Source organism: Chiloscyllium punctatum, chromosome 5 (assembly GCF_047496795.1).
Source record: "Chiloscyllium punctatum isolate Juve2018m chromosome 5, sChiPun1.3, whole genome shotgun sequence".
NCBI lineage: Eukaryota > Metazoa > Chordata > Chondrichthyes > Orectolobiformes > Hemiscylliidae > Chiloscyllium > Chiloscyllium punctatum.
Genome location: NC_092743.1, coordinates 38080265 through 38313510, shown reverse-complemented (window position 1 = coordinate 38313510; position 233246 = coordinate 38080265). Strand labels below are relative to the sequence as shown.

General features: G+C 41.7%; 2 protein-coding genes across 2 annotated transcripts; one reads left to right on the top strand and one right to left on the bottom strand.

Moving 5' to 3' along the window:
* Positions 1–7196: 7196 nt before the first annotated feature.
* On the top strand, positions 7197–150540 carry LOC140476993 (unconventional myosin-Id-like). The gene is made up of 22 exons (XM_072570059.1): positions 7197–7303; positions 12668–12876; positions 26229–26322; positions 27544–27709; positions 31316–31369; positions 40541–40636; positions 43576–43692; positions 47959–48165; positions 50235–50380; positions 57002–57116; positions 60029–60199; positions 62743–62813; positions 68489–68563; positions 81224–81356; positions 86319–86485; positions 89677–89884; positions 100918–101141; positions 104177–104321; positions 105867–105971; positions 109311–109424; positions 112685–112839; positions 149685–150540. Exons 1-22 carry the CDS (start codon positions 7209–7211, stop codon positions 149839–149841), a joined length of 3024 nt encoding a protein of 1007 aa, XP_072426160.1. The 5' UTR covers positions 7197–7208; the 3' UTR covers positions 149842–150540.
* Positions 150541–175580: 25040 nt separating this feature from the next.
* Positions 175581–181505, bottom strand: LOC140476992 (cyclin-dependent kinase 5 activator 1-like). The gene is made up of 2 exons (XM_072570058.1): positions 181120–181505; positions 175581–180542 (listed from the first exon to the last, which is right to left on the bottom strand). Exon 2 carries the CDS (start codon positions 180459–180461, stop codon positions 179562–179564), a length of 900 nt encoding a protein of 299 aa, XP_072426159.1. The 5' UTR covers positions 180462–180542; positions 181120–181505; the 3' UTR covers positions 175581–179561.
* Between the last annotated feature and the right edge of the window lie 51741 nt (positions 181506–233246).

Genomic DNA, 233246 nt, shown 5'->3' with positions numbered 1-233246 from the left:
CCTTTCTGAAGAGAGTTTAAGCCCTGTGCCCAGTGTGTCTCTGGTGGAAGTGAAACACTTTCACCACAATTTCAATGAAAAGTAGCGATGTTCTCCCAGGCTTTTGGCCAGTAATTGTTCTCAATTAACAATGATTTGGTGTGTTGTATTTTCTTTAAGCTCTTTTCAAGTTCCGAGAATTTTCCAGACAGGGCCAATCTATAAGTTTAATGGGCCAGCATGCTTCAGTTCACTTGCTGGTCTGCACAGATCAATGGATTCATTCCGCTAAGGAAATAAAGTGACAAATCTTCACACAGGAAGTTTTCTCTCTCCCCTAGATGTTATTTGGCTTGTAAGTGGTGGCAAATATTCTGCCCAACATCCCTCCTTTTTGTTAGGAATGCACAAGTGATTAGATTCATTGTGTGGCCCTTTTAAAGATGTCTCCAGTCAAACACGCACGGTAAATTAAACGGGGTTGTTTTATGCACAACCTGACAGGACTTTGAGGTTGTTGCTCTACCCCACAGCCGAGCAAAGACATTGGTGTTTGCCTTACCAAGAAAAGATCAAAACTCTCAACAAAGACCCAATTCACAAAAGTTTTTAAATTATGGCACAGGATTAGTAGAATATTTCAGGGAATTTTGACCTCTTTAGTTCTAAAGAGTGAAGCTCAGGTTCAGCAGATTTCTCAGAACCTGGAAAATAATAGAATGAATAGAATGCTGCAGCACAGAGTAAAGTTAGTTGTCCCACCTATCCATCCTGTTGTATTTCCCCTTAAGTTATTCAGACAAATTTCATTTTCTAATCACTTCCTGTATTCTTTGATAGAATTTCTGAATATCCAACTTACAGGCATTTAGATTAGAATACCTACAGCATGGAAACAGGCCCTCTGGCCCAACAAGTCCACACTGACCCTCCATAGAGTAACCCTCTCCCCCCACATTTCCTTATACTTCCTCCTGACTAATGCACCTAACACTATGGATGATTTAGTATGGCCAATTCACCTTTGGCTTGTGGGAGGAAACCCACACAGACAACAGGGAGAATATGTAAACTCCACACAGACAGTCACCCAAGGTGACTGGAGTTGAACCTAGGTCCCTGGTGCTGTGAGGCAGCAGTGCTAACCACTGAGCCACCGTGTCACCACTTTGTACAAACAAACATGATCCTACACAGGAGGGTAATTTTAAAGATCCAATATACAAACGATTTTTGCACTCAACAACACTATGTAAAAGATACTGAAAATATTTGTAGAACAATGGGGAAAGAGCAGGACTAATTGTACAGTTAATTCAATGTGCTGGCACAAACACAATAGATTGAGCGGTCTCTATTGTGCTGCAAGATTCTACACAATTTTTTCACACAGATTCCAAGTGAAGAAATCAATGAATTTCTCTTAGAGACAACTAATCTGCTGTACCAAAGGATTCAACTATGTGCTCAACTGTGAACTTTCTGCAGAGTGCAGATCCTAACAGTCGCTACTGTTTACCCCTCCGTATCTCTCATCACCGGAATACTACTTCAGATTATTGACCAGATGCTCATAAGTAGAATATTCTTTGGAGTAGTTTAGCAACCAATGATTTGCTAAAAATACATATGGCAAGGCACCAAGTGAAATGGCCACATTAACAATGTAGATCTGGAGGAAAGGATTGGCTCATTCAGATATTGCACTCCAGAAGACTGATGGATTATTTAATACTGAAAGACATCAAGGCATGCTTTTTTCAGTTGCAATGACAAATATTTCAATGTCAGCTCTAGTCCATATAAGGTTCACAATGGTAGATGGAAAATAATATTTTTATCTGTACAATACAGGGCTATGAAGATTGTTCATGTCTAATATTACTCGGAGGAATTCAGCATTGAAGATTTGTTGAAAAAATGAATTATTTCAAGTTTTGTTGAATTCTCTAGAGTGGTTTCTTTGAAATAGGTCATTGAAAAGTCACTGTCGACGTTCAAGATTATTGTTAATAAGGCTTCCTCAAAATCATATGGTATGCTATTTTGCTGTAGGTCTCTGCTGGAACTGTTTTGAAAAGTGATTGGCTTGGAGACGTTTTGGTTTTACCTGGTTAATTTGGAGAAAACCCTGATAAGAACAAACTTCCCAGCTGATCACTGTCAACTCTGAAATGATGTATTTGCAGAGACTAAGAATACACCAGTAATTGTAGACTGCACATGCCCATACACATAATAAAATAAAATTAAAAGGAAACAAAACAAATTACTTTGCCTGATACTTTTTTGTTACATTTTGCAATATATATTTTCATTTAATTACATTTATTTGTATGTGTATGCTGGCGTTTTATTTTGTAAATGTGTCATAGAGGTCAGCAGGATACAGCCTTTTTTGGAAAGCAAACCCTCTAATTGTATTCAGGGTGAAACCTATTTGTCATTTTGAAAGAGTGATTGAAAAAATATCTCAAGATTATATTTCCTGACCAAGCTGTGCCTTGGCAAAACTTCAGAGACAACCTTTTAATGGCTTGACCACACCACCCAGAGCTTCAGAGCAACAGACTCTGGAAGAATCAATGCTTTAACCTTTTGCCTTCAAAAATAATCTATTGGTCAAAGCGCGGTTGTTTTCAGAAAGCCAGTCTCTGCGGAGAAATCTTTATTTTTCTGTTTTCCTGAAGTGGGCGAGTGTGTGCGTATGTGTGTGTGTGTGTGTGTGTGTGTTTGTGTGTGTGTGTGTTTGTGTGCGCGCGTGCGCAGTCAGTCAGAGATCTGTGTTCCAGTCAGTCAGGGATCTGTGTTCCAGTCAGTCAGGGGGTCTGTGTTTCAGTCAGTCATGGGTCTGTGTTCCAGTCAGTCGGGGGGTCTGTGTTTCAGCCAGTCATGGGTCTGTGTTCCAGTCAGTCGGGAGGTCTGTGTTTCAGTCAGTCGGGAGGTCTGTGTTGCAGTCAGTCATGGGTCTGTGTTCCAGTCAGTAAGGGATCTGTATCTCAGTCAGTTAGGGGTCTGTGTTCCAGTCAGTCAGGGATCTGTGTTCCAGGAGTCCCCGCTCTTTTCCCTTTGGTGAGAGAGTCCAGAACAACAGCCAGGAGTCTGGTTTAGGGTGAGAGGGGAAATACTTAAAAGGGCCAACTTTTTCACGCAGAGGGTGGTGCATGTATGGAATGAGCTGCCAGAGGAAGTGGTGGAGGCTGGTATGATTACAACATTTCAAAGGCATCTGGATGGATATGCAAATAGAAAAGGTTTAGAGGGCCAAGTGCTGGTAAATGGGACAAGAATAATTTAGGATATCTGGTTGGCATGGATGAGTTGGACCGAAGGGTCTGATTCCATGCTGTACATCTCTTCGTCAGCACAGAAACAGACCCTTCGGTCTAACCAGTCCCCACCGAACATAATTCCAAGCTAAACTAAATCCACCTGCCTGCTCCTGGCCCATATCCCTCCAAATTTTTCCTATTCATGTATCTATCCATATGTCTTTTAAACATTATAATTGTACCCGCATCCAGATCTTCCTCAGGAATTTCCTTCCACACGTCAACTATCCTCTGTGTAAAAGAATTGCCTCTTGAGTCTTTTTGAAAACTTTCTCCTCTCACCTTTAAAATGTGCCCCCTCGTCTTGAAAACACCCATCCTAGGGAAAAGACAACTGCTATTAATTATATCTGTACATCTCATTATTTTACAAACTCCTATCAGGTCGCCTGTCAACCTCCTACGCATCAGTGAAAAAGGTCACAGCTTATCTAGCCTTTCTGTATAACTCAAACCTTCTAAACCCAGAAACATCCTGGTAAATCTCTTCTGAACCCTCTCCCCCATTGATAACACCCTTCTTATAAGTGGACATAGTACTCCAGAAGAGGCCTTATCAATTATCTGTGCAACTTCACATGACTTCCCAGCTCCTATACTCAAAGGACTGAGCAAAAGCCTTTTTCACCACCCTGTCTATATGTGACACAAATTTCAAAGAATTATCTACCTGCACCTCTGTTCTGCAACACCACCAAAGTGAGATTAGATGTGCAAAGAAGTCTGATGAATAATGTGTAAAATTCCATGAGTAGAGCATCAAAGGATGGTCAGGGAATATTCCACACAAACCTATTCTGAGGCAATATTTGTTTGAGGAAAAGAAAATTTCAGCGTCGCATATGATTTGCTCATTAATAATGAGACTTTGGACATGCATAGAGACCTCAGATTTGAGATATTTCAGAGGTTACACCAGAGTCACTTAGCTACCACAAAGGGTCAAGCAAGAGTTTGAAATTCTGGTTGGTGGCCAAGGCTCTCAAAGTCATTAGGTGAGATGATTCCTAATTGCATCAAATATACTATCTATTGACAGGAGTAAAGGGAATGACTGATGGGATCTTCAGTTCTGTCCAAGGCAAGGGAGAGGGGGGATGACTCCCATGCCAATGTAATAAGGAATTACAATAATTCCCCAGCATAAACACCTCTCAGACTTCCAGCTTCTGGTGTTTGTGTGGCTTCATGGTCAAAACCAATAATGCCAGTTTCTTGAGAATGTATTACTTTGGTAAGCTTATCTTGCAGAAGCTGTTTTGTTACTTCTTGCAAATAATATGCAGTATATTTTTAAAGAGACATACTCATAATATAATCACCCTATACCATCTTAAGTGGGGTCACTTGAAGCATGACATGCCAATAAAAGGGAGCTGCAATTTGCAATGAATAAATTTTCTTCAACTTAGCCTGAATACTGAAAAGCCTGTGATTGTAAAATAAATGTATATGCAAGGAGCAGTCTTAAATGTCTGTTTAATCCTTCAGTACAACGTTAAACACAATTAGATCATATGTTACTGGACATAACATAATATTGCTTCATGAGGTAAATCCCCATGCTGTAAGTAGAAGTTGACAACATGATTACAGGTTGTGGTGACAGAGAAGGCAAATGAAATGGTGGAAATAAACAGGAGTACATTATAGTTTCTACAAGAAAGCAATCTTCTATTGCTTTGATCAGTTATTGATGGGGCTGAGAAGATACCTAAGTAGTGATGAGGTATCATCTGGCAATTCTCATTCTACCCAATAGAATTTCAGAGAAAGCATAGAGAGTTCAAATTTTCGACCTCCGTTGAGAAGATTGAGGACACAATTAAAGAGATTGATGAAACTCCACAGTAGTCAAAGATAAGAGACTGATCCAGAGGTCTTTTTTTTTGTTTTGGTGGGGAGGACATGTTGTGTAAGTGTAGTGTAAAGAGTTAATGAAAATATGTCAATGAAATAGTCTGCCTCATCAAGGAAAGTGATGCAAGGTCACATGGCTATCAGGAGAGTTTTCACTCTTGAAGCCTTGTGTCAAGTCTTGCACTAATTAGTTCAATTCCCACACCGATCGAGGTAACAATGAAGGATTCTCCTTCTCAACCTCTCCGCTCACCTGAGGCAAGGTGACCCTCAGGTTAAACCATCACCAGTCATCTGGAAGAGCAGCCCCATGGTCTACTAAGACAATGGCAACTTTACCCTTTGTTCATATTTATCATGCTAAACAATAGGTAAAATAGGTAAAAGAAAGGTAATACTTGCAGAAATCCAAGCTACCTATGATCTTTATCTGCCACACACCCAGACAGAAGTGAACTAGCACATCCAAATCACTAAACTCGCTGCTGTAACTTGTAGAAGGTTGAACTGATGCAGTTAATCTGTTGCTTGTTGTCTTGATCGATGGTGACCTTTGGAGAGAGTTGGCTGCTGAAGTATGGGAGTCTAAAAGAGTCGCACTGGAAAAGCACAGCCGGTCAGGCAGCATCTGAGGAGCAGGAAAGTTGAGCATATTCCTGATGGAGAGTCAACTGTCCTACTCCTCAGATGCTGCCTGACCTGCTGTGCTTTTCCAGCACCGCATTTCTTGACTCTGATCTCCAGCATCTGCAATCTTCATTCTCCCCAGCTGAAGTATGGCAAGTGGTCAGTATATCGCACATTTTCTCCTTCAATGTACCTTGGATATGGAATATTTGGCTGACCAGGTGTAGGTTGCTATACAGGTTTTGGCAAAGTTTAAGTACAAGCTGCAATTTACATATTCAGAACCAAAGAGATCGGGGAGGGTTTGCTAATCTAGCATAGTGTGGGCAATAAAACCACAGATATCCCTCAAACTATAGGTCATGTATGTCTGTGCAGGTCAACTTAATATTGGCACGGTGGTGATTGAGGGTTTGAAAACTCTCATTTAGACAGAATTTGATACTCACACCAGAGGGTAGATTTTCTTTCATGAAGTGAACAGACACTATAACACACATTGGAAACGGGGGCGGCCCAGTGGTTAGCACTGCTGCCTCACAGCGCCAGAGACCCGGGTTCAATTCCCGACTCAGGCAACTGTCTGTGTGGAGTTTGCACATGCTCCCCATGTCTGCGTGGGTTTCCTCCAGGTGCTCCGTTTTCCTCCCACAGTCCAAAAATGTGCAGGTTAGGTGAATTGGCCATGCTAAATTGCCCTTAGTGTTAGGTGAAGGGGTAAAAGTAGGGGAATAGGTCTGGGTGGGTTGCTCTTCAGAGGTCGGTGTGAACTTGCTGGGCCGAAGGGCCTGTTTCCACACTGTAAGTAATCTAATCTAAATCTGATGGGGGCTATCACATTGGAGGGATCTTGTTTCAGAGCTCCCACTCAGGGTCTATGAGGAAGAACAAATCTGTTCACCACCAAGAAGTCAAATAATGGATTCAGAAGAAATATCGTTGCCCAGAGGCAGTGAGAATGTGATTCAGCTGCATGTAATGGTTATGGAAAATGCCTCTTTCTACCATATATATTCCAATTCTGCATAAGACTCTAGAATAGAATTTGCTCAGAGAATCTCAGAGACAAGAATATGCTAGGAAGGTTACAATATTATTGAACGGTAAGGAGATTGAACATCAAACATCCCCAATGGGAACACGTAGACAAAAAACAAAATTTCTTTACACTGACATTTGCAAGTCCCAGTCTTAACTTCCTTCTTCTTTGTAAGCATTCTGTCATGTCCAGCAATGGTTCCTTGAGTTTGGAGGGGAAACAGGCTGCAACCACAGATAGTGACTGTGCAAGAAGCGCCTCAGCTGATTGCTACCTTCCGGATGTCAGTGTTTTAGAAGGAAGAAGCCTGGGTTAAGCATATACCACTTCCGAACCGGCAGAGTCACGCCACACCACGCCTGTCAGGGAGAATGGCTGAGCTGGAGAGCTGGGAGTTTGGCAAAAGCGACTTTGTCTTATTGGATAACCTCACCATAGAAGAGTTCTTAGCGAATTTGAAAGTGAGGTGAGTTTTTAGATGGGAAGTGATTAGAAGCTGAAATGAAGGCAGGAAGTAAAACTGAAAGGGTTTAATGCTCCTTTCACTTGATATTTACGAAGTCAGAGACACAAAAATTAAAATAAAATCCTTGGAAATGTGCAAGGAAATGAAATGAAGTAGGACAGAGTGACCACATTACATGACATTTGATGTAAAGATTGTCGTAGAAGATAACAGAGCATTGTGATAAAGCAGAAGCAAATTTAAAACAAATCCTAGGAAAGTAGTTTCTTGTCAAAGCTGTGGAAGCATCAATCAAGTAAAGCAAAGTATGATGGAGTCTAATATGTAATTGGATACTTGGTTGAAAATTAGCTCTAAAGTGACACAAATTGATTAATTAAATGACATTTTTATGTTAGCTCTGGCTATTAATAGTATATTTGTTTCTGAGTAAGGCAACTTTGTTCACACCCAAATCCAGAAAATAATTTCAGCTTGCAATTGGTCAGCTCATCTGTTGTTATAAATCTTATCGGTGCCTTTGTTGCTTCCAGACTTGACTAATTATAATGTTGTCCTAGTCACCAAAACATGCCCTCTAACCCACTCTTCCAACATCCACCTGACACCTCACCCCCAGCTCACCTTGACCCCTGCAATAAGCATAAGAACTGAGAGCAGGAATAGCCCCTCAACTCTGCTCCACTGTTCAGTACAATCATGGCTGATCTCAGCCTCAACTCTAACTGTTCTCTATAACTCTTTATCCATTATTAATTTAAAATTCATTTTTCTCTTCATTAAATTTACTCAATGTCCTAGCATCTGCCACACTCTGGTAGAGCGAGTACAAACCCATCCTACTCAATCTGTCCCCATAAAATCTGTCTGTTCGTATCTACTATCAGCTGACATAGAACAGGTTCATAATAGTGTGAGTAGTCAGCATTTGCATCCTTCCAAATGATGGCTTGTCATATTTCTCCACACAATGGGAACTGGAGCACTCTGACAAGGATGGTGATGAATGACAATGTGGAATTTTAGCATTGGGCCTTATTCAGGTAAACGCCTCATGACTTCCTGATGAAGGGCTTTTGCCCAAATGTCGATTTTCCTGCTCCTTGGATGTTGCCTGACCTGCCGTGCTTTTCCAGCACCACTCAAATCTAGACCCTGATCGTGAGCATCTGCAGTCCTCACTTTCGCCTGAATGCCTCACCAGTCATGATGCAAAGAAACAGCGGGAGATTGCAAGTGCTGCATTAATATTGAATCCCTCTCCTCTCAACCACAAAAGGCATCACCACATTTAAGAGTGTTGCAGTATATTTAAAGTTAGCGTTGAGAGGGAATTGGTTGCGTGCCCCTAAGCAGCCAATATGACCTTGCATTAGTAGCCTGCTTTGTGGCCTGCAGGCATCCCTTTTAAGGTCATGTCTAATCACTTTTGATTCACAGAGCTGTCTGTGTTAAATCTGCAAGGACCACTGACATGATCAACATTGCTTTTAATCAGCATTTACATCCCACACAGTTAGACACTATGAATTTCATATGCAGGATGATATGATTACAAACGACTTAAAGCTGCACTCTGTAAGTGCATGATGGATCCAATGGCTTATTAAAGAGCCTCCCTTCACTCAAAGGTGAAGCCCACATTATTGGACAGCAAACAGACACTGAGTCCACTCACTCTAGGCATAGTCACAGCCATTTCCCATTCATTGGTCACATTTAGGAATTGAGAGATCAAGGAAGACAACATACAGTTAGGGTTAGGATGAGTGTTAGGCTAAGCCCGTGTCCCAGGCCTAGCTAAATCAGATAACCCCCAACCCCCCAACAACCAACATGCCCCTCTAAACTAGCTTTCTATGGACAGTCAATCTCCACTGAGCCCCCACTTGCTCCCACCTACCACTTGAACTATATCTCCAACCTTTACCCCTGAATTCCATCACTACAGTTTGGTCTTGCCCACCATCGTCATACATACTCTGTCCTCTGACACCTCAGCGGAGGTGACCGTCAATAACCCACGCACTCCTGCAGCATCCGATGTCTAGCTCCCCCCTCACCTTTCATGTTGAATCTCCCCACTTCATCATCCTTGTCCCGCCTGTATCCCAGGTTACTGTGTTTAGTTCTAAGTGTTGAGTCCCCCAACCTAAACATTCATTCCATTGATACCCCACCCACCCCCACTCCCAGGACTGACCATGCTCCATCTCCAGACCAGTTGGGATGGTCAACCCTGACAGATGACTGATGGACCTCTTGCTGTTCTCTGTGCATCTCCTCAATTGACAATCTGCAAATTTCTATTCTGACTGTACAAGATATGCAGGACTGAGTATGGTCCTCTCTCCATACTGCAGTGAAATAGATCCCCTGACACACACTACCTCAACTAGATTCTGACTGTACTCAAGCCCCTGTACTGATCATGGATACTGCCCATGATAGATTCCACCATGACTCTCTGAATAATAGCAGCCCCTCCCCCTGACTTGATTTGACTTGAGACATGACCACTTAGTTGTTGCACATGCTGTGTGTTTGTCCTATAGGCTGTCAGAACATGCTGATAGTGTGAGATTGATGTAGCACTGTACCATTCAGCAACATGTCCAGCCCTTTGACTGATGGCTGCTGAACAGTATGACAAGCTGTTTCTGTACTAAACTGCAAAGCAAAACAAAAGTGCTATGGTCTTTAAACAGCAACTGAGAGGGTAAAGTGAGAAAAAGGGCAGGCAAGATGGGGATATTTTCCAATAAAAATCACCAATGCTCTCCAAAGTGCAGCATCAAAGTTTTGAAGTATTCTGTGAGTGGGTCAGAGATGTACCATGACATTTTCAAGAGGCTGGCATTCGGTAGATGCCAGTGCCTTTGGGCATGGGTTGTGTACAGTTACAGCCGACAGACCATAATCTGTTATCCAAGATGGAAGTCCCGAGGAGCAAGCTGGATTGTCCAGGTACCTGGTCTGACATTCACGTTGAGAACTGTTGGCACCTATTGTCTGTTTGGCTGGTGGAGAGTGCACTTTAGTGAGATGAGATGAAATCAATAATGAGGGTGAATATATTCAATAAACCTCAATAAAAGGCACCTCCTCTCTCATTTGTGAGAATCAAATCTTGATATCTGCAACTTAGTTGAAAAATGCAACTTGTTTCTCTCCATGTGGAGAACTGCTGCTGAACAATTACATTAACTGTAGTGTGGCTTATGGGAAATGTGTCATTAAATGGAAGACACTAAACTACACCTTGGAAGATAGCTCCAAGCAACCTTGTGCATCCATACATCAATTGTGGATGCACCAGGACTGTGGCAAACATCGTCCTTTTGCTAAAAGAGACTGCATTCAGTTTGTCAAGAATTTTGTGGTCAACAGTTTGCATGTGGTCATTGCACTTCCTCCAACACTGCCTCCAGACTGGCAGAGGTATTGACTGGTATTGACTGCAATGACTGTGTGCACCTATTACCTTTGCCAGTATGTCTGGAGAATCTCCATTCTCTGTGTAAAAAGAACAATTTTATCTTTAATTATTCTCTCATGGGATGTGGGCATCTCTGGTAAGGTCAGCATTGTAACCCATACCTAATTGCTCCTTGAACTGAATGGAAAGGACAATTCAGGGTCAACCACCTTGTTGTATGGAGTCAAATGTAGGCCAGATCAGGAAAGGATGGCAGGTTTCCTTCCTGAAAGAAGGGCTTTTGTGGTGCACTAGTAGTGTCCCTACCTGAAGACCTGCGTTCAATTTTTACCTGCTTCATTGGTATGTTATGCCATCTCTGAACAGGTTAATTAGAAAATATCTACCTTTGCAAAAAGACAAACAGATTTTATTTCTTACAACAGTTAATAATATTATCCTAATCAACATGACTGAAACTGTTTTTCAATCCTAGATTTTATTAAATTAATTTAAATTCCGCCAACCAGCATTGCAGAATTTGTGTCACTGGAGAATGAACCTGAGCTATTTGACTACATTACCTCTCTTAATCTTTTAATCTCCTCCACCAAAAATCTCCATGCAGCATCCAATAGGTTGGAGTTCCCTTTCAGTGCAATTGCAGGTCAGATTCTCTTCAATCATAGCTCTGGGCAAATGCACCAGCTGCAGTGCACCTCCCCTTTAAGAGGGAAGTCTTAAGCAGTGGAGGCCAGCCTTAAGTGGTGCAAACCACTCAAAATATTGGTTCCCCGCTGATACATCCAGCCAGTGAATACAATGTGGATAGCACTGCCTGGATGCAGAAATCATTCAAATGAACAAGCAGATTGAAGCCTGCATTACCAACAAAGTGCAGGGTCGTCAATCTGATTCCAATCTCTGAACTCCTCTTATCCCCACGAAACTAAAATATTTCTCTGTTTCTGTACTACCAAACAGCTATAAATTTTCAAGTAATGGCAAGTGTGGATTCTAACAGCTTGCATTTAATATGAAGGAGGGAAAGCTACAGGTTTTCTTTATTATAAGTCATTCTCAGCCTCTGGGCATACTTATGAAAACATTATTTATTGCAATCTCTAGTTTGTCAAGGGGTATTAAGAATATTCACTGAGTGCTGGACTGGAGTGACATATAAATCAGACTGTCTTGGAATGCCAGATCCCTTTAACTGAATGACATTAGAATCATAGAATAGTCAAATATTTCAGTGCAGAAGGAAGCAATTCCAACTATCATGGCTGTAATGGCTCCTGAAATGGCTACCCAGCTATGTCTGTTCGACCACCTGTCTCTGTGGCCATCTGAATTCATCAGTTTCAAATATGTCACAAGCCTTCTTTCGAAACCTCTGTGGAATCCACCTCCCAACTCTCTCAGGCAGCACAATTCAAATCCTAGCAACAAAGAAGCTTCTCTTCATCTTATTCCTAGCTCTCTTGCTGACAAGCTGGAAATTGTGATCCTGAGTTACTGAAATGGGAGTTAAACAACTCTGCAGCAGCTTTCACAATAATTTTCTGGTACCAGCCCACACCCTGCTCAGGTGGGATTTGTGCTTGCGATTTCATTAACTCAGCAAGTAGGCTATTGTATCCATGCAACAGCTTTACCATCCTAGTACAAAAGAGGTAGAGAAAGGAATGGTGCTGTAGTGGTGCTGGTTTTAACACAGAAGAGAATATAGGGAGTTTCTACTTAAAATAGAATATTTGGATTTAGAGGACCAAACATGTTTGTCAGGTCCAGTTTAAGCATGGAGGCGATATTAGGATCCACCTGAAATCATACAAGACAAGGAAATCAAGAATGCCAGGAGATGGAAAACAAAAAGTAACAGGGTCAAAGACAAATTAGTGCTGATTATGTCTGAAACAGATTGTTTTTTTTTTCGATTGTAGGTTTGATAAGAACAGAATCTATACCTACATTGGAGAAGTGGTTGTCTCAGTAAATCCATACCAGCATGTTGATTTATATGGAAGAGACATGATTGAACACTACAAAGGAAGAGAACTGTATGAAAGACCACCACATTTGTATGCCATTGCAGATTCAGCTTACAAAGCCATGAAAAGGAGAGCCAAGGACACATGCATTGTAATATCAGGTACATTAAAATAGCTTAGAATGGGTAATACTGCAACGGAAGGATGCAAAAGAATTTGGGTGTTATTAATGAAATATGCTTTTAAAGAGAGAGAGAGACTAAAATGGTTTTGGAAAAGAATTACTGAGTACATTCTTTAAAAAAATATTATTCACATTGTGTTTGAAAGCAGTTTCAATCATGTAGATAAAAAGTGGGCAACCTCCTTGGCAGTAGAGTCTCAAGGCTGACCAGATGATGTTATTTTAATAAAATGACTCAATCGTCCTTTGACATATTTTACAAATTAGTAAAATTAAATCACTGCTACTGAACTACTGTATTCTATTTTTCTTCATAAAATATCATATTGTAATCAATGTGTTTGGATATGCTATGACACACTTCTGGGGCATGTGGGATTTGAACTAAGACCTCCTGGCTCGAGAGGTAAGGACTCTACTGCGCTACAAGAGCCCTCCAAAAGACTGTTTGATAACTGCTAGCACAACTGGCAGTGACACAATTCAAACCCATACTTTCAAAGCGACTGAAGTCTAGATCCAACACCTTTGACACATTACCCCACAGAGCAGCTGTAAATATTTTCTAATAAACCTGTTCAGTAAGGTTATTATATACATCTGGAGCAGGTAGGAGTTGAACCTGATATTTTGTCAAGAGACCCCTAGACCAAGCTGTAGGGATGCTACCAATACCTCCTATAAATGTTGTAATTTAACCAACCCATACAGTTATGACACATGCACAGAATAGGTGGGGCTTGGACCCAGGTCTCCAAGAGTCCTCAGACAAAGTTGCTCTATTCATCCATAGTGCCCAGCTAATTGACTGAAATGACTAATTGTGGGATGAGAGGAAGGTGAAATGCTTGGGGACAATGGGAATGGGAGTAGGCCATTCAGCCGCTTTGCCTGTTTTACCATTTGGTTAGAAAGTAACTGTTCTGATTTTCAATCTACCTACATCTGTCAATATCCCTTATGTAACCAAAATCTATCAATCCCAGTTTTGAAACTGCCTATTCACTCAGCATCTACTTCTTTTTAGAAGAGAGAATACCTCATATATATCACTCTGTATGTGTGAACAGGTGGTTCCTGGTTTAGATTCCTGAAAGACCTAGAACCAACTTTAAGCCTGTGTGCTTAAGATTCCCTCATGTGTGAGTGAGTTCCTTCAATGCTACGTGATTTAGCATAGATGAGAATAGCAACCTTTCTGGTCTAACTAGAAGAACCTTATAGACTAACCATTTGTAGCACATAATCTCTTTACAGATTGTGTGAACATACTCCATGTTACTCCAGAGACTGTTAGGAGCACTATAATCTCAGGTTCTGCCAGTACCAGCTCCTACTTCATTCTCCGCCATGTCATAGAGGCCCTTTGGCCCATTGTGTCTACACCAGTCATCAAGTATCAATCCAGTCTAATCTCATTTCCAGCACTTGGCCCATCTTGTATGCTATGATATTTTTAGTGTTATCTAGGTAATTCTTAAATGTCTTTGCCACTCTTTTAGGCAGTGCATTCCAGTGACTCAAAGCCTCCTGGTGAACTTTTCTTTCCTTAAGTCCCTCTTAAATCTCCTGCTCCTTACCCTGAAATTCTGTTCCCTGGTTATTGATTAGTCAACTAAAGGCAGAAGTTTCTCCCTATGTCCCTCGGAACTCTGTATACCTCAATCAGATACCCTCTCAGCCTAGCCTGCCGTACAAAAATCAACTCGACCTGGTTAATCTCTTCTCGTAGCTCAATCACTCCAGCCCAAGCAACACCCTGGTGAATCTCCTTTACAATCTGTCCAGTGCAATCACAGTCTTTTTATAAAATGTTGACCAAAACTACACACAGTATTCTATCTGTGGCCTAACTGATGTTATATATAATGTATCTTCATGGATTGTCACTTACTGCACTCAATCAAGACAATTAACACTTGTGTGGACTTTTGTCTCAAGCAGGGATTTGTATGTGATGGGGCAGTACTCATGTTAATTCTTCCACTTAAATGCTGAAATATTCAAGATATTCATTATAGCTCCTGGTATATACATATATTACTGTTACAGGCACTTCAGGGCTGAGATTAACACTAAACTCTTCACTTACAAACAGCAGCACACTTCAATTAATGTGTTATACTTCAAGTGGTCCCAGTTAAGATGGAGTCAGACATCTTTATACCCTTTGGTCTGATGCTATGATACGATGATGATAACCTGAGTATGTCAGTATGTACTGTATACTCGCTATGAGACATAATGAAAAACTATTATTGTTATATATTGTTTTGTATATTTACAGTTACCTCAACACCAATCTTACCCAAGTCTTTGACTTTATAAATTCAGATGATCAAGAAGTTTCACTAATGATCCCCAAGTACATTCTCATCAAACTTGGAAGAAGAGTAATTTTTTTGGGTAGCAGTAGTTGACTTGGACTGTCTTCCTGATGACCTAGAATCTATAGTTCTCTCTTACCCTCAGTTTTGCTATTTAGTTCAACCCATTGAGTAATCTGTGGATGGCTCAACGATAAGTGAGGAGATTCCTGTGGTTCCACAATGCAGCCCTTCAGCAGTATGGAAAATGTATGATTGGTTCAACTTTCTGTTGATTGTCGTACTTTATCTATTTAAACCCCTGATCCACAACTGTTTCCCTGTTGCTAACTCTTGCACATTCCTTGAATGGCAATATTTACTCTAATATGTGACCTGTTAGGTGCAATAGGGTTGTGCTTTATCATGTACCATAATTTACATGTAGCAAAATGTTCAATGTATTAGGTATGATAACATTTCAGAAGTATTTAGATGATAGTTTGAACCAGCAGAGAATACAACGCCACAGGCCAGGTACTGGAACTAAATGGAACTAAAGTAGATAAGTGCTTGATGACCACAGAGATATGATGGGGCAAAGTGCCTGTTGGCATGTGATGATGCTCTGTGGCACTACCACTTGGTTATCATGAAAGACCAATTTCTTGGTGGAACCAATTTTTTAGGTAGGATAGAGATCTGAGTATACAGTTTTTTGCCCATCTGTATCTCTGATGGTGTTAGACTGTGTTGGAAATGGGTCGGCATATAATTCAACAATAGTAAATAGTAGTTGAATCCTTGTATAAGACTGATGCCACATTCAGCTGCCCAACAGATTGTACGTAACACAGTGAACTTATGATATGTCTAATCTATCACTAGGAGAAAGTGAGGACTGCAGATGCTGGAGATTAGTGTCAAAAACTGTGACACTGAGGGAATCGGCTGATGTACTCATTCACAACTTGGGCCTGTTGTCTGAAATGACCACATTAGGGATGCCATGCTCTGCAAAAATCTGGTGTAAGTCTCAGATGATTCGTTCTGTGGTCGTCATATGAACCACAACCCACATTGGGTGGAATAATTGATGACAATGAAATAAGATTTGCTGTCAAAAATAAACAAATCCATCCTCATATTGTCAATGTCTAGTGGGATTTTGGTATATAATAAGATTCTCTTTGTTCCAGCCTGTGGGTGGCACATGTTTGGTGTTTGATAATGAGTTCCACTTTGACCTGGCAAATACGAGGAAACCATATTAATGAGTGAGTGCTGGCCCAGCAAGTGGTGACTTCCAAGTGTTCTTTATACAGTTTCCCCAAGATATCCTCTTAAACCAAAGTGGGGATGAACAGTCACTTGCCATACACCTGTCTGTCAGCAACAATTGGAAAGTGATCCCTATGAGCTGGGCTTGGGATATAGCCAATCCTTGGTGCAGTTTCGACAGATAGTGAAACATTCCCAGCCTGTAATATGTTCTTATAAAGTCTGACTAAGTCAATTGTGATTTACTGGCCATTGTACCATTGCGAAGTGGATGTGTAACTCAAAACTTGGCTGAAGTCAATATTATGACTGGTAAAGCTACTAACTTTATTGTGGAGAGTGCATCTACCACTCTGCAGTTTCTGCTGCATGAAGATTGTTTCATAAATGAATACCATAAGGCAAAATCTAAATCTTTATATTCTTGCAGGCATTCTTGCAAGTTCCTTCTATTCTACTGGAGACTCAGGGTCGATATGCCATTTGAATGACCATTTTTAGACTAAAGACGTTGCCTGCAAATCTCTTACAAACCCATGTAATTGGGAGAGCTTCCTTCTCATCACAACATCTCATGTCCCAGTTAATACTCTTACTGCATATTGGGCTGGTTTAGGACACCCCTTAGGCTGTTTCTGGAACAGTACAGACTCTCTGCCAGTAACTGAAGCATCGGCTTTAATTATCATTGGATATGAAGAATTATGATGCATTAAAACATCGGTAGACATAACATTTCTTCAATCTTGACAAAATGGTTCACTTGTTGAGGATTTTTGAGTTTTCTTGAGAAGTCAACCATTTTACATGTCCTCACATTACTGCAGATTATGTATGCAGGTTTCTTCAAGATCTTCCTTCCTTTTGTTCCTTCACTCTTCCCAAGTCCTCCTGACATTATCACAAGGGTAGGGGATCAATTAGCTCAGTTGGCAGGATGGCTGGTTTATAATAAAGAGTGATATTAACAGCATGGATTCACTTGTCACACTGGCTGAGGTTATCTTGAAGGTTCCACTTCCACAACCTCACCTCTTCCCTGAGGCATGGTGATCCCCCATCCATCTTTAAACTATTCTCTAATGAGAGAGTGGGACTGTGCCAACTTTACCATTTATCATGGTGGGTGGTGCTAACTGCACTTAATCTTAGCAAGAACCCTTTCAGAATCTTTCAAGCACAACAGAAATAGATTCGCTTTGTCTACCCAATTAAATCCCAATTAAAACCTCAATTAGATATTCATTCAACCTTCCAGACTAAAGGGAATAGCAAGTAAACTGTTCTGCCATGATTTAACTCTTAAATCCCCACTGTCATTCGGCTAACTCTGCGTTGCACCTTTTCCATGGTTTGTATTTCCTTCGTGATGTATATTTTCTAGAATGGAAAGCAGTGCTCCAGAGCAGGCTTCCAATTCCAAGCCAACATTCCGTTAATCCTTTTGATTACTTATTTTGCAGTGTACTAGCTTGTTGGGATTAGGTATTGTGGGGTAGATGTTCATCTTCATTGCCTGAGCTGTCATCTGATATGACAGAACATCTTGTCCTTTACAGATCCATTTGATCTTTGCAACATTGATTTAAATAGAATGAAATATAGGTGATTTCCATAAAGGATAGGCAATTTGTCATATCAGATTACTGCCCAGGCAATGAAGATAGAAAATTACCCTTGCATTTTTCTCCCCCAGCTCTCCACTTATCTTCATACATATCGTACATCATCTTTCTCAAGGCCAGTGGGGATGGTGAATTTATACCAGCTTTGTCAATGATGCCTCTTTGCAGAAATTTCATTTTAAAATTCCAAAACAATATTGCAGTTCTTCAAAAAAAAGGTCGCCTTTTCAGCTGTTAATTTTCTGATTGTAACTCATTTCCCTAGATATTCGAACCCTGCAATTGCAATTTCTCTTTTCTATTCTTCTCAGTTTCTAAAACCTCAATATGATGAGCTTGCGTCTCTGGATCTTCTGAATTTTTACAAAGCATCTCTTTATTTTGAGTTTTGTGCAGGTTTCTCACCATGAGGCCTAGCAAGGTTTCTTGTGCGATTGTCCCAAACTCGTTTCATTAATGATCCACCATGCCATTATGTCACTGATGGTGTCCAGATTTACCCACTAGTTACCACTACTACTTGGATATCTGGGATATACTGACATACCTGAAGCTGGCACCATATTTACCAGGATGTTGAATACCTGGTTAAGAGGTGGCACTCTATAGCTGTGTTGCACAGTTGCAGACATTCTCTTTGGGCATAGCAGAGAAATCCAGGATGCTGCTTGTCCCTCTCTCACCCTCCTTCAATATCAATGTCATCCCTTCTGCATCCCAGCATTCTGACTCCAGTTTCCACAATTAAGTTCTCCAGACTTCCTCCTACAGCAGTGACCCTACCTTGACTTTTAGTGGACGAATCCTCTACGATTTCCCATATCCTCCTCCCTACCATGAGTGACTTAGTCAGACAGGTCTGAATGATGAATGACCAGATCCCTTCCTGTGCTACTCCCTGACCATTTTCCCATGTCTCCCTGGACTGGTTGAGCTGAACTCTGGACTGACCATGGCCCAATCCCAGATATCCAAGATACAGACCCCTGACTGCCCCGACATTGACACCTGACTGTGCCTTAACCCTTGGACTGATATCAGAGGCTGTCCTTGACTTATTATTCTGGGACCCCCTCACTGATGTGTATCTCTCTGGATATGACTGAGGACTAATCCCCTGAGACTTTGAGATGTGGCTATTTGCTTGCAGCGCCCATATTGTGTTTGCCATATATGGAGCTACCACATGATGTGAATTTGGCATAGCAACACAGGGGGTGCAGTGTCATATCTCTCCTTTAAGTGTAATTATAATTTAAGTCTAGGTTAGCGTGGTGCTGGAAAAGCACCGCAGGTCAGGCAGCATCCGAGGACCAGGAAAATCAATGTTTTGGGCAAAAGCCCTTCATATTCCTAATGAAGGGCTTTTGCCTGAAATGTCGATTTTCCTGCTCCTCGGATGCTGCCTGACCTGCTGTGCTTTTCCAGCACCACTCTAATCTAGAATCTGGTTTCCAGCATCTGCAGTCCTTGTTTTTATCTGATTATAATTTAATCCCACCCCCCTCCTTCACCTTTGGTGGTATTATTCTCATGTAAACTGATTCATTAGAAACCACAGCCAATTTAGTGGTGATGGATAACAGGTGAAAAGCATCGCCTGCATATCAATGATGGGAATAAGGCCATTCATTCATGTGTAAGAGGACTTCTGGATAAACAAAAAGGAGATGAATCATCCGGGTCAGCCTGTGAGAGTGGTTGTGACAAGGGATGGAATCTGTTGGCTAGGGAGCAAAACCTGTGACAGTGCCCAAAGACCATAAGGCTATAATATGTAGAATTAGATGCAGATGGGCCATTCAGCCCATCCAGTCTGCTCTGCCATTCAATGAGATCATGGCTGATCTGATAACTTTTCTGCCTTTTCCCTCCAACTCTTGATTCCCTAAAACGTCTTAGTATATTGAATATACTCAATGATTCAACTTCTACAGCCCTCTGTGATAAAGAATTCCACGGATTCACTACCATCGGAGAGAAAAAAAACTTCCTTATCTCTATCTTAAATCATCTTACCCTAAGATTATACCCTCTGCTCCGAGACAAGTGAAAACAAATTTTCCACATTCACCCTGTCAAGTTCCCTCAGAACCTTGTATCTTTCAATAAGGCTGCCTCTCATTTTTCTGATATGGAGGAGCCGGTGTTGGATTGGGGTGTACAAAGTTAAAAATCACACAACACCAGGTTATAGTCCAACAGGTTTATTTGGCAGCACTAGCTTTTGGAGTGTTGCTCCTTCGTCAGGTGGTTGTGGAGTATAAGATCGTAAGACACAGAACTTATAGCAAGAGCTTACAGTGTGATGGAACTGAAATTGTACATTGAAAAATAACCTGGATTGTTTGTTAAGTCTCTCATCTTTCAGAATGACCATGTTGGTTTCAGTTCTTTCATATGTAAATAGCAGAACCTTTTTTAAAACGTTACATTCTCAAGTGAACTTTGACAATAGGTGCCATATTGGCCCAGATAATGGATTGAAGGTGTGAGGTGCCCTATGTGAGGTTGTCTGTGCCCGAATATTTAGACTGATTCTATTTCTAAAAAAGGGATTTAAAGGCTCTTACATGGATTCATGCAGTTTTTGAGCAAAATGAAATGCAATTCTGCCAATACAAATGCACTCCCGTAAACTTACATCTGTGTGTGTGCATTATGGGGGGTGGGGTATGAGTGTCTGTGAGAGAGCGTGTGTATGTGTGTGTATGTGAGAGTAGAGGGGTAGAAGTCTGTAAGAGGGTGCGTGTGTGAGTGTGTATGTGTGAGCGTATGTGAGAGAGCTTGTGTATGAGAAGAGGTCTGCATGAGTGCTTGGGTCTGTACGTGTGTGTGTGTGTGTGTGTGTGTGTGTGTATGTGTGTGTCTGTCTGTTTCTGTCTGTCTGTCTGTGTAGTGCAGTGGGGTCACCTGTAGTCCCAGTTGAGGCCATCCCCATAGGTACCGAACTTGGCTATCAGCCTCTGCTTGGCCACTTTGTATTGTTGCCTGTTCCAAAGTCTACCTTGGAGGATGGTCACCTGAAGGTTCAAGGTCAAATGTCCCAGACTGTTGAAATGTTCTCCATCTGGGAGAGAACAATCCTGTCTTGTCTGTTGATTGTTGTGCTCTATCCATTCATCCATTGCCGTAGCCTCTGCTCGGTCTCGCCAATCCTTACCTGCAGCGTATGAGATAGACAACGTTGGCCGAGTTGTATGAGTATCTGCTGCTTACATGGTGGCTGGTGTCCACAGTGTAATGGTGGTATCCATGTTGACACTCTGACATGTCTTACAGCGTCTGTAGTGACAAGGTTGTATGGTGTTGTCCTGAAAACCAGGCAGGTTGCTACAAACAATGATCTGTTTGAGGTTTGGTGGCTGTTTAAATGTGAGAAGTGGAGGTGTGGGGAAGATGCTCATCTTCATTGATGATATGTTGCAGACTGCGAAGAACATGAAAAACATTTTTGCTCCAGGGAAGTACTGGACAACGAAGGGTACCCTGTCGGTTGCAGCTCATGTCTGTCTCCTGAGGACGTCATTACAGTTTCTCGCTGTGGCACTTTGGAACTGGCGGTCGATGGGTTGAGCATCGTACCCCGTTCTTATGAGGCATTCTTGAGTACTTGCAGGTGCCCTTAACGTTCCTCCTCATCTGAACAGATCCTGTGTATGCATAGGGCTTGTCTGTAGGAGCTGGCTGTTTTAACGTGTTTGAGGTGAAAGCTAAAGAAGTGTAGCATCGTGAGGTTTGCGGTAGAGTGTTGTGCTGAGGTGCCCATCCTTGATGGAAATGCACATGTCCAAGAATGTGACAGATACTAACGGTAGTCCATGGTGAGTTTGTAGGTGGAATGAAACTTGTTGATATCACTGTGTAGTTGTTTCAGTGACTCCTCGCCATGGGTCCAGAGGAAGAAAATGTCATCAATATATCTGGTGTATAGTGTCAGTTGGAGGTCCTGCATAGAGAAGAAGTCTTGTTCGAATCTGTGCATGAAACTGTTGGCATCTTGTGGTGCAAATTTGGTCCCCATGGCTGTTCTGAGTGCCTGGATGAAGAATGGGTTGTCAAAGGTGTAAACGTTGTGAACGAGGATAAAATGGATGAGTTGTAGGACGGTGCTCAGAGATTGACAGTTGTTGCTGTTGAGTACAGAGGCTGTTGCTGCGATGCCATCATTGTGGGGGATGCTGGGGTAGAGTGCTGAATCATCCATTGTAATGAGGAATGCTCCTGGTTTGACTGGTCTGTGGGTGCTGAGTTTCTAAGAAATCTGTACTGTCACAACAGAAGCTGGGTCTCCCCTGTACAGTGGTTTCACGATGTCTTCAACATAGCCAGAGAGGTTTGCACAGAGGGTCTCATTGCCTGACATGATGGTCCGTCATCTGGTATTTTTATATGAATTGAATTGAATTGAATTGAATTGAATTTATTGTCACGCGTATCTCGGCACAGTGAAAAGCTTTGTTTGCAAGCAATACAGACAGATCACATAGTTAAGTAGCATAGATAGTAAATAATAGATAAACAGTGGCAAAAACAAAAAACACAGGTACAGGCGAATGTTAAGAGTTTGTGAGTCCATTCAGTATTCTAACAACAGTAGGGTAGAAACTATTACGAAAGTTACTGGTGCATGTGTTCAAGCTTCTGTACCTTCTCTCTGATGGTAGAGGTTGTAGAAAAACATTGCCAGGGTGGCATGGATCTTTGAGAATGCTGGTGGCCTTTCCTTGACAGTGGGCCTGCTAGATGGATTCTATAGATGGGAGGTTGGCCTTTGTGATTGTCCGGGCTGAGTTCACCACTCTCTGTAATCATCTCCAATCTTAAAATGGCATAGCTGCCATACCAGGTATGAATACGGCCAGACAGAACGCTCTTGATGGCGCACCTATAAAAGTTGGAAGGGTATTCACCATCATGTCAAATTTCCTCAGCTGCCTGAGAAAAAAGAGACATTGTTGGGCCTTTGTAACCAGTGTGTCCACATGAAGAGTCCATGAAAGCTTGTTGTGGATAACCACTCCCAGGAGCTTGACACTGTCTACTCGTTCCACCTCTGTGGTATTAATGCGTAGGGGGGGCATGAGTAAGTCAATAATGAGTTCCTTGGTTTTGCCAGCAATGAGAGCTAGATTGTTCTCAGTGCACCATTTTTCCAGGTCTTCCACCTCCCGTCTGTAGTCTGTTTCGTCGCCATTTGAGATTCGACTGACTATGGTGAATTTGTAAATGGCATTCGTCTGGTATTTGGCGATGCAGTCATGGGTATACAGTGAGTACAGTAGGGGGCTGAGTACGCACCCCTGGGGGGCTCCAGTGCTGAGTGTTAGTGAGGATGAAATAATGTTCCCAATCTTCACTGATTGTGGCCTGTGGGTCAGGAAACTGAGGATCCAGTTGCAGACAGTGGGGCTTAGTCCGAGATCACTAAGTTTAGTAATCAGTCTCGAGGGGATTATAGTGTTGAAGGCTGAATTGTAGTCAATGAGTAGGATTCTTGTGTAGCTGTTTTTGGTGTCAAGACGTTCTAGGGAGGAGTGAAGGGCAAGTGATATGGTATCTGACGTGGATCTGTTAGTTTATTTCCTGACAGTTTGAGCATACATGTCAAGCCCAGGGCAGTGGCCCTCCGATGGGGTCCAAGTTGACTCCTTCTTTGGTCGCCCCTTTACAGTTCCCTGTGATGACTATTCCGGTTCCTTGGTGAGATCATTGGGATCACTGCTGGCATCTTGAAAGAATTCCCAGACTCTCATTCATCTGACGAATTCCTCCGTGTCTACTGCAAGACTCATGGGGTCCATTTTTGGTAGTGAGCAGAAATTGACCTCATTTGACCTCGGACTTTTGGGTGACCATCCTCTAAGGCAGGCTCTGTCCAGGCAACAATGCAAAGTAGCCAAGCAGAGGCTGATAGCCAAGTTCGGTACACATGGGGATGGCATCAACTGGGACCTTGGGCTCATGTCATACTACAGGTGATCCCACTGCACTACACACACACACACACACACACACACACACACACACACACACACACACACACACACCTACAGACCTATACATTCACGCAGACCTTCTCTCATGCACAGAAAAGGGCCTTTCAGCCCATTGCATTCAAAGCGTCAAAAACAACTACCTAACTATTCTAATCCCATTTTCCAGTATATTCCCATAGCCTTGTATGCCTTGGCATCACAAATGCACACCCAAAGACTTCTGATATTTTATGAGAGTTTCTGCCTCTATATGTCTTACTGGCAATGAGTTTCAAATTTCCACCTCCATCCAAGGGAAAAGTATTCCCTCTCCTCTAAACCTCTTGCCCCTTTAGTTTAAGTCTATGCTCCAGGTCATTTATTCCCACCACCAAGGGGAAATGTTTATTTCTGTCTGCTCTATCTATGTCCCTCATAATTATATACAGCTCAATCATTCCCACCCCCACCTCAGTCTCCTCTGTGCTAAGTAAAGTAACCAAATCTGTCCAATCTCCCTTCAAAACTAAAACTCTCCGGTCCAGGAGATATCCTGGTAAATCTCTTCTGTACCCTCTCCAGTGCTGTCACATCCTTCCTATAATATGGATACCAGAACTGCACGCAGGATTCTAGCTATCGACTAAATAATGTTTTATAAAGGTCCAACATCACCTCCCTGCTCTCAAACTCTATACCTCAGCTAATAAAGGCAAGTATTTTTAAAAACACTTTATCCACTTGTTCTGCTACCTTAAGGGACAGAGGTATGTGCACATCAAGGTCCCTCTGATCCCTTGGCTAACCCTAACCAAACAGCTCAAATTTATCTGAATTGTCTTCCATTTGCCACTGACTAGCCCATCTGGCCAGTCAGTCTATATCCTATATTCTAAGGCTATCCTCCTCAGTATTTCTCACTCCACCAACTTTGTATCATCTCTGAACTTACTGATCAACCCTCCTACCTTCAAATCTAAATCATTTATATAAACTACAAATAAAAAGGGCCCAACACTGACCCATGTGGGACCTCCAGACACCCCTCAACCATTAGCCACTGCTTCCTGCCACTCAGCAAATTGTGGATCCAATTTTCCAACTTCCCTTGGATCCCATAGGCTCTTAACTTCTCTATCAGTTTCACATTTGGGAACATGCCACTGTTCCTCAACAGTTTTTGTTGCTAAACTCCTTACCCAGTCCACTCCAGCCAGCCCTGCCCTCATTCCTTTGTAAATACCCTTCTTTAAGTTTAGTACAGTTGTTTTTGGCCCAGTTTTTCCCTCTGAAACTCAATGAAGTGGAATTTAACCATGTTAAATTAAACCATGTTATTGTCGCAGTTTCCTGGAGGGTTTTTTGCCCTGCGATCATGGTGGATGTTGGTCTATTACATCACAGATCATTCTAGACACAGTGAAGATGTTGAGAGAGAGATGGTGATGAGGTTGAACTAAGTTTCGTCCATGAGTGATTACATGTATGTGAGTAGGAAATCTACTGTCTTTACCTGTTCTGCACTACTTATAAATCTACGTCCACACCAAAGTTGACTGTTAATTGCTTTTATGTGTCCCAGCAAACTGTTCAGTTTCTTTAAATATCTTTTCAATTTAAATGGGGACGGACAATAGCCTTTTCAGCAATCTGTACATACCAAGTGCGAATTTTAAAAAAGGAAATGTTTTGGCGCAGTTAACACAATTATTTGAAAAGCACTAGCGGATCTTTGATATCTATCTAAGACAGCAAAGTCTCATTCAGTACCACACAGAAACATTGATGGTGACTATCAGCTGAAGTCATGGTGTGGGACGTGAACTCGTAAGCATTGAGACTGTTCCTGGTTAAACTAAGGCTGTTACAAGGCCAGCTTACTTTGATTTGGAAATGTCAGTGTATACAAAGTTAAAAATCACACAACACCAGGTTATAATCCAACAGGTTTATTTGGAAGCACTAGCTTTCAGAGTGCTGCTCCTTCATCAGGTGGTTGTCCAGCTTGCTGGCATTTAGTCTGTAACTTCCTGATATTTTGCCATGATTTTGTTCATTTCTTGCTTCCATCTGTTTAAAAAAACCTATAACAGGTTATGTCGTAGATTACAGAAAAGTATCTCCTGTTCATAATTTCAGGTGAAAGTGGTTCTGGCAAGACAGAGGCGAGCAAATATATAATGCAGTATATTGCAGCCATCACCAACCCCAGCCAGAGGGTGGAAGTTGAGAGGTAAGATCTTGTTCTGTGCAGCTTTCAAGTACTCTGTCAAGTTTCGTGAATCCCATGCCTGGATCACATATAACAGCCTGAAGAGATCTAGCACTTTTAACATAATTTAAAGCTCCGCTCCTGAGAGGCTTTAAGAAGGATTATTGAACAAAATTTGACAATAATCCAAAGAAGGACTGGCAGTCAAAACCTCTATCGAGGAGGTATGTGTTAAAGGTCCAGAGGGAGAAAGACTGGGATCAAGGTCCAGAGCTTAGGGTCAAGACAGATGAAGACACCAATGATAGAGTAAAGGAAATGGGAATACACTAAAGGCCAGAGCTTAAGACTTTATGAACTGTAGGAGAAGGTGGGGGTGGGGGGGAGGGGGGGTGTTGCGGAGTGCAAAGCAAAGAAATGATGGCTGAATGGATGAGGTGTTTATATTATTTTTGGAAATGGGCAGCTATAAAATCTCCAATGGGATACCTGAGAAATGACTTTTGTCCAGTAGTTAAAACCACAAATCATACCATTAAGCAATGGAGATAAGGTTCTCAACACCCTACTGTCTGTAACAACATGGTCTGCTATCACTTTCTCAGGGAAACTTTGGATGGATGATAAATGATGATGTTGTCAATGATATTCACCTTCCTAGGAATTATTTTTTAAAATGTTAAACACTTACTGAATTTCTGGAAAACTTCTGGAATGTTTTGGATCCATGATCTTTGCTTTTCTCTATTTTGATATTTGTCAGTACACCACCATTGATGACCTTGCATTCAATTGATGACTCTGGAATTTGCTCTTTCAACTTTCCCATCACCTCTCCAACTCTTAAAACCTCCTTAATGTTTGTGTTTATGTGTGTTGGCTCTGTGTCAGTTGTTAACTGATTATGCACTTATGAAATAGTGGGATGTTTTAGAATGTTGAAGGCACCCATAAAAGTCATTCTTGATGATGGTAGCAAAGGTAAAATTGATGAGTTTAAAATTGTATGAAGGATAAACATAAGATTGAAGCTTGGGCAGTGAGAATGAATATTAATCCCAAGGATTCCAACACTTAAAACTGATTATGAAATTAACTGAATATGTTCGCCCACCGCAGAGAAAATTCTCGTGCAGAGAAGTGAATTGTTTGGAGCTTTACCTTAGTTCTCATTGTTACTGTTTTCAGTTTGAGTATTTACATGATATATGTTCACCCCTTTGCCACTTCCCCCTCCCTCAGTGTAAAAAACATTTTGCTGAAGTCCAACTGTGTACTGGAGGCTTTTGGGAATGCAAAGACGAATCGGAATGACAATTCCAGCCGCTTTGGGAAGTACATGGATATCAACTTCGACTTTAAGGGGGATCCCACTGGTGGACACATCAATAACTATTTGCTTGAGAAGGTAAAAAAATGTCTTTTGTCTGTCCTTCTAGTGCTCTATACCTGAAGTTGAAAGGTGCAGGAATATACTTACACCTGTTTCATTTTTCTCTCTTTTAAAATCTTTTGGAAGGAAAAACCAGCAAAGATCCTTGAAAATATTTTGGAAATGGTTGTACTGGACCTCCATTTTTAAAGTACACAGATGGGTCAGACTGGTACCTCTCATCATCTCTCTCCCTATATCTCATACATTTTATGAGTCTGCTTTTCACTCACTCTCTGTCTTTATCTATCTGTTGCCGTGTCTTCCTCTCTAACTATGTTAGTATATTTTATTTTATCTCTATGTTTATCATTATCTCTTTCTATTTCTGTCTCTTTTTGAAGCTCTGTTTATTTTCCCCTCTTTTTTTCTTTTTATCAACTGGGGATAAATCTGTGCCTCTCCTGGGCTGTGCTCACTTGCATAGCACTAACACATAGCTTCTATTAAAATAATTCACAAGTCATTCACAAGCCAGAGGGCAGTGGAGGCCCAGTCTCTGGATTCATTTAAGAAAGAATTGGATAGAGCTCTTAAAGATAGTGGAGTCAAGGGTTATGGAGATAAGGCTGGAACAGGATACTGATTGGGAATGATCAGCCATGATCATATTGAATGGCGGTGCAGGCTCGAAGGGCTGAATGGCCTACTCCTGCATCTATTGTCTATTGTCTATAGTCATCGGCATTATTATTGAGCAAAGCATTTATTCCCCTCCCCTGAAAGAAATGCTGGTGGAGAACTACCATCTAAACAACTGAATATTTCCTCAGCCATTACAGGGGCCGGGTAAGAGTCAACTCCATAACTAAAGGTTTAAAGTCACTTATAAACCAGGCTGGGTGAGGAAGGCAGATTTTCTTTTCTAAAGTTTTAATAAACCAGGCGAACTTTTAAAATAAGTGCTTAGTTACATAGCACTGGCTTTTATGGTCCATACATAGGTGGGAACACACTAATACATCTGAAAACAGACTGGCTTGTCCACCCTCCCCCTCTCCCAAGATAGTGTGAGGAGGTGGGGAGATGTCAGTTGGGCTGTCCACCTTTGGGTCTCATTCCTCCGATTTAATGGGAATGGGGAAGACCTATGTGAAAGTGAGGACTGCAGATGCTGGTGATTAAAGTCAAGAGTGTGATGCTGGAAAAGCACAGCAGGCCAGGCAGCATCTGAGGAGCAGGATAATCAATGCTTTGGGCAAAAGCCCTTCATCAGGAATGAGGCCTATGCCTAATGTATAGTCTTGACCCTTTGCTGATTGACCCTGACCAGTGAAAGCAGAAGGTTTGCCAATGTTTTGAATCCCTGGTGCCAACCATAGCTCCGCCTCCACCAGTCATTTTCAATCCCCACGCCATTCTCTTGTTCTGTCCAATGGTTTTCGCCTGCCAACCCCTTCTGTTGTGAACTGCTCTCTGACCCAGGCGAGATCCCAGACTTAGTTGGAGGTCATACCCATCATTGGTTGCATCCTCCTTGGTTTAGCCATAGTGCTAGCAGTCACCATTGCTCCTGGTGGAGCTGCCAATAATTCAGAGTTACAGAAGGCTGTAATTCCAGCTGGGGAGATGCTGAGGTCTTACAAAAGAACACAAAAACTAACAACGAGGAGCAGGGGGAGGTAACTCAGACACTCGACCCTACTCCGCCATATAATACACCATGCCACATATCATCTTGGCCTCAACTCCACTTGCTGCCTGTTCTCCATTACCTTTCAAGTTATTGCAAACTTAAAAATCTGTCTATCCCATCATTAAATTTACTCAGGTCTTGCCTTGTAATATTTACAGTTAAGTTAAAGTGAAGTCTAGAAGATCTTGGCCATTAAGTTATATTTAAGCTTCAGGTGGTGGCATTTGAACTCATGGTTATAAATCAATAGGCTGATATTATATAAGAAATGAAGGAATCATTAGGATGAGATGGGCACTGCAGGGGGTAGTGTGCTTTATCTCCCTTTCCAAAAAGATTTTGATTTAGCTCCCTCCCCCTCTCCCAACCTCTTCCTCACCTTTGATGGTTGCCATGGCCTTTAATTGGCTTTGCACATAAATTATTCTATTGGAAACATAAGTGATTTACTAATGTTGGTTAATAAATTTTAAAAAGGGTCATTTGGTGATGGGAAAATGAAATGCTCAATTGCCTGTAAGAGTTATTTCTGGATGTTATAATAATAAATCAGTAGGATGAAGCAAAAAAAATTGGTCAGCATGATGTCCCCTCCTTTTCTGTCTAGCCTTTTCCTCACCTTTGACACTCTGCATTGCCCTTAATGGGCCCTGCATGTAAATTAATCAACTGGAAATCACGGATGATTTACTGTTGGAAATAATAAATGAAAAAAGTACCACAGCTGATTTGGTGATGGGGAAAAAGAAATGTTCAGAAGTGTTCAGTAAAAGCACTTCTGGATAGAAGAGGTAAAAGATTGATTAAAAAAAAGTAGCTGCTATAGGTCAGGTCTCTTGGTGCAGTGGTAGGATCCATACTTCTTGGCCAGAATGCTTGGGTTCAAGTCCCACCTGCTCCAGAGGTGTATAACAACATGATTGAATGTGTTGATTTTTAAAAACATCTAAGTCAGCAGGCCATGCCTATGAATGGTTAGCTTTGTGCCATTTGGAGCTACTAATTCCTTTGAGCATACCTGACCATCAGCTCTCTCAATTCCTGAGCATAACATCTCAGTTTACTTGTCTTACATCTAGCGTTGGATGAGCAGAAATTTCCTCCATCAAAAATTGGAAAGACCAAGACTTTGTTCCCAAAGTTAACTTCCCAACACAAAAACTCAGAGACATCAACTCCATCTCTTTCTCTGATAATCATTTGAGACTGAACCGGGCTGTTTACAAATCTCAGTCATATTGACAAATTTCATATTTGACCCTGAAAATTTTCTATCCTTATTAGCTTTGCCTTTGTCAGTCCTAGATTTGACTGTTTCAGTTACCCCTCTCACTTTCTGCTTCATGTCAACCTGAAGTCATCCAAAGCTCAGTTGTGTCTCAGCTAACTTGTACTGACTCTCATTCACATATTGCTTCCGTGCTTAACATTGACTCCCAATTAAGCAAGGGATTGATTTTAAAATCTCATCCTTGCCTTAAAATATTTCTATGTCATTGTCCTTCCCTGACTCTGAATTCTCCTCCTTCCCTTCACCCTTCAAGATATCTGTGATGCTCCAATTCTTATCATGAACATTCCCAATGTTAATTACTCCATCTTTGGTGGCCTTGCTTTTAGCTGTCTCAACCTTAAACTCTAGAATTCTGTTCTTACACTTCTCTCCTCTCTTCTATTTTTGACTACAGTGAAGCTCCTTGGAACATTATATTATACTAAAAGCATTCAGTAAATCTAAGCTGTTATTCTGACAAACTATTATCCTTTGTTGTAGTCTGGAGTTCCAGATCAGAAAACCTTTTGGTTATTAGAATCAAAGAAAATGTTATTCTAATAGGTGCCCATTAAGATGGACTTGCACACAATAAGTATTTCTGGGAAATATTTCAACACTAGTACTTATTGTCACTGTTCTTGAATTGTGATTTTTATTGTTGTCCCCACAGTCACGAGTAATTGTTCAACAAAGAGGTGAAAGGAATTTCCATTCCTTTTATCAGGTAACCATTCTTTTATTTTATTTCTTTCTATGTCTTTTATTATCTGTCTCAATTATTTGTTTTTCACAACAAACCAAGGTCGATTGAGTTCTGCTCTATAATAGATTCTAAACACTATTTGAAAGTCCAGCCACTTACATAGAATCTCATACATCTATAAATTCTCACAGCTTGTAGGCAAATGTAGTACACAATAGGTTCCCACAAAAACACAAGCAATAGGAACAGGAGTGAACAATATGCCACAGAGCATTTCCTGCCACTCAATATGATCGTGACTGATCTTGAACATCAACCTGGCTTTCCCACCAACTCCCCATATTCCTCGATTCACTGAGAGATCAAAAGCCTAAATATATTCAATATTCAATGTCAGCGACAATCCACTGACATAGACAATTCTAAAGTTTCTCGATTTGGAGATGCCGGTACATGTAGAACTCTGAGCTCAAAAACTGTACGAATTTATATAAAACTCCGTTATCTCACTTTTTAGATTAGAATCAATCTAAACATCATGGCATAGAGAGAGAACACAGGGGGCTAACACCTTCAACATATTGTCTAGCTATCACCATTGTTAACAGCTAACCTGAGAATGCAACATTTAAAAAAAGATTTTGTGATTTACACATGAAAGAAGTGAAACTATCACTGTATTCTAACAGATGAAAGGCTTAACAAACAATCCATTTTTCAATGTATAATTTCAGTTACATCACACTGTAAATTTTTGCTATAAATTCTGTGTGTTAGGATTAAGCCCTCCACTACCACCTGATGAAGGACCATCGCTCCGAAAGCTAGTGTGCTTCCAATTAAACCTGTTGGACTATAACGTGATGTTGTGTGATTTTTAACTAAAGTTTCTCAACCTTTTGAGCGAAAAAAATTTCTCCTTATGTCCATCATGCATATGGTGCACAGACCTGCCATCTAGTGGAGGTTGTGAAGAAGTGAGTAATGTCACTGGACAAACTGCAGAGGCTCAGGCCAATGCTCTGATGACACATACTCAAATCCCACTATGATCTGGAGATGCCGGTGTTGGGCTGGGGTGTACAAAGTTAAAAATCACACAACACCAGGTTATAGTCCAACAGGTTTAATTGGAAGCACTAGCTTTCGGAGCGCCGCTCCTTCATCAGGTGGTTGTCACAACCACTTGATGAAGGAGCGACACTCCGAAAGCTAGTGTGCTTCCAATTAAACCTGTGGGACTATAACCTGGTGTTGTGTGATTTTTAACTTTGTAAATCCCACTATGGCAGTCTGTTCAATCTCAGTTCAAACACTTTTTAAAAAATGGAATTAAAAGCTGTTCTGTAACCATTGCTAATTATTGTAAATCCGTCTGGTTGACCAGGAAAATCGATTCTCCTGGCCTGATTTGGCCCACCATGACACTGGATTCATAACAATGTGGTTGACCTTTAAGCACCTTCTGAGATGACCTTGCAAGTTACTAAGTTGTATCAAACCACTACAAAGTCAAAAAGGAAAGAAACTGAGTGGAATGCTGGGGAATGACATAGAAACAGGAAACGACATCCGTAGTCCTGTCAAATTTTCGAAATCCTCTTTACCAACTAGAAGTTGCACAAACTGATCAAGCAACAGCCTTACAAGATCCCAGGCTCCATTAACTGGGGATGTCCCACCAACAAAACAGACCCATCAGATGTGGTGATAATACAGCTGGGTGGGAGTTACCATCAGATTTTGTTTTATTTTAGAGCTTAGGATCAGAAAATCTTTTGATGGTTAGAATCAAAGAAAATGTTTTCTAACAGAGGCCCTCAATGTGAAATGAGCCATCAACATTAACTCCGGCTAACATAGAGTTTCATGACATCAAGTCAAACATAGGGTAGGAAAGCTCCTGGTGACTACTATTTATGGCACCCCGTTCCTCAACAGATGACTTAATCCTCCTCCATATCACCACCTGGAGGAAGCACTTAGGGTGGCAAGTACACAGACTGTAATTTGGGTGGGGGATTTCAATGTCCACCTTCAAGAGTGGCTCGGTAGCACAATTACTGACCAAGCTGGTCAAGTCCTAAAGTACATTACTGCAATACTTGGATCTGTACCAACAAGAGAAAACAACCTACTCAATCTCATCTCAACAACCTAACTGTCAAGATGCATTTGTCCATGGCAGTATTGGTTGGAGTGACCACACTGTGGAGACAAAGTGCTAGTTTGCACTGAGGATTCTCTCCTTGTGTTCCACTACATTAAATGGTGCAGACTTTGAACAGACCTAAACACTCAAACATGGTATTATCACTAGACTGTTAATCCAGAGACCCAGGTAATGTTCTGGTGACAGATGGTAGAATTTGAATCAACAAAATAAACTTCCCTAGCTGATCAAGGTCCTACTGCAATTTCTGACAACCTTCCTCACTGTCCAAGATACTGCCTATTTTAGTGTGATCAGCAAAATTACTAAACATGCCTTGTACATTCTCATCCAAATCATTGATATAGATAACAAACAGTAATGGGGCTGGCACCGACTCCTGAGGCACTCCACTAGACACAGGCCTCCAGTCTGACAAGCATCCTTCCACTATTACCCTCTGCTTCCTACCAGCAAACCAATTATGTATCCAATTTGCCAGCTCGCCCTGGATTCCATGAGATCTAACCTTCTTGAGGAACCTACCATGTGGAACCTTATCAAAGGCCTAACTGAAATCCATATAGATGACCTCTACTGCCCTGCCCTTGCTGACTTTCCTGGTCGCTTCATCAAAGAACTCTAACAAATGTGTGAGGCATGATCTCCCATTCGCAAAGCCATGCTGACTACTTCTAATCAAACCCTGTCTTTCCAAATGCACATATATCTTATTCATCAGATACATCTCAAGTAACTTACCCAGCACAGATGTTAAGCTTACTGGTCTATAGTTCCCAGGCTTTTCTTTGCAGCATTTCTTGAATAATAGCACAATATTCATTGCCCTCCAGTCTTCTGCGACCTTACCAGTGGCTAACGATGATGCAAAAATATTAACCAGGGACCCTGCAATTTATTTTCTTACCTTTCGCAGTGTTCTTAGATATATCTGGTCAGGACCAGAAGATTTATCCACCTTCATACATTCTAATACATCCAGAAACTCCTCTACTGTGTTATGGACTGTCCCTAAGACATCACCACGAATTTCTCCAAGTTTCCAAGTCTTCAAGTCTTTCTCCATGATAAACACAGAAGAGAAATATTCATCGAGAACCTTGCCCATCTCCTGTGGTTCTACACATACATGTCCACTTTGGTCCTTAAGGGGCTCTATTTTCTCTCTCTTGTTATTCTTTTTCCTTTGATATGTTTAAAGTACCTCTTTGGATTCACCTTAATCTTCTTAGCTAAGGCTATCTCATGCCACCTTTTTGCCCTCCTGAGTTTCTTCTTCAGTAAACTCCTGTATTCCCTGTATACCTCCAGGGATTCCCTGGATCCCAGCTGCCTGTACCTGAGCCACACCTCCTTTTTTCTGGTCAAAGCCTCAATATCTCTTTTCAGCCAGGGTACCCTATTCCTGCCAACTTTGCTCTTACCCTCACAGGAACATAGAGACCTTGAACTCTAGCTATCTCACTTTTAAAGGCCTCCCACTTGCCGGAGGTCCCTTTACTTGCAAACAAACTACACCAATCAACCTCTGCAAGCTTCTGTCTAATTCCATCAAAATTCACCTTGCCCCAATTTGGAACTCGAAACTGTGGACCAGTTTGGTCCCTCTCCATTTTAGAATTAACAGAACTATGGTCTCTGGTCCCAAAGTGCTCCCCCACTGTCACCTCCATCACCTGTCCTGCCCTATTTCCCAAGAGTCAGTCAAGTCGGTGACCTCTTTCAACATTTTCCTTCCAAGATCCTCAGCATCACAGATGTCAATTTTCATGTCCATGTGATATCAAGAAATGGGTGGAGGAACTGAATACTGCAAAGGTTATAGGCCCTGACAACTTCCAGCAATAGTACTGAAGACCCAACAATGCGGAAAATTTCCCAGCTACGTCCTGTACATAAAAAAACAAGGCAAATCCATTGCAGCCAATTATCACCCCATTAGTCTGCTCTCAACCATTTACAAAGTGATGGAAGCTGTCATCAACAATTCTATCAAGTAGCATTCGCTCAGCAATAACCCACTCACTTATGTTCTGCTGGGATTCCACCAGGGCTGCTCATTCTGACCTCATTACAGCCTTTATCGAAACATGGACAAAAGACCTGAATTCTAGATGTGAGGTGAGATGATAGTGACAATGCCTGATATTAATTCAACAACTGGCAATAGGATCATCAAGGAGCCCTTGCAAAACTGGAGTCAATGGGAATCCTGCAAGAAGTTCTAATGTTTGGAGTACTACCTGGCATAAATGAAAAAGATCACTCTTGTTGGAGTTCATCTCTTGCGCTCTCTAGATGCTGGACAGACTTTGGGAAGGCATGGGGTGAACTACTCATTGTTTATTCCTCTCTCTTATCTGCTGTGAAGTGGTCTTTATATGGCTGTTCCAGTTAAGGTTCCAGCCAATAGTAATGTTGACAATGGGAGACTCGGTGATGGCAATTCCATTGAATAACAAGAGAAAGTAGTTAGATTCTCTTTTGTTGAAGATGGTAATTGCCAAGCACTGGTAAGACATGAATGTCACTTATTAGACCAAATTCCTAAGTGAGTCCTCATTCCAATATGCAGTTATTCCTCATTTCACTCTCTCACAACCTAGATCAGTTTGTGTTTTTTTTAAATAATGCTGAATCAGAGATGTCTGTTGTTCAGGAAATTAGAAGAGATCACAGCACAGAAGATGGTGGCACGGTGGCTCAGCGGTTAGCGTTGATGCCTCACAGCACCAGGTTCAATCCCAGCCTTGGCTGTCTGTATGTGTAGAGTTTGCACATTCTCCCTGTGTCTGCGTGGGTTTCCTCCCATAGTCCAAAGATGTGCAGATTAAGTGAATTAGCCATGCTAAATTGCCCATAGTGTTAGGTGCCTTAGTCAGAGGGAAATGGGTCTGGGTGGGTTACTCTTCGGAGGTTCAGTGTGGACATATTGGGCCAAAGGGCCTGTTTTCAAACTGTAGGGAATCTAATCTAATCACAGTTCTTATTTGAACAGTGATATCAAATCGTTTACATCCAGAGAAATGAATATGTCTCCATTTATGCTCTAATGGGGCCAGAATCCATCATTTTGATTCAAATACATGCATACCACCAACTAAGTCAATCTGATATATGTTTGTGGATGTGTCACGGGTTATAGGCAGAGGTGTGTAGATGTATGTATAGATCTGTTTGTACATTATTGTGTGCTTCTTGTGTTTGCTTTTGGGCTTTGGGCTCTGTACAGGTGGTACTGGCGATGGTTGTGTAAGAGTGTTTCTCAGTGTGTGTTTCGGTGTTTGTATTTCTGTATATGATTGCATACATGTGTTTGCATTTGAGTGTTGGTATATCTGTGTATTTGAGTATTTATGGTTATCAAGATATGGGCATATTTGAGTGGATCTGCATGTGGATGTATGGGTGTGCTTGAACACGCATACAGGTGTACATCATAGATGTATATTTGTTTGGTGTTTTTTTCATAGTTTATTTTGTGGTTACACATTGAATATTGTATGGGGTTGTGTGCTTCTGGCTGGATTAGTATGAGAGTGCAAGCAAATCTGTGAATATGTGTGAACATATTTGTACATGCTTGTGTGATTGATGAGTTGTGAAGTTGTTTTGAATGAAAATCAAATCTCTTCCCCAGGCAGGTCCAATGTGACAGTGAGACACACAGAGAAGAAAGCCAACCATTTAATCTCTGGTCTGTACTAATTTAGCTGACCATAGTTGACAAATGCAATGGAGAGGCAGCAGTAACAATTAGCATCAGGCTCTTTGAACTAAAAAAGAGAGATATTACATCTTGCTGAATTAGAAGAGGTCAGAAGGAGTGGGAGAGTTCAAGATGTCAAAGAAAGATACTAACTGTATTAAGACTATGAAATGAGAGGGAGAGAGAAAGAGGAATTTTCTGAGAGTGTAGTTATAGGTTATAGCTGAAGGTGGAAAAGTCCTTCAGAAGAAAGTAAACATCTCCCTGTTTGTATTCAGGAGTGTGAGAGAAATACTAATTAAGTTAGAAATGTTGAAGGTAGTTTATTGATAAAGGTACACAAGAGGGATGGTTTCACATCCTGTATTCTAGTTATTCATTAAATTGATGGAACAGATTCCAAACAGGATTTCAATAACAATCACTGAAGGATTAGAGTTAACTGCTTCAATTTACAGTTGAACACTTTGACTGTGAAGGTTAAATTCTTCTGTTTCTATTCACTTTGGACTTGTGAAGAGCCATACATTCTGGAATTCTATGGAAGCCGTATGTAGAATCCATAAAATGTTTAAGACGTTTCTGCACAAGGAAGTTAATTTATGTGGAGGAGCAATTTCTGTTACTGTATGTAATTGAGCCTTGGTTCAGTGGTTACAGTCTCACCTCTGACTCAAATTGTTAGTGATCCATAATCCATTTATTCCCCTCCAAAAAAAAATTGTCATTGGATGTAGTTAGTCATGAGGGAGGTTAATGGAGCAATGGGGTTACTCTACTTAAGCACGTATTTCACAGATTTAATCTATAATTTCCTGTGATGTGCTTACAGTTAAAAGAATAAACTGTTGACTCAAAGCGTTGTGGTTTCAGTTCACATATCAAACACACATGACTTATTATACCTTTTACTCACTTGGAAACCTCATCAAGCTAATAATAGATATGGCACTAGGTATGTATTTTTACAATTGAATCTCCATTTGTATACCATGCCAGTGAGGCACAATTGCTCCTTGTCTTCTGAGCCAGAAAGTTCTGAGGTATAGCAGACCCTGGAGATTCACTGCAAATTGAACACAGACTTGAGACTGAGTGTAGAATTGAACTTGAGACTCCAGAGTCATTCTGAACAACAGTATATCAAAGCTACTGGAACACTATCTCAGTGATGGTTCAATTCAAAAGGTCTGATCATTTTTGGGCTTGTATGAGAAACATTGATCACAAAATGGGTTTCCTCCGGTTTCCTCCCATAATCCAAACCTGTGCAGGTTAGATGAATTGGCCACGCTAAATTGCCAGTAGTGATAGGTAAAGGGGTAAATGTAGGGAAGTGGGTGGGTTACGCTTCGGCGGGTCGGTGTGGACTTGTTGGGCCGAAGGGCCTGTTTCCACACTGTAAGTAATCTAATCTAATCTAATAAAAACTGGGTTGCCACAAAAATGTCTAGGTGACATCCTCAGTGCTTGGGAGCCTCCTGTGAAGTGCTTCTGTGATCTTTCCTCCAGCACTTGGAGTGGTTTGAATCTGTCGCTTCCGGTTGTCAGTTCCAGCTGTCCATTGCAGTGGCCGGTATATTGGGTCCAGATCGATGTGCTTATTGATTGAATCTGTGGATAAGTGCCATGCCTCTAGGAATTCCCTGGCTGTTCTCTGTTTGGCTTGTCCTATAATAGTAGTGTTGTCCCAGTCAAATTCATGTTGCTTGTCATCTGCGTGTGTGGCTACTAAGGATAGCTGGACAACCAGGGGATGAAATGTCTGCAACACAAATTCCCAGCTCGGCGAACACAACCACAACAATGAGCACCCGAGCTACAAATCTTCTCACAAACTTTGAGTGCTGCTAATATGATTGACCATGAGACCATAAAATACAGGAATAACATGAGGCCATTTGGCTCAACCGGTCTGCTCCACCATTTGATTATGGCTAATGTATTTCTCAACTTCATTCTCCGGACTTTTCCTCATAACCCTTGATCCGCTTACTCACCAAGAATCTATCTATCTCTTCCTTAAATACATTCAATGACTTGGCCTCCAGAGTCCGCTGCAACAATGAATTCCACAGATTCATCACCCTTTGATTGAAGAAATTCCTCATCTTGCTAAAGGGCTCTTCCTTTACTCTGAGACTGTCCCCAGGTCCTAGTCTCTCCTACCAGTGGATACACCTTCTACATGTTCACTCTATCCAGATCTCTCAATATCCTGTAGTTTCAATAAGATTGTCCCTAGTCTTTCTAAACTCCACTGAGTACAGATCCAGAGTCTTCAACCGCTCCTTATATGACAAGCTCTTCGTCCCTGGAATCATTCTTATATAGCTACTTTAGACCCTCTCCAACTCCAACACATCTTTCCTTAGATACAGGGACCTAAACCACTTATAATATTCCATGCGCGTTCTGAATGGAGCCTTATACAGCCTCAGAAATACATCTCTTCTCCTGTATTCTAGCTTTCCTAACAGTGAACTGAACCTGCACGATAACCTTAAAAGAATCCTGAACCAGGACTCCCAAGATCCTTTGACTTCAGATTTCCAAAGTCATTCCCCATTTAGAATATAACATATTCCTTTATTCATCCTGCCAAAGTGAATGATTTCCCACACGTTCACATACTCTCCTAGCCTGCCCAACTCTTTCTGCAGCCTCTTTGTTTCCTCAACACTACCTGTCTCTCCATCTATCTGTCTGTCATCTGTAAACGTAGCAACAGTGCCTGTAGCTGCTTTGTCCAGACCGTTGATATACAGCATGAATAGTTGTGGTCCCAATGCTGACTCCTGTCGAACTCCATGAGTCACCGACCACCATCCTAAAAGGGGCCACTTTATCCCTAGTGTCGGACTTCTGTCAGTCAGCCCATCCTTTATCCATAGTCAATCCCTTAGCCCTAACACCATGGGCTCTTATTTGACAGCCTCCTATGTGACAGTTTGTCTGATTGATTCTTAATGACCTCTAAAATGGTCTAACAAGCCAACCTTGTTGGGGGCATTGAGGATGGCCAATAATTTATTACTAATTGGCCACATTTCAAGAGTAAAATGTTTTAAAAACTTTGGGTCTGGTTCATAGAGTGAAACCTTTGGTGTGAAGTTCCTAAGTGTGAAGGGGGTTGGAAAATGATTTGTGTGAAATAATATTTGAGAAACACCAATGCATACCTGATTTAAGAGTTTCAAAACTCTATGAAACAAAACACATTCTGTTAAAAAAAGCATGCATGCTCATTAGACTTGAATACTGGATCAGAAAAAATATATAAATTCTCTGCCATTTTGTACATTTTCAGCTGATCCTGGGTGGCTCTGATGATCTGTTGAAGTCCTTGTACCTGCAGAGAGATGCTAAAGAATATGCATTTATTAGAGATGGAGCTACTGTCAATGTAAGTATGCATAGGGTGAAGTCTTTTGGATTGAAATTAATTATCTTGACAAGTACATGACATTAACAAAATAGATCTATTGTCATGTTACAGCTGGCATTAGTTGGATATTTGACTATGAGATTGGCTATTACAACCAAGTCTACCCTGATCAACACATGCAGTGAGGTAGTTTCCCAGGACACAATTTTGCAGGAACAAAATGCTACAGAAACTCAGAAATAAAAAGAAAAAATAATGGTAATACTCAGCAGGTCTGGCAACAGAATGTTAACTCTGTTTTTCTCTCCCCAGATGCTGTTGGACCAGCTGAGTGTTTCCAGCAATTTCTGTCATTGTGTCATTGTTTACTCAGTTTTTCTTATTGATTGAACCCGGGGAGTTGACCTGTCCTGGAGCCTTACCCTGTTCTGGATAGGCTTTTATGTAACAAGCATTTTTCTGACAAAGCCAACACATCACTTTAGGGAAAGAGTGCACACCTCACATCCTTGTGAAAACTATGGGGTGAGAGTGTGGATCAGCAGGAAGTGAAAGTGTCACTACATACAAAGAGGGAATGTGGTACTACAGAGAGAATATCTGCATGTGTTACTATGGAAACAGTGTTAAAAAGCTCTGGTTTAAACGCTCTTATGTTTGGTGGTAGGTTTTCAATTGCGTTGCAAAACCATATGATCATAAAGAATAAGACTGAAGTCACAGTTGAGGTGGTGGTGGAGGTGATAGCATAGTGGTAATGTCACTGGCCTGGTAGTCCACAGCTAATACTCTGGCAACATGAGTTTGATTCCAACTCTGTCAGATGGTGTAATTTAATTCAATAAAATCTGGCATTAAAACACCAGTACAACCCAACCATGTAATCGTTGTTAATTGTTGTAAAATCCCATTAATATCATTAATATCACTTAGGAAAGTTAATCTGCCATCTTTACTCAGTCTGGACTCTAAGTGGATCAGGTCCACAGAAATATGGTTGACTCTTAACAAGCTTCAGAAATCATCTGGAAAGCCAATTACGGTCAATTCAGGATAGGCAACAAATGATGGTCTTGACACATCCCCTGTAGAATAAGAAAAATATCCAGGGGAATCATCCGACCTTGTCATGCTCTGTAAGCATTTTGTAAGTCTCAGTGAGATTACCTTACATTCTTCAAAACTCAGGAGAATGCAGTCCTAGTTTCTTCCATCTCTCCTTAGAAGGGAATTCCACCATCCCAGGAATCTGGCGGGTGGACACCCTTCCAGCCTAGCAGAGAGTAACTCCCTGTTAGTTAAAGATGTATTTACTTTTTCCTTAGGTCCTTGCAGTGATTTAGCCTCCTCAATTCTTCATAATAGATAATTCCAGGAATTCACTCCAGGGGAAGAAATTCCTTCACATCTCAGTTTGCATTCCCTACATTCCGATCCCAATGGAATAAAGGCAGCAAATCCCAACAAAGACAATAGTTCTCTGAGAAATGTGAAATACCTCCTATCTCCTGTCCCTTTAACAAAGTATCCTTGGTAATCAGATATTTAACAGAAGATGGACCATTAAGGATGAATTGCTTGCACAATAGAAACCTGGTTTAAGATAATGTTCTGAAAGGGAACTAATAAATGATCTAATCAAGTTACAATTGCAATATGTGGAGTCTCTCCTCACTTTTATCCTTGCCTACTATTTGTTGACATTCTCAGTTGTCCATATCTTTAAATGGGAAGCATTGAGTCCACCAAATTTAACCTGAAGCTAGCTGTGTCATCAAACTGCAAGCTATAAACTCTTTGGGTTTCACAGACACAAATGTCAAATATGGCCAACTTATCATTTATCATTTACAATCTGTGTTTGATCAGAAGTCATACAACACCTGGTTATAGTTTCTGCAGTGGTAACCATGAAACTCTCATCAATTGTCATTTACCACCCCATCTGATTCATTGATGTCCTATAGGGAAAGAAAGCTGCACTTATTTTGTCTGGGATGCAAGTGTCTCTCGACTTGCAGCAATATTTCTGATTTTTAACTTAGCCTCTAAAACTCCATTCAAGGGCAAATAGGAATGGAAGATGAATACTGGAAATGCCAGTGATGCTCATAGCCACTAAAAGAATTAAGAAGCAGCTACTGCCTTTCACCATGAAGAATTCCAGACCTGTACTACATAAGGTGTTAACGTCAATCTATGATAAGGTCAATTCTCTCGGGCAGCTCTTTCCCTGGGTCAAAGGGGAATAGTTCCTGTTGGGGAAACGTTAACATTATTTGCCTGGAAGCCATTTTCCTAATCCAGCTGAGAAACTATTTTGTGTCCCCAGCCAGACCTTTGCTGGCTGTACATTTCTTGCTATGAGGTAATGAAAAAGGTAAGCCTTATCTTCCTAAGGTGTCAAGATAGTGTTTCCTCCCTTTGCTGAATGATCAGCGCAGGCTGTTGTAAACTGACATAGACTGACCAATTAGTCCCACTTCCTTCACGAGTTATTGCCACTTCACGGTCATTCAGCTAATTAGCGATATCTCTGCTTAGTGTTAGCAATCTGTGTAACTAGAACAGACTGTGATACCATTTATTCTGTCCACTTGTGGAATGCATAATAGTGCTTTAGTTTTGAACTTAATGACTAACCTCTAATTTAGTACCAACTTGTAAGCATGCCAAACTGTGTAATTAACGATCAGCTCCTATCTGTTTTCTCTATATAATTTCTGTATTATCCTGATGTACTTTGGAATAACACCGAACCACAGTTAGGATGGTGAATTCTCCATGCTATATCGTGTAATAAACTAATCAGTTCGCAAGGTCCAAGTCTCAAGAGTTTTCTTCAACAGTTCCTGATCGCTTTTATCTTTCAACCTTCTACATAATCCATTACCATATAGCTTGATGCTGACTCTTGTCAATTTCTTTTCTTCACATGCACTTTGATTGATTTTCAGTCTGTGATCAATGACAAGGAGAATTTCAAGGCTGTAATGAAAGCAATGGAAATCATCGGATTCAGTGATAAAGAAATTGATACCATCTACAAAATCTTGGCCACCATCTTGCATTTGGTAAAGATAAACTTTGATCAATATTTTTTGCATTAGAACATCTGAACAGGAATAGACCATTTTCTGCCATTGAATTAAATTATAGCTGAAGAACACCAATTCCATTTCTAGTCTTTGTTCCACTTTTAATAATCTGTTTAAGTAATCTGGTATATATATTTATTGAGCAAGGCTCAGAGTTAATGCATGTATTAATAGGTTTTTAAAATGATGAAACTTAACAACTCTAATACCATTACTTCATAAAATTCTTTTGATCTTCAGCTTTGAAAGCTGTAATTCATTCAGCATCCAGAGCCTTTTGGATGGCTAGGTTCCAGATTTTCACCACCCTTTGTGTGAAAAGAGTCTTCCTGGTTTCACTCTGAATTATTCTTAAAATCTCTGCTTTTAAAATTGCACTCACTAGTTTTGGTTGACCCAACAAAATGCTGCAACTTCCTTATTAAATGTTTTCATCATTTTAAAGATCTATTCATTTTGAATCTTGCCATTTAAATTTTAAAGATGAATAACAACATCATTAAAAATAAAGCACTTGAACGGATTTCGGGGTATGACCTCTCAGTCACCCGCCTTACTTGGGACAAATGAGATCCTGGTCGTTTCCTTTCAAGCTACAGTGAAAATGTGTGAAAAATGAATAAAATGGGCAACTCTATGGGAGAACAATTTCAATTCACCTGCTTTTGGTGTTACTGGAGACAAGTCTGTGTCTCCAGTACAATTTGCTCTCAAGAGGTACAAAGATAATTCAACCAGTTCACAAGCTGCCCCTATGATAGGACACCTTCTGATTATCTGACCCGACCTCTACCCCATGTTCAATTAGCCTAACCATCTGACTAGCTGTCGAGTGGGAAATCTGTCGAAAACATTTAAAAGGGGGATTACAGAATTCAGTGGAAGCCCTACTTCTTACTGAACTAGCCATATAATCCTGCTACAAGTAAACTCATCGCTTGACTCCCCAAAGTCTGTCCATCAAGCTTTGAGGCACAAGTCAGGGATGTGATGGAATACTTCCCAGTTGCCTGGACGAGTGCAACTCAACGAGTTTGACTCATCCAGAACAATACAGTTTATTTTATTGGCACATCATTCGCCACCTTAAACACTATCTCCATCACCAACACACTGCAATGTGTAACATATACAAGTTTGCACTGCAGCAATTCACCAAGGCTCCTTAGACATCACCTTTCAAACCTGGAAACTCTATGACCTATACAGATAAGGACATAGGATATATTGGAACACTAACACCTGCAAAATTCCCTTCCAGCCACAGTCTATGTTGTCAAAATTTTGTCATTGTCATTGGGTCAAAAATCTAGAACTCTGCTCCGAGCAGTCCAAAAGACATACCTACACCACATGGACAACAGCAGTTCATGAAATCAATTCACCATCATCTTATCAGGAGCAATCAGGGATGAGCAATAAATACTTATCTAACCAGCAACACCCACATCCCATTAAGAAATAAATAAGAAAACACAATTTAATGTTACTATTGGTTTCCAATGATCTGTTTTAGCTGTGCTATTTACTTTATTTAGATAGCCTACCAGTACATATGGATTAATATATAAACGTCAGTATGCATTACATAAAGACAAATTATGTTCCATTACATTTAGTTATTAATGAAGTACATGAGTTCATAAGATATTTGAGCAGAATTAGGCCATTCGGCTCTTTCCATCATGGCTGATAAGCTCCTGAAAGGTTTGAGGCAATGGAGAGATTCATTCCAATGAATGTTGTGTACGTGGAGTTCAAAAATGTTTATAGAAACACTGCACATTTGGCTTGTTAGCAAAACTGATACCCATTGGATTGCAATTGGTACAAACTTAGCTAAGAGACACAGAATAGAGAGTAGTGCTAAATTGTTGTTTTTCAAACTGTAGGGAAGTTTGTGTTAGAGCCAGTGTATTGGTGTTGGGGTCACAACTTATTTTGACATAATAAATGAACCCAGATTTGGGAGTGCAGAAGCATAATTTTGAAGTTTGCTGATGACACAGAGTATAGAAATTAACAGTGATATTCATGGCAGATGTTGGGACCACAGACCAGTCAAATGACCAGATGAAATTTAGCACACTTGTTTGGTAAATAGAATTTTAAAAATCAATTAAACTCAATGGTACAATTTTCTAGAGGGTCTCTGAGGCAAGACGGACAGAAGGATGTATATTTACAAGTATTTGAAGGTGACAGGATGTGTTGAGGAGGATTTTAAAGGTGTATGGAGTCTTGGCATGTTTAATAGTGGAGTAAAGTACAATAGCAAGAGGAAAATGCTAAATCATCATAAATTGCTGGCTAGACTCCAGGGAACTATTACATCTAGATCTGGCAGGAGTGATGTCAAGGTTTTAGAGAGAATGCAGAAAGGAAAAAAAGAGTCATACAAGTAGTCACAAAATTGGAGAAACTGCAGTTCTTCTTTCAGTAGAGAAGGTGAGGAAGAGATTTGATAAAGACATTTAAAAGATTGAAGGGTTTTTGGTGGAAATGAAAAGTACAATCCATTTCTAGCAGCAGTTTGGTAACTACAAGATGGAGATTGAAGGTAACTCACAAAAAAAGACAGGCAGCTTGGGCAAAAGGAATTTAGCGTAATGATTTTTCTTATGAGCTAAGGTGCACAGCCTGAAAATTGGTGAGAACAGATTCAGGAATAATCCTCAAAGCAGAATTGCACAGTACTTGGAAGTGGAAACCCTTGAAGGGCAATGGGAAAGTTATCAGAGTGGTGGAACTAATTACCTCGTCCTTGTAAAGAACTGATACAGGACAAATGGGCTAAAAGGCAGTATTATTCCATGATTGGCCAAATCCCATTTGTTGCAAACATTATCGTATGACAGTTGTAGGCTTGATACTCAGAGATGTAGAAATGCACAGAACAGAAATAGACCCTGCAGTCTAAATTGTCCAAGTTGACCAGATATGCTAAATTAATCCAGTTCCATCTTCCAGCACTTGGCCCTTATTCCTCTAAACCCTTCCTATTCATATACCCATCCAGATACCTTTCAAATGTTATATTTGTACTCGCCTCCACCATCTCCCCTGACAGCTCATTTCATACACGCTCCACCTTTTGCTTGAAAACATTCTCCCTCAGTCCCTTTCAAATCTTTCTCGTCTCACCTTAAACCCATACCCTCTATTTTTGGACTCCCCTACCCTGGGGAAAAGACTTTGTCTATTCCATGCCCTCATGATTTTATGAACTTTTATAAGATCACCCTACAGCCTGTGACTCTCTAGGGAAAAAAGCACCAGCTTATTCAGCCATTCCCTATAGCTCAAACCCTCCAACCCTGGCAACATCCTTATAAATCTTTTCTGAACCCTTGCATGACTTCCTAAATTTCGGATTATGGGAGTACATCAGTAACTGTGCTGGATGAGTAAACATGAGGTTTGGAGTTATAAATTTAAAGAACTGGAAACTAAAACATGATTGAAGATTTGAAATCATCTATGAAATGGTCTGCAAATAAAAAGCTGGCATCAGTCATAATGAATACTGGATTAGTGGTGCTGGAAGAGCACAGCAGTTCAGGCAGCATCCAACGAGCAGCGAAATCGACGTTTCGGGCAAAAGCCCTCCTGATGAAGGGCTTTTGCCCGAAACGTCGATTTCACTGCTCGTTGGATGCTGCCTGAACTGCTGTGCTCTTCCAGCACCACTAATCCAGTATTTGGTTTTCAGCATCTGCAGTCATTGTTTTTACCATCAGTCATAATGAACCTGGAGCTGTAAGATTGTTAATGTGTATCTACCATTTATGATAAAATGACATGTCAATTTGATGATGTTTTACGGGATAAACAACCAAACCTGTAATTTGTTTTGACGTGCATGCATTACTCATCAGCATTGCTTGCATATTTTAAAGTTCCTCAGTGTATGTTGAAGTAAAAATGGCTCCTTGCTAGTTACCTGTGGAGATATGAGTAACACATCCATTATTTCCCCAGTATAATTATGGTATTTGTGAATATGACTAGTGCATTCAGTGATTCCTCAATGTATATCTACTGTTCATATCTAGAATAACCCATGATTTCTTTGTATATTGCTAAAGATCACGCACATGTACATTGTCTGCACACAATGTACATTGGTTAGATGGGCATACCACATTTTTTCTCTTTGCATGCACATTATCGATCGAGAAAGAGAATATATCTTGTCATTACCCAAGCTTTGTTGATTCCTGCTTGTGTTTTCTTTCACAGGGAAACCTAATGTTTATCGCAGAGAGTGACACTGCCTCCATCAGCAATAATGACGTAGTATCACAGATTGCAGACATCACTATGACAGTGCCGGACACCGTCAGGAAGACCCTTCTTCATCGAACTGTGGCTACAGGAGGGGGTGAAGTGATTAAAAAGGGTCACACAGTACAGGAAGCCGCATATGGTAGAGATGCCTTTGCCAAGGTAAAGGAATGCTGGTGAGACTAGGGTTTCTTTCATCTGAATGTTATGGGTGCTCTCACCCCAACTTAACCTCATCCATTGCACAATGTTAGCACTCTCATCTCTGAATCAGTGCATAGTGGTTTCAAGTCTTTCTGTGAGATATTAAACTGAAATGCCTTTTGTTTTTAGTTCTTTATTGATGTGAATATTGATGAGATTTAAACTGGACCATGAGGCTTTGGCAGAATGCAACTCTGCAGCTGCTGATGGGTCACAGTCTCTCTTAAAGCCCAAATTTGAGCTTTTAGAACTATTCTGAATCCATTCCATTTAACATGATGGTGGTACCACACCACACAATGGAGGGCAAACTCAATATAAAGGCCAAACTCTCCAATGAATGTAACACATTGAATGGACCTATTTCAAGTAAAAGCAGCAGAGTTTTTTCTAATCTCTTTCCCAATATTTAACCCCAAACACATTTTTAAAACAGATTATAGGGTACCTGGACATGTAACTGATTGCTCTTTATGAAACCTTGTTATGTACAAATCAATTACCAAATTGATGACCTAATGAATCATTTGGTGTGCAGCATTATGATAATGGGCTGCATTTTCTTCAAATGTAATTATTCAAATCCAAGATGAACAAAATTATCATTTGAGATTTTGGAGCAGATTTGTAGCTCAGGCTGTAAGTTTGCTCACCGAGCTGGTGGGTTTGTTGTTGTGGTTCAGTTCGCCGAGCTGGGAATTTGTGTTGCAGACGTTTCGTCCCCTGTCTAGGTGACATCCTCAGTGCTTGGGAGCGTCCTGTAAAGCGCTTCTGTGATATTTCCTCTGGCATTTATAGTGGTTTTATACCACTATAAATGCCAGAGGAAATATCACAGAAGCGCTTCAAAGGAGGCTCCCAAGCACTGAGGATGTCACCTAGACAGGGGACAAAATGTCTGCAACACAAATTCCCAGTTTGGCGACCAGAACCACAACAACGAGCACCCGAGCTACAAATCTTCTCACAAACTTTGGTAGCTTTGTTCTCAGAAGTTTCATCACCATGCTAGGTAACATCATCAGTGAGCCTGTGGTGAAGCGTTGGTGTTCTGGCCGGCTTGCTATTTAACTATCTTGGTTTGTTGTGGTGGATGATATCATTTTCAGCTCTGTTTCTGAGAGGTTGGTAAATCCTGGGACAGGGACGGGAATTCCTAGAGGCCTGGTATCAAACTGGAATTCCATTAACAAACGCATCGATGTAAACCCCATTTACCAACCTTTCAGAAACAGAACCAGAAATGGTATCACCCACCACATTGAACCAAGACACATAAATAGCAAGTGGGACAGAACACAATGCTTCACTGGAGGCTCATTGATGATGTTACCTAGCATGGTGATGAAACGTCTGAGAACAAATGTCAGTGAGCAAACTTTCAACTAAACATTATTATTTCCTTGATTTTATCAAACCCAATGAGGCCATTCCTACATTCAGGTTAAAACAACTACCCATCTTATCTCAGTTGCCATACTGTTAACAGTGTATGGTGTTGTGAGAATGGCTTGAACTGAATGAAATCTAACAACTTTTAAAGCTTGTTGTTAGCAACATTGCTTATTTGTTTAACAATCTTTAATTGTTTATCCTTACAGTGCAATGTCCTCAGTTTTAAAAGATCATGCTTCTACAATGCTATCAGGGACATTGAGGAGAAAAGATAAGACTTTTTGAGAATGTGGTTGCAGACAGTTCTTCACACATTTCAGCTATAGCTTGATTAGAAAGTAAATTATAAAACGGCATCAATGTGCTTGTAAAGATGTGATTGTGGTTTGCTGTTGAAAATAAATTAGCATGCAGTGAGAATGTTCTCACAAGGTGTGAGAAATTTTGCATGTGAATTCTATATTTTTGGGCCAGTATAGAAGGACTTTTATCCTGAATCTAAATTTCGTCATCCCTGATCTGAGATTGTTTGATTGGAGTGTATGAAAGAGGATTCATTATGCCTTGATGAGGAAGAAGGTTGGAAGAGGTGTTTACTTTTTAAGTAAACAAGTGTTATTCTCACTTCATAGGCTATTTATGACCGCCTATTTTGTTGGATTGTGAATCGTATCAATGATGTCATTGAGGTAAAGGGTTATGATCCACGCATTCACGGAAAGAACACTGTAATCGGAGTGCTGGATATTTATGGATTTGAGATCTTTGAAAACAACAGGTATGGAGCATGGTGACATTATCCATTACTTGCTGAAATGTGCGTTATAACAAAGGTATACAATTTCCAGCAATAAGGCAGAGCCTATTAGCATTGATTTACATTCAGACACTCACTAGAATTGCTAAGCAGAAATTTTCACCTAATGGCCTGATGTATCTCCATGTCACACATATTGGCCACATATCACAATGTTCAATTTAAGTATGGGTGACCATTGGCAACTAGACCAGTAAAAAATTGGGAATTCATGAAAGTGTCAAGCAGTAAGTCAAGGTTTCAGGTCAGGAGAGCAGAGCCCAATAAAAGTCAGAGTTTTGTTCATGAGAAAGGTAAAGATCAGGGTTACTGATCAGACAGAGCAATGTGGAGGGAGTAGACTCACAACTTCACATCTGTGTATTGAGATTAAGCATCATTCTTAAAAAAGAAACATAAGTTTTATTTCAGCATGCTGGGAACTTGATAACAATCAGAAGCCAAATCTTCCTGTGTAAAACAAGATATTTAAAAATCTATAATTTATGAATTGGTTTTCATTCTGTGGCTATTCTCCTTCTATCATACTGAATCATTGAGATTCCATTATACAGTTTCCATGAAAATAATTAGTAATCTGATTCTAAATACCTTAATCCAAATGTGATAAGTCACCAGCAATTCATTCATCTCTAGAATCTTAGTTTGTTATGCCCATAGTCATCTTTTTCAATCCCAAAACTTTAATTGACATTTTTATCATTGCAAATTATTGAAACCTCAGATACTATACTTTTCCTGTCATTTCCAAGTTTAGCAAAGTAAAGGAAGGTTTTAAAATGAATAGATTGCATTCATTTTCACGTCGTAGGAAGATGTTAAGAGTCAATAGTGTAAGTCAAGTGGAAAAACGTGGTGAATTGAACATAAGTAAAAAAGAAACTTGCTGATGTAGAAAATAATCAAACTTAAGATAAACTGATCTTCCATTCTGAGGAATGAAAAGAAATAGGTGATAAAATTGTGACCTACATTCAAAATTTTGAATTGGATAATTATACATTGCTTAAGGAGGGATTGGGCAAGGAAACAGAAAACTGCAGACCCGTCATTCTATCATTACTTGTGGGAAAATTACAGAAACCTATGATTGAGGACTTAACCAGATACCCAGCAAGGAGAAGCTGCCTGGGTTTTTGAGGGTTTAAAAAATGTTACTAGTGAATAAAGGTATTTCTATGGATGTTGCCTATACCAACTTCCAAAAGGGATTTGATAAAGTTCTTCACAAGCAAAAGGCTGTCTGTGATATTGGAGTTAACCATTTGATGTGGATTTATAATTGGTTAGGAGTTAGTGATAGAGAATAAAGAGAAATGTCACATTCTGTAATTGGTCAGTCGTGATAAATGGTCCTCCTAGAAATCTGTACTGGGGTATCAGGTTTTCCTCATAAAATATTAACCACTTAAATGAAGAAATAGAGAGTTGTGCATTCTGGTTTGTAGCTGATAGTTAGGAGCCACAGTAAGTGTTTTGGATAGGATCATGAAGTTATTTTACCATCTTGTTCGAGACCAGTAACTTTACACATTGAATCCTAGTGCCCAACATAAAAGAATTGTATGACACGATACCACCACTGATAATCCAATGCTGAATTTTATATATACTGTATTGCTACAAGATGTCCTCAACAGAAATACAGGCTTCATAGGAAACAATCCACAGCCACTCCCAACTTCCTATTTCATCAGGTTATAATGTCAAATAATCACTTTTTTAAAAAGCACTTCCTTTAGAACGGAGAGGAATAAAGAAAAAAACACAATACAGCACAGGAACAGGCCCATCATCCCTCCAAGCCAGTGCTGACACATTTTCCCCTTCCTTACTAAACTGTCCTCACTTACAGGATCCATTCCCTTCCTGTTCATGTATCCATCCAGCTGCTTCTTGAGAACCTATTGTGTCTGCTTCCACCACCTCCTCTGGCAGTGTGTTCCAGGCATCCAGCATCCTTTGAGTGTAAAGCTTGCTTTTAAACTTTTCTTTTAAACTTTGCCATTCCCCACACTCCCGCACCTTGAACCTGTGCCCCCTACTAATTGACCCCTCCACCCTGGGAAAAGACTCATGCTTTCCACTCTATCCATGCCCATTCACAATCTTATAAACGTCTATCAGGTCGGCCTTCAACCTCCTGCATTCCAATGAAAACAAACCAGTCTATCCAACTTTTCCTCATAGCTAAAATCCCTCATACCAGGCAACATCCTGGTAAACCTGTCTGTACCCTCTCCAAAGCATCCATATCCTCCTGGTACTGTGGTGACTAGAACTTTACACAATATTTCAAGTATGGCCTAACTAAAGTTCCATAAAGCTGCAGCATAACTTGTCTACCCTGATACAGAGGAACCTCAATTATCCGAATGTCATGGATGGGGAGTATTTTGTTTGGATAATCGAATGTTTGGATAATCGAATGCTGGCTAACACAGTTTAGCCAAGCATTGGGATCTTGCGATCTTGCTGGATAATCCAAAATTCGGATAATCGAATGCTGGACAATTGAGGTTTCTCTGTACTCAATGCTCCTTCCAGTGAAGACAAGCATGCCCAAGGCCTTTTTACTACCTTATCTACCTGCGCTACTACCTTCAGTAATCTGTGGACCTGCACACGCAGATTCCTCTGCATATCAATACTCCTAAGGGTTCTGCCATTCACTGTACAATTTCCACCTGTACTTGACCTTACAAACGCATCACTTCATAGTTGTCTGGATTAAACTCCATCCGCCATTTTTCTGCCCATGCCTCCAACTGTTCTATATTCTGCTATATCCTCTGAAAATCTTCCTTACTATCCATAATTCCACCAGTCTTTGAATTGCCCACAAGGTTACTAATTAGAACTGCCACATTTTCCTCCTAAACTGTAGACAGTTTAGTTTTCAGAGAATATCTGATTAGTGATTAACGGCTCCATTTCGAAATGGCAGGCAGTGACCAGTGGGGTACCGCAGGGATCCGTGCTGGGACCGCAGCTTTTTACAATATATGTAAATGATATAGAAGATGGTATCAGCAATAACATTAGCAAATTTGCTGATGACACAAAGCTAGGTGGTAGGGTGAAATGTGATGAGGATGTTAGGGGATTACAGGGTGACCTGGACAAGTTAGGTGAGTGGGCAGATGCATGGCAGATGCAGTTTAATGTGGATAAATGTCTGGTTATCCACTTTGGTGGCAAGAACAGGAAGGCAGATTACTACCTCAATGGTATCAAATTAGGTAAAGGGGCTGTTCAGAGAGATCTGGGTGTTCTTGTCCACCAGTCAATGAAGGCAAGCATGCAGGTACAGCAGGTCGTGAAGAAGGCTAATAGCATGCTGGCCTTCATAACAAGAGGGATTGAGTATAGAAGCAAAGACGTGCTTCTGCAGCTGTACAGGGCCCTGGTGAGACCACACCTGGAGTACTGTGTGCAGTTCTGGTCTCCAAATTTGAGGAAAGACATTCTGGCTATTGAGGGAGTGCAGCGTAGGTTCACGAGGTCAATTCCTGGAATGGCAGGATTGCCTTACACGGAAAGACTGAAGCGACTGGGCTTGTATACCCTTGAGTTTAGAAGACTGAGAGGGGATCTGATTGAAACGTATAGGCTTATGAAAGGACTGGACACTCTGGCAGGAGGGAACATATTTCCGTTGATGGGGGAGTGCCGAACCAGAGGACACAACTTAAAAATACGGGGTAGACCATTTAGGACAGAGATGAGGAGAAACTACTTCACCCAGAGAGTGGTGGCTGTGTGGAATGCTCTGCCCCAGAGGGCAGTGGAGGCCCAGTCTCTGGATTCTTTTAAGAAAGAATTGGATAGAGCTCTTAAAGATAGTGGAGTCAAGGGGTATGGAGATAAGGCTGGAACAGGATACTAATTAGGAATGATCAGCCATGATCATATTGAATGGCGGTGCAGGCTCGAAGGGCAGAATGGCCTACTCCTGCATCTATTGTCTATTGTCTATTGTCTATTGTCTAACTACCAGCAGGAATTCTGACCGACTCTGGTAATCTTTCCTAATGGTCTTGCCTGAGCAAACCTTTCAGAATCTTTAGATAGCTATGAAATGTACCTCTTCAAGTAAAAATGGTCCTTCCTTCCAAATGACCTGAAGTCCCCACTTGCTTCAAGAAGGCCACCATGAAGAAAAATCATGCAGTGTGCAATGACTACCAACCGGTGGCGCTGATCTCCAGAATTATGAAATGCATGAAGTGGTTAGTCATGGCTTACATCAACTCAGTCTATCAAATTGTCTTGATCCTTTGCAATTCACCTACCGGTCCACCCAGACTCCCTCACCCTACACGCATTCCTGGAGCATCTGGATAACAAGGATATCGATGTCAGGATTACAGCTCCACATTCAACACCATAATTCCAAACAAACTCATTTCTAAACTCCCCCTCTATAACTAGATCCTCATCTTCCTGACCCATAGACTATAATCAGTAAGAATAGGTGACAACACTTCCTCCACCACAATCCTCAACACTGGTATCCTGCAATGCTGTGTTCTCAGCCCCCTACTGTACTCCTTACACACTGTGTGGCCAAATTCTACACCAACTTCATTTACAAGTTTGCTGAGACACCACCATTTTACGTTGGATCTCAAACAACAATGAGATTGAATACAGGAAAGACATTGAATGCTTAGCCGCATGGTGTAGAGACAACAATATCTCCATCAATGTCAGCAAAATGAAGGAGCTGGTCATTGACTTCAAGAAGTGGAGTAGAGACCACTCCCCATCTACATCAATGATGCTGAGGTGGAGATGATCGAGACCGTCAAGTTCCTAGGAGCGATGATCACCAGCAATCTATCCTGGTCCAACCACATCGACACATGTTCAAGAAATCACAGCAATGTCTCTACTTCTTCAGGAGGCCAAGGAAATTCGATATGTCCATAGGGACTCTTATCAACTTTTATAGCTACAACACAGAAAGTAACCTATCCGGATGCATGACAGTATAGTATGGCAACTGCTGTTCCCTAGACCGCAAGGAACTACTGAGAGTTGTGAACACACCCCTGTCCATCACACAAACCAGCCTTCCAACCATTGACTCCATCTACACTTCCCACTGCTTCAGGAGAGCAACCAATATGATCAAAGACCCCTCCCACCCCAGTTATACTCTTGTCCACGCTCTTCCATTGGGCAGAAGAGATAAACGTTTGAATACATGTGCGAACAGATTCAAGACAGGTTCATCCCAGCAGTTACCAGACCTCTGAATTGATTTCTCAAGTGTTAGTGTTGATCTCTCTCTATCTCTCTCTCTGCACCTTCTCAGCAGCTGTAGTACTGTATTCTGAATTCTGTTCTGCTACTCTGATGTACTTTGTATAGCACAATCTGCCTGTATAGCATGCAAAACAACACTTTTCACTGCATCTCGGTACATGCGACAACAATAAATCAGAATCATCAAACTCAGGCTGCCTGCCAGCTTATAATCCTATGCTGACTACATTAGCCTTTTGTGTCTCCATGAGACTTCTTTTATTCAGTCCAGAAATAGTTAACCAAGCTTCTCTTGCATTTTTTAAATGTGTAAACATTTAATACTTTATTCCCAATAAGTGTCTCCATGGTAACCAAACCATGCAGCTGGTTGTCTGTCAAAATTTGAAGCAGATCACATGACCCACTTTGTTTTCTTATTTCACTGTGAATTAAAGACAGTCCAAAATATAATCATCTTATAAAGCTTTTCATTGCAGCCGTACAAGTAATCATAAGCCCTGCACTTATATAAAGGGGTTATTAGTTCAAACACTGTAGATAACACAAACCTTGGAATTGTAATGTACTTAAACTCCCCTGATTGCAATGGTTCATGAAAGTGGTTTAATCACCACCTTCTCAAAGGCAATTGGGGATGCGTAGTGCAAGCTGGCTTAGCCAACAATGCCCACTTTTCCAGGAATGAGGTAAAAAAAAGACTATAGGAGCTCATAGACTGGTGAAATGTGTTGGCATGTGACAGATGAAAATTAATACAGAAAAATGTCAGATGATGTATTTTTGGAGAGAAAACTAGCCTTTGAAGTTGCTGGGAGAAGTGGATAAGGCTCTTAAAACACCATGCACCATACTTTTATAAGCAGAGGCCTAAAGTATAAATGCGAGCTGGCGAGCTCAACTAACTGGTCCTTGGTTCACAATAATATCAGCACAGGGTTCGATCCCCATTCTGGCTGAAGTAGCTTTGGGGCCATTCCCTCCACTCTCAGATATATAATACAGTCCTGGTTCAGCAACCCATGAATAATCAAAGACGTTACCTTGAAAACACAGAAGAGTACAAAAACAAGCAAACTATGGTAACTTTTAAATAAAATATTACCTACACCTTGGAAGTCTCCTGACACTATGGCTAATATCTGAGCCTAAAGCTCTGGGTTCAGATCTCACTCTGGTGCTTGAGAACAACAGGAGATGGGGCCATGGGGTAATTTATTATTGCTGTCCTCAGATATCAATCTCCTAGAGGGAAAGATGTTTAAATGCTAAAGGAAATACTAATAGTTTGGTATGATCTTCCCACAGTTTTGAACAGTTCTGCATAAATTACTGCAATGAGAAGCTCCAACAGCTCTTCATTGAACTGATCCTGAGGCAAGAGCAAGCAGAGTACCAGAGAGAGGGCATCGAGTGGCAACATGTAAGTCATCGCACAATCAGGAGCAATTTGTCAATGGGAATCCAGAGCTCAGAAGGTTAACAGTGGACCTAATGGAAGATTATGAAGGGTTATGGCAGTGTTATTTTTCATTGGGATATTTAATTTCTACCCATTCTAAGTTCCACTGTGGAATTTGCCTGCCTTAGTGCTGGCAGAACACTTACCCAACTGTTAGTCTGCACGTAGTCTCCCAAAGGGATTATCAGGCCTAGAATGCTGCAGATTGACATTTCAGTAATGTTGTAGTACCTGTATAGGGAGTCAATTAGCTCAGATGGCTGGTTTGCAATGCAGACCGATACCAAAAGTGTGGGTTCAATTCCCACACTGGTTGAGGTTACTATGAAGGACTCTCCTTCTCAACGTCTCCCCTCACATGAAGCACAGTGATCCTTAGATTAAGCCACCACCAGTCATCTCTTTCTGTAATGAGAAAGCATACCTATGGTCTGGGAAGACTATGTAATTTTTACATTTTAGTACATGTACAGAAAGCTTGAATGTCCCAAATATGAAGAGTATGTAATCATTACAGACACTGAATTTAATGGGGGGAGACAAAAGGCCATAAATTTTCTCCTGCCACTAAGTTGTTAAAAGTAGCTTTTGCTATGTTCCCACTTTAAGAGTAGTTTTAAATGGGGCCAACCTATGATTGTCTCATATCCCAATACTCTCATCAATAATATAGTGTCAACTGCTGGACCTAACAGGAATATGGAGGAGAAGCAGGGAGAGAAAGCCAGATGAAGGCAGTGACCTGGTGCCTCATTGCTCATATTTTCTGCTCCACTGCTGTCCTCAGTTTTGTGCAGGCTTACACATGGAGAACTTCAGCCCTGAATCAGCAGGTTAGCAATGGCAAGTTCACAAACTTAAAGCAATCGCCTGAACAAATGGGCACAGATAGATCTCTCCAGGCATTTGGAATAATGGATTTTCTTCCTAAACCATTGTTGTAGGAGAGTCTGTAAATTCTTTTCAATGTTTCCGAGGGACCAGTTTAGGGAGACTGATATACATCAGGGGTTGTTTTATATCTGATTAGCTACGTGACTGACTCTCATCAGCTCTATGTAAAAATCTCTGAACTAGTGTCTGAGATTTCGCCACTTCTGTTATCTGTTTATTCAATATAAAAGTGCACGCACTTTATCTGCAAAATGTTTGCAACACACGTAGCTGCAGCCAGATAGGCTGTGCATGGATTGGTCTAATTAAATTGTGAGGTACTCCCAACTTTACACAAGGATTTGACTGAAAACAAAACAGCCAAAAATGCAAACAACTTACCCAATCTAAGCACTGGTAAGTTTCATCCACTTGTTGAGCAGGATCTGGTTACCATGGGCACCCCAAGGTCCAGTGCAAAGGTTCAGTTTCCCACTGGCAGTACATTTTCTCTGAAACCCATCAATAAGCTATACTAGCAAGTCAATCATTAATGGCTCTTCTTAAATGCCTATCAAAGACTTTGAATTTAAGAACATAAAACATAGGAGCAGGAGAAATTCATACAATTTCCCAATGCACGCTTTCATTTAGTACAATGATGATCCACCTTCCTCTCAACTCTATTTTCCCACCCCCTTCCCCACATCCCAACAGAGAGCTGGTCTCCAAGAAGACTAAATGTCTGTTGATCGCAGTCTTGAATATATTTGACAATGGAACATTGACAACACTCTGGGGTGGAGAATTCTAGTCATTAAAAACACTTTGTGTGAAAGATATTCTCCTCATCTCAGTTCTCAATGGTGAACACATTATCCTGAGATTATGTGCCCCATGTTCTAGTGTTCCCAACCTGTCAAAATCCTCCAGAATCTTGTCTCCTTCAATGCAATCATCTCTCATTCTTCTAGACATCAGACAGGACGGGTGCAATTTATTAGCCTCCAATTATAATATAATACTCTCAACACACTCAATGTCTTGTCTCAAAAACACATACATTCATCTTTCAACGTGGAGCCGAAATCTGAGACAGTACTCAGAATCTCATCATAGTCCTATACAATTTATTATCACCATTGCTTTCAGCTTGGGACCAAGTCTGATCACGAATAACTCTACTGTGGGTGCACAAAAGAAGGACTATCATAAAAACATATAAGCCCTACAGTGTGGAATCAGGCCATTCGGCCCTCTGAGTCCACACCACCCCTCCGAAGAGCAACTCATCCAGACTCACCCCCTACCCATATCTGTAGCCCTGCATTTCCCATGGCTAACCCACCTAGCCTGCCTGGACAGTTAGCAGGCCAATCCACCCAACCTGCATATCTTTGGACTGTGGGAGGAAACCGGTGTGCCCAGATGAAACCCATGCAGACATGGGTAGAATGTTACAGAATATTATCTGCCTAAAGCCCAGCCAAGCTTCTATTTGGAAACCACATAAGAACAAACTATATAGGCCGGTCCTTGTTGGTGTCTACATAAACTTACAAACATTTAATTCATTTTAATTCATCTTACTAATATCCTTGAGCAGTTTCCCTGGGTCTCCTAAAGGATTAACTATTTCTCCTATTTTAGTATATCAGTATCATCAATATATACTACTCATATCAATTTTGCCAGCACTAATCCTTGTGAATACTATTACCAACGTTGAACTGCACAGAAAATTGCCCTTAATTTCAATCCCTTGTTTCAATCCTTCTATTTTCAAATCCATTTTTCTACCTTCCCCTTGATTCCATACTCCTTAATAATATCCAGTAGTATCCCAAAGACTGTTGTAAAGTTTACATATACAATATTCATCAAGCTTCTCCCATTTATTGTGTTCCAGCCTATTCCATAGTTTGGCAATGCTTAAGTAGCCCAAAGATTAACATCAGGTGACTGAAAGTTTCTTTCCTTTCTGTCTTTTCATTGTCCAGATTGACTATTTCAACAATCAAATCATTGTGGATCTTGTGGAACAGCCACACAAAGGAATTATTGCCATCCTGGATGAAGCCTGTATGAATGTCGGGAAGGTGACAGATGCCATGTTGGTGGACACCATGGACTCCAAGTTGGGCAAACATGCCCACTACACTAGCAGAAAGGTGGGACAAAACCAGAAGCTGGGCACTGCAAAAGGTCAGGAAATTTATAATAGGCAGTGACTAACATAAACTCAAAATAACCAAGGCAAGCAGAGACTTGAGGCAAGTCTGATTATGCCAAACCTTAACCCCATTAAATCTACAGCTGGGATTTCCTGTGGGGACATTAAGTTGTTCTGTTGAGCAGGCTGACAATGGAAAGGAAGTGGAACCCTTGGACTGGCTATTCTTATCATCTGTTGCTTCCACTGTAAAATATCTCTCAGTAACCTGAGAAGGACTCCAAGGACTGAATATGACAAATTGCTATATGCAAATGAACTGCTGTGTTTCCTACATTACCACATTGTTTCGACCTCAAAAAGCACTTCATAAAGTGTTTATTTAGCTGTAAAGCATTTTAGGATTTCCTGAGCTTATAAGTGGTACAATATAAACTAAGTTCTGTTCCTGGTTTCATACCTAAGGGCTGAAATTCATTAGATTGGGTGGGTAGCATATGCTATTGCCTGACCAATAATGATGGAAAGGCAGTCTGTAAGCAAACCAGTAGCAAACTGGAGTTATGTAGCGGTGCAGAACAATGTCTACCAAATTTGTATCAACAAAGATTAATCATTTATTTATCGAGTTGCTGTCCCTTAGCTTTTGACACAAAATATTATTTTTCCCATCACTTTACCAGGTGTGGGAGGATTAACCAGCTTCACTATTGAGTACCATAAATTGGAGGGAAATCATGCCAAGCATCCAAACCGTTCCAAAGGAGAGTACTGCTGTTTGTCAATTCCCATGAAAAAGCAGCCCTGACCCAATGAGACAGTTTCGATAGGTTTTCCTTTATCAATGAGACAAGTGCATTGGTTAGAAAGCTAGCACTATTTGCCATCCCTTATTGCTTTTTTGAATCTGATAGTGGGCATTCATCTTGATCCTCTGCTGTCCATATAGTGGAAATGGTCCTACAGTGTTGTTAGGTAGTGAGTTTCAGGATTTTGAACTGTGCTAAAGAAAAATTGATGATACCTTTCAAAGTCGGATGGTATGTGACTTGGGAGGGTTGAAGAGAAAGACGACTAACTCTAGGAAGACTCACAATTAAACTCAGTCTGCCTTCACCTACAATTCATTGCTGAGCACTCCATCACTAGCCACTGGGATAACAATGAGAAACAGGAGCCACAGTTAATTTATGCATTGTCTAACCTGAGAGTACATAGACCATAGAATGCTACAGTGCAGTATAGGCCCTTCGGCCCTTGATGTTGCGCTGACCTGCGAAACCAATCTGAAACCCCTCTAACCTACACTATTCCATTTTCATCCATATGTTTATCCAATGGACATTTAAATGCCTTTAAAATTGGCAAGTCTACTACTGTTGCAGGCAGGGAGTTCCACGCTCCTACTACTCTCTGAATAAATAATCTACATCTGACATCTGTTCTATATCAATCACTCCTCAAGTGAAAGCTTGCCATCACCATCCAAGAAAAAAGGCTCTCACTGTCCACCCTATCTAACCCTCTAATTATCTTTTATGTCTCAATTAAGTCACCTCTAAACCTTCTTCTGTCTAATAAAAACAGCCTCAGCTTTTCCTCATTAGACCTTCCCTCCATACCAGGCAACATCCAAGTAAACCTCCTCTGAACCCTTTCCAATGCTTCCACATCTTTCCTATAATGCAGTAACCAGAACTGTATGCAATACTCCATGTGCAGTCGCACCAGAGTTTTGTACAGATGCAACATAGCCTCATGTCTCCAAAACTCAATCCCTCTACTAGTAACAGCTAATACACTGTACACCTTCTTAATAACCCTAGCAACCTTTCAGGGATCTATGTACATAGACACTGAGATCTCTTTGCTCATCTACACCACCAAGAATCTTACCATTAGCCCAGTACTCTTCATTCCTGTGGCTCCTTTCAAAGTGAATCACCTCACACTTTTCCGCATTAAATTCCATTTGCCACCTCTCAGTTCAGCTCTGCAGCTCATCTACGTCCCTCTGTAACCTGCAACATCCTTCAGCACTATCCACAACTCCAACAACCTTAGTGTCATTCGCAAATTTACTAACCCATTCCTCTACGCCCTCATCCAGGTCATTTATTAAAATGACAAATAGCAGTGGCCCCAAAACAGATCCTTGCGGTACCCCACCAGTAACTGAAATCCAGGATGAACATTTCCCATCAACCACCACTCTCTGTCTTCTTTCAACTAGCCAACATCTGATCCAAACTGCTAAATCATCCTCAATCCCATGCCTCCATATTTTGTGCAATAGCATATCGTGGGGAACCTTATCAAATGCCTTACTAAAATACATATACACCACATCAACCATACTATGGTTCAACCATTAGCAACCAAGCTATGAACAATCTGGTTAACTTAGTATAAAATAAAACCTGTGACCCCACCCCCCCCACCAAAGAAGGCTCAGTTCATGTTGTGCAGGTGGCTACTTAATGAGGCATCTGACGGTTCCAAACAACTTTTCGTACTTAACACTTTGTTTTGCGTCTGCAGCTGTGTCCGACTGAAAAGAATATGGAGTTCAACAAACACTTCAGGATAAAGCATTACGCTGGACAAGTCACGTACGTCCCCTCCTTTTACCTTTAGAAATGCTTTGATTTGTCTTTTGTGGCAAACTGAAAGGTTTATGCACTATGAGCAAAGTACAACATTCACCTCCCTGTCAACTCCCAGTTTATACTCATAAACTAATAGCGAATCAAAACTTTACAGAAAGAGAGAGAGAGAGAGAGAGAGACAGCTGATCAAACAACTAAAAGCATCTTTAAAACAAATGTAAATAAATCAGATCATTCGTATTTGTATCTATTATTCATAATAACCTGTCGTCTTCCCAAACATAGAAGTGGGGATTTCCAATCACAGGCAGTTTGCAGAAAAATGGCTTGTATATATATTATCCAGCTTGCAATTTCCTTCTGTATATCTGTGTAGAAAGGAAAAGGTTAGTAATGTACAAGTTGACCTTGTAAGATTTTGGGGTTCACATTAATTTTCGTGAGAAACCTAAGTCAATTAAAATTATAGAATGCAGTAAAATAAAGCCAATCTGAAATGTCTGCCAGTCCTAATTAGGTACAAGAGTATTTCCAAGTATGATTATGTAGGGACATAATGTTAGGCAGAATGGAAACAGACCCAGCATTAGAGTGGTGCTGGAAAAGCACAGCAGGTCAGGCAACATCTGAAGAGCAGAGAAATTGACATTTTGGGACAGGAGCCCTTTATCAGGCCCAAAATGTTGATTGGCCCAAATGGGCAGGATGGACAAGTTGGGCCAAAGGGCCTGTTTCCATGCTGCAAACCTGTATGAGTCTTATGGGAAAGTGCAGAGATTAGTGCTAGGACCTCAGCTATTTATAATATATCTTAATGATTTAGATGATTTCACACCAGTTGTTGGAGGGAATCTTAAGGTTCAGGATTTACATGTATTTGGAAAGACAAGGACTTAGTAGAGAGAGTCAACTTGACTTTGTGCTTGGGAAACCATGTCTCACTAACTTGATTGAGTTTTTTGAACAAGTAACAAAGAGGATTGATAAGGGCAGAGCAGTGGACGTGACCTATATGGATTTCAGTAAGGCATTCGACAAGGTTCTTCGTGACAGACTGGTTAGTAAGGTTAGAGGACATGGAATACAAGGAGACCAAGCCATTTTGTTACAGAATTGGCTCAAAGATAGGAGACAGAGGGTGGTGGTGGAGGATTACTCTTCAAACTGGAGGCCTATGCCCCGTGGTGCTTGGTCCACTGCTTTTTGTCATTTATATAAATGATTTGGATGTGAACATAGGAGATATGGTTAGTAAGTTTGCAGGTGACCACAAACTTGGAGGTGTAGTGGACAGCGAAGAACGTTGCCTCAGAGGACAATGGAACTTGGATCAGATGGGCCAATTGGCTAAGGAGTGGCAGATGGAGTTTCATTTAGATAAAGTGAGGTGCAGCATTTTGGAAACACAAATCAGAGCAGGTCATATGGTAATGGTAAGGTCCTGGGGAGTGTTGCTGAACAAAGAGACTTTGGAGTGCAAGTTCATTGTCCCTTGAAAGTGAAATACGCAGGTAGACAGAACAGTGGAGCAGGCACTTGGTATGCTTGCGTTCATTGGTCAATGCATTGAGTATAGGAGTTGAGCGATACAGGACATTGGTTAGGCCACCTTTAGAATTATGCATGCAATTCTGGTCTCCCTACTACAGAAAGTATGTTATGAAATTTGGAAGGATTCAGAAAAGATTTATAAGGATGTTGCCAGGGTTGGAGAGTTGGAGAGTTTGAGCTATAGGGAGAGGTTATTTTCCCTGGAGTATCAGAAGCTGAGTGGTGACCTTAAGGAGGTTTATAAAATCATGAAGGGCATTGGTAGGTGAATAGACAAGGTCTTTTCCCTGGTGCGGAGGATCCAAAACTACAGGACATAGGTTTAAGGTGAGGGTAAAATTTAAAAGGAACCTAATGGGCAACTTTTTCACTCATAGGGTAGTGCATGAATGGAATGTGCTGCCAGAGGAAGTGGTGGAGGCTGGTACAAATACAACATTTAAAGGGCATCTGGATGGGTATATGAATAGGAAGGGTTTAGAGGGATATGGCCAAATGCTGGCAAATGGAACTAGATTTATTTAGGATATCTTGTCGGCATGGACAGGTTGGACCAAAGAGTCTGTTTCCATACTGTACATCTCTATGACTCTACAATGGAACTAATTGTAATATCTCCAAGTTTGCAGATGACACAAATCTGTGGGGGAGGGTGGATAAATATGAGGTTATCCACCTTGGTAGCAAAAACAGGAAAGCAGATATTTATCTGATTGGCAAAAGGGGAAGGTGCAACAAGACCCGGGTACATCGTTGCTAAAAGTAAGTATGCACGTACAGCAGGCAGTGAGGAAGGCAAGTGGAATGCTGGTCTTATACTAAGAGGATGCAAGGGATGTCTTACTGCAATTGTACAGCACCTTGGTGAGACCACACATGGAATATTGTGTTCAGCTTTGGTCTCCTTATCTGGAGAAGGATATTCAGACTGTGGAGGGAATGCAATAAATGTTTAGCAGATCTATTCCTGGGATGGGAAGACTGACATATGGAGAGAAAGTGGATCAGTTTGGATTCGAGTCACTGGAGTTTAGAAGAAAAAGGGGAACCTCATAGAAACCGAAAGATTTTAACTGAACTGGATGGAATAATCATAGAATAGATGTTCTTGATGAACAGGGAGTCCAGACCTAGCGGGTCACATACATGACTATGTTGTACCTCATTAAGGACTAAAATAAAGAGGAATTTCTACATCCAGAGATTGATTTGTCTATGGAATTCTGTGCCATAGAAACTGTTTGAGGCCAAAACATTGAATGTTTTCCAGAAGAAGTTGCATGTAGTTCTTAGAGCTAAAGGGATCATAGGATATGAGGTGAAAGTGGAAGTAGGTTACTGAATAGGATGATCAGCTAAGATCATATTGAATGGCAAGTAGCCACGAAGGGTCAAATGACAACTGCTCTTATTTTCTTTGTTTCTATGCTTCTGCCAGATATGACTCTTCCCCGTGAAGAGATTGCCCTCAATTTCTTATTGATTCCACTTTCACTTTGGCTCTTTGAAGTCTCACTTGGCCAAATGATGGCTTAATGTCAAGGGTAGTCACTCTTCACTCCCACTTGAGATTAGTTCTTTTGAACACATTTGGACCAACAGAGTAATGAAATGAGGAACTAAGTAAGCTGGTGGACCCCAAACTGGGTGTCAATGAGTAGGCTATTATAGAGTAAATGCCAATTAATTGCATTGTAAATGATTGCAAGTGAGCTGATTAATTAATTGGCTGGGTTTAATTCTGGATGGATAATGGTGTTGTAATCGAAATATGTTGGTACAGGGCGTGGATAATACTGAAGCCCCCAAGTTTTCAATTGTATTCTCAGAATGTGGAGAGTGTGGTGCTGGAAAACACAGCAGGTCAGGCAGCATCCAAGGAGCAGGAAAATCGAAATTTCAGGCAAAATAATCTCCAGCATCTGCAGTTCTCACTTTCCCCTTCTCCGAATGTGGTCATGGCTCAGGGGCTTTGCAATATCCACTTCCTTCAGCCATTCCTTGATTTCATATGGAGTGAATCGAATTGGCTAAAGGTTGGCATCTGAGATTTTCAGAACCTCAGGAGGAGACTGAGTTGGATCATTCATCGGGCCCTTCTTGCTGATGATTCTCATAAATACCACAGTCCTGTCTTTTGCAGTGATGTCTAGGCTCCCCTACTCTTGGGGGCGGGGGGAGGATATTTGCGATCCTCCTTTTCCAATGACTTATTTACTCTTCCAGCACCATTGACGACTGAATGTGTCAGGGCTGCAGAGCTATAATTTTATTTGTTGTAACAATGCACGGGCAGCACGGTGGCACAGTGGTTAGCACTGCTGCCTCACAGCGCCTAAGATCCGGGTTCAATTCCCGCCTCAGGCGACTGACTGTGTGGAGTTTGCATGTTCTCCCCGTGTCTGCGTGGGTTTCCTCCGGGTGCTCCGGTTTCCTCCCACAGTCCAAAGATGTGCAGGTCAGGTGAATTGGCCATGCTAAATTGCCCGTAGTGTTAGGTAAGGGGTACATGTAGGGGTATGGGTGGGTTGCGCGTCGGTGTGGACTTGTTGGGCTGAAGGGCCTGTTTCCACACTGTAATGTAATCTAATCTAATCTAAAAATGCTTAGCTCCATCAGTTACTACTTATGTTGCTTGATACGGAAGTAGTCCTATATGGTAAGCACCAAGCTGACCTCATTTGTAGCTGTGCCTTGTGCTGCTGCTGGCCTACTCTCCTGCTTTCTCCATTGAGCCAGGGGTGATCACTCAAATTGGTGATACTGTTAGAGTAGGGGATATGCGGTGCAAGTGTGAGTTTATGTATCAGAAAGTCTGGATTGTGTTGACTGTCACCTTCTCTGAGTGTCTCCTACTCACTGCATCCTACCGTGTTACACAACCTAAGACCTCCAGTAAAATATCGAGAAAATGCTCAAAGTTTGTACCCATAGGTTTATTTGTTTACAGTGGCTCACTACCACATTTTTCCTGGCTGCCTCCTTCTCTCCCTTGCAATCTGTACTTACCCTCTTTTCTCCATTTGTTCTCTTCTCCTCCTCCATACAAGGATAGCATTTGTCATCTCCAGGTCACCCGCACCAATCAACCCCACCACCCCGTGGCCGAACATTTCAACTCCCTCTCCCACTCTGCCGAGGACATGCAGGTCCTGGGCCTCCTCCACCACCACTCCTTCACCCCCCGACGCCTGGAGGAAGAATGCTTCATCTTTCCCCTCGGTACCCTTCAACCCCAGGGCATCAATGTGGACTTCACCAGTTTCCTCATTTCCCCTCCCCCCCACCTTACCCCAGTTCCAAACTTCCAGCTCAGCACCATCCTTCCAATCTATCTGCTCCACCCTCCCCTCCAAACCTATCACCATTACCCCCACTTCCATTCACCTATTGCACTCTCAGCTACCTTGCCCCCAGCCCCACACCCCCCCTCCCATTTATTTGTCCACCCCCAAGGCTCCCAGTCTCATTCCTGATGAAGGGCTCCTGCCCGAAACATCAATTTTCCTGCTCTTCGGGTGCTGCCTGACCTGCTGTTGACTCTACTCTTGACTAATCTCCAGCATCTGCAATTTTCACTTGCGCCTTGTCTAACTCATGGCTTTGTGCAACTTCATGGGCTGTATGATCCTAATGTCATCCCTATCTTTGTATGCTCCCATTCCCTTTCCATCCAGCTCTCACAATTTCTGTCTCCCTTTCCTATAGCTTATTGATAGATACTCTTAAAAGTTGGGAATATATTCAGTACAACTGAATGGCTTGCTAGACCACTTCTGAGGGCTGTTAAGAATTAAAGATAGTATGGGGATCTGGATTCACACATAAGTCACACTGAGTAAGAATGGGAGGCTTCCTTCCTGAAAATACTTTGCTAAAGAAACTTCCCATTTTTGTGTTACAAATTTCTAGCTTGTTTATCTCTCTTATGTGTATATATTTATATTGGACATATGTCTACCAAAATTCACTATCTGGATCACAGTAAAAGAATGGATCTTTGACTAAGATTTTGGGGTTGGGAGTCAGTTTGTATTGTTAGACCTGCATATATTCATTGACTATAATCTAAGAGAAGAGAAGCAATGGACATTCGAACTAAAGCCATGCTTTATGTTTGGGTTCAGGTACTCAGTGGAAGGCTTCATTGATAAGAACAAGGACACACTCTATCAAGACTTCAAACGTCTAATGTACAACAGGTGAGGATGGGGCTCAGAGTTCCAATTACTGCAGTGTCTCTTTTGTACTTATTTTGGATTTAAAATTCACGGTAGTAAAAGGCAACAGTTCATTCCATCCGATACTGTATGGGTAATGTGTCACTTCCTGTAATTGGAAGGTTTTACCACCATCAGGTACTAGATGGCTTGCGTGTGTCTCAATGGCTGCTCTTGAACATGTGCACTACAAAATAGATAAAAGGCAATGATTCACTCTTGCCAAAACTAATCAATTAGACCTCTATTTGCAAAAAGCAAATCTAGTTTGCCTCCAAAACCTTATTCACGGTACTTCAAAGCAATGTGGAGCTTGCAAAATACTTTCGGATTTTTAATTTTTTTTAAAATTTGCATTACAAAAATACTTAATGAAATAAATACTCCATTAATAAGGGAAGCTAGCAGTAATTTCCAGATGCCATAAGCCTGAAAAGGCTTAGAGTGCATTTCAAATTGAAGAAGTTTATAAAAATAATAATGAAAAATCTCAAGGAGAATATGAGAAAACAAGAAAAGAGTTTGAAAACAATGAACAGGATATTCCCTTCCTTGATGTGCAGGCACAAATGATGAAAACATCGGAAAAATACAGCACGAATGAAAAAAATCAAAATTTGAGATTGAGAAAATGTTTTGCAGTTTTACCTTTTCACTTTTAATATTGACTTCAGAATCTCATTATTGAGCAACTTTGACCTTATTTCCATGCTTTTGCATCTTATTAGTCCAACATGCCTTTGTCTATGCCACTTCTAATGATCTTGTCATAGAGTCATAGAGATGTACAGCATGGAAACAGACCCATTGGTTCAACTTGTCCATGCCGACAAGATATCCTAAATAAATCTAGTCCCCTTTGCCAGCATTTGGCCCATGTTTGTCTAAACCCATCTTATTCATATACCCATCCAGATGCTTTTTAAATGTTGTAATTTTACCAGCCTTACTTCCTCTGGCAGTTCAGTCCATACATGCACCACCCTTCCTATGAAAAAGTTGCCCCTTAGGTTCCTTTCCCCTCTCACCTTAAACCTATCCCCTCTAGTTTTGGACTCCCCCATGCCAGGGAAAAGAACTTGCCTCAAAGGCTCCAGGGAAAACAGCTCCAAACTACTCAGCATCTCCCTACAGCTCAAATCCTCCAATCCTGGCAACATCATCTTAAATCTTTTCTAAACCTTTTCAGGTTTAACAACATAATTCTTATAGCAGGAAGACCAGAATTGCAAGCAGTCTTCCAAAAGTAGCCTAACCAATGCCCTGTACAGCCGCAGCATGACCTCACAATTCCCATACTCAATACATTGGCCAATAAAGACAAGCATAAAAAAACCTTCTTCACTATCCTGTCTACCTGTGACTTCACTTTCAAGGAACTATGAACCTGCATTCCAAGGTCTCTTTGTTCAGCAACATTTCCCAGGACCTTACCATTAAGTGTACATGTCCTGCCCTGATTTGCTTTTCCAAAATGCAACACTTCACATTTACCTAAATTAAAGTCCATCTGCCACACCTCGGCCCATTTGCCCCTCAGATGAAGGTCCCATTGTACTCTGAGGTGATCTTCACTGTCCGCAATACCTTCTATTTTGGCGTCGCCTGCAAACTTAATCACCAAATCTCCGATGTTCACATCCAAATCATTTATATAAATGATGAAAAGCAGTTGACCCAGCACCAATCCTTGTGGCACTCCACTGGTTACAGGCCAAAAGCCTGAAAAGCAACCCTCCACGACCACCCTCTGTCTCCGACCTTCGAGCCAATTCTGTATCCAAATGGCTAGTTTGCCCTGCACTCCATGTGATCTAACTTACTAACTAGATTACCATGAGGAACCTTGACTGCCATCCTGAAAAAAGACCCATTTATCCCTACTGTCTGCCTTCTACCAATCAACCAATTAGTCAATCATCTATCCGGGCCAATATGCTGCCCCTAACACCATGTGCTGTTAGCCTATTTAGCAGCCTCCTGCATGCACCTTGTCAAAGGCATCCTGGAAATCCAAACAGATCTCTTCCACTGGCTCTCCTTTGTCTGACTTGTTTGATTGCACAGGAAGGGTGATGGTGAGCCTGGTTGCACGATCAGCAAGGTGGAGCATTAGTGATGCGAAACTTGACAGAGATAGGTAATTCTGAGCCATTGCACAGAGGGCACCATGAATCTCACTTGACAAGAGACAAGCTGAACATAGAAAAATCTGGAGTAAAAACCGAAAAAATACCATATCGGAGACAAATTGAATTCTGAGATTGGTAAGAGTGAAATGAGTAACAGAAATCAAAGCTCCAGCCTCTGTTGGCATAGATACTGCAAGGATGGAAATTATCATATATTTTTATATTATATAAAATCATATTAACTATTATATGTTGAAGAGTGACCAATCTAGTTTTATAAAAGACTCACCAGGGCAATTGGAGAAAACCTTAGGATCACATTAATGAAGAAATGGCAACATATCTAGATGATGGTAACCTGAAATCCATACTGAGGAGATTGCAAATATTATAAGTGGGGAAATGCATTGCATATGTTGTGCATGGACTTTTAAAAGTCTTTGACAAATATGTACATGGCAGACTAATGGACGAGCTTAAGCTTAGAATTAGCAAAGGTAAAGTCACTATAATCCGACAGACCAATTTCTCATATTCAGTTCAACTCTTGTATTGAGTACAGGAGTTGGGAGGTCATGTTGCGGCTGTACAGGACATTGGAATATTGCGTGCAATTCTGGTCTCCTTCCTATCGGAAAGATGTTGTGAAACTTGAAAGGGTTCAGAAAAGATTTACAAGGATGTTGCCAGGGTTGGAGAATTTGAGCTATAGGGAGAGGCTGAACAGGCTGGGGCTGTTTTCCCTGGAGCATCGGAGGCTGAGGAGTGACCTTATAGAGGTTTACAAAATTATGAGAGGCATGGATAGGGTAAATAAGCAAAGTCTTTTCCCTGGGGTCGGGGAGTCCAGAACTAGAGGGCAAAGGTTTAGGGTGAGAGGGGAAAGATATAAAAGAGACCTACGGGGCAACTTTTTCACTCACAGAGGGTGGTACGTGTATGGAATAAGCTGCCAGATGAAGTGGTGGAGACTGGTACAATTGCAACATTTAAGAGGCATTTGGATGGGTATGTGAATAGGAAGGATTTGGAGGGATATGGGCCGGGTGCTGGCAGGTGGACTAGATTGGGTTGGGATATCTGGTCGGCCTGGACGGGTTGGACTGAAGGGTCTGTTTCCATGCTGTACATCTCTATGACTCTCTAACTCTTGTCAGGTGAGATTCATGGAGTCCTCTCTGCAATGGCTCAGAATGACCTTACTCCAACAAGCTTGGCGTCATTAATTCTACACCTCATTAGTAATGCTCTTCATCACCGTTCCAGTGCAATTGCACAGGAGGAGAGGCAGAAGTACTTACCACTACCTTATAGGACCATAAGACCTTGCAGCTTTGTCAAGGGGAGGTCATGCCTGGCAAATGACAGGTTGATAGGAAAGAATTGATGGAAAGTTGAGACTGGATGGGTCGAAGTAGACTGGTTCCAGTAGCTGATATGAAAACTTAGAACAGAGAATAAGTAAATGTTTTCAACCAAAGTCTCATGAGATTTTGGAATTCACTTCCAGAATTAGCTATTGAGGCAGAAACTACTTCAGCTAACAAGAAAGGAGAAAAAGGGAATTGACAGGCTATGAGAATGGTAAATGAGATTAGGGCTATTTTTCTTCCATGTAGGTTAATAGACTATTGTCTGTTGTAATTTGCATTATACCCCTTAGAGACTTAATTTACAAGAGTGAACTGAATAAGAAGAATTCCAGTTTTGCTTGACATTGCCAACCAACCATATCCAAAAGATCATTCTGAATGCTCAATCCCTGATTACAGCTGAAGTCATATAGCCATCACATTTTGTTTAGCATAGTGGTTTGGTTTTGTTCCATTACTCAGCCACCTTGTCATCAATACAGATCTGTCAAAGTGGCACAGTGGTCAACACTGCTGCCTCACAGTGCCAGAGACCTAGGCTCAATACCAGTCTTGGGTGACTGTGTGGGGAGTTTGCATATTCTCCTTGCGTCTGTGTGGGTTTCTGCTGGTGCTTTGGTTTTCTTCCAGAGTCCAAAGATGTGCAAGTTAGCTGGATTAGTTGTGCTAAATTGACCAAAGTATTCAGGTATGTGTAGGTTAGGTGCATTAGCCATGGGAAATGCAGGGCTACTGGGATGGGTCTGGGTGGGATGCTCTACAGAGAGTTGGTGTGGAATCGTCGGGCTGAATGGCCTTTTTCCATGTTGTGGAGATTCTATGGATTTCTCCCTGAAAGATATAGTACTATTAATAATGTTATTCTGATTGATTTTAAGATCTCAAATAACCTAATTTTACAAATTTCATTCAGTTGTAGACATTTTGGTTATGTTGGAGTTGTGGTTGGGATTAATGGTAGTGAGCTTCATTATACACACAACTATATGGTTCCAAGAAACAACTCAAACATGGGCATTAATAAGAGATTTTATCTGAAAGCACTTTTTAAAAAAGTTGTTATACTTAAAATATCCATCAGAGGGCACTGAGACCATAAAATGAATACTGACAAATTCTTTGGGGACAAAGTGAATCGGCTCTGAAAGCGTGGAGCAAGATACATAATTAACTGGTACCTTCAGCTGCCAATGCAAGGAGTATGCAAATATCATGCTGCCTGCACATTATGACCACAGAAGGCATTCAAGACTTATCCCATGCCTCAGTGCAATACTCACGCTCCGTCCTCGTGCCCATTGATATCCTTATTTTTATTGAATATATCTATTTCTTTCTTAAATATATTCACTGACTTGGAATCTACAGTCTTATGTGGTAGAGAATGCCACAGGTTCACCACTCTCTGAATTAAGAAATTTCTCCTTACCTCAGTTCTGCAATAGCCTACTCTGTGTCCTGAGACAGTGACTCCCTGTTCTAGACCCCACAGGTAGGGAGAAACATAATTGCTACATCCAGTCTGTCCAGCCCTGTCAGAATCAGAGAACTTCAATGAGACCCCCTCTCATTCTTCTAAACTCTAATGAACAGAGGTCTAGTCAACCCAATCTCTCCTCCTGCGACAATCTGATCACCCAGGAATCAGTTTGATGAACGTTTGCTACACTCCCTCAATGGTAACTAAATCCTCCCTTAAGCAAGGAGACCAAAACTAAACACAGTATTCTAGGTGTGGTCTCACTAAAGCCCTGTACAGCTGCAATAAGATTTACATACTCTTGTACTCAAATCCTTTTGCAATAAAGAGCATATCATTTATCAACCTTACTGTTTTCAGTGACTGATGTAAATGGACACCCAGATCTCTTTGTACATCACAATTTCCCAAGCTATCATCATTTAAATAATACTCTGCCAATCTGTTTTTCTAACCAAAATGGATAATTTCACACTTACCCACACTATACTGCATCTGTTATGCACTGCCCACTCACTCAACTTGCCAAATTGCCCTGAAACGTCTTTACTTCCTCCTCATTACTCATAATCCCATATACTTTGAGTCATCATTAAACATGGAAATATCACATTTCACCTAAATAATTTATATAAAGGTATTGTGAATAGCTGGAGCTCAAGTGCTGGCAAATACTTAGTGAGATAAAGTCATAGAGATGGACAGCACAGAAACAGACCCTTCAGTGCAATTTGTCCTCACCAACCAGATATCCCAGATTAATTTATTCAATTTGCCAGCATATGACTCATATCCATCCAAACCCTACATATTCATATACCCATCCAGATGCCTTTTAAATGTTGTCGTTGTACCAGTTTCTACCACTTCCTCTGGCAGTTCATTCCATACATGACTATCATCTGCATGAAAACATTGCCCCTCAGGTCCCTTTAAATCTTTCCGCTTTCACCTTAAACATATGTCTTCTAGTGTTGAATTCCCCTAAATTGGAGAAAAGACCTTGACTATTCACCTTATAGATGCCTCTTATGACTTTATAAATCTCTATAAGGTCACCCTTCAGTCTCTGACACTCCAGGGAAAATAACCCCATTTTCAGCATCTTCCTAAATATTACTAAATACCTCTCAATTAAAACATATTCCTGAGAGGAAGAGGAATTGTAAAGAAGGTGAAAAATCATCCATGACTTAACAAAGAACTTAAGGATAACATAAAGGCAAAAGCTAGAGCACATCATAGAAAAATAAAGGGGAAGATTATTATTTAAATGGAAGTAAATTCAAACTGTGTCAATTTAGAGGGATCTAGGCATTTTGTGCACAAATTGCAGAAAGTGAGTGTGCAAGTGCAACATATAATAAGGAAGGCGAATGGAATCCTGACAGTTATTGCAAAAGGACTGGCTTATAGAAGAAAAGAAGTGTTGATACAATTATTTGGTGAGACCACATTTGGTATATTGCATTCAGGTTTGTTCTCCTTACCTGAGGAAGGACACAGTGAAACCAGAGGCAGTTTAGAGAAGGTTCACCAGATTAATTCCAGGGATGAAAGGGCTGTCATACAAGGTGCGATTGAAAAACTCAGGCTTCTGCTCGCTGGAGTTCAGAAGAATGAGGGGGGATTTGACTGAGGGAGAGAAAATGCTAAAGGGGATTGATAAGTTAGACGTTGAACAGATGCTCCCCCTTGTGGGACAAAGAGGTCATAGATATAGAGGGCGAGGATACAGGTTCAAAACTGAGCTGAGGAGAAAGAAACTCCTTCTCTCAGAAGGTTGTGAATCTGTGGAACTCACTGCCCCAGAGTGCAATGAAGGCAAAATCAATCAACAGATTCAAGAAAGAAGTAGATATGTTTCTGATGAAAAGTGGGACAAAGGGCTATGGGGAGCAAGCAGGAGAGTGGAACTGAGACCAGGATAAGATCAGGCATGATCATGTTAAATGGTGGAATGAGCTTAAAGGGTTGAATTGCCTACTCCCACTCATAATTCCTATGTTCCTATGATCCCCTGCAGTACCCGACGGCCAGCCACTCCAAAAAAAATCAATCTATTCATGGAATGGCATCTTGGGGTTGCAAACTTCTGCAAAGCTATCACAACTCAAAGTTTACCATGCTTCTTAAAGTCAGTTTGCACCTGATAAAGGGGAAGGTGCATTTAGCTGTATCAAGCACAGGAAGTGCCAGGAGTCGTGTGTGTGAACAAAAAGAATGGTGTACAAGAACAGAGGCCATGCTCTAATGGTCCAAGAACAAGTACTAGAGCCTCTTTACAGAAGAAGAGAGATTGTCTGTCCATAGGGGAACTAGAGGCCTTCCAGATTGATACTACATAGGCACTGTGAGCAGACAGCTGTAACAGTCAATGCCCAGTGTGGAGGCCCCAGCATGGCAGAATTCCTTTCTCTGGAACATCAATGAACCAGTTGTGCTTTTGCAATAACCACAATAACTTCATCATTTCTGAGATATGTTTTCAATTCAAGATTTATTCAGTGAATTAAAATTCCCCAGCTGCTGGGTTGGGATTTGAACCTGTATCCGCAGAGCTTTAACATTTTCCTGAGCTTCATGATTACTAGTCCACTAACTTCATTAGTGTGTAACCATCTCCTCCACATGGTCTCACGTGAGTGTAAATAGCATTGCCTTACAACTAAGCGCCTGTTGTTTGGACAATTCACCAGCCCATCTTCACTCAGTGACCAACAATGGATCATACTTCATATCCATAGTTTCATCGTACTTAGCATTGCTGAAAGCCTCACACCCACATCTTACAGACACATGATCAGCTAGTCAGCAAATACAGGTGTATCACAACTGGAGGAAGCACCACCTAACTGGCAGTTAATAGGTTGCATGTTCTCACCCCAACAGCGATGGCACTGGCCAACATTAGAGTGATTATGATTGAGACCATACCAGGTGACAAGGCTAAATCCATTGATGATGGTGATATCTGCACAAATGAACTTTTTTTTCTCAAATCCCAATTGCTCCTCATTCCACAATCGGTAGACTTACAAACTGAAGGTGGTGTAAACATGCAGCTCCTGCCTTTCCCTCACCTGCACTCACAACAACCCTTCCCTTGTGCATTTCTCCTTTCAGATTCTTAAGAGCTGCCTGTTCATCAAGCAGTGGTGCAGGAGTAAGAAGGGGCAGAGGAAGAAGAAGTTGATGAAGCAACACCGTCACTCACTCTGACTCTCACAGCCATCAATTCAGATACTGACTGTCTATACTTTAGAGGAAGGCTTAGAGGCTGGATCAGCGTGTGGTGAGATATCAGACAAAACCAGCCTGCTCCCAGAGGGGAAGGAAAGCATGGTGTCAACCTCATAGACTCTGCTGCAGAGGATTCAGATAGGAATTCAGATAGGACGAGGGAGATCCAGTGGATGTAGTGTACCTGGACTTTCAGAAAGCTTTTGATAAAGTCCCACACAAGAGGTTAGTGAGTAAAATTAGGGCGCACGGGATTGGGGGCAAAGTACTAGATTGGATAGAGAATTGGTTGGCTAATAGGAAACAAAGGGTAGTGATTAACAGCTCCATTTCGAAATGGCAGGCAGTGACCAGTGGGGTACCGCAGGGATCCGTGCTGGGACCGCAGCTTTTTACAATATATGTAAATGATATAGAAGATGGTATCAGCAATAACATTAGCAAATTTGCTGATGACACAAAGCTAGGTGGTAGGGTAAAATGTGATGAGGATGTTAGGGGATTACAGGGTGACCTGGACAAGTTAGGTGAGTGGGCAGATGCATGGCAGATGCAGTTTAATGTGGATAAATGTCTGGTTATCCACTTTGGTGGCAAGAACAGGAAGGCAGATTACTACCTCAATGGTATCAAATTAGGTAAAGGGGCTGTTCAGAGAGATCTGGGTGTTCTTGTCCACCAGTCAATGAAGGCAAGCATGCAGGTACAGCAGGTCGTGAAGAAGGCTAATAGCATGCTGGCCTTCATAACAAGAGGGATTGAGTATAGAAGCAAAGAGGTGCTTCTGCAGCTGTACAGGGCCCTGGTGAGACCACACCTGGAGTACTGTGTACAGTTCTGGTCTCCAAATTTGAGGAAAGACATTCTGGCTATTGAGGGAGTGCAGCGTAGGTTCACGAGGTCAATTCCTGGAATGGCAGGATTGCCTTACACGGAAAGACTGAAGCGACTGGGCTTGTATACCCTTGAGTTTAGAAGACTGAGAGGGGATCTGATTGAAACGTATAGGCTTATGAAAGGATTGGACACTCTGGCAGGAGGGAACATATTTCCGTTGATGGGGGAGTGCCGAACCAGAGGACACAACTTAAAAATACGGGGTAGACCATTTAGGACAGAGATGAGGAGAAACTACTTCACCCAGAGAGTGGTGGCTGTGTGGAATGCTCTGCCCCAGAGGGCAGTGGAGGCCCAGTCTCTGGATTCTTTTAAGAAAGAATTGGATAGAGCTCTTAAAGATAGTGGAGTCAAGGGGTACGGAGTTAAGGCTGGAACAGGATACTAATTAGGAATGATCAGCCATGATCATATTGAATGGCGGTGCAGGCTCGAAGGGCAGAATGGCCTACTCCTGCATCTATTGTCTATTGTCTATTGTCTATTGTCTATTGAATTCATATGGGGCATTATAAGAGGAGGCTGATGGGCATACAGAGCAATGTGTGGTACATTGACAGTTCTACCAGCTATCCCATGTACAATGCTGGTGACTATGAAGAATTCCAGTAGAGGTTTCACATTAATGGAGTTGCTGGGCAGTTGCACTGCCATACGCTGAACCCAGTCATGATGCAATGTCTGAGGGCTGCCATATTAGGTTTCATTGCAACTCAAGCAGAATCCACTGTCTTGGTGCTGTGGTGGAAGCTCAGACTAAATTCACGCCACCTTGTTGTACACATGCTGCCATCATGGCTTCAGGTTCCAGTGTTAAAAGAGCTTGCAGGGTCTCAGTGGATGTCCTCCAACACATTGATAAGGTTTCTCCAGTGTCACTCTGGGGGCAGTGACAGTGGAACACAACTTGCTATCCTCTCTCGGAACACTAGCATTCTTTTTCCTACCACTGTTACTGCCCATACTGAGATGGTGCAGTCCAAATCTGATTCTTTAGATCCACAGCTACTCGGGGTCAACCTGCAAGGACATCTTCAGTTGCCCCAAATAAATGTCAGTAGCGTTACACTGACCAGGCTGTAGCCACAAGGATGATAAAGGCACGTGGTAGACAGGAAGGGAATACACACCGGTGATGAGTTGACTTTCTAATGGAATACTGGATGGTTCATTTATAAAGTTATATAAATGGTGTTTGGAATGTTTTGTACTGGCTTGTATTTCAGCACTATGGTCCTTATAGTGATCAATAACGGATGGAAGGCAACATATTTGATGGTGGTGAATGGAAAATTAATCTTGAAATTTTTACTTCTGCAGTCAGATGAATCCAACGTAGACAGTCTGGCTGAAAAGGAAATGTGCTAGTTGTGACCTCCATTCCTCCCCCTTTCTCCTCCATCTCTTGCTCCTTGGCTGATCAGTGTCTACCTGATGGCCCCATGATATTAAGATTGTGCAGGGTTATATAAAGTAATGGGTCAGAAGGAGTTAATACTCATGTTACATTGAGCTCCACTCAATCTAATGGTGCATATGGTTTTTGATTGGAAACAGTTAAGTTCTGTACAAGTAACTAAGGGAGAGATGTACTATGTACAGCAGCCAGAAGTCCTCAGTAATTATGCCTGTTATCTCCTGCTATCATGAAATAAATTATTTTGTTATGTAAGATTTGTGCACCATTTGTTTAGAATTAACATTTCAGGTCCTGTGATCTTTCTTTAGAACAGATAAAACAGTTTTGAGGAAGGGTCACTGGATTTAAAGCGCTAACTCTGCTTTCTCTCCGAAGATGCTGCCTTAACCCGCTGAGTTTTTCTGAAAAATTCTGATTTTGTTTCTGATTTCCAGCATCCACAGTCTTTTGGGTTTTTTTTGTTTGGAAGCTAATTAGTGCTGTTTTATTACTATTGTGCAATAAATGACCTTGTTATGCGAGACATTAGATTCCTCAGTGGTTTATTCTCTACCACAGAAAAGTAGAAAGGCTCTGTGTAGAGAAGGGAGGATTAGTTGCAGCAAACTAACAAAACCAGAATACCACAGGCTGGTGAGAATGCATACATCAGTTGTTGTCTAAAGTTATGAGCTAGGTAATCAGCAGAACCCTTGTTGCCCAGGAGCCACTTTTTGGATTATCATGGTCACCCACTTGTTTACAATACAGTGGACTGGCACAGAATGATGGGTCAAAACACCACACCAATAAAATGGCACTGATGTGAAAGAAAAAAAAAGGGTCACCATGGGCGGCACGGTGGCACAGCAGTTAGCACTGCTGCCTCACAGCACCAGAGACCGGGTTCAATTCCCACCTCAGGCGACTGACTGTGCGGAGTTTGCACATTCTTTCCGTGTCTGTGTGGGTTTGCTCCGGTTTCCTCCCACAGTCCAAAAATGTGCAGCTTATGTGAATTGGCCAAGCTAAATTGCCCGTAGTGTTATGCGAAGGAGTAAATGTAGGGGAATGGGTGGGCAGCGGGTTGGTGTGGGACTTGGTGGGCCAAAGGGCCTGTTTCCACTCTGTAAGTAATCAAATCTAAACTGCTGCCGGGATAATGGAGAATCATGAAGCACTTGGTGTGGGCACACATCAGCTGGACACTGAGAAAGTGGAATAGTACACCTCTAAATTTACATGCAATATCCCAAAGCGATATCCATGCAGTTAGAAGCCCACTCTGTCTTGGCAGCCAGAATGAAATACTTTGAACTCTCTTTACTTACTGAGCCACTTCCCTTACAAAACATGGGCAGGTGAAATGAGAGATGTGAGAAAAGCCTGATGTCAAAATATGTATGCCCATAACATTCTCACACACACTGGCAATGCTACCATCACCCAGCCCCTATATTGGATGCAATCAATGGTAATTTTGGAACACTCCTGTTTAGTGAAGTGTATATGTTACAGACATTGTTCCTTAAGTTGAGGTAGGTAAATAGCTTCCTGAGGAGCTAAGGTTGGACAAGGTGGTCAAGTGGAAAATGACAAATCAGTGTTATTGTGATCAGCTGAACTCACAAACTTCCAGTATACCATTCCAGCACCTGCACCAAAGACCTACCTCCAAAATAGGTATTGGCATGCTCCATTCCCGGCGTGGACACTATTTCCAACTCAAAATACATAATCACACTCCAATCAGTCCAAAATGATCAGATTCAATTCTAGAAGTAAGCTTATTCACAGCATGAGAAATATAAATTTCCTGATACTTGGGGAGACAGGGGTCACCTAAATACATCACAATCAATGCAGTGGAGTTGGAAAGGTGATATCTTCTGTCTGTATCTAATGTGTGTTATACTAATTCTGTGACTTTTTGATGGGTCAACATTAAGGGAACTGTACTTTGGATCTAATCAGTGCTGTTCCTGTCCTAGGAATCTTATTCAATGTTGCAATTAAGCAAAGAGAACAACTCCACATTTCTTGTACTTTACAGCTGGTCTTGATGGGTTAAAATCTATCATAATTAATGATCTGACATATGCATTTTTCTGCTTTTAGTTCTAACCCTGTGTTGAAAGACATGTGGCCAGATGGGAAACTGAGTATTACAGAGGTCACCAAACGACCTCTGACTGCCGCGACCCTCTTCAGGAGTTCCATGATTGCACTCATTGTTAACTTGGAATGTAAGGTAAAGAGAGTTTGTCTGAGTCAAACAGCCAACTGCCCTGTTCATACATTACAATGACAGTACATTGCAAATCCTCTCTGATGTTCATCATTGTTCACCTAGTCTGATCTTCATCATTGCTTCCCTCTTCCCCATGCTGGTTGTGTTGTGTTCTTGTGGCACAGTGGATAGAGACCTGACCTCTGAGCTAGAAGTTCTGGTTTGGAATCTCAGTCCAAGACTTGACACCTAAGGAAGGTGTGTTCATAATGCATACAAACAGGTTGAGTCCTTCCAATACATGCCAATGGCAATTAAGAGTGCAAAAGATTCCTGGCCAGCTATGTGTTGGAAAAAAATCATTGGAGCCTCACTGTATGTTATGGTAGCAACTTGAACTTTGTGAATTAACTGTAATACTCCCCACTTCAATACCGCTATGTTGTGGTTCCAGGTTAGGGCACAGCTTGGCAAGTTGTTGACCCCTGAGGAGTGCTTTGTAAGGGGACAGGTCATTGGCAGTCATTACCACCCACACACAATCCAATCGCATGCATATAAGGGAATCACTATTCATTCACATGTGGGTGTAGTCCATTTACAGTTCACACACTCATATGAGGAGGTGGTGGCATGGTGGATGCGTAACTGGACTAATAATACCCTGGGACATGGGTTCAAATCCCACCATGACATTCAACTGATTAATTAGAAATTTAGAATTGAAAACAAGTCTTTGGAATGGAACCATCAAACTCTCGTCATTTATCTGCCATAAAACTCATCCAGTTCACAAATATCCTTCAGGAAAAGAAATCTTCCATCCTTGTCTGGTCTGGCCTACATGTGATTCCAGTCCACACAATTTGATTGGTTGTTAACTGCCTCACAAACAACTATCCAAGACATTCATTTCAAAGGAAGTTATGGATGAACGATAAATGCTGGTCTTGTCAGTGTCTCATCACATGAAAGATTAAAAACAACAACTCATTCACATGTCTCCTTCAAACACAACTTCATTCACGTGTGTCAAGTACTCAAATCATAGAAATAGAGAAACATAGAAATTTACACCGAAAATCTTCAATCTATTTACAGAGGAACCTCAATTATCCAAAGGACATGGCAGGGAGTGTTTCATTCATTTAATTGAATGCTAGATAATCGATGCCAGTAACATCATTAGTCACACATCAGGACCTTGCAATCTTGTTCAGATAATCTGAAGTTTGGTTAATCGAATGCCGGATCATTGAGGTTCTTCTGTATTATGTTGACATAAATACACAACTCATTCCCACTGAGGCAGAACTTGTTCACACACAACTTACACAGGTACATTATACATTAATTCACAGCCACACATAACCTCAAGTCTTATTCACAGCCTGTACACCAGTACATAACTTATTCAGGCACACATTCAGACAAAGCTCAATCACATACACAAAATTCATTGGTGCGTCTCATTCATACTGAATTCATTCACTAATCTCCCTCACATGATCACATCTGCATGCAGTTCAATCATATTGTCCTGTCACACACCAATCATTCACTTACATACACAACCTGCACATATCACACTAACAACACATTTACATTTCTCATTCATATTCATTCATTTGTCCCATACATATGCCTCATTCAAGCACACACAACTCAGAAGCCAGTCTCACTCCTACACAATTCATTCACTAGTCCCATTTACTCACATCATATTCACACACGCTGTTCTATATTAAAACTCATATTTAATCTTCCGGGCAGGAAGATCTCTGAGAGTCTCGCACTCCTCAGGGATACGATCGCCTACGTGCAGGACATGGGGGTGGACACCTGCCTCATCAGCCTGGACCAGGAGAAAGCCTTTGACAGGATATCGCATACATATATGAGGGATGTCCTCTCCAAAATGGGCTTTGGGGAGGGAATCGGAAATTGGATCAGACTGCTCTACACCAACATTGTCAGTGCAGTCTCAATCAATGGGTGGGAATCAGATAGCTTCCCTGTAAGATCTGGAGTCAGGCAGGGATGCCCCCTCTCACCCGCCTTGTTTGTGTGTTGCATAGAGCCATTTGCCGAATCCATCAGGAAGGATGCGAGCCTGAGGGGGGTGACTATTCCTGGCAGCGGGGGCCTGCAGGTTAAGGCCTCCCTGTACATGGATGACGTCGCTGTTTTCTGCTCGGATCCGCTGTCCGTGCACAGACTCGTGTGCATCTGCGACCAGTTCGAACGGGCCTCGGGGGCCAAGGTAAACCGAGGCAAGAACGAGGCCATGCTCTTCGGGAACTGGGCCGACCAATCCTCTATCCCCTTCACCGTCAGGACTGACCACCTGAAGGTGCTGGGTATTTGGTTCGGGTGGGCTGGGGCGTGCGCCAAGACCTGGGAGGAGCGGATCAGGAAGATGAGACAGAAACTAGGCAGATGGGGGCAACGGTCGCTCTCCATCGCGGGAAAAAACCTGGTCATCAGGTGTGAGGTACTCTCAGTATTGCTATATGTGGCACAGGTCTGGCCTATCCCCAGGACCTGTGCCGCCGCAGTCACCCGGGCCATCTTCCAATTCATTTGGAGATCAAAGATGGACCGGGTCCGAAGAGACTCAATGTACAAAGACCGGTGCAATGGGGGAAAAAACACGCCCAATGCCACCCTCACCCTGATGGCCACCTTTGTGTGTGGCTGCATCAAGCTGTGCGTGGATCCCCGGTACGCAAACACCAAGTGTCACTACGTACTGAGGTTCTACCTGTCCCCGGTGTTGCGAAGGATGGGCCTGGCCTCGCTGCCGCGGAACGCTCCGAGTAGTTGGACCGTTCCGTATCACCTGTCCTTCGTGGAGAAATTTATGAGGAAAAACACCTTTGACCACAAGTCCACCAGGAAGTGGTCAGCACGTAGCGTCCTTGAGACCCTTCGGGAAAAGGAGAGGGCGGATCCTGTCGAGCGGTTCCCTGAGCAGACTGTCAAAGCCATTTGGCAGAATGCCTCATCGCCAGAACTTTCCAACAAGCACCAAGACGTGGCTTGGCTGGTGGTGAGAAGGGCTCTGCCTGTGAGATCCTTTATGCACGCCCGGACTCTCTGCCGCACCGCACGCTGCCCTTGAAGTGGCTGCGGGGGGGACGAGACTGTCACACACCTCCTTCTGGAATGTGCCTATGCAGAGGAAGTCTGGAGAGGAATGCAGTGGTGCTTGTCGAGGTTCGTCCCGAGCAGCGCCGTGACGCGGGACTCCGTGCTCTACGGCCTGTTCCCCGGGACTCACACCGAGACGAACATTAACTGCGCCTGGAGGATCATCAACTCGGTGAAGGACGCTCTCTGGGCGGTCCGAAACCTGTTGATCTTCCAGCTGAAGGAGTTGACCCCGACCGAGTGTTGCAGACTGGCACATTCCAAGGTCCAAGACTACGTGTTGAGGGACGCGCTGAAGCTTGGGGCAGCTGCCGCCAAGGCGCGGTGGGGAAAGACCACTGTGTAAGATCGGCCTGCCGAAAGAAGAACAGGGGGCCCATACAGACGTTTTTTTGGGCTCTGCTGATGCCTCAGCCAAATATATGTATATATACAAGATTGAAAAAATGCACAGGATTGTAAAGGACAAGAATAAAGTCGAATCTGTGTTTGTAAATATGGACATATGTATGGCATGATCCAATGTACAGACCATCAAATCATTTATGAATAAAGTATATTTTTGAAATAAAAAAAATATTTAATCTTATCTTCTTGTTCTAGACTCCACAATCACAAGAAGCAATATGTTTCAATCGACTTTGTTCCAACTTTTCACTTCGACCAAATCACCTTGAAATCTTCTCTGTTCTAACTAAATTGGCCTCTGGAAGACTGATTCAGGCTCTGGCCTGCAGCTTTGATCTCGATGACAGCCTCTCAGTTTTATATGTTCTAACATGTCCAAGGGACTGTTGTCGTTGTTCTCTGCCATCACAATTATTTAGTCTTGTTTCCAAGGGAGTAGAATGCAGGACAGTTATCCCCTTCCCCTGCTGCTGCCAGTTGAGACATAATCCAAGGTCAGGGCTAATCTAAGCACATTTGACTAGCTTGCAGCATTGTTACATGGGAATATCATGCAGAAAGTGAGAGTGCAGAAGGTGTGTGGGAGAAAATTAAATAGGTAGGGTAGGGTACATGATTATGGTGATTGAAACAGTATTGTGAGAGGAAATAAAATTGCCAGGTGCAGTGCAGGCTAAGACCAGATTTATAAGGACTTTAGATATCCTGGCTGATGGATCGAATGGGTTTCTCTTGTTCGGTACTCATTTATGTTTTATTTTCATTGAAGGGCAAAGATCAACAAAATTTATTTTAAAAGATAAGATTTAGTGTGCGTCATTTTACAGCAAGTGAGATGAGGAAACGTTTATTCCTACAAGGAAATCAGGAATACATGAAAACATGGGGCTTCTCAGTCTTTTCAACTTGAACACTCTTAGTGGAACAAAGAAAAGCAACCTTACATTTTGACAGATTCTTTACTTTCCATGTCACTTGGTCGGGACATTGAGTGATATTTTGTTATAGCCAACTAGGAGCCTAAAATAGGAAACGGTTTGACTTTTTGAATTTTATAAAATGAGGGTGAGTGGGAAACACTTTGATCCATCGGAATTGCATACAATGAAGTCCGAAGGATGGCATATGGTCATGTCGACCCTATGCAGAGTGATTAACTGGGAATGCCCTTGACATATTACACTCTAGACAATGTGAGTGAATAGGAAGCAGTTCTATCCATTTCATTCTGTACAGTGAAGTGAATATGCTCGAACTCTTGATCTATCAAGGCTCTGTACTAAGGGGAAGATGTTTGGATCATTCTAATGATGAACTTGAATTATGTGCTGTCCTCTGTTTAATTAGTTCACACATGTAAACAACCACCTTGAAATGTTCATATATTCTAACAGTCTTGTAAACCCTTTTGCTGCATTGCAGGAACCCTACTACGTGCGATGCATTAAGCCAAATGAACAGAAATCTCCCTTAATCTTTGACTATGAACGCTGTAGACACCAGGTGGAATATTTGGGACTGTTGGAAAATGTACGAGTGCGGCGAGCTGGATTCGCTTATCGGCAACCATATGAGCGTTTCCTGCTGAGGTAAATCTAATTCTGCATTTTCCTGATGTTTACAGGCTTAGGAGTGGAAAGCTGAGTATTCATTTAGGAACAGAGGAACAGGAGTAGACCATTCCGCTTCCTCGAGCCTGCCCCACCATTCAGTATGATCATAGCTGATCGAACATTTCACTCCTTTTATCCAACCCATCCCCATAACCCTGAAAGCTATTGGTAGTCAAAAACATATTTAAAGGGAATAAGTCTGGCTATGCAGTTTCTTTTTCCATTTGTGTTTATTCCCCAGTAGACCCAGTAGAGTGGTAAATGTATCTTCAGCCTATGATGCTAGATAATATATCGAGTCCAGTGATCCTTCTTCAGAACTGATGGTAGCTGGGAATAGTTATGTACTTTTATAAGCTTTTATTTGCAGAGATTTACGTTACTCATGCATTGCCTAATCCAGCCACCATAGCAACAGTGAATGCCCTGTTCATGCCCATAACTGATGTATAAAACATCAAAACATAGGAAATAGGAGCATGAGTAGGCCATTCAGCCCTTTGACCCTGCCCCACCATTCAATATGATTGGGGCTGATCATCCAACTTAGTATTCTTTCTCCCACATAGCTTGATCCTTATAGCCTTAAGAACTATATCTAATTCCTTGAAAATATTCAATGCTTTGGTCTCGATCACTTTCTGTGGCAAAGAATTCCACAGGTTTATCAATCTCTGGATGAATAAATTTCTCCTTATCTCAGTAATCAACAGACATCATCACATCTGCCCAATTTCTTTAACGATGTTATCTAATTTCAATCCCATTTAATTAATCACACTCAACATTGCACAGAAACATCTTATGTGTTTTATTATGACATTGACTCTAGACCAGATAGACCAGAGCCTTTAAAACAGTGTGTTATGATCCCAGCTGATGTTACTAGTGTACAAGGCATTGTGCAGACTTAAGTCTTGATAGATCATGTTTTGCTTTTTTTTTGGGTTATAATAAGGTGATCTATCACTGAAACATAAGCATGTAATATTGCAGATGTAGTTTTAACAATCAAAATAGTTGCATAATATACATGAAGATAAACGAGAATAAAACAAACTATTCACATATAACACAAATTTAAAGATTTTGAAACACAAGGTATAAAAATAATCTCAATAATCCCAGAGAGTTTGCCCATCACCCCATGATGTTCAGTGGGATAACCATCATCGAATCACCCACCATTTACATCCTGTAGTTACCATTGACCAGAACTAGACCAGCTATATAAATACAGTGGTTACGAGAGCAGGTCAGAGACTAGGAATCCCACAGCAAGTAACCCACCTCCTGTCTCCCCATATCCCATCCACAACCTACAAGGCACAAATCAGGAGTGTGATCAAATACTCTCAACTTGCTTGGATGAATCTAGCTCCAATAACACTCAAGAAGCTTAAAGCAGCCTACCTTACTGGCACCTTATCCACAACCACTTCCTATCTCCACCATCAACACTCAGTAGCTGCATTATGTAGCATATGGAAGATCCACTGCAGAAGTTCCACAAGGCTCTCTATAAACCATTTTTCAAACTCATTATCACTTCCATCCAGAAGAACAGGGACAGCCAGCATTGCCCACATTCCATGAGTAAATTTTAACAAAGTTATTTTTCTGAAATGGCTGAAAATAAAAAGAATCCTGTGTGATCTCACCATTCCTTTTATGTTGTGCATGCTACATATAGAAAGAAAAATACTACTACAAGCCTGCTATTTTAAAGCTACAACAACAAATAAAAGAGAAGGATCATTTTAAAGCTAGCACCAAAAATAAAAAAATGGGAAAAAGCATTAGATTTTTCTGATGTTTCAAAAGAGCAGAGGAAAACAGTAAAAATGGAAAGCAAATTCATAATAATGGATTGGCATTCTTTGACTTCTGTCAGAATTTTACTTGTTCAAATAAAGACTCAATTCTTACATTATGGTTCAGCAGCCAGCTGACAAACAACCACCAGCAGTCAAATGCAGCCACCTTCCCCAAATGTTGCAATCTGCAGATTATGCATTAGACTTCACAGCCGTTTCAGAACCTATTGAACTGGAGTGAAAGCAATTCACCCTTGATCCTGCGAAGAAGATATTTGTATTCGCCTTCAGTTCTGAAGAATGGTCCTTAACCTGACATGCTAACTCTATTTCTCTCTCCACAGATGCTACCAGTAATGTTCAACTCTTACATCTCATTGTGTTTTTATTACTCTCCCGATTTGTCTTTCTCAGAACCTCACACTTTTCACCTTGAACTCCATCTGCCACATTTTTGTCCACTCACTTAATCTGTTCCTGTTCCTTTGTAACATTGTGATACTGTCCTCTGAAATTACTTTGCTTCCTATGTTTATGTCATCTGCAGACTTTGGTGTGTAACTCTGTACATGCTCCAAATTGTTAGAATTTATATAAGGAAAGTATGGGGCTCCAACACAGACACAGACATATTCATCATGGCCCATCACTAAACAAACAATTTATCTCCATTCTATGCAGCGTCCTAACAAGTTATCAGCCCATATTATGAGGTTAACTCCAATTCCGTGTGCTGTTATTTGTGTGAACCATCTCTCATGTGGAACCTTCTTCAATGTGCTGTTGAAGACGACATAGATAATATCCATTGACATTCCTGTTAACTTACCTAAAGCTGAAAGAGGATCAGGAATGATAGAGCTACATACACCATGTTTTGTTAGTGAATAAAGTTGCATAGTCTATCATTAATCAGATCCACAGAAGGACTGTAAGCTTTCATGACCAGTCACATCACAGCATTATAGAAAAGTATGGACAAAAGGACATCTTTTAGCCCATTTGTCCATGCTTTGTGTGAGAGATTTATCCAACCTTGTCCCACTTTCAAGCTCCATATCCAAATCCTTGTAACTTGTGACATTGCAAACGCATAGCTAAACAATTTTCAAATGTGATGCTGGTTTCAAGTAAGACTTCAAATGCATTCCCACCTCTCAAACTCTGGGTAAATAAACAGTCTCCCCAAATTCTCTCTAACCTTTCTCTAACTTGATTTAAATTAAGTTTGCGCCCCAGTAGTAGAAGTACCCCTGCTATAAATGTGTGTGTGTGTGTGTATACTTGAAGGTATATTAGTTACTTGAACATGCTTTAATATTTCTGTACAACTTTAAACATGTGCGTCAGGTATAAGATGATTTGTGAGTACACTTGGCCCAATCACCTGATGTCAACAGACCTGGAAGCCACCCGTATGATCATAGACCAACATGACTTCCAGCAAGATGTTGCTTATGGAAAGACAAAGCTATTCATTCGTACACCACAAACGCTGTTTGGACTGGAATCAGCACGAGAAGAAACAATTCCTTTCATTGTGCTGTTTCTGCAGAAGGTAAAAATATGAGTTTGGATTCGAGCAATGTATTAACCCATCAGCTATAGACCTTTACAACTTAGGGAGACCATTTGGTCCACCTTATCTATGCCAGATCACCAGAGCAATTTCAAAACTAAAGTTGATTCGCCATCTATCAACAATAATTTTCTGGATAAAGAAACCAAATGAAATGAAGATGCTGGAAATCTGAAACAAGAACAAAAATTGCTGGAAAATCTCCAAATGTCTGACAGCATCTGTGGAGAGAAAGGGCTGATGAAGGGTTTTTGCCCGAAACGTTGATTTTCCTGCTCCTCGGATGTTGCCTGACCTGCTGTGCTTTTCCAGCACCACTTTAATCTAAACTCTGGTTTCCAGCATCTGCAGTCCTCACTTTTGCCTAGTTGATTTTAACCTTACTGCGAATCCTCCTGCAAGGATGCCTACCGTGAAGAAGTTCTCCTCCTCTTTCCACAAGAATCTCAGTGTGTGTCTCTCTCACTGCAACCCCAGGTCATCTCCTCTATCCTGAAGCTCTTCACCAATTGTACTCCTTGCTACCTTCTCCGCAGCACCCCACCCCCCCACCCCCCCACCATTATCTCGGATACTGCTTGACCTGCTGCGCTTTTCCAGCACCACTCTAATCTAAGCTCTGTGGAGAGAAGTCAGACTTAACATTTTGGATCCAGTGACCATTCTGCAAAAAGTTCAGACATGTTAACTCTGATCTCTCTCCATCTATGCTGCCAGGCCTACTGAGATTTTCCAGCAAGTTCTGTTTGTGTTTCATTAACCCTCTGAGCCTGTATCCGTTTTAAACATCCATTCAAGTTTCTATTAAGAGATGCATTGGTCTCTGTCTCTCTCTGGTTCATTTTGACATTTGAGGGGGGTCTAAGGTCAAAAATGGCATTTGGCCAACAAGTTAAAATTTGATAGGCGAGCTGAAAGGTGCCCAGTAATTAGCTCACCAGATTATAACCACAAGTTGGACCAGGATGGCTGCCAGTGAAATAAATTGACATACAGAGAGGGAAGAGTGGATTACTGGAATTAAGGAGGAGGGATATCCTGAGGCAGCATCTGTCCAGCACTGCATGTAGCTGCAAAGTCCACAAAAATAACTCGTCATTCACTTTAATGGCCTCTTCGGTTCCATCATCAGTGAAACTGGTCGGAATGTATAATTCCCCGGCTCCAGCTAGATGCAATCTGAGAAGCTAATCAGGTCCCAAATTATGTCATAGGGCACTAACTCCTGTATTAAACAGGGCTTACCTCTGGAAACAAAGGGCTGTGGGTATCTGCTGGTAAATCCTTTTCAAAATGGAACCAGCTGTCTGGCTGGTGTTAATGGGGCGGTAAGATTGTGATGTCATTTACAACAGCTGTTAGTGCTAGGAGAAGGCAGTTAAATGAATAAGACTGTGATTAGACATGAAATAATCCTAAATGCTTCTGAGTATAGAATTTTTTCTTTTCTATCTTTTAGTGACAGTTATAGATGGATAACGTCTGTGTGACTATTTCTTATGACACTATGTAAGACAACAGAAATGAAAGGGTTAACCAGGGCTGAAGCTCAGCTGGCTCTGATGTCTATCATCAGTGGGTGTAGCATGGGGCAGTGTAAGGAGATTGAGCACAGCCCAGATGAACTCTGGCACAGTTTTCTGATCAGAGAATCCCTGCAGCATGGAAGCAGGCCATTCAATCTAGCAAAACTCCGAAAAGCATCCCACCTAGACCCACCTCCCCCCCTTCCCAATCCTTGTAACCCTACATTCCCCATAGCAAATTCACCTAGCTGCACACCTCTGCAAACGCATGCAGACACAGGGAGAATGTGCAAACTCCACACAGGCAGTTGCTCGTGGATAGAATTGAACCTAGGTTCCTGGCACTGTAAGGTAGCAGTGCTAACACTGAGCCACTGTGCTGCCCTAATGGAGGCATATTTGTCTTCTCTATCTCTTATTAGTATTGGTTAATATGCCTAAGAATTAGTTTAAACTGTATGTAGTTACTGAGATGTAATAAACCACTTATTGTCATATAAGACCTGGGTATTAAACATGGTAACAACACATGAGCTTCTCATCACTGTTATAATGATAATTAGATTGGATTCCCTACAGCATGAAACAGGCCCTTCGACCCAACCAGTCCACACCAACCCTCTGAAGAGTAACCTATCCACCTCCGACAATGGACAATTTAGCATGGCAAATTCACCTGGCCTGCACATCTTTGTGCTTGTAGGAGGAAACCCACACAGACACAGGGAGAATGTGTAAACTCCACATAGATAGTCACCTGAGGCCAGAATTGAACCTGGGGCTGTGAGGTAGCAGTGCTAATCACTGAGCCACCGTGCCACTCCAAACAAAGCAACTGACTTTACATTCACCTTTTCAAAAGCCATAATTGTTTTACAAACATTCAAATACATTCTACTCTAATGTCCCTGTGCCATATCTCAGATGAGATATTACACTGAGGCATCATCTGCCCTCTCCAGTCCTACATTTGCTGCTGGCCTGGCAGCATCATCAATGTAGATTGCCTGAATGTTGTTTCTGGGAGCTTGCTGCGTGCAAATTGAATGCAGAATTTCCTAAATTGTAACAGTGACTCAAATTCAAAACATTTTTAATTTCCGGAGGGTATGAAAGTTGTGACATCAAACTAATTTATTTTTATTTGTTGCCTATAACGATACTATGTGAGTTTAGCAGTCATAATGTGGTTCATTTTGCTTAGACCATAAGAAACAGGAACAGGAATGGGCCATTCGGCCCCTCAGGATCACAACTGCCTGTTGGGAGCCCTGTAATATAATCCCAGCAAGGTAATGCCCTTTGTTTATTTGTGAGCTCTACCCATTTGAAATCTAGGGTGTCTTTCCTCATTACTGCAGTGATGGATTCCTTTGTCAACAACGCAATGCCCCCAACTCTCTTATTTCATTGTGCCTCAAACTTCCATACCCTGGAAAGTTGAGCTGCCAGTCCTGTCCTTCTTTCAACCATGTCTGAATGAATTCAACAATATCATAATCCCTCCATGATGATCAATTCTCTAAGTTCATCTACCTTACCAGTCAAGCATTCCTGCATTAAAATAGACACAATTTAGCTTTCGAGACCTCACATGTGCCTTATCCTGTCCATGTCTTCTTCACATATTAGACTGTTCTAGCATTCCTTTTATACCTGATTGGAGCTTGCAACCTTCTGATCCCTCCCCCGGTTCAGTTCAGTTTGAAACCTCTCCAGCAGAACAAGCAAACCTTACACACGAAGGATATTGGACCCATTCTGTTTCAGGTACAACCTGTCCATCTTATACAGGTCCCAGCCTCCCCAGAAACTACCCCAATGATCCAAAAATGTAAAGTCATTTAAAGCCACTCCCCATTTACACCATCCCTTTAGCTGCACATTGTTCAGACCCACCTTTCTACTCCTATACTCAGTAGCGCATGACACTGGTAGTGATCTTGAGATTACAATCTAAGTAGTCTCCCTCTTTAATCTTAACCTAACTTTCTAATTTCCTGCTGCAGAACCTTACTTCTTGTTTTACCTAAGTCATTGGTATCAACATGTAGAATGATTGTGAGCTATTTACCCTGCCACTTCAGAATGCCCTATAGCCACTCTGAGACATCCCTTAGTCTGGCACCAGAGAGGGAACATATCATTCAAAAGTTGCTGCCACAGAACTGCCTGTCAGTTTCCCTTCCAATTGAGTCCCCTATCACTAAAGATCACCCAGTCTTTTTCTTACCCCGATGCTGTAGCTCCTTTATCAACCGCATCTCCTCCATTTCCCACACCTCTGCCCTCAAACAAACCACCTCCCTCAACCACGACAGGGGCAGAGTCCTCCTGGTCCTCACATTCCACCCCACTAATCTCCATGTCCAACACATCAAGCTCCGCTATTTCTGCTACCTGCGGCCTGACCCCCCTACCAAAATGATATTTCTCTCCCGACTCCCAACCACTTTTCGCAGAGACCGTTCCCTCCCCGACTTCCTCGTTAGGTCCACACTCCCAACAACCCCTTCCTCCACACTTGGAAATTTTCCCTGCGGCTGCAGGAGGTGCAAAACCTGCTCCAACACCTCCCCCCTCACCTCCATCCAAGGCCCCAAAGAATCATTCGAAGTCCAGCAGAGATTCATGTGCATTTCCTCTAACCTGATTTATTGTATTTGTTGCTCCCGATGTGGTCTCCTCTGCTTTGGAGAGACCAAGTGCAAACTCGTGGAGCGGTTCATGAAACATTTATGGTCTGTATGCTACAATCAACCCCACCTTCCAGTCATCATCCATTTCAACTCCTCCTCCCCCAATGAAATGTCCACCTGGGGCCTCCTCCGTTGTCAACACAAGGCCACACGCAAACTGGAGGGAGAACACTTCATCTTTCACCTCGGAAGCTTACAGCCATACAGCCTTTAGAACTCACCAGCTTCCAAATATCCCCATCTCAATCTCATCCCAGGCCCAGCCCTCCCTCTCCACCCCACCCCTGTTAACCTGACCCAACCCTGTCCATCTTCCTTCCCACCTATCTGCTCCACTCTTCCACTGACCAATCACAGCCACCTCCTACTTGCATCCACCTATCACCATCCCAGCCACCTTTCCCCTAGCAACATTCCCCCCACACCATTTCACAGCCCTTTCCCCTCCCCCAGACCTGATAAAAGGTTCTGACCTGAAACATTAACTCCCCTCCTTCTCTGATGCTGCTTGACCTACTGTGCTTTTTCCAGCTCAACTCTTTATCCATTCTTTCCTTGTGCCACAAACCTAACTGTTGCTGCTGGCCCCGAGAGGCCTTTGCCCCAACAGTATCCAACTTGGTCTATCTGTTTGAGAAGGATATGGCCATAGGGGACTCCTGCACTACCGGCCTGCACTTACTAGTTTCCCTGGTGATCATCCAATGTCTTTATGTCTGTGTAGCCCTAACTTGTATTACCAGCTCATAACTATGCTATCCATGATGTCCTCAGACTCATGGATGCTCTGTAGGTCAATCAGGAGGTGCAGCTGAACATGTGGTCACCATGGAGACTGGAAGTATCCCGACTTCCCACATTTTGCAGGAGGAGGATTCCATGGGACCAAGTTCTCCTGCCTGTGTGAACCTTATCAACTACAAACAATAAACTAACAACCAATTACTCAGTCTCACCCTCTATTCACAAAGCAGATTTTTCTCTCTCCCTCTCTTTCTCCCTCTCTCAATTTTTAACTAACGACAAACAACAAAAATGACTTTGAACGCTGTCTTCCTCCCGATACTGCACACTCAGTCTCAATGCTGCTAAAGATAAATGAACATTTAATTAACTTGAATATATTTCCCCTTTAAAATATTGACCCAGTTTTATGCCTGAAAAATACATTGGCTGCAGGTACAGCAGCACCCATCACCATTTCAATACTCTAACATTTACAACACACTCCTTAAAATTGCTCAGATTTGATCACAACCTTTCCAAAGAATCATTTAGTTTTATAGATGCTGCCTCCAACATTGATTAATGGAGAGGGGGAGTCCAGGTCCACAAACCTCTTCTTCATTCTCAGCTCTCTATAGATCACATAAAGATGTCTGGCCTACTTTCAGGACCTTGGCCTCTTACTGCCAAGCTTGATAAATGTCCGGTTCTTTTATAGTGATGCCATTTATCTGGCCCTAGGGGGAGGATCTGAAATTATTAGATTTTTCCGCTTTTAGAAACTGGAGCAAAGAAACAGAGGCAGAATAACCTGAATAGCACACAGAAAGGTAGAGACATGCAAGCACCCAGATACACAGCTACACAAGAACCCAAAAAATACATAGACAGGCAGCTATGCAGATATACAAATAAAAAAACCTCATATTTATATACATTTGCAGAAAATAACACATAAATACAGACCAACAGGCAAAGCTAAAATTACCTAAATGTACATTTATAGATACCGAAATCCTACTTTGTCCTATCTCAGATTTCCTATAGTGTTGTATGTGAGCTTTTTAAGCCTGTCATCATATTGGAAATTAACAATACTTCATGTCCCCTTCTGGAAATTATCTAAAGTTAGTTCTTGAACAGGCATATTCTGAACATTTTAAATCAAGCTCTGTCAAACCAGACTCAACAATGCAACCACTAATGTGAAACTGCGCAGCTTCCTACTTGTATACTTTACAGCTATTAACCTACTTACTTTATCTAACTTTTAGTCGTGTGTCTCACTGTCAAACTTTGTTTTCCAATCTTTCTTCGTCATAGAAACTCTACAGAGTGGAAACAGACCCAACAAGTCCACACCGACCGTCCGAAGAGCATCCCACCCAGACTCATTCCCCGACCCTATTACTCAACATTCCCCCCGAATAATGCACCTAACCTACACTCCCTGAACATTATGTGCAATTTAGCTTGGCCAATTCCCCTAACATGCACATCATTGGACTGTGGGAGGAAACCCACACACACACGGTGAAAGTGCAAACTCCACACTGTCGCCCAAGGCTGGAATTGAACCCAGGTCCCTGGCACTCTAAGACAGCAGTGCTAATCATTGAGCCACATGCCACCCTTTCCATGAAGACCTTGTGAAGTTTTATTACACTGAAGGGTGTTTATCAATGTAATAGCTATTGTTGGAGTGTAGGGCATTCAGAAATCATTGCAGCAGCAAAGGATATGTAGAATAGGCCTAATTAAAGGTATGTTGACTGCTTCATGAACTCCTAGATGTTTACAGCACAGAAAGAAATCATTCAGTCCATTTTGTCCATGCTAGTCAACAATGATCTAATGACACCAGCCCCATTTTCCAGTTCTTGGCCCATGCCACTGGAGGCTATGACAATGCAAGTAAATATCTAAATACTGATTAAAAGCTTTGAGAGTTTCTGGCTCAAATAGCCTTTCAGGCAATGAGTTTCAGACTGCAGATTCACTCTGTACAAAATTATTTTCCCTCAACTCTCAGCTCCCCTCTTAGCCTTCTACTTCTTATCTTAATCCATACCTCTGTTATTGATCCCTCCCTCCACAAAGGGGAAAGTGCCTTCCTATCCACTCTATATCCCTCATCACATAAACCTCTATCAGGTCACCTATCAAATTTGCTGCTCCCAGGGGCCCTTCAACCCACATTGCATCTCACGAAACTTCTTCTGCAACCTCTTTAGTGCGATCATGCCTTTCCTTTAATGTGGTGACCAGAACTGTATGCTGTGCATCACTTATGATGAAACCAGTGTTTTATACAGTTCTAGCATAGTCACCCTGCTCTTGTATTCCCTGCCTCAGCTAATAAAGGCAAGTGTTCAACATGTATTCTCAACTATCTTACCTATCTGCCAATACTAGGGGTGTGGTGGAGATGAAGTTAGATCTGGATGAAGTTAGATGTTCAGTACTTTCCAAGCTCCTACTATTTATAGTGTAATCTCTTGCCTCACACTTTTCTGGGTTGAATTCCATTTACCAAAGTTATATATCAAAAGCTTGCTAAAGTCCATGTAGATAACATCAGATACATTACCTTCATTAAAACTTTTGGTTACCTCCTCATAGAATTTGATTAAATTTGTCAAACTCAATATTTCCTTGATAAGTCAATGCCGATTACCTTTGTTAATTGATGCTTCTCCAAGTGCAGTAATATGCTGTCCCCCAAAATCCTTTATAACAACTTCCCCACCATCGAGATTAGACCCTTTAGCCTGTAATTCCCTAGCCTATCCCTTTCTCTTTTTTAAGAATGAGTCAATGTTAGCAGTCGTCCAGTCCTATGGCACCTCACCTGTGGCCAGAGAGGACTTGAAAATTACAGCCAGGGCTCTTCATATCTCCTCCCTTGTCTCCCTCAACAGCTTCAAAGATATTTCATCTGGGCCTGTGAATTTATTTTATTTACTTTTAACACTGCTAACTCCATAAGTAAGTATTCTCTCTCTGTCTCTCTCTCTCTCTCTAGTATTTCACAGACCTTCACTGTGATGTCTATATTTGCCCCATCCCTTTCTATTTTGATGACCGACTCAAAGTATTCATGGAAGACTATGACCACATCTTCTGTGCCCAAATACAGATTACCTCTATGGACCCTAGTGGGCCCTATGCTTTCCATAAATATTCTCCTTTTTACATACTCTTTAAAAACCTTTTGGGTTTTCATTTATTCTACTTGCTCATGCTTCCTCATGCGCTCTGTTGGGTTTCCTAATTTCTTTCTTAAATCCTCCTTGATCCTTTTATACTTTTCTGGTGTATCTGCCATGATACCCTCAGTGCATGCCATAAAAATTTTATTAAACCAAACCTTTATACTTCTTGGGGTCAGAATTCTTCTATCTTGGTCTCACCCTTTTTCTTTTCAGGAACATATTTGTCCTGTAGTTTTGCTGTTTCTTTGTTGAATGCATCCCATTGCTCTGACACAGTTTTAGCTGTAAGAAGCTGCTCCCAGTCAAATTGTATCTTATCTTGGGAATATTAGCCTTCTCATAGTTTAGAACCTCTATATCCAGTCCATGCTTATCTTTTATCATAGCTATCCTAATTATAAACAAATTCATTCCCTGGACATGGGCATCACTGGCTAAGCCAGCATTTCGTGTCCATGCTGAATTGCTCAGAGGGCAGTTAGGAGTCAGCTATGTTGCTGTAAGTCTGCAGTCGCATGTCAGCCAGGCCAGGTAAGGATAGCAGTTTCTTTCTCCTAAAGGGGAATTGGTGAACCAGAAAGATTTTTCTGACATAGTCATTATTAGATCACAATTCCAGGTTTTTATTGAATTCAAATTCCACCATGGGTCTTGGTAGGATTTGAACCCAGTCCACAGAACATTACCTGGGTCCCTGGATTAACAGTGCAACAATAATGCCTCTAAGTCATCGTCTCTCTCTCTCTACCTAGCTGGGCTCTGCCTACTGTCTCTAAAATGTACCCCTATTGATACACCTTTCACCTGCCTCGGCTGATTTCTGAATATTGGGTTTGGAATTTCCTCCTCCATTTTTGGGCTTTCTGCACGCTTGCTCCCTCCCTACCTTGGACATTAAGACTATCCCAGTTAATACTTTGGGTATTTAAAATCCTCTAACATTACTGCTTATTATTCTTACACTTCTCTGAAATGTAATTACACATCTGATCCTTATCTCCCCCTTACTGTTTGAGGGCCCATTGTGTTTTAATTTTGTTCCCCTTGCACCTCCAGACACCGGAGGGATTACATTTCCTCTGTATGTTTAAATGTAGCTAGATTAACAATCATGATAAAATGGTACAGACCAGAACATAACATAACGGGGTCAACCTACAAGTTAAAAATAGAACACAGAGCAATTGAGTTTCAGCAATCGAGAGGCAATGGTGATGGTTTAAAACCTGGATGCTTCAGATGCAGCTGCTGACAGTAATTTATTAATTTTTGATTAATTATTCATGGAAATGTTCTTAATCAAGTAGTTGAAGCTTGAGCCTGAATTCCACAAAGGATTCATCAAGCAGCCTCAGCAGTCTCCTTTTCTCAATTTTATCCTCCGATCAATAGTGTACAATATGTATACTGAATACAAAATATTGAAAATGCTCGGACTGTCTCTTGGTTCACTTTATTTAGCACAGGGTTAGCCAGGTTAAAATAACCACAGCAAAAATCATTAAAACCATCAGAGCTCCTTCTCACAACACATGTTAGTCATATAGGGTTTTATGTCTACCGATGCCACATAGATCATGATTTTGTTTGATGGTAAGTTAGCAGCCTTTTTTACATCAGTCTATTGATTTTTATTTCTGTTAAACTCAATGGAAACAAGAATAGATTAAACTCAATGTAATATCCTGAACAATATCCTGAATATTCTCAGGGTAGGTACAATGTGAGCTGGACATATAGTTCCATTATGCGCTCTATTACACATGCCCAAGCTAAGAATAGAATTTTCATGAGGCAATGGGTATTTGTTGCTGACTGGAGAGTGGTAAGGGCCCCACATCACTTATTACTTGAAAGGCCCCTTGTGCTGTATACAAGCCACTTGATAGCCGCCAAACAGCCCTTGGACATCCCGGAGAGGAAGAGGTTGGAAGCAGAAGTTCTACTCACTGAGAGGTGCTGGCCAAACAGGCCAGAAGCTCCATTGGATGGCAATGTTGCTGCCAAGGTGGTAGCTGCTGTCAGTACTGCACCGACCCAAAGTTGAAGGGAATCTTTGGATCCCAGGTCAAAGGTGATGACGTTAGGAATCTAGGTACCACAGAGAGAATTTAAGGCTTACGTGTGCTAAGAGAAGGAATCAGCAGCAAGGTGAGATCTTAGATCTCGAAGTCTCAGGATGCCACCATCCTTCCCTTTGTCAGGGCTCTCAATCAGACCCTGGGTGTCAGTTGAAAGAGGGGCCCGTCTGGCACCCAATGTGAGTTTGCTTGAACTTCTTGTTCACAATAAAATATTAACAATAGACACTCAATGATCTCTTTGTTTCCCTCAATAAACCTGGAGGGAATCCTTACTACATTTATCCTAGAAATGGCCAGATGAAGACCTTAAGTGGCCATTAATTGGTTACAGGCCTTCCTGTCATGGAATTAATTGGGGCAATGATGGGAATATAACAGAGTGCTCTTCCACCACTCACCACACCTATTCAAACGCTCCCCTGTCACCAAAGTCTCTAGCCAGGCACAAATTCCCAATCAATGTCCATCTAATGTCTCTCACCTGCAGCCTCAGCAAGAATCCTGTAATAAAACTATATCTTTCCATTTGTCCACTGGTCATTCAGTAGTGCTGTTGAGTGGCATTTTTAATCAGTGATAAAGTGACTGCGGTCTCAATTCTGGGAACTCATACCAATGTGAGACAGAGATGCACTGAACACAGTTGACAGAAACAAGATACTCAAGACCTATTGCTAAGAGGTTGTTTTCAAAGATGAAAGTCGTACAATAAAATGCTAAGAATTCAAGCATTCAGCAGTTTCCTTCTATTTTCCTCCACAGCTCTGGAGGGGAGCCCTAGCGAGGAAACGCTGTCGGGGTATGAGAGCTGTCTATGCAATCATGAGTTATTACAAAACATTCAAGGTCAAGGCGTATCTCATCGAGGTAATGAAACGCTTCCAGAATGTACGGAGCATGAGTGACTATGGAAAGAGTGTGGCATGGCCAACGCCTCCAACAGTCTTAGTCAAATTCGAGGAGAATATGAAGTATCTGTTCCGAAGGTAAGATGCATTTTCTTTAAGGAACTTCAGAAACGTATTTGATTTGATTTGATTTGATTTATTATTGTCATATGTACCTAGGTACAGTGAAAAGTTTTGTTTTGCATGAAGTACAGGCAGGCTATAATAGAACAGAGTGAGGAATACAATTTTACAGCTGCAGAGAAGGTGCACAAAGAGCGAGATCAACATTAAATTTTAAATTTAAAAGATCCATTCAGAAGTCTAATAACACAAGGAAAAAAGTTGCTGGTACTTGTGTTTTAAGCCTTTGTATCTTCTGCCTGATGAAAGAGGTTGGAAGAGATGATAACTGGGGTAGAAGGGGAATGATTATGTTGGCTGCCTTTCTGAGGCAGTGAGAAGTATAGATCAAGTCAACAGATGGAAGTTTGGCTTGCTTGATGGACTGGGCTCTGTTCACAACTCTGTGTAACTACTTATTGTCCTGGGCAAAGCAGTTGCCACACCAAACTCTGATGCATCAAACAACCTCTACAGTATTCTTCAAAGCCTTCCAGGATAGCAGTGGATTGAGTGAGAATCAGATTATCTTTTTATTTTTCTGCATTTCTGATTGTTGACTGAAATTGAAAATTGACCGTTTGAAAAGAAAAACAAATATTGTGAAAGGGATTCCTTCACTTTTTAAAAGCAAGTTTTCAACACTCATTGCAATTTTTGTTTCCACTGCTACAAATGGAGAGAATATTGAAAGAACTCAGCAGCAACTGTGAGAGGGAAAAGCAGTTAAAGTGTTGAATCCATTATGACTCTTCTGTTTACACTGCTGCTTGTTCCAGCAGTACTGGGGAGTTTATTTTGCATGGGCTGGAGTCAGGATATATATACAAAGGGAAATTATGTTGGCAACATGTAGCTGATTGGCACACAGAATGGTGACCTATTACTAATGATAAGGGTCTTCTGCCTGCCAACAGTCATGTGATTGGTTCCTGAGTAGCTGAGCAGCTTGAGGGGTCGAATGATAGGTGGAGATTCTTCAGATCTCCAGAAAGCAAGATCATTTCCTTTTCTCTGCAGTTAACAAAATATTTAAAACCCGAAGAAAGCCAGCTCACCAGTTGTTCTAAGCTGTTGATTTTAACAAAAATGTCAGAGACTTTTATAAGTTGTGAAGCTGTGTCTTTTGCAAGGGAGTGAAAGTACCCAGAGAAGGATGATCAAAAAGCAGCAAGTCCTGACAAGCCAGTAGGATCATGATTTGGAGAAGCCAGTGTTGGACTGGAATAGACAAATTTAAAAATCACACAACACCATGTTATAGTCCAACCTGTTGGACTATAATCTGTTGGACTATAACCTGCGGTTGTGTAATTTTTAACTCAGTGGGATCACATGTCAGGAGCCATTGAACTCCTCTCCCAGGTTTCCATTCCACCCATCACATTATTTTGAAAATATCTTTTTATATATCTGTGTGCAGGATGAGTTATATTTTAACTCGGAGAGGTATCTGTTGATGGTTCCTAATTTTTTACCTGCAGCTGAAATCTATCTATTTGTAATGTATAGTCATTCTTGCTATAGACAGGAATGTGGTCTGTGCTTTCTGTCAAATTTGGTATAGCAATGCAGTACCTCGGGTAATTCTGCAAACTTTGATTAAAACCTTTAACTTTCGTGATAATTCCGGCAGTAGAAATAGAGATTTCTGGTGAGGTGTGACACAGAAAACTTCCCTCTGCACTTTAATGAAATCATAGAGTCATACAGCACGGAAACACACTCTTTGGTCCAACTCGTCCATGATGATCAGGTTTTCTGAACTAGTCCCATTTGTCTGAATTTGATCCATATCTCTCTAAATCTTTCATATCCAGTTATGTGTCCAAATGTGTTTTAAATATTGTAATTGCATTCGCCTTTACCACTTCTTCTGGCAACATTTTCCTCTGACCTTTCTATGAGCTGGAATTGCCTAAGGTCAAATTTTTCCAGAGCTGGACCCATTTAAAAGTGAAGAGTGAGCCCAACTAGGGCATTTCCTGGAAACCCCAGATTTTTACTGGTGTGGCATAAGGTTGGGGATAGTATGTCCACATCCTGAACTCCCGACCTGATTGCCTTCATCTTGAGGATGGGCATCTCCTGCAATTTTCATGGATTGGAGCCAACTTCTTCATACCTCAGAGTTCATGACTTCCCTGTACGGTTACGAACTATCGTCTGTATTTTGTGAGCCTTTGGAAGGTGAGCTCAAAAAAGCCTACCCATGACCGCATTTCCCTTTACGTCAACTCGTCTTCCCATCTGGACACATGGCCCCTTATAGCCCCATGCCAACTCAAATCAATTAATGTCTACCTCTCATCCCCATGACTTCCCATAACCTCAATGTCAACCTATTGCCCTTCAATGCACATGTGCCCAATATATGCCATGTAAAGAACCAATGAAACCCCCAGTTACAATGTGTGGAATTGCTCTGTCAAAAAAAAGGACATATTCACAAGTTATATAAAAAGATGTGCTGTTCTTGAACGCCTCAAACAGATCATTATGGTATCAATAGCTGTAATTTCACAAAGACAGCTTAGCCAAAATGTTACACAAGTGCCAATTTCAGAAGTCTCACTCTGGAAACCAGCACCTGTTCTGACTGGATGTTGACAGGGGATTGCTTTGTAGATTATGTATCCATGTTGCATGGTCAACCGCATATGTAGAAGTACAGCCATCTTAAACCAGAATTTTCATTAGTGAGATATCCAAAAAAACAACCTTGGTACTTCATAATTTTGAAGAGAATGCCTAACCATATTGGAAATGTTTAGAAGCGTAAAGTACCCTGTTAGAAAAGTCCAGTGATATCTTTTGGAGAGTTACATTATTCCTTGGGAGAAACAAAAAGTGCTTGCTAATTCTTTCTGTCTGTTGACATAACCCTGATGACTATAATCAAAGCCTTTGTGCTTCATGACTGATTTTACAAATCATCGTTATCACAGTGGGAAAGTCAGAACTCTTTCTGCAGCTAAAACTGATGCTTATTCTACATTGCTTTCTTGAAGGTGGAGGGCGCGACAAATTGTGAAAAACATCCCACCCTCTGATATGCCACAAATCAAGGCAAAGATTGCTGCCATGGATGCACTGCTAGGACGAAGAAAAGACTGGGGTGTTCAGAGAAACTGGGAGCAGGATTACCTCTCATCTGCAAGTATCATTTACCATCAATTTGTCAGACCATTTTATTTGTAGACAGTAGACCTTGTCTCCATACTATTTCTGTCTTTGGCTAAAATGAACAACTCCAATTTCACACCATCTTTAACATTACAATCACCTTCAAATTAGTCACAAAGAAACAGCAGCAGCAAAACCTTTACATTTATTTAAGGCGGAGTAGGTAGATTTTTGATAGACAAGGCAATCAAGGAAGATGCAGAGAATAAAGTTTAGCCAGGACCATGCCAGCCGTGACTTCATTGAGAGGCGGATCAAAGAGTAAATGGAAAAGCTCCTAAATTTTATGCTCCTGCATTCCAAAGTCATTGTTGAAGAGCTGACTTGACAGATTCTGACACACATTGATTTTGTGAAAAATCACATAGGATCTTTAATGGAATGTTTGAGTGTCTGTCAGGGGCGCAATATTCTTTACAGCTGTAGTCCTGATTTTGCTCACTTCCTTTGTCTATGTACATTTTTATGACCCTTTTGTCTGCACATTATGAATTGGAATTCACTCCCTAACTGTTTCTGTCTATCCCCTTCACTCCCTTCCTCCCAAACCTAACATTTTGACTACATCATTCATCCCCCTCTCTTTCTCTTCTCAACATAACACTCTTTCCTGTTCTGAGATTTGTCAGACGATACTCCAATAAAGTACATTGGGTTTTTTTACAATATTAAAGGTGTTTTAGAAATGCATATTGTTGTTGTTGGTCAACCTTTTCCCTTCCCTCTGTTCCTGTTTCCTTCTTCCTCTCAAGCATGAGATGCATTTATTTCAGTTCAGTAAAGATGATAAGGTATATGGAGCAAAGGTGGGAAATCAGGATGTCATTGAGTGTCAGAACAAGTTTGTAAGTTTGAAAGGGCTACTCCTATTCAGCATGTTGCCTGCTCTCGAATTGGTGACAACCTCCATGTAAGCAACCAGCAGGATGTGCCAGAGATTGCCCAAGTACAAACTTCGCTCATGACAGATCTCTTCTTCCCACTGCTGGCAAATATGGAATCTTTATTCATTGCCTCCCTATTGATCCTCATAACTTCACGAACGCCTCATCTTCTACCTCGGAACACTTCAACCCCAGGGCATCAATGGACTTCACCAGTTTCCCCTCACCCCACCTTACTCCAGTTCCAACCTTCCAGATCAGCACCATTCTCATGACCTGTCCTACCTACCAATCTTCCTTCCCAACTCTCCGCTCCACCCTCCTCTTTGACCTATCACCTTCATCCCACTTCCATTCACCTATTGTGCTCTTGGCTACCTTCTCCCCAACCCCACCCCCCTCCATTTATCTCCGCACCCCGCAGGCTCCCTGCCTTCATTCCTGATGAAGGGCTTTTACCCGAAACATAGATTTTCCTGCTCATCAGATGCTGCCTGACCTGCTGTGCTTTTCCAGCACCACTCTAATCCAGACAACTTGCACATGGCCCAGCCAAGCATTGTCCCAACACACAGATGCTTGCAAATGCTTCTGGAACTGCGTTCTGACACTATATGTTCTGTACCTTTAGGTCAGGTACAATCCAGAGATGATGTCCCAGTTTACCACAACCATGAATGGACTGAAAGGCAAGAAGCAATTCAGCTCTGTGCTCTTCTCTGCACACGTACGAAAGGTAAGGATAGAGAAGGGGTGCACCTTCATTTTAATTAGAACGATTGCCAACAGCAATAATAGTTCATGAACATGCTAAGCATCTTATGACTCAATCCAGCCTGCTAGTTTAAAGAGTTTATCGCTGTTTAAATAATCAAGCAAGTAATGTTCCCACAATACTGTACTGCACAGAAAATAGCCATTCAACCGATTATGCCCAGGGTTGGCTTTTGTAAGAGAGGTTCAGTTAGTCTCACTACTTGGTGTTCCACATAGTCCTGCGAATTTTGCTTTTTCATGAATTTATTCAAGCTCCTATTGAAAGTTACCATAGAATTCCTACAGTGTGGAAACAGGCCATTTGGCCTAACAAGTCCACACTGACCCTCTGACCCATTCCTCTATCCTATTACTCTACATTTACCCCTAACCTACACATCCCTGAACACTGGGGAATTTAGCATGGTCAATTCACCTGACCTGCACATCTTTGGATTGTGGGAGGAAACTGGAGCACCCAGAGGAAACCCACACAGACACAGGAAAAATGTGCAAATTCCACACAGAAATTTCCCATGGCGGGAATTGAACCCAGGTCTCTAATGCTGTAAGGCAGCAGTCTAACCACTGAGCCACCATGCCACCCCTTGAACATTTATCCACCACTATTTCAGACAGCGTGTTCAAAATCGTAAGAACTCTCTGCATTAAAAACATTTCTCATTATCTGTCTAGTAGTTCCTTTGCCATTTGAACAATGCATTTAACCATTATTTGATGATTCTGCTCAGCAAAGGTTCCCATTTGTCACATATGCTCTCTGCCTCCCGATTCTTTTATCAGTATTGAAAATGGAAAAATCATATTTAGAACTTGATGTCTTTCATTCAAAATCCTTCTCCAGACAATATTCAAAAGGCACTGGCCCATATCATCCAGTTTTGGAATAGTTGTAGACTAAACATACCCTGACGGACGCATGCCAGGTCCTTGGAAATCCTGAGGCACTGACTATATGTTAATTACCCAGAAAGTTTAATCTTCAAAGAGTTGGAACACAGAAATGTCTTCAATATTGGTTTAGAGACTGTGAAGGATTCCAACTTAGAATTAGTCAGGAACAGTTTGAGATATTAAAACCTATTCTTATTCCTGTATAACTACAAAATTGATCTCCTCCTGACTTACCATTGATCCCCCACAATTATTCACCCTCACACCCCTGCCCACTTCAGATATATGACCACCAACTACCTAAGGACACCAAATACCCACCTGCCCAACCAACACCTCATGAGCAGCTCACCCCTGCTCCCCTCACTTTCATTGATACCCAGCTGGCCTCTGGCATAGAAGCACTGATACCCAATCTCAATCACTAGACACCTAACTCCTCTCCTGCAGCTGATCACCTAACATCCCCACTGATCCAGACTTCCTGAAACACCTTACAGTATAAAATTGGAAAAGTGATCCTATTGGAGTTCCATCGGTCATCCATATCAAGTGAAGTTCTAGATTAACTTCTGTATTACGACAATTGAAGTTTAAAATCACACAACACCAGGTTATAGTCCATCAGGTTTAATTGGAAGCACACTAGCTTTCGGAGTGCCGCTCCTTCAGGTGACAATCACCTGATGAAGGAGTGTCGTTCCGAAAGCTAGTGTGCTTCCAATTAAACCTGTTGGACTATAACCTGGTGTTGTGTGATTTTTAACTTTGTACACCCCAGTCCAACACCGGCATATCCAAATCATGATGACAATTCAAGTAATTATTCTCAAAGCGATTGCCTCTGAGAACTAAACAACCACATCCGTATTATTAAACATATATCGATATCCTGGTTTTGTTTTCAGTTCACGTCCCACACAGTCGACTACCACCCTGCCAACAGTCCCTCAAGAGCCTGCTTGGGATTTAGAAATATCAACCTTTTAACCTTATCATTTTCTCACCATCGGGCACCTATAGTACATTTTATGAAACTGTACCACATCCATGTGAAGACTGACAAGTAAAAATATCAACTACACCCCATTAATACAATGTACAAAAGTATAAGCATTTCCATAACTCTCCGATAAAAAAGACAGGCCTTCCTCAACAAAACAGTTTGGGTGGTACTTGGATCCCTAAGTATGATTATAGGTATGCTCACTTATTTGAGGGAATCCAATTAGATGTTATTCGCACTGGGCATTCTGCTGTGAGTCCCCCAGTTTTACGTTATAACAGAGATGTCTTTCTCTGGTCCCACTATTCCATGGGTTACAACACAAAATGTACTTGTTTTACCTGGTGCTGAATGTATTTTAGACTGGACCCAGGATCCAGATTCAAAATCAGAGTTTACAAATTTGTGTTAGAATGCTTCTGGCTACTCAGAGGCTGGCAGCACTAGGTCATTAGATTTGGGTGAGTGTCACACCAGCTGCCTAGCTTGCAGGACCTGGGGAGTGTTGGGAGGTGGGGATTGGGAGTTTGGAGTCTGACTGGTAAATGGGGTGGGAGGCAATCTGATTGAGGGAGGTTGTTATCAGACCATTGGAATTCCAGTTTCCATCCTTCTTTTATTTACTGTTTTTTTTTGGTTCCCTCTGTGTTGCCTACCGGTCTGGGTGGAGCTTCTCCAGCATTCTGGGCTTGTTTCGGTATTCCAGGATCTGCAGTATTTTGCCTTCAGAGTGCTAAAGTCTGACTGACCAGTTTGTAGTTATTTGGCTTCTCCCTCAGATCCTTTACAAATATTGGTACAAAGTTGGCAGATCTCTTATCTCCTGATATTTTGCTTGTACCTGATAAGATTTGGTTAATGATCCTCACAGCATCCCTAATTTCCTCACTTCCAGCCCGAGTGATTGGTTCACCTTCAGGAATGTCAAACCTACCACTATCTCTTCTTGTATTATACTGTTGTCATTATCACCGTTCCCTTTTGTATCCAATGTTATACATCCACCTATGTTTATTGATTGTACCCCAAGCTGAGATGGTGTAGTTATTTATTCATCCACTTAAATTAAATAGATCATGTGATGCATTCCAATAAACCAGACCTCAGTGACAAGATTTGACACTTGAGTCTTATTTCTTCCTTCTAGAAATATAAGGAAGTAAAGCTCTAAGGCAGTATATAGGGAATATGAGTTTGTGGGAGTTGCTGGTTAAAATGAACCTAAAGAACATTTTGCTCAATTGAACCTTCACATAATAAAGATGCGCATTTGTATGCATAAGCATGTTTGTGTCTGTATATCTTCATGTGTGTAGCTGTGTATTTATATGTTTCTCTGTGTATTTGTATGTATATCTGGAATATTTATAGATCCCTTAACAGAATTTCTCAACTTAGGTGAATAGGTTTAATAAATGTGAAGATCGAGCTATTCTCATCACTGACCAGTACCTGTACAAACTGGAGCCTGCCAAACGCTACAAGAGCATGAAGGCACTGCCACTTAGTCATGTGAGTATTCAGACTTGCATCAAGCCACAGCTATAAAGAACTATAAGTTCTTCCAATCTCATCATTGAGCTAAATAAAAGTAAATGCAGAGAGAACAGATATGCAGAGACTATTGAGAGGTTGGAAAATGTAGATGTACAAGGAGACTTGACTGTCCTTAATAAATAAGTTACTGAAGGCTATTATGCAGTGTATGACAAGCTATTAGGAAGGTCAATGAAATGTTGACCTTTATTGCAAGAGAAGTTGAGGACAAGAGTATTAAGGTCTTGTTTCAGTTGCATCGGAGCTTGGTTAGACCACATCTGGAGTATTGGATGCAGTTCTGTCCTCTCTATCTCAGGAAACAGATTATTGCTATGTAGGAAGTGCAACAAAGGTTCACCAAACATGTTCCCAGGATGGCAGGACTGTTCTATGAAGAGAGATTGGGAATACTATAGCTATAGTCTCTAAATAATGAGAGGTGATCTCATTTAAATCAATTAAATATTTCAAGGGATTGATAACATTGACACCAGTAAGATGTTTACTCTGGAACCTGCAGCAAATTTTACAAATAAAGGAGATATAATTTAGGACTATGAAGAAAAGGAATTGTTTGAACTCAGAGGAAGGTGAACCTTTTGAGATCTCGACCTCAGAGAGCTATGGAACCTCAGTATTTGAGCATATAAAGTGAAGGTTGATAATTTTTTGATTATTGGTGATATACAGGACTAAGAAGATAGTGTGGGTAAAAGCCACTGAAATGTTCAATCAACCATGATTGTATCAAATGGGGGAGCAGGCTCAGTGGGCTGAACTCCTTGTTCCAGTTCCTATCCTCCAAAAATGGTGCAGAAGTTGGAAATCTGAAATTGTGCAGAAAGTGCTGGAGAGACACAACAGGTGTGACAGAATCTCTCAGGAGAGAGAAACAGAATTTTTAGACTGGTGTGACATCTTCAGAACGTCACTTTTCAACATCCCACTTAACGATGGAATCAAACTATTAGGAACCTGAGAGAAGGCTGGAAAGTCTAAACGCTGTAATTTTCACAAGATTGAATTGAGTGATATCTCAGCCAATGCCTGCCATTATGACCTGAGACAGATTTCAATTCCCGCCTCAGGCGTTTGACTGTGTGGAGTTTGCACATTCTCCCTGTGTCTGTGTGGGTTTCCTCCAGGTGTTCCGGTTTCCTCCCACAGTCCAAAGATGTGCAGGTCAGGTGAATTGGCCATGCTAAATTGCCCATAGTGTTAGGTAAGGGGTAAATGTAGGGGTATGGGTGGGTTGCGCTTCGGCGGGGCGGTATGGACTTGTTGGGCCGAAGGGCCTGTTTCCACACTGTAATTTAATCTAATCTAATCTAATCTAATCTAATTTATAAATAAGCAGCCTGCTGCCTGTTTTGGACAGGAGATTCTATATCTGCTGTCAGATCTTGTGTACAATATTCAGGTATAAATGAGAAAAGCGTACTCCACCCAACTGATCCAAGCTGACTACAGCCTAAACAATGATTCTTAAAAAGACTTTAGATAGTCCAAAAGAAAGGGACTGAATGTTTCTTTGGGAAGATTTTCTTTGGGGTCTGGATTTGCAGCAGTTTCATCCTGGCTCCAGAAACCTATTGCAGATTGTTGCCATTGCCCACATTATTTCCTCCACTACGACTGTAACTGCAATGCAAGAGGGTTTTTCATTTCCCTGGAGGAAAAACTAGTAAAAGCTGTGAACACAGCTTGCAGAGTGAATTTGTCCTGTATACCTTAAAACAGAGCTCCAGTACAAATGGTGAGTTCATTGCTGAGATTTAATGTCTTTTTGTTCAGAAAGGATTTTCCCTTTGGGTTAGATGTAAAATGCTTGATGGTATCCCATGATTGTGAAAGATGCTGTATAAAGGTAAGCCTTTTTTTAAAAAAACAGCTTTTCACAGGATAGATTGTAAGGAGCCATTTTCTCATGTGTGGAATAAGGAGCTATGACCTTAAGGTTAAAGTTCACACAATCAGGATTATGGGAACATTTTATTCCATCAGACTGTGGATATTGAGCCAATAGAAAGTTATAGACTGTTATTATATCTTTATTAGTTCAAAGGAGATGATGGCCTTGTGGTGTTATCACTAGGCCACTGTTGGAATATTGCATGCAATTCTGGTCTCCTTCCTATTGGAAAGATGTTGTGAAACTTGAAAGGGTTCAGAAAAGATTTACAAGGATGTTGCAAGGGTTGGAGGATTTGAGCTCTAGGGAGAGGCTGAACAGGCTGGGGCTGTTTTTCCTGGAGTGTTGTAGGCTGAGGGGTGACCTTATAGAGGTTTACAAAATCATGAGGAGCATGGAGAGGGTAAATAAACAAAGTCTTTTCCCTGGGGTGGGGGAGTCCAGAATTAGAGGGCATAGGTTTAGGGTGAGAGGGGAAAGATATAAAAGAGACCTAAGGGGCAACTTTTTCACACAGCAGGTGGTATGTGTATGGAATGAGCTGCCAGAGGAAGTGGTGGAGGCTGGTACAATTGCAACATTTAAAAGGCATTTGGATGGCTATATGAATAGGAAGGGTTTGGAGGGATATGGGCCGGGTGCTTGCAGGTGGGACTAGATTGGGATGGGATACCTGGTCAGCATGGATGAGTTGTACTGAAGGGTCTGTTTACATGCTATACATCTCTATGACTCTATGACTATTAATTCAGAGATGTCCTGGGGCCTAGGGTTTAATTCCCACCATGGTCAATGGTGGAATTTGAATTTGATGAAAATGTATAATTACAAGTCTAATTAAAATCCACATGGTTCGCAAATATCTTTTCGGGAAGGAGCTGCTGTCCTTACCTGATGTGGCCAATATGTGATTCCAGACCCATAGCAATGTGGTAGACTCTCAACAGCTATCTGGCCTGGGCAGTGACACCCATGTCATGTGAATCAATAAAATAAAAGCTACAAGTTATGATGCATAACAACAGTTGAGGTACAGAACAGCAATGTAGGCTTCCATCTTAATTTTCTATGGCACAGGCCTGGATTGCACAGATGGAGAGTCAGTTGACAATCAAGCAACTAACTGACTCACATGGTGGCATGTGGGTAAAACATAAGACTAAGGAATTGTGCAACCAACACTGGCAGCAATGGCTGAACTGTGAGAATCAAAGTGTCCTAGCTAAATGGATGAAGTTAAATCAAAATTTTTATAGCTTGGACAATCCAAACACAGAGACCACCCTCCTGGTGAATCTAACATTACCATTTGTTCCTTCAGGTGACTGGAATCAGCGTTACCAATGGTAGAGATCAGTTGATCGTCTTTCACACCAAGGCAAATGATGATCTGGTGGTTTGCTTGGACAAGATGCAACGTGGAAATGATAATAGGATTGGAGAAGTTGTTGGTGTCTTGGCGAATCACTTTAACAGGTGAGTGATACATTCAACATCATACTATGAAACAAATGTAAATGTATTCTAACTATGCAGCAATTCATCTTCTCACAAATACATAGAATATCTGTGGCATCCACCTTTGGGGTGGACTGTGTGCTGTTAGCTCAAGTGAAATAATGAATGTTATGCTGTTCTCCATATCGACTATTCTTCTGGATACAAGGATTGATGAAAAACTAATATGGTTTCTTTATTTGAAGATAAAACTATATACAGATATGTCTGACTTGGAGAGTAATTATCATACACTTAACCTCTACCCTGCTGCTTGCAAACTTCCTGTAAGTCATTGGCAGTAATACTGTTATGAGATGGTGGTGAACACTTGTGTTAATTAAACCAAACACCCAGAAGAGCTCACCTTGCCTCGTAATCTGTTAAAATATGAGTGACAGAACTTCCCAAATTACACTATAAAGTAATACACTTTAAAGAAAATAGCATCAATTTATTTTTTCAACTCTAAAAGTGAACATTAAACAACAACTATTCACAACTCTAAGCCCCCGCCCCTTTCTCTTAACTGCTTATTATCTGCCTCCAACTCTATAACAATACACTGTTCCAAAAAACACCTATTAAAATTGTATCAACTTAATTTCAAAACCATATAGCGGCTGTTGTCTTTAGTGTCTGCCATCTTCTGGCTGAAGATCTCTCTGGGTCGTCTTCTTTCTCTTTACTGTGAATATGTTTCATGTGAAAAGGTACCTTTGATAGAGAGTGTTTCCTAATTTCTTGGATCTATGTTGATGGCAGTTGCTCTGTCTTTGATTTTCAAAATGCCTGCCTTTTTTATATCCCCAACATAGGATTCTCATTGGTTCAATGTTGACAAAACAATAGAGTCAAACTTGATTGGGTTCTGGTATCCCAGGGCATAATTTAAACTAATAGGTTAAATTTGAATTGTTGTCAAAACAGCAACCAACTTGAGTATCCATTTCACAGCCAAATGTTACATATTTTCAATTTTCCAGTACACTCTGAGACTACTATTTAGTCATCACAGGTGCTTGTCAGCTTTCAGTTCAGAACAGCATTCACTCTCTCTTAAAGGTAGAGTACACGCTTTCAACTTTGTAACAATACATGTCATGTTAAGATCACGATGACTGACAATGGCACAGTATGCTTCCATGGAAGTATGTGGACCTTATTCCACAGCACTATGCTCTCTAATACTATCAATATAACAGGGAAATTAATTGTCTTTAATTGCATGAATGATAATAATTTGTAGTTTCACACCCTTCCAAGACTGCAACAATAACAGAAGATGAGATAAATGCAGGTGTAGTGGCTTAGTAATATTAAACAGAAAGGAAAGCTATACCAAGGGTGCTAAAAAGCTCCCCAGTTTTGTAATTGCAGTGTTACAATGTAGGTTCAAATGAGAAAGAAAATTGCCCATTTGATTACCAATTCCAGAACACGAAGCTTCTTGAATGATCTATGAGGAGTTTCTTTGATAGACACATCCTAATTTCTCCCATCAGCTATCTAGTGTCTGATCTAGTGTCTCAGCCATCTGTCCTGATAATCCCTAACAATGGGTGCGATCATTTGTGTAAGAGTGCTGTGGAAAAAAAAAACATTTGGCACCTAAAACCACACGTCATTCTGTGTTAATTGACCCAAAATACTCCTCAGCCATCAGTAACACCAATTGGGAAATATAATGACCACAAAGGTGCTGTGTGGCAACACTCGAAGATGAAAAAATTAGTCAGAATGACAACTTTGGCCAAATTTGAAATTTGCCAGTATAGAGATGGCAGAGCTGAGAGATATGATAATCTAGTGATGATACAAGGAAACCAGGGATGTTTTGCATTAGCTCATGATATTTAGGATGAAAAGATGGATTAGAATAACAGATGTCAAGGTGGAACTGCACAAAATGGAATGAAGTTCCAAAGGATGGAGAAGTGCAGCTTTAGATGCAATGCGAGGTCACAGCTCTGGAAGACCAGCAACAAGAGATACAATTCTTTCTAGTGCTGTCACTATTGTATTTTATAACAATACACCCCAAGCTGCAAATGTAAAATGGCTGACTTAAAAGGCAAGATCGTGACATCTTGAACAATGTCCATATTATAGGGCCAGAGATGCTGGATGTCTTAAAACGTATAAAGGTGGATAAATCCCCAGGACCTGATCAGGTGTTCCCTAGAACTCTGCAGGAAGCTAGGGAAGTGATTGCTGGATCCCTTGCTGAGATATTTGTATCATCAATATTTCCAGGTGAGGTGCCAGAAGACTGGCGGTTGACCAATGTGGTGCCACTATTTAAAAAAAGTGGTAAGGAAAAGCCAGGGGACTATAGACCAGTGAGCCTGACATTGGTGGTGGGCAAATTGTTGGAGGCAATCCTGAGGGACAGGATTTACATGTATTTGGAAAGGCAAGGGCTTATTAGGGATAGTCAACATAGCTTTGTGCTTGGGAAATCATGTCTCCCTAACTTGATTGAGTTTTTAAAAGAAGTAACGAAGACGATTGATGAGGGAAGAGCAGTGGACATGATCTATACGAAATTCAGTAAGGCGTTCGACAAGGTTCCTCATGGTCGACTGGTTAGCAAGGTTAAATCACATGGAATACATGAGAATTAGCCAGTTGGCTACATAACTGGCTCGAAAGTAGAAGACAAGGGGTAGTGATGGAGGGTTGCATTTCAGACTAGAGGCCTGTGACCAGTGGTGTGCCACAAGGATCGGTGCTGGGTCCACTGCTTTTTGTTATTTGTGTAAATAATTTGTTTGTGAATGTAGGAGGTATAGTTAGTAAGTTTGTAGATTACACCAAAATTGGAGAGGCAGTAAACACTGAAGAAAGTTACCTCAGAGTATAACGGGATCTTGATTAGATGGGCCAATGGACCGAGGAGTGGCAGATGGAGTGACTTGGATAAATGTGAGGTGCTGCATTTTGGAAAGGCAAATCAGGGCAGGACTTGTATACTTAATGGCAAAGTCCTGGGGAGTGTTCCTGAACAAAGAGACCTTCAGTTGCAGGTTAATAGTTCCTTCAAAATGGAGTTACAGGTAGTTAGGATAGTGAAGAAGGCCTTTGGTATGCTTTCCTTTATTGGTCAGAGCATCAAGTATAGGAGTTGGGAGGTCATATTGTGGTTATACAGGATATTAGTTAGGCCACTTTTGGAGTATTGTGTGCAATTGTGGTCTCCCACCTATTTGAAGGATGTTGTGAAACTTGAAAGGGTTCATAAAAGATTTACAAGGATGTTGCCAGGGTTGGAGTGTTTCAGTTATAGGGAGAGGCTGAACGGGGTGGGGCTATTTTCCCTGGAGCGTCGGAGGGTGAGGGGGACCTATTGAGGTTTATAAAGTCATGAAAGGCGTTGATAGGTTAAATAGACTCTGTGGTAGGGGAGTCCAGACTAGAACTTATAGATTTAGGGTGAGAGGGGAAAAATTTAAAAGTAACCTGAGGGACATTTTCACGCAGAGGGTGGTGAGTGTATGAAATGATCTGCCACAGGAAGTGGTCGAGACTGGTACAATTACAACATATAAAAGGCATCTGGATGGTTATATGAAAAGCAAGGGTTGAGAGGGATATGGGCCAAGTGCTGGCAGGTGGGTCTAGATTAGTTTAGGAAATCTGATTGACATGGAATGGTTGGACCAAAGGGTCTGTTTCCATGTTGTACATCTCTATGACTCTATGATTCTATGACTTCTGTAACTAGGGGGATTGGCAATTGTTAGTTTCAGAAATATCTAAAGAAAAGATACAGAAATACGTTTATCAAAGATATAATTTTATCCCAAAATCCAGACCACATTATCTGTTCCAAAAACATGGCAGAAGGAAGGGTTAGTGGGAATACATGGATTCAGCTGTATAGAAGAAGCTTTAATTTGTATTTGAATCAATGTCTTAAATTACTTGGAAGTGTTTAATTAAATAGCGTAGAGTGTTTTATTCTGAAGCCATGGTATTACTGACCTGGAACTGTTTGATGCTAATACTGAATGGAAATAAAAATGCAGAATGTTCTGTTCCCTAGTATCATTTACCTCCTCAGATAAACAAGATTACCTTTGAGTAAAACCTTATTGACATTGATTATTTAATATGTAGCTACTTGGTCTGTTTGTATGTCTTCTTTAAGACCACAGTTGTCTGCTAGTTGTATTAATCCTATAGGCATTACATGGAGTACAATTAATGACTACATGATTTTGACCATCAGGACCTCTGCTGTAGACTGCTTTCTACTGCCATGGCAACAGATAGATCATTGATGTTTCACATTATTTGATAGTTCTTGTGAAAAAGGTGTTGCTGTACAACATTGTGGGTGTTTTTGTTAAAATTTTTAAAAACTGTTGCTGTCAAATGAAAACCAATTTTCATGTATTGTGTTTCTTTAGATTTTTTTTTGTCATGGTTTGTTGGTCAAACGGGACCTCACTTAATTTTGCAGAGATGCAGACATAAATCTTCTGGTCCGAGTCAATGTTGAGGCATCATTCGAGCTGCTCGTGAAGAATTCTGTGAGCAACTCACTTGCCATTATTCTGTTAGCGCACTGTGAAGCATTGAAAGATCAGCGCAGTCTCCCAAGGGGGGAGTCTTCATAATGGGTTGATAACATTCCCATTTCGGTATCAGCACACGACATGTTCAAGTACCATTTGTGTTGTTGTTGATACTGCCACATTTGGGAGCTGTTGGAAATCAAGGTGGTCCCAGAGTGAGCACATCTGGAGTAAATATCTGCAGTTGGGAAACTTTGGATTCGAGTTGAGGAGCTGGAGTCTGAGCTGCAGATGTGGCCCCATATTAGAGAAAGGAAAAGTTAGCTGGGATGTTAGCTACATTTCTCTAGGAGGTGGCCACTCCCCTCAGATTAGATCATCTGCATTCAGTCTGTGCTCAGGGACAGGAGGGTGTAGCCACAGATGAGGCAGGAATGTGCACCCAGGAACTAGTATTTGAGCTGCTGCAAAAATGCAGAATGTTCTGTTCTATTCGAGCAGTAGATGTGATCTATATGGACTTCAGTAAGGCATTCGACAAGGTTCCCCATGGGAGACTCATTAGCAAGGTTAGATCTCATGGAATACAGGGAGAACTAGCCATTTGGATACAGAACTGGCTCAAAGGTAGAAGACAGAGGGTGGTGGTGGAGGGTTGTTTTTCAGACTGGAGGCCTGTGACGAGTGGAGTGCCACAAGGATCGGTGCTGGGCCCTCTACTTTTTGTCATTTACATAAATGATTTGGATGCGAGCATAAGAGGTACAGTTAGTAAGTTTGCAGATGACACCAAAATTGGAGGTGTAGTGGACAACGAAGAGGGTCACCTCAGATTACAATAGGATCTTGACCAGATGGGCCAATGGGCTGAGAAGTGGCAGATGGAGTTTAATTCAGATAAATGCAAGGTGCTGCATTTTGGGAAAGCAAATCTTAGCAGGGCTTATACACTGAATGGTAAGGTCCTAGGGAGTGTTGCAGAACAAAGAGACCTTGGAGTGCAGGTTCATAGCTCCTTGAAAGTGGAGTTGCAGGTAGATAGGATAGTGAAGAAGGTGTTTGGTATGCTTTCCTTTATTGGTCAGAGTATTGAGTACAGGAGTTGGGAGGTCATGTTGTGGCTGTACAGAACATTGGTTAGGCCACTGTTGGAATATTGCATGCAATTCTGGTCTCCTTCCTATCGGAAAGATGTTGTGAAACTTGAAAGGGTTCAGAAATGATTTACAAGGATGTTGCCAGGGTTGGAGGATCTGAGCTACAGGGAGATGCTGAACAGGTTGGGGCTGTTTTCCCTGGAGCGTCGGAGGCTGAGGGGTGACCTTATAGAGGTTTACAAAATTATGAAGGGCATGGTAAGATAAAGAGACAAAGTCTTTTCCCTGGGGTCGGGGAGTCCAGAACTAGAGGGCATAGGTTTAGGGTGAGAAGGGAAAGGTAATAAAGAGATCTAAGGGGCAACTTTTTCACACAGAGGGTGGTACGTGTCTGGAATGAACTGCCAGAGGAAGTGGTGGAGGCTGGTACAATTGCAACATTTAAGAGGCATTTGGATGGGTATATGAATAGGAAGCGTTTGGAGGAATATGGGCCGGGTGCTGGTAGATGGAACTAGATTGGGTTGGGATATCTGGACGGCATGGACAGGCTTGACCGAAGGGTCTGTTTCCATGCTCTACATCTCTATGACTCTATGATTCTATAACTGCCCAACAGTTATGAGGATTTTAAAAACTGATGAGAGTGGGGACTATAGGGACAATGAGCAAACTGAACAGAGATATAGGGACAATGAGCAAACTGAACAGAGCATCATGGCACAGAGATATTAAAGTGATGGGGGTGGGATAGGAGCACTGTAGTGTTCGGAGACAGTGTAATTAGAAGAATACATTCTATTCTCTACAAGCGAGAGCTAGCATCTCAGAGGTTGCATTAGCTGCCTGGTGCGATAGGACAAGAAAGGAGGTTCTTTTGAAGGAATCTGAACAGGTAGGAGCTAAATTAGAAAGCAAATGCATCAAGTCAGTCAACGATCTAAGCCATGAACAAACTGACATAAAGAAAATCAAGGAGTTGAAGGTGTGGTTCAAAGATTGGTGTGGGAAGAATGGGTTTCAGTTTATGGGACACTGGCGCCAGTACTGAAAGGAGAATAGAATTGGTCTAGTCAGGCAGGCTTTACCTAAATCATGCTGAGTCCAAAATCTGGTGAAGAGAGAGAGATTTAAAATAAATACAGGGGAAAGGTCTGGAGAGGGGATTTGGGGGTCCTTGTACAATAAATCATTAAAAAGCTAGGATACAGGTTCAGCAGGTAGGAGGGAAAGCAAATGAAATATTGACTTTTATTTCAAAGGGAATGGAATATAACAATAGAGAAGTTTTGCTAGACCACAGCTAAAATACTGTGAACAATTTAGGACCCTTTATTGAAGGGAGGATATACTGGTGTTGGAGGTAGTCTAGAGAACTAGCCCGATCTGAGGCACAGAGTGATTTTCTTATAAGGAGAGATTGAGTAAATTGGGCCTGCACTCATCCGCGTTTAATATAATGAGAAGTAATTTTATTGAAACAAATAAGAGTCTTAGGCAGCTTGACAGGGTAGATGATGAGATCTTGTTTCTCCTTATGGAAGACATCAGGATGGGAGGCCAGAGTCTCAGAGTGAAGAGTTGCCCAATTAAGATGGAGAGGAGGAGGATATTTTTCTTTGAGCACTGCGTCTGTGGAATTCTTTATCAAAGTTGGGGCTTTAAGTATACACAAGGCTGAAATTGACATTGTTTTATTCGTTAAGGGAATCAAGGGATATTGGGGTGGGGAAGGAAGCAGGAAAGTGGAGTTCAGAATGATCAGACCATCCATGATCTCATTGAATGGCGGAGCAGGCTTGATCGGCCAAATGCCCTATGTCTGCTTCTAAATCTTGTGATGTCATGGTCAATAAGGAGAGAGGGGCCAACAGGACTCGCGTTGGTTTCTAATGTCCATGTAAAAGAAGGCCACAAAACAATCTGTGTTGCCCTCCCTTCAGCAGAGTACATCAGAACAGTAGACACAGCTTCAAAAGTTAAAATTTCATGCTCAGTGAAATCAAAAAGCATCCACACTCCAAATTAAACTCTCACTTGACAGTCGATTTAATTGCTAAATCAGCAGGTAAAAGGAAAGGCAAATGGAATGATAAATAGGGCAATATTAAGACAGTTCAGTCAATCCTTCCTGTGTAGATGTTCTAGAGCACTGTATCAGATTGTTTATCCCCTCCAGCATGTGTGCTCTCATTATTTAAATCAATTTAGTTCAAGAGCTAATATTGTGGAGTACTAAGAGTTCCGAATGATCTGGGATAAGCTTCTGTTTGAAGTGGCTTTGAGACTGAAGCAGCTCTTGTTTTCTTCAGTCTGTCCTTCATTCACTTCATGTTAAAGACTGAGGCATGAACTCTGAAGTTCCAAATAGTTGTGTTTGAGTCAAATTCCAGAGGCTATCACAGCCTCCATCCATCCTTCCCCAGTTCTGACACATCAATTGTTATGATAATCAGTCAATAATGGCTAATGAGGTACTCACAATTCTCTGCACTACAGAATCCAAGATTTACATTGCTTGGTTTTATTGTGGAGTGAATATGTTGCATTTCAGCCTCAATGCCTGCAAATCTTTTGCTTGCTGTTAAGTCTGAAAACATGCTCAGATCAGTTTTTCCTTACTGGTTTCCCTCAGGGGTATCGCATAATTAATCTTCAATACATGGAAACTTCAGGACAATTGGGAAAGTTGACAACCCTATTTCCTACCTTCCTACAACAGGATCCCCCATCAGGGATCTCACTTTCTTAGAAAAATCTACAGAAATCCTACAGTAGTAGTGGTGAAAGAGAAAGAAAGAACACTGGTTACAGAGAGGTAAACGTAAATGAAAAATTCTAAAGACTTTGTCACTGGTTGTTTTCTGTATCTGATTATGGTTTGTTAGTTTTATTCAATGATTTCAGTCATTATTTTGACTTCAAAGCTAGTAGTGTAGAGTCTCTCACTATTTGATTCTTCCACATTTGACAACCACAAACCTGGATCAGAATATTCTGACTCAATTAGGAACATTGAATTGATCTGATCATCGACCCTGTGTAATCCCATTATTGAACAGCCGGGGGATGTGCAGTGTAAATGGCTTCTCTGCCTCGGAATCGAACTCTGGCAGGTGACAGATGGCTTGATTTGAGGCCTAACCATATAGCTCTCCCTCCCTCCCTCTGTCCCCCACAGCTCCAGGCACAAAAGACTTGACCGGCACCATCTGTTGTAGGCAGCTGTCAGCACGCGTCTGACTGGCTTCTGAGAGGCCAGGGGAGGGGCTGGAGAGGGACTGCCACCTGCTGGTAGCATTGTTGCAACAGAGCAACCTCTGCACTGTGGCACACTGTGGCTGGGAATCTACCTCAGGCTGACTGTGGTGTGGGGGAGGAAGCCCAGAATGGAATTAGGAAAGAACGAACAGGGTTTAGCTTCCACAACAGGGGAGCAACAATTCATGTGTGGTCACATTTTCATTCTGTTGCAGGCTGCACAGTGAAATTGCTTAAACCAGCCAGAGTCATTGGAAAACCTATTTTAAAATAACTCAGCAGTAGAGAGACAACGTTGATTCTCAGACTGTGTGAAATGGAGTTTGATCACAGTAAGCCTGCAGGTTTGAGACAGTAAAATTAGTCTCCAGAGAAAACATTCAATTACAATTTCCACTTCTGATAATTAGTGGAGACCAGAGGAATGTATGTGTCTCTGTAGATGTCGACAGAGGACAGGAATAGACTCGACCTTAATGTGTAGCAAAGAACTGTGGATGCTTGAAATCTAGTACTGAAGAAACTCAGCCGGTCTGGCAGCATCTGCGGAGAGAAAGCAGTTAATGTTTCCAGTTCAGTGATCCTCCTTCATTCGCAACCTTTTTGTTTGTATGACTTAATATTTAAGTGCCACGTATCACCTCCTTCTTTAGTGGGTGAAAAAAGACAATATTCTGTCATTCTGCAAGCAAATGTATTGACTATTTAAAGAATTTTGATTTAAAACCCACCGTTTGTGACCTGTTCTCAAGCACTTCCCAAGAACTTCCCACTACCTCAGGAAAGCAGCCAACACATTCAAAGACCCCTCTCACGTGAGTTATACTCTGATCTAATGGGCAGAAGATACAAACATTTGAAAACACATATCAACAGATTCAAGAACAGTGTCTTCCCTGCTATTGCCAGACTAATGAAAGGATCTCTCAATATTAGAGTTGATCTTTCCCTGCATCTTCTCTGCAGCTGTAACACTGTGTTCTGCATTCTGTTCTACTAACCTGATGTAATTACGTAAGGTATAATTTGTCTGGGTGGCACACAAATCAATATGTTTCCATGTATCTTGGTACATATGACAATAATAAATCAAATCCAAAGCAATTAAACTCTTCTGAGTATAAGGGGATTTTACATCCAATTTGTATACAAGGTCTTACAAACAGTACATGGTGAGATTAATTCAACCCCTACTCCCTCCCCCTATATCCTTTTTATCCACCCGCTTCACTTAAATTTTCTCCAGAAGGCAGAACTTCCTATGATACAACAAGAATGTCTCAGTCTGGAACATGCTTTTGAGATTGAGAGAGAGTGAGATTCAAACCTATGATATTTTGACTGAGGTGAGAAAGCTAGCATAAAATCAAAGCTAAACCAAATCACTGGCTCTTTGTACATTTCACAGTTGCTCTAAATGCACAAACCCATTACAATTAATATAATGGCTGCCAAAGCTACGGATGGAGACTTATATAGTGGTTAGTGAACAGGAAGCTGGAATGTTTCAATGTGTCAATGACTCATTTCCCTTGATATTTGTTTTTAATGATGAACTACTTTCAGTTATAAAAGAAATCCTGCAGCCAAATCACGTCTCACTCAGAAGAATTTGTGTGAGGGGAGGGCCAGACCATGGGACGGAGAGGGAGAGGCTGAGAGGCAAATGGTGCATTCACAGAGAACTACATTCAGCTCAGGACATAGGGTTCAACGGGACAAAAGCTTCTGATAAATGAAGACTGGGCAAGTGTACTTGTGATGTGCTGCACTCAGACTGTCTGAGCAGTGCACATGCACGACAGGTCTCCACATAGAATAACAGAAGGAAGATTAGATTAGATTAGATTCCCTGCAGTGTGGGAACAGGCCCTCCAGCCCGACAAGTCCACACCGACCCTCCAAAGAGCAACCCACCCAGACCCATTCCCCTATGTTCACCCCTGACTAAAGAAGTTCCGTCACTCGTGGTCAAGCTCAGACGAAGTTAAATTACCCACCCACACCCAATTCCAGAACTTCACCTGTCACGTATTCTGCTAGTCCTGAAGAGTCATAGAGTCATAGATGTACAGCACGGAAACAGATCCTTCAATCCAACCCATCTCTGCCAACCAGATATCCCAACCCAATCTAGAGAGAAAGTTTGATTTCACCACCATCTTCCTAATCTGGGGAGGCAGGGAGTAAAATTATCCAAATCCATTCCAGGACCCAAGGTTGCAATGACCCCTCGTGATCACTTCAAACATGGTGTCAACTCAAGTGAAATACAGTCAGAGAGTCATAGAGTTGTACAGCACAGAAACAAACCTTTTTGTCCAACTCATCCATGCTGACCAGATATCCCAACCCAATTTAGTCCCATCTGCCAGCACCCGGTCCATATCCCTCCAAACCCTTCCTATTCATATACCCATCCAAATACCTTTTAAATGATGCAATTGTACCAGCCTCCACCACTTCCTCTGGCAGCTCATTCCATACATGCACTACCCTCTGTGAGCGAAAATGTTGCCCCGTAGGTCCCATTTATATCTTTCACCTCTCACCCTAAACTTATACCCTCTAGTTCAGGACACCCCCACACCAGGGAAAATAATTTGTCTATTTATCCTAACTATGCCTCTCATGATTTTATAAACCTCTATGAGGTCACCCCTCAGCCTCTGACGCTCCAGGGAAAACAGCCCCAGCCTATTCAGCATCTCCCTATAGCTCAAATCCTCCTATCTTGGCAACATCCTTGTAAATCTTTTCTGAACCCTTTCAGGTTTTACAACATCTTTCCGATAGGAAGGAGACCAGAATTACAGGCAATATTCCACAAGTGACCTAATCAATGTCCTGTACAGCTGCAACATGAACTCCCAACTCATATATTCAATACTCTGATTAATAAAAGGAAAACATACTTCACTATCCAATCTCCCTGCAACTCCACTGTTAAGGAGCTATGAATCTGCACTCCAAGGTCTCTTTGTTCAGCAACACTCGCTCAGACCTTACCAGAAAAAGTATAAGTCCTGCTAAGATTTGCTTTTCCAAAATGCAGCACCTTGCATTTATCAAAATTAAACTCCATCTGCCACTTCTCCATAGGCCCATTGTAATCCCGTTGTAATCTGTGGTAACCATCTTTGCTGTCCACTACACCTCCAATTTTGGTGTCAAATGCAAACTTGCTAACTATACCTCCAATGCTCACATCCAAATCATTTATATAAATGATGAAAATTAGAGGACCCAGCACTGGTCCTTGTGGCACTCCACTGGTCACAGGCCTCCAGTCTGAAAATCAACCCCCACCGCCACCCTCTGTCTTCTACCTTTGCGCCAGTTCTCTATCCAAATGGCTAGTTCTCCCTGTATTCCATGAGATCTAACGTTGCTAACCAGTCTTCCATGGGAAGCCTTGTTGAACGCCTTACTGAAGTCCAAATAGATCACGTCCACCACTCTGCCTTATCAATCCTGTTTGTTACTTCTTCAAAAAACTCAATCAAGTTCATGAGACATGATTTCCCACGCACAAAGCCATATTGACTATCCCTAATCAGTTCTTGCTTTTTCAAATATGTCCTTCAGGATTTCCTCCAACAACTTGCCCATCACTGATGTGAGGCTCACCGGTCTATAGTTCCCTGGCTTGTCCTTCCCACCTTTCTTAAATAATGGTGCCACATTAGCCAATCTCCAGTCTTCTAGCACCTCACCTGTGACTATCGATGATACAAATATCTTAGCAAGGGCCCCAGCAATCCCTTCTCTAGCTTCCCAGAGAGTTCTAGAGTACACCTGATCAGGTCCTGGGGATTGATCCACCTTTATGTATTTCAAGATATCTAGCACTTCCTCCTCTGTAATATGGACATTTTCAAGATGTCACCATCCATTTCCCCACATTCTATATCTTCCGTGTCCTTCTCCACAGTAAACATTGATGCAAACTACTTGTTTAGTATCTCTCCCATCTCCTGTGGCTCCACACAAAAGCTGCCTTTCTGATCTTTGAAGGGCCCTATTCTCTCCATAGTTACTCTTTTGTCCTTAATGTATTTGTAAAAACCCTTTGGATTCTCCTTAACCCTATTTGCCAAAGTTATCTCATGTCCCCTTTTTGCCCTCCTGATTTCCCTCTTAAGTATACTCCTACTGCCCTTCACTCGATCTATCCTGTCTATACCTGACATATGCTTCCTTTTTAACCAAACCCTCAATTTCTCTCATCATCCAGCATTCCCTACACCTACCAGTCTTTCCTTTCACCCTGACAGGAATATACTGTCTCTGAACTCTCGTTATCTCATTTCTGAAGGCTTCCCATTTTTCAGCTGTCTCTACACTTGTGAACATCTGCACCCAATCAGCTTTTGAAAGTTCTTGCCTAATACCATCAAAATTAGCCGTCCTCTAATTTAGAACTTCAACTGTTCGATCTGGTCTATCCTTTTTCATCACCATTTTAAAAGTAATAGAATTATGGTTGCTGGTCCCGAAGTGCTCCCCCACTGACACCTCAGTCACCTGCCCTGCCTTATTTCCCCAAGAGTAGGTCAAGTTTTCACTTTCTCTAGTAGGTACATTCACATACTGACTCAGAAAATGTTCTTATACACTCTTAACAAATTCCTCTCCATCTTAACCCTTAACACTATGGCAGTCCCAGTCTATGTTTGAAAAGTTAAAATTCCCTACCATACACACGCTATTATTCTTACAGATAACTGAGATCTCCTTACAAATTTGTTTCTCAATTTCCCTCTGACAATTGGGGGTCTATAATACAATCCCAAGAAGGTGATCATTCCTTTCTTATTTCTCAGTTCCACCCAAATAATTTCCCCAGATGTATAGGGGAATATCCTCTCTCTTAGTACATCTGTAATGCTACCCCTTATCAAAAATGTCATCCCTCACCTCTCTTGCCTCCCTTTCTGTCCTTCCTGTCGCATTTTTATCCTGGAACATTAAGCTGCCAGTCCTGTCCATCCCAGAGCCACGTTTATGTAATTACTATGATGTCCCAGTCCCATGTTCTTAACCATGCCCTGATTCATAGAGTCATAGAGATGTACAGCACAGAAACAAACCCTTCAGTCCAACTTGTCCATGCCAATCTAGTCACACCTGCCAGCACCTGACTCATATCCCTCCAAACCCTTGCTATTCATATACCCATCCAAAGGCCTTTTAAATGTTGCAATTGTACCAGCCTCCACCACTTCCTCTGGCAGCTCATTCCATACGCGTACCACCGACTGCATGAACAAGTTGTCCCTTAGGTCTCTTTTATATCCTTCCCCTCTCACCATAAACCTATGCCCTCTAATTGTGGACTCCCTGACCCCAGGGAAAAGACTTTGTTTATTTATCCTATCCATGCCCTTCATGATTTTGTAAACCTCTTTAAGATCACCCCTCAACCTCTGACGGTCCAAGGAAAACAGTCCTAGCCTATTCAACCTCACCCTATAACTCAAATTCTCCAACACTGGCAACATCCTTGTAAATCTTTTCTGAACCCTTTCAAGTTTCACAACATCCTTCCAATAGGAAGGAGACCAGAATTGTATGCAATATTCCCACAGTGGCCTAACCAATGTCCTGTACAGCTGCAACATGACCTCCCAACTCCTGTATTCAATACTCTGACCAATAAAGGAAAGCATACAAATGTCTTCTTCACTATCCTATCTACCTGCAACTCACTTTTATGGAGCTATGAACCTGCACTCCAAGGTCTCTTTGTTCAGCAACACTCCCTAGGACCTTATCATTAAGTGTGTAAGTCCTGCTAAGATTTGCTTTTCCAAAATGCAGCAGCTCACATTTATCTGAATTAAACTCCATCTGCCACTTCTCAGCCCATTGGCCCATCTGCTCAAGATCCTTTTGTAATCTGCGGTAACCCTGTTCACTGTCCACTACACCTCCAATTTTGGTGTCATCTGCAAACTTACTAACTATACCTCTTATACTCACATTCAAATCATTTATATAAATGATGAAAAGTAGTGGACCGAGCACCGATCCTTGTGGCACTGCACTGGTCACAGGCCTCCAGTCTGCAAAACAACCCTCCACCACCACCCTCTGTCTTCTACCTTTGAGCCAGTTCTGTATCCAAATGGCTAGTTCTCTCTGTATTCCATGAGCTCTAACCTTGCTAACCAGTCTCCCATAGTCTGCCTTCCCTGTTAGGCCTCTTGCATTGAAATAAATTTGGTTTAATTTATCAGTCCTACCTTGTTCTCTGCTTATCCCTGCCTGCCCTGGATGTTTGACTCACTTCTTTTCTCAACTGTACCAGTTTCAGATTGATCTTTCCTCACTATCTCCCTGGGTTCCGCCCCACCTTACTAGTTTAAATCCCCCTGAGCAGCTCTACCACTTCCTCCCTTTCTGTCCTTCCTGTTGCATTTTTATCCTGGAACATTAAGCTGCCAGTCCTGTCCATCCCAGAGCCATCTCTCTGCCAGTATATTAGTCCGCTTCCAATTCAGGTGCAATTCATCCTTCTTGTGCAGGTCACTTCTACCCCAGAAGAGATTCAAATGATCCAAAAATGTGAATCCTTTTCCCATACACCAGCTCCTCAGCCATGCATTCATCTGCTCTATCCTCCTATTCCTACCCTCACTAGCTCTTGGCACTGGGAGTCATCCAGATATTACTACCCTTGAGGACCTCCTTTTAAAATTCCTGCCTAACTTTCTATATTCTCCCTTCAGAATCTCATCCTTTTCCCTTCCTATGTCGTTGGTACCAATGTGTACAATGACATCCTGCTAGTCCCTCTCTTCTTCAAGAACATTCTGCACCCTCTCTGAGACACTCTTGATCCTGGCACCAGGGAAGCAACACGCCATTCTGATTTTTTGTTGGTGGCTGCAGAAACGTCTGTCTGTGTCTCGGACTAGAGAATCCTCTAACACATTTGGAACCCAACATACCCATTATTACATTAGAGCCAGTCTCAATACCAGAAACATGGCTGTTTGTACAACATTCCCCTGAGAGTCCATCACTCCCTACATTTTCCAAATAGCATACTTGGTTTGAAATGGGGATAGCTACAGAAGTCTCCGGTACTACCCACCAATCTCTCCTACCTTTCATGGAGTTAACCCATCTACCTGACTGTTTCTGCGACTTTCCTCCCTTCCTATAGCTGCTATCCATCACACCCCCACCTCTTGTAAATTCCTTATTATATCTAACTGTTGCTCCAACCGCTCCATTCGATCTGACAGGATTCGCACCCAATGACATTTATTTCAGATATAATCCTCAGTAACCCTTAAACTCTCCCAAAATGCCCACATCTGACAGGAAGAGCATATCACTCTACTAATGGTCATTTTGCTCCTTCCAATCTACAGACCCAGAAAAAAGCAACATCTTATTCCTCTACAATACAGTGCTCCAGGCTAACTTAATACTTATGTCTTACATTTTAAAAACTTTTCTTACATTATAAAAATTTTATCAAGAGACAGATCCCAATAAAAAAAATAAACAAGAAAGAACCCACTGTACTCACTACTGTAGATTTACAGCAAGACTATACTTGAAACTATTTACTTATCTGTCTCTGAGCTGTGACATCTCCCAAACAGGTTCCTCCAAGATCAGTTGTGAATTTTGCTGTTTGTTAAATTTTCCTCGACACACTCCAATGTCCAACGATACATGAACTCAAACAACAAGGAAGTAACTGCTCAGATTCATTGCTGGGTCAGTTAGCAGTTTGGGTTTCTTTCTCTCTCTCCCGTACAGACCAGGTGCTGCCTTTGTCTGTCTTTCTCCTTTTTAAAATTGCTGTTGTTTTGACTTTATTTTCTCAAAGCAATTTCAAAACAATTGCAACAACATATAAAACAGTAATTGCTGTTCCTGGAATTCTAGGAAATCACCTCCAACATCTAAAATGCTTCAAAAAAAGGAGCAGCCTGTTACAGCTAGAAATTTTTCCTGTCCTTCATTGTGGAAGCTACACTGAGAGAGCTAATTTCACAACTACAATGTAGTATCTCACTTCTCTGGGACGGGGGACACAGGGTGAACTGTTTGGGACATTGAATCTTTCTGGCCATGGCTGGGGTCATGTCTAGGTTTGCACACCCAGCCTTCCGAGCCAATCTGCTAGGGGCTGACCAATTCACCTGCTTCCTCCTAGTTCACTAGTCAGCGGTGGTGTGGGGGGTGGTGTGTGCTGGTGTAGGGAGAGAGTGGTCTATGCTGGTGTGAGCGAGTGGTTCAATGCTGGTGTAGGGAGAGGGTGGTCTGTGCTGGTGTAGGGAGAGAGTGGTCTGTGATGGTGGAGGGGGTGGTCAGGCTTGGTGTGAGGGAGTGATGAGGGTTGGTGGGAGGCAGTGGTCAGGGCTGGTGTGAGGGAATGATCTGTGCAGGTGTAGGGAGGGGATGGTCTGTACTGGTGTGAGGGAGTGGTCAATGCTCGTGTAGGGAGTGGTCTGTGCTGGTGTAGGGAGGGGGTGGTCTGTACTGCTGTGAGGGAGTGGTCAATGCTAGTATAGGGAGTGTCCTGTGCTGGTTTGAGCGAGTGGTTCAATGCTGGTGTAGGGAGAGGGTGGTCAATGCTGGTGTAGGGAGAGGGTGGTCTGTGCTGATGTACGGAGAGAGTGGTCTGTGCTGGTGGAGGGGGTGGTCAGGCTTGGTGTGAGGGAGTGGTGAGAGCTGGTGGGAGGGTGTGGTCAGGGCTGGCGTGAGGGAGTGGTCTGTGCAAGTGTCGGGAGGGGGTGGTCTGTACTGGTGTGAGCGAGTGGTCTGTGCTGGTGTAGGGAGGGGGTGGTCAATGCTAGTGTAGGGAGTGGCCTGTGCTGGTGATAGCGAGTGGTCTGTGCTGGTGTAGGGAGGGGGTGGTCAATGCTGGTGTAGGGAGTGGTCTATGCTGGTGTGAGGAGTGGTCTGTGCTGGTGTAGGGAGGGGGTGGTATGGGCTGGTGTGAGTGAATGGTCAGTGGTTTGGATGCATTTACAACAGCTCAAGTTTCAGGGCCTTGCTGTGATTAAAAAGTCTCAAAAGAGCTTGGATCAAAATGGCTACAAGTGAAGGCTGAGGAAATCTGCAGCGATCTCTGCAAACTATGGGAGCATTCTTCAGGAGCAGTTCTTGTAATGAAAAGCCTTGGCTGCAGAATGCCATGAGGTTTGCTTATTGTACCATCAAACACTCAGGTTGCAAATTATTTTCATTAAACTCCAACCTCTCATTGTGTAGCCATCTCTCTGAAGAGTTAAATATCTGACACAGTACAGGGACGATGTAACACTGTCAAAAATGCACTGTCCCTTGAAAATTGGTATCAATTGCCCATTTACTGATTGTATTTAGATTCGTGCCGCTGCCCAACAGGGCTGCACAGGAAATGACCCCAGCGAAAGCAGGAAGAGATGAAAATGTGCCTTCAAATTAATAGAACACATTTTTATTTGACAACGTTCATTCCCCTGTCTCCAAACTCAACTCTGAAGGCTGTAAAATTTTCCTGAGCTGTTACTATTGATCCCAAGACCATTTTATGTGTTTGATTTCATCAAATCAGCAGATCTGGAGCAATCATTATGAGGTCCCCATGCTGCTGCCTTTGAGAGATTCTTTGTAATTTAGCATCTGGAATGTAAGACTCTGAATCACAAGGGTTAACTGAGCCTGTTGATAGGAAATATCTATTTTTGTTGCAGTTCCTAGGTCTCCTGAATCAGATATGAATTGTCATGTCAGACTTGCTAGGCAGATATCAAATGTGTGAGACAACATTCCAGACAAGCCTAAAGGTAGAAGCTTACTGTAACAATCAGAAATAAAATCAGAATGAAAGCTTTGCTCCCTCAAAGGGTGCGAGCGGAAATAACTGCAGCAAAGTTCTCAATCTCATTGTTAGGACAAGGAGGGAGGGAACTTGAAATAATTCTTCCCAAAAAGAAAAAGAAGACAGGTTTCTCTCAAAATACAGAAAGACCAGTGCAACTAAAATAATGTTGCAATATTGCTTGAAGGACATTTAGGAGCATTACATGAAAAGATTTACCTTTGAAATTACTGTGATAATTGCTGGAGGGGACTATATGGCAGTCATTCTGTGCCAATGTGACTCCACAGGTAGATACACGGGGGCAGGAAGTTTACCCCAATTTGGAAGCAGTAACAGAGACAAGCTGATGCACAATAAGATGCAGTGTGTGTGTGTGTGTGTGTCAGCTTGTTGGCTTATCATGCACTGCACCTCCTTCCCCATTAATGCACCCCCCACCATTTCCTCCCCCACCCTAAACAAAGCTATTTTCCCAGATCAGGGGTTAAATGGCTTCCTGCCTCCAACTGGCAGTAACTCCTCTTGTCCAGAAAATTTTTAAGAATAATTATGGCCAATTGCAAGAGACTAGATGAGTGGGGAGGAGGGAGTGGGGTGGGTGATGTGGTCGCAGGGGAGAGGGATGGAAGCAAAGTTGGTGAATGGCTGTAAGAGAAAAGGAAGCATCCCAATATCTCTCCATAATAATTGCCTGGCAATTGTGACCATTTTCATAAGTTCAATATTTCTACAGTTGCTAAGAGGGCATGTGAGGATGGAGTCTTTTATCTCAGTGGTAGGCTATAGGTCTGTCTTGCTGGAGGGTCTGCTCTTGACTCTCTGGCTCCTGTCCATTCTGCTCGATTGATTGGTTAACACAGCTCTGATCAATCATTAGCTTACCCAGCTAAAACGCATAACTGGTGACTGCTCCTGACAGTCCTGGGTCAGCACCCCTAAATAACCCTGAAAGGTCACTTCATTAAAATGCAGATGCACTATATATTAGATTACTTACAGTGTGGAAACAGGCCCTTTCGGCCCAACAACTCCACACCGCCCCACTGAAGCACAACCCACCCACCCCCACTCCTTACCTAACACTATGGGCAATTTAGTATGGCCAATTCACCTGACCTGCACATCTTTGGACTGTGGGAGGAAACCAGAGCACCCGGAGGAAACCCACGCAGACACGGGGAGAATGTGCAAACTCCACACAGTCAGTCACCTGAGGCAGGAATTGAACCCAGGTCTCTGGCGCTGTGAGGCAGCAGTGCTAACCACTGTGCCACCGTGCCTCCCTTAAATATATATATAGCTTAGTACATGACTTACCTGAGATTCCACAAGATGGGTTCGATACTCAATATTTTAAAAATGAATCAATTTATACAAGAAACTGGAAATATGAAATAGATAATACAGAAATAACCATGAAACTATTTGTGTAAACTAATCTTATATAAGGAAGAAACAAGATTAGACAAGCCAGAATGTGTTTCTGAATGGCATGTCATGCTTAACAAAACGACTGGAGATATTTAAGTATATTGTATTTGAATATTCAGAGGGGTTTTGATAAGGTTTTTCATAAGAGGTTAGTAGGAAAATTAAAACTACATGGGATAAGCAGTATATTAATATGGATTGAAAATTGGTTGACAGACAGGAAACACAGAATGGGAATAAATGGGTCGCTTTCTGAGTGACAGGCAGTGACTAGTGGGGTTCCACAAAGATCAATGCCTGAGCCCAGCAATTCATGATATATGTAAATGGTCCAGATGAGAGAACTAAGTGCAATATTTCTAAGTTTGCTGACAACACAAAACTAGTTAGAATTGAGTTGTGAGAAGAATGCAAAGAGGTTGCTGTAGCAAGGAGAGGGTTCAGAAAAAATATTACCGGGATGTTGCCAGGAATGAAGGGTTTGAGTTATAAAGCTAGGCTGAATTTTTCACTGGACCATAGGAGTTTGAGGGGTGACCATATAGGGGCTTATAAAATCGTGAGGGGCATAGATAAGGGAATAGCAAGGGTCTTTTCCCTTGGGTGGAGGAGTTCAAAACAAGGGGTATGATTTTAAGGTGAGAGGAGAAAGTTCTAAAAATGGACAACTTTTTTACACAGAGTGGTTTGTGTGTGGAATGAACTGCCAAAGGAAGTGATGGATGCAGGTACAGTTACAACATTTAAAAGACATTTGGATAAGTACATAGATAGGAAAGGTTTGGAGGGATATGAGCTAAATGAAGGCAAATAGGACGAATTTAGTTTGGGAACATGTTCACGTGGATTAGTTGGATGAAAGGGTCTGTTTTCATGTTGTATGACAAGTTGAATGAGTGCGTAAACAAATGGTAGACGCAGTACACTATTGCAAAATGTGAAGTTATACACTTCGATATGAAAATCAGACAGGAAGAGTATTATTTAAATGGTCACATATTGATAAGTATGGATGGGAAGGGAATCTGCTGTCCTTGCACACCAGTCAAAGAAAATAGACAGGTATGTGCAATAGGCAAGTCGGAAAGTAAATGATAATTTGGCCTTCATTAGGAGACAATTATGGTTCAGAAATAGATGACTTACTGCAGTTATACATTACCTTGATGAGATGATAACTGAAGTATTGTGTGCAGTTTTCGACTCTTTTCACAAGAAAGGATATAGTTGCCACAGAGAGTGTGTGGCAGAAGTTCACTAAGCTGATACCGGAGATAGCAGGACTGCCCTATGAAGAGAAATTTGTTTGACCTGGCTTCTATGCACCTATTTTTGAAGGTTGACAGTGGATCTGATTGAAACATAAAAAATTGTAACAGGGCTGGACAGACTCAGGGCAGGGAGGATAATTTCCCTAGTGGGGAATCTAGAGCCAGGGCATACAGCGTTAAGATACACGATAGTGATGAGGAAATACTTCTTCACTGAAAGAGTAGTGAACCTGTGGAATTCGCTACCACAGAAAGCTGGGGAGGCCAAGTCACTTAATAAGATCATGGATAATCATCTATTTCCATGACATTTTTCTACTTTCTCCCCATACCCCTTTGAAAACTGAAAGAAATCACTTTTTTAAATATTAAAAAAAGTAACTTTTTTCGGTTTTCGAGGGGTAAGGGGAGAAAGTAGGAATATCTCATTGAAATAGAGGATTATCCATGATCTTATATTTCATCATTTATATAAATGATTTGATTGTGAGCTAAAGAGGTATAGTTAATAAGTTTGCACATGACACCAAAATTGGAGGTGTGGTGGACAGCGAAGAAGGTTACCTCAGATTACAACGGAATTTTGATCAGATGAGCCAATGGACTGAGAAGTGGCAGATGGAGTTTAATTCAGATAAATGCAAGGTGCTGCATTTTGGGAAAGCAAACCTTAGCAGGACTTATACACTTAATGATAATGTCCTAGGGAGTGTTGCTGAACAAAGAGACCTTGGAGTGCAGGTTCATAGCTCCTTGAAGTTAGAGTCACAGGTAGATAGGATAATGAAGTAGGTGTTTGGTATGCTTTCCTTTATTGATCAGAATATTGAGTACAGGAGTTGGGAGGTCATGTTGCTGCTGTATGGAACATTGGTTAGTCCACGTTTGGAATATTGTGTGCAATTCAGGTCTCTTTCCTATCGGAAGGATGTTATGAAACTTGAAAGGGTTCAGAAAACATTTGCAAGAATGTTGCCAAGGTTGTAGGATTTGAGCTATAGGGAGAGGTTGAACAGGCTGGGGCTGTTTTCCCTGGAGCGTCGGAGCTTAGGGGTGACCATATAGAGGTTTTTAAAATCATGAGGCGCATGGATAGGATAAATAGACAAGGTCTTTTCCCTGGGGTGGAGGAGTCCAGAACTAGAGGGCATAGGTTTTGAGTGATGGGGGAATATATAAGAGAGACCTAAGGGGCAACATTTTCACACGGAGGGTGGTGCATATATGGAATGAGCTGCCAGAGGAAGTGGTGGAGGCTGGTACAAATTGCCACATTTAAAAGGCATCTGGGTGGGTATATGAATAGGAAAGGTTTGGAGGGATATGGGTAAAGTATTAGCAGCTGGGACTAGATTGGGTTGGAATATCTGGTCAGCATGGACAAGTTGGACTGAAGGGTCTGTTTCCATGATGTACATCTCTATGACTCAATGGTGGAGCAGATTCAAAGGTTCAAATTGTGTACTCCTGTTAATTTCTACGTAAATCTCACCCAATCCAGCATATATGTAGCTCCAGACTCTTATCTAAGTGGTAGACTCTTGTCTACCCACTGACAAAGCTAGGCAAGTCTAGGTATGATGCAGAGCTGGGCTGAGGAGTGGCAGATGGAGTTCAACCCTGCCAAGTGTGAGGTTGTCCATTTTGGAAGAACAAATAAGAATGCGGAATACAGGGTTAATGGTAGGGTTCTTGGTCAGGTGGAGGAACAGAGGGATCTTGGGGTCTATGTACATAGATCTTTGAAGGTTGCCACTCAGGTGGATAGAGTTTGTAAGAAGGCCTATGGAGTATTATCGTTCATTAGCAGAGGGATTGAATTCAAGAGTCGTGAAGTGATGTTGCAGCTGTACAGGACTTTGGTTAGGCCACAGTTGGAGTATTGTGTGCAGTTCTGGTCGCCTCACTTTAGGAAAGATGTGGAAGCTTTGGAGAGGGTGCAAAGAAGATTTACCAGGATGTTGCCTGGAATGGAGAGTAGGTCGTACGAGGATAGGTTGAGAGTTCTCGGCCTTTTCTCATTGGAATGGCGAAGGATGAGGGGTGACTTGATAGAGGTTTATAAGATGATCAGAGGAATAGATAGAGTAGACAGTCAGAAACTTTTTCCCCGGGTACAACAGAGTGTTACAAGGGGACATAAATTTAAGGTGAAGGGTGGAAGGTATAGGGGAGATGTCAGGGGTGGGTTCTTTACCCAGAGAGTGGTGGGGGCATGGAATGCGCTGCCCATGGGAGTGGTAGAGTCAGAATCATTGGCGACCTTTAAGCGGCATTTGGATAGGTACATGGATGGGTGCTTAATCTAGGATAGAAGTTCGGCACAACATCGTGGGCCGAAGGGCCTGTTCTGTGCTGTATTGTTCTATGTTCTATGTTCTATGTTCTAAGTCATTCAGTGCATGGAATCGTTATGAAGATTAACAAAAGCAAAATGGGATGGACTACTTGGCTGTGATTCGCTACCTGATGTAACTATTGGCACACTCTCTCCACAGGCAAGGAACAGTTTGAGGAGAAGGCTCACACTTTTCCAAGGCTGTTATGGGTGAGGGTGAAATGTCAGCCTGACCTGTGATGCCTAATTCCCAAAGTATTTTTAGAATTCCCTTGAAGCTCCAGTGCCTCAGAGCTAAATTAGATAATTTCTGCCATTGATAACATTTCAGGAGACTTTATGTGCCTGGATTATGGAACAATTAATTTCACCAGTATAGCCATCATTGATCACTGATTGTAGGCTCCATCAGGCATGCTCCAGACAAGGCTTCAGCCTAGAATATTGTTAACTCTTCATTTTGCCTCAGCTAAATAATATAAATGCTGGTTAGTCAGGAGCAATTAACTATTATTTGTTTAGATGCAAAACCTTGACTTAGACAGCTGGTCTTCTCTGGTTTTTTTGTACGCTTGTTCATTTGTGACACCCTCTGTAGTTAAGGTGCCTTCTGATGTTAGTGTCTCAGAGCATGTCTGAGACCCATGTCCCAACAGAGATCAACACCTTCAGAAAAGTAACCAAGAAGCAGCAAAAACAACTGGAAGAGAAGGAATATAATTTACTATGGTGAAAGTGAGTACTGCAGATGCTGGCGATCAGAGTGAAGATTGGAGTGGTGCTGGAAAAGCACATAGGTCAGGCAGCATCCGAGGAGCAGGAAAGTTGATGTTTCAGGCAAAAGCCCTTCAGGAATGAAAGTCCTTCATCATTCCCGATGAAGGGCCTTTGCCCGAAATGTCCATTTTCCTGCTCCTCAGATGCTGCCTGACCTGATATAATTTTCTACATCCATCAATCCTATCCTAGGCCTGAAGAGAATTTCCCCCCTTCTGGGTCTCTCACAGATGGCTGCAAATTTTTATTTAACATCAGCAGTCTGTTGAGGAAGAGGTTGGCTCCTTTCTCTGCATGTAGGCAACAGTTGCCAGTCAACAGAGGTAAGCTCCTTTAAAAAGCTGGTGTAATGGACTTGGTTCAAGAGAGACATGTAGAGAGAGTTTGAAGAGATGCTTCTTTCTGTCAGAAAAAGCTTGTGTGTAGGAAAGGTAACATCACTGGTTCTAGCCTTCATCTCCTCCAGTTCCTCATTCTGAAGCTCTGGAGACCTCCACTGCCTCTTCCTAAACATTGCAAACACTATAGTCATACTCTCTCTGTCGTATTTCAGTATGCAGGCTGAGTAATGGATTTTTTAAATAAACGAGTACGACAGGCACAAATAGTCCAGTGAGTACTAAAAGCTTGCCTGATTTTCATGATGTTTGGAGCATCATTCCTAAAATCCTCCCAAAGCAATGCAATCTCCTGTCAAAAGTGTGAGACATTTAAACCAAGCTGAGTGAAAATAAATTCTGGGGAAAAAAATTCTCCAAACCTTGCAAGCAGTTCAGAAAAATCACATTGATCACTATGGAGTCAGCAATGGGTTGGATGGTGTGGAGAGGTTTATAAGGTGTGGACATTACTCCAAAGCCAAGTGATGGCTTCAATCACTAGCAATGAATAACAGCCACATTCATGTCACGCCTTTAGAGGTCCCTCTCAAGTAGGAAAGAAAGTAAATAATGGTTGTTCTCACCTCTGTACCCCTCAGCTTCCACTGCTCCCAACATCACCTCCTGTGGTTTGGGATACACACATTCAGGGTGAAAAGGAGGTAGCTTTGGTCATAAAGCTGGAAATTGTAGAAGTGATGTAAAATATCAGAAGAATTACGAAGGTAAACAAGAAGAGACTAGACAAGGTCAGGGAGGGGGAAGAAGTGGCAATATAGGAAGAAATAGGTTCAGTGAGGCAGGAACAGGCTGAAACAATGGATCTGCCAGGGCAGTTCTATTGTAGGGTTTTGAAAGGAGGTAGAAGCAGTCAGAGCGGGGTTGAAAGACTGAGGTGGGAAGCTGTGGAGGTAAAAGCTTCAGATGGGTTGACATCAGTGACAGTCCTGGAAATAACAGCTTATCTTTCAGTAGTTGATTCATAAATAGGGGGAAATAAAAGGAGGATTGGTGCCATGCTGAGCATCAACTCTCTTACAATTCCTTCTATCTCTTTTTGTCAAGTTGGCAGTGGAGTCACAGCGACCCAGCATGGCTGCCTCACCCTGGCTGTGTCTTCAGGGTATTCCATTACTCCCTAATTGGCTTTTCCCCATCCCAGGATCCATTGTTTTCATTATGCTTTTTAAATTATTATTTATGACTTCTCTCATTGATGTAGGTGCCGTGGTGGGGCGACTTATGAAACGTTTCACTGTACTGTACTTTTCATGTAAAAGTACACCTGACAATAAATTTCTATTCTATTCTATTCTCTCCCTGGATCATGACCCTTCCCACCATTGAACACCAAGCTGTTATTTCTAAGGCTGTCTCTGACATCATCTCCTCTGGTTTTAAACAAAGGAGGCCCAATGTTTCAGGCCAGCACAGATCAGTACACAGAATGGGTCAAAGTCATATGTCCAAAGCAATTTTTTTTAAAAACTGGGCTTTTGTTTTACTCCACTCATTTTATCCACTTGGCCAACATTTGTTATTTAGCCAGCACATGCAAAACAAAACAATTTGCTGTTGTGGCATCTCAAAATACAGAAACTGCCACCTGTACAGCAACAGTTTATTTTTTAATTGGTTCTTGGGATGGAAGCAAGAATCTCAATGCTCCTTGTTTCTTTTTTAACCTATTTTCCTAATCAACCTGTTGATGTTGTTACTTGACTTGAACCTGGACCTCCTTGTCCAGAGATGGTGACACTACCACTACACCACAAGAGGAACCCCCCCCAATGCTATTGTTGCCCCAAATACTTAAGGTTTCAATTACCTGGTATAACGTTGCAGTCACACTGTCCAGGCCAGGAACAATGTTAAATTGTAACCTCTGCTGAAGAGCATTTGTGATCAAGTTGTCTTTTTTTAAAGCAATCCAGCAATTTTCATATAATTATCTGCCTTTTATCTGGAAATGAGCAAGTTGTTTTCAATGCTATGAATTGCCGTGGTGGAGTCTGAACTGACATCTTGCTTGATTGCTTACTCAGTAACATATTACTATATCCAGACTGGTGATTAATCAGCTGGGATAACTTGAAAATGTGATCAAGAGCTTTTTTTTAAATCTGCAATTTGTTCATTCCTTTATTGTCAAATTCTGTGTGCCATATTGAAGGCTTCTAGTGGGAACATGATCCTCCTCTTGTCAATAAGCTATTTAATTAAACCAATAATTCATTTAATACCCAGAGAAATGCTGGTGTGGAAGGGAATCTCATGGGGATCCAAAATCCCTTTTTCTTGATGTTGTTTATTTAAATATCCAGGATGCAAAGCAATCCCCTTAATTAAAGATGTCATGTTTTCCTTGGTACTTATCAAGGTGCTTGATCTTAGAAATGGATGCATGGTGGCTCAGTGGTTAGCAAAGCTACCTCACAGCACCAGGGACCCAGGTTTGATTCCCGCCTCAGGCGACTGTCTGTCTGAAGTTTGCACATTCTCCCTGTGTCTGCGTGGGTTTCCTCTGGGTGCTCCGGTTTCTTCCCACAGTCCAAAGATGTGTAGGTCAGGTGATTGGCCATGCTAAATTGCCCATAGTGTTAGGTGCATTAGTCAGAGGGAAATGGGTCTGGGTGGGTTACTCTTCGGAGGGTCAGTGTAGACTTGTTGGGCTGAAGGGTCTGTTTCCACACTGTATGTAAACTATTGAAAGCATGATAAACTGACAATTACTACGCTTAGACAGAATTACAATTAGGTTTTATTGTTATGTGTACTCAAGTACAGAGATACAGGAGTACTGTGAAAAGTTTACAATGTCACCATTCATTGCGCCATCTTAGGTACAAAGGTAGGTAAGTATAAAATCTTGGGCAAAGAATATAAAAATAAAGAAATAAGTCAGAAGTTTAACATTACAGTTCTTATAAAGTAATAAGTAAGAAATAAAAGTAGGTTAGAAATATAACCTAAGTACAGAAAAAGGTAGACAGGCAGGAGGCTGGAAGAACACAGCAAGCCAGGCAGCATCAGGAAGTGGTGAAGGCGGAAGCATGCTCCACGTTATTTACGTCAAATGCTCCCTGGGGCAGGTACAGCACATATTAGATACTAAACAATGTTCACTCTATACTGGGTCACCCAGCGTAGGTAAAATAATGCTGAAGAAGATTCATATTGGACTTGAAATGCAAATTTTGTTTTTCTTTTCAAAGATGTTGCCAGACTTGCTGAGTTTCTCCATCATTTTCTGTTTTTTTTTATTTTCAATAAACCAATACAGCCTATAAACTCTTTAATTTCTCCTGGGTGAGATTCAGCACTGATTAAAGAATCTGCTGGGTGAGCATTCAAGTTAAGATGATATTAGGCTGTGAATATGGCCTGAGACATATTCCATTTGCTTTGTATTGGGAGGATTTCAGCCCAGAGTAGGGAAACAAAATGATGTAGACACAAAGCACCATCCAAATCCTTCTAAGATTTCATACTTTTAAGAGCTATTTATATTAGTTGTATTTTCCTGAATGCTCCCAGCGTAAGAGTCCACGCATTTGGACCGAGTTTTGATAAGTTGAGAAGTCACAAGTCTTATTAACCATTCACAAGATTTTCAGTTAATTTACTTATAATCTAACAGAAAATCAGATCCAGCAAACAGGAAATATATCCCATTGTTGACAATAAGCATTTACAAATCTCTTTTGAGTTCTTAAATGATTAGGTTGACAAGGATACAGCCCATTTAAAAATGAAATGGTAACTTAAATGTCTTTGACTGCATCAGTGTGCCACATATTTGTTAATATGTGAAAACATTATTGTCAATACTTTCTTCCAAAACTTCAACCAGCCTTTCATACAATAATTTACTTTTAAGTTGTAGGTAAGGAAATGTAATATTTCGTACTGCAAATATCCCATAAATAACAATGAGCTTATAGTTTGTGAGGAATAGAGGGTGGTTTGATAGTATTAGTGGAAGCCAAGAGAGCTTTGGATGTTTCAGTCCTGCCTTGAGATCTTTATATTCACCCAAACATGCTGAGGCCTGGCTTAACATCTTATCCAAACAATGGCATGGCTGAAAGGCAGGAGTTTATCACCTTCCCCTCCCTCCTGCTGTATAAATGTCATAGGAAACTTCATGTCATACTCTTGATTCTCTCTACTCCAAACTCCAAAGAGTAAAGAAGCTAAACATATGCAGTCTCACCACTGAGTCAGAAGGCTGTGCATTCATGGCCCATTCCAGAGAATTGAGCACAAAATATAGACCGACTTCAGTGATGGAATGCTACACAGGCAAAGATGCATTTTTTTCACATCAAACGTTTATTCAGAAGGCTCCCTTTGATGAAGAACAGAGAAGCTCTCCTTCGTATCCCAGCCAATGCTTTTCTTCCTGAATAAAAATCATGAAAATAAATTAACTGGTCATTATCTCATTGCTGACATTTGTCAGTTTTAGTCACTAATTATGGGTTCTCTATGTCAGAAGCCACAGGATACCAGGTTAAAATCTAACAGGTTTATTTAATATCACAAACTTTTGGAGCGCTGCTCCTTCATCGGATGAAGACTTTACCTGACAAAGAAGCAATGCTCCGAAAGCTTGTGATTTCAAATAAACCTGCTGGACTAATACCTGGTGTCATGTGACTTCTGACTTTGCCCACCCCAGTCCAACACTGGCAACTCCACATCATGGATTCTATAAGATAGGCATTACCTTGAAAGAAACCCTACAAGCTTCTCTCTCCTCTGGAAGGCCTCAATGCTTCGAAAGTAACTTTCTAAATTTATGGGAATTTTGTGCTTGTGAAAGGTACTATATGAATACAAGTTCTTTCTCATTCTCTTTACCAAATTTAAAAGGAAACACCATAGGCTTTTCCAACATTTAATTTGTTGGGTGTTTAAATAAACTATGGAGAACTGAAGTGTGAAAGCTTCAACCCATTGCCTAAGTTGAGTCAATTAATGTCATTGGACGGAGTGTTTGTGACAAAATGACAGTGTTCTTACTTCTGAGCCAGGAGGTCTGGATTCAAGCCCACTTGTTCCAGAGCTATGTCATAATGTCTCCAGACAGGTGGTTTGGAAAAATACCTAATTAATTTCATTGGATGTAAACCATTGGGCGGCATGATGGCACAGTGGTTAGCACTGCTGCCTCACAGCGCCAGAGACCCGGGTTCATTTTCTGCCTCAGGCGACTGACTGTGTGGAGTTTGCACATCCTCCCCATGTCTGCTTGAGTGTGCTCCAGTTTCCTCCCACAGTCCAAAGATGTGGAGGTCAGGTGAATTGGCCACGCTAAATTGCCCATAGTGTTAGGTGAAGGGGTAAATGTAGGGGTATGGGTGGGTTGCGCTTCAGCGAGTTGGTGTGGACTTGTTGGGCCGAAGGGTCTTGTTACCACACTGTAAGTAATCTAATCTAAACCTTGCAAAACATTTGACCTTATCTCCATCTGTTGCTACCTGATTTTTTTTATATATATAATTCATCCATGAGATGTAGGTGTCACTGGCTGGGCCAGTATTATTGTCCATCTCCAATTCCCAACCACATTGCTGCGTTTCTGAAGTCACATGTAGGTCAGACCAGATAAGAACAGGAGATTTCCTTCCCTAAAGGACATTCATGAATCAGATGAGTTTTATAAAAATGAATAATGGTTATATGATTGCCATTAGGCTAGCATCTGCCATGGTGGGATTCAAACGCCTGCCCCCAGTGTATTAGGCTTCTGGATTACTAGTCCAGGGATATTATCACATGCATCCCCCAAATTGCTCTCTTCTTTCAGTGTATTTCCTAATATCAATGTCAGGGACTGGACTAAATGGGCAGGAGAAGACAATTGCGACCCATAGATCTGTTCTTCCATATGCATTGATCATCGCTAATCTCAATTCCATTTACCACCTTTTTCTGCAAATCTTTTAATAATTTGATAAACATCTATCAACCTCTGTATCAATCAATTAAAATTAAACCAGCAGCAACTGCCTTTTAGGGAGAATGTGACAGATTTCAACAACCTTCTGTGTGAATACTTCCAGCCTTCGATCCTGCACCATCTGCCTCTAATTTTAGGGTATGCTACCTGGTAGTGGATTTTCTCCACCAGAGAAAATCTATTTTCCATACTAATCAAATTATCATATCTCTTTATCATTATAAACATCTCAAGCGGATCGCTTCTTGAGTTGTTTAAACTCAAGAAAATACAAAAGCCAAAAATACTGATTGTAGGGAAATTTTCAGATTTCTACCTCCCTATTCAGTGAGGCATTGCTTCTCAATTATGACCTCTGCTGTTGTCACAATCTCTGTTTTTAGGAATGGGAACTGCCAAGGAGATATCTGTTCTCATGCATTTGTCACTGTGAGACTTTACCTTGTGTCCTGAGCTGATTCTCTTCAACGAGCACTGACATATTATCTAAGCATCCCCTCCCCCATCCAGAGTTCTGAAAGCTCATATCCCCATTGCTCTGTTTGAATTGGGGTGAATGGGAACACAACACAAGCAAGACTCAATGCCTTCAAGAGATGAGAAGAGAACCTTAGATAGCTTGTCTTGTGAGTCAGTACTTGTAACACAGAACTCAGCAATTAGAGTCTAAAACTGTCACAAAGGCACTGATCTCTGCCCAACACCTTTAATGTTGATTTTTGCTCCCAAATAGAGGGAAAGATCCAGTCAGACTGTGAACCTTGGGACACGTTCCGCAATGATGCATTAGCCAAGGCTTCTACAGCAACTAGGCTCCTGATGAATTCAAGAATTGTCTGTGGCAATAGCATGCTATCATGTCTAAGCAGGATTGCACAGAAGCTAACTCTTTTCTTTGAGACGAACAGGAGGAAAAGCAGGGTGCACAGTAGTGGAAGAGTCAGAATGCTACAGCGCTTCTTTTGTGCAACGGCAGCCTTGGATGAACCTAAGGGACAATTTGACCAAGAGGCCCTGTGATTATCTGAATAAACCCATTCTCTGAACACATTATAGAGGGAAACAGTTAAGTCTTTGACTCTCTCTCTCTCTCTCTCTCTCTCTCTCTCTCTCTCTGTTTCCGTTCCTGTTCCTGTTCCTATCAGTTGCTGATTTCTTTTTAAATCCACATTTTATAAGAATATGTGAGTGACGGACAAAATTCAATCTCTACTTCATCCTTTTGATAATCACTTTTTGATAAACACTGATAATCATAAAGTCACACAGCACAGAAACAGACCCTTTGGTCCAACCAGTCTATGCCGAAATCTGATACAAACATGGAATGCATTCCACCAGAATCTATGTGTGTTTGTTTAAGAAACTTGAATCCCCCTCCTGCACCTGGAATCAGGGTCGGTTTTGACTAACCAACAGATGAGCGTGATTGGCTGCCTGTTCTTGCAGTGAAGTAATCCCCAACTTCCCTTCAATCATGCAGGCCGGTTGTATGTCACGAAACAAGACTTTCTAGTGTTGCTTGTCAGATAGAAGCCTCAAGATAGGCCAGAGTTGTCACTCCCATCGTTGTAATGTTACAGGGTGGGTTATCAACATGAAGGATAGGAGTCTCAGGTTACCATTGGCTTGGATTACCATTGTGGGACCCGAAAGGATCTCTGTAGTAAAGTATTTTTGAACACCCACAGTAAGCCTTTTTTAAATCAAGCCAGCTGCATTATCAGAGTTAATGAGGCGCTAAACTTACCTTTATAGTTAGGGATTTGAGGTGCTGCAGTTTAATCTGTTGACTAGACTGCTAATATAAGGATCACATTTAGGACAGTGGCATGGGGTTCAGTCTCCATTCTGTCTGAGGTAGACTTGTGGCAAATAACATTCACTCCACACAGAGGCCATCCCCAACAAGAAAGAATCCAATCATAGTCCTTTGGTTCTCATCAGTGGGTGGCATAGTGGCTCGGTGGTTAGCACTGCTGCTTCACAGCACCAGGGTCCCAGGTTCAATTCCAGCTTAGGTGACTGTCTGTGTGGAGTTTGCACATCTTCCCTGTGTCTGTGTGGGTTTCCTCCACAGTCCAAAGATGTGCAGGCCAGGTGAATTGGCCATGCTAAATTGCCCATAGTGTTAGCTGCATTAGTCAGAGGGAAATGGGTCTGGGTGGGTTACTCTTCAGAGGGTCAGTGTGGACTGGTTGAGCCAAAGGGAATCTAATCAGAATCCGTTTACCAGAAACAGGACTAACCATAAAAATACTCTCGCTAAAAGAGCAAACCATAATCTGGCAACTTCATGGTGAGTAACTCACCTTGTAAAGGCTTGTCTACTGTCTACAAGGTACAATCAGAAGTGTGATGGTATACTACTGACTTTCCTAATTGAGTGTAACTCCAACAATGCTTATGAATCAGGACACTATTCAGGACTAAGCAGCTGCTTGACTGGCAAACCAACTTCACTCACTCCCTCCAGCAGTAGCACACATTGGCATTCATGTCTACCATCTACAACATGCACTGCAGAAGTTCAACAAGGCTCCTTAGGTCGAATCTTTCAAACCCACAACAACCACCATCTAGAAGGACAAGGACAGCAAATACATGGGAATGCCACCACTTGCAAGTTCCCCTCCAAGTCACACACCATCGTGAGTGACAACTGTAGCACTGTTCCTTCACTGTCACTGGGTAAATATCCTGGAAATCCTTCCCTAACTGTGGTGTGCCTACACTAAATAAACTGTAGTAGATCAAAAGGACACCTTCTCCAGGCAAGTAGAGTTGAACATTAAAGATGTACCTCGCCATAAAGATTTGCCTAGCCAGTGATACTCACATCCCGTGAATGAATAAACTTGGGGACTCTTCCGATTGTTTTATTCATGATCAAGAGCAGACTGAGGAGGGGTTAATTGATTGTGAACAGGACATACAAGTTTTTACATTGCTTGGTGGATGGCAGTACTAATGAATGCCAATAACTATATTTTTAAGCCTAATTTTGATATCAATGGACATTCCTGCACAGATCACGCAATAGCATCCTGTGTGTTTAGAGAATTGTTTTTGAAGCAATGCTGCATAAACAGTTTTTAAAAATCTTTTTATGTTTCAATGAGATCATCTCTTGCTCTTCTAATTCCAAGGAATATAGGCCCAGCCTACTAATCCTCTGCTTTCATGCCAAAACCTTCCCTGCTCAATCTTTGTTGCACTCCCTCCAAGGCAAGTATATGCTTCAGGCAAGGAGACTGAAAACCACACGCAGAACTCCAGGTGTGGTGTCACGGGTACACTGTATAATTGTAGCAACATATATTTATTCTTTTTCTCTAATTCCTTAGTAATGAAAGCTAACATACCATTTGCCTCCTAATTTCTTGCCATATCGACCTGTTTCATTTCTGTGTTCATATGCATGGATATTCAGGTCTTTCTGAATACACTCTGTGAATGTACCTCTAATATTCATAACAATTCTGTTTCCATTTACTAAAATGGGCGCTTCACACTTTGCTGAACTGTATTGCATCTGCCTTGTCCTTCACCACACATATGCTTACATCCTTCTGCAATCTCTTTTTGGCTGTCTAGGGCATTTAGCCCATCAAGTCTGCTCCACCATTTGATCATGGCTGATATGTTTCTCAACCCCTTTCTCCTGCCTGCTCCCCGTAACCCTTGATCCCCTTACTAATCAAGAACTTGCTATCTCTGTCTTAAATACACTCAAGGTCTTGGCCTCCACAGCCTTCTGCAGCAATGAGTTCCACAGATTCATGACCCTCTGGCTGAAGAAATTCCTCCTCATTTCAGTTCTAAAGGGTCATCCCTTCATTCCAGGTTGTGCCGTCATGTCCTAGTCTCCTAGTGGAAACATCTTCTTCACGTCCATTCTATTCTGGGTCTCAATATCCTGTTACTTTCAATTAGGTTTCCCCCATCATCCTTTTAAAGCCCACTGAGTACAGATCCAAATTCCTCAATTGCTCCTTATATAACAAGCCCTTCATTCATAGATAGAGACATAGAGATGTACAGCATGGAAACAGACCCTTCGGTCCAACCTGTCCATGTCGAACAGCTATCCCAACCCAATCTAGTCCCACCTGCCAGAACCTGGCCCATATCCCTCCAAACCCTTCCTATTCATATACCCATCCAAATGCCTCTTAAATGTTGCAATTGTACCAGCCTCCATCACATCCTCTGGCATCTCATTCCATACATGAAGCACCCTCTGTGTGAAAAAGTTGCCCCTTAGGTCTCTTTTATATCTTTCCCCTCTCACCCTAAGCCTATGCCCTCTAGTTCTGGACTCCCCAACCCCAGGGAAAAGACTTTGTCTATTTATCCTATCCATGTCCCTCATAACTTTGTAAACCTGTATAAGGTGACCTCTCAGCCTCCGACACTTTAGTGAAAACAGCCCCAGCCTGTTAAACTTCTCCTTATAGCTCACATTCTCCAACCCTGGCAACATCCTTGTAAATCTTTTCTGAACCCTTTCAAGTTTCACAACATCTTTCCGATAGGAAGTAGACCAGAATTGCATGCAATATTCCAACAGTGGCCTAACCAATGTCCTGTACAGCCGCCACATGACCTCCCAACTCCTGTACTCAATACTCTGACCAATAAAGGAAAGCATACCAAACGCCTTCTTCACTATCCTACCTACCTGCGACTCCACTTTCAAGGAACTATGAACCTTCACTCCAAGGTCTCTTTGTTCAGCAACACTCCCTAGGACCTTACCATTAAGTGTGTAAGTCCTGCTAAGATTTGCTTTCCCAAAATACAGCACCTCGCATTTATCTGAATTAAACTCCATCTGCCACTTCTCAGCCCATTGGCCCAACTGGTCCAGATCCTGTTGTAATCTGAGGTGACCCTCTTCGCTGTCCACTACACCTCCAATTTTGGTGTCATCTGCAAACTTACTAACTATACCTCTTATGCTCGCATCTAAATCATTTATGTAAATGACAAAAAGTAGAGCACCAATCCCTGTGGCACTCCACTGGTCACAGACCTCCAGTCTGAAAAACAACCCTCCACCACCACCCTCTATCTTCTACCTTTGAGCCAGTTCTGTATCCAAGTGGCTAGTTCTCCCTGTATTCCATGAGATCTAACCTTGCTAATCAGTCTCCCATGTGGAACCTTGTCGAACACCTTACTGAAGTCCATATAGATCACATCTACTGCTCTGCCCTCATCAGTCCTCTTTGTTATTTCTTCAAAAAACTCAATCAAGTTTGTGAGACATGATTTCCCATGTACAAATCCATATTGACTATCCTAATCAGTCCTTGCCTTTCCAAATACATATATATCCTGTCCCTCAGGATTCCCTCCAACAACTTGCCCACCACTGAGGTCAGGCTCACTGGTCTATAGTTCCCTGGCTTGTCTTTACCACCCTTCCCAAATAGTGGCACCACATTTGCCAACCTCCAGTCTTCTGGTACCTTACCCGCGACCATCGATTATACAAATACCTCAGCAAGAGCCCCAGCAATCACCTCTCCAGCTTCCCACAGAGTTCTCGGGTTCCGGGGAATCCATCCTTTAATTCCTGCGATTATTATTGCAAACCTCCTCTGGACCCCCTTCAGCACACCTTTCCTTAGATTCGGGGCCAGAAACTGCTCACAATATGCCAAATGTGCCAAAAGCTTTATACAGTACCAGCAGTTCATCCATTCTCTTGCATTCTCATTTTCTTACCTTCCTAACTGCCATCTGAATCTACACGTTAACCTTAAGAGAATCCTGAACTAGGATTCCTAAATCCCTTTGTGCCTTAGAACTCACCATTTACTTTGCCATCTAAGGCACTAGAAGCACAAGATTTACCATACATTCAATTCCAAAATTTCTAATCAGAGATTTCTTTCTAACCATTCATTGCTTCCTCTTTCATCCTTCCAGGTATAAGATGCCTCTGCAGGTCAACGTCAGCAACCCAATCAATTGCAACATGCGCGGTAAAAAACGCACAGTGTTGGTGGAGGAGAGAATTGAACAAACGCAGCCCGACTTCAAGAAAAATCATACAGGCTTCACATTGTACTGGCCAGGAATATAGCACTCATGAGACTAAGGATTTCAGTTGTAGCACACTGAGTAATGTCTTTATTGTGATGTTTTTATATAGAATAAAAGATTCAAGTACTTTCCATTCTGGTGAATATTCTGTCCTGGGAAATTAGTTTTCAAACTTTACAAGTGATCACGTGCATGAGTGATAGAATCATACCATAAAATGGTTACAGCACAGCAGGAGACCATTCAGCCCATCCAGTCTGTCCCCTCTGACTGAAAGACTGAACCTTCCCTGCAGCTGTACAATGCTTTTCTCTTCAAGCGCTACTCCAGATCCTAACTACTTACTGTTTTTTAAAAGTATTTTCTTCTCATGTCATTGTTGGCTTGTTTGCCAATTACCTTAAATCTGTACGTCCTGGTTCCTGACCGTTCTACTAAAGGGATATAATTCTCCCTGCATAGTCTGTCCAGACTCCACATATTTATGCAGACATCCATCAAATCTCCCCTCAACCTTCTGTAAGAAATGCAACCCAAGCTTCTCCAGTCTATCCAAGCAATGGAAATTTACCACTTGGAGCTGGTCTCATAAATCTTATCTGCACCACCTCTGAATCCTTAACATATTTCCTGTAGTGTGGCGCTCAGAATTAGACCCAAAATTCCAGTTAAGGCTGAGTCCACATTTGATACAGCTTTACGTAACTTTCTTGCATTCATACACTCTGCTCGTGTTGATGAAGCCATGGATCCAAATTTGTGCATATGAACCCTTCATGTCCGTGCACTCTTTTTGGAATTTTATCCTCTTTTTTTATATTGATTCTTATAATTCTTTTACCAAAATGTATCATTTCACACTCCTCTGCCTTCATCTGCTACCTCCTATGATAAATATAGACATATCGTATTATAAACTTTCAATGGATATTTTATAAAGTTTGGACCTGAGCTTTTAAGATAGCTACCACAAATCATGTGATTTTGTGGCCTTTGGACTACAGACAGTATCAGATCTCCAGCAAATACCTAATTAAATATGGATGTAGTCAATTGTGGATTTCAAAGATTTTATTGCTTAAACTAAAGATAGTAGAGTTTCCCCACTGCCAGTTACAGTGGTGTTTTAATTCCCAGCTAATGTTATAACCGGACAATTCAGCTCCTAGACTGTAATCTGGCTTGATAGATCATGTTTTGTAATGGTTTCAATGAGGTGGCCTCTCACTGAGACAGCAGTAGAGTTTGTTTTAACTGTAAAACTGAAGCTTATTTATTAAAATAAGTGAAGATAAATTACCTAGTTGCAACACAAATTCAAAGAGCTTTAAACACACAGTAAAAGTATAATCCCATGAATCACAAATCACCTCTCTACAAATTTTTAAAAAATGTTTGCACAGTACCCAACAACAGCTGTTGTTCAGTGCTCACCAGAATCCTTTTTTCTAAAACTGATAAGTTTAAGGTAACTATGACTTTAACACCTTGACTGGAACCTAGGATAGCGCCATGAATATACTATCATTAACCAACTTTAACAAATTCAGCTTAAAGTCCTCATCAGTGTTTTAGATTAGATTCCCTACAGTGTGGAAACAGGTCCTTCGGCCTAACCAGTCCACACCAACCCTCTGGAGAGTAACCCACCCAGAACCATTTCCCTCTGACTAATGCACCTAACAGTACAGGCAATTTAGAATCAACTAGGAGAAAGTGAGGACTGCAGATCAGAGCTGAAAAATGTGTTGCTGGAAAAGCACAGCAGGTCAGGCAGCATCCAAGGAGCAGGAGAATTGATGTTTCAGGCATAAGCCCTTCTTCAGAAACCTGAAGCAGGCAGTTTAGAATGACTAATTCACTTGACCTGCACATATTTGGACTGTGGGAAGAAACCCATGCAGACACAGGGAGAATGTGCAAACTCCATACAATCAGCTAAGGCTGGGATTGAACCTGGTGTCCCTGGTGTTGTGAGGCAACAGCACTAACCACTGAGCCACCATGTTTTATCCCAACACTACTGGTTTGGTGCTCTCTTTAACTTCTTACTCTAAAGCAATCTAGTTTTACTATTTACCCTCCTTACCAGGCGTACTGCTCAATACAAATATTTCCATGCAAGGACTTCACAGAACCACTGAAACCAAGTAAATCTGAAAACAAAGTCTGTCTTTCTATGTGAGTTTTACTTACGCCTAAAAAACATCTCTCAGTCCAGAAATTCCTAACAAAAAACTTGAAGTACAATTGTCTAATTTGCTAGGTCATAAAATCCTGAAGTCAACAAAAAAAAATTAATGTTCCAAAGTAGGTCTCACAAGCTAAACTGACTGATGGGTTAACCAATAATTCAAAACTTAAAATAATATTAACAATATGTACAACTCACATAACTTATATCACAAAGTTACATATTGGACTGGAGGGATGATCAAAACCCAATGGTCACCACTGATTTCCAATGGTATCACAACAGCTTCCCACAATCTAGACTGCCTGAGCCCCAGGAATGTTAACCTATCAGTGACGTGATCAAAACTGGGTTCAGGGGCTGCATTCAGCAAATCCTTTGGAACTGTCAGTCATCAGACAGTCTGGGAACGAGACTCTGAAACTAGCTGCAAATCATTAACCAACCGAGGTATTTTCCTTGCTCCAGTTTCAAAATTCCACGAGAACCAACACAACAGATATTTGACTACAATAAACCTCACAACCTACAGTAAATTCTTCTCTTCAAATTTAAATCACCAAACCTATTCATTAAATCACAAGCTTGTCATGTAGAAGCCTAGGAAATGTAAATCAGAGACTGAATTAATTGTAAACTGTAAAATTGAGCTATATTTATGTATTTTGTGTGAGAGACAATAAATCATCTTTTTTTTAAAACTGATGACATATTGCTGCTGAATTATTTAATTGAAATACATTCTCCAAGGGTGAGAAAAGCAACACTTCTTTCTGTCCAAAGCATACTGATTATAAACTGTAAGAGATGCACATACATTCAATCTGTGCTATATATCTTTGCCCATCCCACTAGCTTGTGTATATCCTCTTGATGTCCAGCACCATCCTCGTCAAAGTAGTCCTCCAACCCCATTCACTCCAAATCACCGATGTTCTATTTTGAGAATCATACCAGACTGAAAGCATTTAATGTTGTTTCTCTCTCCACATGTTTCCAGACCAACTGAGTTGCTCTGACATTCTCTGTGTATGGGTTCACATCAGTGCGGGCACTTTCGTTTTTATTCCATAAGCTTCAACTTTCCAGACAAACCTAATTATCTTATGAAATGCCTTTTGAAATCCAATTGACCAAATGATTTATTGTCATCATCAGCCTGTTTTGTTACCCAACCAAAACTCAAACAAATTTATTAAATACAATCTGACTTTAACCAATGTGTGTTGGTTTCCTTAATTGATCTATAATTGTCTCAAGTGACTGTTAAATTTGTCTTGGATACTCAAATTTAAAAACTCTCCTACATTTCATATCTCCCTGGTGGTGGAAATTGAATAAAGATTCGTGCACCTTGTGTCTTTCACTGCGTCTCACACCTGCACACACACACCATGGGTGCTGGGGAAAAAATAAGCACTACCGCAGTTAGGCGGTAGTGTCGGGCAAAAAAAAACTCTCCTACAGAAATTGACCTGTCTGTAGATGTTCTGCTTATAGTCAGACCTCTGTTTTGAATAAGGTTTTGCATTTTCAAGTCATCAGTTCACTGTCATCTTCCTCTTATCCATTTTGGGAATATCCTACAGTCTAGTATTAGAACCATGGAAAGAGAAAATAAATAAGTTGGAAAAGGCCAAGCTTTGTTTTCTTACGATGACTTTTTTAAAAGCTCCATATTGCCAGGAGGACCTGAAGATCTACCTGAGATCCAGAAAACTGTCCCTAAGCTTCCAGGATCCAGGCTTCCTGTGATCACGGTGGCATATCGCTTCCTTAGTCCCAGATTGCCTCCAGTGTTTGTTAACACTGTCTGCCCAAGAGTTAAGCAGCTCCATGAGAGCAAGCTCACAAATGGCCTGGAAGATGGTGAGTCTTCTGACCCAATACAAATGGAATTTAGCACATTTATGTGTTAATGACAACTTCTTTTGATTTTCTCCACCTTTCTTACCAATACCTCCTATGATGATGATCCTGAGTTCCGCATCGTGGACACATGAACAGGAAGCTGCTCGATCTGGGATGGCTCTGGACTGGTACCAACAATTCCAAGAAAATACTTCACAATTTCTGTGACTGTGCAATATCTGCTGAATCAGAGCTGACATGCAATGTAACATAGGAGAAAGTGTGGACTGAAGATGCTGGAGAGTCAGAGTTGAAAGGTGCGGCACTGGAAAAGCACAGCAGGTGAGGCAGCATCTGAGGAGCAGGAGAGTCAACATTTCGGGCACAAACCCCCTTCATCAGGAATGTAGTTGGGGAAGGGAGCTGAGAGATAAATAGGAGGATGGAGTTGGGGTGGGGGTTAAGGTGAGTGGGAAAGCGAGAGGTAGATGAAGGTGGGAGTTGTGATTGGTATGGTTGATCGGATAGATGGGAAGGAAGATGGACAGGTGGGACAAGTCAGGTGGGTGGTGGTGAGTTGGATGGTTGGATCTGCAATGAGGTGGGGGGAGGAGAGCTTTGGAAACTTGTGAAATCGATGTTGATGCCATGTGGATGAAGGGTCCCAAGGCAGAAAATGATGCATTTTTCCCCCAGTTGTTGGGTGGCTTAGATTTGGCGGTGGAGGAGGTCAAGGACTTGCATGCCCTTGGGAGAAAGGGAAGGGGAGTTGAATTGTTCAGCCACAGGGTGGTGGGGTTATTGGGCATGTGTCCCAGAGATGTTCCCTGAAACATTCCGTAAGTTGGCGTCCTGTCTCCCTGGTGTAGAGGTGACCACATCGAGAGCAACAATAGATGAGGTGGGTGGATGTCCAGGAAGGTCTGTGTCGGATGTGAAAACATCTTTTAGGGCCTAGGACAGAGGTGAGGGAGAGATGTGAGTGCTGGTTTTACATCTCGTGCGACAGCAAGGGAAGGTGCCAGGAGTGAACCTAACGAGGGAGCCATGGAGAGAACAGTCTCTGTGGAACACAGATAGGGGTGGGGAGGAAAATAGATCTCTGCTGGTGGGGTCTGATTGGAAGTGGTGGAAATGGCAGAGGACAGTGCACTATATCCAGAGATCAGTTAAGGTGAGGACCAGGGGGTTCTATCCTTGTTGCGGTCGGAGAGGTGAGGTTCAAGGGCGGAGGTGCAGGAAGTGGAGAGGATGCCCTAGAGGGCATTGTTGATCACATGGGAGGGGAAATTGCGATCCTTGAAGAAGGAAGCCGTCTGGGATGTCCTGGAGTGGAATTGCTACTCCTGGAAGCAGATACAGTGGAGGTGGAGGAACTGGGAGTAAGTGATCGCATTTTTAGAGGAGGGGGAATGGGAGGAGGTGTAGTTCGGATAGCTGTGGGAGTCAATTGGTTTGTAATAGAGGTCCGTGTTTAATCAGTCGCCAGAGATGGAGACAAAGAGATTCAGGAAGGGGAGAGAGGTAGATGGTCCAGGTGAACTTAAGGTTGGGGTGGAAGATGTTAGTGAAGTTAATGAACTGTTAAACGTCTTCATTGGAGCATGAGGTGGCACTGATACTGTCATCAATGTAACATAGGAAAAGATGGGGGATGGTGCAGAAGATGGACTGATTCACATATCCTACAAAGAGGCAGGCATAGCTGGGTCCCATGCAGGTGCCCATGGCTATCCCTTTAGTCTGAAGGAAGTGGGATGATTCAAAGGAGATGTTGTTGAGGGTGAGGACCAGTCCAGCCAATTGAATGAGTGTGTCAGTGGAGCGGTACTAGTTGGGTCGGTGGGAGAAGAAGAAACAGAGTGCTTGGAGGCCTTCGCCATGGTAGATGGATGTGTATAGGGACTGGATGTCCATGGTGAAGATGAAGCGTTGGGGGGGCTGGGCAAACGAAAGTCATGGAGGAGGTGGAGGGTGTGGGTGGTGTCCTAAATGAATGTGGGGAGTTCCAGGACCAAGGGGGACAGGACGGTGTCGAGATATGAGGAAGCAGGTTTGGTGGGAGAGGAGTAGGCAGAGACAATCATTCAACCAGAGGAGTCAGTTTTGAAGATTTTAGGTAAGATGGAGAAACGGGTGGTGCGGGGATCTAGGACTATGAGGTTGGAGGCTGTGGATGGGAGATCACCTGAGGTAATGAGGTTGTAGATGGTCTCGGAGATGATGGTTTGGCGATGGGAGGTCAGATCGTGGTTGAGAGCGCGGTAGGAGGTGGTGTCTGTCAGTTGGCGCCTGGCTCTATCAGTATAGAGGTCAGTGTGTCAAACTACCACTGTCTTCCTCTCCCCCATCCACTGGTTTAATGGTAAAGTTGGGGTTGGAGTGATGGGATTGGAGGGCTGCACTTTGCAAGGGTGAGAGGTTGGAGTGGGTGAGGGGGTGAAAAGGTTGTGGCGATCAATGTCACAGCGACATTTGGAGGTGAAGAGGTCGAGGTCAGGTAACTGACCAGGGTGGGGTGTCCAAGAGGATGGAGTATGTTGAAGATGGGAAAAGGGGCCCTCAGAGGGTTGGTGGAAGTCACAATTGAAAAAATAAACACAGAGGCGAAGGTGGCGAAAGAAAAGTTCGATGTCACAATGCGAATAGAATTCATTGACCCGGGAGCATGTTGGGATGGAGATGAGGTGTAATGTAGCATAGACTTGTTCTCACACCATGCGACAACTTCAGTCTTATGATCAGCATGAACAAAACTGAATTCATCTGCCAGTCTGTTTCAGGACAGCACAATTGCTTGATCATGTGTATTAGGCCATACTGCTAGTAAAATATCAGTCTGGAGTATATTGGGCTGTGAGTGTCTATACATGCATTGACTCTGAAATAGTTTATTTCTTACCCCTAACTAAGGCAGAAGAGTCACTGGACATGAAACATTTACTCTGCTTTCTTTCCACAGGTGCTGCCAGACCTTCTGAGTTTCTCCATCAACTTCTGATTAATTGAATGATTGATTGATTTATTGTCACATGTACTGAGGTATAGTAAAAAGCTTTGTTTCCGAACAGATCACAGTAAGCAAGGATGTACGATCAAAAATACTTAGGCAGATGCATACAGGGTTACATTGCCCAGGCCGTGCACTAGGCGAGATCAACATTAGCAAGATCAGCATTATTTGAGGCTAGAGAGTCCATTCATCAGTCTAATAACAGCCAGGAAGAAGCTGTTCCTGAAGCTGCTGGTGCCTGACGGAAGAGGTTGTAGGAGATCATTCACCAGGGTATGAAAAGTCAGTGTTGATGTGGGCACTTTTCCACAGCAGTGAGCCATGTAAATGGAGGCCATGGATGGAAGGTTGGTTTCCATGATGGTCTGGGCTGTGCACACTATCTTGTGTAGTTGCTTACAGTTCTGGGCAGAGCAGTTGCCAAACCAGACCATTGTGCACCCGGATAGTATGCTCTCAATGATGCATGTGTAGAAGTTGGTGAGGGTCCTTATGGACATGCCAAATTCCCTGAGCCATCTGAGGATGAATAGGTGTTGTTATGCCTCCCTGACCATCTCACCTGCATGGGAAGTCCAGGATAGGTTGTCGGTTATCATCACTCCAAGAAACTTAATGTCCTCCACCTTCTCAACCTCTGCTCCATTGATGTAGATGGGGCCACCGTGTTCTCCTCCTTTCTTTCTGAAGTCAATGATGAGTTCTTTAGTTTTGCCAAATTTGAGACAGAGATTGTTGTCATTCCATCACATCACCAAATTCTCTATCCCCCTTCTGTATTTTGACTAGTCGTTGTGAGATATCAGTTTGTCTATGATGGTGTCATCAGCGAACTTGTAGATGGAATTTATCAACACAGTCATGGGTGTACAGAGAGTACTGTAGGGGGCTGAGGATGCATCCTTGGTGGGCTCCAATCTTGAGTATTATTGTGGAGGAGGTGCAGTTACCTATCTTCACTGACTGCAGTCTATGAGTCAGAAAGCTGAAGATCCAGTTGCAGAGGGCAGAGCGAAGACCAATTTCTCGGAGTTTTGAAATCAGTCTGGAGGGGATAATAGTGTTGAAGGTGGAGCTGTAGTCGACAAGATGTGCGCTGATGTAGGAGTCCTTGTTGTCCAGATGGTTCAGGGATGAGTGTAGGGAGAGGAACATGGCGTCCACTGTGGACCTGGTATGTCAGTAGGCAAATTGTGGGGGATCGAGACAGGCTGGGAGGTTAGAGATGATGTGTGCCATGACCTACCTTTCAAAGCACTTCATGAGTATTGAGGTCAGAGCCACTGGGTGGTAGTCATTAATGCACGTTGCATGTGCGTTTTTAGATACGGGGATGATGGTGGTCTTCTTGAAGCAGGTGGGAATTTCAACTTGTAGGAGGGAGAGGTTGAAGATGTCAATGAATACCTCCGCTAGTTGGTCAATCAGGATCTGAGTGTTTGGCTGGGGACACCATCTGGGCCCATTGTTTTCCTTCAGTTGACGCTCAGGAAGATCTTGTTTTTGATTGATCATAGTAGTCACCTATATGCCCACCACAATCTTGCCAATATCATTACACCCAGTCAGATAACATACTGGACAAGGTCACCTTTGCCTTGGACAATGAACAGCACACTGACTGCCAGTGACCAACCAAACTCATCCTTTTAAAAGTGGGCTATCAATTTCTGGGAAGAAGAAATTAGGTGAAAAGTTGAGAGAGTGATGAATGTGTGTTTGAGATGAATGAAAGAAGCAAGCTTGTTAAATTTTGTCTTCACATTACATGCTATTCCTGTTTAATGTTTACCATGCAATTCCCTTCTAAGAAAAATTTTGTTAACAATTAAAACTTTACCTATGAGTATAGATTGAGATAGTCAATTTCTTTGTAACATAGGATGCTTTTATTCTGCTGGAAACAGGGAAGTGGACTTTGTGGATCTGCAATAATTCACAGTTGAATAGACAGGCTAAAATAATATTCTGGCTAAGTTATTAGAATAAAAATACAGGGCTCAATTTTACCAGAAATCAGCTTAATGACTTTCACAGCGGGATTCTCTCTGTGATCCCTAATATATTTTCTCACACAATTCTCTGTAGATCACCTCATCAGTTATGCACCACACGTATATGGCAGCCCGCTTATGTTATGTTCTGCTCAGAAATGGTGGAATCTGCTGCTGGATTCTCACATACCATAGGCAGCATGGCGCGAAAAGCATTGCTGTAATCCTACAACCTTTGCGCTCCAACAAACATACCTGCTACTCCTGTGTGCTTCTAAGATGTTCTTAGTCACCAGCATCATGGGGTCCTCTCCCACCTGGAGCTGAGGAGGTGCCTCGTTTCCAGCAATCATCTGAATACCAGCGACTCTGGGCCATTTCACCTTCAGCCAAATGCAAGAAGTGGCAGTGGTGTGCTCATCATTATGGGTTCCCGGTTCCGTTCTAGTGAACATACCCGCCGAGATCTGAGCATGTAGAAGGTACAACTCCTCAAAATTTAGCTACCTCCTTTTTAAATGATTTAGCATCCACAGCTCTCTGTGGTAGAGAATTTTAGATATTTATTATTGTCTGAGAGAAGAAATTCTGTTGCATCTCAGTTTTAAATGAATGTCCCCTTATTCTGTAACAATGTACCATAGCTTGAGATGTCTCTACTAGTGGGAAATTCTTCTCAATACCTATACTGTCAAACCTCCTCAAAGTTTTCTGAACTGCCTCCAATATCACTTCTTAAATTCAGGGACAAAACCTGTGCATAACATTTCACACGCAGTCTCACCAACACCCACTTCAGTTTTCTCAAGCCTTTCCTATCTCTAATCCCCAACACCGTTGCAATAAAGGCCAAAACTCCATTTGCCTTCTTAATTATTTGCTGCACTTTTTGTACTTTATGCACAAGAACATCCAGATTCCTCTGTACTGCTATTTGTTTTTTTTTGGGAATCTCTCTCTCTCTCTCCATTTAAATTACAGTTTGCCTTTGTTTCTTCCTACCATAGTGCACTGCCTCACGCTTCCCTGCATTAAATGCCAGCCATCAAGCTTTTGCCCGTCACTAGACTTCACCTGACGAAGAAGCAGAGCTCTGAAAGCTTGTAATTCTAAATATTCCCATTGGACTATAACCCGGTGTTGTGTGACTTCTGACCTAATCCTACCTCATTGCACATTACTAGATCCAAAATGTTCTTGGATACATTCTGCCACTTACTGCTCGAAGAAACAGTTTCTGATGCACTCTACACATTTACCTTCCATATTACCCTTGCCCCTCTGATTTGTCCAGTCCATACAAAGTCTGAAATCACCAATGACAATTGTAGTGCCCTTATTACAAGCGTCCATTATTCCTTGATTTATACTTTGTTCTATAATGAGGCAACCCTTTGGGTACCAATAAATGACTCCCACTTGTGACATTTTCCCTTTGCTATTCCTTCTTTCCACTCAATTGATTTCACGTTGCAATCTATTGCATCTATACCACCACCCACCAGTGTACTGATTTCTTCATTTATTAACAATGTTACCTCACCTCCTTTTCATTTTTGCTTTATCTTCGGTGAATGTCTAATCTCTTAAATATTGAGTTGGCAGTCCTGGTCACCCTGCTGCCATGTATCTATAAGTAGTTATCAAGTCAGACTCATTTATTTTCATTTGTACTGTCAACTCATTTACCTTCTTAAAAATGCTTTGTGCATTCAGATCAAGAATCTTAAGTATTTACTTTTTCCATTATTACTTATTCTGGTTGTACTTTCTGCTGCACTCTTTTGCTTATATTTTCTACCCTTTCATGTTTCACTTTAATTATCAATCACCCTTTCACTACACTGAATGGTTGCTCTCTCTCATTTATTTTAATTTTTAAACTTCTCTTCAATCAAATCCAACCACCTTTCCCCCCCCCAACCACCTCCAACTCACTAATTGATTTAAGGTCTGATTTGGGACACCAAATGACTGAGAATAGCACTCATCATATCAACGCTGGTTGTATGTGCCATGCTGTTAAGCTAATAATGGAAAAGTTGGAGAAATATGTCAAAGGATGTTTCAAGGATGTCAGCTACCTATGTCCTGTGAACAGGTCTGCTCCAAGTTCCATCCAAGAATTGGGTGGAACATCATGTTAGTGTAAAGTCTCCCGCCGCTGCTAGGGTTGATATCTTTGGCAGGACTCACATGCATTTAAAATGCTTTGGAAACCTTTGAAAACCAGTACACCAGCTCATGTGCTAGCCTTTTTCTGCATTCAATACTCAGGTACCGCTGATATAACATGGAGATGATACTTGGCGTAGTACTTTTGGTATTAGGACTCCTTTGATCTTGAAAATGGTTTATTGCAATATACCAATCTCTGTATGGTCAGATCTTCTTAGCTATTGTGAGATTATTGCTGGATAATGATCTTTTGCAACTCTTTTAATTGTTCAAATTTGAAGGTTGATGATTGTAATTGTTCACACTGGCTCTGGTCAAGGTGCGTCAGATCAACCTTGAGAATATTTTCAACTTCATAGTTGAGGGTATCAATGTGAAAAATCAAGAGAAATACCTTGGTCTTTACATGATTGAGTAACCTGTTCAGCATATCAAACGTAATCATCCCAGCAATAAAAGCAAAACATAGATATGCTGGACATTTAAACAAAAACCGAAAGCGCTAGAGAAATGCAGTACCTCTCAGGAACAGCGAAAAAAGAAACAATATTAAGATTTCAAGTCTGATATGTTTTCTTCAAGAAGTGAAAGGTATTGGAATTTTTTTTATCTCTGAGAAAGGCAGGAGAGGGGGAGGGGGATGGAGGTACATAATGGATTAGCCTGATGCAAAAGACCAAAGGTTTTTAATCGTGGTAGAAGAGGAAAACAGATGTAAAATGAATGTGAATTCAGGTTTCTGCCTTAAAAATGTTGGGCCAATCCACCTTAAGTAACACATCCTTGACTTAATGTTAGTATAGATTAAAAATTGCTCTTTCCCTGAAAACACAGAAATTACAGCTATTATATCAACTGTCAGGAACTGAATGTTCTCGTCTCCATTTCCTGTATTACACTGCATTGGCTTTGTGTTACAGCTCAAAAGTATGAAGTATTTCTGCCTTTTTAATTAATACAATTTCAGAATTTTTATTAATCTTAAAGTAACTAACATTTGAACAAAAAAGAAATTAATCCTGTTTTCTTGCTGGTTAATGCCTTATCTATAAATCTGTACATCCGTACAAGCGATGTTGCCTAAGGGAGAGACACTCTGTCCAAATTCTTTGTTGTCCAAGAATATTTTCTGGTTTATCTTTAAGCTGTTTTCAAAATAACTATCACCAGAATCAGAATCAGAATCCCTACAGTGTGGAAGCAAGCCCTTCAGCCCAACAAATCCACACCGACCCTCCAAAGAGCAACCCACCCAGACCCATTCCCCTTATATTTACCCCTGACTAATGCACCTAACAGTATGGGCAATTTAGCATGGCCAATTCACCCAACCTGCACATCTTTGGACTGTGGGAGGAAACCGGAGCACCCGGAGTAAACCCATGCAGACACAGGGAGAATGTGCAAACTCCACACAGACAGTCGCTCAAGGTTGGAATCAAAGCTGGGTCCCTGGCACTGTGAGGCAGCAGTGCTAACCACTGAACCACCATACCTGTTTATGTAGAATTCTATTTTGCCAACTACTGACACCATGTTGTGAGTTGGCCTCAGATGGGGTATTTTACCTGATGCAGAGATGCTTATGTTATCTTCTGTAACATAAGAAACTGGGTTTCTATATTGTCATATTGAAGAATCCATCAGACTATTAGTACAACTAATCATTATTATAAATATTGCAATCCTCAGGAACATAACTGCCTGTGCTAATATTAGGTTGTTACTTTACATGTATACTTCCTGTACTGTGTCACGCTTCAAGTTTTTTTTATTCGGGCGTCACTGGCTGGCCAGCATTGATAGTCCTATTTGCCTTTGAGAAGGTGGTGGTGAGCTGCCTTCTTGAATCGCTGCAGCCCACTTGCTGTGGGTCTTTGTTGTGACTTTCTAGCGATTGATACAACTGAATGGCTTGCTAGGCCATGTCAGAGGGCAATTGAGAGTCAACCACATTGCAGTGGCTCTGGAGTCACATGTAGGCCAGACCAGGTATGGATGGCAGATTTCCTTCCCTAAAGGATATTAGTGAACCAGACAGGTTTTTCCAACAATTGACAATGGTTTCGTGGACTCCTAATTGCAGATTTTTAAAATTTAATTCAAATTCCACCATCTGCCATGGCCATGGATTTGAACCCAGGCTCCTAGAACATTATTCTGGGTTTCTGGATTAATAGCTGAGCGATAATACCACTAGGCCATAGCCTTCCCTGTACTGAGTAGTGTACTGTCATGATCTGAGTTGGGATGGAGTATGAAAGCCTTTTACCCTCAGGTCACATGCTATGATGCAGTGATGATATCATGACCATGTCATAAATCCCTACAGTGTGGAAACAGGCCATTTAGCCCATCAAGTCCACAACAATCTTCCAAAGAGGATCCCACCCAGGCCTCACACCCTACCTTAACTCTGTAAACCTGCATTTCCCATGGTTAATCCACTAAACCCAGATATCCAAGGACACTGTGAACCATTTAGCATAGCCAATCCACCTAACCTGCGTGTCTTTGGACTGTGGGAGGAAACTGGAGCACCCAGAGGAAACCCATGTGGACAGAGAGAGAGTGCGCAAACTCCACACAGACAGTTGCCCGAGGGAATTGAACCCAGGTCCCTGCTGCTGTGAGGCAGCAATACTAACCACTGAGCCAATATGCTGTCCATCTCTTATAAACAGTACTGATTTAATGACTATGTGACATAACACAACAGTCACTGGAACATAAGAATCACAGTGGTCATTTTAAGCTCCTGCAAACAGTAATAAGACTAATATTAAGGTGCTCTGCTCTCATATTATTAAATGAGCTGTAAATATTGGCCAAGATATTAAAGAGGACTTGCCTACTTTTCTCTTAATAGTGGCATGGGACTTGTTACACTTAGTTATTTGTGAGGGAAGATGGCAGTTTAACACGACTTTGAAAAGATTGCATTTCTCACAGTCAGTGTCAGTGCTAATTATAAACTGATGTCTCTGAAATGCAACTGGAACCCTCGAAAAGCAAGATAGTATAGATTATAATTTTTTTTAAAAAGGCCAATTTGCCTAATATCTATTGTTAACAACATATTGGAATAAATTATTAAGGAAGTAATAGGAGAATGTTTGGAAAGTCATCTAATCAAGCAGAGTCATCTTAATGAAAGAGAAATCATGTCTGACTAATTTATTAGAGTTATTCAAAGAAGTCTCAACATGAGTGGTTAGAGGGGCACCAATAAATATGTTACATTCAGATTTCCAGAAGGTGTTTAATAATGTACTGCACTAAAGGTTAAGACATAAGGTAAGTGCCCATGTTGTTGGAGGTAGTATATTGGCATGGGTACAGAATTGGCCCATGGACAGGAATTAGCAAGTGGGGATAAGAGGTTCTTTTTCAGGTGGTGACCTGTGACCAATGGGGTTCCACAGGACCACTGCTGGGACAACTGTTTGCAATATATATTAATAACTTGGAGAAAGGAAACAAAGCTCCAGTAGCCAAATGTTCAGAAGATACCAAACTAGGTGGAAAGACAGGTTGCAAGAGGGATGTGAGCAGTTTACAGAGAGATAGGCAGGTTAAGTTGGTGGGCAAAAAGTTGGCAAATGGGATATAGTATGGGAAAATATGAATTGGTTCATTTTGAAAGGGAAAACAAAAGAACAAAATATTATTTAAAATGGAGAGAAACTGCAGAAAGCTGCAACACAAAGGGACTTGGGGATACTTGTACATGAAATGTGGAAAGCTAGCTCAGGGCATGGCAATGTGGTTGACTCTTAAGTGCCCTCTGAGATGGGCAATAAATGCTGGCCTAGCCAGTGATGCCCTCATCCCATGAATGAATTTTAAAAAAGGGTGCACCAGGCAATCAGGACGTCTAGTGGAAGGTTGGCCGTTATTATACCTGGGTTAGAGTATCAGAGAAGGGAAGTCTTACTGCAACTGTACAAAGTCCTGTCAGGTCAACTCATGTTCATTTTTAGTGATAACAGCTTTTCTTTTGAAAGCTTTAAAAATAATTTTCAAAATCTTCACTCTTGGATGTTCAAAATTGCTTCACATTCACTTAATAGATGTTGTAACTGCTGTGTGAAATGACACCTGATGCACTTACTTCACCCCAAATACCTTATAATCTAATATCATTAACAACTGAAATGGAAAAAAACCCACTATTTATACCAGAGGTGAACTGAAGGGACCTACAGATTGTAAGTGCTGGTGAATCTTGGTTGTAAATAATCAGAATCAGGTTGTCACCATTTCCAGAAAGTTTTATTCAGAATCGAGGTAGTCTTGCAGCAAATTGTGTGTGCAGCTTGCTTTCACTGCACAGGATTACTTGTCTGCATAGTGCATGGTCTACTCGTTGATTGAGGGCTATATAAAATTTGAGCTGTGCTGAGCTATGTCACAGCTTGTGTGGAGGAAAGAGAATCAGGATGAGAGAGGAGAGTGAACAGGGAAGAAAAGTAATAGTTCTGGAGAATGAAGAAGGCAGGATCAAAAATGTGGCAGAGAGGAAGAGAGTTGAGGGGGCATGGAGTGAAAGTTGCAATAATGGGGGAGAGCAGAGGGTTGAGGAGGAGGAATGAAGAGGAGAGAAAAAATAAGAGACGAAACAGTAATATAGAGCAAGGCTTAAAAGAGAAAAGATTGAAAAGACAAAGAAGGCAAGGTGCAAAGAAATGAGGAAGAGAGAGGGAGGAGATCAAGGACGGACAGAAACATGGCAAGGAAAGGTGAGAAGAGTCCAACAGAAAAGACACATTCAGGAAAAAGGAGGGGAAGGAGAGAGGGCTGAGGAAGTAAAACAGAGAATGTGGGAAGGAGATTGACGAGAAAGAGGAGAAGAACGGTCAAAGAAATGAAACAAAATGATTTTCTAAAAATTGTCTTCATATAGCACCTTTTGATATACATACAGGAGCACTTTGTAAGCCAATCTCACAGCAAAATTCTCCAAACAGCAGTGATGTGAATGACTAGTCAATTTAGTTCTAGTAGTGTTAACGAATATCAGGCAGATGAGTAAGAAAATGACCTGCTTTTCTTTGATTAGTACTGTGGGATCTTCCCAGCTGTGCAACAGCCAAGGCCATTATTTAATCAGAGAAACATCTTGCAAACCAGTTAAGGAAAGAGAGAGGAATTGGAGGGGCAGCAAGGGGTGAGCCAGAAGAGGGAACAAGGAGAGACATAAAAAGGAGAATAAATGACGGGATGCAAGGGAAAAAATTAGCCATTATACAGAAGCATAGGGAACTATTTGTGGTTTGCAACTCCACGAGAGAAACATCACATAGCATGGGCAGTTTTGCAATCAAAGAATGCACCCAATTGATTCCAATTACTCAAAATATTTATGACTGGTGCTGAAGACTAGACTTATAATTAGCTTATAGCTGCTGCAGGAGTAGAGCAGTCACATATCATTCCAGCACAGTCTCTTTTCCCTTTCTCCTCCCACCACACTGCAGACATCCAACATCAAGTAATTAGCACTTACCAGAGACACTGGGTGTGGGGAAATGTTTTACCTTCAGTTTAATGCATGACTTATTTTCTGTGTTCATATTTGTTTCTCAAAACTCCATTCCTGAGAAACTTTAAGTGATACATTCTGAACTCTGAGGAGGAGTTGTACTCTGATTAAAGATTTTACTGTCCTGTTAACGTATCCACCTTCTCCAACATCGTCCCTTTAATGGAGTCTCCTTTATCCTCCTTGCAAGATGCAGCTACATTAATATACTTGCTAGCCTCTTCACAGAGTACTGTCTCTATAATATTATCACCCTCACACATTTGCAATAAAAGCTAACATACAATTTGCCTTTCTAATCAGGAATTGTGTGATTGGGTGTAATATATCAGCATGAATTGAAAATTTATTAACAGGTCAAAAACCAATGAGCAATGACCACTTTCATATTAGCATGTTACATCAAGTGGGGTCCCACAGGATCAGTGCTTTGACCTCAGCAATTTACAATTTACATTAATAACTTAGAATAAAACACTGGGTATATATATTGAAGTTTTTCACTAATACAAAGCCATGTGAGGATGCAAAATTGTGAGGATGACACAAAGGGATATAAGTGTGAAAAGTGGTAGGAAATGAAGTTGGAATTTGGTGTATACTGCAAGAGAATGTGAAATTATGCACTTTGCCAGAAACAGTAGGAAACCAGAATATTTTTTAAAAAGGTGGGAGACTGGTAAATATTGGTATTGAGAGGTACTTGTGTGTTCTTGCATAGAAATTAAGAATGTTGACATGCAGGTATAACAATAAATTGGCAAGGAAAATGATAAGTTACACTTAATTGTAAGGAGGTTGGAGTAGCTGAAATTAGATATATAGCTTTAGTGAAACCACACCTAGAATAAAGTGTACAGTTTTAAGACATCTTATGCCAAGATATTCTTCCCCTGGAAGGGGTGTAATAAATGTTCACTGGATTGATTCTTAGGATGCAAGTGCTGTTTTATGAGAAGAGACTGAGTTGAATATATTCGCTTTCACTCTTGTCACACAACAATGTTACTATAACATGCAAAATGTTATGCTCCTCACTTGATGCCACTTTAATACTTTCACATTCCCTGAGTAATCAGGATTTTTCTCTTTAATACCCTCACCTTGAGCATCCTCACAGGAACAGTGCCCCTTTAACATCTTCACCCTCATTGGAGAATGTATCACTTCACTCTGTGGGATATTATTGTCTGTTAATCTATTTGTCTTCCTCAGTCCATGCTCAGATTGCAATACCTCTCTACATTGAGAGTTATACAGATCTACAGCACAGATAAAGGAATCCTTGGCCTACTGAATCTGCACCAGTCAAAAATAATTACCTAACTATTCAAATCCTATTTTTCCAGCACATAACCAATAAACCTTTGTATTATAAATGCATATCTAAATACTTTTCAAATATTATGAGAGTTTCTACCTGTACAAAATTTAAAGGCAGCGAGTTCCAGATTCCATCACTCTGTATGAATTTTGGTTTCCTCTCAGCCCCTTTAAACCTCCTACCTCTAATCTTAAATCAACGCCCTTGTCATTGATCTGTCCACCAATTGGAAGGGTTTCTTCCTGCCTATCCTGTTTAGGTCCCCATAATTTTATACAACTCAGTCATGCACACCTCCATCACCACTACACCCCAAACAATGTCTCCATCAAAAACAACCCTTGTCTGTCCAATCTCTCTTCACAAATAAAACTCTCCTGGTAAATCCCCTCTGTACCCTCTCTAGTGCAATCACATCCCTCCTATTATGTGGATTCCAGAATTTCACACAGTACTTTAGCTGTGGCCAGTCAGCCTTTCATACAGTTCCAGAAAAACCTCCCTGCACTTAAATTCTTTGCTTAGCTAATCAAGGCAAATGTCCTCTATGTCTTCTTACCCATTCTACCACCCGTCCTGCTACTTTAAGGGACCAATGGATATGCATACCAAGGATTCTTCGATCCTTGTTGCTTCCCAGAGTTCTACCGCTCATTGTGTCTTACCTTGTTTGTCCTAGCCAAGTGCATCATCTCACACTTATCTGGATTGAATTCTATTTGCCACTGATCAGCCCAACTATATCGTCCTGTAATCTCAGGCTATCCTCTGCAGTATTTCCCATCCCATCAATTTTTGGATCATCCTTGAACTTACTGACCAACCCTCCCATGTTCATGTCAAAATCATGAATATAAACCAGAAACAGCAAGGACCCCATCACAGATTCCTGTGGGATCCCACTGGACACAGGCTTCCAGGCACAAAATCGCTTCACCACCACCCTCTGCTTTCTTCCACTCAGCCAATTGTGGATCCAATTACCCAAAATTTTCTTGGACCTTTACCTTTCTTTTTCTTTTTTTTTACAAGCAGTGCCCTTACACTGTTTTTTTTCTCTTTTTTTCTTTATAACCCCCACACTTATTTTTTCCCCAGCACCTATGCTGTGTGTGTGCAGGTGTGAGACATAGTGAGAGACACAAGGTGTACGAATCTTTATTCAATTTCCACCACCAGGAAGATAGGAAAACACCCGGGTGGCCAGTGACAAGCAGTGCTCTTCACAACAAAGGGCAGTGCTGTGTGATCAAACAGTGAAGGGAGGGCAGGGATTAAATCAAAATAGAGTTGGGGGGTGGGGGGGGGGGGGAAACCTTTGCCTTTATTATTGGTCTCCCATGTGAGACCTTATCAAAAATCCAAGTAGACGACACAGAGCATATTGCCCTCCTCCACACGCCTGGTAACCCCATTCAAAAATTCAATCACGTTGGTCTGGCAGGACCTCTTTACAAAACCAGGCAGACTGTTCTTGATTAATGCTTGCCTCTTCAAGTGCAGATTAATTCCTGTCCTTCAAAATGATTTCCAATAGTTTCACTTTTTCATTTAATTACTTGCTCTTTAGCCAAAAAGGGATCTATAACAACAATTCAATTGCATCATCCTCACTTTGTTTAAACTGGGTGCTTAATGGATTCGTATGGGTATGTGCATGACTATGATGAGTTGGGAGAGCACCAACTGCCATATTGGATCCCTTGGCATTCAGTAACATTAACAACACAGAATTTTAAAAAAAATTGTTGTTGCAGAACTATCATGAAATTGATCTGCCCCCAGGATCTGAACCACACTTTGACAAACACATCCAAATGGTTATGTGGTAACATCAGCAAACAGTTTTCTGTCCATCAGCATGTCTGGGACATCAAGGCTTTCTACGCCAGGTGGAACAGCAACAGCATTGGCATCTTTTTGATGAGAATGGTACAGTGTGCCTCACACTGTGCCCAACCTGTAACTTGGGAGTGCTGGATTGGGTGAAAGTGCCAACAAGCAAGCAAGAGAAAGGAGACGAAAAGAAGTGTTAAAAGGTTGAAAGCTAAACATGCAAGAGGAATTATATTAGCTTTGCTGTACTTGAATCCTGGTCCAGACTTGGAAAAATTGGAATAAGCAGGCAAGAAAAATAAGTCTCACATATTTAATTTAGTGCATTTTATTTTATACATACAGTACAAAAATATTTAAATAGACAGTTATTAAAAACAATGGCTCATAGCCCACATACCATTTTCACCACGTATAGCCACAGAACAATCAGACTTTACATGGACATGATTAACCCAGCCCCTCTGCTTCAGCAGAGATTACTGTATGAACAATTACAACTGCACATCAATAGCCACAGTGCAGTGCTCTGCACCAGTTGCTTACATTTTTATTTTAAAAATTGAAAATCGGCTTCAATACTAACACCACAAGCTTCTAGAAAGCCTGAAGTTACAGCATAAAAGGTAGACAATAATGTCAAAGCAGCAGAAGAGAAACCTCTTCAGTCTTCTGGGAGACACTCCTGAACGTCAAAGGGTCAATTCAGCCAGCTGACATGGGAGCAGGTAAGCCGCTCAGACTTAGAAAGAACGCTGTTCAGTTCTATTGGAATTGGTATGAGTTGGATTCCTGTTGTGGCTGAGGTAGACTTGAGATCTGCCTTCTTGCCCTATCAGGGAGTTAGAGTCAATGGTAAATCACTACTTTGAAAAACTGCCAAGAGATTGGCTCAAGATGAAGCATCAGCAGGCAACGAGCCAAGGACCTGCCTTTGGGCAGTACACACACAAATAATATATACTAGCTGTATAAAATATACATATGCACACACAAAATTAAAATTAAACAGGTTCACATCTGCTCATCGTGTTGGCTTTGCAAAGGAGGGAAATCAGAGCTAGAGTTTATCTTGCCATTTTATTTCCAGCCAAGAACATCTTGATCAATGCATTCTGTCCTACGCACATTTCAATTCCAAATACTGATAGAGACTGGGATGAAGAATATTATGTAGAAAATGGCAACATTTTAAATTTGGCACAACTTTATCTTTGTAGCACGTTTGATATCAAAAACAAAAGTGTCTCAAGGCGCTTTGCAGAGAGGTCATCCGATGGAAAGAACTCACAGCACTGAAGGGTTTAAGAGAAGTTGGTCAAAGTGATGAGGTTTAAATGGGGTCCTAAAGGAAGAAAGGGATATGGAGAAGCAAATAAAGTTCGAGAGAGAATTCCAGCATGTAGACATTAGTGCTAATGGTGTGAAGATGATACCCCAATGGGTTATGATGGTTTAGAGGTTTATGGCATTTGGCACACAACCAACTGGCTTATGGGTTGAAATACCACTATCACAGATTGTGAAAAGGAACACAAAAATTGCATAATTGATTGTACTTTTTCAAACATTGCCTGAAATCGGTTTGAAACATCTATTTCTTTTTTGAAAAAATCTAATCAACACCAGCTACAGGAAGCAGCAGTTCAGCACTTCTGTCTCTTGCACTTGGACAGGGACTTCCCAAGAAGGTTTGCTTCAGCCCTACAGTCCTCCATTTTAAAAGAAATGTTGTTAGACTGCTGCTGAATTTTTTTGAAATGACTGGACTTCAGGTATTTGTGGCTTCTTTTAGATGGTACGGTTCATACAGAAGTGTTAATACAGAAGAACAAACATCAACAGCAACCATTAAAGTATAACTGCAAACTAACAATTGAATGTTGTTGGGAATAAAGTGTTCTCCACACTCACCCCAGTCCCCCTTTGCTTGGTGCCATATTGTAAATTTATGCTAACATGTTCATAATTACATCCACCTCTATTTGACCTGAAATGATGTACTTGTACTCGGATCATAGAATCCCTACAGCATGGAAGCAGGCCATTTGGTCCAACGGGTCCACCCAGATCCACCTCCCTACCCGTCCCTGTAAACCTGCATTCCTATGGCTAATCCACCTCACCTGCACATCTTTGGACTGTGGGAGGAAACTGGAGCAGCCAATGGAAACCCACACAGGCACAGGGAGAACATTCAAACCCCACACAGACAGTCGCCCGTAGCTGGAATTGAACCCAGATCCCTAGTGCTATGAGGCTAACCACTTGAGCTGCCATGCCACCCCATTATTGTAAACACATTTGCAAGCTCACTTTGGAGTGCACAGTTCTGAACTGGAGTCACCTATTGGCTCAGATCCAGAAGGGGCTGCGTTTTCCCTTCTCTAAAGTACAACAATGAATTGATTGCATTGATCTTATATGGATGATTCAGTGTCAGGATCAAGCATTCAATTCAATCCGGAATAGGTTTGATATAGAATTAAGTTCTTTCTTCTCGCTGTTCCAAAACTTTATATTATTCTGGTTATAGAAGGAATGGTATGTTTTATGACTGGAGGCGTAGCCCAGAGTACAGGGCTAATAACTTTGGGGACAAGTTCAAATTCTACAATAGCAGCTATGACATTTAAATTCAAATTAAATTAATAAATTTGGAAGGACAAAAAAAAACCCTCATTCTGTTCACCGATGGAAATAAAATCTGCAATCCTTTCCTAATCGGTGACTCTAAACCCACTGCAGTGTAGTAGATTCGTAACAGCCCTTTGAAATGGTCCAGTAAGCCTGTCAGTGATGGGCAATAAATGTTGGCCTAACACTCATATCCTTTGAATAAATTAATTAAAAAGTGTCAACTCTTTCTCTCTTCACTTGCTGTGGCCTTTACAACTGACCTTAGTACTTAACCAACCCAGTGAACAAAAATGCAAGACATATTCAAAAGGTCAGGATAAAAGTTACAATTAATAGCTTAACATCTGAACCCTGAACATATTCACACTAAATTGCCATCTGTGACACTGTTACACAGAGTTTAGTCCACAGAAAATATGCATCAGGAATTCAGATCAGGAAACCCCATTTTATCTTATAGATGGAAGAATGGGTGATAGATGCTCACCTTGTCAATGATGCTCATGTGAGTGACCTTTTATTAAAAACACACTTTACTGCATCTGTACTACATTTTTCTATTCCATAAAGTAATCCAGTGGACAACCTAACAATTCAGGGTAGTTTATGCTCTATGAAACACATTAGTAACTGGGTTGAGATTACACAAAGGTACCTTGTGTGAAAGATTACATCCAGGAGATGAGAGATCTTCAATCCACTGATACGGACTTAAGTGTAACAGTCAAAACAGCACTATTAATCTATTATGCCAATTTATCTCAAATAAAACTGTGGCACAGTGGATAATACTACCACCTCTCAGTGCCAGGGGACCCAGATTTATTTTCAGTCTTGGGTGGCTGTTGATATCGAATTCTCCATTTCCTCCCACAGTCCAAAGACGTTCAGGTTAGGTGGATGGGCCACGGTAAATGCGGGGTTATGGGGTCTGGGTGGGATGCTCTTCAGAGGGTAGGTGAAGACTTGACGGTCAAATGGCTTCTATCTGCATACCAGCTCAGATCCAAAAGTAGCTGCCTTTTCCCTTCTCTGAAGTATAATAACGAATCAACTGCATGAATCTTATTTGGATTATTCAGTGTCAAGATCACACACTCCACCGTAGGTTCAATGCAGAATAAAAGTTTTCTCCTCCTCACGGTTCTAAAAATTGGGATTCTTATATATTTTGAAATTAAAATTGCATATATCCACTAGAAATTTAGAAAGGGTATGAGAATAAAAGCACGGTAGTGGAACTAATTGGGCCAAAGAACTAGCACAAACAACAGAGTCAATGGCTGCCATTAGTGTTTGTTGATTTTATAATTCCTTCGCTTTAGTCAATATATCAATAAGCAACTTAGAAGAATTGGCTTCAATAAAGAAATTAATATGAAAGTGGCCTTATTAGCAGAAATGCAGACAAACATGGTATGAGCTATTTTACTGTGTCAAGTTGCCAGTTCTTGGTGGCATTGATTTGCTCCCACAGCACCTGTCAATCGTTACGCAATGACACTCAGGTTATTCCTGCAGAAATCATGAGACTTTTGTATCTGAGACAAGGGCAGCACGGTGGCTCAGTGGTTAGCACTGCTGCCTCACAGCATCAGGGACCTGGATTCAATTCCAGCCTCAGGCAACTGTGTGTGGAGTTTGCACATTCTCCCCATGTTTGCGTGGGTTTCCTCCGGGTACTCCGGTTTCCATCCACAGTCCAAAGATGTGCAGATTAGGTGAATTGGCCATGCTAAATTGCCCAGAGTGTTATGTGCATTAGTCAGGAGTAAATATGGGGAATGGGTCTGGGTGGGTTACTCTTTGGTGGGTCAGAGTGGACTTGTTGGGGTGAAGGGCCTGTTTCCATACTGTAGGGAATCTAATCTAAATATAATTAGGACATTCGAGAATTAGACCAATAAATCTCAGGATAAGTGTAAAGCAATCAGGGGACTTTAAGTTCAGAAGTTGAGGTTGAGTAGTCATGATCTGATTCAAGAGCAGATTAAGCTCAAGGGGCTGAATGGCCTCTTTCTCCATTGGGCATTTCTGAACTTTGGACCCTTCATGAACAATTCCACAGTAGTACTAAGGCAAAATATAACAGATGCTGGAAATCTTAAAAAACAGAATACACTGGAAATAGATCAGACAATATTGTGAAGAGTGAAGCAGAATTAAAATGTTCCAGGTTAATGACCTCTCAGCAGAATCTATCATGTTGTCAACAGAAGTGGAACAGCCCACCTCCACACACTATGCAAGGATTCAGGCAAAGAATGGTCTCTGAAGGGGCAGCCAGCATGTATGATGCTGGAGCAAGGCTTCTGAGACAAGAGGGGAAGAGAACCAAATGGAAGGAAGGAAGGAAGGAGAGCCTATACTTCACAACCAGGAGTGAAATTTCACTCAGTGGAACAAATATTTTTCTACATATTTGATAAAATATCAAGTGTTTATTTTCACATTAAATTAGTTATAATTAAATCAGTAACTGGACTTGAATGACTGATACATAGTGCACTGCATGTTGTGAATGGTACTAACTCACCACATCTCCTCTGACACCACCTTCCAATACCACTACTTCTACCAAGAGCATGGGCATACCATCACTCACCAATACCCTTCCAAACCACACACCACCCTCCCTTGGAGGCTGTTCTTTTGCTGCCACTGGGTCAAAGTCCTTGAAATCCCCAACAGGGATGTTCATGTCGCACAACACCAAGGACTGCAGTTGGTTCAAGGTAGCCTACCACTACTTTCAGAGCAATCAGGAGTGGGCAATAAATGCTGGCCTAGCCAGCAAAACCCATATCCCATGATAGAATAAGCATCAACTCTCTCAGTCTGCTTGCTGCAGTCTTCAAAACTGACTTTAGTACTGTACTTAACCAAACTAGTGTACAAACAATGACAGAAATATTCAACATTTCAGGATAAAAGTCACAATTAATAACTTAACATCTGAACCCTGAATGTATTCACACTATATCTCCATCTGTGATATTATCAGAGTTTAAGCCATGAAACATGCACCAGGAATTCAGGTCAGAAATGACTATTCTAGGTGGGTGGATGTCAAATCCGTGGCTTAACTTCGGAGGATATCTTTAAATAGCTGGTGTGCGCACTGGTTACTAAGATTGGTTGATGACAATCTGCCAGCATTTCTCAGCAAGAGGTCTCCATTTCACCACTCGCTGAAAGGCAAGCTGAATTCAATTCATACTTTATTTTTAAGTTGCAAAAAACAAAAACCAATGATTCTTTTAAAAAATATTATTTTCATTGTGGGCATCACTCTCAAGGTTAGCATTTTTCAAACCATCTCAATTATTTCCAAGTAGTGTGACATAATTGCATGATTCATTTGGCAGTAAAATGTCAATAATATTGGTGTGGGATTGAAATTACAGATAAACCACTTAATGAGGTTATATTGGCCTTCCTAAAAAAAAAGCTGTTAGTTTGGTTTTATGAAGATTCAGCAGTCTCATGGAGACTTTTACTGATGTCAACATTTTCACTCAAACTATCATTATTAGTCCAAACCTCAATTACTAAGCTAGTAATATAACCACTGCATTACCATAATCTTGGGTGCCTATGGCTCATAAACTACAGATGGCAAGACAGACTATTTCAGCCCATCGACTTTTTACTGGTGGACAAATACACAGTTCATTTGTAGGCTCCCATTCTTAATAATGGCATAACCTTACACAAGTATTATCACAGAACAGAAAGAAATGCTGCATCCTCTAATCAGAGGTCCTTCCTCTCCAATGCACGATGCCACAGGCTCTGCAGTCATTGTTTTTACCTTACTGATGAGCCTAGCAGCAGCAAGTGCAGGGGAGAATCAATCTGTGATTGGCAGAGAAGTGTGGAGGGGGTGGGAAGGTGACAGATGAATGAGAAGGGGATAGAAGGTGCAAAAGCCCTACTTATATGAAATAGGCTTTTGAGCAATATTACGTTGATGGGTGGAGTAAGATTCCAAGAATTTCCTGAGTTTTCTTTTTTTAAAAAAAAAAGGTCAAGTCAGTTTTACCTATTTAAAGATTTACTATTCTGAACCAAATTTAAATTAGGATTGTTCTAGCATCACTCCCTGGGAGCAATGTGTTCCAGCTTGGCAAAATGTCAATGATGAAAATCATTAGCTTGAAATATTTGCATTGATTTTTTTTAAAAAAAGAGCCTTGTTGTACTGCTACGATGCCTCAAAAGATTTAAGGGGCAGTGCCATTTTTGCAGGGCAACAATGGAAATAGTAATTAGATGAATAACTAGTTCATTGTTTGACTTTTTCGGGCAGTGGTTAAGGAGGAGGATAACCATGGAACTGGACTTCCGACTTTTCTCTGAACAATTTAACAGCAACACTGTCTCCATTGAGACACGTCTGGCAAACATCAACTTGATTGATGAGATCGGAGAGTCGGATGTCACAACAGGCAATGTAGTAGCAGAATGGTTTCAGAACCAGAGGGTTTAAGTCTGTCACTGGACTAGTGATTCAGAACTCTGGGCTCATGTTCTAAGGACATGGGTTTGAATCCCACCATGGTGATGGCGAAATTTAAATAGAATAAATAAAAATCTGGAATAATGGTGACCATGTACCCACTGTCAGTCAATTATCATGACAATTATCTGGTTCACTTTGAGGGAAAAAAAAATCTGTCACTCACCTGATCTGCTCTGTCTGTGAATTCAGACCCCACAACAATGTGGTTGACTCTTAACTAACCTCTGTGCAATAAATGCTGGCCCAGCCAGCAATGCCAATATCTCAGGAATGAAAACAAAAAGAAAAGGTTGGACATATAAAATCCAATGCATGTTGGAAGAAGAAAGGTCTTCAGTTAGAAAGTTGGAGAATTCACTTTCTAGTTAGTGGTTGCAGCAGAAATTGTGCCAATTTTAGACTGGATAATGGAAAAAAAATTGGTATGGAGAACATTCTCCAAAGACACTGAATTATTTTACCTGGTCAGGATTTCATAGACTAGAAATTCAGAGCAAGTCTGTCACTTCAATCCCCATCTCTAAGAAAATCCTCTTGGGTATTTAAAGAAATGGAAGAAGTGACAAATATTACAAAAAAGTTGAGACATGCACATCTTTTGGGTCAAAGTTTCCCAACTGTCTTGATCACATTCTATACATAATATCTCAGAAACAAAGCAGTAATTCAAGCATAGAAGCAAAGGTACTCTTTTGAAATACACTCCCAAAAAATCAGTCTAAACTCAAGATGAATGGTGCAAGGCAGGCTCAAAACCTAAAAGTTGTTCCTATTTCACCAGCTTACAGAGTAGAAAAAATAAATAACACTGACAAATATAACCTACTCCCAAATAGTTTTGAGAGATTATAAACAGTTTGCATTTACAACATAATTTAAGTGAAAATAACTTACATAAATGTTCACGTGCACACCACAGTAACATTATTTACGTAAAATATTCCAGAATTTTAATAGCAGCGATGGCCTAGCCGACATGTCTTGGAAAGTCAAAAGGCCACAAAAAATTCCTTTGATTAACTTTCAAAAAGTAGCTTTTTCTTTTTAAATGTGAACAACTTACTGGGAAGAAAAGAACCGTGGTCTCAGTCCAATGAGATCTTCCTGCCTCACAAAAAAAAAATCTGAATTACTGCCTGGCCACATGTCCAAGGGAGGATCTAACTATCTGTAAATCAGAAGAGGTTCTTGTGTAATGCATGCATCCATTGACTTTGTCACAGATGTGAGGCAAATTAGTGAAAGGAAAAACAGTCCATTTCAAAAGTTAGTGCAGGGCTCTCCTAATCTGGAGTCAAGAATATAAACGAGCAGCTACAATACTGAAGAGGTGCCCATGTCTCCACAGAAAGAACTGTAAAAGCCCAGCTAAGCACAGTTTCATTTACTAGCCAATATCAAAGACCCCATTCGAAAACCATGATAGGTGTTGCAATTTTGCGTTAGAAAGATGAAAAGTCCGTAGAAAGTTCCATGCAGATTTAGATCCAATAAGTGCAATCAAAGGGTCAGATTCAGAGCCTCCACACGCAACGAAAAGGAACTTCCACCGTTTTCTGTTCAGGTAATTAAGCTATTTACAGGAAGTTAGCAGCTTCAGGTGAGTTCCCTTCCCCTTGTCTTCCTCCATAAATTCCAGTTAACAGTCAGGGTTGTTCACCATCCGGGGCTCTGAGCAACACGGAAGGGAAAAAAAAACTCATGGAGAAATGTTGCCCCCATCCTTTGTCGAGTCATTGATAATAGTTGGCACAGAAGACTGGTTCAGTGCAAATGAAAGCGGGGGACACGTGAAGAGACGTTCAACCCCAGGATCCCGGAATCCTGGCACATTGCAATATGGTTCTTTCCTCGTTTTGGCGAAACTCAAGGGTTTTAACGAAGTCCATTTCAGACTCACCTACTTCATTGAAGGAGGGGTGGGAAAGAGTTGGCAGGAAGTGACCCAGCACAACAGGAAAGTTATTTATTTGGAGGGACAAACAAAAAAGCTAAAATTTTTAAAAAAAGTTGTATGTCTCTAGCCCTGTCCTCGTTAAATGTTGAGATTCCTTTCACAATAAATAAATAAATACATTAGTTTGTTCATTAAAAAAATTAGAAACAGACTTTCTTTTAAACTACCAATTAATTGAGGGCATTTGGTGGAGAAAAGCTATTTACAATCAAAATAGCCCTTCAATTGAGCACTGGTCTGTAACGTTATCAAATTCCTTTATCAGTTGCTTGATTACTGTTTTAGTTATTGCAATATGTGGGGTTTTTTTTGCAAAATCACGGAGCGTCTTCCCTGAAGAGGGGGGAAACAAGGTGGGAAGGGTAACTGCACCCAGCGTGACAGGTCATCACCACTCCATTCATATTGCGAGAGCAGTTGGGTCCCTTTACAGAGGGCATGTGAAAGGCATTGCCCATTGACACCCATTCGAATCAACGGAGGCAAATTGCCCCCACCTTAAAGAGGACGTTCAGTTTCTTTTCCCTCCGCCCACAGAAATGATACTCTTAAGCCGAAACGGCCCCCCCACCACCACCCAGCATTTTCAATGTTAAACGGTTAAGAGACAGCGGAAAGCCAAAACAAAAGGGAAAGACACTACATGTTTATTTAAAGAGACCAGTTAGCCCCCAGGGGGGCGGACCCTTTCTCCCTCGCTGAGTCACCGGTCTAAAGTAAGGGAAATCCTACTAAAGTCATCTGGGGTCCCCTCGTTTTTGAGATCGGCAAAGACCTGGGTGAAGTAGTGAGGGTCGGCGTTGATCTGGAGCATTTTGCTACTCATGGTGTCAATGATACGGAGGCAGCGGTCCCAGAAAGCGTCTTTGGCGCTCTCCACCAGGAAGGGCTTCAGCGGGTATGAGATCTCGTTGCCCATGTAGGAGTAGGAGAGGTAGAGGCAGGTCAGCAGGGTGGCTTGCAGGTCGTGCTCGGTGGCCACTTGGTCTCCGTCGATGACATCCCTACAGAGCAGGTAGACAAAGACCACGTTAGCCGGGGTGACGAACGCTTGGTCCTGCCAACCTTGCAGGAGCAAGGAGCGGTCGACGCTGCGTAGCCACAGCACCGGCTCGGTGGGAGCCAAGTGCTTCAGCTTGTAGCAGCGGCGGCACAGGAACTCCCCCAGGCACTTGAGCAGCTCGCTAGTGGATGCCTGCACTATCACCCGCTTGGGGGAGCCGGGCCCGCTCTGGGAAGCTGTCTTTTTGATGGAAGAGGTTGGCTTGCTCCCCGAGGGGTCCGCCTGCGGTTCGTAGCTGGAAAGGTTGGCACAGGACAGCGATTTCTTCACATTCTCGCTGTTGAGGTGGACCACGTCGTTCTGGTGATGGTAGTTACCGGGGTTTGGTTTTCTAGAGTTCCGCTTCTTGGTGGAGGCGACTAGCCTCTTCCAAGTCAAGGCTGGGATAAACATAGAATGGCGTTTCAGACCCTTCTCCTTCTGGCTGTTGTTCTTGGCGCTTTGGATAGCGTGGTAGTGACCCAAGGACTTGGAGTCAGTACCATCCTCCAGGATACTGGATCTCCGTGAGCCAGGAGATAGCGACAGGACTGTGCCCATTTCTAACCCCAGCGTTCTCCCCCCACACACACAGTCTGACGATTAGAAATCCAAATACTCAGGGTGGGTGGGGGACGGCTCCTTTAAGGGAGGGAGAGGATGGAGAAGAGGGAGAAAGCAAAAAACAAAAGCTCGATTAATGCGTGCAAATCCCCGCCGCTCCCGATTTCTGCGCATTTCCAAAATACAGCCAACATTAGAGAAAAACAGGGCTCTGAAAAAAAAAGACCCTCAGCGCCGCTAACTGCGCAAAAAAAACAAAGATTTTTTTAAAAATAAGGTATCGACCGTATGATGCTGTTAGTCATTTAAGGGAGGGGGATAATGACAAGCCCACGGATACCTGAACCGTGCCTAGATGGGTATCAGTTTGGCTCCCCAGTCTGTGCCCACCCTGGTGGGGGAAGGAGCTAAGAGATTGGCAAAAAAACTCAAACCTACCCAACCCCTTACACAAGGCGCAGCTGGAATATTGAGCCCACCCTGTGATCGGCCTCCCCCTCCTCCCCGTGTTACACATACAAACCTATTCTCATTCTCTCTCTCATTCACACACTCACAGCTGCCCCTACATCATTGGTAACGCTCAAAGCCGGCAGGGATTTATTTTTAACAAAAAAAAGAAAATAAATAATTGGAATACATTCATACATCTCACCTGCGTTTGAGGAAAGCCTCGTTCTCCCCCACTCTGCAAGCAGCTGTTAATTGTTCGATTAATAGATAATAAAAATAACTTCAGTGGTCAGGAGCGGCTGCAAATTGCCGGCTTTTGGGGGGAAAAGGAGGCAGGACATCAAGTCGACAATCTGAGGCGATTCCTTCTCTCGGTCTGTGTGAAACCAACCATTGAGGTCCCTTTCAATTTCCCTCAGTCATCTGCTCTTTGCGAAAGGTGCGGGCATTTCATCTTGCCATTCGGTTTATTTTTAGTCCTCCCTCCCCTCTCTCTAGCACACTTTTGTGTGTGTGTGTTGGGATGGATTAAGCCTCTCGCTCCACAGTCTTCTGCTTTCACCGCTTCCCCCCCTCTGGTGAAACAGACTGAGGGGCGGAGTGAAAGTGACAAGAGATCTGCCGACAGCAGACGGCACACGCCTCGCATCTCCTCCCAGGTCACGGGCACAGGATGAAATGAATTCTCTAGAGGGAGGGCTCAATGCCATCGGGATAAATCCCTCTCCCCTTGTCTCCGAGACGTGTTTGTATTTTCATTCAAATCTCATTCCGCCATGTCACGCGGAAGGTTTACAAAAAAAAGGAGAAAGGATTTGTATTAAGAAAACCCCTTTCTCAGCGCGTTTCCCCCCATCCCTTGATAGTTCCTCTAGTGCTTCGGAAGTGTTGCAGCGTAGGAAAATGCTGTGGTCAACTGATTCCGAGCAAGCTCCTGCAAACCACATTTTGGTCAGTGTTGACAGGGTTACGTGTTGGGCAGGAGATCAAGTGGAAATCCCACGACATTTTTGAATGGTAGCCTGGGGTCGCCCTGCCACCTGGGAGAGCTGACCAAATTTCAATTTAAAGGTTCCCCCGCCACCCCAAAACTGTACCTGCGGTAGTACAGCACTCCCTCAGCACTGCACCGGTGTGTTAGCCTAGGTTCTGTGCTGAACTCTCAGGGCACTGCAACCGAGACCCGCAGCTTGACTCAACGTTGTGTAGTGAGGATATTTGGTATGAGAGCCATTGAGTTTTTGTGGCGGTGAAAGAGACTCCTTACCCCTTAGTACCTGTGCCTACCATTAAATGTCTATCTATTTTAATCCCACCTTCCATTATTTGGCCCTTGGCCTTGTATACTATAGTGTTTCAAGTTAAAAATCACACAACATCAGGTTATACTCCAACAGGTTTATTTGGAAGCAATAGCTTTTGGAGTGCTGCTCCTTCAGCAGGTAGTTGTCACTTGAGCAATGCTCCGAAAGCTACTGTTTCCAAATAAACCTGTTGGACTATAACCTGGTGTTGTGTGAATTTTAACTTTGTACACCCCAGTCCAACACCGGCACCTCCACATAGTGTTTCAAGTACTCATCTAAATTGTTCTTCAATGCCTTGAGGATTACTGCCTCTACCGCCCCCTCGGCCAGAGAGTTCCACATACCCAGAACCTCCTGAGTGAAAAATTATTTTCTTCAATCCTCTTTGAACTTCTTGCTCCTTACTTTAAAACCATGTCCCCTGGTTATTGACCATTTGAATAAAGGGGGAAACATTCTCCCCTATGTACCTGTCTATGCTCCTCAGAATATTGTACACCTCATTTGGACCATCCCCACTGCCCAACCCCTTCTCCGGTGTGAGGGAAACAGCCCTAACCTCTCTCCATAGCTCAATCACCGCAGCTCAGGCAGCATGCTGGTGATTCTGTTCTGCACCCTGTCCAGTGCATTCACATGCTTCCTACTGTGCGCTAACCAGAACCACATACAGCATTCCAGCTGGGAACTAACTGCTGTTATATGTAGCTCCATCATAACCGCCTTGCTCTTGTATTCAATGCCTTGACTAATAAAGCTGAAAATGTGTTGCTGGAAAAGCGCAGCAGGTCAGGCAGCATCCAAGGAGCAGGAGAATCGACGTTTCGGGCATGAGCCCTTCTTCAGGAATGAGGAAAGTGTGCCAAGCAGGCTAAGATAAAAGGTAGCAACAGCAACACATTTTCAGCTCAGATCTCCAGCATCTACAGTCCTCACTTTTGCCTTGACTAATAAAGGCAAGTATGTATTTTTAACAAACTTATCTACCTGTCCTGCTGCTTTTAGGGAACTATGGACATATTTTCATATTTATAGGTTGACTGAGGGTTAAATAAGGGGGAAATCTTGTGATGTTTGTGAATGGAAACTTGGGGTTACCCTGCCACCTGAGAGGGCTGACCAAATTTATCCAGCATGGAAACAGATCCAACTCATCCACCGATATCCTAAACTGATCTTGTCCCATTCGCTAGCATTTGGGAACAGGTATGGGCAATCACTGGCTTGCAAGCCCAGACAGACCACGTGTGAAATCACCCCCCCTCCACCTCACGCTGATCTACTGCAGACCCTGTATGAAACAACTGTGATGCTTATCTTTTGAACTTTATTTCTCATTTTTCTAGCTGAAAAACTAAGTAATGTAACTTTTTCCCTTTTTTTCTCTGTTTTGTATTGAAGATCTGTACCGAGGTATTTTGTACCTAAGATGGTGCCATGTGAGGCCATATTATTAACTTTCCACTGTACTCTTGCACTTCTGTACTTGAGTACACATAGCAATAAAGGATATTCTAATTCTATTCACATACCCATCCAGGTGTTTTTAAATGTTGTAATTGTACCTGCCTCCATCACCGATAGTTTGGTGCAACGTCTACACCACTGAAGCCAGGCACCAACTTGCAGACACCTCCTCCTACTGCCACCTTGACCACGACCTCACCTCCCAACACCAAACCATCATCTCCCAGACCATCCACAGCCTCACCACCTCTGGGGACCTTCCATCCACAGCCTCCAAACTCATAGTCTGAGAACTCGCACGGCCCGGTTTTACCTCCTGCCCAAGATTCACAAGCCTCACTTCTCCGATCAACCCATTGTCTCAGCCTGCTCCTGTCTCACTGAAATCATCTCTGCATACCTTGACACCATACTGCACGCCCACACCCCCCTTAGTCCAGGAACTCCCCACCTACGTTCGAGACACTGCCCACACCCTTCACCCCCTCCAAGGCTTTCATTTCCCCACCCCCTCTACTCCTTATCTTCACTATGGACATCCTGTCCCTGTACACATCTATGCACCATGATGAAGGCCTCTAAGCCCTCCATTTCTTCCTCTCATGCTGTCCCAACCAGCACCCTTCCATTGACACATCAGCCGCCTGGCTGAACTGGTCCTCACCCTTAACAACTTCTCCTTCCAATCTTTCCACTTCCTCCAAACCAAAGGGGTAGCCAAGGGCACCCGCATGGAACCCAGCTATGCTCACCTCTTTGTCAGTTTCATGGAACAGTCCACCTTCTGCAGCTACACCAGCACCAAGCCCCACTTTTTCTTCTGCTACATCGATGACTGCATCGGTGCTACCTTGTGCTCCCATGAGGAGGTTGAACAGTTCATCAGCTTTACTAACCTCAAATTCACCTGGACCATCTTGGACACCTTCCTCCCCTTCCTGGACCTCCCCATCTCCATCTCCAGTGACCAATTAACCACTGACATCTACTACAAACCCACCAATTCCCACAGTTACCTTGACTACATCTCCTCCCACCCTATCTCCCGTAAAAATGCCATCCCTTATTCCCAGCTCCTCCACCTCCATCGCATCTGTTCCCAGGATCATCCCTGATGGTCTCCTTCTTCAATGATCCAATTTCCCCTCCCACGTGGTCGACGATGCCCTCCAGCACATCTCCATTTTCTACACCTCCACCCTTGAACCCCACCCCTCCCAACACAACAAGGACAGAACTCTCCTTGTCCTCACCTTTCACCCCACCAACCTCCATATACATCGCATCATCCTCCGCCACTTCCGCCACCTACAAACTGACCCCACCACTAGGGATATATTTCCCTCTCCACCCCTATCAGTGTTTCGGAGAGACCATTCCCTCCGTGACTCCCTTGTCAGATCCATGCCTCCCACCAGCCCACACCCCACTCATGGCACCTACCCCTGCCACTACAGGAAGTGCAAAACCTATGCCCACACCTTCCTCCTCACCTTCGTCAAAAGCTCCAAAGGATCCTTTCACATCCGACAGAAATGTACCTGTACCTCTACCAATGTTAAGAAAAAGAAGGAAGCATATGTCAGGTATAGACAGGATAGATCGAGTGAATCCTTAGAAGAGTATAAAGGAAGTAGGAGTATACTTAAGAGTGAAATCAGGAGGGAAAAAGGGGGATATGAGATAGCTTTGGCAAATAGAATTAAGGAGAATCCAAAGGGCTTTTACAAATATATTAAGGACAAAAGGGTAACTAGGGAGAGAATAAGGCCCCTCAAAGATCAGCAAGGCGGCCTTTGTGTGGAGCCACAGAAAATGGGAGAGATACTAAATGAATATTTTACATCAGTATTTACTGTGGAAAAGGATGTGGAAGATACAGACTGTAGGGAAATAGATGGTGACATCTTGCAAAATGTCCAGATTACAGAGGAGGAAGTGCTGGATGTCTTGAAACGGTTAAAGGTGGATAAATCCCCAGGACCTGATCAGGTGTACCCAAGAACTCTGTGGGAAGCTAGAGAAGTGATTGCTGGGCCTCTTGCTGAGATATTTGTATCATCGATAGTCACAGGTGAGGAGCCAGTAGACTGGAGGTTGGCAAACATGGTGCCACTGTTTAAGAAGGGCAGTAAAGACATGCCAGGGAACTATAGACCGGTGAGCCTGACCTCAGTGGTGGGCAAGTTGTTGGTGGGAATCCTGAGGGACAGGATATACGTGTATTTGGAAAGGCAAGGACTGATTAGGGACAGTCAACATGGCTTAGTGCGTGGGAAAGCATGTCTCACAAACTTGATTGAGTTTTTTGAAGAAGTAGCAAAGAAGATTGATGAGGGCAGACCAGTAGATGTGATCTCTATGGACTTCAGTAAGGTGTTCGACAAGGTTCCCCATGGGAGACTGATTAGCATGGTTAGATCTCGTGGAATACAGGGAGAACTAGCCATTTCGATAGAGAACTGGCTCAAAGGTAGAAGACAGAGGGTGGTGGTGGAGGGTTGTTTTTCAGACTGGAGGCCTGTGACCAGTGGAGTGCCACAAGGATCGGTGCTGGGTCCTCTACGTTTTGTCATTTACATAAATGATTTAGATGCAAGCATAAGAGGTACAGGTAGTAAGTTTGCAGATGACACCAAAATTGGACATGTAGTGGACAGCGAAGAGGGTTACCTCAGATTACAACAGGATCTGGACCAGATGGGCCAGTGGGCTGAGAAGTGGCAGATGGAGTTTAATTCAGATAAATACGAGGTGCTGCATTTTGGGAAAGCAAGTCTTAGCAGGACTCGTACACTTAATGGTAAGGTCCTAGGGAGTGTTACTAGACAAAGAGACCTTGGAGTGCAGGTTCATAGCTCCTTGAAAGTGGAGTCGCAGGTACTTAGGATAGCGAAGAAGGCGTTTCGTATGCTTTCCTATATTGGTCAGAGTATTGAGTGCAGGAGTTGGGAGGTCATATTGTGGCTGTACAGAACATTGGTTAGGCCACTGTTGGAATATTGCATGCAATTCTGGTCTCCTTCCTATCAGAAAGATGTTGTGAAACTTGAAAGGGTTCAGAAAAGATTTACAAGGATTTGAGCTATAGGGAGAGGCTGAACAGGGTGTGGTTGTTTTCCCTGGAGCGTCAGAGGCTGAGGGGTGACCTTATAGAGGTTTACAAAATTATGAGGGGCATGGATAGGATAAATAGATAAAGTATTTTCCCTGGGGTTGGGGAGTCCAGAACTAGAGGGCATAGGTTTATGGTGAGAGGGGAAAGATATAAAAGAGACCTAAGGGGCAACTTTTTCACACAGAGTGTGGTATGTGTATGGAATGAGATGCCAGAGGAAATGGTGGAGGCTGGTACAATTGCAACATTTAAGAGGAATTTTGATGGATATATGAATAGGAAGGGTTCAGAGGGATATGGGCCAGGTGCTGGCAGGTGGGACTAGATTGGGTTGGGATATCAGGTCGGCATGGACGGGTTGGACCAAAGGGTCTGGTTCCATGCTGTACATCTCTATGACTCTATGTCATCTACTGTATCCATCGCACCTGATGTGGCCCCCTCTACTTTGGGGAGACAGGATGTCAGCTTGTGAATCACTTCAGAGAATATCTCTGGGACCCCCGCACCAACCAACCCCACAACCCTGTGGCTGATCACTACAACTTCCCCTCCCACTCCACCAGGGACATGCAGGTCCTGGGCCTCCTCATCGCCAAACCCTAACCACCTGACGCCTGTAGGAAGAGCACCTCATCTTCCACCTTGAGACCCTGCAACCACACAGGATTAATGTGGATCACACCAGTTTCCCCATTTCCCCTCCTCCCAACTTATCCCAGTCCCGAGCTTCTAACTCAGCACCTCCCTCTTGACCTGTCCATTGTCTTTCCCATCTCTCCACTCCACTGTCCTCTCCGACCTATCACCTTCTCCAACATCTTCGTTTACCTCTTGCATTATCAGTTACTGTCCCCGTCCCCCCCCCCCCAGCCCCAACCCTCCTACCATTTATCTCTCAGCCCACCGGCCCACAAGCCTCATTCCTGATGAAGACCTTATGCCCGAAACATTGATTCTTCTGATCCTCAGATGTTGCCTGACCTGCTGTGCTTTTCCAGTACCACACTCTTGACTCTGACCTTCAACATCTGCAGTGCTCACTTTCCCCCACCTCTCCTGGCAGCTCATTCCCTATAAAAACCACTTTCTATATAAAAAGTTACCTCTCAGGTCCCTTTTAAATCTTTCCCCTCTCACCTTAAACCTGTGCCCTCTAGCTGTGGACTCCGCAACCTGGGAAAAATACCTTGACTATTCACCCTATTCATGCCCTTCATGATTTTATAAACCTGTACAAAGCCACCCCTCAGCGACCAATGCTCCAAGGGAAAAATGTTGCAGCCTATTCAGTCACTCCCTATAGCTCAAACCCTCCAATCCCAGCGACATCTTTGTAAATCCCAAGATTTAAGATACTGTATACCCTCTTGCCTTGTCTGTCCTCCCAAAATGCATTGCCTTCACTTCTCAGGATTAAATTCAAGTTCTCACTGATCAAACCATCTTTCCAGCACAGCTATATTATCCTATAGCCTAAGGGTTTCTTCATCACTACTTATCACACCACCATTGTGTTCATTGGTAATAAATTACAAAGGGCTAAGCTAACTCATGTTTCACATCGGAATAAATAGAAGAGTTCACCTATTCTGATTAAATATAAGACGTGTATGCTGTAGAGACCAGATCTTTTATTTCTCTTTGTTTTTTGATTGTGGACTGAAATGGAAAATTACAGTTTTTAAGACAAAGGACTGGGGAAGTAATTGCTGCACTTTTGAAAATAAATTGCTGGAAATCATTGTGTGTGGAGTTTAGATTGTTGCTTTGAAAATTATCAGAGGAGGTGAAATAAGATAGCAAAGCACAGGTGTGAATGTGGTTGAGCCAGCAACAGGTAATTGCAGGTAGCTGACTGATTTGTGCAAATGTGACCAGTTGTGGATGCTGGAAGTCATCATGGAAGTGTTACAGCACAGGATGCCATTTGGCCCATCATGCCCTTCAAATGAGCACCATTATCTACTGCTAATGTCCTGATTTGCCCCCATGACCATGTACATTATTTTATGTCTAAATAATCATATAGTACCCTCTTGAATGCCTCAATTATACCTTCCAGCCAGGGCATTCTGTACCTTAATTACTTGCTGAATTAAATAATATTTTATTGCGTTATATTTTCTTCTTTTGCAAATCTCTTTAAAACTCTGCCCTCTAGTTCTTGATCCTTTTAAAAATGCAAACAGTTTCTCCCTATCTACTCTAGCTGAACCCCTCGTGATTTTCAACACCTCTATCAGGTGTCGTCTTAGTCTATTTCTTTCCAAGCAAAATAGTCTCAACTTCTTCGATCTATCCTTATTAGTGAAGGTTTTCATCGCTGGAACCATTCTTGTAAATCATTTCTGCACTCTCTCCAATGTGTACATATCCATCCCATAATGTAGCCCCTAGAACTGTACACAATACACTAGCTAAGGTCTAACAAGTGTGTTACATAAGTTAAATATCGCTTCCTTGCTCTTGTACCCTACTCCCCTATTAATAAAGCTAGAACACTGTATGCTTTATTGATAGTTCTGTCCTGCCACCTTCAATGAGCTATCCACAGATATACTCAGCTGCTCATGTTCTTGCATTCCCTTTAGAATGTATGCCTATTTTATATCATCTTTCAATATTCTTACAATCAAAATGCATCATCTCACACTTCTCTGCATTAAACCTCAACTGCCACCTATCAGTTAACTCCGCCAACTTGACTATGTTGTTCTGGAGTTCTACACTTTCCTCCTCACAGTTTACAATTCTTTCAAGTTTTGTGTCATCTGCGAATTTTGAAATTGTCCCCTGTACACCAAGATCTGGATCAGGAAACGTAAGTCCCTATACTGACCGCTGGGGAACTTCAATACATCTCCCCAGCCTGAAAATTATCCATTAACTACTATTCTCTGTTTTTAGCACTCAGCCAATTTTGTCTCCATGTTGCAAATAATTGTTCGTAGAAGCTTTCCCACCACTAAAGCTAAACTGACTGGTCTGTAATTGCTGGGCTAATCCTTACCCGAACAAAACTATGATATTTGCAATTGTACAGTCTTCTACCCTTACCCAAGATCTGGGGAAAACTGAAATATTATGGGCAGTGCATTTGTAATTTCCACTCTCACAAAATGCTTGGATGCATCTCATCTGGTCCTGGTGTCTTGCCAACATTAGGTACCAATAGTCTAATGACCCCATCTGCTCTATCAATTTTGAACCTTTCTCGTGACACAGTTTCCTTTGCTGTGACCATGACTCATGCAGCATCTACCTATTTAGTAAAGAGGGATGCAAAATATACATTTAACACCTCAGCCATGCTGGCTGCCTCTGTGTGTAAATCCCCTTTTTGGTCTATAAATAGCCTGACTCCTCCTTTTACCACTCATTGACTATTTACTAGCCTATGGAAGACTTTGGCACACCCCAATATCTCGGCTGCCAATCTTTTCTCATAATTTCTCTTTGCTTCTCTTATTTGCTTTACTACATCGCCTCTGAACCTTTTGTATTTCCATTGGCTCTTATTTGTATATTCTACCTGAGACTTACCATAAGCACATTTTTTAAACATCTTGATTTTTATCCCCTTATCATCCAGGGAGCTCTGAATTTGTTTGTCCTGCCTGCTCAGTTGAGGCAATGTACCTTGACTGTACCTGAGCTGTATCCTCTTTAAATGTAGCCCCGTGTTCAGTTACAGCTTTTTGGGCAAATCTCTCATTCTGGTCCCTTTCATGACAGCTCTCTGCTGGGCAACTAGGCAGATGAGTGGTTTGGAGATTTACAATAGAGGGTAAGAAATCGCTGGACTGTTGGAAGAGTTGGTTCTATGTTTCTATCTTTCTGCAGTAAAAGATTTTGAATCTGGAAGAAAAGCCAATTATTTTCTGTTGCTATTGAACTATGTTTCCTAATTGTGTCCCCCCCCCCCCCCCCAACATATAAAACTAATGTACAGTTTTGATTGTCTGTATCAGTTTTAAGGTTTTTAATGGGGCGGGGTAGTGTTTGAACTAGTGAAGTCAGATGTTGATAGTTCATAGCTATTTGGTAGTGATTACAATTTATTTATTTGTAATAAATAGTTTTTGATAAGCATATAAACCTGTTAAGTGTTTCCTGTTAATCTGATTCCATAAAATAGGTGGAACGTTGCCTGCCTTTATTAGATCATTAAACTTTGTGGTAACCGCAGGAGTAATTGAACTTGAGAACGGGTACACTTTCCCAACAAAGGTAACAGTCTAGAAAAAAGTCTATTCCATGCAATTGGAATTTTGGGTGACTGAGAAAGGGTTTTAGTTAATTTGAACTATTATTAGCATGTACTGTCAGCTTTCAAAAGTTCCTTTACAACAACCAGTGAAAGGGTAGTGAAAGAGAGGCAGGGACCAAAAGGAAATCTTCTGGAGGCAGAAAGCCTGGCTGAGGTACTGAATGAACATTTGCATGTTGCTGATGGAATGGCAAAGTGGGAGCAGTAGATAGACATAACATTAGATAGACATAAAAAAGAGACACTTAAAAGGTTCTTAACACAGAGAAGCCACTTGGCCTGGATGGAATGCATCCTAATTTATTGAGAGTGAATGATCTAGTCTCGACTTTCCAATGCTTCTTTGACATGGAAAGATGCCAGAGGATTGCAAATGTTTTACCCTTGTTCAAAAATGAGGAAAACGATGAATCCATCAACTACAGCTCAGTCAACTTCATATCAGAAGTGGGAATTTTTTAGAGACAATGCTATGAGGCAAAATTGTATGCTATTTGGAAAATGAGCAGAAATTTATCGCAGGGAAATCATGTTTGATTAACTTCATTAATGAGGTAATGGAATGGATTTATAAGGATATTGCAGTTGTTGACATATATACATACTTCCAAAAAGCATCTAACCAAGTATCACATAACTTAATTAAAATTAAAACCTGTGGATTAACAGGTTAGTGGTCACATTAGTCGAGAGACAGAAAACACAGTGGGAATGATTTTTACATTCCAGGTTGATGGGAGGTCTTAAATGTCATTAAAATGAAGATTAAATTTGGGACCAATGTATTTTTTTATATTGATTCTGTTGATAAACGTTGGTGTCTGAGATATGTGTAGGCAGGTGCTACAACAACAGGTCACAACTCTAGATCACTTATTGAACTATTAGTCAATAATTGGACTTGTAATTGCAACAGTTTTTTTTAGAAAGGAGGTACTTCCAAAAGGTAATTTCAGTGGCTGGCTGGAGAGGATCCCTAGGGTGTCACACCTGAAAACATCGAAACAGGGTGCAGGGGTAGGCCATTCATCCTTTCGGACCTGTTCCACCATTCAGTATGATCCTCTCAAACATAACAAGGGAGCGTCAAAGGGAGAAGTGCATTGAAAACTGAACTGTAATCTGCAATGAGTTTCTCAGACTGTGACCACGGTGGGAGAAAAGACAATAATCTGGAGGAGAGACATGTTTACTTTCAAAAATATCCAGGGACAGCAGTTAAAAGTGAGCTTCATCTCTGATCTTTGAGCACTCATGGCTGAGGTGTTCATGTGTGCCAGGAGGCTGAGATACACACGTGTCCTAGCTTGGGTTTTCATGCTGGTGGGTTCTGTAAATGACAAACAAAAAACTGTCAACTCGTCAGCCCTGTGTTGCAAGTAAATGACTTTCTTTTTCTGAACCAATTCAAAAACAAAACAGATCAAAAGAAGGACTCTTGCTCTGAGTGGTGGAAGCCAGTTAGCAGGCCAATTTAAAAGAAAGCTAGATAAAAGAATTTCAGCTAACCTGTAAAGCCAAGAATTCTGAAATTGACTGCTCAGTATCAACATTTCATTACATACCCATTATGAATACCTCAGAGACTGAGACTTACATCTTTTAACTTCTTTTTTTGCTATCCACACAATTCTAATCTTGTAGTATTATTTCTTCTTGCACTTAGAAACTAAAAACCTTAGCTCAAGAAAGCCTGGTTGAATTAGTTTCTTTTAAACCATAAATTAAATTGGTCTAGGAGAAAAGTATCCAAAATGGAGGGGGTCCTTTTTAATTAATCCTGTTGTGACCAATTGAGGAAGCAGGTCAATAAAGAAAGGATACCAGTTCATCCCTCCCACCTGGGAGCTTGACAATTTTGGTTGTTATGTCTGGAATCATAATAAATTTGGGACTCTCGATTTGGAATTTGTCATAACTTGGGGTGTAATTTGAAAAGTTGTGATTCCACAACACCCAGTGAGCAATGTGGAGGGTGATGGTGGACCTCAGGATGACATGGAGAGAGTGGTATAATGTACAGACTCATGATGAATTGAATTCAGCACAGAGTATGATACATTCTACGAAGATTGAGGAAAGACAACATGAGCAGTCAAGGGCACAATATTAAGAGGCCACAGGAAGATACAAGCCTGGTGTAAGTACATGAATCTTTGATTGACAAATGAACAAGCTGAGAACAAATGAACAAATGGGATTCTTGCCTTATTAATAGTGGAATAGTGTACAAAAGCAAGGAATGATGCTTAACATTTATAATTGACCAATTGGGCCTCCACTGAAGTGTTGTGTACAAGTCTGTGCACTTCATTTAATGCTTAATGTCAAGGTCTTAGGATGTGGAACAGTCTTTCTAAATGAAACCAGGCATGAGAGTCTTCATTTATGTGGGAAAACTTGAAATGCTGGAGTTGTTCATCTTAGAATAGATATGATTGAAAGGAGATTTTGTAGAGGTGTTTGAATCATGAACAGTCTCAGTCGACTAAACCAAGGAGTATTGCTTTTCATGATAGAACAATCAGCAACCAGAAACACAGCTTTAGTAGAACCAACAGTAACATGAGGAAATTGTTCCATAGTGGATTGTTGAGATTTGGAGGATCAGAGAAGCAGATTCAGCAGTAATATTCAAAAGGAATTAAGCATAAACATGAAGGTTTAAAATGTACTGGATTAAGGGGAAAGAGCAGTTCATGAGAATAGTTGGAAAGCTCCACTGATGAACTGATAAAGAAAAATGGGCCCTGTGACAAGCTTCTGTCCAGTAATGATGGTGTGATCCTAATATTTTCTCATAATTCAGACTTGCAAGCCTTCAATTTGGGTTAATTTGCTCTTTACCCTTTTTAAGGTACCTATATCTCTGCTGAGATTGATTTTCCAAAACTGTGCACAATGTGCAAATTAGTCTCTGCACAACCAAAGCATAACTTCATCCCCTTTGAATTATAGCCATCTTTCAATAAATACAAGCATTCCATTAAAATTTGGATTTATTTTGTTCCTGTGCACTACCTAAAAGTGGTTTTTCTTTAGCACTGTTGCCCATTAGGACTTGACTTTATTAGTCTTTGAGTACATGACAAAAATTTGGATGTTTACTGGCTTGATATATGCCTTTTCTTCTATTCCATTCACAATTGCCAAATGTAAAATGAGTTGGCAATAATGACAGTATTTGTTCAGTTGATAGCATTCTTGTCTCTGTAGCAGAGGGTGGTAGGCTCAGATCTCATACTAGGAACTCCAGCAGACAATTCACACTAACAGTGAGTGCTACATTGTCAGATGTACTGCCTTTCAAATGAGGTGATAAATCATTGTTTGTCACAGAATAAGGAAATTATTTGAATATCCTCACTAATACTTATTCCTCAATCACCATTGCTAAAGCAGCATTTTTATGATGTGCAGTTGTCAGTGTTGGACAGGGATGGACAAAGTCAGAAGTCACACGACACCAGGTTATAATCAATAGGTTTATTTGAAATCACAAGCTTTCGGAGCGCTGCCCCTTCGTCAGGTGTAGTGAGAGAGAGGAATTAATAGGCAGAGAGATTAAGGGCTGACAGATCAAAAGATCATACAACTGGTGTGAGTAGAATCTCGAATACTAAACCTGTGCAGGTGACCAAGAGTGTTAGATGGTGTGAGTAAAGTGTCAACAGTTGAACAGTAAAGTAAATGGATGACTTATAATCTAATTAAATGAGGCAGAGAAATAATTACAAAAAATTAAAAATAAAATAATGTTGGAGACAACTAAATGACTGGAATAATGATAGGTATAAGAGTCGCATGCTGATGGTCTAATCAAAATAATAAGTAATCAAAAACTACAATCTAATTAAGGTAGAGAGATCATAACAATTTATCAAGGTGATGATGTCAAAACAGGACAGTAAGAAAGACTTTACAAATACAGAACAATGTGGTGGGGTCACATGTAGCGTGACATGAACCCAAGATCATGGCTGAGGCCATCCTCATGGGTATGGAACTTGGCTATCAGTTTCTGCTCGACGATTCTGCATTGTGTCTTTCTTGAAGTTCACCATGGAGGATGCTTACCTGAAGATTGGAGGCTGAATGTCCTTGATCACTGAGGTGTTCCCCGACTGGGAGGGAACATTCCTGTCTGGCAATTGTTACGCAGTGTCCATTCATCTGTTGTCGTAGCATCTGCATGGTCTCCTGCCTTGGGACATCCTTACCTGCAGCGTGTGCGATAAACAACATTGGCTGAGCCATATGTGTACCTGTAGTGTACATGGTGGGTGGCGCTCCCACATATGATAGTAGTAGAGGTTGTCATGGCAGGGTGTTGTGGTCAGTGTTGTCCTAAAGGTTTGGTAGTTTGCTGTGAATGATAGTCTGTTTAAGGTTTGGTGGTTGTTTGGAGGCAAGATGTGGAGGCATAGGGATGATCTTGGCGAGATGCTCATCACTGTCAATGACATGTTGAAGGCCGCGAAGAACATGGCATAGTCTCTCTGCTCCGGGGAAGTACTGGATGACGAAGAGTACTATATCTTCTGTGGAGTTTGTTGCAGTTTCTCACTGTGGCACGTTGGAACTGGCAATCGAGTTGAGCATCATATCTGTTCTTATGAGGGCATCCTTCAGAATCTTTAGGTGTCTGTCGCATTCCTCTTCATTTGAGCAGATCCTGTGTATGTGCAGGGTTTGTCTGTAGGGGATGGCTTCTTTAATATACTTAGGGTGGAAGCTAGAGAAATGCAGTATTGTGAGGTTATCCGTGGGCTTGTAGTAGAGTGAGGTACTGTGGTGTCTGTCTTTGATGGAGATACATGTGTCTAAGAATGAGACTGATTCTGAAGAGTAGTCCATAGTTAAGTCTGATGATGGGATTTTTATTTTTATAGTCATTATCTCAATGCTGTCTGTGAGTACTTGCTGACCCTGATTAAATGGTGTACTGTCTGTAGGTGCTTGCTGTGTGTATTGGCTGCATTATGATAATGTAGTGACTGCACTTCAAAGTTCACAAGGGACTTTATAAATGCATGGATTTATTTTTCTTTCAGGGAATCGCACAGGAATAGAAATTTACATTAGCATTGTGATTAAAATAAATTGTTTTCAGAGTAATTGCTTCTGGAATTAACTGAATTGACTCCTTAGATCCTATGCCTGAAATATACAAATGACAAAATTAAATAACAGAATTACATTCAGTGCTTTAATTTTCCAGATAAGAGATGCTCCAGGCATTAAATTACACTGCAATCAAGCTCAGAGAATTTCTACACAGGGAATGCCAAATGATGCACAAATAACTTTTGTATCCTTTGTGAACACTATATTCTGTCCTTGTCCAGTTTGACCTTGTTTCACAAAACAAATATGGTTTATCCAAATGAAAATCTAATAGCCACAATTTTAGTAGGATTAAAGTTGCATTTCAGTTGTTCTCAATGACTCAGATGGTACATGCACTGGAAAATATAGGATCAAACAATGTAAACACAACAGGGCCTGGGTCTTCATCTTACAAACTAGTCTCACCCAAACCCCATTCCTTCTGCTAGACTGAGTCATTGAGTCGTACAGCATAGAATTTAACCAGCATGGAGGGAATGGCATTATGAATTCAGATGTGAGCCTAAGTTGAGGAAGGAGAAAATTCAATGCACTTATTAACTGTGAATGCACAACGGTAGCTGGATTTAGGAAATCTTAGTCTCAGCTGTCATGGTCTTTTGTGTCACTCTTTCTGAGAAATGAACCTGCCAACATTGTAGCCTGGATTCATATGAAGAATGGATACTTGAATGAGGTACTGGAGGGTTTATAACAGTTATGAAACCACACTCCACACTCCTACAGGAGTGTTTAGATATGTTGGAAGATGATTAGAAGAGAAATTATTAAAATTAACCTTTATTGCAATACCTGGATCTTGGTTGTGATATAGAGAAAGTCACCTGCTGTGGATAGCATGATGGTTCCTGAGGCGTTCTGCAACTCAGCAATTTGCCTAATGTTAGCAGATATTGGGAGAAACTTTGAAAAATGCTGAAGCTGAAGTCTGTGGCGATGGTTTTGAATAGGGTCATGATGCTGACACTGCAAGCTATAAAGGTGCACTGGTTGTAATCTTACAAGAAGCTCAGATTCTGGAAATCTTAAGATCCCAGAGGATTGGAAAACTGTGAATGTACCTTTATCCAGAAGGGGAGGAAGATTAAAAAAAAGGTAACTATAGGCCAGTTAACATCTGTCAATGAAAACAAGTTGTAGTCTATTATAAAGGACTTAATAGTAGAGCATTTAGAAGTGCACAATCAAGAAAAGTCAAAATGCCTTCACGAAGGGAAAGAATGCCTGACAAATTTATTACAGTTCTTTCACCAGGTAGCAAGCATGATAGGTAAAAGGAAACTAGTATAACAGTGCAATATAATTTGAATTTCCAAAAGGTGTTTGAATGGGTACCAAACATTGGGCTACTCAATAAAATGAGAACTCCACAAAATATTATCATGGATAGAGGATTGGCTCACCAATAAAAGGCAGAAAGTTTGCTCAGAAGTGAGAATTCAAAACAAAGAGCTATCTTCCCATGACTAAGCAATCAAGAGTGAATCAGGAAGTACATTGTCATAAAAATGGTATTAGAAATCAAGGACTATTTTTTAAAAATTTGGGAATGTTAGGACAATTGAAATATCTATGGCAAAAATAGATTGATTTTTGTTAGATAAGGGCATTAAGGTAAATGGAACAAAGGTGTGTAAATGGAATTATGTACAGCTCAGCCTGGTCTAAGTGACTGGTAGAACAGGTCAGATGATTGAATAACTTTTGTATTCCTGATGTTCCTCAGCTCAAAATGTTTCTCAATCATTTCCAGCACATAGCGTTCACAAGTGACATTCAGGCCAAACAAGTGCCAGTCAATGATCATCTCCAAGAAAAGAGAATCTCAGCATTGCCCTTGAAGGTAATTCTCCACTATAGACATCATGAGAGTCAACATTAACCAGAAACTGAAGTGGACTAGCCATATAAGTAGTGTAGCTACTATAGCAGGTCAGAGGTTAGGAATTGTGCAATGGGTAACTCACATCCTGATTCCCCAAGTCCTCTCCACCATCTGAAACAAAAGTTGCAAGAGTTGGGATAAGGGGGACATTATCAGTGTGGTAACCTGTAACTAGTGGAGTGCGATGTGGATGAGTGCTGGGGCCATAATTATTTAAAATATAGTATTGACTTGGATAAGCAAAGTGTATAGAATATCACTAAGTTTGTAGTTGATGCAAAAATGGGTGGAAGGCAAATAGTGAGGATGACACAAAAAGTCTACAGAGGGACATAGACAGATTAAGTGAGTAGGCAAAAACTTGGCAGATGAAGTAGAATGTGGGAAAGTGCTGGGTTGTGTGCTTTGGTAGGAAGAAAAGCTGAATTTTATTTAAATAGGGAAAGAGAGCAGAAAGTTACAGCACAGAGGGATTTAGGGATCCTCTTGCATTAATCACAAAAAGTTATCATTAGTTCAGTAGGTAATAGGGAAGTCAAATGGAATGTTGGTCTTTATTTGAATGGAAATATAACAATAAAGAGGTCTTGCGAAAACTATACAAGGCACTAGTCTGGAATACTGTTAGCTTTTTTGATTCCCTTATCTAAGAAAAGAAATGTTGGCAGAGATGGCAATCCAGAGAACATTCTCTTTGCTAATTCTAAGTATGGAGGGTCTTTTTTAAATAAGGAGAAATTAAATATATTGAGTTAACAATCAAGAATAGACGAACGAAAGGAGGCCTTATTGAAACATATAAAAATCTTGGGGTGGAGGCTTGACAGGCTAGATGTCTGGGAGAGGAGCTGAGTAGTAAAAAGTTCTTGAATGAATACTTGAAGTGTCATAACATTCAAGGCTATGAGCGAAGTGCTGGAAAGTGGGAGGAGTGTCAATAAGTTGATACAGACTCGATAGGCTGAAGGGCCATCTCAGTGCTGTAAAACAAAATAATGGTTCATAGTGCTGCTGCTCAACTCCACTAAAAGTAACTTAGTATAGTTAACTGTAACATGGTTTGTGAGATGACATCATATATGTTGGACTGGTGAATAACTCAAGGTCTCCAATGTAAGACTTGTCAGCTATAGTAATCCTGTTAGTCTCTATAACAATGATTATCATATCAATGTAATTTGTAATGTTGCTGAAAAGTGGGAGGAGTGTCAATAAGCTGGTACAGACTCCGATAAGGGATGATGGAGTGAGAATGGAGGGAGGGGGATTGGTTTATAGGGAAATTGGAGTCAAGGAACTCCACTTTGATTTACAGGAAGATTTTAATGAGGGAATCTTAAATAGGCACATGACCCTGATTAAATGGTGTGTTTGTTGACTTAAGTGGCCACAAACCCTGCAAAATAGGCTGTTTCATTTTGGCTGAGGCAAATATTTTCCATACTTTGAGATGTTGCTTTCCAAAGTCGACCTTTTCTGCATCCATTTTATCCTTGTATATTGGGTATAGTTAGGTCCTATTTCTACTCTGAAGGGGACAAAAGTTCAAAGGCTGGTGAAATGCAGTCAGTTGGATAGTAAGAGAGACAATTGAAGGATTGAGTGAGAAGCAGGCAATGAGATTGACCTGCCAAAAAATAAATGGATTAAATCTTTATTGCCTTCTTTGAGCAATCCTCACCATTGATCACCTTGTTTTACAAAGCTGTCTTCTCTGTTGCTGACTAGGAATAGGTTTGACACCACCAGCCTCTTTTACAGTTGGGATTTACAAAATCGTCTTGGATTGGAGAATAAGAAAAACACATTTCAGTGAATGAAATGTGTTTTTTTATATTATTTATATTAAACAATAAATGATTTATTGCATTTTAGCAATACAAGTTACATTGATATGATAATCATTGTTATTAAGACTGTCAGAATTACTGTAGCTGACAAGTCTTCCATTGGAGATCTTAAGTTGTTCTCCAGTTCAATGTATATGAAATCAACATAGTGAGTAATGCTTGAGGCATTACCTTTTCAGACCCTTACACCTAGTACGACATTTGCCCCCACATTTTTTCTCAATATTAATATTATATATAATCGGATTTACCATAACTCCGCCTCTCCCCAGATTTCTGATTTTACAAATTCAGGCAGTCAAATATTTGACTATTCTTCTAGATTGTATTCTGTTTGGACTTGAACGGTTGGTATGATCTCTGGGTTGAAGTCTATTGACATAATCCTGCTAGGTTACTACTCATTCCATTGATCCTAATCTTTTGACCCACAGTGGGATGAGGTTCCAGCAGTTCTTTCACACACTGTTATGCAAACAATGTAAGATCACGGCTGGTCTGCAGATCCTTGAATGACTGTACCTTTCTTGTCAAGGCCTCTTAACCACAATCTTTTGCTCACAGCCCAGATATGTAACCATTTTGACTGGTGACAGAAAAAAGAAGTGCCTGTTACATATGTTAGATTTATGCATCTTGATAATCCTGTGCATGTAAATATGGAGTCAACTTCTTTTGTAGAATAGGAAGGTGAGACCTCAGCTTAAGAGCCATCAATAACTCTGATGTGATAAAACCCCATTCGAGTGGGGCGGTCTGGTAATTTAACAATGCTGCATGTATTCTTCTTAAAAAGCAACTTGACTGTCTGGACTCGATGTTCGGTTGCCCTATTTGGATGTCTTATGAAGCTTGTAACACATTAAAATCTAGAACTGGCTGCAAATTAGCTGAAGCACTCATCAATGAAGTCCATCATCTGAAGTGACCACACTCGGATAATTCCTGTACAATAATTGGATCTGTAGTGGAGCTATGTAATTTCTTCACTCCAACTCAGCATGAAAACGAGCTGTTAGTGTGGATATAATTTTTATTTCTTTTGGATTATAGACTAAAAATAACAGAAGAGCCTTCAGTTAAGGACACTCTAAGAGGATATTTGCAGTTTTATAAATGAGTTACCATAACTCATTGTGAGTTGAGGGGCATGGATAGGATAAATAGACAAAGTCTTTTCCTTGGGGTCGGGGAATCCAGAACTAGAGGGTATAGGTTTAGGGTGAGAGGGGAAAGATATAAAAGAGACCTAAGGGACAACTTTTTCATGCAGAGGGTAGTACGTGTATGGAATGAGCTGCCAGAGGATGTGGTGGAGGCTGGTACAATTGCAACATTTAAGAGGCATTTGGATGGGTATATGAATAGGAAGGGTTTGGAGGGATGTGGGCCGGATGCTGGCAGGTGGGACTAGATTGGATTGGGATATCCAGTCGGCATGGACAGGTTGGACCAAAGGGTCTGTTTCCATGCTTTACATTTCTATGACTCTATGACTCTACTGAAGGAGAATTCCAGACAATATGGCACTGCCTGAGGATATTCAGGGTAACTGCTCTCAGAGAAAGTTTTTGATTGTTTTTCTCTCTCAGGGCCAGTTGATGTGGGTTGGATATACCAGCATTTAGTACTCCTCCCTAATTGTCCAGAGGGCAATTAAGAGTCAACCTCATTGTTATGGGCCTAGAATCACATGTAGGCTAGACCAGTTAAGAATGTCATATTACCTTTCACTAATGAATCAGATGATTTTTTACAACAGTCAAAAGTGCTCACCATTAAGCAAATTTATTTAATTCTGGATTTTCATTGAATTCAAATTTCACCAACTGCCGTGGTGGGATTTGAGCGCATGTACCCAGAACATTAGTCCAGTCACATTGCCACCTTCTCTCCACACCCCCAACATTTCAGAAATAGGGATGTTCACTGATTGCACATTGTTCAGCACCTTTTATCACTCTGTTGGGTCGGCAGGGGTCATACACATTGAACAGAGCAAGGCTGGATAACCTTCGCAATTTCCCAGGCAAGTCCAGATCCAATCAAATGCCTTTCTCACATTTAGGTAGCCACTTTCAGGACTTCCTGGTGATCCAGGTCTCAAGCATTGGAGGTCCCACACACTGAAAGGATCCAGCCAGAGACCAGTGCCAGTGGTAGCTGGTGGCATTGCACCCTCTCAAGGCCGAGAATCACAGAAGGAGCCTGGGTCACAAGTGGATGAGGGTGACACGGGGATCACTGAAAATTGGGCAGGAGTCCAGAGAAGACTGGCATTCAACAGACATCTCTCCTTCCAAATGCCAGGTCCTGCTATCAGGCACAGAGTGGCTACCATCAAATCCAAAAAGGACACGGGAAAAGCATGTGATCCTTACTTATCCACTAAATTGTGGTGGGCTTGGGGATAATGGATGCTGATTGGCTTAAAGGCTTCTCTCAAGAAATGCCACATGGTTGCCAATGCATGGGAGACCTTCATTTCAAAGAAACAGATGTGGAGGAAACTCCTGTATAAAGGGACACAATTCAGTCAGAATACCTGGCAGCAAGAGGAAGGACATGGGGAAAAAACACAGAGAAAGAAATGCTGATGATCTCAAGGCCAAGGACAACTCTACATCCCAGAAATACCTGCCAGATGTGTGGTTGGAGATGTGGCTGTAGGAGTCGACTCATCAGCTACACAAGGACCCACAAAACCCAGGACCAGTGACATGGAATTTCCAAAGTGAACAATCATATTCTTAGTGAGTAAATGCCAATGATAACTACATAATCCAATTCACTGTTGGCAGCCAGGGAATCTGACCTCAGCCCCTTCCACTTAATCAGCAAAGGTTCTAGCCACTGCTGGGAGACTGAACTGGGCCTTTCCCACATTAGGGTAGTCCAGCCAGCTGGCTATAGTTCTTTCTGTAAAATGCTGCATTATAACCAGCCAACCTGACATAGCAAAAGAGTGGTAGGACCACAAGAGAAACAAAGACAGGGAGAAATGAAAAACAAAGTAGAGGTGGTGCTATGAAAATAATGTAGACAATCATAGAGAAATATATTGTAAAAATGAAATAAAGCTTGAAGTAGATAAAGAGAACAAATAAGATTGAACAGGCAGTTTAATGGAGGTGACAGAATTTCTGTCTGTCAGCTGTGGGGAGGCAATGACCTAATGGCATTATCGCTGGACTGTTGACCCAGAAAATCAAATAAAGTTCTGGGTTCAAATCCTGCCATGGAAGATGGAATCTGGAATGAAATATCTAATGATGACCATGAATCGATTGTTGGGAAATAAACTCCATCTGGTTCACTGATGTCCCTTAGGGAAGGACACTGCTAACCTTATCTGGTCTGGCCTACATGTGACTCCAGACCCACAGAAATGTGGTGACTTTTAGCTGCCCTCTGGGCAATTAGGGATGGGCAAAAAAATGCTGCCCAACCAGCGAGGCCCTCATCCCGTGAATGAATAAAAATGAAATAGATGATGAGACCTCTGTGTTAGCATTTTGAAGAATGGCCCGTGGCATTGTGTACGCTCCGGTACTTCTGCAATGGGCCTTTTCCAGGATTAAGAGACTGAGCAAAGGAATTCCATCCCACTGAGAACTGCTAGCCAATGAGAAGCTGACCGTTTTACTGAGCAGCAGCAGCTAATAACTGCTGATAAAACTCCCTGCTAAGACCTGGTATCATTGTGGGATCACTGATCATAGGGGAGTGGTTGTTGCAGTGGGCGAGGGTTGGCAGCAAGTAGACAGAAGATGGCTCTTAGAAGGGGTTCTCCTGATCCTTCTTCAATGGAACCAGTGACTGGCAGACTTACAAAATGATTGCCAGGGGACTGTTAATCCCTCATTTATTTCCCTCCCCTGTAGCAATGTATGATAGCTCATGAAAGAGCTTGGACAATGGCAGCTCCAGCCTGCTGTAAAAAGCACAGAGTTAATGTTGAAGCTGCATAAAACTCCACCCAATTTTGAGAATGTCATCGAGTCCTTGGTTGGAGAGGAGCAATATGGTACAATGTCCTAATAGAAAAATACATGGCATATTCTGAGGGACAGGATTTACATGCATTTGGAAAGGCAAGGACTGATTAGGGATAGTCAACACGGCTTTGTGCATGGAAAATTGTGTTCTCACTGATTTGACTTTTGAAGAGGTGACAAAGAAGATTGATGAAGACAGAGCGGTAGATATTGTCAATATGGACTTCAGCAAGGCATTCGACAAGCTTCCATATGGTAGACTGGTTAGCAAGTTTAGATCACATGGGATCCGGGGGTCGGCGGGTGGGGTGGGGGGGGGGGGGGGAGTTAGCCAAATTGATACAAAATTTACTTGAAAGTAGGAGACAGAGGGTAGTGGTAGAAGGTTGCTTTCAGACTGGAGGCCTGTGACCAACAGTGTGCCACACGGACTGGTGCTGGGTCCACTATTTTTCATCATTTATATAAATGATTTGGATATGATTATAGGAGGTACACGTATGGAATAAGCTGGCAGAGGAAATGATGGGGACGGGTACAACTACAACATTTAAAAGACATCTAAATGGGTATATAAATAGGAAAGATTTCAAAGATATGGGCCAAATGTTGGCAAATGGGATTAGATCAGATTGGGATACCTTATAGACTCATAGAATTGTGTAGACCTATCAGTCCAATTCATGATGTCCATGATACCATCATAGAATCATGGAATCCTTATAGTGTGGAAGTAGGCCATTTGGCCCATTGGGTCTACACCAACCCTCCGAAGAGCATTAGACTCTGAACTCCTCCACCCTGTCCCTGGAGCCCTGCGTTTCCCATGGCTAATCCACCTAGCCTGCACATCCCTGGACAATGTGGGAAATTTAGCTTGGCCAATCCAACTAACCGCACCTTCAGACTGTGGGAGCAAATCAGAACACCTGGAGGAAAACACAGGCAAACACAAGGGAAATGTGCAAACTCCACACAGACAGTCACCCCAGCAGGAATAAAATCCTGATCCTTGGCACTGTGAGACAACACTGCTAACCACTAAGTCACCATGCCATCCCATATCCTGAAACTCATCTAATCCTATTTGCTAGCACTTGGTCCATATCCCTCTAGACCCTCTCACTTTAAAATGTATGCCCTCTAGTTTTGGACTCCCCTAGTCTGGGAAGAAAGACCTTGGTTATTCACTCTATGTACCTCATGATTTTATAAACTTCTATAAGAATAAATGAGAATCATAGAATCACTACAATGTGGAAACAGGCCATTCAGCCCATTGAGTCCAATCTCACCCTCCAAAGAGTATCCCACCCTATTCGTATGATCCTGCATTTCCCATGGTCAATCCACCCTAACCTACATATCCCTGAACACTATAGCAATTTAGCATCACCAATTCGCCTAACCTGTGCATCTTTGAACTGTGGGAGGAAACTCACGCAGACATGAGGAGAGCATGCTAATTCCACACAGACAGTTACACACAGGTGAAATCAAGTCCAGGTCCCTGGCGCTGTGAGGCATCATTCGAGCCACTGAGCTACTGTGCTGCTCCAAACATTTATATGGAAAATTTCACAATTTATTGAATGCATATGACAAGGGTGGTTGATTATAGGCTGAAGTAAAGTCGAGGGGTTTACTTTGACGATTGTTTAATATTGGATGTATCAAATGATAAGATTTATGGCTGAAGGAGTAATTTCACAACATAAGCTGGTCATCTCCAAAGTTCCAGGGAAAATATATCAAGTCTATTCAGCCTCTCCCTATAGCCCAAACCCTCCAACCTTCAGCAACGTCCTTGTAAATCTTTTCTGCATCCTTTCAAGTTTCAAAACATCTTTCCTGTTAGCAGGGAGACCAAAAATGATAGCACTATTCCAAAAGTGGCCTAACCAATGTCCTGTACAGCTGCAACATGATCTCCCATCTCCTATACTCAATACACTAACCAATAAAGGTAAATGTACCAAACGCCTTCTTCACTATCCTGTCTAACTGTGACTCCATTTTCAAGGAACCAGGAACCTGCAAAGCTCTATTTGTTCAGCAACACTCCCTAGGGGCCTACCATGAAGTGAATAAGTTCTGTTCTGATTTGCCTTCCCAAGATTCAACACTTCACATTCATCTAAATTAAACTCCATCTGTCACTCCTCAGACTATTGGCCCATCTGATCAAGTCCTGTTGTACTCTGAGGTAACCTTCTTCACTTTCCACTGCACCATCAATTTTAGTGTTACCAGTAAAGTTATTAACCGTTGTCTTGTTGGTGCAGATGAGTTGGACCGAAGTATCTGTTTAATTCCTGTATGATTCTATGATGCTATCACTTTATATCTGGCTCCTGGTAAACTTTGTTAATCTGCCTAACTAAACAATATAACTTGTACCTATTGCTATTGTGCAATAAGCTACACCTTGTTGTGTAAAACAAATGGCTCCTCTCGTTAAGACTCAGTCATAGATTACTCTTGAACAATGATAATTAGATAAGACTGTTGACTCATCATAGAGGGGAGGACATTGATTCATCTGGGTATCTTTGAGGAAGGAAACATTGCCTGCTGGTACAATGTAGGCCATCTATACGAGAAGGGTACCACATGGACTTATCATTAACCCCAGAATTGACATTTTGATTTAATTTTAATATGTTTACCTTGCAGTTCTGAGCATTTCCATTAGCACTTTGATCTTTGGCGTTGTTACTGTGCTCCAGTAGGTGTTGTTCAAGTTATTTAATCTTTGTTTTATAATGGGTAGAAAGCAGAGTTATTGTTGTTCATATACAAAAGAGTAGAAAGGCAAGATTAATGGCAGCACTCTTTCCTAACAATAAGCCACCAGTACTGCAACATGTGACTGAGGCAACATTTTCACTTGACACTGACAGAATACATCTCTTTACGATAAGATTTTCTTTCTATTCAATTCTGGTTTGCCCCAACAATGACTAGCCAAAGTCTCATGCTAAAAGTTTGCCCATGGCACCAATACCTCCACAGGAAGGATGAGAAAAAGATTTAAAGCAAAAAAACTGAATAGTTCGACATATTTGCCTTTGTGGGCTAGGATAACAAATATTGAAATGAGCTGAGTGTTCTGTTTATGAACCCAATAAAACATTTCCATGAATTTTTTGTTTTGATTCTGTTAATTCAAGTATTGACTTAATGACCTCATTAAAGTGAGTGTAAAAGTGAATTTCATTCAAACGTTTTGACCTGCTCATCACTAATATCTCACAGTCAGATTACAGATCCCACAGTCCTCAGGAAGTGATAATAAGGTGAATGTTTGCACTTTATTTTCTAGGTTAGATGAAACTCAAATGACAACAAGGTCATTAAAAAGAGCCTGGCAGCACAACAACTCATTGTATCATCCTGTCACCATATCAAGGTCAGGGTTGCTCAGTTCTCCAAAAGCAAGACATTCTTTTATAAAAAGAAAGATGTTAAAAATTTGCTCCTTTCACAGATCTCGGGAGGGTTCTTCACGACACGCATTCCATTTTGACACAGCCTGTGACTATTTTTATATTGAGAACAGTGTGTTATAGAAACATCCTGATTTTTGAAAAGCAGGCAGCCAGATGCCAGGCTTGGCTCACTGGCAGCATTCTCGGTGCTGAGGCAGAACGTATTTGGTTTAAAACCCAGTCTGAATGCTTGAGCACAAAACTCTAGGCTGGGTCTGAGGCAATGCTGCACTGTTAGCCTTTCACATAAATGCATGACCCTGTCCACCCACTGAGGTAATTGTTAAATATCCCGTTGTGCTACCGGAAATCATGAGGTCAGGAAATATGGTTGCTGCTACAAAATGCTTTCTTTTCTGTGTATATTAAAAATGGAAGAATTCCTGTACACACACACTCCAACTCTGTTAATGCTGAATTGGTACCCAATTTATACATAGGAGGTGGCACTGTCATCAGTTTGTAACAGTGTGAAGTGCATCCCAGTAGTGCCTAGAAGTCCATATGATAGAGCTAGAGATAGTGATAATAGGAACACCACTCTGTAGGGACATAACTCCCTGAAATAGTCCCTCGCAGCTGCTTACCATCCTTACATGGAACTATATTTGCCTTTCCTTCACTATCACTGAGTCACAATCTTGGAATTCTCTTCTAACAGCATTGTAGGCATTCCTACATGACTCACCGTCAAGGGATCTGTCTGACCAGATCTTGGGAGTAGGCTTCGGACCATCCTGACGCAGGTTCGGGGAAATCATATATCACCAGTTAGCGAGCTGTAAAGACAATGATCAGGGCGAATATACTTCCTGGGGCTGCATTGGTCGATCTTTATGGAGGGTGCAATGGGAGGCTGTGGGGTTCCATATTTGGATGTCAAGATGCCAGCCTTTGGTTCACATTGTGGGTGCACCTGGTATTTCTATCCTTTGTTTACCTTTTTACTGGCTGACAATAATATCCCATGTTCAGACTTGTTAAAATGCTTACCTGTAGATAATGTTCCCCTACTCGATGATGACGAGAGGCAGGTGAACACTTGGCATTGCGGTAAGTGTATCAGCAACTCAGAGTGGTTGTTTAGACACAATGTTACCTAAAGGCAGGGCAAGTGTGTGGCATTACGGTTAATGAGTGAGAAAATGAGGCTGCACCAAGGAATGTTTGTCAGGTGCTATGGGTGGCATGGCTTTTGTGACTGCTGTGCCATTGCATGGCTGCATCGCCAACACTTCTCTGGGTGCTCAGAGGCCTCTCAAAGATGGCACAGACACAAGACATGCTAATCTTTTGGCAGATGCGTACTGAGTGGTGAGTTGTTCTGGGAATGGCATTCGGTAAAATGGGGATAGAATTAAATGTTGGCGATGACATCGGGCCAGGGTATGTATTTATGTCTGGTAAGATGCAATGAAAAATCTCCATGCGAATTCTGATGAGACTGGCTCCAAAAACCCTGACACAATTTGCACTTTGCCAAAAAATAATGTAAGACTCAGCTCATTGACTTCGAATGAGCTAGAACAAATGAAAATGAAACTGGACTTAAATTATGAAGATGGGTGAATGAATGTCCTTTGTATTCCTTTAAATATTGAAGTTTAGAGAGTGATACAATTGAGATATTTCATCTAATTAAGGATTTTGATGGACACGGATAGAGAAACTATTTCCTCTGATGCAAGTGTCAAAAAAAGAGAAAGGCAAAACGTTAAAATTCGAGCTCACCCATTCCAAGGAGACATCAGAAGTACTTCTTCGTGCAAAGGGTAGTAGCAATCTAAAACAATTAATTGAAAACTTCGAAATCAAGAATAATTTTTTTGCGTTTGTTAGGACTGTGAAGGGATACCAGTCAATGGCAGATAATTAGAGCAACATAACTGGCTTTCTCCAGGCACACACTGCACTGAGAATGCCATATCTCAACACTAAAAAGGTCATCAATACGAATGACTCCATTCCATCAATGTGATCTGTATCACTTAGAGGTTTTCATCCAGTGACTCCTACATCGTTGAGAACTTTGTGTTCCTCAAGTTGCCTTGCATGATGGTTACTGGGAGACAACGGCTGCAATCACGACTGATAACTCCCTTACACGAGCCCCTGACTGAGGCTCAGCCCAACAGCCATGGTGGAGCAGATGAGGGGTCTGAGGTTCCACTGAGGTCCTTCAGTTATTGTGTCACCATAGTCTTACCAGACCATAGAGATCCCTGTCTCATTAGATACAAGCGACTGGTGGTGATTTAATCTGAGGGCCACCAGACCTTAGGCAAGGGAAAAGTTGAGAAGGAGAGTCCTTCATGGACCCTCAAATCAGTGATGGGAATTGAACTTACGCTATTGGCATCACACTGCTTTGCAAACCAACAGTCCAGCCAACTGAGCTAAACCACTTCCCCAGTCCTTCAGTATACTCTGCACAACTTCAGCAAGCAAAGTGAGAATATAATGGAGAAACTTGGAGAGCAAGAGCCTTCTTCTTCTGAGGAGGATATTGAGCAGGAGGAACATCCCCTCATGTATGACAGAGCTCAGCTGTGTCAGGTGCTTCAAACCAGACAGGAGCTGATTGACACCTCGTTCCAATAAGTGAGAGCTGGGTGCAATGATCACTATTGGCTGCAAAATGTTTGTGGATGAAAATGCAAGTAGCTCATTTGTATGCTGGGGCTGCTGCTTTCATTTCTGTTCAGTGTTGGCTTCTCTAAATAAAAGTGAATGTTATATATTGTTTAAAGGTTTTCCTGTCTGTACTGGTTCTACAGTAAACAATGATGAGATGCTGTGCTCCACTGGGAATTGAGGCACACTGCGATAGTGACTAAAAGAGGGTTGTGAGATGGGGTGAGATTACTGGCCATTACAGTGTGTGGCCTGATGCTCAAACAGCGATTGGGTGGGAATGATCCAATGGTAAGACAGTGTCAGATATGCTGCCTCTGTGCTGTGAGAAGCGATGGGTTCTGGCTGTTGTGTCGCTATATAAATGGTGAAGGACATTATCATGATATGTTGTGGTTGTACAGGATGTTGGTGAGGCCTCTTCTGGAGTACTGTGTCAGGTCTGGTCTCCCTGTTATGAGAAGGATATTATTAAGCTGGAAAAGGTTCAGAAGAGATTTACCAGGATGTTGCCAGGAATAAGGAGAGGCTGGATAGGCTGGGACTTTTTCCCACTGAAGCCTAGGGGGTGATATTTTAGAGGTATATAAAATAATGAAAGGTATAGGCAAGGTGAATGTCAAATGCCTTTTCCCTAGGGTGGGGGATTTCAAGACTAGGGGGCACAATTTTAAGGTGAGAGGAGAGGATTTAAGAAAGGCATGGCACAGAGAGTGGTCTGTGTGTGGAGTGAACTTCCAGAAGAAGTGGAATAGTTACATGTTTAAAAGATATTTAGATAACTACAAGAAAAATAAATGTTTGGAAGGAATTGGCCAAGCACAGACAGGTGAGATTAGTTTAGTTTGGGATTATGGTTGGCAGGGATTGGTTGGACAGTTTCCGTGCTGAATGACTCTATGACTATATGACAGCTCTGAACCACCAACACTTAACTGGGTTCCAAAACGCTGCCAGAGATGATGATCTATTCCAGGATATTCCAGCAGTGCTGAGATCTCACCACAACATCAAGTAAATTGGGTTAGCATTGGACAAAGGGGATGGCATGGGAGTGAGGTTAGTAATTAATGAAGCGAATTTGGGATGATAGGGCAAGAAAATGCACAAAGATACAACCTCCATGAAACTCAACAAAAGTGACATGGCCAAAAAATGGTAAGACTCAGCCCAGTTAGTCCATATAGTGCAATCCCAGCTTTACGGCATTTGAGTCTGTATGTGTATCTCCATGTATATGTGTCAGTATGCTGCCTACAATATTTAACAATGTTTGTAGGACGTGGCTGGAAAGGCCTCATTTACTGCCCATTTCAGTTTCCCTGAGATGGAGTTGCCCGGGCATCTTGCCTGTCAGAGCCACTTGTGTGGGATTTGCATGTTACCTTCCAGATTTTTTAAGCTATTTTCTTCTGTAAAATTAGCATTAGTATTGGCATACAGTAAAAGTCAATATGTCACATTTCAGTGTAGGTGCACGTGAAAGTAATGGTGTATGTTAGCCTATGAGTCATAGAGTCATGGCATAGAAACAGGCCGTTTGGCCCAACCTGCCCTTGCTGCCCAGATTTCACAATATAATCTAGTCCCATTTGCCTGCATTTGGTCCATATTCCACAATACCTATCCCATCCATGTATCTGTCCAAATATTTCTTAATTGACGAAATTGTCCTCTATTTCCCCACTGCTTCTGGCAGCCTGTTCTAGACACTTACCACCTTCTGTGTGAAAACAATTGCCCCTCTGGACCCTTTTTTATCTCTCCCCTCACACCTTAAACCTATTCTCTCTAATTTTAGACTCCCCTACCAGAGAGAAAAGCTGCTGGCTATCTATCTTATCTGTGCCCATCATGATTTTATAAACTTCTATAAGGCCACCTCTCAGTCTCCTACACTCCAGGGAAAATAATCCCAGCCTATCCAGTCTCTCCTTATAACTCAAGCATATGCAGATTTAAAAAAAACTCACCAAAGTACTGCTGAGCAGCCTGAGCTCAAGGTGAAGTCCTCAATTCTAATTTGTCCTTTTATTTCATGTTGTACTACCTTTTCTTTTCTGGAGTTGACAGCCAATCAATTGGTGGCTGGATCAAAGGTTTGAACACACAGATCTAATATTACTAGTTACATCTAGGGATGTACGCAAATCAATCAATGTAAAATTTAATGTGATCCCCTCAGGGTTCCGGGGAACCGGAAAGTAATCTGGATACTCTGTGACAAACTTTGTGCTGATCTGACTCACAACTGCCACCTGGTGGCTGCTGGTGCATTGCTGTTCCATTTCTTAGTGAAAACTCACAACATTGAATGGCACCACCTTATCGAGTCATAGAGTCATAGAGATGTACAGCGTGGAAACAGACCCTTCAGTCCAACCCAATCTAGTCCCACCTGCCAGCATCCGGCCCATATCCCTCCAAACCCTTCCTATTCACATACCCATCCAAATGCAATTGTACCAGCCTCCACCACTTCCTCTGGCAGCTCGTTCCATACATGTACCACGCACTGTGTGAAAAAGTTGCCTCTTATATCTCTTTTATATCTTTCCCCTCTCTCCCTAAACCTATGCCCTCAAGTTCTGGACTCCCCCACCCCAGGGAAAAGACTTTGTCTGTTTATCCTATCCATACCCCTCATGGTTTTGTAAACCTCTATAAGATCATCCCTCAGTCTCCAAAGCTCCAGTGAAATCAGCCCCAGCCTGTCCAGCCTCTCCCTAGAGGTCAAATCCTCCAACTCTGGCAACATCCTTGTAAATCTTTTCTGAACCCTTTCAAGTTTCACAACATCTTTCCGATAGGAAGGAGACCAGAATTGCACACAATATTCCAACAGTGGCCTAACCAATGTCCTGTACAGCTGCAACATGACACCCCAACTCATGTACTCAATACTCTACCTACCTGTGACTCCACTTTCAAGGAGCTATGAACCTGCACTCCAAGGTCTCTTTGTTCAGCAACACTCCCTAGGACCTTACCATTAAGTGTATAATTCCTGCTAAGATTTGCTTTCCCAAAATGCAGCACCTCGCTTTCCCAAATCATTTTGTACGAGAGAATTGCTTTAAAACCCACTCCATTATTTTTCTACTACTAAATGTGGCAGCCATTTGGCAGACAGCAAGCATCCAAAGACAGAAACTGGTTTAATAAATGACCAGATAGAGTTATAGAGTAATAGGGATGTGCAGCACAGAAACAGACCCTTCGATCCAACTCGTCCATGCTGACCAGATAGCCTAAATTAATCTAGTCCCATTTTTCACATTCAGCCCATATCCCTCTAAACCCTTCCTATTCATATACCCATCCAAATGCCTTGTAAATGTTGTACTAAACTCCACCACTTCCTCTGGCAGTTCATTTCAAACAAACACCACCCTCTGCGTGAAGAAGTTGCCCCTTAGGTCCCCTTTAAAGCTTTCCTCTCTCACTCTAAACCTATGCCTTCTAGTTCTGGACTCCCCAACCCCAGGGAAAGGACTTTGTCTGTTTACCCTATCCATGCCCCTCATGATTTTATAAACCTCTATAAGGTCACGCCCCAGCCTCTGACCATCCAGGGAAAATAGTACTAACTTATTCAACCTCTCCCTATACCTCATACTCACCAACTCTAACAACATCCTTGTAAATCTTTTCTGAACCCTTTCAAGTTTCACAACATCCTTCTTATAGTAGGGAAACCAGAATTGCACACAATATTCTAAAAGTGGCCCACCCAATATCCTTTACAGCTGCAACATGACCTCCCAACTCCTGTACTCAATACTCTGACCAATAAAAGAAAGCATACCAAACGCCTTCTTCACTATCCTATCTACCTGCAATTCCACTTTCAAGGAGCTATGAACCTGTACTCCAAGGTCTCTTTGTTCAGCAACACTCCCCAGGATCTTACCATTAAGTGTATAAATCCTGCCCTGACTTGTGTTTCCAAAATGCAGCCTCACATTTATCTAAATTAAACCCTTTCTGCCACTCCTCGGTCCATTGGCCCATCTGATCAAGATTCCATTGTACTCTGAGTTAACCTTCTTCGCTGCCCACTACATCTCCAATTTTGGAGTCATCTGCAAACTTCTTGTCGTTTTATTAGGTTCTGTTTGTTAAGATTTAATGTTGACCAGGATATGGAAAGACTTCCTTGTTCCTAAGTTGTGACATATGTTCTTCAGTATCCATCTAAACATGCAGGCAAGAGGATTTGCACTTTATTACAGGAGCATCACTTCCAAAAATAGATCACTGGCTGGTTTTCACTGGATCATGAGCAAGCCTCTTTTTAAAATGATTCCTGTTATTGATCCAGGGGCATTGAGGTGAACTTGAGCCATTCTATTGGCCTTGATTGAGATCAGAAACATCTAAGGTAGCCTTGTCTGCGTTTGTATTGCTTCTCTTTGTGTCAATAACATTATAGTCCATCTGTAAGTACCCTTAACAGGGTGACAGAGAAAAGATTTCTTGCCAATTGTTTGTTCCGTCATTTCATAGAATCCCTGCAGTATGGAAGCAGGCTATTCAAGTCCACACTGACCCACTGAACAGCAGCTATAACCTTGCATTTTCCCTGGCTAATCCACCTAACCTGCATATCTTTTGACTGTAGGAGGAAACCGGAGCATGTGAAGGAAACCCATGATTGGGAGATGTCAGTGTTGCACTGGGTTGTACAGAGTTAAAAATCACACCTCACCAGGTTATAGTCCAACAGGTTTATTTGGAAGCTCTAGCTTTTGAACTGCTGCTCCTTCCACCTGATTAAGCTCTACTTAAAATTGTGCCGTTTGAAACAATTTATCCTTTGTTGTTTGTGGCACGTGAACACATCACCCTGTTCCCTGCCCAACATTCTTTATCTCAGGCTTGCTGCAATACTCTGGCGAAGCTCAGCATGAGCTGGTTGAACAGCACATCATTTTCCACTTGGGAACCCTGCAGCCTTCAGGACGCAACATTGAGTTCAATAATTTTAGCGCCCGAACACCTACTCCCATGTCCTTACCTCAACTCCCACACACTGGGCCTTCTTACAACATAGGCTGCTACTGCACACAGCCTATTGTCAGCTACTTATAGTCCACATTCGTAGCAATTCATTCTCCCAGGCCAACCTTTATCCAGTCCTTTGCTTGTCCAATTATCTTTCTCTCACTTGAGGCTCTATTCCCACCTATCACTTACTCCTCCCCCACCCCATCTTTTGCATAAATACCAACCTTTTCCTAGCTAACATAAGTTCTGAAGAAGGGTCACTAGACCCAAAATTTTAAGTCTGCTTTCGCTCCACAGATGCTGCCAGACCTGCTGAATTTTTCCAGCAATTTTTATTTTTGTTTCTGATTTTCAGCGTTCGCAGTTCTTTTGTTTTTATTTTAATCTGCAAGGATGTGGTGTTCAAGTGCGATACCAACCAGATACCAGGACATTTGCCCTTGCCCTATGTGGTGATACTCTTGACTAGAAAGCTGATGATGTTCTCAAAGTTGATCTGTTTTTCTCTGGCCAGAGCCAAGTGAGCATTTGTAATTAGCAACTTATGAAGATCAGCAGTTTTCAAGGGTGCAAAAGATCATGATCCATGGTTGGCCTGACAATATTAAAGAAATTCTGGAGGAGATTTCTTTATTGTGACCATACAGAGACAACATTGGGAATCACAGTAACTCATTTTAAAGGGCGCAGGGGGGTGGGAGGTTGGCCTATATTAAAATTGGGGTTGGCTCCTGAAAAGTCTAACTTTAAGTGTGGACAGAAAGTGCTAGAGACATTCAGCAGCTCTAGCAGCATCTGTGGAGAGAGTAACCAATTTAACATTCCAAGTCCAATATGACATATCTTCAGCAAGGAAGAGGACTCTATCCACTGGTGCTGCTTGCCCCGCTGGCATTTTCCAGTGCTTCCTGTTTTATTTCAGAACTCCCGAATCTGCAGAAGTTTGCTTTGACTTTATGAAGTGTGGTTTCTCTTAGGACTCAATGTTAACAACAGAGCTAGGTCAATGAGGATGGTTTTGCTGGGAAAGGTCAGAGTAAAAGTCCAAATGCTGTGCCATACATGTGCAATGTTGTAAATTCCCAACTTGCAAACAAAACAAGGAAAGCCTCAGTGAAGTCAGTACACTTTCTAGCAGCATAGAAGTCTTTAAAGAAACTTACAGAAACTTAAAAGTGAAAAAAAAACTTTATATGAGGATACTTAAAATGAGGCTTTGTGTACCCAATGAAATATACCAAGATATCATGTCCATGTTATACTTGGGGCACATGACACAAGAATTCACAAGATGAGGGCATGTTCCTATGCTGCACTGTTTCATGTTCTCTGACTAGTACATGAGTCCGTGTCCATCTAGGGATGAATCAGGATATTCAATGACCCATAAATGCATGTGTGGTATGTCAAAAACCCATCTAGTTCACTAATGTCCTTTAGGAAACGAAACTGCCATCCTTACCTGGTCTGGCCTACACGTAACTCCAGACTCACAACAACATGGTTGACAATTAATTGTCCTCTGGGCAATTAGGGATAGGTAATAAATGCTGACTTGGACAGTGAAACCCACATCCTGTCAATGAATAGAAAAAATGTATCAACGTCTGCAGTTAAAGGATTCTGTACACAAGTTTGATTTATCATCCAATTCTCAGATGAAAATAGCAACAAACCTCTTCACAGTGCACAGAGGAAATTACATCCTTGTGAAAGACTACTGTTGCAAATTTCCCATTGTTTGACAACTTAGCAACACAACAAGTGCAACCATAACTGACATAATGTGTGCTATTTTTGGTTTGTTTGGTATCCCAGAACAGATAGTGTCTGACAATGGATCACTATTCACTGGTAAACTGTTTCAAAACACATGCTAAATGTGATGTGCCTCATAATACATCATTATCCCATGCTCAAACAGATAATAGATTCCTGCTCCATGCCTCTGATCTGACATTCTCCAACTTGCACACTCATTTCTTGGGTTATGAACCAAGTAGGCTCGGTTTATAACTACTGGGAGATAACTAAAGCATGGACGGTGATGCTAATTCATGTGTGTATCTACACATTCAATTTCTGATTTCACAGTCCTACCACCAATATTGTTTAGATCAGATTAGATTCCCTACAGTGTGGAAACAGGCCCTTTGGCCTAATAAGTCTACACCGATCCTCCGAAGAGTAACCCACTCAGATCCATTTCTCTCTGACTAATGCACCTAACACTATGAGCAATTTATCATGGCAATCCACCTGACCTGCACATCTTTGGACTGTAGGAGGAAACTGGAGCACCTGGAGGCAACCCACGCAGACAATGTGCAAACTCCACACAGACAATTGCCCGAGGCTGGAATCAAACCTGGAACCCTGGTGCTGTGAGGTAGCAGTGCTAACCACTGAGCCACCTATTTGTTCAACATCATCAGCAAATATTCTGGTTTGCTGCTGCAAGGTGTCAAACATTCTATGCTCTCACTGGGCATCATGTCAAATACCATTAATATGTTCAAGCATGTTTGGGATGAAATTGGAGAACTAGCTCAGACACTGTGTCAGGTTTTCCGTAACATCACTGATTTCCATCAGTTCTACCTTTCCCACCCTAATTGCTATCTGTAGGTACAAGTATAACCATGGCTGGCTACAGAACAGAATCGATTAATACTCCTTGTGTGATGTGGTGATACAATATCCCAGAGCACCTAGACATGCAATGCGAATTGATTCCATTGCAGCCCATATAGGGCCCATTGTACACTGTGTTTCTTTATCTCATATAGCAGATGTGGACAAACTGTCAAAGTGGCTTCTCCACTACATTCATTGAACTAGTACTTATAATATTTCCCATTATCGCTATTGCATTTGGACATATATTGTGATACCTCACATGATAATCCCTCCTTAATTACTCCAATATTCTTTACTCTGGATAATGTCTAATAGGTGCTGATTCTGGTAGAACTGGGATTGTCAGAACAACATGGACTAAATGTTAACATGTATAACATATTCCATATTAGTCTCATATACTGTACACATGCTAAACCCTTATGCTGGTAGCTGGTCAGGCCAGGCTCCCTGCATTCTGACAGTTTAAATTAGTTATCCTCAGAGTAGTTTACCCTTATGAACTTGTCTCAGGTTTTCCCTTGTCTGCTAGAATCTTCATGATCAATAGGTACTGCAGACATCATTTCTGACCATATCATTTATGATGTTTTTGTGCACCATCATCAATCTCTTCATTGCCCAGACATGACTGTCCAGTATCGGGGCCAAGCTCTGAATGACCTGATCTATATTGAGCTGATCGCTCCAGATCCTTATCCCTTTTTCAAAGTTGAGAACTTGATACAATAATGTTTGATACAATAATGAAATTCTTGACCAGACTGCCAATCTGTTGACTTTTTGCTGAGCTGGGGGTGCAGTCCTTGGCACCCTCCACCATTAACCGAAGCTACCTGTGTCATCAGCTGTTTTACCAAAGCTGCATATAATGCTTAGATCTGAACTGAGCACCACCCAGGTAAACCAATATCAGAGATGTTTCAGACAAGGGGTACCAGATCATGCGGTACATAGCCACGTTAATGTTTATTATCCTTTACCAACACTATGGATCCCTATCTCTTGCTGAACTATGGGGAGCAAGGAGTACCATTGTTATTGCCAATGAGATGGACTGTCCTGTGGGCAAATCCACCACTCTCCTGTTAACATTTTTGGCAATGCTGACATTACCACTTGGACACTTCAGCATGGTGTCATTGTCAAACTGTTTTTGCCCAGTGCAGACAGGCTATACAAAATTACATATCATATTCTTAAGCATAACAGAACCTCACTACTCATTCCTTCTTCAATTGCTATGGAGGCATGCATAACAGTGGTTCACTATTAGATTAAATTGCCCTTGGTCCAGGCAGTAAATAGTTCCATTGTGTGTATCTATTCATTTGTTGATAACTTGTCAGGAGCTACTTGGTAAGCTGTTTCCCCAAAACACATGTAACTATCATAGTGTGGCAATACTCTGTTTTTAAGAAGTGTGTTTTGTCATGGTTCCTTTGAGAGAGAGACTTAGGAATGAGAAGATAAACAACTTATGAAGCCTTGGGTGTTTTTGTTTTATGTTGGAACAATGGTAGCAGCTTGAATGGGTGTGACAAAGCTTCCACCCATGGAACCGAGATCTGTAGTTTAGCTTTCAGCCATTGTTGTTTGGTCTTAAGAAAGTAAAAGTTATATTTTCGCCCTCTCAGTTCCAGCCAAAATCTGGGGTTCTCTCCCTGCTCTTGGAATTGCATGTGAGACTACATGTTTTCTGAATTTGCCTCTTGCCATGGGTATGTTTATGGGATGTTACTATATTGGAACAGTTAATTAGTGGTAGTTACTGTATGTATTATTCTGTTAAGTTTTCCAATATAGTGAGGATTTTTCAATTCTTTTTTTGTTGTAATTTAACTATAGTGGATGAATAAAATGTGTTTTTCTTTAAATCCAGTAGTTTGACCAATCAAGATTTATCTAGAATACAATACCATATCTTTACTTTAAACATAAAAACAAGTTAGGATCTGGACTATCTTATGAATATTTTGCATGGGTGTGGTCTGGTCCATAACAATAATTACCATGGTTCAACTACTCCTGTAACTAAGTCCTGTGGAAAACTTAAGTCAGTTAATGATATACTCCAATTGCAACCAGGGCTTCTGTTGATATTTCTCTTTTGGGACTATACAGCCACATGAATTGATAATTATAATCTGTCTATGCTCTATCTATTGTCGTACAATTTCTAGCTACTTCAATATGACCTTTATCATGGCCTTAGCTTCTACACTGAATTTCTCAATATGTTTCATTCCTGCCTCTCCTTCCCTGTCATGCATCTATTTCACTTAGCGTGCTATTTCCTTGGTATCAGTCACAACAATCCCTTGAAATCTCTTTGCCCTTTCTGTCATTAAACCATGTGGAGTCAATCCATTCTGTACTTGGTGTTACCCTAAGTCCCATTTGATTGCTCAGCAACAGATCTGCCCATTGCTGTACCACCTCCTGGATGGCTTTAGCCAATGGTCTCTTTAATATCCTATTCATTTGCTCCACCATACCTGAGCTCTGCAGATGATTGGGGATGTGCAATTTTGTTTACCCCCAGCAATTTCCAAACTTTGTAAGAACATAAGGACCAGGCGTGGGCTATTTAATCCCTCAATCCTGCTCTAGGCCTTAATTCCTTGATATTTTAAAAAATTATCAAATTCTCTTTAAATATTTTCAATAATCCAACTTCTATAGCTTTCTAGGGGGGAGAATTCCAGGTATTCACTACTCTATGAAAGAAGAACTTCACTTGTATCACAGTTTTAAACAAATGTCCTCATTTTGTAATTAGATTACTTACAGTATGGAAACAGGCCCTTCAGCCCAACAAGTCCACACCAACCCTCTGAAGAGCAACCCATCCACCTACATCTAGCACTGTGGGCAATTTAGCATGGCCAATTCACCTAACCTGCACATTTTTGGACTGTGGGAGGAAACCAGAGCAAACCACACAGACAGATGCCCAAGGCAGGACTTGAACCTGGGTCTCTGGCACTATAAGGCACAGTGCTAACCACTGTGCCACTGTGTCTCTGGTTCAAGACTCCCCCATGAGTGAAACATCTACTCAGTCAAATGTCTTCAGAACCTTGCAGATTTAAATAAATTCATTCTTCTAAACTCTGATGAATAAAGGTCTAACCTGTTTAGCAGTTCTTGATAGGTTAGTACCTTCATTCCTGGAATTATCCTCATGAATCTCCTTGTAACTACCATCAATGCCAATATATCCTTTATTTTTAAGAATACAAGACATAGCTGTACATAGTGCTGTAGGTGTGGCCTCACCAATATCATGTATTGTTATAACTGGATTTACCTATTTTTAAACTTTGTAGTAATAAAGGTCAAATTGTTATGTGTCTTTTCAATGATTTGCTGTAAATTAATCACTACTTAATTACTTTACCTATAAAGTGTATTACTTTATCTGAATTCATTTGTCATGGTATTGTCATGGGCGGCACGGTGGCACAGTGGTTAGCACTGCTGCCTCACAGCGCCAGAGACCTGGGTTCAATTCCCGCCTCAGGCAACTCTCTGTGTGGAGTTTGCACGTTCTCCCCGTGTCTGCGTGGGTTTCCTCCGGGTGCTCCGGTTTCCTCCTACAGTCCAAAGATGTGCAGGTCAGGTGAATTGGCCATGCTAAATTGCCCGTAGTGTTAGGTAAGGGGTAGATGTAGGGGTATGGGTGGGTTGCGCTTCGGCGGGGCGGTGTGGACTTGTTGGGCCGAAGGGCCTGTTTCCACACTGTAAGTAATCTAATCTAATCTAATTACCATCCTGGGATTACCTCTTCTGCCATTATTCAAACTGAAGCATCTTGTGTGAGATAAGCTTCCACCAACCCCACACTTTGGTCATTAATGAGCAAATTATAAGTTTTTCCTCAATCTCTTCAGAATTAAATTACCGTCCTTTTAGTGTTGCATCGTCAAAATGGTGGAGCTCCATTCCTAACTGCACTGTGGGTGTACATTCACCCCAAGGTCCACAACAGTTCAAAGACAGCTCATCACCAGCTTCTTCAGGGTATTTAGGGATATACAAGATTTGCTGGCTGAGCCAGTAATGCACACTTCCTATGAATGAGTAGAAGATATACGATCAAACAGTGTAAAAGAGAAATTACGTTGATCTGTTTATTGGAGTCATTTGGGGAAGTAGCATGCGCTGTGAATAAAGGAGAACCCGTAGATGTACTGTACGTCCAGTTCCAGAAAGAATATGATCAGGTGGTACATCAAAGATCATTTAAAAACATTAAAGCTCATGGTGTGTGTGGGGGAGGGGGGGCTGGATAACAAGGACCCGAGCTTAAGCATAAATCAGTCATTTTTTTTATTAGCAAGATGAAATGAGTCGTGACACACCGGGATCAGTGCTAGGGTCATAATATTTTGCAATTTATATAAATGATTTAGATGAAAGTATCAAATATACAGTTGCTAAATTTACCAATGACATAAAGATAGGTAGAAACATTAAGTTCTAAAGAGGATAAGAGGAGGCTACATTGGGATAGAGATAGGTTAAGGGAGTAGGCAAATATCAGGTAAATGAAATATAATGTGTGAAATATAAAATTGCCTATTTTGGCAGGAAAAATAATAAAGAAACATATTATCTAAATAGTGAGAAAGTACTGATCTCAGAGATGCAGAGGGATCTGGGTGTCTTAGTAGATGAATTGCAAAATGTTAGTATGCAAATAAATAAGAAATTTTAAGTAATTATATTGTTTGTTCTGAGGAGAATTAAATGCAGTAGTTGGGACATAATGCTTCACTTAAGTGGGGCACTGGTGAGTCCTAAACTGGAGTACGTTGTACTCTAATGGTCTCCTTATTTAAAGAAAATTCAAATGCGTTGGAAGATATTCAGAGCAGATTAACTCAACTAATATCTGGAATGACCAAGTTGACATGAGGAAAGGTTAGACAGGCTTGAATTATATTTGCTGCAGTTTAGAAAAGTAGGAGGTGATTAGACAGGTAAGAGGAGTCATGATAGAGTGGATACGGAGAGGATCTTTTCTCCTGTGGGAAAATCTTGAACTTGGGTCACTGTTTAAAAATTTGGGCAGAGATGAAGTTTTTTTTCCTTCATAGGGAGCTGGGAAGTTTGTAAACTCAAACTGCAGCTGAAGCTGCGTCTTTAAGTCTTTCCAAAGCAGAGGTAGATTGATTCTGGAGAAACAAGGAGGTGAAAGGTTATTGAGGGAACAGAGTAATGAGATCAGACGTGGTCTTATTGAATAGAGGAGCAGACTTGGACTGAATGGCCTACTCCTGATCGTAATTTGTATGTTCACCCATAGTATAAAAAGAATTCCTCAGTACAGTACTTGGTGCTTATTGTCAAATTTCTTCAGAAGGTGTAATCGTTGATTGACCTTGTAGTACTTCTCTCCACTGGAGCTAGAAACTGCTGTAATTGTGCAGTTAGTAGTTAAGTCTTTCCAATTCTGTAGATAGAAGGATAATACAAACCCCCTTTGTCCAGTTAGAAACCTCACATCTGCACTCATATTCTGTTTGCAGTATCTAATTTCCTGCCGTCAATTTTTTGAAATTTTTTCTATTTTAAGTCCTGTGTCCAATTAGTCATGAGAAAGACTATTGACTTGAGCACTGGATGTTCTGATCCCTTGAGTGACCTATTCTTGTTGTCCTTTTCACTTATAAAGTGTCTATCAGATATGTTTTTAACAGAAGATCCAGAGCGCTAACTGTACTATTGGAAAATCAATGGAACATAGAGGCTGCATTCTAGTTGGCTGCTGAGAAAAATCTTTTCAATTATTTCTATTTATTTGCAATTTTGGCATTTTGACAAATGTAGCCTTATCTTTGGAGGAAGGAGGTCATCATTAAAATAACTCCACAGAGGCAGGTATCCAGTCATCATGTCACCCTTCAGTTACACGTAGATAGTCCTTGACTCTGATCCAACTCCCTCAGAGCCAGCTCTCAAAGTGAACAGAACCCCTGACACTCCTGTTTATATCTGTCAGCCAGGGCTCCCAGATTAACAGTCCCAATCAGGGAACTCATATTCTATGATGTCCACCTGGCTGACCTTCATACAATCACTACATCCCTCCTGCTCTGAGTCTGAGGACATAGGCCAGTTTGTTTCTTTTGTAGTTCCTCCTGGGATGCTTTAGCACTGGATCAGATTTCCTTCAACTCAGCCTCTGATATGGACAATGTCTACACAATACACAACACACAGTAGCTCAACTCCAGTACCTGGAGTGTCTCGGATAAAATTCATTCTCCTCTTTGGCAGCAAAGGCATCAAGGCAGCAACATCTCGGATTCGACATTATTTTAACCGTTTAATGGAGAGAGAGAACCATAGGTCTGGAACAGTTGGAAAGACACTTTGGGAGCTGGGCACATTTTGCTCCCGTATTGTTTATGAGTTTACAGCTTCCGTATGGTGTATGTGCTTGTTCAGGACTGTTGCAGCTACCCGAAATTTATACGTTACTGAACTTGACCTCATGTCGACATGTCTCTTACCCATGCAGGGCCATTCCTGTGGTTCATACACCGAATTTGGTCCCCTGAAGTAAACAATCTCTCTCTCTCTCTCTCTCTCTCTCTCTCTCTCACTTAGCAGAGTCTTGACTCCAGCATTGACATTCCTGATGCCATTTTGCCCTTCACCCTGAGGTGCAGGAAGGTGCAGAACCTTCTCCCCATTAGTAACTGGTGTTATCACTTTAGTTGCATGAGGGGTGATCCTTTAATCAAATAGGAACTGGGACAGTTTGGTATCTAGTGAAGTTGTCGACTGTTTCTTCAAGCCTGCCTTCAAAGTTTGGATTGCTGTTTCTGCCAGACCATTGGATGATGGATGCTACGGAGCAGTCTCTATATAACGAATACTATATGACTTTAGGAAATGTTCAAGTTCCCTGCTGGTAAATTATGGCCCTTTATCTGTGACCAACACTTCCAGGAGTCAAAATATTGCAAAAGATGCACACAGTTTTTCTATCATCATCCCCGTGTTTGATGAATAAACTCTATGTATGTCCACTCGGAGAAAGTGAGGGCTGCAGATGCTGGAGATCAGAGTCGAAAAGTGTGGTGCTGGAAAAGGACAGCAGGCCAGGCAACATCTGAGGAGCAGAAGAATTGATGAAGGGCTTATGCCTGAAACATTGATTCTCCTGCTCCTTGGATGCTGCCTGACCCGCTGCGCTTTTCCAACACCACATGTTTTGACTGTGCACATCCAGTCAATATGAGTGGGTGTCCACAATGACTAAGAACATTGAGCCCATGAAAGTACCTGCATAGTCAACGTGAAACCAAGTCCAGGGTTTACCCGGCCATTACCATGAACGTGGGGGAGCTGCTGGCAGTAATTTCTGGCCTTGTTGGCACTCTGGGCACTGACCCACCAATGCGGCGATATCAGTATTCAGTCCTGGCCACCAGAAATTACTTCTTATCAGCATCTTTATTTTGGAAACCCCTGGATGACCCTGGTGGAGTTCAGCCAGTATGTGGTGGCGACCTTTGCTCAGGATAATAATAACTTGCTCCCTATAATAATATGCCATTCTCTACTATGATCTGGTTTCTCCAGCTCCAAAAAGATTTCAATTCTTGTTGTGATAGCCCTTTGGTTTCCCCCATCATCATGAGCTGTTTCAGTTTTGCCAAGAGAGGATCTTTCTGCGTTCAAAGTCTGATATTGTCAGCCGTGACAGGAAATGTGTCCAAAAAATTTAAAAACCATGATGGAATCTTCCAGTGGTAGTCCTGGCGGTGGTGTATCTGCAGTAGGAGGCAGCATTTGTTACTTGGTCTCCCAGATAGTGTTCCAATTTGTAATTATACACTCTTAATATTAGAGCCTCCTACTGAATTTGGCCTGAAGCTATGAGCAGCACTGTCTTGTCCTCTTTGAGTAGACCCAGCTGGGGTTTGTGGCCATTATTATTACAAAGTTACATCCGTAAAGGTGTTGGCGGAATTCCCTGACTTCAAAGATGACTGCCAAATCTGGGCATATTTACACTGTGTATCAGCCAAAGTCCTGGATGCATATGCTATTGGGGGTTCTTCTCCACCAGGCCACTTAAGAGCTAATGTCCCCCAATGCTGTATGGGGGTCATCGCATATCAATGCCAGATCTTGCTTGGGATCACAGTGTACCAACAACTTAGAGCATGATAGCTGTTTCCTCACTTCCCTGAAAGCTATGGTTTGGCCACATGACCACTTCTAAGGCTGACCCTTTTTAAAAATATGATGCAAATGCTAGCATAGAGGCCAGGTTATGTATGAAATTTCTGTAATAGTTCACCAGCCCAAGGAAAGACCTGCACTCTGGTAAAGACATGGGAGCCAGAGCATCTTTGATTGCCCTCACTTTATTTTCCATGGGTGTAATCTGTTCTGGTTGACACTGTAGCCCAAGTGGATCATTTGGGGTGCTTGGAGCACACATTTTTCCCATCGAAGACATATGCCCACTTGGGAGAAATGTCTAAGGATTATGTCCAAGTTCTTAAAGTGCCCTTATTGAACGTCCCTGTTCTTAGTTCATCAACTTGATAAATGGTGCCCTGGGGTAGACCTTATAAAATGTTCTCCACTGTCCACTAATGATACCTCAAATGGCAGTGTCATATATTGGTATAAACCCTTACGAGTGTTAATTGTAGCATCCTTCTGTGAATCCTCATCGAACTTCAATTGCAAGTACATTTAGCTCATGTCCAGCTTTATGAAGGACAACACTCCTGCCAGCTTTGTGTATACATCCTCTATGCGAGGGATTGGGTATTTATCCAGTCCTGAAAAGCAATTTACCATATACTTAAAATCCCCAGAAAGTCTAACTGACCCACCGGGCTTCACAATCAGTATGACCAATTAGATTAGATTAGATTACTTACAGTGTGGAAACAGGCCCTTCGGCCCAACAAGTCCACACCGCCCCGCCGAAGCATAACCCACCCATACCCCTACATCTACATTTACCCCTTACCTAACACTACGGGCAATTTAGCATGGCCAATTCACCTGACCTGCACATCTTTGGACTGTGGGAGGAAACCGGAGCACCCGGAGGAAACCCACGCAGACACGGGGAGAACGTGCAAACTCCACACAGTCAGTGGCCTGAGGCGGGAATTGAACCCGGGTCTCAGGCGCTGTGAGGCAGCAGTGCTAACCACTGTGCCACCGTGCCGCCCACTTTCTACCCATTCTGCAAATTGGACTGTTTTGATGATTCCTTTGCTTTCCAGCCTTCTGATTTTTCTCTCTACTTTTGTCCTGTAAGGCAAATGACATTGGTTAGGGTTGGCCAGATGCTGCTCGCATGTAAAGATAGGAGCTATGAACTGAAGTTATCTGAGCCCTACCTGCTGGCCTGGGGTGGTCCGGCTCTGAGGCATGACATAAAGGGAAAACTCTCATTTGGTGGAAGTACATTGAGGCAATTCCAAAGGTATCCTTGGAGTGAGCCAATAGTGGGAAGACATCAGCGCTCAGTTGAGCTGTGGAGCCAACAAGAACAAGACATGACAGTTTGGGAAGATGAGGAAAAGGGATAAAAATGAAGGACTTCAGTGTACCAGCAGTGAAAACTCCAGAGAGCAGCATTTGCAAAGTGCAACACCACATTTGAGAATGGAGAAGACCCTCAATACTTGGAAGAGAGACCCAGTCAGCTTGGACTTCTATTCTTGGATGTTTGCTTTTGTCTTCCTGAGTGTTCTGGGAATGTCAAGTTTAGTGGATAGTGATGAATTGAATGCTTGCTGTTAACCTTTTTCTAACCAAATGGTGTGAATTCTTTGCTTGTTTTAACTAAAGCATGGACTTGACTCTTGTCTGCTTTGTGCCAAGCCAATAACAGTTGTTGAGGGAGACAATTGGGCATCATTGATTGGTGCACAACATGGGGGCATCGACAAGAAGCAGCTTTACTGCTCTGATAGATTTGGACCCACTGCTCGAAGGGAATATTCAGTCAGGACCAGCAGAGCACCGTGAGAACAAAATTCTGGGGTTAAGTTGGACTTAGTCCAGGATGATGAAGCAAAGGGGACCTTTGAGTACTGGAGTCCTGGATTGTTTTATTTGGCAGAGACCCCTCCCAATATATGTAATGTAGAAATGGCCACAATACAGGAAGTATGCTGGTCATGCCAGTGGTGAAGGGAAAACCACTGGGGAAACCTTTTGAACAATTAAAAAATTGCAAAAGTCTATATCAGATGTCTGTTGAAGGACTTGGCAGAAGGCCAGCAGGAGAAACTGGAGCTTTCAGTCGAGATAGATGACCTTCGAAAGGAGATAAACAGGCTTACAGAGAACACTGAAAATTATTTCAGGCACATGAAACAGTGTGAGGTACAGTACAAGTAATTAGGAAGAGAGAAAATTAAATACGAGGAGACATTTAAACAAGATCACGAGGAGAAAGAAACTTTGGAAAAGCAGTGCAGTGATATAAAGTCTGCTGGGAATGCACTAGAGAAAGCACCACAGGAAAAGAAAAGTAACACAAGAAATCATGCAGTGCTTAAAGCATATAGAAAGACCACAAAGGGACAAAGTGAGGACTGCAGGTGTTGGAGATCAGAGTCAAGAGTGTGGTGCTGGAAAAGCCCAGCAAGTCAGTCAGCATCCCAGGAAGGGCTTATGCCCAAAACGTCGATTCTCCTGCTTCTTGGATGCTGCCTGCCCTGCTTTTCTTTTCCAGCACCACACTCTCGAGAAAGACCACAAAGGCAGCTCGCCACTCAGAAAGGAATAATGTGAATTTGAAATAGGGAAGCTAGTGTTGGAGTTGTAGATTGGGGAGGTTTAGTATGTGAATCTGCTAGGTACAGCTAAGAAAATAAACAGGAATGGGACTCCCTGTCCCCATTCAAGAGAAAAGGAGAGGACCCAGCTCTGTCTCCTCTGATAGAGTGGCAATCGATATCGGATGTGGAGGGGAAAGGGGGGTGGTGGAAATACACAGGCAAGTGTCAGCATGTAGTGTAGGCAAGCAGGAGGCTGGAAGAGCACAGCAAGCCAGCTAGCATCAGGGGTGGAGAAGTCCAAAATCTTGGGTATAACCTTCTTCATGAACGTCTGACATTTCGGGAACTGGAATGTTGGATTTCTCCACCTCCTGACGCTGCCAGGCTTGCTATGCTCTTCCAGCCTCCTGCCTGTTTACATTGGATTCCAGCATCTGCAGTTCTTTTGTTGCCATCATACTATTGGATAATTTAATTAACCAGGGGACACCCCATGCCTATAACGTGGTGATAACGAATGATCCCAAGGGACCATTTGTATCAAAACAAAAACGAGGGGATACTGACAAAGGGACCAGAGAAAAATTGCCCTTAAATTTTTTCTTGGAATTTGATTGTTGTGTGCATCTTACTCTATTTATAAGTCATGGAGAGAGAAAGAGAGACCATTTTTTTGTGCTGCGGTCCCTGAACTAAGTGTTAACTCTTTGTGGTCTGGTTGGGATGTATCTTTGTTTATTGGTTGTTAAGTGTGTCTTGTGTAACTTGTGTGTTTTGTCTTCCAGACCTTGAGATCTGGGAATACTTTGAGTTTATTTCACGTTTTGGGAAAGTGTGGTGATTTGAATGTGTGATGTGTCAGTTTGGAACATGTATGGTTAATGTAATGTTCTTTTAAGAAACATTGGTTGTGTGAAGCGAACAGCTATAACAAAATGTTGATTTAAAGATTTGCTTAAAGCTTGGTAAAAATTTACCTCTTGGACTTGGCTAGAGTTGATTAAAGTTAATTAAAGAAGTAAAATTAAATTAAATACATAACTTATTTGGTTTTTCCTTAAATTAGTGTACTATCTGTGTTGTGCTTGGATTTAGCAAAGAGTCTTGGGTACATTTTAATTGTACATATTTTATGTTTAAATGATCATGTTTGGAGTTTCATTTTATGGCCAGAGTGAACTTTCAAACACTGTTTTAACGCATGAGTGAATTTTTAATTCTGGATGATAAGATTTGCTCATCATAAATGTACCTTGGTGTGAAAGTATCCAAGTAATCGAGAAATTGGAATTTTGAAAATGCAATCCTTGTTGAACAAAATTATCTGATGATGTGTTCTAAAGTCTGAGAAAATTAATATCTAGATGTTAAAAAGCAAGTAGAATCTAACAAACAAGGTAAGCTTTTCTTTTGTTAAATATAGTACACGTTTCTGTACAGGAGGAAGACAGGCTTGTTGGCGTAATTACGCCTAGAAGTTTTCATCTCGCCCCCTTAAATCAGCAGTAAATCACTACTAATTTAGACAAATTTATATAGAGATATATGAAATCCCTAGAATGGGTTTAAGTGATTTTTGCTTAAATAGGAACAAAGCATGTATTTGCCTGATTTAAATAGAAATGTTTAACTTCTGCTTTAAAATATTATAAAGGTATGCTCCATTGTCCTACAAATCCTCCAGAGTTCTGGAATTAAAAATGATGGTAATAGTTAAATTGCAAAATTGGATGAGACAAAGCAATTAAGAGTGGAGAGTGGTGGCAGAAGACAAAAAACACAATTAGAATAACGGGTTGAAATGGCAATTGAGGTTAAAATGAATTATAGTGAAAGGGAAGTACTGAACTGATAGCTTTCTCTTGGAGATAATTGTGTTCTTATCTTTCCTTTTAAGAGAACTGAGTTTGATAATCGAGCCTTCACCCGAGGCATCATGACTATACATGGAGAGAAAACTAAACCTCACAGATCTTTTGATAAAATCATATGAAAGTTGAGAATGCATGACATGATCTTGGGATACTGATGTAAATGTCCAAAAGCGATCGCTACCTTGGAGGTAGCAAACATGTGGGAATGCATGATAAAAAAATGCATTGAAGAACAGCTCTCAGACATAGACAGAGGAACCTCGATTATGTGGCATTCAATTATCCGAATATCGGATTATCTGGCAAGGTCGCAAGGTCCTGATGCTCGACTAAACTGTATCATCTGGCATTCAATTATCCAGAATTTGATTAACTGAACAAAATACTCCCCGCCTGCGCCCTTCGGATAATCGAGGTTCCTCTGTAAACCTACTTGACAGAAGGATTAGTGTGACTAGAAAGACGCAAAAAACAAAGTTCAAATGATAAGACACTGACACAAAATCCATTGAGAAATTGACTTTAAAACAAGGAAAGTAGTGTCAGTGCCAGGGAGGTTAAAAATACAATCAAAATATAAGGCATGATTGGCGATTAGATTAGATTCCAAACAGTGTGGAAACAGGCCCTTCAGCCCAACAAGTCCACACCGACCCTCCAAAGAGTAACTCACCCAGACCCATTTCCCTCTGACTAATGGGCAATTTAGAATGGCCAATTCACCTAATATGCACATCTTTGGATTGTGGGAGGAAACCCATGCAGACACGGGGAGAATGTGCAAACTCCACACAAACAGTTGCCTGAGGCTGGAATTGAACCTGGGTCCCTGGTGCTGTGAGGTAGCAGTGTTAACCACTGAGCCACCATGCTGCCCTTATGTCAAAGTATTACAGAAGTGAAAGAACGTGGAGTCTGGGAGGAATGATAGTGAGCTGGAGTGAAAGGGCCCAAAGTGATGACATACAGATACTTTGAAAAGAAAGGGGAAATATCAGCAGATGGCAATCCCATAAGCAGTTAACAGAATGAAGGGAGAATCTGGTGCTAAGATAGATATCTTTGATCAAGAGGGGGGAGAGGCTGCTCACACATAAAGACAGTAGCTATGAACTGAAGTTGCCTGAGCCCTAGCTGCTGGCTTGGGCTGGTTCAGCTCTGAGGGATGACATAAGGGGGAAATTCTTCTTTGGTGGAAGAATAATGAGGTAATCCTGAAGGTGTCTTAGAGTGAGCCTACAGTGGGAAGGCACCAGCGCTGAGGAGCCAACAAGAACAAAACACCACAACTTTGGAAAATAGGGATAAAGGATAAAAATGAAGGATTTAACTGTGCCATCAGTGAAAATACTAGAGAATAACCTTCACAAAGTGCAACCTCACACTTGGGTGTGGAGAATATGAAATGCTTAGCCAGCGTTAACGTCTATTCTTGCGTATTAGCTTTCATTTTGCTGACTGTTTTGGGGATGTCAAGCTTAGCGGGTAGCAATGAATTGCTTGCTTACTGTTAACCTTTTTCTAACCACAATGGTGTGAATTCTAAGCCTGCTTTAACTAAACTAACCGAGGTAGTGGTTAGGTGATATAGTCTTGACTCTTGTCTGATTTGTGCCGAGCCAGTAACTATAGTCGAGGGAGGCAGCTGGAGAACAGTGAGCCTTGCAGATTCATGGAGTTCCTTTCTGGTCAACCTTTGGCTCCTTTGATAGTCCCTAGATCTTTCTCCGAGTATTTAATCAGGACATCACTCAGGCAGCCATTTTAGAATTGAAAAATGTTGAGCCAATCAAGGTGAATCTTCCTCAACTAATTTCACCCCCCAAGCCTTTTACTATACTCAGTGCTAACTGAACCAGCTCCTTCTCATAAGAGATTGGAATCAAAGTTGTACCCTTAATTTGTAATGATTCCCCGGTGTAGGTTCTCAGTCAAGCTGATGTCTTGCATAAACTGAAGGGTTGGAGTCTAGAGTGAATGTTGTTAAAGACTGAATCTGTAATCAATGAAATATTAACCTTCATTAAAACCGAGTGACCATTTAAACCAGACGTTTATTTTGATTGATTCTGATTTGGATGTTGCTCAGCAATTTTACTATTCTAAACCAGATGTGGGCTTTCCAGAGTGTGCAGTCTCCTGGATATGAATGCTCTTACTCAGTTTAGGTCTAGTGGGACTCTTTTGCTGTCTCAGGTCCACATACCAGCAGCAATTATAATGGCTTCCCGGCCCAGATCCTGAAGAAAATTTTAAGCAATTGCGAAGCTCACCTTTGGTTTGTGGTTTTGCTGCAGGCTGACTTAGAGTCCTTCTGTCAAGGATATGTCCTGATTGAGGCGATGCAATTGGTTCACTCAAGTGGTGTTACCCAAGCTCAGTTGGATTGGCGAGGGTGTCCATGTCCTTTGGAATACCTTGCAATTCATATGCTCTGCTTGCCACATTTTCCAATGATAAAGCTAGTTGTGGTACCCTTTGAAGTCCAGTTGGGCTTCAGCTATTAGGTGATTTTGCATGGTTACTTCATTAACCCTACATACCAAATGGTCTCTCAGCATCTCATTAAGGGTTAAACCAAAGTCACATGCCTCTGCCAGTCGTCTTAACTTGGTCAAAAATCCTGATATGCATTCCTCTGGTTCTTGAATTGCTGAGTAAATTCGATAGCATCTCAGAATTAGAGGATGTTTGAGATTATAATGTTTCCTAACTAAATCCATCAATTCTTGAAAGCTTTTATTATCTTGCACCTCAGGAATCATTAGGCTCCTAAAAACCAAAAAAGCTGTGAATCTACATGCTGTCAGGAGAAGTACTCATTGCTTTTCATCTGCCCCAATGTCATGTGCCTGGCACAAATTATGC

Bases quoted from the DNA above. Each gene is read 5' to 3' on its own strand.
- LOC140476992 (XM_072570058.1), bottom strand. From the start codon at position 180,461: ATGGGCACAGTCCTGTCGCTATCTCCTGGCTCACGGAGATCCAGTATC.
- LOC140476993 (XM_072570059.1), top strand. From the start codon at position 7,209: ATGGCTGAGCTGGAGAGCTGGGAGTTTGGCAAAAGCGACTTTGTCTTA. The intron at 26,323-27,543 runs GTAAGATCTTGT...CCCCTCCCTCAG, and splicing joins CAGAGGGTGGAAGTTGAGAG to TGTAAAAAACATTTTGCTGA. The intron at 109,425-112,684 runs GTGAGTATTCAG...TTGTTCCTTCAG, and splicing joins AGGCACTGCCACTTAGTCAT to GTGACTGGAATCAGCGTTAC.